Source organism: Microcebus murinus, chromosome 10 (assembly GCF_040939455.1).
Source record: "Microcebus murinus isolate Inina chromosome 10, M.murinus_Inina_mat1.0, whole genome shotgun sequence".
Classification (NCBI taxonomy): domain Eukaryota; kingdom Metazoa; phylum Chordata; class Mammalia; order Primates; family Cheirogaleidae; genus Microcebus; species Microcebus murinus.
Window position 1 is genome coordinate 86,717,178 of NC_134113.1, and position 243,793 is coordinate 86,960,970.

General features: G+C 35.8%; 1 protein-coding gene and 1 non-coding gene across 4 annotated transcripts; both read left to right on the top strand.

The window, feature by feature from the left end:
• Positions 1-69,190: 69,190 nt before the first annotated feature.
• On the top strand, positions 69,191-225,359 carry EPS8 (EGFR pathway substrate 8, signaling adaptor). Of its 3 annotated transcripts, none has more exons than XM_012775830.2 (21): positions 69,191-69,485; positions 162,011-162,090; positions 163,627-163,703; positions 173,939-174,006; positions 175,035-175,196; positions 175,320-175,469; positions 177,215-177,297; positions 177,885-178,021; positions 181,269-181,342; positions 182,592-182,718; positions 184,514-184,602; positions 184,984-185,058; positions 189,481-189,629; positions 193,433-193,616; positions 196,764-196,897; positions 201,249-201,357; positions 202,278-202,421; positions 211,025-211,247; positions 220,616-220,796; positions 222,169-222,298; positions 224,094-225,359. In XM_012775830.2, the coding sequence occupies exons 2-21, from the start codon at positions 162,032-162,034 to the stop codon at positions 224,205-224,207; spliced, it is 2,469 nt and encodes an 822-aa protein (XP_012631284.1). In that variant the 5' UTR covers positions 69,191-69,485; positions 162,011-162,031; the 3' UTR covers positions 224,208-225,359. The 3 variants fall into 3 exon arrangements, with proteins under 3 accessions (XP_012631284.1, XP_020143205.1, XP_012631285.1); XM_020287616.2 differs by lacking the exon at positions 69,191-69,485 and adding an exon at positions 134,351-134,747; XM_012775831.3 differs by lacking the exon at positions 69,191-69,485 and adding an exon at positions 134,351-134,743.
• LOC142873546 (U6 spliceosomal RNA) lies at positions 173,062-173,168 on the top strand. The gene has a single exon (XR_012921561.1). It is a non-coding gene; the product is annotated as a U6 spliceosomal RNA (small nuclear RNA).
• Positions 225,360-243,793: the final 18,434 nt, after the last annotated feature.

Below are 243,793 nucleotides of genomic sequence, written 5' to 3' on the forward strand. Positions count from 1 at the left end.
AAAATTAGCCAGGCATGGTGGCGCACGCCTGTAGTCCCAGCTACTCAGGACGCTGAGGCAGCAGGATTGCTTGAGCCCAGGAGTTTGAGGTTGCTGTGAGCTTGGCTGACGCCACGGCACTCACTCTAGCCTGGACAATAAAGAGAGACTCTGTCTCAAAAAAAATAATAATAAAAAAAAAGAGCATAACAGATTTAAGAATCTCTAAATATTTAATATATGGTTCACAGGTTCCAGGATAAAATCCCAAATTACTAGTTCTGTGAAGCAACAGAAAGGCGATCAATACAGAGCTACACCCAGAGATAACCCAGATATTGGAATTAGCAGACAAGACTAGTTAAAATAGCTATTATATCTATGCTTAAGAACATAAAGGAAATATGCTCATAACGTATAAACGAAAAGGAAATCTCAGTAGAGCAATAGAAATTATTAAAAGGAACCAAGTGGAAATTATAAAACTGAAAAAACACAATAACAATAAAAAACTCGTCAAATGTCTGTTTGAGTCCTCTGAGAAGCAGACACTAAGAAGGAATTAGAAATGCAAAAGATGGATATTTTGGAGAAAAGGCTTGTGCATGATGAAAGGAAAGAGGAGCAGGAATAAGCAGGGAGAGCTTGGGGCCGCAATGCTGGTCTGACACTTGTGAAAGGAGAAGGAAAGATGTAGGATTGTGCAGGAAGAGACCCAGACTCAATGCAAGTCTGGACAAATCTTGTCCAGGCATGTACCTTGCACATCTCACATCCACTCACATTTCATTAGTGAGAACACAGACACGTGGCCATATACACAGCCACAGACGGGCTGGAAAATGCCATTTAGCTGGGCATCCATGGGCTCTAAAAGATAAGGAGAATAAATTTAAGAGGCTTAGGCACAGTTACCTATTTTCATTTGCTTTTTTTCTTTTTGAGTTTTATCTTTTCCACTGTACTTTTTTCATTTTGTCGACTCTGTTTTGAGTCAATTCTCTCACATGGCTTCAAATGTAGTTTTCATGTATCATTAATAATTTGTTTAGCTATGCTTTCCTTTCTGAATTCTGTCAGCTGCCATTGTATCTCCATTTGTTTTCACATAATTTCTTTTTTTCAGATTTAATTTAAAACATTCTTTTATAATTTTTTTGGTCTTTTGTTGTAGAGAGTTCATGTTCTCTTTACTTTGTTAGAGAGTATAGGGAAATGTTCGCCTAAACATTTCATCTATTTTTTTCAGTAGTTCTTTATGTGTCTTTTGCAGTTTAGTTTCTGTTCTTTTGTTTGAAAACAATACATTTTCAATGCAAAGATCCATATCACTCACCTTTAAATGTAGCAGTTCTACTAATTTAGTCTGTTGTTTGTACAAGACCAATATTAAGTGTATTTTTTTGATTCTCCTCCCTTCCTTATTGGGCATTGTTTTGGTTATGTCATTAAAACTTTAACTAGAATAATCAATATTAGTTTATTATTCCAGTGATAAGTCAGCTGCACACAGAGTAAGAGATTACAAGTTACATGTAAAGTGAAGAGAATAGAGACACCTAATATGCATACTTTAGGTATTGCTCCTACCTGAGTGTTTTGGACAAAAAGATCAGCTATCATGGTTTTATGGATGGATATAGAGATAGAGGGAGAGATAGTTTGATGGGATAAAATGAGATCTCTTTGTACCACTATCACCCACACTTTTCTGAAAGTAAATATTACATTATCAGAAAGAATCCATTTGGGGCCTGCAACATTTTCCTGAATGATTCCTACAGAGTGATTTCAAACTAAAGTGATGGTTCTAGCAATATTAGCATGCTCAGGAAAAAGCCAGAAGATTCTTATTCAGGGATTCCAGGATTATCATTTCCCAATGATTAGGGTCAAAGTCACATTAATATGAAAACTATTCCTCCTTTATATGATGCTGTGTCATGTTGCCTTTGGAAAAAAATTAATACTATAGTGGTGAGTTGCCCTCCTCCTTAGATAAATCAGGTGGGAAATGGCAGCAGCTCTCAATGATGAAGAGACCAATTTGCAATTAGAGCCTTTACCATCTTTTCCCCACCCACAGAACCAGAAAGAACAGTGCTCTTATGGCAAACTCCTGTATTCTTCTGGCAGTACCCAGACCAAGGCAATTCCCTCACCACCTAGACAAAGCCTATGTAGTTAACCACACACAATGATGTGGCTACTTTTGTCACATAGAAAGAATTTGAAGCTGGGCATGGTGGCTCATGCCTATAATCCTAGCACTCTGGGAGGCTAAGGTGGGAGGATCACTTGAGTACAGGAGCTTGAGACCAGCCTGAGCAAGAGTGAGACCCATCTCTACTAAAAATAGAAAAATTAGCCAGGCATGGTGGCACGTGCTTGTAGTTCCAGCTATTCAGGATACTGAGGCAAGAGGATCACCACTGTACTCTACCTAGGGCAACAGACCAAGACTGTATCAAGAAGAAAGAAAAAGAAAGGAAGAAAGGAAGAAAGAAAGAAAAGTTAAGATTACCTAAGAAAATAAGTGGGGACCCCTAGATGGTAGAGGCTTGAGCAGGATCTCCAGTAAGAAGCAGTAAGAAGGTTAGAGATTGAGGAGATAGAGTTCAGAAACAAGGGACAAACTTATGAAGGCCTAAAGACTGAGGGATTTCCCTGCTTTCTCTCTCCCATGTGTGGTACAACAGAAAGAACCAGATAAAGTCACAACTCCTAGGTTCTTCTACTTTGCAGTAACTGGAAATGCTTATTTAACTGTTCTATAAAAATAGCTGCTTAAATTGTCATTGCAGCTCAATGTTTATTTAGTCTGGAAACATACAGTGGTGCTCCTTAGAAAGGCAGCCAAGCCAAATTAGTGCTGAGAGGCACTCTTTCCTTCCTGTGGCCCTCTAAGTTCTAATCAGGGGATGGAAAACACACCAGTTATTTGAACAGAGCAGAACTTCATATGAAGAATAGTTATCTATATACAAAGGTGTTAACTACTGTCTTAGTCCATTTTGTGTTGTGTATTCCTATAAAGGAACACCTGAGGCTGGGTAGTTTATAAACCAAAAAGGATTACTTGGTTCATGGTTGTACAGGCTGTATAAGAAGCATGGCTCCAGCATCTGCTTCTGGTGAGAGACTCACGCTGCTTCTACTCATGGTGGAAGGGGAAGGAGAGCTGGCGCATGCAGAGATCACTTGGCAAGAGAGGAAGCAAAAGATGGGGGAAGGTGCCAGGATCTTTTTAACAGCCAGCTCTCTCTGGAACTAACAAAAGGAGAATTCACTCAGTGCCCAGGAGGACATTAATCTTTTTTTTTTTTTTTTTGAAACAGAGTCTCACTCTCTTGCCTGGGCTAGAGTGCCGTGGCATCAGCCTAGCTCACAGCAACCTCAAACTCCTGGGCTCAAGCGATCCTTCTGCCTCAGCCTCCCGAGTAGCTGGGACTATAGGCACACACCACCATGCCCGGCTAATTTTTTTCTGTATATATTTTTAGTTGGCCAATTAATTTCTTTCTGTTTTTAGTAGAGACGGGGTCTCGCTCTTGCTTAGGCTGGTTTCGAACTCCTGATCTTGAGCGATCCTCCCGCCTCGGCCTCCCAGAGTGCTAGGAATACAGGCGTGAGCCACCACGCCCAGCCTGGGATAGTTTTTAGTAGAACCATTAAAGAAGCTGAAAAGCAAACCAGAGGGAGCAAGTCCCTTTCTCCTCCCCAGCATTGCTTCCTCATGCTCCTGCCAGAAGACCCTATGAGGAACTTCCTGGTGAAGCAAAAATGTGGTTTGCAGGGCCCTGGCCACATTATCACAAAGGGAGAATAGAAGAGTGGGGCGGAGCTGATAGATAATATCTGGCACAAGGATTTACAATAGGGCAACAGAAAATATATTTAAATGTGTTCATGCCATTGGTCATGGATCTAAAGGATATGGTAGCTTCTTAATTAACACACATTCCCTGCCCCCTACGCACATGCCCAATCAGCTGCTCTTCCTGCTGACACCACCACTTACCAAGACACCATTAGAGAATAATACCCTTGATACTTTTCGTTTTAATATCTTGTGTTCAATTAATTGTCAACCTGTGGCAATTCCACCACTTAAATAATTTCTTCACACACACTGTCACTAACCTAGTTTAGGCACACATCATTTTTCATGTGATCTAATATAATACCCTTCTAAATAATATTACTGCCTCTAGTTTCATCTCCCTTTGGTTCAGTGATCATTGCCCAGCTAGCATAATAGTATTTGGGAAAACTTTAAAAAAAGTGTCTCATTTCCAAAAATCCTGATTTAATTGGTTTGGATTGGAATCTGAAAAATCAGCATTTTTAAGGCTCCCTAGGTAGTTCTAAAATGTAGCTAGCTTTGACAGCCATTATTTTAGTCTGTCTTCCACATTAGTATCAAATTATTTTATTGTTATTTCATGGTGTGCAAATCCGATAATGTCAGTCCATTACTCCAAATTCTCAATGGTTACACATATCCATGTCGCTGACATGCCCATGGTTCTTGGTTTGGTTTCCACATACCTTTCCAACTCCTGTTGCATCTTTTCCAAACCACTCTCACTGAACTGTAAACTTCTAACTTCATTTTTCAACAGCATTGAGCTACATGTAATTTCCTGAACAAATGATACTGTTACCTACCCATGCATATGGATATTTTATTCCCTTCCAGGAAAAGAACCTCCCTCAAACTACAGCAAACTTTAATCACGTAGTTAAAAACGCATAATGTAATGTTTAACTTTTTAAAAGTGCTCTTCAAAACTCAACACTTTCTGTGGTGTCAATTATAGGAAAAAAGATGTGAATGCATAGGAAAAGGGTAGAAGGAAATTCACTAAAATGTTAGTAATCATGGTTGTTTCTAGGTCGTGGGGTTGTACATTTTGTTTTCTTCTCTATACTTTTCTGTAATTTAAAAAATTTCTATAATGCCATATATTACATGTCTGATGAGAAAAAATAACATTGAAAAAATCATTTAGTTTTAATAATACATTAAATAAAATTGTAGTTTTAATAATATATTAAAACTACTAGATATACCTCTATATTTGAATTTGATTACCGAATTAAGGTAGAATTGTTTGATTAATAAAACAAGATAGTTCATACTCAAGTGGGATTGACAGTAAAAAATAAATAAACAAATTTAAAAAGTAGGATATTGAAGAATACGAACATTTACTTAAACTGTCCTACAGAAAAATGTATTCTTCCTTCAGCCACTAGATGGCAATCTCTTCCCATGTATTGCCTTGTTTATACCTTGCTGAAGCACCTTTGCAGGGATTGTGAGTAATTTACACAAATATTTTATTTTTCAACTATTAAATTATAGCATAATGGTTTACATTTGAAGATATTTCAACACACATGAAGAAAATTGTAGGTTTTAGCTATCTAAAATTTAAATCAATTTTCTTATAAACACTTCACATTTATTATTATCTCAACCAGATCTACTCCAATTAGCTCCAACTCACCACTGAAAAGGTGGCAGAAATTCCCTTCACCTTGAATTTCGTTTTGCTTTTATTCTTAATTTAGACCTTTAGGGTTGCTCGTGATGCCCACAGCAATTGCTTTGTAACTGTTGCTATTCAAGGCTAAAGACACTGCCACCCCCCTTCTATGTATACCAACTTCACAGTGGCAGAGACTTAAAAACTGGCATTCACGGTGGGGTAGGGGGTCAAACTAAACCAAACTTCCCAAGATCAGAAGGGGGAGGAGAAGGGATGTTCCTTGGGGAGCGTCCTAATGACACATGTTACTGTCAGAGTGATTCTGAATCTTCTCTGAAATAATGCACTCAGGGATATCAATGAATATTCCTAAATTTTTAGAGGATAATATATCCTTCAACAAGATTTTAAAAAAATGATTATTGCTATTTTCCACCACCATTTGCATATAGGATATTACAGGCATCAAAGAAATCTCAAATCTTCTCCAGAGTTGTTTTCTCTTTATTCCTTTCTTTCCAAAATCTGATTGCTTGTCAAAAATGATTCGTCTTTATATTTTACCGTTAGTTGGATGATGACACATGCACCTGGCATTACATTTCCAACGTACAATAAACAGTATTCAGGGAATGAGTCAAATTGGGTAGACTCAGAGCTGTTTTTCTGCCAGATCAACTGAGCCTTTTGCTTTTGAACACGTGAGGTGCATTTCTAATGTCTAAATTTTAGGGCTGAACATTACATTCAAGGGTAATTACTACACATTTAGAGAAGACCATATAAGCACATAGTAATTTTTAATAATTTTTTTCTGATTAAAAAAATACACATTCTTGATGAAGTTTTTAGAGTACTGCAAAAGCTCAATGAAGAAGAAAAGTTGAAATCATTCAGAATTTCCTCACCCAGGGAAAGTGTCCTGTAAGTGGTTATAAGGGTTTGTGTCTTAAAAAGTAAGTCTTGTATCTCTGTGTTCTTATAATTTTCCCTTGTGAAATTTTATTGTTTGGAGTTCTAATGCTATCGTGAATGAGTTTAAAAACTGTGACAAAAAATACAGTGTTTGGTGTTAAACTAGATGTCGACCTGTATTTAAAAACCCAAGTTTCTAAATTATTAATATTTTATTTTCTTTGTGTTATGTTTAGGGTTAAAATTTTTCTTAATTTACATTAACACTTAGGATGACACATGAACTCTGAAGCAAGAGCATGTAGCTATTAGACCGAACTGATATTTCTTAGGATACCAGAAACTCTGGATGCTGTTCTTGCTACTCCACACATTTCTATGGGGCCTCAGCAAGTTAATTATCTTCTTTGTGTGCTTAATCCTCTTAGAGAACAGCCCTCATCACTTCTGTATGCTCTGCCATTCTATGAGGATGAATGTTTCTCTGTATATAGAAATGAAAAAAAAAATTAGAATTAAATAAAAGAACAAGAAGCCTAAGTTTTGCATCAAGCTAAGAAATACAGGTTCAATGTCTAGAGCATTGTGTCTGCTTCAGTCTTTTAGTACATTTTAGAGCATAATTTTAATTTTAAAATAGGATGATTTGAAGTCAATATTCAAATTGTTTGCTTTTTAATTATTTTCTTCATCTATTCAAACAAACCAACAAACTTAAAAATAACACCATCTGTCCCATTAATTGCTACTTGATGTGAGCATAACGTGAATTTCAAAATAACAAATGGGACTGTAGATTTCTTTTCAAAACATTTCATATTGATTCACTCAAAGAACATGTGTGGAGCAATGAGATAGATGAATAAGACACTGCCTTTACTCAGAGTCTAGTGAAGGACTGAGAGAAATGTATTACTACAACTAGAATGTATTAAAAATTATTTGTTGAGTGCTGCTGTCTTCCAGGCAGTGTTTTAGAGATTGAGGATAGAGCCGTGAACAAAACATACAACAGTTTCCACTTTCATGGAGCTTACATCTTAGTGGGGGCAGAAAGTAAATAAATACTCAAATAATATATATGTTGTGGCACACAGTAATGAGAGCTATGGGGGAAAATAATAGGGTATATAGGGAGTATCATTGATCAAGTCACATTGTAGCAAAGTCCTAAAAGAAATAGGAGTATACCATGCAGATATCTGCATAAAGAACATTTCAAGGGAAGGCAAGAACAAGAAGGCTACCAAGGCTTGCTTGAGTGGAGTGACCAAACAGAAATTGGTAGGAGGAAAAGTGAGCTACATAAGGGCCAGATCATGTAGGTCATTGTGAGGATTATAAGGACTTTGGCTTTTACTTAGAGTGAGATTAGAAACCTACTAAAGACTTTTTGAACAAAAGAGTGAGATGGGCCGGGCACGGTGGCTCACCCCTGTAATCCTCGCACTCTGGGAAGCTGAGGCGGGAGGATCATTTGAGCTCAGGAGTTTGAGATCAGTCTGAGCAAGAGTGAGACCCCCGTCTCTACTAAAAATGAAAAGGAATTAGCTGCACAACTAAAAATATATAGAAAAAATTAGCCAGGCATGGTGGCACATGCCTGTAGTCCCAGCTACTTGGGAGGCTGAAGCAGGAGGATCGCTTGAGACCAGGAGTTTGAGGTTGCTGTGATCTAGGCTGACACCATAGCACTCTAGCCCAGACAACAGAGACTCTGTTTCAAAAAAACCCAAAAGAGTGAGATGATCTGAGTTTAACACAGGGACCTGAGTCAGGAGGATATTAATAATGCACAGGAGAGATGCTGGGAATCTGGACTGGAACAGTAGCAGTGGAGATGGTGAGAAGTGGTCAGATACCAGATATGTTTTGAGGGGAAAGCTGGCAAAATATGCTGATAGATTGCATGTAGTTTGTAAGAGAGTCAAGGTTTTTGTTCAAAGTAACAATATGTGTAACGAGAAACTGAGTTGATACATTTATACTACAGCATAGTCCATGTAACTTTTTTGATACCAAGGTCATAGATTTTTGCAACAAATGATTTATTTCCTAAACCCTTAATCTATGCTATACTCTGTTTCATTGGTTGGGATCCCTGTAATCTTCAATGAGAAAAAGAACAAAGAAAGCCCTGTTCTGTGATGATTATCAGACAGGGTTCCATACTATCTCTACCAAAGACCCTACAAGACCTTTTGGATCATTTTAAGGCACCAGGTCACTCATCAGACCCTGATACATATTTGTGAATGAATTAAGTAGAAGATCATGTCCATCTATTACATTGCATAGAGGTAATTTAAATGTTTGTTTGCATCAATGCTTGCCTGGGGACAGACTGGTCCTTGTAAGCAATCCTTGTCTAACCATGCAGGTTTCACTGAGGCTTCACTAATTCTGTTTCAGTCATGGCTCGAGCAGCTGTTTAAGGCTTTCCTTCTTCATGCCGTGATTGGTTAGGGAATTCATTTGGGCTTATGTGACAGGCGGGCTCTATATGGGCATGGGTAACTGGAGACCACAAAGGAAGCGAGGCAGAGACTGACACCTCATTCCCAGCTGTTCCTGAATATCACCTGATATCACCTTTCTAAAGGTTAAAAAGTCATCACCAACTTGACTAGTTTTTTTAAACAATGGGCCCTGGGACCCATCTCTTCTGCCACGATTCATTTAAGAAATACTCTGAGTATTTAAATTGATACTTACTATCCTGGGGCCATAGTTTCAGGGGTGAACAAGGGCACCTCTAGCAAGGTGCTCACATTCTGTTAGGAGAGACAAACACTGAACAGGACATATGTTAATTAAATAAGTTCCCAAAGTGATCAGGGCTGTGAAAGAAATAAAACAAGACGGTGTGATAGAGTTACTTTGGTGGGAGGGGTGGGAGGAAGGTGGAAAAGCCTCCTTAGATGGAAAGAAGAATGAGAAGGAACCTGTCATCTTAACTTAATGAGCATTCCTATAAAGTCCAGGGTGTATACACCTGTTGTTAAGTATTAGGAAGGGTGTACTGAGAGGGAAATATAAGATGAGGAAGACGTAGTCCCTGACTTTTGGAACCTAATCTCCAATGAGGAAGACAGACATGTATGTTAACAACCCAAATTCACAGTAATGTTATAACAGAGGGGTAAACAAAGTGTTGAAGTTGTACAGAAATAGAACAGTAATTCTCAGGAAAGTATCTGGAAGGATCTGGGAGTTGTGTTTGGCAATAATAATAATAATAATGGCTCGGAGTCCTCAAGTCCTGTCTATGTGTCAGCCATTGTGCTAACAGAATTTAAAGGAGTTCTGTCACTTAATCCTGCCAACCCGAAAAGGTAGATACTATTCATCACCCCCATTTCACAATAAATAGATGAGCTTGGATGTGAGCCCATGTAAATATGGAGCCGTGTACCTACATAAGATAATTGGGTTTTTTGCTTTGTTTTTCTCTTGTCAACTCATTCTTTTGGTTTTGTATGTCAACTAAACAGCTCTTGCCATGTAATGTGTATTCATGATATCATTCTCAAAACATAGGTGCATAATAAAAATATTTAAAACTATGAGAGAAATCTCATGGCTCACCAAACTTACAAATTTTTAAAATAAAGTGTATCACATATATTTTGGTATACTGTAATTTTTGGGTTTTTTTCCATCTGAAATTCATATCATAAAGTAAATGCATATTTATAGACAAAAAGAGAAAGCGAATCCTTTTTAAAATTTTTCCTAGACCATCAGGCTAAGAACAGCAAGTCACTCATAGAACCAACAAAGTATCAATAACCCAGGCAGGGTGCTAGCACATAGCCCTGGGATTCTTACTGGAAATCTAATGTGTGAGTTTCAGATTTGCAAAAATGCTTTCTCGGGAAAACAAGATGATAGTTTGTATAATTTGTATTTGGAAGGAAATAACAAAGTAACTTCCTTTTGTCTTTTATGAAAGAGCAATATTTTTGTGACCCTGGAAATATAGGAATGTCACATGTTGATTTATTTGCTATTTTCTGCCTGTGATGGAAGATAAATGATCCTAAAAGTTACATTCTGCTATATTTTAGGTAGTGATGCTGAGTTAAAGATAAGACTATCTCAAATTTTGAAAATGAGACATTGAGTATTAACTTTAAGGGTCACTGGTTTAAGTTTCCTTAAGTGCTGACTCTAATTCTTTCTAATCTTTTAAAATTTATGTTTTAACAAAAATAAATTGAGGAACACAGTTCATATTCTAGGAAATTGATGCCCACTTCTAAAAATTGGCCATCTCAGCAAAAAGGATGTGAACCGCGTAAGATTATTTATTTGACTAGCTCTATGTAAGATTTATTCTTTGAAGCTATGTTGGGGAGTTTTTGTTTGTTTGCTTTACTTTCTTCCTTCTTCAAAAGCTGGGGGCATAAAAGATGACACACTGACTGACTAACAGCAATACAGATTTGACTTTCAATCAGCAGTTAACCTAGACACTGCATTGGGAATATATATACACATCAGATTTGATACTGCAATGTAGGAAATGAAAGCAATATCCTACTGTCTTTAAACATGGAGGCAGAGAGAGACAAAAAGTTGCACTGATTAGAATTGGAGAGACATATGGGTTGTCATTTGGATTATGTGGATGATCCAGAATTAACCAGATAGCGACTTGATGCTTCAGTCCCTGTAGCAGATTGCGACTTTTTTTTAAAGACAATTAAGATGGTATCTCCTATTCATATGTTCTTCTGCAACATTGCCACTACCCAAGAGGTGGAGTCTGTGGCCTTTTCCCTTGAAACGGGGCAGGCCATTGTGATTGCTTCAAATAAGGTAAGATCATAAAAATGTCATGCATATTCATTTGTTTTCTTGGCATGTTCCCTGTTGGAACAGTGACCAGGATGTGAAGAAGCCCATGGAGGGACCTAGGTGAAGAGGAATTGAGTCTCCTGCCCCCTGTCATGGTTGGAACTCCCAGCTGACAGCCAGCACCGACTTGCCAGGCACAAGAGTGAGCCAGATTGAAAGTAGACCCTTCAGCCTCCAGTTGAGCCACCCCAGCTGAGACCACAAGAAGATGAGCTATCCAGCTGAGCCCTGCCCAGGTTGTAGACTTGTGAGCAAAGGAGATTATTATTGTTGTTTTAAGTTCCTGTGTTATGGCATGGTTTGTTATGAGGCAAAGGATAACTGGTACAGTGACCTGAAATTTATATCAGGACATGACTTTGGAAAAGAACTTTCCTTTTAGTCCCTGAAAATGGCAACCAATTAAATGGCAATTAATAGCAATCAAGGAATTAAGTATTCCTATGCAGATAATATTATTGGAATCCCAATATTTTGACAATATTAAAGTGTTAAAGTGTTTAGTCATATTCACGTAGAAGATAATGGAAGCTACAGGAGAAAGCACCTAAAGTGAGAAAGATATATATAAAAAAAAGACCTAGAAAAAAGTCCTCAAAGAATCCTGGTATGTGAGGGTTGTGTAGAAGAAAAGTCAGCAAAGTTGGCAGTAAAAAAAACTGTGAAGTAGCAGAATGCTCAGAATTTGTGGTACTTAAGAATCCAAGGGAAGAGGGTATTTTAAGGATGAGGCCTATGGCTGAGTTGATTGTGTTTTATTTTTGTTAGAAGTGAGAATTTAAAATTGAGGTGTTGTATAGATAATATTATAAATTGCTAGATAAAGATAAAATCAAATTGTTTTACATATGGGGGATATTAAAAAGTAGCATATATACTTACCTTTAAAAAATTTGCAAATATAATTGAGAACAAAATTATATATAACAGCACAGCAGTAATACAGATGAGAATATAACATAATATATGAGAGTTCAAAGACAAGAATTATCTAAGTAAGGTGGTTGGAAGTAGGATTTGAGGTAGAGGAGTTAGTGTGGCAGAGAATAGGATAGGGACAGAAGGATCGACATGTGTGTGACATCCATGTATATAAATAACAATTGAAGCCATAGGTGCTATTATGATCACCAAGAATTGATATAATGGCACAAGGAATAAAGATTTGCAGGAAATTAAAGAGCCTGTTGGAGTTCACCTAATTTAAGATCTTTGAAGACTTGGTAGTTTTTTGCTTGAGTAGCTAAAGAAGAAACACCTGGAAAGAATTAAAACCTGAAATATTACAAAGAAGTAATCCACAATATCCAAAGGCACTCTGAATTAGTGAGAGATGCATTATTTCTAGAAACAGTTAGTTTATGCATTTCAATATCAAATATGCTCATTAATAATTCTATAGCTAGTGAGCCATCAAGCTTGAGCAGTACCAGACCAGATGTTTGGTCTTTAGTCATAGGAAAGTTTTATATGATGCAAACTTTCCACATAATAATTCAATCCTTTATTTTAATTATGCATATATAAGTTTTTACAACTTTTCTAGCTAGCCCTAATCATAACTTTCCATTCACTGTAACTGTGAAAAAAATCAGAGACTATTAATTTTTCTAAATTTAACATTTTATCATGTGTTCAATTCTTTTTTCTAGATGTCAGAACTGATCTTATTGTCCTTAAGTTTAGCTCAGGACTGGGCTCTAATCCCATGATTTGTCTGGCTAAGGAAACTCCAAACCATTGGCTACCTTCCAAAAGATCAACAGATGTTTCTGTTAATATCATTTGTTAGTTTCCTAATTCAAAAGGCATCTGATGGAGGCAGAATTATCAACATACTAGATTTCTAAACCACAGCTTAATGCAAAAGAAAAAGTAAAGAACTCCTAAGAACGTGAAGAAACACAAGTCTCGTGGGTTAAGGGTTATCTATACAATATTTTCTTTACAGTTAAGTTACATCATCTAAAGAGATACTCTACCATATCTCTCTAGCAACCAAAGCATCAATTCTCATCTTCCATTGGTCTTTAGAAGACTCACATCAATAAACTTGAAAACCATAATTCCCCGAATGATTCAGATGATAGCCTAATTATTATATTGATTAAGCCATTTTGTTTTGGTTGATTCTAAGCTATACCTTTTTAGAGAGCATGAATTTTCTTTTGAAACAATGGTGTAAGAGAAAACAGATTATCTGCTTCCTACGATTAAAAAGCCCTGTAGTGTTTTCTAAACTTATTGTATGTGGTCAGACAGTGGGTTTTGTTGTTGTTGTTTTACATTCTAATCTGTCTTATTTATGAAATACATATATTATAAAAAATATATTTTTAAATATTACAAACAGCAATGTTGTTCAAAAATTTTAAGGACTAGCTGAAGGGTGCTGAAGAACAATATAAATGGGCCCACATCTTTCTGAGTAGCTGGAAAATGACAGGTATTATTAGTATTTGTTAAGTAGGGTATTGCATCACTCCAAAGATCACTGTTTAGCTGTGTCTCCAACTCAATGTTTTATAACTCTGGGATAGTTTTTGAAGGTTAAATATACCCGCCCACTAGAATTTCTTATAATAATTTCATCTTTTTCATTTAAAATAATTTTTAATGTAAATGTAGAACATCCTCACTTAAAGATATAACCTAGTAAATATAATTTTATAATTCATGATTAAAGTTAATAACTTAAAATTGGTCTAATGATTCAAGCTTTATATGAAAGAAACATTCTATTTGCACAAAATGGCATATGGAATATAGATCACCTCTTATCAAGTCACTCTTATGTTAATCTGGGTGCTCTGAGAAGCTGATATCAAGACAGCATTAAATGGCCAAGGATCGATCTAGCAGGGGTGGGGAACCTGTGGTCTCAAGGCCACATGTGGTCCTCCAGATCCCCAAGTGCAGCCCCTCGACCAAATCCAGACTCCCCTTTATTAAAAGGATTGTTTCTGTGAAATTTGGATTTGGTCAAAGGCCACACTCGAAGATCCAAAAGGCCCACCTGTGGCCCTAAGGCTGCAGGTTCTCCACTATTGCATGGGGAGGGAGCTAGGGAAGGCTGGGAGACAGGACAGACCATGATACCAGTCTGACCTCAGGTGAAGGAGACAGGAAGAGAAGGTTGGATAGAAGGCAGGTTGGGCAGTAACCTTCTACACTGCAGTACAGTCAACAGGAGGTTCTGCAAAGCTATGGGTAAGTTTCTGGAGCCAAAGCTGGCTGACAACGGAATTCTTTGTCTTCTTGGGAACAGATCTGCCTTAGTATTTCCATTGCAATGAGTCACTAGCAAGAAGATGCCTGTAGGATGCACATCATCTGCTAAGGTCAAATGCTAAGGTGAGTTTGAAGTCCAATCCCTGGGTTCCTCGGTGAATGCACATCCTCTGGGGTAGAAATTTGTTGAGGGATATTCTCATGGCTGCCCCAACCAGCAACTCAGCACCCCCAGACTAGGCCTCCTTTCTGATTTCTGCTCCTAAGCTGTGACTTGCCTCCCGGAGAGCTCCATCTAAATGATCTGCTGCCACCTCACATTCAGTGATTCAGCGCATTCCCAGATGAACACGTTAGCTCCGTCCTGACTCATACCACCATTCTCTTAAATACCAAGGGCAATTTTTACCTTTTCTCTCCTTTGCCTTCCAGATCCAAATAACTAATGAGTTCTGTTGATTCAGTCTCTATCCCATCTTTTCCTTCTGCCCCTTCTATGGGCTCCCGAAGTTCCTGCTGTCATTCAGCCTCTCCTGGCCTTTATGGAACATTAAGTTCACTTTTGGCCTCTCTACAGGTGTCCCTACCTCCCAGCTCTCTCCTGGCTAATTTGCTTAAAATGCTGTTGCCTGGTTCATCTTTTATGAAGGGCAGCCTTGATTATATTATTTCCATTTTTTTTAAAAATAACTTCAACGTCTTACAAAATACGTTTCTATATCCATAGCCTGTCGTTCTAGGGCCTCCATGACCTGGCTCCAATGTTCCTTTTTCATTTTACCTCTTAAAATTCCTTTTACACTTAGTAGTATGGGTTCCAGCTCTAACCAGGAAAATATAAGATGGAACCCATACTACTAAGTGAAGTATCCCAAGAATGGAAAAATAAGCACCAGATATATTCTCCAGCAAACTGGTATTAACTGAGTAGCACCTAAGTGGACACACAGGTGCTACAGTAATAGGGTATTGGGGAGGTGGGAGGGGGGAGGGGGGCGGGTATATACATACATAATGAGTGAGATGTGCACCATCTGGGGGATGGTCATGATGGAGACTCAGACTTTTGGGGGGAGGGGGGGAAATGGGCATTTATTGAAACTTTAAAATCTGTACCCCCATAATATGCCAAAATAAAAAAAAAAATGAAAAAAAAAAATTCCTTTTACACACACTGATTTTAGTCTTCCTGAGTTGCGGCAGGAACACAATTATGCTCTGAACTTTCCTACGTTCATGAAATTTCCTCAGAGACTTGCTTTTGTTTTCTCAGTCAGCCCTGTCTGTGCTGCTTCCAAACCAGCCGCTGCAGCCCACTCAAATGTTGTTACTTTGGGTTCTTTCACCGAATCCCCTAAGTGGAAACACTCTATTAGCTGACATTTGCTGGTACATAACCTATCCCTCCAGTTTATGATGAAATTTGCGCTATGGGAGTGGGATGAGCACACATTATCAAACATGTATTGAAATTGGTTTTGTGAGGAAAAATGAAAAATATAGTATTTGGTTCATGGAAATACTGAATGCTGTAATCCAGCAGAAAGGCATACGTTCTGAATATGCACAACTTTTAACTTTTGACCCTGCCAGATCGAAAATACACATTTAAAGAACAATGTTTTGTTGTTACTGAACACCGATATATAGCAGGCAACGGATATATTCACTGGTAATTGGAGATCACATAATAAAGTAAATGCCACTGCAGTATTTCAGTGAGTACTTTAACTCCCAAGCCACAATATAAAATAAGTGTGGCTGAATTATTGTACAGATAGCCTAGGTACTTACAGAAAAAAAATATTTTATTAAGAACCAAAACAAAATATAAAGCACAAACAATAACAAAGGTGAACAAATTTCAATATCATGTTTATGCATGAAGCAAGTATTTGTTGAATATTAGTAGTCAGGAAAAAACAGCAAAGGAACTAAATACATACATTAGCTTATACATGATATTACAGCAATGCCTTTGTTGCATTTAGCTATGTTTGTTAGTAATAAATGTAAATATAAAATGTTCAAAGAATAACAAACATTCAGCTTTCTGGTCTGTGGTTTTCTTTTTAATTTTGCTAACGAAGATGCCAATAGGATGCAAATGCCAAAAGCATAATTTTGTTTCCCTCTTCTGAATCCCTGTGTCACGGTCCCATACATCTCTTGGTTGCTGCATGTACCCAATTCAACCTGACAATGTATCTCCACTGAACACCACTGGACTTCAGGATTCTTGAGGGTAGGCTGGGTATTGATGCAGCTTTATATCTTTGCATTATTTTGCATATGGATGAATACAGGAAATGGGATCAACTGACTATGCATTTGGGACGAATAGAAGGAAAAGTAGAGATTGATTGGACAGAAAAGGGAATTGTAGGCTGAGAGACAAGCATGTGAGAAAGGAAGGCATCAAAGTGTGAGAGGGGTACACTGCATATGGAGGAGCTGTGAGAAAAGAAGCTAGTAGAGCTAGTAGAAGCCACATCACCAAGTCTTTACATGTCATGCTGAAGAGTTTGAACTTTATTTTGGGGCAATGAAAAAAATCACTCAAGGAAATGAAAAGATAAGACTTGTATTTAATATTTTAGATTATCTGGCAGAGTGGAAATTGGCTGGGAGTGTGGGAGAGATAGACACTGTGATCATGGGAGCAGGGAGACCAATTAGGAAGAGGCTGTTCATTGTGTCAGACAACACGCTATTAGGGCTTGTTCTAAAGCCAAAGCAGTGGGCGTGATGCAAAGGGGAGGGACCTGATAAACATCTGGAAGCTTCACGCAACAGGACTTGGAGATTTACTCCCCAAAGGCAACAAAGGAGTGTACGATAGCTCATAGATATTTGATTGGTGGGGCCATGACAGTGGTACTTTAGGAAAGACGACGAATTCTGTTTGGGGACCTGAGAGGTAGGAAAATAATGAGGCTCACAAAGCAAATAGAAGAAATTTGATTCAAGGGATGGCTAGAGAACCAAGAGAGAGTTATTTATAATAGTGTGTTTTATCTTTGTCTACCCATAGCTTGAGCCATTATTCTTCCCCTTCTAATCACTTTTCTCAAGTTTTCGGAATCTCTTACTAGTCATATTATATGTGGAGGAGCCTTTCCAGAATCTTCTATTTTTTCCCCATTTATAAAGGCCCCTTGACCTGGTGAATGTTCCACGTGTTTTCCTGATTCTACAGAGGTCATCCCCAGCCCCTCCACCTCAGAAATAAAATTTAGAGAAAGACTAGTGAGGTTTATCCTACTTGGAAATGATTTTTCAACACTTAATGATGGCATCTGGAACATTACAGAAACCTCAAAGGCCAACACTTTTCCTATATTTTTTGTATCAAATTATGAACTAGACTTTTCAGCAAGCATCAGTATAAAACTTTATAAAATTCAATTTGTAAATTCCTAAGTACCACTCTGAATTTCTAATGATAATATTTTTATAAGCAAAAGGTACCATGACCCTTAAAAAACAATGCATCTCTACCTTTTTAAAGCAGTATATTATCTTTCAGAACAGAGAGCTACTTCTAAGGGCAGACCAAGAGGTTTGAATAGCAAATGTAATTGATGTTTAAATTTTAAAAAATAAAATAAAAAACGGACTTGTTTAACCTGATGATTGAACTATTTCTCTATTCAAAAGCAAATGTGCCTGCAATCAAATCTTAATTATGATAAGCTCACAACCAACACAAAACAGGTCACTGCCTCAAAAAATTTACTTTCTCTTATAAAGGACAAATTTATCTCTATGGGAGCCATCAATTTTTGACACGAGTAAAAATTCTGCTGGGTCAGGTTTGTAATCCTAGCACTTTGGGAGGCTGAGGTAGAAGGATCACTTGAGACCAAGAGTTTCACACTAGCCAGAGGAATATGGCAAGACCCCATCTCTACAAAAAATAGAAAAATTAGCCGGGCATGACAATACATTGCCTTTAGTCCCAGCTACTCGGAGGCTGAGGCAGGAGGATAGCTTGAGCCCAGGAGTTTGAGGCTGTAGTGAGCTATGATGACACCACTGCACTCTAGCCTGAGCGACTGAGATCCTGTCTCAAAAAAAAAAAAAAAAAAAAATTCTAAGACATCCCTCTCTGCTCTGCCTCTCACCAGCACAAACTTAAGAGAAAACTATCTTTGTTTATTACTCAAACATGTTCCTAATGAAAAACAACTCTTTATAAGACATCCTTCTGCAATGCCCCAGAGTCAGTTATAACCCTGCTGAAACCAGTCTGTACCATACTGAATCTTTCTTCCCTGTCAAAGAAGAAATTTAAATGCAACTGTTTCAATCATAACACTTGGGATCCTGAAATGGTCAAGATCACTATAAATTTTAAAAACCATGGTGGTAAAATGGCTAAGAAATATGTATGCGAAAATAATTTCTTTTTTTTTTTTTTTCTGAGACAGAGTGTCTCTGTTGTCCTGGCTAGAGTGCAGCTGCATCATCATAGCTCACTACAACCTCAAACTCCTGGGCTCAAGCAATCCTCCTGCCTCAGCTTCCCGAGTAGCTGGGACTGATGACATGTACTAATTTTTTCTATTTTTGGTAGAGAGAGGGTCTTGCTCAGGCTGGTCTCGAACTCTTGAGCTCAAGCCATCCGCCCACCTCAGCCTTCCAGAGTGCTAGGATTACAGGCATGAGCCACCATGCCGGACAGAGAATCATTTATTTTTACAAATGTTATGAAACTATCTCTGTGGTCATACAAACAGATCTCAAATAGTACTAATTTGATACATAACTTCTCTTAAAGCAGAAAATAAGACTCTTTAAACTATAGCAGAATTTCTAAATTTCAGATAACACATGCTTACATTGGAATGTATCCCAAAACCTCAGAACTGATGCTCAAATTATCTATGATACATAAGCCAGAATTTAGGCATTTGAATTCTCAACACAGAGATCATCTTATATACATGACAAACAAATTCACAGCTGCCAAGTTTTATGAGTCAGTCATGAGACAATTTGTTGAAACTATTCCCATGATTTCAGTATCCTTGGACGTTAGTAAGTGAAACGCTGAGAAGTTGGAAAAATGTTAATAGCAACCCTGTAGAATCATGTAAAATGTGAAATGTTACATTTCTACCTTTTAGGAAACAGGATAATGGCTTGAATTCTTTTCACTCTAATTCTAAGACATGCAGGTAAACTTTACTGACTTTTATTCTCTTTGTTTTGATTCTTGGATTATCGCAGATGTCCAAAGTTTAATTTGTTAGTGCTGTATTTCAATAGATTGCTCCACAGTATTTTTCACTAGTTCACTTGTTTTCACTTGTTCTCTTTGGAGAACACTTTTTTTTTTTTGTAAATGTTACCTGATTACTTTGACAATTGATGGAAGAAATTCTGTATTCCAGAGGCTCCATAGGAAAAAAACAATCCCACGAATATTTAGCATCTTCTATATCCCAGGCATTGTACTGGATATTTTCACTATTAATTGAAATGACTCAACTTACATCAATTAAAAATCTGAGAAATGTATTAGTTTCTACTACTGTGTAACAAATTAGGCAAATTACCATAAATTTAGCAACTTAGAACACCACCCATCTATTAGCTCATTGTTTTGTAGGTCAAAACTCTGGGCATGGTGTGACTGGATTCTCTGCTCAGGGTCTCACATAACTAAAATGAAGATGTCTCATCTGGACCTCAGGATCCTTTTTTAAGCAGAATCCAGTTCCTCTGGTTACAGAGATGAGGCCTGCAGTTCCTTGTCAGCTGTTAGCAAGGAGCTGCTTTCAACTCACAAAGGCTTCCTGCATTCTTTGCCATGATCACCCTCTGCCCCTATCTTCAAAGCCAGCAATGGATAATCTCTCTTGTGTTGAATACTCCTCCTACTTCAAATCTCTCAAGGAAGGTCCCAGTCCCTTTTAAAGGCTCACCTGATTAGGTTAGGCCAACCCCAGGTAATCTCCCTACCTTAAGGTCAACTCATTTGTGCAAAAACCCTTTCACAACGCGCCTAGATTAGTGTTTGATGGAATAACTGGGAGTAGATGTTTGTACACCAGGGAGTGGGGAATCTCAGGGGCCCTCTTTGAATTCTGCCTATCACAGCCTCGCAAGTCTGCAATCAAAGTGTTGGTGAGGCCGCGCTCTCATACGGAGGCTTGACTGGGGAAGAATCTGCTTCCACGCATATTAACAGAATTCATTTCCTGTAGCTACATGACAGAAGGCCTTGGCTTTCTGTTGGCTTTTGGCTTGAAGCCACTTACCAGTGCTAGAGGTCATCACTGCTCTCTGCTGTGTGTATGTATGCTCTGTTCTCAACATAGTTGTTTCCCTCTTGAAGGCCAATAAGAGAGTCTCTTCCTCCAGTCTGCTAAGTCTGGATCTTATATGATGTAACCAAATCACAAGAGTGACAGCCCCTCAGTTTTGCAGTATTCTATAGGTTTAGAGAAACTTACAGTTCCCATCACACATTTAAGGGGGAAGAGATTATGCCAGACACCAGGGCATGACTCACTGAGGGTCACCTTATGATATGTCTGCCACAAAAAGTCCATGCTCAGAACAACTGTGGAAGAAATTCATATCAAAGTGGTTTTCAGGGTTTTTTTTTAGAGTTCAGTGATGAGGGCATTTGCCTGAGGGTCCGTGTTAGGTATGCTAAGTGTGCAATAGTTGCCACCAAGATGTCAACCCAAGTGGTTAGTAAAAGTGTATCCTATCTTCAAACTCCAGCTCTGATATCAAATTGCCTGAGGTTGAATCCCTGCTCTGTCATGGATTAACTGTGCAACCTTACTTCTCTGTGCCTCAGTTTCCTCCTCTGTAAAATGAAAATGATAGTATCCCACTCAAGGGTCAATATGAGGATTCAGGAGACATCATTTAAAATGGAGCCTGACACATGGCAAGTGCTCAATTGGGCATTGGGCATTATTTTTACTATTCCTTATTTCCCTCTTGATGATCTACATTGCATCTGTCATTCATGAATTTATCTAAATCTAAATTTAAATCTAAATTTACGTATATTTAAATTTAAATATAAATTTAAAATTTATATTTTACGTAAAATTACATAAATTTAAATCTAAATCTACATATATTTGTATATTTTTCATTCTTATATGATATATTTTAACAGTTTTAATAAGGAATGATTGATATTTAGAAAGCCTTGCACATGTTTAATGTATACAATTTAATGAAATTGGACATATATATATATATATATATATATATATATATATACCCTTGATGCCATCACTACAAAGTAAAAATATCTTCATCACTTCCAAAAGTTTGTGTGTATGTGTGGTAAAAACACTCAGCATGACTTCTACTCTCTTAATGAATTTTTAAGTGCACAATACCATATTGTTAAATGTAGGCACTGTGTTATGCAAAGATCTCTAAAACTTATTCATCTTGCACAGCTGAAACTTTATACTCATTGAGCAACAACTCACATATCCTCCTTCTCTCAGCCCCTGGCAACCATCATTCTTTTCTTTGTTTCTATGAGTTTGACTACTTTAGATACCTCACCTAGGTGGAATCATGCGATATTTGTCCTTCTGTGACTGGCTTATTTCACCCACCAACAATGTCTTTCAGGTTTATTCCTGTTAGTATTTTTCCTGATTTGAGGATGGTAGGGTCTCCTATCCAGTCTTTTCAACTTCAAGAGCTTCTCCTTACTTCTTTTCATGAATTTGGTTAGGTAGTCCACATTTATTCCATGTTCACATATCATCATGCAGATTATACTTTCTCACTTTTAATTTCTAGATTATTAGTAAGTCTCTTGAAAGAAGTGAAGCTTAATATAAATTTCCTTTAATGTATTTTAATTATACATATCTTGTTTTTTTTAGCTGAGTTAAAGGGTAATAAAACCTGGTGATTATTAGAGAGCTACATATATGTGAGTATATATATATACATATATGTATGTTGTATGTATATAGTTTGTACATATATATATGTATGTTGTATGTATATAGTTTGTACTAGTAGTAGAGGAGCAACATCCTGGGAATTTACACAATCTGCACGTTGGAGAGAAACTGACTCAAATTTACTGAATTAAGTTCAGAAGCACTGACTTGTGCTCAAGCTCTGTACAGAAACAAAAATGAGATAAGCCTCATTTCCTATTCTGGGCTTTATGGTGTTGCTAGGGGAACAGGGCTCATACATACTAGACAGACATAATATAAGATGCCATGGGATTGCATCAAAATTAGTTGAATGACTACAAGAATGTAAGTGATATGTGAACTGAAAAGAGGAAGACAAGTTGGAAAGGACTTGCTAGAGAGGCTTGAGATAGGTTTGGGTTATAGGTAGGATTTGGAGAGGTAGAGTGTAATGAAAAAGACATTCAAGGATGGGAAATATTTGGAGCACAAGTTTGTTTATAGGACTGATGGTAATCTGTTCACAAGACAGCGAGGAGGGCAAAATGATTTGCATTAGGGAGAGAGTTGTAAAGCATTTGCTCGATCTAATTCAACCCTATCATTGCCCTCATTTTGTCCAGTAGATCTTAGCATAATGGGGATTAAAATATCCATTTGAAGCATGTGAAAAACAAAATGCCAACATGTGAAGTGTGATAAATGTCATGGTGCAAGGTACTAACAAACGATCCAGTTTTCTAGTTCTTTTATTTGTTTTAAACACAAAACCCTATTATGAATTTTTTTTCAGTATTTTACAACCTTAAAAAAATTGTGGCTACCCTCATCGTAATTGCAAATGGGTATCAGAGACAACAAAACAGGATATTAATTTCCCATCTAATTAACAGATGTCACAAAGTATAAACTGCTCTCTCTTGTCTCACAATAATGTATACTGAAAAAGTATTTTTGGGTCCACACTTTCTTTGATTCCCCACAATAAATCTATGAGTAAAAAGCATGGTTTATACATCGTCACACTGTATTGTCATAACCTATCTACAAAGTTATATTTCACTATGTAATGGGAGAACTGCCTATTTATAAGTTGCATTAAGTCATACAAGGAAATATTATTAGTCAAGAAAGCTAATAATTGAATGTTATAATTCAATCATTTATGACCTTATCATTTTTCAGAGTCTCTGACAAACCAATTTTCTACAATGAGCTATTGGAGTGAGTTGAAAGATAGAAATTCTCATAAGCTGAAATTTACTTCTCCCAGCTATACATTCTTTGTCTAGTAAATACAAGCTCATCTTGTGTGCATAAAATAGGGCACTACACTTTTTTCCAGCTATTTTAGTACATCTTGAATGTGTTTTCTTTCTCACTGTAAAAAGGATTGTGCTCATAAATTCTCCCTGAGCTCCTGAAAGCCACAGTGAGCACTGCCTTCAGAGAATCTATTCTGCAAATAGCCCTGGGATCAATATTGATTGTGACATTAAATAAATGGGTTTTATCTTCTCTTTTAAACACTCAAGGCTACAAGTAATGCAATCTCCGGGAAACAGGAAAAATAGACACGGGATAGGAAATCCAGGCTTATATCTCACTGTACCAAAAAAAAAAAAAAATAGACTAATTGTCACTTGAAACCTCTATCTACTCTCATGTCAGACAGGAGAGAGGGATGGAGCCTGTCATATTCACTTTAAATATTGCTAGACCTTCTAAACCTGAGGGCTTCCAGATTTTTTGGTGAAAGTTGTACACTACCCAAGGGCACCTGACTAAGGGCAAGTATGTTTAAATTCAGCTCACACTTGGCTTGCAAATCTAGATGCCTGCCTGAGCTTATATCTCTTTGAATAAAGATGTCTCTTTTCCTCATTCACATGTAGGCTCCATATGGACCGGCTCTGTCCCTACTTAAGACCACCCTGCTGGCTCCCAAAGCAAATATGTTAACTGTGCCTGGACAATCTTGAACCACTGTAATAGGTGTCTTCACTCTGCCTACTCTAGTTAAATGTGTGCCCTTCTTTCTCTGTGTGAAGACCATGCGAAGAAGAAGAAAATTCTCAACGCATATTGAGGACAGCTTTCAACTCCCTTCTATGAGGAAGAAAAGAGAAAGGAGTGTCCAGCTTCAAAAAAAAAAGGCTATTGTTTATGTTAATTTTCCATTTCTGTCATCAAATTTAAAAAAAATAGCTTCAAGATAAACATAATGTCATTAGTCCCTTTCTTGAATCCTTATCGCCTGCTAAACAGTTCTCCTGCATGACTCCCAAACACACTTCGTCATTCCATAGTTGACATTTTCATTCACACTCAGAAAGATCTCCTTTCAGGATCCTTCAAGATCCATCCCTTCGCCATCACTACCATTTTTCAAAGCACAGGAAAAATTCCAACTTATCCGAGAACCATTTCATTCTTCCTTCTACGATGATGCTACAATGTTCCTCCACCCTATCTGTTCCTCTCAGTAATACACAGGTAGGTTGATGCAGCCCAGGCCATAGCAAGAGACCACACAGAGCAGAGCATCATGTCTATGGCGGGGTGGCGGCAGCAGCTTCAGTAGGAAGAGAGATTGGGAGAAGAGGCAAAGTCAGCAATAGCAACGGCATCAGGGCAATGCCATGGAGATGAAGAAATGAGGAGATGAGGCATTTGTCATAAGGAACAGCATTGCTCCAGTCTGCAGGCTCCCAGCAGAAACTACTGACATCAGCAGTGCCCATGGGCCAACGTGCGTAGTTCTTGAATCTCTCTGATACTGCCTGGGCAGAGAAAGGCTCTCAGGTTAGCTAGGATAGCTTTTACCTGGTGGGTACTCATCCAGAGATTCTAGAGTGTCTACTGTCCTGTTATTCTGTAACTCATTACAGAATAACCCCTGATTGCCTTTGGTTGCCTGCCTGAGGCTGATGAATGGGGAATCATGTTCTATACCATCACCAACATGCCCAAATTGCCTTTCTGCAACTCTGTTACCCCCTCAAGCTATTTCCTGCTTTATTTTACTATAGATTTATTTCCTTCCCAGGCTCCCTGCTTCTGGCACTATATTATTTCTTTTCCCTAATATCAGGATTAGTCCTTGAGTACAGGGATAATGTGGTCAAAAGGGTCTACTTGTGAGTGGAGTTAGAAGCTGGGAACCAAACCAAGCGCAACAAGCTACTCTATCCACTCTTTCTGGAATATGTGCTTGAAGTTTCTTAAGTGTCTTTGCTCATATTTAGCCCGTCTACCTTAATTTTCCCCCCTCTCTCAACCTATTAAGATCAAACCCATCCTTTAATATTAAATCAAATGGCAACTCTTTTCCTAAGGCATAATATTTCCTGAAATATGAGTTTTTTCTTCCTCTTGCCATGCATTTACAGACTTGGATGTAAGATGCAGGATGGGAGCATAGGAGGTGGCCAGGATGCCCAAGTCTGGGAGGAGCAAGTCGGAGTCTAGAGGTTGGAGCCATAGATGTGGAGCAAGTGGGAAGGCAGGTCTGCATCCAAGAATTGTGGCCACAGTTGTGGATATATTCGGGGCATTGAGGCCAATGGTGAAGAACCAGTGGATGATCCAGGGATAAACAAGGAGCAAGGCATGTTGGAGAATTTTCTGAAGCTCATGTCTAGCTCTTTATGAAATTCTCCTGTTTCCCAAAGAATTAGTGCTTGTGAGATAGTTCCAGAATTTGCCACCCTGAGTTTGTACTTCTTTTATAATACTTGTCATGCTGCCTGTTGAAAGTGTTAATTTCCTTTACTAGTCTCTAAGTTTCTTGAGGGCAGAGGCTGTGATTGCTTCACTCCTGTTCATATCACCTCACACCTGTTGAGATTAAGGATTTGCAGAGTGTCCAGAGAGAAATATCCAACAATCAGTTGGAGTTGGAAGACCCAAGATCAAGAGGGAGAGGATAAATGACGTTCAAAAGTGTATGTAAAAAACAAGCACCGCATGTACTTGCCATCAGATTGGTATTAACTGCTCAACACTTAAGTGCTCACATGGAAGTAATATTCATCAGGTGCTAGGCAGGTGGGAGGCAGGTGGAGGAGATGGGTAAATCCATAACTAATAATACAGAGCACTCTGTCTGGGGAATGGGCACTCTGGTAGCTCTGGCTTGGGCAATGCAAAGGCATTATGTAACCAAAATGTTTGCACCTCCATAATATTCTAAAAAGTTTTTAAAAAGTGTATGTAGATGGGTATTACAGTAATAGGGTATTGGGCAGGTGGGAGGGGGAAGGGGGCGGGTATATACATACATAATGAGTGAGATGTGCACCATCTGGGGGATGGTCGCACTGGAAACTTAGACTTGTGTGGGGAGGGGGGGAAAGGGCATTTTTTGAAACCTTAAAATTTGTACCCCCATTATATGCTGAAAAAAAAAGTGTATGTAGAGATAAAAGAGTTCTAAGTTGAGGATTGAATACAGGGGGCTACAAATTTATTTATTCAATGAACACTCATTAATAATTTACAATGTTTCAAACACTTAGCTAGGCATGATTATACAAATACACTTAAAGAGTAAGAAATAGGCCGGGCGCAGTGGCTCATGCCTGTAATCCTAGCACTCTGGGAGGCCGAGGCGGGCGGATTGCTCAAGGTCAGGAGTTCGAAACCACCCTGAGCAAGAGCGAGACCCTGTCTATACTATAAATAGAAACAAATTAATTGGCCAACTAATATATATAGAAAAAATTAGCCGGGCATGGTGGCGCATGCCTATAGTCCCAGCTACTCAGGAGGCTGAGGCAGGAGGATTGCTTGAGCCCAAGAGTTTGAGGTTGCTGTGAGCTAGGCTGACGCCATGGCACTCACTCTAGCCTGAGCAACAAAGCGAGACTCTGTCTCAAAAAAAAAAATAAAAAAATAAAAGAGTAAGAAATAGTCTCTACTATCAAGGATCTTCAATCTTCCAGTGGCGATGATGGACTGACTGGTAAAGAGAGGATTGTAATATACAGCAAATCTAGAAAGAATATTCAGGAAAGTGGGTGTGACTATCAATGATATACAATGCTTAAAAAGGAAGACAAAAGAAATACAATTTTATTTTCCTGTTATGAGATGCTTGATCATCTTTAAAAATTCAGTTTCAGAGCTTAAGCAAAGCAAATCTGCATAATTGCTTGTCATACTGGTAATGTGATGACATAGGAAATATATACACATTTTGGTAAGTCTTGCATTGTTACTAAGTGCAGCACCTGCTAGGAAAATTCACATCTCTGTTTCTTTTTCTCCAAAGGGAATTATTTTTTCAGCCCCATGTAATGATCTGAACAACCTAAATGGTTTCTTTGACATTCATTTATAAAGATGATATTTTAATGGCCACATTAGTTCAAATCCCAAAGCTCCAGAATCCTCTGTGAGTGAATTGTTCAGACAGGGAGTGGTGGTGAAAAAGTATAATAAGGTTATCTACAGCGTCCCATTTTATTCTCTCTTTATAATAAAGTACTTTTCATCTTCAATATAGTTTTAGACATCTAGAGAAGATTATTCAGGAAGATCATTTCGAGGCAATCGCCATTCGCAAAGATTTGGATTAGACATTGATGGTCCGTTTTGCTCACTGGAGTTCTGTTCCTGTGTTACTTGTGTTCCTGTTGGCAGATTATAGTGTTGCATTATTTGAAATGAAAAGGAAGTTCTCCATTTCAGTTAAAACAAATTCTCCAACCGCTCACTAGGAAAAGAAAAGGCTGCCTTTTCCATAAATGACTAAGTATTTAGAAAGGTGCATAGCCCACATGCAAAAAGGATTGCAACATGTTGACAAAAAGACAATGAACTAGTTACAAAGACGTAGCACTGGCCACGTGTTGCTAAGAGATTATGCATCTCTGTTTATGTGAAAGTATGTAGCACTCAGACGGGTGCCCAACACACATTCTGCAAATGTTAGTCCAAGTCTAAATGTGTAATTCTTTAATATATAGGTAAAAAAAGGATTGTGTTGAAAGGTATCACTATTCAGGGGGCATTTTTTAAAATTGATAAATTAATTATATACACAAGTAAGAGGAATTATCCCTGAAATCTTAGTGGAACTCAGAGGACCTGGGATCAATGCCTTCCTTAGGGTGAAGGGGAAAATTGCTTATTTTTCCAAGGCTTCTTGATCTGGATCCTGGTCTGGGTACACTGAAAAATTAATGGTGAAAGATATTTTTTCATTTCCTTATTTTTGGTATTCACTGTCTTCATAAAATGGCTATTTTTGAAATTACACAAATGAATTAAAAACAATATGTGTAATGCAATTAAGATTTTGATGCTTCTTTTCAAATACTCTTTGGTAAATGATTAATATATGATTTCACAAATATTCAGAGATTATTAGAAGCATTTCTTAATGGAAGCCCCATGAACTTCATTTTATTTAAATTTGAACAGTGAACACCTAGCATGAACTTTTAATTGGTAATAAATTAGATGCCAAGTGATTTCAAAAGTGTATGTTGACTATTTTGTACTCATAAGTAAGGCTAATAGTAAGGTAAACCAAATTTAAATATTTTTAAAGTAAGGGATTCATTTAACAAATGGAATGACCCGTCTTTACTGAGTATTGTTCTAGGTTCTGGTAATAGAGCTGTCAGGAACTGTGAATGGTCTGGGATTTCACTGTATTTTCAAGCTAACAGGTTAGCCTGTTAGCTGTGTCCCAGACATTAGCAAAAGATAGGAGACTCTTGAGCCAGAGATAAAGGACTTTATTACTCATGGCACAGCAGGAAGCATGAGCTTCACATTTGCTTGCATTGGTTTCCCATGACCCACCCCCCGAATTCCATGGGGATGACACTGGGGAGCCTGTATGGATGGCTACACTCTCATTGGAGAGAGGGACACTGTGCTTGCAGAATTCATGACTTTCAGAGTGAACAGTAACAAGTCTGTTCTTTGTCTAGGGGAAGATGTTACCTCATTCCTGCACATGTAACCCTGAAGAATGGTCCGGGTAAAGACCAGCAAGAGCCTTGCGTTCTTGGTACACTCAGAGAGACTACACGGGGACCATTAAGGCCCATTGACAGATTGTCTCTCCCTACCAGAGCCCTAGGTCCTTGCCCTTATAGAGCAGGTTAAGGAATTTTCTCCTAGGTTATTGTATTCCTCCTGAACTGTCAACACTACCTTGAGGATTGTACTGACCCCTTCTCCATTTTTAGTTTTTGTGCTCACTGTTGCCCCATCTTCCATTGCTACTTATACCTTCCTTGTTAGGTCTCATGCATTAGTCAGATTTTGCCTACATGCCAGGACCCACACTGCTATCATAAAGGCTGAACTGAGTTCAACGCGTACTCAGGTAATTTCCTTAAAGCCTGACTACCTATTCAGGATAGTCTTATACTTTTGCCTAAAGCAATTGCCCCATTTAGACCTGAAGACTCAGTTTGGTCATAATTTTTCCCTGGCCACGATTTAGCCTGGGTCATCCTGAGCTGGGATTCTAGATTCTGGGCATCTGTGTCTGCTATGTTCAACCAGCTATTACATATTTATAGTAGGAGAGAGTTGTCTGTCTTCTTCATCTCTTTTCTTTCTTTCTATCCTCAGCTCTAGTTCTGTATAGAATGATTACGCTTTGAAATTTGGCTTTGAGGGTGACCAATATCAGAAAAAGAAAGATGTGTGCTGCCTTATAGTTGCTCTGCTCTGAAGATTCTGAGACGCCCCAGACTACTTCCGGGAAGGAGTGTAAGGAGCCACCCAACCCCCTGTGCTCTCTCAAGATAGAGCTAGCAGGTTGAGGTGGAAACCACCTGCCGTGGTCAGCACCAAGTGCTCAAAGATAACAAAGAAAGAAGTGAGAATTCTTATAAGAAAAGGGACTTGCAGGTGACCACATGAGGCTTATTCTATGTTCTCAAGTAGGATGATATGATATAAAAGTAAAGAAACATTTCTCACCATTCTCTGGACTCCAACTGTGTTCATTCTGGTAAAAAAGCGCCTCTGAATATTGTTCCAAACAGTGTTGAGCACGGTGGCCAGGTCACCCTGTCTGTCACAGTCCTGGTGGTGATGAAAATAATAAAGAACCAGAAGAGAGGGAGAAAAATTGGGAGGAAATAGGAATGTAAGAGATTGTGACTATGTAGCAATATAGTTGATTCATATGTATGATTATGCATATGAAGGAGAGAGTCCATGACACGTAATTTAAAGGTAGTAGTGCATTGCATGTATATGTATGTAGACATACATATATGAGACAGAAATAACTAGGCCATGGTTTATTAGCTCCAAGATATGTGGTTTTAAAAAGCTGAAACTGTCATTTAGTTACCAGTTTCATTATGTAATACAGAAATATGTGTTCTGTGTGGGAAAAAAAAACTGTTCTATAGGCAAAGGAATTTGTATGAGAAAGATACAGAGTCTTTGAAAGAGACTTAAGATCTATGACTAAATTAGAGAAATGAGTGACATTTCAGATACAATGCCCTTGTTGGGTTATATTCGAGAAAATGTATGTTACTGACAAGCTAAAGAAAGAGGCATTTGTGTGTTGCTGACTGTTGGTACCATATGTGTGTAGAAATGAACTTAAGTGTGGGGGGAAAAAAGGAAAGAGAAAGCTGGAAGACAGCAGACAGTAGAGAGTAAATAACAAGTAGAAAAAATGAAATATTTAGCTGCATGTAATAATTCTTAAATATTATCGTTTTAGATTCTCAAGGATGAATACATGCTGACATAGTGTCTGGGATTTCAGACCAAGGACTCAGGTTTACTTTGGATTAAAATCATTACCCCAGACTTGAGCCAAGAGCTCACCTCCATCATGACAAATCAGCTGTTAGCATCACGGAGTACAGGAGTGTAAATAGATCGGACTGAAGTCCTTCTGATTTCAAAATAAAATGGCAAAGTTATGGAACCCCCATGGAGATGATGTTGTAGTCAAAACTGCAACTATTAGCTGATTAGATCATTTGGACAGAAAGTTTCAGGCAAAGAACCTTACTAAGTACTATTATTAGTTAACTAAATTAAGGAAATCTAAATATTTCTCATAAAGTTTCAGAATGGAATTTTTATGCAACCTTCCATAGGTGCACAGTTTCTTAAGAAATTGCTCTTCTGCATTCTGGGAGGCTGAGGCGGGCAGATTATGTGAGCTTAGGAGTTAGAGACCATCCTGAGCAAGAGTGAGACCCCGTTTCTAATAAAAAAAAATAGAAAGAAATTAGCAGGACAACTAAAAATATATAGAAAAAATCAGCCGGGCATGGTGGCGCATGCCTGTAGTCCCAGCTACTTGGGAGGCTGAGGCAGGAGGATCACTTGAGCCTAGGAGTTTGAGGTTGCTGTGAGTGAGGCTGACGCCACAGCACTCTAGCCCCAGCGACAGAGTGAGACTTTGTCTCAAAGAAAAAAAAAAGAAGAAGAAGGAAGAAGAAGGAGAAGGAGAAGGAGAAGGAGAAGGAGAAGGAGAAGGAGAAGGAGAAGGAGAAGGAGAAGGAGAAGGAGAAGGAGAAGGAGAAGGAGAAGGAGAAGGAGAAGGAGAAGGAGAAGAAGAAGAAGAAGAAGAAGAAGAAGAAGAAGAAGAAGAAGAAGAAGAAGAAGAAGAAGAAGAAAAGAAATTGCTCTTCTTTCTGAAAATGAGCCATCTTTTGAATTCATTCAGGGTCTCTGCCTTTCCCTGCTCCACTGGCTGAAACTGACTGCCCTGGCAATATAGCTGTGACTATGCAGCTTGCAAAGAAATAGGCTTTGGACCTCTGGTAGGAGGAACTCCCTGGCAGAAAACAGAGAAATTCAAGAGGGATTAGAGAACTATGAGTCATATTTGGCACACATCAGAAAGTGCTGCTGGGAAGGTGGGCTTTGGAGGCCAAGATATGGGGAGATTAAGTGAAAGTCCAGCACTGGGGATTAGTTCACTGACATACACCAAGCTCAAGCAGGCTTTCAATAAATACTTGATTGATGAGCTCATTGATTAAAATCCTCCTTAAGTTCTTTGTATCCTCATGAATTGTGGAAGCTAAAACTGGATTTGGTACGTTAATGTCATTGTCTTTTATGTGTTATATAACACTGAGCAAACAAGCATGTAGCTTTTATTGGCAAGATACACATTTTTTTGAACGATGGAGAGAGAAAGAAATATTAGAAATGACCCTGTCATTAAGGGCTTACAAAACCCTGGGAGACAAGACATAACCATAGATGGAGAAATAATAATGCAAGTAGTGCCAGATCAGCTCTGAACACAGTTTCCCCACTCTCTAGTCTAGAGACCTCAAAGGCAAAGTTTTACCCCTTTGAACTAGTTTCTCTTTATCCCTCTTCTATCATCTCTTTACCTTCCTTAATCTTAAGTGTTGAGTTGAAAAATTTAGATTTTTTTTACAAGTTCTCAGAATAATTTAATTTGAGAAACACAGTGTAGGCAGTAATTGTGGGGGAGGCACAAACTTGGAGGAGTGGTAGTTGCTGGGCCTCTTACAGAAAGAGCAGAACTCTGATAACTGGATATAAGAGGAGTAGATATTGCAGGAAGGAGTTAAGAGCCTGAAGGAACCACATTTGAGAAATGAATGAGTAGACCCTATTTTATTGAAGTGAGTAGAAAACTTGGGGAAAGAAAAACTGTTGTAGAGATAGTAGGCAGGGGCAGATTGTTAAAGGTCTTTAATAGGAACTTACTTAATGCATTGACTGCCAAATGAGTTGTATTGAACTCAGGCTAGTTTTGAACCTGGGGCCTTGTGAAGCAAAACCCTGCATGCAGTTAGTTTGTGAAAATCTTACCTGGTGATGCTCTTATTGTTACAATTAATATTGACAATTTAATGCTAAAAACATCGATTGCATTGCATATAACTCATGCACAGAAAACAATACAAAATAACAAATTAGAAAGGATCGCTTTGTTTTAATAAAACACTGTGGCCCCCAGGGAAAACATTTTTTTTTCTAATGTGGCAGTCAGTGTGTTAATCTCTAAGCAATGAAAAGTCAACAGAGTGAAATTTATAATAATAGGTTTTAAGAATAATTCTGGGTTGATGTATAGGATAGATTGAAGATGTGATGAAGAGACAGACAAACTATACAATGACCTTAATAATAGCTATAAATAAATGTAATAATCATCTTATTCAAATTATTCCATTTCTTATAGTATGTGTGTGTGTGTGTGTGTGTGTGTACATATTGGGGATGGAGGGCAAGAAAGTTAGAGAGGTTTTCTGAGATCACAAGCTAATTAATTTAAGCAGAGACAGACAGACTAGAACTAAGGTCTCCTGACTCACAATGTAGGACTGGTTTCCCTATGTCACTCTTAGAAATCTATTGCAACATCCAGGAACAGACACATGAAGGCCTGAACTAAACACTGCTATTTGAAATCCAGATGAAAAGGACATTTGACAGGTAGTTATAAAGTAAGAATCAATTAAGATGTGATTAGTCATTGAATCATATATTTGTTTCCTATTGCCGCTCTAACAAATTACCACAAATTTGATGGCTTAGAACAACACAAGTTTATTATTTTACAATTCTGGAAGGTCTTAAGTCTGAAATGGGTTCCGCTGGGCTAAAATCAAGGTGTCAATAGGGTGCATTCCTTCTGGAGGCTCTAGGAGAAGATTGTTTTCGTGCCTTTTCCAGGTTCTAAAGGTTGCCCACATTCCTTAGTTCATGGCTCCCTTCCATCTTCAAGCTCAGAAATGTCCTGTTGAGTCTTTCTGAAAACGCATCACTCTGACACGGACTCTTCTGTCTCTGTTCTTCGCACTTAAAGGATCTTGGTGGTTACACTGGGCCCACCCATACAATCCATGATAATTTTCTTGCTTTAAAGTCAGTTGATTAGCAACTGTGATTCCCCCTTGCTAAGTAACAGAGCACATTCATGGGTTCCTGAGATTAGGACATGGACATCTTTGGGGGAAAGGGAGGAGGTTATTATTCTGCCCACCATAGATAGAGTATATTGAGGTAAAATAAATCAAAGATAATCCCATGCTTTTGAAACTGAGAAACTATAAAGATGGGGTCCAAATGACAGAAATAAGGAAGCTGAGTGGGGAAACTGATATAGGGGCAAATCTTCTTGATAAATGTTGAGTTTTAATTAATGGCTTTGTATTCAGATGAAATTTCCCATCAGGCAACATCAAGAACTCAGGGTTAGAAATGTTGCTATTTAGCTAGAGTTAATCACTACTATGATAAGACCTTTTCCATGTTCTTAATTTTTCTATTGTATGTTTCCATATATTCAACTTTTTTTTTTGCAGTAACACTTAAAGGTAGAATATATATATATATGTACGTGAATGTTTGCTATGTACCATAGATACTCATATTATGATTAATAGGACTTACTATTCCAGAATTTAGTTATTTTGCCTTTAAAATGATTTTTCTATGGACACAGAGTTTTATATTCAAAAAGCTGGAAAAAGGCTATATGTGTTTCTCAAAGCACCAGTGTTTCATCTATATAAGTCCAGATGAAAACCCTTCTAGTAGATACAGTATTCAAAGTCCAAAGGCAATTTTTTTTAATAAACTAAAATCATAGCAATTGGCCACTATTCAAAACATTTTCAGATAGTTGCACATATCACAAGCAGGTACCACTGTGAATTATTCCAAATAACATTCCAGGGCCAATGCCAACATCTTATCATTTTGAGAAATTTATTTTCCCAGTATTCTGCTTCATAAATGTAATCTGTGATTGGTCAATGTAATGTTGCTAGGGTACAAGAAAAAACAGCAAGTTAGCCAGACTTATATAATATAGTAATTTAAAAAGTATTATATTAACACAAGAAAAGACAAATAAATATATCAAGGGGAAAAAATAAATAATTCCAAAACAGACAAAAATCTATACAGGGAACTTGATAATATAGCAGTAATAAATCAGTAGGGAAAGGATTCCAGAACAAGTGGCCATTTCAGAAAGAGGATAAAAGCACTTCTGTATTTTGTACAATACAAAAAAATAAATTTCAGCTGGATTGAGATCCATATATGACAAGCAAAACCTTGTTTAGAAGGTTTAGAAAAATATAGTAGAATATGTTCACATCTCTAAGAGCACCAGCCATTAGGAAATAGATTGTTAAATTTAATGATTTAAAACCTACATCTGACAAAGATGTTATCTAAAAACTTAAAATACAAACCAAAGTGGGTAAAGATTTTTGAAATACATATAACTAACAGAGTATTATTATCCAGAATGTTACACAGTGTCCTTGCAAAGGAAAAAACAGTCACAAAGGCAATAAACACATGAAAAAGTGCTCAATCTTACTTGAATTCAAGAAAAGAAAATTAAAATGCAATGAGATATTATTTCAGCACCATCACATTGACAAAAACTCTTTTTTTTTTTTTTTTGAGACAGAGTCTCACTTTGTTGCCCAGGCTAGAGTGAGTGCCATGGCGTCAGCCTAGCTCACAGCAACCTCAAACTCCTGGGCTCAAGCAATCCTGCTGCCTCAGCCTCCCAAGTAGCTGGGACTACAGGCAAGTGCTACCATGCTCAGCTAATTTTTTCTATATATATTAGTTGGCCAATTAATTTCTTTCTATTTATAGTAGAGACAGGGCCTCACTCTTGCTCAGGCTGGTTTTGAACTCCTGACCTCGAGCAATCCACCTGCCTTGGCCTCCTAGAGTGCTAGGATTATAGGTGTGAGCCATTGCGGCGCCTGGCCAACAAAAACTTGAATGGTAATACTAAGTGACACCTGGGGTAGGAGGAAATACTGCTCTCAAACATGCCAGCAAAGATGCAACTTTGATACAAATGCTTATACTGTACTTTATTTAAGCGGATCATAACCTCTAACCTAGAAACTTTCAACTTCAGGTATATAGCCCTAGATAAATATTTGTAGAAATGTCCACAGAAACATATTCAAGGAATGTGTCTTCACCCAGTACTTTTTGTGATACTGAACATTTGGAAGCAACTTAAATTTTCACCACTAGAGCAACAGAGATTAATTGTGCTATTTTAGCATAGTGGAATACTATACAGAATTTAAGTAGATGAAATAGATCTACCTATTTTTCAACACCATGCAAAGTGTAAAAAGCAAGCTGTGAAGGCTATTTTTCATTATACAACTTATATAAAATGCAAAAGACATTCAAAATAGGCTCATGTTTTGTGTATAGATATACACGCAAGTAATAAAAGGACAACAATATGAGCCAGCTCACTATACACCTGTAGTCCTAGCTACTTGGGAGGCTGAGGTTAGAGGATCACCTGAGCCTAGGAGTTCACAGCCAGCTTGGGCTATGTAGTGAGGCACCACCTCAAAACAAACGAACAAACAGAAAAGGACAAAAATATGGATAAGAATGATGTGCACCAACTTCATGATGATGCTTATTTCTAAGCAAAGTAGGCAATGCGAAGACCAACAATTTCAACTTATTTTGTAACTTTTGTTTTATTTTTTTTAAATTATGATGCAAAATTAGCAAAACATTTTTAAATCTTGGTGGTATCTTAATGGCATTTACTACATATTATCTATGTAATTATTTAAGGTCTTTTAATTTTTCATCTTATTTATTTCCTAGCAGTTTTACTGAAATATAATTCACATGCCATATATATTACTCAATTTAAATTGTAAAATGTAATGTTTTTTAGTATATTCACAGTGTTGTGCAACTATCATCACAATCAATTTTGGAACATTTCCATCATCGCCAAAAGAAATCAGGTAGCTACTAGCAGTCACCCCCATTTCTTCCAACCCTCTATAGCCCTAGACAACCACTAATCTACCTTCTGTCTCTGTAGATTTGGCCATACTGGACATTTCATAGAAATGGAGTCATACAGTATGTGATCTTTTACGATTGGCTTCTGTCACTTAGTGTAATGTTTTTCATAGTGTAAGGTCTATCCATGTTGTAGCATCAACTTCAGTACTTCAGTAGCATCAACTTCATTAGCATCAGTACTTCATTCCTTTGTATGGCCAAAAAATTTTCCATTGTTTGGGTATATCACATTTTGTTTATTCTGTCATCAGATGATTTGGATTGTTCTACATCTTGGCTATTATGAATAATGCTGCTGTGAACATTTGTGTGCAAGTTCTTATGTAAATGCATGTTTTCATTACTCAGGAGTGAAATAACTAGGTCACATGGTTACTCTATGTGTAACATTTTAAGGACATGCCAAACTAATTCTCTGAAGCAGATGCATCATTTTTGCATTCTCACAAGTCATGTGTGAGAGTTCTAATTTCTTTATATTCTTACCAATACTTGTTATTGTCTTTTTTTAAATGTGAAGTGGTACCTCATTGTGGTTTTAATTTGCATTTCTCTGATGACTAATATTGTTTGATCATTTTTTCATGTGCTAATTGTCTCTATGTCTTTTCGAATGTATAAATATTTGATAATTAAAAAGAAAAAATGTAAAACCCTTACAAATTAAATCATGGTATGGAAGCTGATGTTCTGTTAACATTGACTTTGGTTAATGTTGAAAAAGAATAATATATATATATGTATATATATACACACATATATATATATGTATACATATATATATATATATATATGTTTTGAGTCAGAGTCTCACTCTGTTGCCTGGGCTAGAGTGCCATGGCATCAACCTAGCTCACAGCAACCTCAAACTCCTGGGCTCAAGCAATCCTTCTGCCTCAGCCTCCTGAGTAGCTGGGACTACAGGCATGCGCACCCATGCCTGGCTAATTTTTTCTATACATTTTTAGTTGGCCAATTAATTTCTTTCTATTTTCAGTAGAGACGGGGTCTCTCTCTTGCTCAGGCTGGTCTCTTCAAACTCCTGACCTTGAAGGATCGTCCTGCCTTGGCCTCCCAGAGTGCTAGGATTACAAGGAATGATATTTTTCATACTTTTTCAGACACTTACTTGGGGCAAAACTGCATTGAATAAGCAAGAAGAGTATTCAATCAGTGGTAACAAGAAAAGAAGTTAGTATAATAGATTGTTAATGTAACTACTTAAAAACATAAAACATCCATTTCACGGTTAGAAGGAAGGGGTGTGTAAGGTTGTCAACATCATTGATGAGTCATTATCCATAATCATTTTTATGCAATGAAATACCAGCAGAATAATAGAATTGAAAAATAGTGAGACAGAGAGGCTAGTGGGTGCTCTCCCTTAATAATTTAAAATAGATCATAAAATCTAGGACAGAACTTCTAGCGAAAATAGTCTGTTCTCTAAAAACACATTGTTTAAAAAGCAAAACACCAATCTCTATGATAGACTGCTGTAAATCAACTTTGTTTAAAAGTTTGATGAAATTTGATTATTAGGCCAAGGGTCAGATGAGTATGTTCTACACCATGAACGGGATGACAGTGCCAGAAAAGTATAGGATTATGAAAGACTCATTTACAGAGAGCTGTGTTGAAATCACAGTGGTATGAATTGGGAGAATTAATCCAATCTTTATTTCCTGAAGTACTCACATCAATTTTGAATACTGTACCTTAAGGGGAAAGTACACCTTTTTGTGTGTGTATGATAAGGAAGCACTAGAAAATTGTTCGTTGTGAAAAAACAGTGAGCACCTGAAAAGAAAGATGTACTTCCTCTCGCAGCCATGCTGGAGGCAACAAACACTATATCTGTATTTTAAACATTTGGACATATGCTAAGTATGATCAATTTAACTCATGTAATATATGAAAGAATCAGCAATAACTTTGAGAATATAACTAAAGAAGGAAAGGGAAATATTGTCAAATTTTTCTTAGATCCTTTCTGCCCTCTGCTAATTTCAATTTTGGTCAAGTTAATTTGCAAATTAGAGGAAGAACCAGCCTCTAGCCCACATGACTTCTCAGAAAAGAGAGAGCATATGCAAATCTTCTGGGACTAGAGCAGCTACTATGCATGATCGAGAGGATTACTAGTTATTCATTCACTCAACAAATATTATTTCATCCTGCCATGGGCCAGGAGCATGTGGTGCAAAAAGGAAGCAGATAGGTAAACATATCGTAACAATACAGCCTGATAAATTCGACAGTGTAAGTTCTCACGGGGTTTTAAGAGGAAATGGAGAAGGTAGGTAAGCTGAAGTGTAGTCACGAAAGGCTTTTTAGAAAAGGCAACTTTTGAGCTGTGCCCCATAGTATGAGTTTCAGAGCCAGAGCCAGGTGAAGGGTTTGGGGAAATGAGTGACACACAGAGAAAGCATCCTGAGTCCAGAAGCAAAATAAGGACAATACCACGTTTGGAGAAATGCTCATAATTCAGTATATTTGAGATTGAGGGCTTGTGTGAAGTGTCAGAAGGCTAGTGAGAGCAGACGTTAGCCACGGGACCGTTCATGAATCGCCTTGTTGGTGGCATGCTAAGGAATTGGAGCTTCCTTTTTTTTTTTTTTTTTTGAGACAGAGTCTCACTTTTTTGCCCACACTAGAGTGAGTGTCATGGCATCAGCCTAGCTCACAGCAACCTCAAACTCCTGGGCTCAAGTGATCCTGCTGCCTCAGCCTCCCAAGTAGGTGGGACTACAGGCATGTGCCACCATGCCCGGCTAATTTTTTGAATATATATTTGTAGTTGGTCAATTAATTTCTTTCTATTTTTAGTAGAGATGGGGTCTTGCTCAGGCTGGTTTCGAACTCCTGACCTCCGAGAGTGCTAGGATTACAGGCGTGAGCCACCGTGCCCAGCCTGAGCTTCCTTTTGAAGACAGGGAGGCACTAAAGGTCTTAAAAACAGGACATTCAAATGGTGAGTGTGATTTCAAGGCCCATGCCTCAACAGCCTGTGACTAAGAATAAGATCATACTTTCAATGATCAATGTATGTTGGTCATAAAAATGACAAACATGTGTATGTCATTTTCTGTGTGTCAGCTTCTTTTCCTGTATGCACTGTTCATTCATTTGTTGGACCTAGCCTTCTCTACTTTCTACAGGGCTGCTCTATTGCCCCGGAGACATTGGCTTTGGTGGGAACGGTTGCCTTCCTTTGTTCACTGCTTTTGCTACCTCCACGCTGGTCTAGCCAGAAGCTATACTGCTCCTGGCTGTTTTGCTTTGCCCTGAGCAAGACCACAGGCTCATTCCTGATTTCTCTTAACTCTTCACAGAATAGGGGTGAGATCAGACTGTAAATTTTATTGAGATCCCACTGAAATTTAGGAACTACTGAAAGGGTATACAACCCTGAGAATTAAGTACAACTTCTGCACAAATCCCTACTCCCGTCCCCCTTCTCTGATCTGGTAGACACCTCGACTAAATCTATGTGTCAGCAGTAGCTTGTCAATTCCCACCAAAGCCATTTCAGATGTGTCTTTTATTGGGAGAGGAAAATCAACCAATCCCTAGCCCAAGAGAGAGGAAAATGTCTCTCTTCTCCTATCTCCACCTATTGCCTGCTGTCCAATCCTCAGTGTGAACCTGAGGTTTATTTAGTGGATAGATGATTGGCAGGAGAACATGTATTTCCTTCGGGAAAATTGCCATTCCCATCTGTTGCTCTCATAATCCCAAGAGTATGATCACAAAATTTAGTCTCATCCAACTAAGACAATTACTATGTGGAGTTTGGTTCTGATGTGATTTCTAATTTCTCCTCACTAAGGGTCTGGAGAAACATGGTCAAACATGAGTAAGGAATTGTCTGTTTTAATGTAATAGAAAAGAGCTAGGGCTCTGGAGTCAGGCTTTAAAACCTAGTTCTTTTATTTACTAGGTTATGTGACCTTGGTAATTTAAATTGATTAAGCCTTCTAAGACACAGTTCTTTATCTGCAATATGGGATAAATAATAATGACACCTATATTCAAGATTATTTTGAGGAGAGAATGAGATAAGGTATGTAGAGTTCCAGTGCAGTGTCTGTCATGTAATAAAAAATAAATAGTAGTGATTAATATTATCATTATTATTACTTACAATTTTGGTTCTTCCTTTTCTAGTGGATTATATTATATGTTTCACATTGATCTGGTTTATTATTTTACTAATATGAAAGCTTTTATACTGTAGCAAACAAATTTTAGTCTTTTGTGCCTCTACAATTATTTGGAATATTAATCATTTTACTTTTTTTTCTAATGCATGCTCTCTGAAAAATTCTGACTTTAATTGTAACACAGCAAACAATATTAATCATCAAAGCCTGACAGACTGATATATTTTTTATTGTGACTGAATGTCAAAGTGTTACCCCTTCTGTATATTTGCATTTTAAGCCTCCTCTCTGTCAAAGTATAATGTGGTTCTTACTCTCTCAACATAACATCAAAAATTAATGAACATTCTATATTTAATATAGTTTACCTTCACATTCTTCTTTCATTCATTCCACACAACTTAATTGATAGGCTTTGGGGAAGATAATGCAACTAGATGTTGCCAGTAAATAAGTCACAGTTCCTACTCTTCAAGAGCTCGTGCTTTTCTATAGAAGACAGATATACAAAAGATACTAGAAATACAATAGTGTAAGGGCAACAGTAAAAGTTATGTTTGGTTTAGGGACAAATGGCAGCACAACATAGGGAATGAAAAATCACCTGGCAGCAGAGAGGAGGGATGAGAGAAAGCTTCAAAGAGAAGCTTATATGTATGCTAGGTTTCGGCAAACAGAAACATTCTCCATACCAGTGAAGAGAGGGAAGTCATTCCAGCTAGAAGGGGTGTGTGTGTCCACTTATATATGTACATATACACATTATATCCATTGCATATATGTGATTATGTGCATTTTTGTATGTATATATATATATTTTGTATGTGTACATATGCATGAAGGTATGGGGGCATAAAACAATACGATAGGTCTTTCAAGAGACTATGGAATAGTTTGGAAAGTCAGTGGAGGAAGATGATAATAGAGAAGGAGGCAAGGGCCTTATCATGGAGAGTTTATTATATCTGATGACAGAGATTGGATTCTATTCTGTACGTAACGAAGGAATATGTTTGGTAGTCACATGATCTTATTTGTATTTTGGGGACAATCAGTCTGGCAGTAGTTTGAGAGATGGCTTAGAGTGAAACTGGAGGTGGTTTGACCTTTAAGGAAACTTTGTGACAAGGATGTAGCAAAAAATGAATGTATTTTGAGAAGGAATTGATAGGACCTAGTGACCTAGTGGGTGTGGGTGAAAGGGAGCAGCTCTCAATGATTTAGGAAGAAAGATGATTCTAATTTGGGGTTGGTGAGTTTTGAGATTCCTGTTGGATATGAAGATAGAAATGTTGGCTTACACATGTGGAACACAATAGAGGAGTTTGGACTAGAGATACAAATATTGATAACTATGATCAGGAAATGTAGAATTATAATAGAAGACCAGGAGCAACCCTCTCTAGAACACCAACACTCTCTAGGTAGAAAGAGGGCATAAGGCTGAGTGCAGTGTCTTATGCCTGTAATCCCAGCACTTTGGGAGGCCAAGGAGAGAGGATTACTTGAGGCCAGGAGGTTGAGACCACCCTGGGCATCAGAGTGAGACCCCATCTCTACGAAAAAGTAGCTGGCCATGGTGGTGCACACCTGTAGTCCCAGCTACTTGGGAGGTTGAGGCAAGAGGCTCACTTGACCTCAGGAGTTTGAGGTTACAGTGAGCTGTGATTATACCAATGCAATTCAGCCTGGATGACAGAGAAAGACCCTGTCTCAGAAAGAGAGAGAGAGAGAGAGAAAGGGAGAGAGAGAACAGAGAGAGCACGTAAGACTGTTAGAGACTTTGAAGCCATTTGGATAGATAAAATAAAGCTCAAATGGAAAAAAAAAAAGCAGTATAGCATCATCAAAACTTTCAAGGAGGAAGTGGGCCTGTGACTACTAGCACTAGAAACTCTGAATAGCTTATCTTTGGAAGGAAAGACACTACCAATACCGACCGACTCATTTTTAGATTCTTTCACTTTATTGCTTTGACTCTTCTTGCCTAACCTTGCACATTGTTGTTGAACAATAACTGACAAACAATATTAATGGTGCTTGTAAAACTAGAGAACATAGAGTTTTCTCACAAATCAAAGAAATAGAAGGGCCTCCTCCTCTTCAGCAGCATAACGATAAACAGAAAAAAAAAATACCCATAAGATTTGTCATTTACCATATCATGAAATCTTTCAATTTCTATAAAACCCAAGCACATCACCCTCATGAAACTAAAAAATTAATTGAAAACTACCTCACTGTGCCTTATATGGAGTTAGTGCTATTCTCTCACTATGTAATAAAAATTTTCATTTGTTTATCATCAGAAGTTATCTGCTGTGTTCCATTTAACGGTATACAAAATTTTTAAATTCTAGTTTATTTTTAACTATCTTATCAAAATAAAATTTAGAAATATTTAACAGAAAGAGAATTAAAATGCTACTTTTTACAAGACAAAAATACCCTACCCAATTAAGAATGATTTAATCAAAACAAAGTAGTATAGCAAGGAATATTTCTTACTCAGTTTTTATTACCATGTTAAATAACACACCAATATTGTTTCCTGGTGAGATTTGTCCTCACCAGCTTTCTGAATAGAAAAGCATTAGTTGGACACTAAACTTGATTCTTATTTCTGTTTCTAATAGTTTTAATAATCTTGAAAAATTCATGTAACATACCTAAACTTAGTTTTTTTTTTTTTTTTTTTTTTTTTTTTTTTTTGAGACAGAGTCTCAATTGCTGCCCAGGCTAGAGTGAGTGCCGTGGCGTCAGCCTAGCTCACAGCAACCTCAAACTCCTGGGCTCAAGTAATCCTGCTGCCTCAGCCTCCCGAGTAGCTGGGACTACAGGCATTCGCCACCATGCCCGGCTAATTTTATATATATATTAGTTGGCCAATTAATTTCTTTCTATTTATAGTAGAGACGGGGTCTCGCTCTTGCTCAGGCTGGTTTCAAACTCCTGACCTCGAGCAATCCGCCCGCCTCGGCCTCCCAGAGTGCTAGGATTACAGGCGTGAGCCACCGCGCCCGGCTCTAAACTTAGTTTTGCTGCCTATAAAAGTGTGACAAAAATATCTCTCAGAATATGTTACAAGGGTAAACCATGAAAAGGAAAAAATTGGGGTTTTGTAATTAGACCTTATTACTAATATCAGTTCCAAATTAGCAAAGTTTTCCAAATATGGTAACTTTAAAGAGAAATAAGTTATGACTTTCTAATATTTAAAACCCAAACAAAATAATTATCTTAAGTAATATGTAGCATTAGCATAATTTATAAAATATGAAGTACACAACGTAATTTTAGAGGCCATCGGCTGTTTCTAGTTAAAGCTTTAATCTAGAATATTTTAAGGCCCAAATTTATACTAATGTTTATCTTTAAACTCTGCTGTATTTCCATTATAGTTTTATTTACAAAGCTGATCATCTTTAGGACTTGACAATACTATATTATAAAGAATAGAGAATTTCCATGGGAACGAACCTTGAAAACAAAACCAAATCTTTCTAGTCTATGGAGATTAAAGATGGCTACAATTTTTTTTTTGTAATACTCCTCTGATCACAAAGAAGAATTTATGTCTACTTGCTTTAAATTTGGGCAGGGTATGTGTGACTGCTTGACTAATGAAATATAGCAGTATTGATGCTGGGCCCTAGCTTTTGTGCCCAAGCCTTCAAATACTGATGGCTCCAACTTCCTTTTGGAATATTTGCTTCTGGAACCCAACTGCCATGCTGTGAGGAAGCCCAAGCGATTCTGTGGAGAGGTCCACATGGAGAGACTCACATACGAAGGAACCAAAGTGCCCAGCCAATACTCCTGGTTGAATTTGCAGCAGACTTAGTACAACTTGCTAGCTGCTACGAACTGAAGTGAATGTTTGTGTTCCCCACCCCCAAATTTAAATGTTGAAATCCTAATCCCAGTGTGATGGTATTTAGAGGTGGGGCCTTTGGGCAGTAATTAAGTTATGAGGGTGGAGCCCTGATGAAGGGATTAGTGTTCTTATAAGAAGAGATAAGAGAGCAAGGTTGATTCACCACCTCCCCTCTCCCTACCATGTGAAGGTACAACATGAGGACAGCCATCTGTAAACCAGGATAGCACCTTCACAAAGAACCCAATCATGCTGGTACCCTGATCTCAGACTTCCAGCCTCTAGAACTATGAGAAGTAAATATTTGCTGTTTAGGCCACCCAGTCTGTGGTATCTTTGCTAAAACACCCAAACTGACTTAGACGTTACCTATGTAAGTGAACCATCTTGGAAGTGGATTCTGTCCCAGTCAAGCTACCTCAACTGATGCTGTCGGGGAACAGAAGCTCACAATCCCAACCCAGCTCTTCCCAAATTGCTGATTCATGAGCAAAAGAAATGATTATTGTTGTTTTGGGTTGTTTGTTATGAGGTAATAGGTGATTGAAACATAGTTTAAAAAGCAAAGCAATGTAAGTGAAGAAGAATCCTTAAATAAAATATTGGTATTGCAGCTTCAATAGTCACATGATATAAAAACAAGGTTTTTGTATTTTTTAATGGTTTAAACAGTTCTCTCATACTATACATAGAAAAAAATAGAGTTACCACTTTAATATTTGATCTGAGTCAAGTTGAAAGTTGGACTCTGGTATAAGAACTTAACACAGTAAATTTAGACAGAGTATTACTCTGCCAGGTACAGGGTTTTAAAATATGCTTTAGTTCCACTGGCTGTGAACTTTGCTATGACATTACAGTGATGAATTCACATGGGCCACTTTTCATTCTCTAGTTCCTAGCTGGAACTCACTGACTCAGCAAAATTTTAAGATCACAGATTGGGTCAAATGTACAAAGCAATTAAACAAAATTCTACCTTAATCAATTTCTATTTTTATCTATACAGTGCTTATGGTTTCTTGGCCACTAAAATAAGATTAATATATCTTTGTAGGACTAGACTCTGGCCATGGTTGACAAATAGAAAACTATAGTAATAATTCCATAAAAAGCAGTAATTTTAAAATTCCATTATCAATGCAAACATATTTCTTATTTACTTGAGGCCTTGGGAGATGGTGAGAAGGCAGTGTATGCAGTGGTTACCACATTATGGCTATCTTATTCCCCTCATCATTGATAGCTCTGTGCCTGAGTATGGGAACCAAGCCTAGCCAAAGAGACCTGGGTAAGTTAGCTGGGGATATTTGGAAAAGATTTCTTCCCCTGTAACAGAGACAGGCCTTTGGAGAGAATGCCCTCTTTCTTACTGCTTTTGCACTTTTTGTATCTTCATGATTGTATCATACATATATATGAAAATGTATGAATACACGACACTAGAAAAACTTATTTAGCCATCTTGCAATCACAAAATTGGCAAAGGGGAATGATGGAATGAACCTATGTTCTTTATGGCATTGTTGAACGCCTTCCCCTATTCTTCAACTGCCTACCTCCAGACTTCTTTTTGAGTGAAATAACTAAATGACTCACTATTATTAAGCAATATGTAAAAGGGCATTATGATACTTGCAGCCAAAAGCATCTTAATTGATTTAGTAGTACTATAAACTGCCTACACGGTGCCTGAAAAAATAGCATGCATTTACAAGGTTTTGATATTATTTCTATAAGTAAAATATAAAGATGAACATGTTAAAATTACCATCAACCTTCCTAGCTACTCATAATCCTTTCCCACTCTGATATCTCAAAATACTTCGTTCTTTGTTTGGCAATAATCCCATGCACTTTAAATTTTATGTGTGTGCGTGATTGACAGTGCCTTCTGAATTGTAATCTCTCTTTTGTACCATCAATAGCCTCCTATACAGTAGGTATTCAATAACTGTTGAATGAATTAATGATCAAGTCAATGTAGCTGAATTACAGAAGTATGCAAAAAGCAGACATAATTGCCAAGGAGGACTGTACCCATGGTGTGTGTGTGTGTGTGTGTGTGTGTGTGTGTGTGTGTGTATAAGGGAATTAACAGAATGACATAATAATTAATAAATTTGCTCATAGTTTCATATCTTTTTTTCACTTTTGGCCCCTGACATTGAATTTAATTCTAATCCTGGCTTCAACATGGAAGTTACATAAGAAAATTTAAAGCCATTTGTGCATCTCAATTAGGATTCTTTTTAGGAAATAGAGCAGAGGTCAACTTAGTCCAGTGAAATTTAATTGGAGGTGAACAATCAGGTTCCTGCCAAGGTGTTGCCCTAAGCTTCTATTAGGCCAATTTAAGCTCATTCCTTTTGATTATGGTAATTGCAAAGACATTTTGCCCATAAAATTATGACCAGATAATTCTTCTAGACTTTTCTAGCTTTTCAATGTTAGGGAAGAATAGTTACCTAATAAGCAAGTTTTCAGTCTCAAAGGCTCAAGTATTATGAAGCAATGAGATGCAATATTTGATGAAGGGGGAATCAGAGTTTAGTAGGGCTGAAGATAGCTGGAGATGCAGACCAAGGCATGTAGACCCTGGATGAAGGAGGGAGTATTCATAGCAGAAGCTTCTGGCCTTGGTTGGAATGAACAAGTCAAAGGGTTTGGGCACCAAAAGTTAGGCATTGAGGGAAAAGGAAAGATCTACTGAAGATCAATTCTAAATGTTTTCCTCAGGACCAGCCACAACAGAGGGAAATGGAAAAGAAAAGACTTCGTGCGGCTCTTTCATGTTATTCAAATAACCTGTCTTTGGAGCTAAAGAGTTTGCAACTTTCTACCTGCGTATTTTGTATAAATTACTTCTCTCCCTCCTTGAGTTTCTGTTTCCTCAATTGTAAAATTGGGATAATAATATCTATTGCACAAAGTTCTTGAGAAGATTACATGATATATGTATATACAGATAGATAAATATTTACTTAGCACAGTGCCTGGGATATAAACTCCCCCAACCCCCCTACAAACAAATGTTAGATTTATTCAACAAATGGCAATTGAGTGCCTACCAGCTTCTCTGCTTTAGACACTGGTAACACAAAAGTGAATAAGGTGTCACCTACATTCTAGGGGATGAACAAAAAATGTGCACTTATTAGAAATTAATGACCAGCTTTAGCATTTAGAATAATACTCAAAACAGATTCTTGGTATGTGGAAACTTATGTATAATGTAAAATGAAGAAACATACAAAGGGTTGGCAAATATTTATAAAGGAAAACACATATTGAACTTTAATACACAGTAGGTTTGCTCTGTTCTATTTAGAATTTGCTTTTCAAACATTTGCATTTCTGGATCATAGTGGACATGGAAAAATGATACGCTGGAGGATTTTGTAAAGAAGGAAAGGGAAAAGTTGAGTAGAAAACATAAATGGAACGAAAACATAGAGGGCTTAGATTTGAACAGGGTTAGGATAAACCTCCCAGTGTGATATCGGTAGGTGGAGTGAGGCAGAGAAAAGAAATACTGTATTGTTTGGCAGTTAATCATAAAAGAACACAATAAAAATGGTTTCCTCAAATGATGTAAATATTAAACAAATAGGAGCAACAACAACAGAACAGTGGCTGGAGGCTAACTAGGAAGAAATAGCTGGAGTAGAAGTTAAAGAAGAGTGAACATTAGATAATGCGCAATACTTTTCATGGTGTTTGAGAGTCCTTAAAGGAAGAAGGATCTAATATGTGCTGAGCATGCTTATCTCTTACCACGGTATCAAGTTAAGTCAATAAAAAAGCTGGGAAAATGACAAAAGCGCATAATTAGTCTATCAGTAGCAGTTATTTACACTGAGAAGATTGGGAATAATTGTCTATTTTCACTATCTTCCCTTCCAAGAGCCTATGTGTGTACACGTCTGTACGCATGTTTTAGGAAGAAAAAGAATCTATAGAATGCCATTAATCCAAGACCATGTCTAAAATACTTTAGTACTATGGATTGGTTAAGATAAATATTATTGTTTTCATTTATGTCACAGACCTACGTGTTTTCTTAGCAAATCAGTTTTTGAGCCAGAGCAGATCAGAAAGGATGCAGTTGTTTAGAGCTTTCAAAACATCTGGAAAGTTATTCTGGCAAGTAGAGTCAAATCCAATAGCAAAACAGATGTTTTCCACTGTGGCGGGAAAACACAACCCTCTTATATGAATTGCATATGGTCCAAATCCATTTCAGAAATAACACCCCACCTCTTAAAGGGCCTTGGGACCACAGTTCTCTTGTGGACTCTGCCAATATAAGCATGGCCAAGGCCATTTAGGTGATGGAAAGGCAATATTTTATAATAATCTTTTAATCTCATGTTTTATAAAACAAGAGAAAAACTTTTAAAAGTCTAGGCTCCCTCTCCAAGCCCTCAGTAAAAAGTTAGAGTTGGATTAAAACCAACTAGTAATCTTTGGCAGGACTCCTGGGAGCTCAGAGCGGGGAAGGACAGGAGGTCAGGAGGGAGAATAGTGGCCTGAGAGTTGTTCTGGCTTTTTCTCCCAGAAAAAGCAAAGGGAAGTTTCTTCCCATTAACCATTTGGAAAGAGTATCAGAAGCTCTAAGAGATGAATCTTGTCAAAAAAACAGAAACTATTGTACCCCAGGAGTACAGGAATATAGGAAATGGGTTTACTCAAAAACTCATTTAAGGAAAGATTTTCCCTTTATAAATTAATCTCAATTCTCACATACAGATGCATTTTCACTATAAGGTGGTATAAACCGCATAATATAGTTGTATAAACCACATAATATAGTTTCTTCTAGCCTTTGTAAAAATAGTTATAAAATTTTAATAGAAAGCATTTGCATCGGTCATTTGCCAACTCATTGTTTTAAGCTAAAAAGTTCCATATTTTTATGAAGCCAATTTTCTGGAAATTGGAACATTTTCCAGTGGAATATTTTCCTGGTTTAAAAATTAGGTTTTCAGGCTGGTCATGGTGGCTCATGCCTGTGATCCTAGCATTTCAGGAGGCCAAGGTAGGAGGATTGCTTGAGCAGGAGTTCAAGATTACAGTGGGCTATGATCACTGCACTCCAGTGGGCAACAGAGTAAGACACTGCCTCTTAACAACAACAAAAAAAGATTTTCAGCCAAGAACAAATAGAACGAAGGAGTGACTTTCTAAATTTTATCAAATAATGTAAACATAATTTTTACCGAGAGATGGAAGAACACATACTTGATTAAGCTAATTAAACTAGTTTCGAGTCATAAGAGTTATCAGTATTTGAAAATGTTATTTGATTATATAGAGAAGTATTTAAGTTGCCCAGATCACTGTTAAACGTGCTAAAATATTTTATAATTTCATAAAAGCACATCCTGTAAAGATAAAGAGTGCAAATCATTATTTAGATTCAGAGACATTGAGACTTCTGCTATTTCTAGAGAAGGGTTGCCTGCTGTCACAAAATGTTTTAGATCTCTTTATAATGAGGTGCTATCACGGTGCAGGCTACAGTACTGACAGAGGCTCTTTATTTGTGCTCTGTTCATCTCAGCTTGGTACATATTGCCTGCCAAAATACTGTAACTATACTATTATGAATGCTGGGATTTGGACTCACATGTGTCAGGGAAAATGTGAGTAGAGTCAATTATTGATACTAGGCAGACACATCTCATTTCCAACATCTTATTAACATTATAACCTGATCCACTTATGATATCATCACCATCTCTGTTTACTTTCATTCTTGTCTGAAGCTAGCTCATCAGGACTTTTTGAGCGAATGCCTTTGAACCTGAAATGCTTTAATTATCACCTTGCTCCAGGGAATTGTGAGCTCGTGAGCTAGAAGGATGCCATAGTTAGAGAGGAACATAAAGATCTCTCTATGAAGATTATTTGCATTTGTCTGGAGATAATGCTATTCATCCATTGTATGGAGGAGTGCCCAGAATAGAAATGAGCAAGGAGCAAAGATTTGCTAAGTGGATAGCTTTCTAATTCCTTTCAAGACGTGTCTTCCAAGCATAACTTTATTTTGTTTGAAGTGGTGTGAATTTCCAAAACTGGGTATATCCCAATGCTGGTAGGTGTGAAAACACATCCCAAAGCCAGAAAAGAAATGAGTTCTGTATTTTTTTTTTTTTTTTTTTTTACAGGCAATCTCTCCCCATCTTATAGCCCTACTAGGGGATAATTGAAAACTGACATTATGTGGCTAGGAAAAGGGGCAACTGGAGATAGAAAAGTTGTGCAGAAAGGTATGAAAAAAACAGTAATAAGTGTAATTGAAGGAGGTGTGATGAGAAAGGGCTTTGTGCAGTGGTGTAGAAGTGAAAGGAGGTTCTCGTGTAATTTCTAGGATTGTTGTGCATCCACTGCTTTTGCTCATAGGAGAAGGAGGAGAAAAAACATTTAACATAAGTGAAAAATATCAGGTTAGGAGAAAAACTGAAGTGTTTCAACTGATATTTAGTAGAGAGAGAATTACAAGAAACTATACCACCAGGGATTACATTAGTTCAGGACATATTGTGAAAGAAACATCATGGCTTTTCTATAGCCATCTGCAATTATTATTCTTTTCCTCCTGTAGAAGGGGGAGCAGAGTATAAATGGGAAAAGGCAATAAAGCAAAAAAAAAAAAATATATATATATATATATATATGAACCCAGATGACCTTGCCTCCTTAGGCTTTGTTAACCTTAGAAAGGAAAGCAGAAACATGTTATTAGGCCAAAGATAAAGACAGCAAAAACTTTAGACTCCTTTTAAGGACAAGAAATGTCACAGATAAGCTTGGGAAAATGTTCAAGGCTCATGAATTATAAAGAAATTAGAATAAATAGGCCCTTAGGTTTCTATTTAAATATCTCTTTTTAAAAGTGTATTAAAATGATTTTTCCAACTAATTTTATCAAGTGAAATCTTCCATCTGGCTTCACTGAGAAGGAATTTCAAAGTTGTGGAATAGTAGCATCAGAGCTGGAAGGAATCTGCATGTCTTTTCCTCCAACCCCCTCATTTTCCTTCAGCAAATTTTAGAGTGTGATGTAAACAGAATCTATCGAGCCCACATGCTCCAGACTTGCTCATTAAAAACACAAAACAGCTTCTGTCACTCCTATGTTCCCTTCCAGCTACCAGTCTATCCTTCCCTCTTCCTAGCTGAGCCCCTTGAAATGTCAGTCTACCTTTGCTGTCTCCATTTCCTCACCTTCCTTCCACCTTCCCAGGCCACAGAGTTGCCACTCCATTGAAACTGCCCTCACGGAAGTTCCCTCGCAAAACACACTCTTCCTTTTGTACAAATGTGGGCTTGGGAGCAGGGTGGCTGGGTTTTAACCTTGCTTCTCTCTTTAACTTCCTGTGTCACCCTGGGCAAGTTCACTTCTCCGTGCCTCATTTTCTTATCTGTACAGTGAGGATAATATTGACAATAATAATAATAATCGCTATTTCACAGGGTTTTTGTAAAAATTAAATACATAAAGCCATGTGAACTACTTAAAACGGTGTCTGGTTTGAATTCTTAGTTAACACTATATTTCTTCATAACCTCTGTAGTATTACTGTTAACTGGTTTCCTCCTTCCAAGCTTCCTTCCATCTCTCCCTCTTTCCTTCTTTCTCTAATTTCTTTTTTTCATAAATATTTGAGTCTCTCCTATGTGCTAGGACACTGGGGCCACAGTGGCGAGTGAGACAGCACAAAATGTGTTCCCCTGTGGCTTGTACCCCTAGTTTTCCTCTTATCACCCTATTAGCTGCTTCTCAGTTTTCGTTGGAGGTTCCTCTTCCTCTCTCTGCCTCTTGGTTGCTTAAATGGCCCTTACATTTTGCCTTCTTATTCTATTATAATAAATATTCCTAAAGATGAAGGCATCCACGCTATTCCAAACTTCTATCTTGACCATTCTCCCAGGTCTTCACTTTCAACTTTCTACATTTCAACAGTTATCTGTGCCCGCCTATTACGAAGGTATTTCAACCCCAAATGTCCAACATTGGATGGACTATTTCCCCACTGTTGTTCATAATAGTCTCTAATGATTCTTTGCATTTCTGTGATCTCAGTAGTCATGTTTGCTTTTTTGTCTCTGATTTTATTTATTAGGTTCTTTTCTTAATTTGCTAATTTTGTTTACCTTTCAAAAAAACCAATTTTTTGTTTCATTGATCTTCTGTACTGCTTTTTTCAATCTCAATTTTATTTATTTCTGCTCTGATCTGTAGTATTTCTTTCCTTCTACTAATTTCGGACTTGGTTTGTTCCTGCTTTTCTAGTTTTTCCTGCTTTTTTGTTTATTGAAGTACATTAGTAGGTTATTTATTTGAAGTCTTTCTACTCTTTTCATATAGATGTTGCTTGTGATAAACTGCCCTCTTAGTACTGCTTTTACTGTGTCTCATAGATTTTGGTATGTTGTATTTCCATTTTCATTTGTTTCAAGAAAATTTTAAATTTCCTTCTTAATTTCTTCATTGACCCATTGGTCATTCTGTAGTATGTTGTTTAATTCCATGTGTTTGTATATTTTCTGAGGTTCCTCTTGTTATCATTCCATTGTCGTCAGAAAAGATACTTGATATAATTTGCATTTTTAAAAATTTGCTCAGACTTGCTTTGTGGTCTAGGATACGGTCTATTCTGGAGAATGTTCTATATAGGCTGATGAAAAGAATGTGTATTCTGTAGCAGTTGGGTGAAATGTTCTGTAAATGTCAGTTAGGTCTATAAGATCTAGTATGTAGGGTAACTCTGCTACTTCTTTGTTGATTTTCTGTCTGGATGGTCTGTCCATTACTGAGATTGAGATGATAAAGTCTCTTAATATTATTGTACTGCAGTCTGTCTCTCCCATTAGGTCTATTAATGTTTACTTTGTATACTTGGGAGCTCCAGTGTTGAATGCATGGGGATATCATTTATAGTCTCTTACTGAGTTGACCCTTTTATCATTATATAGTGACCTTCTTTGTCTCTTTTTACAGTCTTTGATTTGTAATCTATTTTACTTGATATAAATACAGGTATTCCTGCTCTTCTTTCATTTCTAGTAGTGTGGAATATCTTTTTCCACCCCTTCACTTTCAGTCTGTGTATCCTTATAGGTGAAGTGTGTTTCATGTAGATAGCATATAATTGGATCTTGTTTCTTTACCCATTCAGCCAGCAATTCAATGCCTTTTAATTGGAAAATTGAGTCTATTTATATTCTGTGTTATTATTTGTAAGTAAGGACTTTCCTACTGTAATTTTGTTGCTTGTTTTCTGGTTATTGTGTAACTACTCTCTTTATTCTTTTCTTATTATCTTCCTTTGTGGTTAAGTAATTTTCTCTGGTAGTATGTTTTAATTTATTGCTTTTTCCTTTTAGTGAATCTATTATAAGTTTTTGTGCTATGGTTACCATAAGGCTTACTAAAAACATCTTGTTATAGACATGACAAGTTATTTTATAAGATGACAACTTATCTTAGATCAGAAAGAAAAGAATAGAAACAAGAAAAAAGTGAAAAATACCCTTTACACTTTAACTTCACCCCTTGACACACATATTTGACTTTATATTTTCTCAATTTACATTTTAAAAAAATTTTGTAGAGATGAGGTCTTGCTATATTGCCCAGGCTGGTCTCAAACTCCTGGGCTTAAGTTATCCTCTTGACTCAGCCTCCCAAAGTGCCAGGGTTAGAGGTATGAGCCACTGCACCCAGACTCAACTTACATATTTTAATATTGCCTATCTCTTAATGGGTTGCTGTAGCTATTATTGTTTTTGATAGGTTTGCCTTTTGGGCTTCATTCTAAGGTTGTGAGTAGATTGCACACCAAAAATACAGTATTAGAATATTCAGGGTTTGTCCAGGTGTTTAATTTTACCAGATTTTATACCTTCAAATAATTTTTTTATGTTAGTGGTTTTTTTCTTTCAGATTGAAGTCTCTTTAATAGTTCTTATAAGACAGAGCTGATGGTAGTGAATTCTCTCAGCTTTTGTTTGTCTAGGAAAGGCTTTATTTCTCCTTAATAATTGAAAGATAGCTTTCTGGATACAGTATTCTTGTATGGCAGTTTTTTTCTCTAAACACTTGAAAAATGTCAGCTCACTCCCTCCTGGCCTGTGTGGTTTCCATTGAGAAATCTGTTGCCTGAAAAATTGTAGCTCCTTTATATGATATTTATTTCTTTTCTCTTGTTGCTTTTAGGGATCCTCTTTGTCCTTGAATTTTGAGAGTTCGATTATTATGTACCTTAGAGTAGTCTTATTTGAGTCAAATGTATTTGGTGTTCTCTGACCTTCTCGTACCTGGATATTCATCTCTTTCTTAAGTTTGGAAAGTTTTCTGTTATTATTTTTTTGAATAAACTTTCTAGTCCTTTCTCTTGCTCAACTACCTCTTCGACACCAATAATTCTTAGATTTGTTCATTTGAGGTAATTTTCTATTTGTAGGCAATCTATTCCTTTTTATTCTTTTTTCTTCTTTGACTATGTATTTTCAAATAGCCTATCTTCAAGCTCACTGATTCTTTCCTCTGCTCGACCCTTCAGCTGTTGAGATCCTCTAATGAATTTTTCAGTTCAGCAAATATATTTATTTCTCAGTTCCAAAATTTCTATTTTTTTATTACTTTAATCTCTTTGTTAAAATTCTCTGATAAATTTCTAACTTGATTTTCTGTGTTATCTTGGAAATCACTGAGTTTCCTCAAAACTGCTATTTTGAATTTTCAGTCAGAGAGTTCACATATCACTGTTTCATTAGGGTCAGTCACTGGTTCTTTGCTTTGTCTGTTTGAGGAGGTCGTGGTCCTCTGTTTGCTGTTGTTTCTTGTGAATATATGTCTATTTCTTTGCATTGAAGAATTATTTATTCCAGTCTTTTCTATATGGCTTGTTTTGGTTTTTATTGAATATGTTTGCTTATAGAGCTTATAATTTACCTGTTGATTTTATTCCTCTTCCCGCCCACACACCCCCACTAGTTTGCTGCTTCCTTTTGGCACAAGATGACACCTTAAGCCTAGGTTTGCCTCAGTTCTAGTGACAATCAGTGTCACCAGTCCCAAATGGAGGAGGTTCCAAAGGGATTGTGCCACAGTGTGGAAAGGCCACTGGGTGCTCATGATTTGGTGTCTCCTTTGGTCAAGTTACAGAGCAGTTTCCAGGCCTAGGACTGTTAGTCCCACCTCTCCACTTTGTTTCTGGCTTTCCTCAGGGATAATTCCCCCTCAGTCACTCCCTGTGTTTCCTGTGCATTGAGGAAGGAATGGGTCTCTCTTGCCAGGGAAACCAAGATGGTGGGAAAGCTGATTGTCCATCTTGATCTCACTTTTTCAGTGTAGAAACTGTGAATTAGGGAAAATTTTTCACACGCTTGGTGCCAGGCATTATGGAGGGGCATTGTGATTAGGATTAAGAGGGTCATTGTAGATATGGAAGTCCAATTCTCTAACATCTGCTCAGAGTTCTTTTACTTTTCTGTGGCCTTGGGAACTGTCTCCTCCTCATATTTGAGTTCTGGGATGTTGATGGTAACATTCTCAGTGCTGGATATTTGGTTTTAGTTTTTTATGGAAGAAGTGAAGCCAGCTTGCTTCCACACTGCCATTTTGGAATCCTGTTTTTCTCTTTATCGGAGATCAGCCTTCAAAGTTATCTCTGCTTCCTATCTTCCATTCCACTATCTATCCTCACATACTTTCTAAAGCACAACTCTCATCATCAATTCAATCATTTTTTCACTCATTTGCCTATTTATTTAATAGCATTTAATATTAACCTATTGTGAGCCAGGCACAGATCATTTTATTTCCCTCTTGAAATTCCTTGAAAGGTGCCTTGATGCTTTGTTATTATTTGTGTCTATGTATATTCTGTGTCCTCACTTCTACCTCCTGCCCATTCCCTTGACAGACAGCTGGCTATGTGTTCTTTATAAAACAGCTCAAATTTTTCCTTATTCATTCATTAAACTCTGCCCAGCACTGGGGATATAGGAATAAAAATAATAATAATAAAAAAAAAAACTAACAAATCTCTGCTCTCACAAAGAATTTATAGGAGGGAAACAGATAATAAATAATTAAACAAGATGTTCAGATTGTGATAAGTGCTATGAAAGAAAACCAATATAATGCAATAGGGAGAGAGAGAGCTAGAGAAAGAGTGTGTGTGTGTGTGTGTGTGTGTGTGTGTGTCTGTGTGTGTGTGTGTGTGTGTGCAGGCAGGATGAGAATACAGTTTAAATAGGGTGGTTGGTCATAGAAATCTTTTCTGATGAAGTAACATTTGAGCAGAGACCTGAATGAAGCCACTGTGTGAGCCACATATCAATCTGAAGAAGAGTGTTCCAGGTAAGGGAACAGCAAGTGCTAAAGTGCTGTGGTGGAAGTAACCAAAGTGCTTGAGGAACATCATGGAAGCTGGAAGGCATTCAATGAAAGGCAGCAGAACTGGTCTTGGTGATGCCATTCCTGATTTCACACAGCAGAGCTGGGCGCTCATTTCCCTGTGCTCAGACAGTGCCTGATATTAAATTGTTAGGATACAGTACGGTATATTGTTGTCATTATTGGTTTATGTCTGTCTAATTGCTAACACTATGAGTGCTCAAGGGTGGAGAACATTTTGTACTTTTTTTTTTTTTTTGTATCCCCAGGGCCTATCCCAGTGCTTGGCAGGTGCTTGGATCTTTGCAGAATGGCTGAGTCAGAAGCCCTTAAGATGCTTTCTTATGCTTGAGTCACCTGACTGGGTTTCTGGGTTCCTACTGCTCTCAGTTCTCTTCTAGACTAGGGCTTTCATCACTTCTCTCTCATGTAACACTTAGTATTGATGTTATACCAGCTTTGGCACCTTCCCTCCTGGAACCTGGAATCATGGACAATCCTGTGTTGATTTCCAGATATGACCTTCTCCTCCTCAGATTTCTTATGTGTTGCCATGATAAGTATGGCCTGTGCAGGCAATGCCATTGAAGGACTCTACATATCAGAGTTCAAACTGATAGCACTAATAAATGAGGATAAATGCATAGGTGGAGTCAGAATATGGAAGGACTTGCAAGTTGATCAGAGAAGAAAAATTTTGGCAATTGGCTACGATTGCTTAGAAATGACACCCTGAGATTGTACTTTTAAGATTTGGCAAATATTTTAATATTTATTGTCATAACTATTTTTTTTGTGCAAGAGTGAACAAGCTTTAAGAGTGAACAAGCTTTAGACCTTACCTTATTTTCATGTGACCAAAATGTCATATATGCATATATTAGAATAACATGATTTTATAAGATGTCAGTCCCTAAGTAGTTGACATCTATAAAGTGAGATGATGTATTTCTCTCTCTCTCTTCTTTTTTTTTAATTTTTAATTATTATGGGTACATAATTGTATATATTTATATGGACATGTGATGTTTTGATACAGGTATGAAATGTATATTAATCAAATCAGGGTAATTGGGATATCCATCACTTCAAGCATTTATCATTTCTTTGTGTTAGGGACATTCCAATTCCACTCTTCTAGTTATCCATTCTTGAGAATCAACAATAATTTCTAACTTATTGTTGATTATAGTCACTTTGTTGTGCTATCAAATACTGTTTGTTCTATTTATCTAACTATATTTTTGCACCCATTAACCATTCCTACTTTATCCCCCATTTCCCAATACCCTTCCCAGCCTCTGGTAACCATCATTCTACTCTCTGTCTCCATGAGATCGATTATTTTAATCTCTTCTTTTTTTTTTGTTTTAGGGCAGGAAGTTGGAGTTATTTTTTTTTTTGAGGATAACAATCTCAAAAATTCCGAATACAGCCCAGGTGCTATGGCTCATACCTGTATTCTCAGCAGTTTGCAAGTCCAAGGCAGAATTGCTGGAGGCCAGGAGTTCAAGATCAGCCTGGGCAAGATAGCGAGACGTCTTCTCCATTAAAAATTTAAAAATTAGCCAGGTGTGGTGGCGCTACCCATACTCCCAGCCATTCCTGAGGCTGAGGTAGGAGGAAGGAGGATGGCTTGAGTCCAGGAGCTGGAGGTTGCAGTGCTCTGTGACTCTAGCCTGGGGGACAGAGTAGGACCTTGTTTCTAAAAACAAAATACAAAACAAAAAAAGGCTACAGATGAGAATCATCAGCAAACAAAAAGGCCTCTAAATTGTTGAAGAAGGTGTTATTATGAATGTGAGTAAAATCTATACATCTTATTATAAAATAACTTTTGGGCTTTTTATGTAAAACCTATTTATTCTAATTTTATACATCATTATAATAATTTTGTTATCTATTTTTTTTTAAGTCACAGAAGAGTAAAAGTAATGAAGTATCAGAGCAGGAAAGGTAGTAGAGGAAGTCAGAGGGACAAAGTGGATGGAAGAATGCCAGACTGCATAGAAGAAGCAGAAAGATTTGAAGCCAACATTCAACATTCAAAATGACAGCCATGCCTCTAAGTTGAGGGCAAACAACTGAGTTGCCCCATTAGACCCCTCTATGCAGGTACACAATGCCTTTTCTGCAAAGTCAAATCAAAAGACTCATGTTTTTCAAAAAGTTGTTTGTTTGGTTTTTCTTTCTTTCTTTTTAAATTCCTGTTGCTGGCAAAGCCTAACTTGACTTGCATTTGTTTGTCAGCAAAACTGATTTGAACTAATGTGTGGTTACTCATGAACTTTATTCTAATTTGTGTGCCTACGTTTTGCTACAGAAATGATGTGTTAATTACATATCCTGTTGGGAGTGTGATGAATATTTGGTATAAGCATCACATTATCTTTATAAAATAAAAAAATAAAACCATCTGGTTGCAAGGGTATTGGATAAAGGGTTGTGTATCTCCATAACATAGTCATGAACACCCATAATGATGAGTATGTTTAATAAGAAATGCCATGCTTAATAAGATAAGAAAGTGTAAAAAAAAAAAAGCTTTGAAAGCTTTGCATTTTGAAAAAGTGGATGGGAAACCTTTAGTGTATTTTAAAAATCACAAGCGTTTATGGTACACTTCAAAGATTTTCTCTGGCAATGTGTGTTTGTGTTGTGCGTGTGTGTATGTGTGTGTGGTGTGTTTCTGAGTCCTTTAAGATGAAATTGCAAAATGCCTTGCCAAAATTTTAGATTTCTGCACTGTGATCAGAGAAATGATCTTTAAAGTTGTTGGTGTTACCTTGAGTTTTGTGGATCTCAGTGAGGTAGCTATTCATAGATCTCAATTTGCATTTTAAAACTTCCTATATTTATAATAGGAGTTTTCTTTTGTTTTATTTCCCCCCCTGAGGATTCTGCTGTCAATGAAGAAGAAAGTTAGGGTGCCAACTAAAGGAAACAGAGTCTGTGTTTGCAATGCCAATGAGCTTACCCAAGGGGAATTGTTAAATAGCCTAAGGGTTATTCTAGCTCAGCAAACCTGCAGATATAAAAATTCAACTTTGGACGTTAGAGATGGAAGCTTACAAAAATCTGTCTGAGCTCTAGCAAGAGTAAAGAATTTAGAAGCATGCAAAATTCACAATGGATAATAAAATATTATTATGTTAAATTTTCTCTGCTACAAAATAGTAGAGGTCCATAGTTTAAAATTCAAACGTTTTAGAAAAATAATATATTAACTGAAATAGTAAGAGTAACTCTTATTTACACTGTTCATCCTCTCCCTCATAATAATACTGTTAAAATGTTGGCCTATATTTCTCTAGCTGTTATCCTTTTTTACACATATTAATTCATACTACATAGTCCTAATTGCAACTTGCCTCCCCTACCCTTCCACCGCAATTTAACAACTACATATCTTATCCAAGTTAGTAGTTATATCACCACCTCATTCTTTTCAATTGGGAGGTAGAATTCCATTTTATATCTATACTATAATTTTAAATGGAAGAATTTTTGAAGTTTTTCTTTTTCCCATTGTTGTTTTTTTCCCTTTTGATTCTCCTCTGCTTTTTTTGCTTAGACACAAGTAGGAAAATAAAAGGCCTAGATTTCATTAGAAAGAGCTGTAAATAGTGAGATAAGTGCTGTTTTCAAAGGCCAAATTTTCAGTTCTACAGAATAAGAAGCACCATTATCTCAAAAAGATAAAACAAATGATGCCTCTTCTGCATTTTGAAGAACATTTAGGTGTTTGTTACTGGTAAATGGATCAATAGATCTCAAATTTAAAAAATACATTTCCTCAGTTATACTGAAGCATTAAAATTTCTGGAGAAAATCAACCTTGTCATAAAAATAAACTTTCAGATTTAAAATTAGGAACAGAGTATTTGTGGTCCTGTTCAGAAAGGAACACTCTATTTGTAGAGCTCATCAGTCAGTCAAAGGTCAGTGATAATAGGCAATGAGGCATTCTGATGACCTGAGTTCAGGTAAATAAGAGAAGGAGACTGGATCACTTTCACTGCAAATTAGACCAACAATTCCCTTGTCCCTCTTCTGTCATCTGTCTTATCACTTTCAGCCTTTCCCTAGCCATAAATGTTTCCCTGCATTAAGGTCCTCTCTACTGTATGCAATTCCACAATTTTTTCCCCCTGCAGGAACAAGGGTAGTAATTAAGATGAACATCTATGACCCATTGTACAATGCTGTTGCAATTTACCTATGTCAGCCTCCCTATTGCCCCTCAGAGGTAACCACTATCCTGAATTTTATGATAAATACTTTTTTGTTTACAAACAATTTTGTTTTAACAGATCTATGTGCTCCTAAATAATATATCATTTAGTTTTGCTTGTTTCTGAGCTTTATAAAAAGGGTGTTTCATATATAATCTTCTGTGATTTTTTTGACTCAACTTTATGTTTCTAAGAGTAATCTATGCTGCTGAACTTTGATTGTTTCCTCGTGTTCACTGCTGTAGAATATGTCATTATCTGAATATACTAAAATTTATTTCTCTTTCTTGTAGTTCTAAGTATTTTAAATTTTTCATTGTGATTTCTTCTTTGATCCATGAATTATTTGCAAGTCTGTTTATAAATCACACTATTTAAGATAATCTTTAGAAACTAAAATGTACTGTTATTTAAAATTTAATTATAAACTTAAATCTTTGAAAAATTAGTCTGCCATTGATTTCTAACACTATTGCGTTGTAAACAGATGTGAGTCTAAATCAGAGGTTAGCAAACTACTACCTGTGGGTCAAAGCCAGTCTGTCATTTGTTTTCCCATAACTGGCAAGCTAAGAATGGTTGGCACATGTTAAATTATTGAAAAACACAAAAGAAGGATAATATTTTGAGGTGTGTGAAAATTATATGAAATTCAAATTCATTGTGTCTCAATAAAGTTTCACTGAAATACAGCCATGTATTTGCTCATGTATTGTCCATGGCTGCATTTGAGCGACACAGTGGCAGAATTGAGTAGTTGCAACAGAGACCATTGACCTGCAAAGCTAAGGTAGTTACTATCTGGCCCTCTACAGGAAAAGTTTATCAACCCCTTGTCTATATGATACAAATTCTTTGAAATGTGTTAAAGTATACTGGTTAATTAGAATAATTATTTCTTAGGGGTTTGATGAGAATATATATTCTCTAATTGCTATATGACACATACATATACCTATGGATATATATATATATATATCTCAAGAGATATCAATAACTTATCAAGAATTGAATGAGTGTTGAAATATCATCACCACGCGATGGTGGATTTATCAATTTCTCCTTTCAGATTTTATTGATTTATGGTGAGCCTTTCTAGCCACAATAATGCTTTTTATTTTAAAGTCCACTGAGTGTGATTCTATATAGATACACCAACCTTATGTTCATTATTATATAACTGATATATTTTGTGCTTTCCATCCATATCCTTATGTTTATAAATAATATATAGCTATGATTTAAAAAACTATTTTGACTCTTTCTTTTAACTGGAAGAGAGTTTAGTCCATTTAAATTATGATTATTGATGTATTTGAATGCGTTTCCCTTTAGTCTTTATTTTCTTTCTATTTGGCCTCTTTTTCTATCTTTCTCTCCTTTTTTGCCCTTTTTTAATGGAGCAGAGAGGAAGCTTGACTGTCAATATTTGTTTATTTCTTATTTCCTTCCCTCCCACTACTGGCTTGGAATTTCTACATCCTGTTTCTATTCATTTCGAGTCTTTAAGAGACTGTAGAGCTTAATGTTCAAAGCCATGTTCTCTGGAGCCAGGAAGCTTGACTTCAAATTCCAACTTTACCAAATACCAGCTCCAGGATTTATGGCATGTGTATGTGTGTTTGTGTGTGTGTTTAACCTGCAAAATGGAGATTGCCAGAAGGTTGTTATGAGAATTTAAATGAGTTAACAAATGTAAAACATTTAGACATTGTAAGTTCCATATGAGTAGTTGCTCTTGAAATCTTATTGTGAATATTTACCCTAAGGATATTTAAAATAATATCTTAACCTCTTTAAAACAACACAAGAACCTCAGAACAGTTTAACTCTGATCCTCCTCCTCCTCATTTATATGTTATTGTCCAGTGTTTAATTGTATTCTTTTTTCAACTCCACACATTTCCTATTATTATAATTTATTATTATTATTTTACATAGACCAGGTTTCTTTAGATTAACCCAAATGTTTATCGATTTATTTTCTCACCTTTTTTTCTTATATCCCAGTATTTCCTACTAGGTTACTTTCCTACACCTGAAAGTGTGTTTTATTAATAGAAGTTCATCTAGTGAAGGTGGTAAAAAGGACAGTATTTGTTTATCTAAAAAATGTCTTAATTTCATTTGTGTTCTGGAAATACAGTTTTTCCAGATGCAAAATTATAGGTTAACAGTTAGTTTCTTTCAGCATTTTGAAGATATTCCACCGTCTTCTGGCTGCTATTATTGCTGTTGAAAATTTTTCAGTCTGCTTGTTTTTCCTCTGCAGATAATTTTTTCCTCTCTCTTCATACAATAGCCTTTTTCTTTAGTGGTTTGCCGTTTTAGTGTAGTGTATATTGGTTTGCTTTTCTTTTCATGTATTTTACTTGACATTTGTATACTTCCTCTATTTAGTCTTCTTTTCAGATATCCTATTTGATACATGTATATACCAGTACTGCCTCTTCTTGCAGATTCATGTCTTATTTAATCTTGGAATATTATCAGCTATTGTCTCTTCACCTTTTGCCTCTACTCCACATTTTCTAGTCTCTCATTCAGGGGTTCTCATTAAACATATGTTATATCTTAACATTCTATTTTCCATATCTCTTAATCTTTGTTAGTTCTCATCTCTTTTTTCCCCCCTTTGTATTGCAGTCTGGATAATTTCTTTGTATCTGGCTTACATTGTTCTTTTCAGCTGTGATCAATTCACTCTTTAACTCATCGAAGGAGTTTCAAGTTTCAACAGTTATATTTTTCCTTTCTGAAAGTACTGGTGGGTTCTTTTTCATATATGCCTAGTCATTTTAGATAGTTTTTTATTTGTAATTTTATTTTAAAATTTCTTTAAGCAGCTAGATCATAGATAATTAGCTTTTTGCCTCATATATCTAATTATGTCTGTTTATTTTGCTGACACTCATGGTGATTAATTTTCTTATATATCTTATGATCTTTGGTTATGAATTCCTGTTTGGTGATGTTATATTATGGGAAATTCTGGGGCACTTACTTGAAGTTATTTTTCTCCCAGGAGGATTTATGTGTCTCTCTGGGGAGCTCATGATCTCTAGGACCTGAGACCACTCTGCTTTCCCTGCAGCGTCCTCAGCTAACATAAGAGATTTAAAGATTAGCTGCTTCACCTTGCAGCTGGTTTAAGTCTTATTTAAAAGATTACTGCCCACTTCGCCTGTTTAAGTGAATTTGTTTTGTCTTGTTTTTGTTTTAGATCCTGACAGATGCCCTTCACTTCCAGAGAGTCCAACAATCCATACCAAAGTATAGTTTATGCCAGATCTAGTTGTTTTGTAGCTGGAGAACTTTTCAGATGATCTAATTCACCTTTCTGTGTGAAGCTTAAATAAACATATATGCCAACCATGGATATGTATGCAGATAGTGTATAAAATGAAGAAATCCTTGCCTGAAAGACCTCTCAATGTCCTCTGTTATTTATTTTGTTTTCTCTTTTTTTCCTTATTCATTAATTTTTTCTATGCATCTCATTTGGCCTTTTTCCCCCCTTTTTCCTTCTTTTACTGGTCTCCCTTGATTTGTCCTCTTGTCTTAGCTATAATTTTGGACTCAACTAAATTATTATTTCAAATTATAATTATCAGTTGACTCCAAAAGTATTTGTTAAATGAATGACCATTTCACACTCGTTAAATTCTTTGAAAGGTTCAAGGTATTCTTTTTAAAAGGTGCTTTTTATTCAAGTGACAATTGTTGGATTTTCCCTCCCTTTGTGGGAAGGTAATTCTTGATTATTAATAAAAGATAGAAAAGCAGAAGATTTCACCAATGAGTAAGAAGTGTTGTGTATTAATTTATTTGTTTTTGACTAATAAAGTTTCTTGTGGGTGAAAAAGAGGTTACAGCTGGAAAAAATCTTTGTAAAAATACTTCACTTCCTATTATGCTTCAAAATTTTCACATATTTCTACTTATATAGTACATTAATAAAGCATTTTCACATTCGAAGGCTAAACAAAGTTGAGTTTGTTAACACAAATGGCTGTAAAAAAACACAACCAACAAGAAACGTAAACATCAATTACAAAGTAAGAAGCAAGTCCAAGCATCTCCTAAAGTGAAAGCAAATGTAATAATCCAAGCAATTTGGCTTGTTCTTTCAACAATGTGAAATCATAGCGATGGTGGTAGCCAAAGTGAAATTACTTGTCTACTAAGCTATACTTAGAAGATTTAGATTGTAGCATGAAAATAACCATATTCTAAACTACAATATACTTTTTCTAGATTTATCCATAGATATGTTTTACATTATATGGCTTTAAGACTGTGAGTCTACAGAGGTATACACAGTGATCCCTAATGATATTTATACAGCAGGTTGGGAGTGGGAGTAGAAAGGGGTGTTGGAAGAATTCATCTAACTCTTGAGTACTTTAGATATAGCTCTATTCCCAAAATAAAATTCAGTCATTATAATTTCTTCACATTTTTTATAGCTAGCTTTTATACCCAACTGTAGATTTTAGTCTTCAAGTTTTGCTACTTCACACCACATTCTGAATTTCCCATTCATTCCACATATCTACATCCATTCTATCCTGCATCATTTTCATACAGTATGCCAACGCTGATAAATGAGATTTTCAAAAAGGCAAAACTTGCATATGGTCGCACTATAAATAGTAAGTTTGACACCAATTCTTAGCAAAAATATAACCATATTATTAGCAATGGTTTTCGGCACTTAGGAAAGGTAGCAGGATCCCTGATACCAGAATGAGTTAATTTGAAAATATCTTGTTTAACTAGTTTCACTTTAAAAAAAATTTTTTTTTTCCAGAGAGTTACTTGGACTGGTTGGTAGATTTAGACATGTTAGAGACAGTGAATTTTGTTTCAGCAAAGCATTTACAAAATCTTCATGAAATTTATGTTGGTTATGGTATGGTTGCATCAACTAAAGTGGGTGGAAAGTTATCTTAATAATGGTTATCTTAAAGTCTTATTTAAAAGTGGTTAAAAATCTTAAATCTTATTTAAAAATATATATATAAAAAAATCTTAAAAATCATTTTTGGTGGTGGGCTATCTGAGCATATAGGGAAAAAAACCAAACCAAAGTGTTTTTTCTATCCGCTTATTCAACAAAGAAAACTTCTATGACTTTTGATCACCAGGAAGTGTGTGGGGATTTCTGCTCACCAGTTACTAATCTATTCTGCAGCAGACACCTGTTGGATGTCTTCTAATTCCCCTCTGACAGTTTCTAACTGGAGCTAGTGACAGATTCCACAGGTTGAGGGCCAGTCCCACAAGACAACCCCCAATTCAGATGCCAATTGCAAGCCCCAGATTGTTTTACCTGTGCTTCTGATTTACCAACTAGAAATTGGGATTTTCATGATCCATTTTTGGGTTAATTAATTTGCAAGAGCAGCTCACAGAACTCAGGGAAATATGTTTACCAATTTATTATAAAGGATATTACAAAGAATACAGAGGAAGAGATGTGTAGGGAGAAGTATGGGAGAAAGGATGTGGAGTTTTGAGGCCCTTTCCAGGAGTACTTCCCACCCTGAATCTCCAAGTGTTCGGCTATTCATGATCCACTATCCTGAAGACCATGAGAACCTCATCCTTTTGGGTTTTTACGTAAGCTTCATTGTAATACATAGGCATGATTGATTAAATCACTGGCCATTGGTGATCAACTTAATCTTCAGCCCCTCTCACTTCCCTTGAGGTTGGTGGTTGGCGCTGAAAGTCCCAACCATGTAATCATGCCTAGGTCTTTCCTAAGATCAGCCTAGATCCTGAAGCTGTCCAGGAACCGCAAGTCATGAGTCAACTTCTTAACATATAAAATGACATTCATCATTTTGGAGATTCCAAGGATTTTAAGAGTTGTATGTCTGGAAATGGGACAAACACCAAATACACATTTCACAATATTATGGGCTACAAGGCTCTTTTTAAAACCTCTTGTGTTCCTGTTTTTTATTTGACTTAAATGGAGATGAGGAAGGCAAAAAGAATTCCTTCTGACCTTCATTTTCCTAATAGGCAAATAGTATAACAAAGCCTATCTCATTTTAAAAAGGGTTAGAAACAATGTATGTAAATTGCTTAGCTCTTGGCATAGGTAAATATTCAACAAATAATCATGGTTATACATAATATTGATAAAAATAGAGATTCACAACATTGGACATGTTGAAGTGTATGATGGTCTGGTGGAAATATTGGAGAGAGGATTCCCCCTTAAAGTAGGGGACTGGACTTAAGACTTGAGATAGATTCCAACTTTTAAAATAATGGTTTTAATTTCCATCTTGGCCTGTTATCCCCTTCCCTCCCTCCTCCCTCCACTGATACAGTGATACTCGATTTACAAAGCAAGCAGGTCCAGTCTACTTTAACCAAGTTTAATTACAGTCTTTCTTCTGGAAGTCAATTGACTTTGAAGTTAGGACATCAGGGCGGGGGCAGTAGGTAGAACAACTGAGGTCTTTTAGGAGTAAGAAAATAGAGTGTTCATGAGAAGCTGGACGCGTCCTGTAGTGGTTCTGGGAGCTACTCAAGGAGGAGACTGGGAGTGTTGGTTAAGGTAAGAGAGGCACCAAGTGAAAGAAGCCTCCACTACCTCAAACCATGCAAGGCTTTTGGCAAGGGAAAAATGGGATGGATCCCAGGCAGCCGTGCGAGGCGGGTCTGGGCTTGCTGGCTGGAGCCAAGGGCCGGCGGCGTGGAGACTCCCAGAGACCCACAGGAAGCCCTTGGATACCACCAGTTTACCTCATGGGTCGGGGAGACAAATAGGGGAAAGCCACAAAAGGGGGAAAATAGGTCGGAGGGTCACAGAAGGGACGGAGGCTGAGGTCTGAGGCGCGGCAGGTTTACCGCCCTAGGACAGTAGCCGCGAGCTGTGCGCCGGGCCGGGCCGGGCGTGGCAGCCGAGCGCTCCCTCCGCCCGGGGCGGCAGCAGCCCTGTCGGGGGCGCGCCTCTCCACGCGCTCAGTCCCCTTCCCGCGCCTTCCGGCTGCCAGTCCGTCCTGCCAGGGCACTTCTGGAAACCCGTCAGCAGCTCCGAACCCCGGTCCGACTTTGATCGCGGCCTTGATAACTTGGCGCCGCGCCCGGCCTCCCATCCTCCGGCCCCTCTCCCGCCCACCCGTCCTCCCGGGCCGCGTCGCCTCGCCCGCAGCGCCGGAGTCCGCCGGAGCCTCCGCGGCTCGGCTGCCGGCAAGACCCGGAGAGCGGAGTCCGCTCCCGGCCGCGCGGCGCGGGCACTGGGCATGCGCGGCGCGCGGCTGGCGTTGGCCGCGAGCGGGCAGGCGGGCGGCTCCAGACTTCACAGGCGGCGGCGAGCGAGGCGGTCTCGCCCGGCGCGAGGCGGGCGCTGTGCTCGCCCCGGAGATCGCTTCTCCTCAGCTGGGAGCCGGTGGCGGCTGTACGGCTCGCGGAGGATCCGGAGGGCGCGGTTCTGACGCGCGGCTGTCTCCCGGCCGCCTCACACGTCCCCGGGGCTGTCGGCGCCTCGGGGGAAAGCCGCGGCCCCGAGGGCGGGTCCGAGGTAAGAGCCCCTCGGTGAAAGGCGCCCGTCGGGGGGTCTGGCGGCTTTGACTCCCCCTTTATTTTAAAAACCCGCCTTTGTGTGCTTGGACCGGAGCGGTGCCAGGCGCCGCGTCCGCCTTCCTTCACTTTGACTGCTTTCAACTGGTGTTGGCGGCCAGGTGAGCGAGCGCGCCGCTGCCCGAGCCGTCCGCGCGCCTGGCCCGGGCGAGCCGCGGGGCCGGTGCCGACCCGGCCCGCCGCGCCCGGGGCTCCGGGGAGATGCACCGGGTCCCCGTGTCGTTCCTGGTGACCTGAGCTGCCGCAGGTACACCTGCGCTGGTCTGGTCCGTGGGGCGACTGCAGCCCGAGGATCCGGATCACGGGGCTTATTATCTCACACTTGGGGATTTGAGGGCTGCTAGCCCTACCCCTCAAATGGGGTGGGGGGTTCTTTGCAAAATGACCCTTTAGGGGCACGGTCCCATCATCATCGTAGGACCCCCCCCCCAACTCAAATGAAGATACAGCTCATTGTTTTTGAATAGTTGTCAATCTCTCTAATCGCTGTTGACTTTCCTTTCTTAGCTTGCTCCACTTTACGCACCGTTTGACTTTTGGGGAGACGGCCTTTCTCCTGTCGTCAGTGTTTTTTGAGTGGGGTGCCCCATTCGTGTAGACCCTCGGATGCTCTCTTAGTCTTTTTACTTGCCTTTCGAGAACTACCTGTGTGCAGAGTCTTCGCTCCGATTGTTCTCGTGCAGTGTCAAATCCTCCTTTTCCTGTAGTACTCGTAGTACTGTCGGAGTCTCGCTGGGGGCAGGACGCGGTGGTATTAGGGTTTGAAATCCGCAGACAGCTAGAGCGGCAAAGCATTAGCAACTGGCATCCTCCATTACAAAATACGTTTCAGGGAAATGTGTTATTGCTTCTATTTTGAAGATTTCAGTTCTGCCCTGAGATAATAAGGGGACATAGGTAAAACGGCTAATAGGATGAGTTCAGATAAGACTTGGCTTCAGATGTGTATGAATAATTTGATTTTTGGCTTTGACATTTTTGGAAGATAGTAGAGGTAGGATTCCGGAAAGACTTCTTTGTATTTTTTTTTTTTTTTAAACCTCAAAGTAACTGTTGTGTATTGCTTCTAGTTTATTTTCATTGAAAAGATACCATTCTTCTAAGCTTCTTGGGTTCTGCAAAGTGTGTGCTAATAATGCAGATCATGTGGTAGAGAAATTAAAGTCAATGTCTTTCTCTGTCACCTAGTATAGGTTTTTTTATTTGAGATTGGAGTTTTCTGGACATACTGCTGTAGTTCTTAAGTTGCTGGTGTGGAAAATTTTTGGTCATGGGTTCATATTTAAAATTTGAAAGTTAAAATTGTTTACAAACTTGACACATAAAGGGTAGAGTGGAATGTATCATAAACATAATAGTATTTATAGAATGCCTTTTGTGCAGAATACACAAATTAAGACTTTGTAAGATTCCACAAGTCATTCACTTCACAGCAGGAAAAAATAAAGAATAGAACTTGCCTTTAATTCCATTATTCTGAGATAACCACTGTTCACAATATTTTGTGCATTCTCCTTACAATTTTTTTCCACTTTTCAATGTCATTGAATATCATTATATAGTAAGTTCCAGGTCTTTATTAATAATGAGGAATACTTTAAGTTAAATTGTACTTAGGGTGATGTTTCTTTTTTTCATATCAGGAACCTAATATCTAATTTTGAACACTTTGAGATCAAATGTAAAGATTTTATTTTGTTTTTATTTCTAGCCTTTTCCTGCTTTCAAGTTTTTATCTACACTGATTCTTTTCAGATATATCAATCCTTTTTACTGCCAAGACATAGGCTTGCTACTCTTTGCTTCATTGCTTTTGTTACATTTCAAATCCCAGTCCTTTTCTTACGGTACTACACACCCTTTTCCCCACAGCTGCTGATGCTTTCCCCTGATTCTCCTCTTTATCTATTTTAATTCTGTAGCAGCTTAGTTGAACCATGATTTGTATAAGAAAACATGGTATCCAGAATAGGAGATGATAGTTTTTTAAAAAGTTCTCTCTTTAGATGCTTGAAGTTCTATTGGATGAGTATTTTAGCAATTTGATTTATATACAATTTAGTTTAGCTTTTCTGAGTTGTATTAAACGTATTTGGTAGTGATTTGGATCATCACGAAACAACATAAGTTAACTTTTAGACATTGTAGAGGTATGTAGGTGGAAAAAGTGGAACTTAAAGTACTCTGCCTATAGTACATCCCTGATGGGAATTATTGTATGAAATTGTTTGCAGCTGTTAGTGATTGAAAATATTTTCTTAAGAAAAATTCTGTCATGGAATAGTTACAAACATTTTAAGTTGAATAAATGCAGGGAAATGTGAGGATCTTCACTACTTTACTACAATCTCTTCAGTGTTTTCTAGATACATTCCTAGATGGAATTTTAAAAAGTAGACTCCACAGAATAGTTTTAGATTTGCTGAAAAAGTGCAGAAAAAGTACAATGACTTTCCGTATACCCCCATGGTCCCTCCTTATTAACATATTAGTATTTGTTAACAATTAACGAACAGATATTGGTATATTATTATGAAAGCTAATAGTTTAATAAGTTTATTTTGATTTCCTTAGTTATTATTTGATGTCCTTTTTCTGTTCCAGGATCTTACTACTCAGGGTACCACATTACATTTAGTTATCTTGTCTCCTTAGGTTCCTTTTGTCTATGACAGCTCATTAGACTTTCCTTGTTTTTGATGATGTTAACAATTTTGAGTGGTATTGATCAGGTATTTTGTAGAATGGTCTGCCATTGGAATTTGTCTAATTTTGTTTTTTAGTGGTTAGACTGTGATTATAGGTTTTTGATAGGAAGATCACAGAGGTAAGGTGCCATTTTCATCGCATCATTATCAGGTGTGTCAACGTGATTTATCACTGTTGATACTCATCTTCATCACCTAGCAGAAGTAGTGTTTATCAGGTTTTTTTCACCCGTCTTCCTCCTTTCCCTGTTGTACTCTTAGAAGGAATTAATTTATTTACTCAATAATTTACTTATTTTTATCTGGACTTGTGGATATATATTTTATACTTTGGGTCATAATCCAGTGTTACTTAATTTTGTTCTTCAAATTGTTCCAGCTTGAATCTTGTGTCCTTTTGATATGCCACCATCAATGTGAGGGCTTTTTTTTTTTTTTTTTTTTGTAAGGGTTTCTTTACTTTCTGGCACTATATGATGCTCCAGGCTCATTTTATATATATCCTGTCTCAGTCATAGAATCAGCCTTTCTCCAAGAAATCTGGTTCTGTTTCTTGGCAAATTATATTAGAAACAAAGTTCTGGGCACTAGGTGTGCTTGTTGTTACTGGGATGTTATTGTTTCTAGGCTCTCTCATATGACAAAGTGGGAAGTACACGTGTATACAAACCCATGTATATGAACATATTGATTCATATTTATATGTGTGTATGCATATTTCTGTGTAACCATGTATATCCCTATTGAGCTAAATATGAATTCATACTGATGTCTCTAACCCTGATTCATTACCATATGTATTGTTCTACCTTTCTCTCCTTGTTTATCTATAAACTCAAGCCAACACTGAGAAGAAACCTGGCTCCCACTATCTGCCATACATTTGCTTAATTATTCATTTCCACTATACATGTATAGCGGTTTTGGAATTGTTAACTTATACTCCATGGGAAACAACTTTATCATCTAGAGTACAGTGCTTATGTGCAGTTCCTTTTGCTTTTAGTTTCATAGTCTCATTTCTAAAGTTAGCTAGCTAAGCACTTTTCCTCCTATCTTTATTATTGAGATTGTCATACACATTTATAATATAGTTATATTCTTTTGTTACAAACTGCATTCCATCTTGGGATCTCTTGATCATCTAAATGATTTTCTTTTATTTGCATACATTACAGTTCATTATTTGTCCTGTGAAGTTCTATGGGTTTTGACAAATACCTAATTTGATGTGTCTATCATCACAGTATCACAGTGTCATGCATAATAATTTCAACACATTAAAGATCCTCTGTGCTTCACCTATCGCCTCCTACAGCCCTTCTCCCTGACAACCACTAAGCTTTTTACTGTCTTTATAGTTTTCCCTTCCCCAGATGACAAATAATTAGAATCATACAGCCTTGCCAGACTGCTTTCACTTACCAATATGTACTTAAATTTCACCTATGTCTTCTTGTGGTTTAAAAAAACAAGTCAGACTGGGAGAAAGTATCTGCAAAACACTTGTTTTTTTATTAACAGTGTCTTTGTCAGAGCAGATGCCAACTTTTCAATTTCATGAATAGGCTTTTGGTGTTGAATTTGAAAACTTGTCACCAAGGCCACCTAGATTTTATACTTTTTTTTTCTTTTCTAGAGTTTTGTCGTTTTGTATTTTACATTTAGGTCTGTGATCAATTTTGAGTTAATTTTTGTAAAAGGTATAAGGTCTGTGTCTAGGTAAACTTTTTTGCATATAGATTCCCAGTTGTACCAGCACAAGTAAATATGATTTTTAAATTAATACATTATATAAATTAGGTTTAGAATAGAAAGGAAAATGTTTTGGTTTTTTTTTTTTTTTTTGCATGTTCTGCAAATTTGCTTAATAGAAGCAGTTGAGAAATGACTTGGAAACTAAGATATAATACAGCATACATTGTGTACTGAGATTGGTTCCTAGATATTGTATGTAATTCAATTCCTTCTTCCTTACCAACTCAGAGATTCTTTGTGAAAATGGAATTGTGAGTACAGAGTGACATCTGTCAGTTCTTTTAGATCTTACCATAGGAAATAATTGATAACATTTGATTTGCCACAAAAAGGATTTGAGATAAGGAATTTGCAGGGTGTATGTTGGAAAGAGGTAGATGACATATGTACCACCTAGAAACTCGGGACCTAACTATATGGTCTTGAATCTTATCTTATGCCACTATTCTTGCCACAGGTGGCTTTTTCAAGCACAGTTGACCCTCAAACAACTCAGGGTTTAGGAGTGTAGACCCCTGCACAGCTGAAAATCCATGTATAACTTTTGACTCCCCCCAAAACTTAACTATAAAGCCTGCTGTTTACTGGAAGCCTTACTGATGACACAGTCAGTTAACACATATTTGATATGTTACAGGTATTATACACTGTATTCTTACAACAAAGTAAGCAAGAGAAAAAAAACATTAAGAAAATCATAAGAGAAAATACATTTACAGTACTGTACTGTATTTATTGATATGGTAGTTTATATTGTCTGTTTACAAGACGAATCATCTGTCTGAAATGATGGGCAACTGCAGCTGTATACCTCAATCTATGGTACATATTAAGAAATTAAACTTTCTTGGAAGTGTCATGACTTTTCTCTGCTTCTTGGGAGCTCTTCTAGTATCACTAGTGGCACTTTATATGGGTCCTATGGTGTTATTTAAGGTTTACATTGTTGCATGATGAAGTATGTGAGAACTGTGAGAGATCACTTTTTACTATGATACACAATTTACTGGAGAGATGAACTGCTCATGTGGAGATGATTATTATCACACAGTGTTTTAAGCAGATAACTCGCAACACTTGAGCTCACCACAGTAGCAGTAGGAGGTGGCTATGGAATTATCACAGTAGTACAGTATGTACTATGGTTAATTTTATGAAGTTATGATTTAATATTGTATTTTTATGTTTGCTTACATTTCTCTTGACTGCAAATGGTGTCATTTAGGGTCTGTAAATGTGTGCATAAGTTTTGATAAATTTTAACTTTTTATGATAGATTTATATATATTTTATGGTGGTAAATGATGAAATAGACTAGTATATACATGTATTTTACGCATTCATGACATACCTAACTTTTTCTTGATTTTCTTTTTTGGTTATCCAGGCTATGCAGTTTGGGAGTTTTTTTCAAATTGTCATAAATCTCTAAAAATTTTTTCCCAGATGTTTATTGAAACAAATTCATGTGTAAGTGGACCTGCATAGTTCAAACCTGTGTTATTAAAGAGTCACCTGTACCTCTCTTTCAGTAAACATTTTGTATTATTGATATTGGGCTCTGCTATAGACTGAATATTTGTACCATTCAAATCCATGTTGAGATTTAATTTCTAATGTGGCAGAATTGAGAGATGGGGCCCTTAAGAGGTGTTTGGGTCGTGAGGGTTTTGCCCTCATGAATGACTTAGTCTATTCATGAATTAATGGGTTAATGGATTAATGGTTATGGGAATGGAGCTGGTGACTTTGTAAGAAGAGGAAAAGACTTGAGTGAGCACGTGAACTGTGTGATACCCTGCACTGCCTTGTGACTATTGGAGAGTTCCCACCAGAAAGAAAGGTCTAAGGAGATGTGTCCCTTTAACTGTGGATTTCTCAGCCTCCATAAACTGTAAGAAATAAATTCCTTTTCTTTATAAATTACCAGGTTTCAGGTATTCTGTTATAAGCAACTTCTGTTAGAATAAGACAGAGTTAGAAGTATTTATATTGTTACATTAAAGTTAGAACCAGGTAAGTTAGAACCAGAATCTTCTTCACGAAGCAGGTAGAGAGGCTGACATAATAATAGTACCTTTGGTGTGGCAGGTGTTAAATACATTATCTCCTTTAACTCTTACAAAAGCTCTTTAAGGTAGGTCTCTTTATCTCCGCATTACAAATAAGGAATAGACTAAGAAGGATAAAGCATCTTGTCTATGATCAGCTGGGGAGAAAGGAACAGAGTTGAGATGGGAACCCCAATCTGACTCAAATCAGTGCTCTTTCCACTTGGCTATGCTGCTACTTACAAAAGAAAAAGTACAAGGATAGTATCAGGGTGTCCTTGATTTTATTCTTTAAACAATCCTATGTATTACTTAATGATGACAGAACTAAGCAAGAATGGCTCAAAAGATTGTGTATTTAAGTTCTATGAAGATTCTTTGTTGTTTTGTTTTGTTTGAGACAGTCTCACTATGTTGCCTTGAGTAGAGTGCCATGGTGTCAGCATAGCTCACAGCAACCTCAAACTTCTGGGCTCAAGCAATCCTCCTGCCTCAACCTTCTCAATAGCTGGGACAGCAGGCGCACACCCTGACACCCTGCTAATTTTTCTATTTTTAGCAGAAACGGGGTCTCACTCTTGCTCAGGCTGGCCTTGCACCCCTGAGTTCAATCAATCCTCCTGCCTCTGCCTCCCACAGTGCTAGGATTACAGGCGTGAGCCACGGAGCCTGGCCCTGTGAAGATTCTTTTAGTATTTTTTTCTGTTGACTGTTGTTTGTACATTCCACTGACCAGAGGTGTATGATGTTGGAACATGTTTATAAAGAATGAGGTTCTTTTAAAGAGAGGAAATTGTGGGGGATTAGAAAAAATAAAACAAGTAATGGCACCATTAACTGGTTTTTTATTCCTTTTGCCAGCTGAATTTTAAGTTTCTTGAGGGCAAAAGAACTGAGTCTCAATTATCTTTAAATCCCTTATAGTATTTAACGCATTAACTGCCATGTGAGTTTATTTAACTAGGCTAGTTTTGAACCTGGGGCCTACATTTGGTTTGTGGAAATCTTACATGTTGATATTCTTATTGTTACAGTTAATAGTGACAATTTAATTGCATATAACTCAAGCATAGAAAACAATAAAAATAACAATTTTTCCATTAAATTAGAAAGGTTAGTTTTGTTTTCAAAGTTTTTATTTTATTTTTGTAATAAAACACCGTGGCCCCAAGGAAAAATTTTTTTTTCCTAGTGTGGCAGTCAATATGCTAAGCACAGTACATCATATATGATACAGAGTCAACAAAATGTTTGTTGAATGAAATTGCACTTACAATTTTTACAAAATAAATATTTAAAAGGAGATGAGTTTTTCCTCAGGGAGTTGAACATTATTATATTTCATTTGTTTATTAATTCATCATTTATTGAGCATTTGTTGAGTGTCTGTTCTGTGCCAGACACTGGGAATACACAGATCAATAAGACAAGATCTCTGCTTCTGTCGTCAGGAGACCCAGAGAATGGAGGGAGTCAGACAACCATTCGAGTATAGTGTTGAGCTAAAGGGAGTATGTATTAAAAAACAAACAGTGGACTTTGGAATCAGAGAGACCTTATCTGCCTTATTATTCTTATCTAAGAAGTGGAAACGATAATTGTAGCTAATTGACGCAGTTGTTGCGGGGGAGGTTAAATGGAAAAAAAAAGTTATATCCATTTATATCCCAGCACATAGGAGAAAGGGGAGGCTCATTTTTGCCAAGAGAGTTAGAAAGGTCTTTATTGGGGGAGGTGATGTTTGAGTTTGTTTGATGAATTTTTGTGGCCAAACAACAAACAAGAATGAGGTGGGACTGTAGGGCATTCCAGGCAGAAAGATGAATATGTTTGACATGAGCAGAATGGATTGGCATGAAGGGAGTGGTGGGAAGTTCTGCACATTCTCGCATATAGCATTATTAGAACTGAATAACCAGTTATTTTTCATTTTTATAAGTAACAATACAATAGAGTATTCATTACATTATGGTGGGAGACAATAAAGATACCAAACCTGTTTAAGAATTGCATGAATCTTATAATCATATGGTTTTCTAAATCTAACCTTTTATGTAGTAGATCAATTCTTGTGTTCTTTTTCAGTTGTGTAATACTCAAGTGATCAAATGGGACTTAAGAAAGAGAATGTGCATGTTTTTGAGTGAAATTTGAGGTCCTATCTAAAACTATTCTATGTTTGGTAACATAGCAACATATGAATAATATGCTATGAAGGAAGGCAGGATCTAGTCTTGTTTGAGCCTATATCTAGAATCCTAAGCCATAAACCGTTTCTGAACAGAACCTGAAACATAGTACTTCAGAATGTGCTAATAATTTGTTTAATGAATTATGTGCATGATAAGAGGTCAGAGTTCTACAGGTTAAAAATTGTTTTTAATATAAGGGGAGAAGAAAAAGGGAAAGGAAAAATAGTGAGAAAAAAAGATTGATAGAACAGAGATTCGTACTTAAAGGGAGGGTCTTATTGAAGTCTCTTATTGAAGGCTATTGAATTTCATTTTATTTAGGCAATCTTTTTTTTTTTTTAAGCACCATTAAAGTATTACCTGAGTGATTCCTTAGTCTAGAAATATATATATATTATTGGGACTTTTTTGGCTCAGTGCAACAATAGACTGTTTTAAGTGTCTGAAATATGTTTGTGATCATTAAACATCCTGTAATTTTTTCTTGTTGATTCTGATATTTGTTTTATAATATTGTAATTATTTATAATATTTTTCATTAGAAAACGTTTTTAAAAAGTACAAGTGGCAAAACAGCTGAAAAAAAATGTTTGCAATCCATCCTGGGAATACATTGAATACAATGTATCTAATTTTCTACAATTTTGGCATTTGAGGTTAATGATAATTTTAGACTTGAATACACAGTAAGATTAATTTAAGTGCCCTGACTTTCAAAACTTAAAGAAAGATATACTGGTGATGATAGAGAAGATACATTTCGCTGCTTAGCTAGTGAAAGTCTGTCACGTTTTAAAATCTTGCTTTGTTTTCTTTTGGGGGAGCCTAGATTTCTGGAAATTCATTTTGTGAATAACTTGGTAAATTGAGGACTTGTTTTCTGTCAGGGCATGGAAACTCTGCATTTGATTGTTTCTTTTATATATAGAAGAAATTAGAACATTATAGTAGATTTAACCCCCCTATATCTCCCATAAAAAGCATGCACAGCTTGTTTGTGTTTATATGCATATGTAAGTAATCTCCAATTTCTCTTTCCAATGTGTTTTCAAAACTTTAACTATTTTATGACAAACTATATATATTTGGAAGTTTAAAAATATTACTCTTTAACCTAGGAATGTTGATTTCGAAAGCTTTATATTAAGTTGTTTTTATTATTTTGGTGTGTTTATGTTATCAGTACCTGTGTTGTATAGTCTGTTTACACTACTGTGTATTACAGACTACAGTGTTATATATTTTTTTACATCTCAAGATCCTTTTAGTTAAGAGAGGACATTAATTTTTTTGGTAGTTCTTTTATTTAGCTCTTTTGTGGGGCCTTGTTAGATTCTGAATAATTTAAAAGCAATGGAATCCTTTCTGTGATAAAAATCTGGTCATTGGGCCAATACTTGTAGCATTATTCACATGATACTCATGCATGTAAAGGTGTGGGATTAATGTGTATGACTGAAGAATGTGTTAAAGTGTTTCTAATCATTGAGGAAAATAGCCTTCTAAAGATTTTAATATGCATTAATTCCTCTATTTGCTTAAAGTATTACTTCTGTTTTTAAATGAATAGTGTTCAGCCAAGTCTGAACAATAATGTGTAAAGAATAATAGGAAAAGTTATAACTTTATTTAAATTTTGGAATAACCAGGTCTATATTTTTTGTAAATTAATGTATTTGCTATCTTTGTAGAATTATATAATAAACTGTTTAAAACATTGTATTTATTTTCATATTATTTTAATTTTTCATGTTTCTTTCCCAAACTATTGAAACAAAGAATTTCAGCATCAGTTAGTACAATATCCATGCACTTTGACTGCATTTCACATTTTTCAACTTTAAGGTTTGCTACTTTCCATAATCTTGTGAAGAAATAGTCCTGTACAAATCTTGAAGCAGATAAATGACCATGTAGGCTTTCTCTCCTCCTAGTTTTTCCCTCTCCTCTAGCATGTGCCTGGCAGCTTTTTTTAATCCTCAGACGACTTCAGTTGAAAAGTATATTTTTCATAACTTTGATATCTTTCCAATGACTATTCTAACTCTCACTGCCTGTGAGATCTCAGTCTTGGAGAGGGAAGTCTGAATAAAGGAGACATTCATAGTGGTTATGACAGTAAAGGTTAAGTTTAGGCTGCTAGAGTGTTTGAAACAAGGAAGGGATTGAAGCCCTCATCACCTTCACCTTTATTTGCGTAGTAAGAATATTATTTTGGAAATATAATTTATAAAATCTAATTATGAAGAGAGTAAAATCTTGTCTAGAGTAAATAGGTTAACAATGCTTAACTTTAACTGGAATGTGTCTTAACACCATTCAGTTTTTATACTGCTTAGAAAGATCCACCATGGTTTTGTTCACGTGTTAGAATATATGCTTCTTATTTTTTTGATGTTTTGTAGGAACTCTTTGTTACTGCATGGAATTTTAGAACTTGAATTAAAATATAACTCAAGTTATATAATATAAAAATTCACATAATAAAAAATTATTTTATATAGAAACTTCATGGCATTGTATCTTTAAACAGGTGTAAACGTGTCTTCATCTTATCTCAAAGATCTCACCCCTCTATCTAGATCTGTTACCTAGAGTTATTTCTGTTTTCTTTCCTTGCCAGGCAATTAATCGAATAGTTGAAGCATGATTTTGTGAGCTCTCACTAGACCCTGAAAATATGGGATAATTTAATTCAATGGCTCTCAGTTCCATTTTATTTTACATTTATGGTTTTCAAAGACAATTGATGTGATCATACTATTGTTATCTGGAGTGAAATTTTAAATCAGATTCCAAACAGATAAAGTGGTAAAATGATTGGGAAAACAAGCGTTGTTAGAATCTGATAGATATAGAAATAGTTTAACAGTAGCAAGAGTGGAAACACTAAAATTTCTCAAGAACCCATAAGCCATTTTTACCAGCACTGTGTTGTTCATGAGCTATATACATCTAAGGAACTTTGGTTATATGCTGTAAGAAACAATATAGTATTTGATATAAGTATATATTAAGTATTGAGTTCTGAACATGGACATTCCTATTCTTGCAAGATTTAACAGCCAGACATATCTAGCTAACATCGACTTTATTTGGCTAATGTGAACATCAGTTGGATTTTGGGCATTCTGTGTACTAAATGCTTGTTGATCCAGAGAGGCTAATGTTCTTCTGTGTTAGTTCCTGAGAGACTGGATGTGAACTTGGGGGAAGCTTTTTAGATTAGGTGGCTGATCTAAGCCTGCCAGGTTTTTCTCTCTTCCAAAGGAGTACAGAAGTCTGTAAATTTTTGAAGGAACTGACTTTAGAACATGCCTTAACATTTAAGTCCAGAGAAAAGAATTCAGCCAGAAGTGTATTTTTCCCCCTGAAAGAACTTTTAAAAGCTTCTAGCTGTGATCACTTCAGCTTCCTTTTCCTCGCTTTCTAATTATTCTTGCTGTTTTTGTTGCTGCTGTCAACCATAGCAATCACTGGAAAGGATAATACTGGGTCAAAACTTTGTTTTAAAAGAGAAATTGTTGGGAGAGAAATGTGTACACAAATGCATACTGAATACAATAAAATACGTATTGAACTGTCCTTTGTATATGAGGGCGAGTTTTATTTGTTGTGGTATTAGATCTTTGTTTGATCCATTTCAGCTTTTTCCAGTGATCTTTCTTGTGATATGCATATATGAGATAATTATGCAAGATTAAGGGTTTGGCTATAGCATTAGCAGGCCCATTGGCTAATGCAACCTAATCTAATTTCTTAATCTGACAATGTTGAACATATATAGCCTTATTTAATAGGAAATAATTTTGCTTTAGTTAATGAAATTTATCTGTTAATAAAGAATTACTAAATAAGTGCCTATTAAGTATAAGTTATATTACTAAGTAATGATACTGTAATTAGCAAAACAGGCAAGATTGTTATTCTTACCGAGTGCCTAATATTAGAAGCCTAACTTAAAAGAAGCGTAAAAGCCTAACAGAAGCATCAAATTCTAGGTAGATGGTCAATATCAAATTCTAGGATAACTTTTCTGGCTTTTCTCTCTCAATTTCTATTAACAGTTTTTCTATTCAAATGTCTTCACATTTTGTACTATACTTTTCTAAATGTGTGATATTATGGATTTATAAAATAAGTCTATTCCAAATTACATATGATTTTACAATAAACATTTGTTTATGAACTTTGGGGAAAATTATAGTATTACCAGTACTACCTTTGAAATATTTTTAACTATTAGGTCAATTTAAGATGAGACCAGATGAGTATGGTTTGTGTTTTTTAATATATGCTATTCATTATTTTTTTCTGGAAACTTTTAGGAATGAAGAAGTCATTATTCATAAAATGAAGTCATACTAAATACTTCAAGTTGGTTGTAAAGTGTTAAACTTTAGAAATGGGGAAAAGTCTATTATTTTGAATGTGTGTAACTTTAAAACTGCTATATGAATTGTAAAGTTGCAAAATTGTTTTTGCATTTCACTTGCAAGAAAGAAAAATGTGTATTCCTTCTTTAGTGGAGCCAAGTGCTTTCGAACATACCTCTCAAATTACACACCATTGAAATGATCCACACAATGTGTTTGGCTCATGTGTTTCTAGTTAGCTACTATGAATGAAAGATTCATAACTATCTGTTTCAAAAAACTTCTTTATTTGCACTGCAGAGAGCTTAATTATTTGGTTGCAGGATCAATAATTTCTTTTAAATCCTAAATCAGCAGGTATATGTTGGGCCATGATTGACACTGAACTTCTAAAAAAATGATTTCTGTACACAAAGAAAGTTCCAGATAAATATTTATCAAACCATTGATTACTTAGTTGGCTGTGGAAGTATAAAAGTGCCTAAGTTTTCTCATCTTCTTAGTGACTTGGATAAAATATTTTTGTCACTATTATAGAAAGCCCTGCTAACTTTTCCCTTATCTTGCCTCGCGGGCATTGTACAACAGAATCACAGGGAGGAGGAAGTCATTCAAACTTGCCAGACAGATGGTTGGAGTCCCTGTGACAACCTTGTGATCTAATTTTCCAAGCAGTGTCTACCTACCTGGTGAAGTAATAGCTGTATGCTGTTAGCTTAAATAACACTAGATCTGTATACAAGTTGGGGGGGGGGGTGGAGAGAAGTAGGGAGGGGTAGATATATAAATCTGCCTGTAGTTTTGCCGAATTGATAACATACAAGCATTTGTGTTCTAAAAGAAAACTTAATTATTTCCTCATTTTGGTTATTTCTTCTTATTTGTGTCACAAGAAAATCATTACCAGAGAATCTAATTTTTTAAATTGATGATATACTAAAAATTAGTTATTTTTAAAGTTAATTTTTTTAAGGTACTGTTCGAATGTATTGGTAAAAGATGGTAGAATCATTTCCATGCTTTTTCCTGCAGTAAATTAGTTTGTACATTTCTGGTGACAGTTGCTCAATTACCTGAGTAAGATGAGGCTAGTTTTCTTTCTTTTAACAAATATTTATGAATACATGTAATTGATTACATTTATTAAAATCCCATAAAATTTCTAGCCTTTGTTATAAATTTTATAAATTGCTACTGCAAAAATGGGAGAGAATTATAGGTACTAATATGATATTTTTGTTTGGTCAGACACTGAATTGTACAAATTGCTACCTTGTCTCTCTATATACTTGCTAGACACAGATAGGGACTTCTTTTTCCTTCCTGTGGTATGCCTGTGATATATGTCACATGTTGTCAAAATAATGTCTCGAGATTTCTTACTTGTAATGATAAAACTGATGTAGGCTATGTCAGCTAGACTTACTTATATCACATTCTTTCTAATAAGTACTTAGAATACTTATTTGCTTCTACTGCATCATGTCTCTCTAACCCTAAAACTTTCTTACTCCGACATCTCTTGAAGGGAGGGACTAGTAAATCCAGACCTAAAATATTTCATGTATCTCCCTTTTACAGATAACTTGGTTCCATGCATATCTTTAATACCATACGACACCATGATATCCCCATTCATTTTCCTTTCTCCTCTGAGGATGACTGAAGTTCTGTGGCCTCATGATTGCCTTCTAATTTTCAACTTGACTTAACCTAAAGTGTAGTAAGAGAATCATTAATAATCAAAATTAATAATATTGGAATGGAATGTTAATAATTTAGGCCTCTGTTGTAAAATATGGAATCCGTTTAAAGTGTTCTTCTCCATGTACATGTGTATGCCACAGTGTTTATATAGTATGCTCTTGGAGTAAAGGTGTCTCTTGATATGGTATTTTGCATATTTGGAAAATGCTCTCTTAATGTCCTCTAGGTACTGCCTTATTTCTGTCTTGTTCCCAGCTAAGATTCTTGAAGAGAAGCTTATACGTCTTGTTTCTTTCCTCTTCCTCACTTCTACAGTGAACCCACTGTGGTCTGTTGCCTGGGCTCATGTCTCTAGATCAACTGCAGTCTTGTAAAAGCTAAACTCAAAGGAAAATGTTTAGTTTTTATCCTACTTGATTTTGCTGTAGTATTTACCTGTAAGCTATTTGTGGACATATACCGTCTTTTGTTTACTATTGAATTTTCATCACTTAAGAGTTCCTAATATTTTGCAGACTTATTTATTTGCTGAATGAATGCATGTTTGTAATGATTTTTGCCTTTTTAAATAAAGAATATTCTCTTCCTTTGGCTCCCTTGGTGCTATCCTTTCCTGGTTTACATCTCTCCTTTGTTATCTGTCTACACTTAGATGTTAATTCAGAAGCTCTGCTTTTGGGGATGGAATAGGGAAAAGTTCTTCCATACTAAGATGCTTCTCAAGTAAGTTCTAGTGCCATCTGTAGGTACCAGTGAGATCCAGTGCTCTTGTGTTTGTGTACATGGTTTTGTGCATTATCAGAACACTCATGAGTTGATCAGTTTCTAAGTTTTCCGGAATTCTTTTCTCAGCCCTCATTTCATGCTACATTCTAAGTTTCATTGTCTTTCAGAGTGCCCTTAATGATTCACACTGTATCAATTAGGATGGTTCTTTATCTTCAGCAGATGCCTTTTTTCTGAGCTCTAACCCTTTATTTCTGACTGTACTTGCATGTCCCATAGGCCCCTAGACTTCCATTTTCGAAAATCAATTTGTTGCTTTTTTCTCAACCCTGTCTGCCTTTCTCTTTTCCTATCTCTCTAAATGGGTGACTATTAGCCAAATGACAACCTTAAGAATCTGAATTGTTCTGGACTCTTTTCTCTCCCTTACCCACTGTTCTGCCTCACCTTTAAGTGATCAGTCACCCAGTCCTGTTGATTTCTGTTCTGAAATGGCTAACAGAGCCCTCACCTTTTCCCTTTCTCACTGCTAATTGTATTACTACCGTGCTTAAAATTCTTCAGTGGTTCCTCATATACTCATGAAGTCCAACTCCTCTTTATAGTGGTACACCATGATGGCATTCTGTGACACAGTCCATACTTTCAGGCCTCAGATTTTGACTCTTATACTCTATATGTGCTGTAAAAGTTGCAATTCTCTGAAGACACTTTCACTCTTCCATGACTGCACATGCTGTTCTCTCTGCTTGGAGTTTCCTCTTTGTCATCCTTGTTATATGGCAAACTACTTATTATTTTGGATATAGCTTAAAGATCACTTTTCCAGAAAAAAAAATTAGTCATTCCTTCTTTGTACCCAAGTGGTATCTCATATTTATTTTATAGTATTTACTATGCTGCGTTTTATGGTTTACTTGTTTTTCTCTTTACCCAGCCTGTGAACACTTGGAAGTAGAGAATGTGTCTGAATAATCTTTTGTCTTTCTCGTATGTTAGCACAATGCTGGATGCACAGTATGTACTCAGTTTTTGTCTTAATACTTATTCAAAGAATGAATGCTTGATGTGATCTTTAGTGTTAGTGAGAATCCAGTCTCTGCTGTACCCATAAACAAAGTAAAATAGAAAAACATCAGAATTTATTTATTCATTACTTGACCATTTTATCTGCTTTCTTTCTTAGAGCATCTGCAGGTGAAATTGTGAGACAGATGCAGTTTGTCTACAGTACCATTCCACTTTTTCATCTCTTGTCATGCTTCTATAGTTTGCATTTTGTGCTTGGACAGAGCTTACTCTTATATTCAGTGGCTTAATGCCTGGAGTTCAAAAGGAAAGTTATGATCAGATGACACTTGAGTTTTATGTTTCCTTTGTCACTTGGATGACTTCCAGCCATGCTTTCTCCAATTCATTTCTAAAGCTTAAAGAAAAGAGGAGGACAGAGTGAAGGAAATATGGGATAACTTCTTTATATTTCATTTGTGTTCATGATTAAATTATACAGAACAGTTTTTTCCCCTTTTTTATTTTGGAATTAGCTCTCAATACTGCCACAAATAATTTTTTATAATGAGTTAGCTTCAAAAATATTAGTAATTTAGTTCTAGGGAGAATTTCTAACCCACTAGAAGAACACATCTATGACCCCTTCTCCTTTATCTGCCATATCCAGTTGGTTGCCAAATCCTGCTTTCTTGTTAAAGTTAACCCTTGCCCCTGTCCCTTCTGCTCAATGTTTCACCGTTTTATGGCCACATGACCATTTTTTAAAACTATTGCCTTCCATTTGTCTTTATCTGCCTCAGTCCTATTTTAATTCATTTTAACTATTGCTCTCAGATCAGTCTTACTAAAGCTGAGTTTAGATGATGTCAGTCCATTGCTTTAAAAACTGCCAACAGAAGAAGGTTCCTTTTGGGCTCTCCATAACCTGGTGACTTTCTTTCATTTTAACTTTAGCCTCATTGCTCCCCTTCCTATAAATTACTTATTAGCCCAAGTAAAGAACTATACACTGCTGCCTATATACTTCAGTATTTCTAATTTCTCTGCTTTTAAGGTCTCTTGTGTCTTTGTTTGAAATATCTTTTGACTTTATCTGTATATCCAAATCTAATCTGTCATTTAAGGTCCAGTGATCTGCCATTATAGAATAATCTTTACCTCTCCTCTCCTAATACTTTTTCCTTAGGATCTCTTAGGCACTTATTTTCTAACATGTACTGTAATTTATATATATGTGTCTTACCTGATACCAGGTATCAAGCTTCTCCAAGATAGGCTCCATATCTGATTTTTATTTTTGGACAGACCACAAAACTTATTAGCTTTTGTGTGTGATAGAAGCTCAAGACATGTGTGTTAAATAATGAAGTAAATGAATTTTTGTCTTGCATCTTTCATCATGAGATTTGTGCCAGTAACATTTCAACTCTCAATCTGAAAAGGAAAATGTAATACTGGCCATAGTTTTTTTTTACTGAACCTAAAGTGAAATACTGTGAAAAAGTTTAATCATGGTGACAGTCAGAATGTACTCTGTAATTTAGGATGAAACGTCTGCCAAGCATGCTTGTTTTTCAAGTTCTCATTCTTTTAAATGTGGGTTGTGATTATTCTCTTTAACAACTCACAGATTAATAAGTAAACTATTGTTTTAAAGTTTTATAACTTATTCCATGAGAAAGTTGAACTCTTGAAATGAAAAGCCAACAGAGATGAGAGTATTTCAATCCCACCCGTTCCTTTTCTATCCTTTCCTGTCATTAGAGTACAATTTTGAAGGTTTTCGTAAAAACCAATTTACGAGTAAGACAAATGGGATTTTTTTGATACTTTCATTAACCAAACTCAAAAGGGCCTCAAAAGCCATGCTTTAGTGCATTGTTTTTACCAAGCTCCATTGTAATTACAAATATTTTTAATAGTATGAATAATGTTTATTCTTTTCCTGGCTTTTTGTAGTTCATTTAGTATAGTTTCTTTGGTAAAGTAAGTTGGATTCACTGGGTTCTTAATTTAGCTTTTTATAATGAATAAAATACAATCAAAACATGAAAATTACAAACAACTATGACATTGGGACTATTTTGAGTATTAGTTGCTATGAATGAAATAAGAATAACTTCAAAAATGTAAATAATAATAAAATATGACTTTGGTCAGAAAGCTGAGGAAAATTTTGTACTGTGTTCAATTTATTTTGCTCTGTAATCAGATTCTTGTGGATGCTATTGTCAGATAAAGGACTGAAATATGGTTACTATTTAAGGATGTTCATTGTTTGTTGAGAAATTCAGTAGACTCTTGAATAGTCTCATGACATGTGGAATAATTTCAGGGATTATTTTAAATCACAAATGCATTTTATATGTTAAATGTTACGTTTTAGAATGTGTTTTGCTTTCCAGATATGATACTTAAGACATTTTATGAAAATATTTTATTCTATTTGCCAATAATACTCTCTTATATTTGTGTAACCTTTTGAAAGTTGATTAATAACCATAGTGCTAGTTTCCTTAGTTTATATAACATTTGAATGAATATCTTACGTGTCCCTGAAAATGCATTTTTCATTTGTTTTTTCCTTGTTCTTGTTACACATGTATACTAAATGTGGCATTTATTTTAGAGAGTCTGATAAAATTTACAGAAGTAGAATTGTTATTTTGTATTAGATGGTAGAATGACTTATAATATTTGCCTGATTGTATCTCTTATTTTGTGTGCTTTTTGTTAAGCACCTTTCAATTTATTTTGGTAACTTTTTTTTATAGACAGAAAACTCCTGTCCTTTACTTTTGGATTAGATCATGTAATCTTGGTTAATGGAATATAAAGTAAGATTTCATGGGTAAAAGGGAGGTAGATTAGGCTTGATTTGGGGGCATATGGAAAAAGAAGGGGGATAGCTCTTCAGAAAGGATTTAGATATAAGAGAACTGTTTGCCACTGCAGTTATAATACGAACAAGTGTAGTTTGTGCCTAATTTTTATTTTATTTTTTAAAAGCTCAGGTGATTTTAATTTCATCTATAATATGTTGAAAGTATAGTCTAATTAAAATAGTATATGTCTAAGAAATCGTTTTAGTCCCTTTAGGGTTTTTTTTTTATTTTTCTTTTCCTACGAATCAAAAAGCATGTAAACCTGGAAAATCTGCAGAGTGTCGGACCTCTCCTTTTGTCTTTTCTCATTATTGTGTCATATTTTCCTGATATCAATATTGAGATGACTTCATGAGAGAAGTGTTAATATTGTTTAATGTTAGCCATCTACCTATATAGGCTAGGAAAAAAATTTTTCCTGTATAGATGTGTGGAGACAGCCAAATCACTACTATGATGGAAGGAGATTATATTTGTTTGGGATTAACATTGAAAAAGCTCTTTTATTCCTCTTTTTAAAAATTGGCTTTTTTGATAATTCGGTAACTTAAAGTATCTAGAACCCAACTTTTAAAGTAATATTCTAATTAATTAGTATTTGGCAAATACACACTCAACTTTGTGTAACTTCTTGGGAAATTGTTATTACTTCTGCTCTGAAAATTCTTAAATTTCAATTTCTCCCTTTCCCAGGATTATTCAGTGGTTAATGTAATCCAGAATAGTTTTTAAAAAGCTGGACTTTCCAAGACTCCTTCTAACTTTAATATTCTGTAAGTTCTGGATTATTACTTAGGTCACTTCTTAACTACAATGGAAGAACAGCATGATTTCAATTTCTAAGATACTATTTAACATTTTTTTACATTGCTGTAAATTGAGTGGAGAAGTTTACTTGTATAATAAAAACAAACAAACAAAAATCTACCTTTTATTCTCTAGGGAAAGACAACTCTAATATATTTTTTTACTTGAAGTGTTTTTTTTTTTTTTTTTTTTTTTTTGAGACAGAGTCTCACTTTGTTGTCCAGGCTAGAGTGAGTGCCGTGGCGTCAGCCTAGCTCACAGCAACCTCAAACTCCTGGGCTTGAGTGATCCTTCTGCCTCAGCCTCCCGAGTAGCTGGGACTACAGGCATGCGCCACCATGCCCAGCTAATTTTTTATATATATATCAGTTGGCCAATTAATTTCTTTCTATTTATAGTAGAGACGGGGTCTCGCTCTTGCTCAGGCTGGTTTTGAACTCCTGACCTTGAGCAATCCGCCCGCCTCGGCCTCCCAAGAGCTAGGATTACAGGCGTGAGCCACAGCGCCCGGCCTAACTTGAAGTGTTTTTACTTTGGGAAATCCTATTGGGAATACAGATTTCCAGACAGTGTAAAACTGACAAATGGATATTTTTGACAGGTATTCCTGAAAGAAGAGCTATAGCCTCCATGATTTCTTTATTATAACAACTATGTTTAGCAAAAAGATGACATATTATATTTTGAAACAAATATTTAGTGCTGGGAGAGGTAGGTAAATAACAGCCTTTTTAAATGTATTAGAAAAAATAAAGCATTTAGTTCACTGTTATGGAGAATAGAGGAACAGTGTTGGTGATTAAGACTAACTTTTGTGTTTTCCATTTGGTAGGGTGGTCCTAGAGAAGAGTTTCATTTTATGCTACTTTTTGTCATTTAATTGCTTTGTTCTGTGTGTAGCCTATTGTGGCTTGAGAACAGAAAGCTTAAGAATAAATTTTATAGCAGAAACAAATTTTGGTGTTTTGCATAAAATACCATTAGTGAGCAGTAGTCACTAGACCTCGTTTGAACTAGTCTGTTCCTATAAAATTAATTTGTGAAAAAGGTAGGGTTGTACTATATGGTTCTATTTATGTCTCATTCACCTTCCAATTTGTAAACTCATCACTGGCATGGATATGTTTTAAACAATGTTCTTTAGGTTTTATTCACTCTACCAGGGGTCCTCAAACTTTTTAAACGGGGGGCCAGTTCACTGTCCCTCAGACCATTGGAGGGCCTTTGGAGAGGGCGGCGCACATCCACACATGCGCACTGTGGGCCCGGGGCGGCTGCTAAGGAGGATAGGCAGTGGTGGCAAAAACACCTGGTGGGCTGGATAAATGTCCTCGGCTGGCCACATGTGGCCCGTGGGCTGTAGTTTGAGGACGCCTGTACTATACAAACTGTTATTTTTGAGTAGAATATTAGGAATAATCATGCAATCTTTTGTTCTTCTCTATTATTTGCTAGGCCCACATGGAATGTTAGCTTCTGCCTTTATTTGTCTCCATCATAATCACAGCCACCACCATTGCTGTTGTCATTGTCTTCAATTTATATATTTAAACACTAGAGATTGCTATTTGACTGGTTCGTAGAATTTGTGAAAAATATAAACCTGAGAATCTTAAATGTGAGACCTGGTGTTTAAAGTTAGAGCAAATGTTATAGATAGTTATATTAGAGTTAGTAGAATATAATAGAATTTAGACCGATTCCTTTTGGTATACTGAATGATTATGGCCTATTTCAGAGAATCAAATTAGAGTTATGTTTGAATGACCCCATAGAGTCTGCTTTCATATGCTTAAACCTGGATGAGAATCAATTTTATTCAGCTTTAAGTAGGACAAGGATATGGTCATCATTATATTCTCTCTCTCTCTAAATAACACTGAAACAAATTACTGAAGAGTATTCACTTATCTGTTAAAATTGTTCTTCCAGTGTAGCTATATATCTAAAATAAAATACTGTTGCCTTATACAGGACTTTTATAATTTCTTTAACTCTGTGTGGACATTTTGAAAATTACTTCTTTGTAATATTAATTTAGCAAGCAGCTTACTCTTTTGAATAAAAGAGTTTGTTTCTTCAGTGTTTGTTGGCCTTTTGTTGTTTATTTCTCTCTCCCCACCCCCAATAATTTCAGTGTCTCATACTTTTTGTCCTAATAATTACACAAACAACTCCTTTTCCCCCCCATACTGAAAGCTATCGAAGGCTGCAGTGTCCTGGTCCTTTCTTCTCTCTTTTTCAGGGCTTCTGTTGTTTTTTTCCTCCAATTTTCCCCCTCTGGCAAGAGACTTTTAAAAAGTCTAACATTTGACTGCTCTTAGATCTGTTTGAACAGTGTGTAAAAGACAGCAGTTGATATGGGTAAGTGCTAGATGGAATCATACACCCATGTCCTTTGGAAGTATTTGTGCATGAGACTTTTACTTGTACAGTTTATGGCATTCTGATAACTTATAAAGTGAAGCAACACATTACTAGGCAGTAATCTTTGGGAGAAAAGTCTATTTTATTTAGGTACCCTTTCTAGGTTCTTTTAAAGAAAGTCTGGCTGACATGAGTTTTGATTTGTGATTTGAAAAAGCTTTAAAATACTAAAAATTAGCTTTGCTTTTTTTCTGATTTCACTGGAAAATCTAAATTGGCTGTGATGCTATTACTTGAAAGGCTTCTAAGGTTAATTATAACATAGATATCATTAAATATGGCTTACCCTCAGTTTATAGAAAAGGGTGTTTCTGACTTTCAATATAAAATAATTTAATGGAAAATGATTAATGGTCTACTATTTTTAGAGATATTGTACTTGACAATGCTGATGCTTAGTTATAATGATTGTAGATACTTGTTTTTTATTGAGTTGTTTATATTTGAACCTCATTCCCTAGATGTATGAGATTTTATGTTCTTACTTCAAGATGAGAGCTTAGAGGAAGTAGAAGTCAGGGTTTTGGTCAAATTGCCTTAATTAAACTCCTTTTCCTAGGATCTAATGCCTCAGAATTGCTCTCATCAGACATAGGTATTCACCGAAAAGAGATACATTATTGAACTACACTTTCTTGCTTCTGAGATTCAGGTATTACTTTATCTAGTTGAAGTTTGACTAAGCCCTGAAAATGTAACCTTTAGGACTCATAGACCCACAGAGAGAAAAGCTCTTCAAAGACCTGTTGGTTTTACAGTTTTCACAAAATCAGTCCTTGGTCCTGATAGCTTTAGTTTGATATGTTGTCCCTCTCCTACTGATCCCGGGATTTTTCTTAATTTGCTTTTGCCTGGAACCTTGTTGACTTGAACGGATTGTCTCTTGATTTCTCATTCAACTACTAAACTTTTCTGATATATTTTTTACATTACAGCTTTGTACAAATGCTTTGCTGAGTATTGTTGTGAATAAAAACCAAATCATCGTTTTATAGTAGCAAGAAATCTACTTGGGAGATAATTTTTTTATACCTTCATAAAAATTATGGGGACATAAATGAGTGGAGGAGGCATGGGATAGGTGTATTGTGTGTGGGAAATAATTCTGAAATTTGTCACTTTGAAGTCTAAACTAGAACACTGGCTGATGGTATGGAAAACTTACATTAAAATTTTATACCAGGCTGAAAATGGGATGGAGAAAGGAGGATGCCATGTAGCATGTAGATATATAGCCTTGTAACTTTATTTATTTATTTTTTTCTAATTTTATCATCTAGTTGAGAGCAGCATACTTCTCTTATAAATACTGTTTAAAGTTGAGATTCTCTGGGTCCTTTCCATTAAGGAACAGAGGCCCCTTGTTGTGAAGCTGACACAGTTACTGTGGTGTAGGATGGTAAATTGCCTTGCATGTCAACTCTGCCTCTGCCTCTTATTTTCTTGCCCCAGAGATCCACTGTTGGAAAACTAAGGCAACGGCCAGGCTATTTCTGCCTTTTCTTATCAGTGTAGTCTCTCCATTTATTTTGAAATTGATCCACATGTGCCATCCTTTAGGGTTGTTAAATATTATATTCCTTATTTCATTGCCTTGCTTTGTATTTTTTTTAACAACTTGGAAAATTTAGTGTTTGAACCCAGTCAGATATTGCTATTAATTATTAGCATACCTACCCATATTCACTTCTAACCAGATATGATTATAACCTGTCTTCTCAGGTGAAAAAACCCAATATATCCCATCTCTGTATTTTAAAATATAACAAGCCTATATCAGCAATACTAACTATAATTTTGTAATGAAAACACAATTGGAATTCTATTTTCCCTCCTGAAATTTAAAAGAGACTGAGGATTGTTTTTATTGTATAAAAGTTTAATTTGTTGATGCTGGTATCTTTCTTAATGAGTAAATATTAAATACAATTTGGTCATTATAATATTTCATTATTGCATAAAATCAGTTCTGTGTTGAATCAGATCAAAATTATGGAAATATAGCTAACTGCTACCTTCAAGATATGATATACCTTTATTTGGCAAGAAATAATTCTGCTTCCCAATTGAATTAACAGGTGTTCCTTTTAAAATTAGTTAATCAAAACATGTTTATTGGGACATTTTTGGTGTATCATAGCACTCTGTTGTTTATTATGAAATCTGAAAGAAAATGTAGGGAATATATAATACCAAGGCATAAAATATTAAAAACTAAGCTAATTTTGGTAATATATAGAGTTTATGTAAGAAATATGATAGATACTAGCAAAAGAAGACGGTTTAAGTCCCCTGCAGCCTTTTATTAAAATTTTTTTAAGAACTACAAAAAAGTTGAATGGTACAGTGAATACTGTATTATTATGCTTCATCCACATTCACTAATTATTAGCATGTCACCATATTTGAATTTGTTCTCCTCCCATCCTCATGTATACATATACATATGCTGTTTTTTTCCCTAGCCATTTGATAGTAAGCTGCAGGCATTAAGGCACTTCATCACTGATTATGTATCTCCTAAAAACAAGGACATTTTCCTATATAACAACTGTACCTCTTTCATACTCAAAAATTTTAGCACTGATTCAATACTATCATCAACTATATGGTCTGTTTTCAAATTTCTACAGTCATATGAAAATTGCCCTTCATAGCTTTTTTGTTTGTTTGAGCTAGGATCTAATCAAGAGCAAATGCATTGCATTTAGTTATCCTGTCTCTTCAGGACAGGCCTCCTTTAATCTATACCAGTATTGACTAAAATTTACTGAAATCAAAAATTCACTTTCTCAATCATACTAGCTACATTTCAAGTGCTCACTGGCCATAGGTAGCTAATGGCTACTCTATTGGATGGTACAAATATAGACTATCACAGAAAGTTCTATTAGACAAATCTAGAGCATTCCCCGCCTTTTTGTTTTTCATGAAGTTGATTTTTTGAATAACTTAGGCCAGTTTTCTTGTTGGAGATTCCACATTATAGATTTGTTTCTTCATGATTACATTCCAAGGTTGTGGCAGATTGCATTTTCCAAAGATAGCTGCACAAATATATTTAGACCATCTCACATCCTTTTTTATAAATGTGACTGACAGTCCTCCAACTGAAAGTTGGGGTCTTTGTTCTCTCTCCTTGGATGTGGGCAAGAACTTGTGACAGCTGACCAATGAATTAAGGTGGAAGTCATACTTTGTGACTTAGACTTACTCTTTCTTGGGATGCTTGTTTTTGGAACCTAGCCACCACCTTGTGAGAAAGGCCAGGCTGTATGAAGATGTTACACAGTACGAGCTAATGTCTCAGCTGACAGGCTGACATGTGAGCGAATGGGCCTCCAGATAATACCATCTTTCAGTTTTTGATTCTTCCAGTTGAAGCCTTAGACCTAGGGCAGCAGACAAGCTATCCCAGCTGACGTCTGTCTGAATTCCTGATGCACAGAAACTATAAGAGGTAATGCATTACATTGTTATTGGTCTTATGAGCCACTAAGTTTTGAGGAATTTCTTACAAAGCAGTAAATAACTAATACACAGGTGAAACAATTTTGGAAAGAGTACTATGTAAGTGATGGTGTGTATTTCCTTTTGCATCACATTAGGAGGCTTGTAATGTCAGTGTAAATTGTTATTGGTGATAGTTGATCTCTTGGTTAAGGTGGTGTCTACCAGATCTCTCCATCATAAATTAATATTTGTATTTCTTATTAATAAGTAACCTGAAGGAAAGTTTGATTTTGCATAGGATCAGCTTCTGCCAAGTTAGAATGAATAAATTGTCAACATTTCATTCTATACCATTATTTTGAGTGCATTTAAAAATGGAAATGATCTTACACATCATTTTATTTAGTCTCTTCATTTTGTATCCTCATTTACTAAATATTACTAGGTTTATGTGACAGTTACTGTTCTTAAACTAGGGATATAGAAATACATGAGATATGGTCATTATTCACTTAGAGCTTATGGATGAAGAATAACATGGCTGGAATTCGAAGGGGTTGATTGGGTAATACTAAATTTGCACTCCAAGATGATTTGACTGAAAGGTTTTTATTTTCCAAAAGACTAAAATGATGGCATTATGGTAATTATAGACTCTAATCTCCCATGGCTGGTCAGTGCTGCTTTCTGAATTATGTTCTTATCATATAAAATTAAAAGCAAAAATGTTTTCTAGTGTACTTTTATGTTAGAAATTTTATTGGTCCTATATTTTAGGGAATTTGAATGTATCTTTTTCCAAATATATAAATGTGTTTGTTTTAAAATATAGATCTTTTGTGTCTCAAATTTATTTTTATGTAAGTAAGAAATACTGAGCTAAACGGGTGTTTATGGATTGAAGACTGTAAGGATACTGTTGTATGATTTTTTAAAAAACAATATTGAGTTTAATGAATTAAGAAACTATGTTAGCTGGCCGGGCGTGGTGGCTCACGCCTGTAATCCTAGCACTTTGGGAGGCCGAGGCGGGCGGATTGCTCAAGGTCAGGAGTTCGAAACCAGCCTGAGCAAGACCCCGTCTCTACCAAAAATAGAAAGAAATTAATTGACCAACTAAAAATATATATACAAAAAAAAAAAAAAATTAGCCGGGCATGGTGGCGCATGCCTGTAGTCCCAGCTACTCGGGAGGCTGAGGCAGAAGGATCGCTGAGCCCCGGAGATTGAGGTTGCTGTGAGCCAGGCTGATGCCACGGCACTCACTCTAGCCTGGGCAACAAAGTGAGACTCTGTCTCAAAAAAAAAAAAAAAAAAAAAAGAAACTATGTTAGCATCTAACATAGTTAGTGCCCTAAATAGTTTTCGATTGAGTGAGTTCTATATAGATGAACCATGCTTTATAATACCAGTTACTTGTTTATGAATAGAGTACAAGCAAGTTAACCATATAGGGCTATTAAGTTTCTTCTACTAATAAGAACCTATTGCTTTCTTCTTATGTTTATTTGGTCTGCGGTATAAGAATAAAGAAGCACTTTTTTGATTTTGGTTTGAGGGTGGCAAATTTACCTAGATTTTTCTATTCCAAATTCTATTTAAAGTTGAGGTAGAACATATAATTTAAGATAGATGAGAAGGAATAAGTCCCATGTTTATTTCAACATTGTCTCTTTCTAGTGAAACCCCGTTAGACTACTTTGCTAATATCATCAAGCTCATGATACTTCATTTCTTTCTGGACTATACAGTTTCACCTGTTACTTACTCTCAGACTGAATATTTAACATTTTTTCACAGGTAACTTTGGTTACTGGGAGAACTCCCTGAAAGAATGAATTAGGGGTGGGGAACCTGCGGCCTTAAGGCCACACGTGGTCTTCAAAAGGCTGCACTTAAAAATCTAGAAGGCCACATGTGGCCTTAAGCCACAGGTTTCCCACCCCTGTAATAGATCAATCAACAATTTAGTATTAATAAAACAAGTCAGAATACAACTCTTGCTAAGTAAGACGGTGTTGTATCTTTATTCAGAGGGAAAATGTGGCTGGAGAATCTTCAGAATCATGGGCAGATAAAAGAGTAATCTTATCTAGCTGAGGAAAGAGCAATCAAAATATTAACATAAGTAAGTTCTGGAAAGTGTAAAATTCTGAGAGGGATGAGGCGATAGGAAGACCTATGTGTTTAACTCTGGGAGGATGAGATAAATGTGGAAGAATGGAGCAAAACTGCGATGTAAAGAGTTAATGGAGGGGCAGGAAGGAATCATTAGGACTTTTGAATGTTGGCAGACAGAAAGGAAAGGGAGTGAAGTATGGTTTTGGGTGAGAGACCAGTTAAGTTGTTGCCAAGGAGGGAACCCGTAGAATGAGACTGCTGCTTCGGGTGGTTTCAGCATGACTACTACTAAGTGTCAAGGAGAAGTGCTTGATTTTCTAAAAAACTTGAAATCGGAGGGAATTGCCTGACAAACTTTGAAAAGGCTCTGAAAATGTGGCTACATGTGAGTGATGTCATCTACACATACCTTTCGTAGATGTAATCTGTATATAGGTTCTCTCCTGACATCTCTAATCACTAGGATCAAGCTGACCTGACCTCTGGTCAACTTTCTAGGATGTACCTGTCAGGCCAGAGTGGTGTTTTCATAGAGAGAGTAGTAATGAAGAGGAACTGCAGTCCCAAGGGCTTAGGCTTCAAACAAGGAGGGAGCAGTACTTCCTCCCTTTATACCTTGGAGAGGTGGAGTAGAAAGTATCCAAGTGACAGAAATGCCAAGGAAGCTTAGTGATTGCCCTGGCCTTGTCATATACATCACATTACACATTGCTCAGCCAGCCTATATCCCTGTCACTACCACTTGGGAAAAAAGAAAGCTAATACTGTTGCTTGTAGAGACTTTTTGTTTGTTCCTTTCACATGTTTCATTCATACTTTTAGCAAAATCTTGTGGAGAGTTTACTTGAAATATATGGAGTTGGGTGTCCAGGGAAAGGAGAAATAATTTCCAGTTGTGGAAAAAGGGTTTGAGAGTTATTTGGATGTCTTTATCTCTGGTAGCATACATGACCGTTGCTCTATTTGTCTAGAATCTAGAGATGAATACCTATTGGCTTATTCCTCATTAGCTACCAAGACATGCCAACTACTAAATCCTCAGATTGGCTAATAAGTAAAACAGGCATATGTTCTTATGTGACTCATCCTTCTTGAGTGTTTTCCCCCCAGTATTTCAGATTTATAATGATGTGGTGTGAAGAGATTCAGGATTTCCATTCCTGCTCTCCCCTTTCCTGCCAAGCTCATGACGCCTGCCAGCTCCATCTTTTCCTTGATCTGCCTACAGTTTTGGGTTGTGTTCTGGACTCTTTGGGAGTTTATAAAACAGGAGTCATTTAAACCGTTTTTTCCTAAGTGGAACAAGTGTCTTAATTGAGGTCAGGCCAACACTTAGTGTGACTAAAACTTCCCCTCTTCCTCCCTGGCACAGAGAGAGAATTCATACAGTAGAAGAATGGTGTGAAACTATGTACCCAAATAGTGTCCATTGGGATAAAGCTAATGCTCATTTGGACACATAACACAGTGACTTCTTTGCCAAGCTCTGTTGTTCTGTTTGGTTCCAAGCCAGATGGCAGCCTGGCAGGTGAACCATTGGCTCTGGCCTTTCCTTAACCTCCTCAGGTCTAGGATGAAATGCCCAGCTGTCCCTTCCCTTGCAGGAGTGACCCTGTGGAAATAGTAACTGCCCTTGCTATTACTTAATATTTATGTAATTTTGTTTACATTTGAGTTTTTTAAGAGTATGTTTTATTGGTTGTTTGAAATTGTCAAATTGCTTGATAAAATTCAAGAATGGAATTTATTTAACACTAGACTCTTGAGTATAGAAAGAGCTTCTGGAGTGAGCATAGGAAAGCAAGTGGGGAGATTTGAATTAGATTGAACTAGTGTAGTTTACATACTATATATAGTTATTTTTGATCACTAGAAATACTTTTGAGATTTGTGTGAATTAAATAGTTTAATACCTTTTATCTTTTAGCTACTTTCTCACATCTGCAAGACAGAAGTGAGCATCCTAGGTCTCTCCCAAGTGGAAATGTATCCACTGAATCTAATCATACTTATGATTTTGTGCCTGGATTATACTCTAATATTATGTGTGTTTTATCTGAATAACAATACAGTAATAACATTTATAGCTGTTATGATTTGTTTTCTAGTCTCAAATATAGTTGGAGATACATCAAGAAATCAAAGAGGAATTTTGAAAACAAGGACAAAGGCCTGGTCATTCCACAGAGCGTCATCTGTGTAGCTCCCCTGTTTTAACACCAGCTTTGCTTTCTATGATTATGATGCAGTACTAGTAGCATTCTTATACTTGTGTTTTATTTAATTTTTGCTTTTTAAAAAAGGTATTTTTGAAAGTAACAGAAAAAGTCCAATAACATTATTGATAATGTTTCTGAGACAAATGTTTCTAAACAAAGCAAAATTACTTTGGCATGTTGAAGGGAAAAGCTCTTCTTCCTGCTGTGGCCCTGACAGGGGTCTCTTGTTCACCACTGGATTTGCAGCTTGAGGATATATCCTCATTTCTTAAGGGTTCAGTTACTTCCTGAGTCACATTTCTCTAAGGCACAGTACTATAAATACATGATGGTCATCCTACAAATGCCTCTCTACCATAAGGTAACTGAAATGATGCAGTATTATTATTGATGTCATATGAGAAGAGTAATCATTCTTGCCTTGCCTTCCTCATAGGATTTTATGACAATGAAATGAGATAGTGAATTCAACAGTATTTTAAAGATGTTAAGGGATCAATAAATATAAAGAGGCATTATGATTATTACATTATTACGGTTAGCTTTCCTGCTATTATTTTTATCACTACCAGCATCATTATTAACATCTTCACTGTTGGGGTAGAACTTCTTAGAACCAGCTCCTTTGCCTCCTGACCAGAGAAGGGAAGGGAAAGGAAATTATACCATTGATTATTGTAATTAAAATATTTTTTAAATTTTTTCAGAGAATCTGAGGCCTCAATATAATGATGTTCCTGACTGTGGGCCCCTGAATGTCTTTTAATTCCATTGCTGGGCATACTTGACACCTACTTAATGGTTCAGCCCAGTCTAGAGGGACCAGCTCTATCTTTGGGAGAGTTTTAAGCGGCATGATTAAGAGCTTCTTTCTTTATCTCGAGCACCACTGCTGTTGGTTCTGTATTAACTTGGAGTCCTGGTCTGGTTACTGACTTTCTGTCTTGCTTCTGTGATGAACTCCTCAACTGCACCTCAAATCCAGTCACTGATTTCCTGTATTGATTCTTTGCCTTGGCCTTAGAAACCTGCCCAGAATCCCTTAATTCTCTCTGATTTCCTAAACTTTGCTGGCCTTTCATTCCCCCAAGTCTGTCCCCCAACCCAACTCCAGATTTAAGTCCTGCTTGAGTCTCAGTTTCTTCATTAGCAATCTAATTAACATCTAGCATGTTATCTGAACTATGGTATAAGTAGAATTTGGTAGGACTGATAACTGATACTAAGGAGGAGGGAAGGTATTGCTGAAGAATGGAGGAAAGAGGGGAAATGAAATGAAGACAGCATAAAAATACAAAGGGATGGTTACATTTCTTCATTCATAAGATTGCGATCATTGTAAACTTAAGAAATCTTGTCCCTTTGTTTACCGCTATGTCCCTAGTGTTTGAAACTTTCTAGCATTTTATCTGTCTGGTAGGTACTTGTTGAATGAGTGTTTGGGGGACACATTATGTTGACTGGTTTGAATGGAGGGCACTTTAATGTGAGCTTTTAAGGACTGGGATCATTCATTTTGCTAAATGAATGAATAAATATTGGTATTAGTGGAGTTGAGGCTAGAATGCTGAAATTTGTAATGTGGAATCTTGAATGCTGAGCTAAGGATTTAGTTTTATTGTGACAGAGATTCTTTATTTTAGCATTTACTTTTACTGTCTAATATAGTAAGATTTATGTTTTTGTAGTGTACTCTTATTTGAGCAGAAGGGTTAATAAAGAAAATCCTTTTAATACTAAGAAAAAAGAAGGGATATTTTTATATAAGATGCTTCTTTTTGAGTTAAAGTCCAATGTCTAAATTGGTCGACATATTTCTAAAACATAGTTTTTAAAAATTGCTTATATGGATAGTCAACATGTTTACACACAGCAATACTGAAAGTATATTTCTATTCACAGTGATGAAAGGCATTCACTGTTCATTCTTGCAGGTCTACTTTGGCATCCTGTGGTATTAAGCAGTTATTCACTGCTTGAGACACCAGAGTGAGTGTTTCTATGTGTCAGATTTATCTCTTCATCTACCTGTACCTCTGGACTCCAGCACTGCCCATTTTAGGTCATAAGGGTGTATATTTTTCAAATACTGCTACTCAGAGAAAGTGAAACCTGTCTAGAGTACAACCCAAATGCTCAAATTGAGGGAAAGATTTTATCTTGACAGATACATGTAAAATAATTTCTTTTTTAGGTTTGTCTTCATTGAGTGCTTGGACTGCTTATGGGACCAAAGCACCCTGGATTGCAATAAACCTCATTTCACATATAAATAGGATAGTTTTTGTGTGTGCATGTGTATTTGCCATAGGTTGGAGTATAAAGCTAAGCTTGCTAATCAGGAGCAATTGCTTGCTGCCAGCTATGAATTAAAACTGGAGTTGGAATTAGGGCAGGGCCATGGCAAACACACACTATCACTGGAGTGACAGGTGTGTCCTCTACAGGGTGGGAGATCATTGTCACTCTTGGCTCCCTGCTTTCTTCTTATTCTCATCCAAGCATCCAGCAGTTTCAGAAAGATAGGATCCAATTCTTGAGGCAGTTGTCCTTAGCAGGAAGAAACAGGAAAGACATTATCTGAAATCATAGATGGAGGGGGCAAAAGGCAGTAAGCTTGGGGTTTCTGAAATGTAAATATCCTTTGGAAGAAGATTAATTTTTCTTAGAGGAATTACCATACTATACTAGATTTTGTTTGCATAAGGAACTGATTCTTTTTAGGCTTATTGGTGTGTGGGAGCACAACTAAAATTTCCTAACCGATGTTAGAACACATAGAAAATAAAGAAGAAATTAACTACCCATGATCTCAACATATAATCAATTTTGTATTTGATTTTAATGTTGAATAATATACTGTATGTTGATTTTTGATGAGGTTAATTTTTCTTCCTACCACTACCATAATCATTATTATCAATATCAAATATTTTATTGAATCTTTGCTATGAGCAAGGCATAGTTCCAGGAAGAATGAAGAGGATAAATAAATAGAAGATGTGCTTCCTTCTCGTAAGGAGGTTATATTCTATTTAGGACCGAACATATATCCTGGAAAAAATTATAGTAAATGATTTATTCATTCAACAAATTATTATTGAGCTCTATTATGTGCCAGGCACTGTGCTTAGCATTTGAGAAATAATGTTGAACAAGATGTGGTTTCTACCTTTAAGGTTATTGTTCATGGTAGGTGATAGACAAGCAAATAAGAATTTCAGTAAATTATAATGTGCGAATTGTCAATGAAATGCCACAAACAGCAAGTGCTATAGATGGATATTGTGTTAAAAGATACATTGAAAATTATATTGGACAGTCATGGAATTCATAATAAAAGTACTCATTTCTTATGTTGGCCCTCAGTGAGAGCCTAAGGTATAAACCTTTTTCCTTTTTTTTTTTTTTGAGACAGAAAAAAAACTTTGTTGCCCAGGCTAGAGTGAGTGCCGTGGCATCAGCCTAGCTCACAGCAACCTCAGTCTCCTGGGCTGAAGTGATCCTACTGCCTCAGCCTCCCGAGTAGGTGGGACTACAGGCATGTGCCACCACGCCTGGCTAATTTTTGTGTATATGTGTATGTGTGTGTGTGTATATATATATATATATATATATATATATATATATATATATATATATATATTTATTTAGTTGGCCAATTAATTTCTTTGTATTTATAGTAGAGACGGGGTCTTGCTCTTGCTCAGGCTGGTTTCGAACTCCTGACCTCGAACAGTCCGCCTGCCTTGGCCTCCCAAAGTGCTAGAATTACAGGCGTGAGCCACCGTGCCTGGCCAGGTATAAACCTTAAACAGGTAATCAATACATTCTATTATTATGAGCAACACAAGTAATTTAGTTCAAGTACATTACATTCAGCTTTTCCAAAAAAACACAGATGGATCTTGAGAAATTTGGTTAAATGGGCCTTAAGTTCTTTCTTTCTCGTATCTGTTGTCTCAGTATTTCCTTTTGTTAGTAATTTAATATAACATTGACAAGTACATGAAGTGCTGATGTTTTGTGGTATGGTAGGAAGATAAGACCATGTTTTATATTCTGGATTAAGAGGTGTCAAAGTTAGCATTTCATTATGGAAATAGTGAAACCAGATAGGCCATTTTTTGGCTTGACACTAGATGTTTCCACCTCTGTAAGGAGGACATTTGAACAAAAGAGAAAAAAGTAAGGTCCATTATACTTTGGATAGTTTGTCTTTACCTGCCATATAACTTGTTGCAGAATAGAATTTTATATTTAGAGTTATTCCATTTTAAACCAACTGGGTATATTTTCTTTTCTTTATATCAGATAAAAGAAATGAGAGTATACTTGTTTATACCTTATTTGAGTTGTTCAGTTCCAGAGTGAAAAATACCAAGGGAGCTGTGGAATTTCTCTCCCTGGAGATCTTTAAGAAAAGGTGTTCAGACACTTAACTGCCTGAAATTGTGTAAAGTTTTTTGTGTCTTTAAAAAAACAAGATATAAAAACCCAGACATGGAAAATGGATATCATTCAGGACAATTTTTCCCTTTCTAATACTAGTCACTTTAGTTTTCCCACTAGGTAAATTTATTTGATAATAGATAAATACTTAAAATTGGTAAGCATTTGACTTATGAATATTACATACCTAATAATTTATGTTTGTGAAGCATTTTGAAGTTTTCAAAACACTTTTACATTATTTTATCATTTGAGCCTCAGTCGTCTTATGTAGTAGACAAGGCTGGTATTATGATCATCCCTATTTTACTGACAAGGAATGTGAGGATGAGAGGCTGTGAGACTTGGCTATGAGTTACTAAGTGGCTGGGCTCCACACAGCCTTTGGACTGCAAATTCTATGTCCTTTTCAGTATATATGAGGCACTACTTTTTTTTTTTATGAACATTTGTCATATTTATGTCAAAATCAGGTCACTGTAGATTCAGGAGAACTGGATGGTGTCTCTGGACCACTGATTTCTTTTTGTAAGCTGAATGACAACTGGGAGAAAAGAAAATGTGTTTGGGGCTCCCCCAATTTTTTTTTAATCACTTGCCACTTTTTTACAATGTGGTTTTGTAGATGGTGATTGGGGCCCTCAGATCAGTTCACAATAATAATAATAATAATAAATAATAATAAATAACTTGTAAAATTACTGAATTGGTACTGTTGGAACTGTACTGTCGCTCATAAAATAATGCATTTTGACTTTTAAAAATAGGTTGGATTTCTAGGAAGCAGGGAATAAGGTTGTTAACATACTAAGATTAAGTACTTTCACATAACTACATTAGCTGTGTATAATATCCATTTCAGTTGAGCATTAATAAATTAGACCGTGTACTTAAGAGAACCAAAGTACAGTTTATTAACTATTAAGCTTTTACATTGAAACCACAGCTTACATAAGTTTTAAAGTTAACAGGGCCAAATGTGTGCAGTGAATAAAATCTCTAGGAAGAAAAAGAGAATATATTATTGAGAGTTACTAGGTTAGCCTTTGTGTGTTGAGATAATTTTACTTTGTAGTTATGGTTTGGAAAGTTTATTTTTTTTCTGAACACTTACTGCATACAAAATATATATTGACTGTAGAGAATTTGAAAATATCAGAAAAGGATGAAGAAGAAAATAATCCCTTGTTAACCTTTCTGTCTGAGAGCATTTTAGGTAAGAGGGATAGGGTGAAGTTATTTTAAAAGAAGGAATTAATAAAACACTAGAATGACTGACACAATTCAGGAACATGCAGATAATAGCCGAGAGTAAGAGAATATGCTTTGGGGGATGGCTGTAGGTGAATTTGATTAGGTAAATGATGGTAGTCCATGAATTCCAGTATAAGAGATATGTTGTTCTTCAAAGTAAGGGCTCTTCTAATTCCTTTTAGGTAAGGAAACCAAACTTAGTTGCTTAAATTATTTAGTGGAGGAATTGAGGCTAGAACCCTGGCTTCTTGATTAATAATCTAATGTTGCTTCTACTGTGTGATATTATGTGTTGCCATTGTTGGTTCTGAGAGAGGGGACAGCAGGATAAAAGTGGGGCTTTTTGAGTACCGTTTCAGTCTTAGAAAAAGAGAATTGATTAAAAAAGGAAGTTACTTGAAATGGGAAGACCAATTAAACTTATTTGGTAATCCAGGCATGAGGTGACACAGAGTGAGAGATGGAGGAATCAGTAATGACTAGAGTGACAAGGAGAAAGGAAGTGCCATTAAAATAAGTGAGAAAATTTGAAGAGTAAACTAGTGGGGAAAATCAGGTTCAGTTTTGAATTAATTAGAACATCAAGGAGAAATGGCTTGACCAGGCACAGTGGCTCACACCTATAATCCTAGCACTTTGGGAGGCTGAGGCAGGAGGATTGTTTGAGGCCAGGAGTTTGAGACCAGCTTGACCAGCCTCAGCAAGAGCGAGATCCTATCTCTACAAAACATAGAAAAATTAGCCTGGCGTGGTGGTGTGCACCTGTAGTCCCAGCTACTGGGGAGGCTGAGGTGGAAGAAGGCTTGCTTGAGCCCAAGAGTTTGGGGTTGCAGTGAGCTATGATATGCCACTGCACTGCACTCTAACCAGGGCAACAGAGCAAGACCACGTCTCAAAAACAAGCAAAAAAACTTATTAGATAGGTGTTAAATTATACTTTGCAGATAATGAGGATTGATTGTAGGGTAGTGTGCAAATAAGGCTAATCCCTTCACACAGTACTACTGGGGGCAGTTTAATTCTGGAATGTCTCCCCATGACTTCAGAAAAAAAATTAGTTGTCTATTAGATGTGTCACTGAATGAAACATTTGATTAAGAAACTGGTGTAGGCAAGCTCACCTCAAAAAGACCTTTACTGGCCTTACTGTATAATTGTATGATACATCTTTATCTCCAATAAAAGTATTAATTGAATGTACAATCCCATGTAAAACCTATGTGCTACAGCAAATGGTGTTACCCTTCAGCCATTATCAGAATGGCTTTGTGAGATTTTATGATGTGATCACATTTCTTGTCATGATTGTAATTCAGTTTAATAATGTTAACTAGTTTCGTTGGGCAGTGTATTTGCCCTGGTCATTCATCATTTGTCTTAAACTTACCTGTGAGAATGAAACCAAGTAGAACAGCTTTTGATGTTTCTACTAAAGGGTGGAGAACCGGAGCTATTATCTATACGGTCTATGAAAATTTTAAAGATGGGGCCAGTGTTTTTGTTTACCCTCTCTTTGTGTATTGCTAAGGATTTAAAAGCAGGTAATGAGAGCTCTATGTTTTGCTGGCAAGGATTATGAAACTCACCTGATGAAACTGATTTCTTTTTCTCTGGGTTAAGGTATTTTTTCTTTTTAAATACATAGTCATAGATTCCTGGAATCAGTTGAAGGGTAATACATGGTTTCCATTTCCAGGCCGACTTATAAATTAGTAGTGGCTGGTTAGAGCACTGTTGAGGAGTATTCTCACACCACTAGATGAAGCATTAAAGAGTGTAATGATCAATTATTGATGTCTTTTATGGCTATGGGGATGAGAAGTCCCCACACAAATGCCACATATCTGCTACCAAGATCTAGTTCTTTAGTCTCTCGGGCAAGGAAACTGAAATCTGTTGAATTTAGCCTGTAGCAGTTAGATGGTAAAGTGTTTATTTTAAATCAGTTATTTGAAACAGATAGAGTTTTCCTCTACAATGTTTAAAATAGTGTATAGTTAAGTTTTCAGTTTAGTTCACAAGAGGCTTTTAAAAATATTTGTTAACATTATCCATTACTACCTCGTTTACTTAAATTTTTAGTTGCAGATCTTCCTGTAACCTGTGTTCCAGCATGTGTCACACTATATAGTAATTATCTGCATAGGTTTGAAACCAGCCTTCACCACTTAGTACCTGTGTGAATTTGCAAGTTATTCAGGTTCTCCGTGTTTCAGTTTTCTCATCACTAAAATAGGACAGTATTGCTACTTACTTTCATGGGCTTGTTCTAAGAATTAAATTATTAAATATATAAAGCACTTAAAAATAACCTGACACTTTTTTGAAAGAAGCATGAGAATCCTTCTCAACAGTGCTCTAAGCAGCAAATATTAGCTATTGTTAGTCTTACTCGTCAGTTTCACTCACTATCCTGTTTATGGTTCATGTTTGTATACTTGGACCTAGAATGGTGTCTGTATTCAATAAATTTCTTTAAGGACTAATTAGATAGGTAATAGGGCAGAGGAAGAAGGTGTCACAGGGTATCTCACAGGGTGAAAGAAGAAAGATCAGCTCCTTTTACAAGTGCTATTTCCATCCTTGCTCAGCTCCATAGTAGATGAAAACTTCTTCCTCAGTCATTAAGACTTACTGTTACTGATCTCACTGTGATGTTGTAGAGGAAGCAGTTTGATTAATCTAAGTTGGGAGTAGCTAATAGTTTCCTAGTGGCCTTTACACTTTAAAAGATGGCATGTAATAACCAAACACCTCTCTCCTGTTGGTAGTATTTTCCTTACTATCACAAGTGAAGGACAGGGCAGGCTGCATAGTTTGCAAGGCCAAGAACAAAATGAAAACATGGGGGGTCTGGCTAGGGTGGGAAAGTCAATCTTCCCTTCCACCCAAACTTCAGATGGTCAACATACAAATGATCTGATGGTGCAAGGATTTGCTTGGTACCTGAATTGGGGTTGAGCAAGAGGACCCCCCTGAGTCTCCCACCTAAAGGGGTATGGTGCTGCCAGCTCGGGATAGGGATGGCCAACACCTCCCCCACCCTCTTCCCTGCAATCCAGTCACTGGTGGGAGGTGGCTGGAGGCCACGTGTGAGCCAAGGCTCTTATCTCCTTGGACTGTACTGACACAACACAAATTCAGAAATACAGTTATTAAGAATTTAAAGATAGGCCGGGCGCTGTGGCTCACGCCTGTAATCCTAGCTCTTGGGAGGCCGAGGCGGGCGGATTGCTCAAGGTCAGGAGTTCAAAACCAGCCTGAGCAAGAGCGAGACCCCGTCTCTACTATAAATAGAAAGAAATTAATTGGCCAACTGATATATATATAAAAAAAATTAGCCGGGCATGGTGGCGCATGCCTGTAGTCCCAGCTACCCGGGAGGCTGAGGCAGAAGGATCACTCTAGCCCAGGAGTTTGAGGTTGCTGTGAGCTAAGCTGACGCCACGGCACTCACTCTAGCCTGGGCAACAAAGCGAGACTCTGTCTCAAAAAAAAAAAAAAAAAAAAAAGAATTTAAAGATAATCACCACAGAACAAGGTCCTGGCCTTTGTGAGCACAAGACCCTGTGCAGCGGTACTGGTTACATGCCCATGATGCCTCCACCCTGGTGAAAAACAGTTTTTTTCAGACATACCTCTCTGGGTGGGGTCCCCTTTGTAGACAGTCCAGTTTTGCCTGGGAATCTAAACTTGAGGACAACTTTCCATTATTATTCAGTTTCTTTGCTGCTGCTGCTTTTGAATATACAAGTCTTTAAAAGCACTATTTTGTTTTTAAGGAATTTACCATTTTTCTTTCATTATAAGTCCACATAGATGTGTTCAACTTAATGGCTATGGACAACATGCTGCATTAATTGTGTTTTTCTTAATTTCCTTACAAAGGAGGTATTATTATTTCTATTTTACATACCTTGAAACTGAGGCTCACAGTAGTTGATAAGTACCTTTCCCAAAGTCATGCAGTATTGGCAGAGCTGAGATTTAAACTTGGGAAAAACTGTCTTATTCCTTAGCCCATATATTTCCTCTGATTCTAGTGGAAGTTTTAGAGTCAAATCTACATGACACCTATTTTTGGGTGGCAACTTTGTGCCTCAGGAACTTCCCATTTAGTGAATTTAGTGTGTACTTGTAAGTTTTTAAGTCATATACACATTATAGTCATTAGTAGGAACCTGGTCCTTTATGTCATAAGATTGTGCATCTACCTGTTTGACTTTTTTTTTGTCTTTTGCTCACAAGCTCTGTAGACTGCTCATGCTTTCTTTGAGTGTGATTTTCATCCTCAAATTTGCTGTCATCCCAGAGTAACTTCTTTTGGTTACTATTGTCTGTGTTCCTGTGTGTCAGAATGTAAGAGAAAAAAAATGATGGAATCCCACAAGGAAACTAACATTGTTTTTTAAGAGCTCATTAAAAATCATCTGAAGTGACCTCCAGGGACCTTTAGAGGCTTCTTTGAAAAGCTTTGTTTACTAGTAGACTTCTGAATTAAGGTTCTCCAGAGAGACACAACCAGTTGGATATGTGTGTATATATATAGGTAGGGATGGATGGATGGATGGATGGATGGATAGATAGATAGATAGATAGATAGATAGATAGATAGATAGATAGATAGATAAGAGAGGATTTATTAGGGGAATTGGCTCACACAATTATGGAGGCTGAGAAGTCCCACAATAGGCCATCTGCTAGCTGCAAAACCAGGGAAGCTGGTAGCATGGCTCAGTCCAAGTCTGGAAGCCTGAGAACCAGGGAAGCCTGGTGGACTCTCAGTCTGAGGCTAAATGCCAAAGAGCCCAGGGGGCTGCTGGTACAGGTCCCACAGATCAAAAGCAGGAGAACTTAGCATTCTGAAGTCCAAGGGCAGGAGAAGGAGGGCATCTTGACTCCAGAGAAGAGCACAAGAATTCACCTTTCCTCCATCTTTTTTTCGATCTGGCCCCCCATCCAGTTGGGTGGTGCCTACCCATGTTGAGGGCAGATCTTTCACACTCACTTCACCTATTTCCTCCAGAACCACCATTGCAGACACATTCAAAAGTAATGCTTTACCAGCTATCTAGGTGTCCCTTAATCCAGTTAGGATGACATCTATAATTAACCATCACACCTGCTCAGTAAACTTAGTGATGGAGAATGTGGACTCTACCGTCAGACAGAACTGACTCAAATCCTTCCTCTGCTTTATGACCTTGGGACTTTGAACATGTTTCATAACCTCTTTGAGCCTCACCTTCACCTGTAAAAGGAGAGTAATGCCAATACTCCCAGGTTATTATAAAGATCACCTGAACTAAGGTATATGATGTGTTTATTGTTTTACCTAGCACATAGAGTATTATCAGTAAGTGTTAGCTATTATTATAGATTGAAGGCTATAGGGTTGGAAGAGTAACTGAGGGATGTAGTCTGTGCTCAATTAGAGTGATCTGCGGTAGATGTGTCCTCTGTGAACTAAGATGTAAGGATAAGACCAAACTGAAGTTCTCTTGAGACTTTAGTCCTGGGTTTGGTGGACTCATCTCTATCATGGAGTGTTTAACTATGAAGTACTTAATGATTTGATCCAAAAGTCCTTGGAGTGTAGGTGTGTATTCACATGTAGATTCGGCAAACATCTGTTAAGCACCTGCTGCTTCCAGGCATTTTGCAGGTACTGATATTGCAAAAAGATAGGTCTGCCTCTGTTCTTTTGGAGCTTATATTCCAACTATGGGACAAATATGCAAACAGATTACTGATACAACATGATAAGTGCTTTAAGGTACATGTAAAATGCCCTAGAGTAGTGGTCCACAACCTTTTGACACCAGGGACCAGTTTCATGGAAGGCAATTTTTCCATGGACAGAGGTGTGGTGGCGGGGTAGGTGTAGCTCAGATGGTGATGTTAGCAATGGGGAGTGGTTGTAAATACAGATGAAGCTTCACTGGCTGGCCCTGCTCACCTCTTGTGCTGCCTGGTTCCTAAGTTTCATAGAGGACACTTTTTCCATGGAGTTGGGGGAATGGCAGAGCTCAGGTGGTGATGAATGGTCCTAACTGGCCATGTACTGGTACTACAGTTAGGAGTTGGAGACCGCAGCCATAGAGCATCATATGAGTTGGAAGGAAGTTGTTCTTTGTTGATACTTTATCTTCAAGTGTACGAATTTTCTTATTGTAAAAAACCCAATGAATTATTTTGATATTTTTTAGCATACATTGATCCTTCAAACATATTGAAATTGTAATTTAACTTTGGGTAGTTAACTGACTAAAGCCTATCTTTAAATTTTTCTAACAATATTTATCTGTAGTCTTTACAACTTTGGTGAGTAGAAGTTATAGGCAAAACCTTGTTGGTTACATAGAGACTACTCCTAGCTGTAATGTGTGAAAGAGTTTCTTAGCCCATCTGAGTGGATGAGTTTTCCAAATGATCATTTATAACTCTGGGAAATATTGTTTTTTTTTGGGGGGGAAATATTGTTGACATTTGAGGAGGACTAAGTCTAATAATAGTATAAAAATAATATTAACTAGCAGAATAATGATTGGATGTTGACAGAGTATTAGCTATAGGTATTAAACTCTATACACCAGGAATAATGCTGGGCAATATATATACTCATATAGTTTATATAAAAGATTAAAACATGTTGAATATATAGTGTGTATAATAATCCAAATTCAAGTATCACAGTATTGTATTGAAGAAATTATTTTCCTTATTTTACAAATGAAGAAACTAGAACTTCCTTGAGTTCATATAAAGCTGGTGATAGAACCAAAATTGAATTCCAAAATCTTTGTTCTTTTCATTTTTATATGCTGCATACAATTGTTCCTCACTGAATAGGATTCATAATATAATAATTTAAACTACAATTGTTTTATCCAAACTTGAATGTGAACCATAATCTACCATTTTAGCTCAAGTGTCTTTCTAATGCCAGTAGAAGTGAATAAGAAACTTTGGAAGTAAAGTTTAAAATCTGACAATTTGTTAATAGTTTTAAACTGTTATTCCTTTTCTTTTCAAAGAAATTACTGCTTTCAATTATACTAGCAGTACTTAATAAAGATATCTGCCATTACTTACAAACAAAACAACATTTTAGGTAAGCAGTTGAGAAAAATATCTACTAGTTGAGACATTGTTTAGTTAAAACATATTTTTCCTATAAGAACATGCAGTTAAATTTTAAATTGTTCTTAAAAGCACTTCTATTATAATACTTGAGGTACCATATTTTTGATGTACCATGTTTCTGAATTTTTGAAAAAAAATTTGTATTGTGGAAAATTTCAAGTATGCAAAGTAGACAGCACAGTATAAGGAACCAGCTGTTATCCAGCTTCAATAGTTATTAGCCTTTGGCCAATCTTATTTCATACATATCCCTATTTTCTTCCCTCCCTTGTGAAGCAAAGCAAGTCTCAGACATACCATTTTTATTTGTAAATGTTTCAGTATGTTATTCTAAAAGATAAACACGTTTTTAAAAAATATATCATAATTTTATCATAACCAAAGCTAAAAATTAATAATTCCTTAATATTATTGAATATTCAATTAATGCTCAATTTGCCAGTGGTTTCATAAAAGTCTTCCTTTTACATTTGTTTGAATCAGAGTTCAGATAATGCTCCTTATGATTCATTAATATGTTTTAAAATATTTCTTAATATATAGATATTTATCTCCATCTTTTATTCTTTTTTCAATTTATTTGTTGAAGAAACTGGGTCATTTGCCCTGTAGAATTTATCTAGATACTGCTGATTACCTCTCTGGTGTAGTTTAACATGTTCCTCTGTCCTGTGTATTTTTAATAAAGCGGTAGAAAGATCTAGAGGTGTAATCAAATTCAGGTTCTTATTTCTTCTTCCTTCCTCCTTGTCTTTTTTTTTTTCTTCCTTCCTCCCTCTTCCTCTTATTTCTTTTCCTTCCTTCTTCCTTCTCCTCTTCCTTCTCCTCACTTTCTACTATATTTGTGGCATTACCTCTTTCTGAAGAGACGTATAATATTTGGTTGTTTTTCTTTGATACTAGCTGCTATATCACACTAGATATTTTAATTAGGTGTCGCAAAGTATGATGTATTAGAAATAAAGAAAAAATTTCCCTTATTTATTATTTGTGTAGCTCATTTTATAGTTTGTGTAAAAAAATTGGAAAAATGCTGACTCTCATTTTGAGTTTTTAATGGTGGAGTGATAGGGAAAATTTTGTTGTATTTATGAAAAGCACCTGGAGAATATAGAATAGTTGTTATAGAACCAAATCCTAAACATATCCTCAATGATAAATGAGCAGAAATGGAAAATGGTTGGTTATGAAGGAATATGAAAGTTTTAATAATAGCTTTAAAAAAAAAGAATCAATGCTGGATCCTTTGAGACATACACCTTCTACCAGACAGTAGCATTGTTAGGTTTTCGGTTAGTTGTAGGTACATAATGATTAAGAGCATGGGCTATGAAGTCACACTTTCTGTTTTCAAATTTTGGTTCTTCTTTTACCAGTGTCACTTTTGGCAAATTGCTTAATGTTTGCATGCCTCAATGTTCTTGTCTGTTAAATCAGGATAATAATAGAACTTTCCTTATAGGGGTGTTGTGAGGATTAAATGAGTTCATATACATTGGGCAATTAGAGCAGTGCCAGGCACATAGTAAACTCTCAGTAGATGTTAGTTGTTGCTCATGTCATTTTTTTTTTTTTTTTTTTTTTTGTAGAAAGAAGGAGAGAACTTCTGATGCTTATTTTTATCCATGTTAAAGAGTCTTGCTTTTGGTATATTTTTTCTTATCTATTTTATGTGTTCCAGACTTCTTTTAAAGTCACATTTTGAAATCTCTACTGAAATTGTCTAGGCATTGAACCTCAATAGCTGGGAATGTGAAAAGGAGAGAACCAAGCATTATGTGTCTCTTGTTTATACCTCTATTATAGTACCAAATAGTATTAAAATTTATTTATATTCATGGTAGCATTTTCCATTGAGCTGTGAGCTTTTTGAGAGAAGAGACTTATACTCATTGTCTTTAGTATACTGCCTGGTACTAGTTATGAGGCCTTAGGCCCCTAATATTTGTTTCATTAATTACACTAACATCTCATTTATCAGGTTTGCCTAGTAATAGCTTTTCAAATTCAGAAACAAGTGAATTTCCTATCTATGTATATGAGTTAAAGTATATTCTGTTAAATATGATGATTTTGTTTATTTTTAACTATTTAGAATGGTACTTTTTCTTATAAGCATTGAGCATATCCTAGCCTTCTTAAACAGAATATAAGAACTATGCACACTGTTTATTTGGGTTATAATACAGTGTATCCACATGGCTATACACACATTCTATATGTGATATAGACCATTCGATATGGTCTATATCACACATTCTCAGGACACCTTATAAATTTTCTCTTTGCATCTTATGTCTCATTTTTCTCTTACTGTTATAACTTACCAGATTCTATCTGCCACATCTAGCAACTCTACTTCGTAAATTCAAATTTAATGCTTCTAACCTGCTGTGGATTGATTTGCTTACTGAATTCATTAAAGCTTTTAAAACAATAAGATTAAAGGAGATCTAAAACAAGCTTGAGGGTATCTTCTGTGAGTAAAATGTGGAGGGTCAGGACGTAGGCTATGTAACATCTATTTAGCGAGCCATATAACTTTTAAATTTACTTTGTGACATTGCTGAGTTTGTCATATATGTAGGGCCTCCAGGCAAATGAGATTTTATGTCAGGATCTATACACAAGAATGCAATGCTCATCTTCAGTATTTTCATACTGTTAACTTATAGAGTTGGATTTCAAACCCAGAGCTTCCCTACTCCAAAGTCCATTTTCATTGCTGCTACACTCATGTGACACAAAAGTCAAAACTGTTAATTATTATAGTTCTTTAAAATGATGTGGTATTAGTGGTAGTTTTTGATTTAAAACACAAACTCTTTGTACTTGTCCTATTGGCATTTTTCTCTATCCTAGCTTTTAAAAAATTTTCCCACTTTTGGATTCTTTAAATACCTAGTGGTTAGGTACATATTCAAAATGTATTTTATAGGCTTATGGGTTATGCAGTATAGGTCATATTTAATAATAACATGCATTTTAAAAAGAGTCTACAATTTAAATAACCTGATTGCTATGTTTATTTATAGGCTTTGAGCTGAATGTACCTGTCCAATGACATATAAGAAATAAATGAATGTGAATATTTTTTTATAAACTTCCAGTTTATAAAATGCTAGGAAATATGAAAAAGATGCAAAATAAAGTAGCTTTGAGGCATTTAGTGTTAGACGTGGATTCAAATCCTAGTTTAAATCTTCCTAGAGTTACTGTCAAGAGTAAATCAAATAGCATTAACATGTGATGTGCCTGTCATAATATTTGATCCTTCATGATCTCCTTATTCTTTCTTTTTCCATCCATATTGTTTTGCATCTAGATCGAAAGAACAAAAATTGATAAAAATATATAAAATAGAATGAAATATATATATTAAGCAAAAGCAGCTGTTGCTGGCATATTATGCTTCCAAATGAATATTTTACTTTTATCGTTTATTTGTAGATGCAGGGTACCTATAATATGGTCCTCATTAGACTGAAGTGGAAACATTAGAATTGGAGCTTATTTTTGTTTTTGAAGTGAGTACATTTGTAGAAAATTTAGTATATTTAAAGAAGTCTGATATGTCTTAGGAAATTTTGTCATTTGTATGTACTCAGGGAAATACTATGATTATCCATGAGATGCTGCTTTTGTGGAGTGGTGATGAGAGCCCCAGGCTGGGTTTGAAGCTTCCCATCAACACGTGGGCTTTGCTTCAGATGCCTTTCAGTGTTGTGGCCCTGGTTCCTTGACATCTTTGTGCCAGTTTGCTTATTGTTAAAATAGGAATGATTTGTTGGTCATGCATACACCTTCCAGGTTACATCTTATGAGAATAAATTGAAATTATTGTATTTTATTAAGAAAAATATAAGTTAGAGGTATTAATATTGTGAATTTTCACAGTGAATTAAATGGGAATTAACAGTTACATGCAGAGAATCTTTTAAGCATGAAATTTTTGAATGTTATTATAGCCTAATACCACTGGAATAGTACTAAGACAGGGCCATCTTATATGTTGTCTCCAAATAAACTGACAAACAAAAAACCGGAAGAGAAAGAAGCAACAGAGGAGGAAAGGAAACAAAACCAAACTAATTATATGGTCTTGAAAACATTGGTCTTTTTGGAACTACACATTACTTACTGGAAAATATTTGAAGGAATTATATTAATCTATAGGTTAGTAAGATGAATTTTTTTTTATTAAAATAGGGTTATATTATTTTCAGTGTTTTTACATTTCTTGCTATGGAGAAAAGCCTAGTTTTTGATTTTTCTCTTTGAAGTTTTAGCCATTCATCAGGATGTATGTGGTATGATGCTTAGTAAAACTGAATGAGTGTATCTTCTATCTCCATTAGTTTTTTCTGTTTTTTGGTTTTCTTTTTAACCTCCTTTATATCTGTTGTTGCTCATCGTCCATCCACCAAACACATGTAGTCTTCTTATTTGGGCTGAGGCTTTTTCTCATATTCTCTTACTCTTTCTTGGTCTCCCTAAAAATTTACCTTCTTTTTTCATATTCTTTATTATTATTATTTTTTAATTTCATAATATAAAGGAGATACAAATGTTTTTGTTACATGGAAGTCAGGGCTTTTGGTATATCTGTCACGAAATAGTGTTCATGTGCTCAATATGTAAGTTTTTGTCCCACACCTTTCTTCTCACCCTCCCTTCTTGGTTTCCAATGTCCTTTATATCTCTTTTTGCCCATGCTCCTGGCCTTAAGCAATCCTCCCACCCCACGTTGGCCTCCCAAAGTGCTAGGATTACAGGCATGAACCATTGTACCCAGCCTACTTTTTCAGTCTGTTTTTTTTTTTTTTTTTTTTTTGTAGATAAGATGAAAAACTTCCACCATGGTTTAGCTCCCACTTGTTAGTGAGAACAATGCAGAGTTTGGTTTCCCATTCCTGAGATATTTTACTTTGGATAATGGTCTCTAGTTCCATCCAAGTTGCTGCAAACGGTATTATTTTATTCCTTTTTATGGCTGAGTAGTACTCTATGGTATATAAATACCCCATTTTCTTTATCCTCTCATAAATTAATGGACACTGAAGTTGGTTCCATATCTTTGCAATTGTGAATTCTGCTCTGATAAACATTTGAGTGTAGGTGTCTTTTTTTTTTTTAAATAAAATGACTTCTTTACTTTTGGGTAGATACCTAGGAGTGGGATTGCTGGATTGAATGATAAATCTACATTTATTTCTTCAAGTAATCTCTATGCTGTTTTCCATAGAGGTTGTACTAATTTGCAGTTCCACCAAAAGTGTATAAGCATTCCTTTCTGTGTCCACACCAGCATCTGTTGTTTTTTGACTTTTCAGTAATTCTGATAGGGGTAAGCTACTCATTGTACTTTTAATTTGCATTTCCCAGATAATTAGTGAGCATTTTTTGTATGTTTGTAGGCCATTCATTTCTCTATGTCCTTTGGAAAACTTCTGTTCATGTTTTTTGCCCACTTTCTAATAGAGTTACTTGTTTTTCTCTTGCTGATTTGAGTTCTTTGTAGATTCTGGGTAGCAGTCTTTTGTTGGATGTATAGTTTGTGAATATTTTCTCCCATTCTGTAGGTTGTCTGTTCACTCTGTGGATTATTTCCCTTGCTGTCCAGAGCTTTTTATTTTAATTAAGTCCTCTTTATTTATTTTTGTTGTTATATTTGCCTTTAGGGTCTTAGTCATAAATTCTTTTCCTAAGCCAATGTCTAGAAGAGTCTTTCCTATGTTTTCTTCTATAATTTTTATGGTTTCGTACCTCACGTTTAAGTTTTTTATCCATCCTGAATTAATTCTTCCATATGGTGAGAGATACAGGTTTTGTTTCATTCTTTTACCTAGTCTTTTTAAAGGTGCCAGGATACTGTTTATTGAATGTAATTACTACATTTCTTGCCAGTATCTGTTTTGGTAGAGAAATACTGGTCAGATGGTAGTGAAATTATCTCCCTGTACTCCATTATTTAGGTATTATCTCATTGTAATGTAGTAGTCATTTGTAGCTAGTTGGTTTGGTCATCTTATGTCTAATGTTGCAGCTGCTGACAATCTCTGTGTCTTAGTCTAGAAGAAAATGCTATATTTTCCTCACACAATTTACTTATTCAGTTCCTTGCTTAGTGACTGAGGGGGTTGTGTCCAGTAACTTTAACAATGATTAGCAACATGTCTTTTAATCTTCAGAGCTAACTCAACAATTTTAATTCTCCTGTGGCCACTTTAACCTCTAAATTATTGCTTGGCTGAGTCATCTGGCAACTACTTTTGTGTTCTCTTTATACTGTTCTTTTTTTAATCTATAAGAAATGTTATTTCTCACTTAGTAAATAATTGGCTTACTTAGCTCTACTTATAAGTCATTTCTTTGGCTTCCTGAAAAAGTAGTTGACCAGTCCACAGAAAAATAGTTGTGGGGAACATTCACCAATTGCTTTTTTATTTAGCTAGTGAGTGTAGGATGTAGCAGAAAAGCCTGGTTTCATAGTCTTCCCCATCTAATTTTGGGAATGTAAACTTTCTCATCCTGAGACTTCATAGTTATAAAATGGGTATAGCATTGCCTATATCATAGAATTGTTAGGGTTAAATGAGATAGTGTCTAGAAAGTGCCTAGTACAGCATGGAGCACAAGTAATGTAATTATTGTCATTGCTGATTTCTCTTCCTCCTCCTCATTATCATCATCACTATGATTGTGTGGGAAAGCCCAAAGGGAGTTTATACTGGTGGGCTCAAAATGGAATGCAGTGTTGACAAAAGTTTCTTGTTACAGTAAATCACCTTCAGAAATTTGATGACCTATGAATGGTTCTTTGATAGACCATTCATCTTTGCTAGGATGAGAAAGTCCAGACCTAGAGATATGTCAACATTTCTGACTAAGATTACCACAGACTTATGGAAATGGGTTAGTTGGTCACAAATGAGCTATGTTACCGGGACCCTAGTATTAGAGTTTTATGAAATACACACTTTAACTTTCTGCTTTTTTTTTTTTTTTTTTATCTTTAGACTTTCTGCTTTTAGGAGTAGGCAGTTATTTAATAATAACCAATTTGAAAGAGAAAAATTGATTTATGTAGCAAAAACATTTGTACCCCCTTAATATTTTGAAATAATTTCTTTTTAAAAAGAAAACCTACTTTTGAACTTTTTTTGGCGAGACAGGGTTTCACTATGTTGGCCAGACTGGTTTTGAACTCCTGGCCTTAAGCAATCCTCCCACCCCACGTCGGCCTCCCAAAGTGCTAGGATTACAGGCATGAACCATTGTACCCAGCCTACTTTTTCAGTCTGTTTTTTTTTTTGTAGATAAGATGAAAAACTTCCACCATGAAATTAGATTTTAAAGAACAGGCACATATAGTGATTAATCATCCAGCTTCCTTTTGCCTACAAACATGCACATACACACACTCAAGCACACATACTTTTTATCTTCTGTTTTTTTATTCAGAGTATGAGTGTACAAGCTGTAGGGGTTAGATAATAGCACATCAATAGCACATCAGAAGGCGGCTTGCTGCCAATTTGGAGAATGATTTAAATTAATGATTCTTACATTAAAAATAAATAAAATCTTTTTATGCAAAGATAGTATAAAATATCTTTTCCATTCAGAAAATATTCTAGCTCTTTGAATCTTTAACATGAAGTCACATGCGTTGTAAAAGCCTTGAGTCAGTGAAACATTTTTAATGGTGGAAAACTTATTTTAAAGTTTTATATTCTGAGTTTGACTCATCAAAATACTTTGAAAAGAGAATAGACATTTCCAAAATTACAAGAATTCTGTTTAAGGGATTTGGTTAAATCATCTAAAAACCTGGATAACAGTTGCTCAGAACATTTTGATTATTCTATCCAAAAAGAATTAATTTATATGTCATATAAAGACATGCCTTTAAGGTACTATGATATATATTGTTGAGTAAACTTTTTGCCTAACATGCCTAACATTTCTGAAAGGAGAAGTAGAATCTTTTAAATGTCATATGGATGATGTCATTTGTGAATCCATTTTTTAAAGCAGTATTCAACATCTAATAGATCTTTTGTGCTACTGAAGATTTTCTTATTTGTATGTAGATAGGTAGGTCATGTAGTTTGTCTCTTTTTCTACTTCTTTAAAATAACTTTCTATTTTCTGCTTTTAGAACTACATCTCCAACATAAAATACAGCATCCATATAAGTTAGATTTTTACAGTAAAAATCTCTTTTATGGTACATTATCTTCATATGATAACTGAATTTTTCTGGGCATCTCAAATTTTGCATGCTTTTAATATTCATATTGATAATTACAGCTATCATTTAATGAACACTTTTATATTACACACACATATATATTGTCATTTATCCATTCAACAACCTTATGAGATAGGCATGGTAATCCTGATAAATTAACTATTGTTAAATAATATATAGTACCTGGTGTATAAATTGTAGTTGCTTTAAATCCTTTTAGAATAGGGTGGGAATAAATAAGTATATAATACAGATGTTCAATGTATGTTGAAGAATGAATATGTATATATGTGAATGGTGTGATTCAGATTTCACAGAAGGGGCAAACCGCTGGGCACCAGAAGAGCCATTGGGGTTTTAATGGAAGAAATGAAACTTGAGATAGGGCTGGAAGGAGGAAGGAAAGAAGGAAAGGAAAAGTTTTGGATAGAGGAAGAAGAGATTGTTTCATGTTTGGGAAACATTTTAAGCTAAGCCATAGAGACAGATAGGGATTGATGTAAGGAAGAGGGTTCCAGCTGATGATTACTTTGGAAGCTAGGCAGGTAAATTTATGTTGGGTGTTATAATAGCCAGTAGGGAGCCATTTTAGCTTTTTGATCCCTAGGAGTGAATTGTGAATAGTTAAATTGAAATGTTATTTTAAAAAAGTATTAATCTGGAAGTAGACGTACTATACAGGAGTGGTGTGGGGAGGGGCAGACCTTGAGAGTTATTCATACCTGAGTAAAGCATTAAATGAAGACACTGTATATATCCAGATAAACCATATTCTTGGTTTTAGAAAGTATCTCAACAAATTTACAAAGATTGAATTCATACAGAGTGGATTCTGTGAATACAGTGGAGTCAAACTAGAAGTCAATAACAGAAAGATGAGTAAATCTCCAACATTTAGAAAATAACACACTTCTAAACAATCCATAGGATAAAGATTTCTCAAGAGAGATAAAACATATATTGAATGAAAATGAAAACAGAGTATATCAAAATTTGTGAGACAACTAAAGAAATAAATAATCTGTAACAGAAATGCAGAATGCCTTTGATTCCTTTGATGCCATCAATAGACTGGATAGGGCTAAGGAAAGAAGGAGAAAGACTTTGTCAGACAAAAAACAACCACCAAATAACTGGGAATTTGTTGCCAATACACTGCCTTACGAGAAACATTAAACAAAATATGATTTGTAAATATTTTCTTCAAGTTTGTGGCTTGTCTTTTTATTTTCTTAATTGCATCTTTTAATGCATTTTTGTTGGCTTGACTATTTTGCTACCAAAGCTTGATATCAAAATATATTATGTTTTAAATATTTCTAGAAATAGCATCCCTGCACTGAACATTTTTAATTTAAGCTTATTAAAATATCTCAGAAATATAATGTTATTTTGTATTCAAAGTAAGACAGCATAAATATTGCATTGGAATGTAAATAGCAAAATCTGTGTTTTTATTATAAGTCCTGTATTTTCATGCAAAAGATACATGCTTTCCTCAAGTAGATATGGTGTTGTTAAGAGTAATGCCTGACTCTTCAATTAATGACTCAGCACTCAGGAGAGTGTTTCTGATTATTGTTCTTGTGTTTGTGTAACATCTTGTGAGGTTCTTTGTAATGAGGAACAGGTTACCTTTCCATTTATCAGGACCTGATATTACTAAAAGGGCCACTGCTGTAGTTTCTTCAAGCTTCATTTCATTGTTACTAGTTTAGCACAGGACACTGTAAATTATATACATGCATACACCTCCAAGTCACCTCCTGGCTTGAAAATGGAATCTATGAATTGGCTTCTATGTCTGTTTTGAGAGTTATTACCATGGTGATGAATAGTCTGCTTAGTTTTATGGTTGGCATGATTCTTTTGGGTTAGATCACCTGTGTTTTCTTGCTACCAATTGAACACACTTTGGACAACAGTTAAAGTTCCATCACTAAAAAGCTAGTGGGTAGTATGCAAAACTAGTGATTTAGTAGAATTAGCTACATCAATGCTTTTAATCTGTTAATTATTTCCTTTCAGTGCTAACTAGCAGGAGTTTACTCATTTCACAGAGCTTTAAACCTTTCTATTGCAATCAGAACCGGTAGGGAATTATTATTCTCTGCTGCAGTTATAAACTTTTTGTCATACTCACGATGAGTATGAAATTCTCAGCCCCCTCTTCAAATCTCATCACTCTGTCATTCTTGACAATGTAGTTATTCCTCTTGTTTCTTGCTATTTTCCTGCCTGTGTTGTTCCTCAATGACAAGTCCTTCATATGAAAAGAGGACCCAATCCTTCTTGCTTTATCAGCTCTTTAATTTCTGTTGTGAAACAATCCTCAGATATCAGCTCCCCACAAAGCTTTTTTATATCCTTACTGGAAGAGAAGTGACAATTTGCTTCATAAAATCTTCCTGTTTATTCAATTTTTATCACTGGTTCCTCACTAGCCATCATATTAAAGTCTTCTGATCTTGTATTTATATTTACATATGATTTTACTAGATTTATGCTTTTGTTCAATGTTTGTGTCATTAAATGTATACATGTGTTTCTTGCATGCTTTTATCATGTGCATATAGATCTGTATTTGTAATATAGATTAACCTAAAGGCCAAATTCTATGTCTTATTTGTAAACCAATCAGTCTGTTGATGGGAGACAAATTTCAACAAATGCTTAAGAGATACACATCTAATAAATGTATAGTAAATACTTGTTTACTGATAGAGCTTGTGAATTTTTAAAAATTCATATTTTTCCCTCATTCATATATTTTCATTTCTCTGCTCTTTGATGTTGCTGAATCAGGGCTTTTGTAATGAGATCTTTACAGATCTGATGTCCAGGGTTGGTATTGCATGGTGAGTGAATCATCATATGACTAAAAGCCATTGTGATACCCTATTATATAATTTCTGATAAGGTGACAAAAGTGTGAAAATTAAGAATAATATAAGCAAAATGCGTAAACTATAAAACATCTGTCCCCATACACAATACAAACACAAATGCATACACAGTTTTTCTTGAAATCTCTGAGAGTGATTTCAGACGATGCAAAGTTAGTGGTATGAAATAATGTACATTGCTGGTAAAATTTCTGATAGTCTCCATAAATGAGTAGAAGTTGGTTTAGATATCTAGCAGGTAAGTGTTTGATCTGTTGACTTATCCTGATTTATTGACATGGATCCATGGATAGTGGTATCCTACAATGGAATGCAAAATAGTATTTGCCTTGAAGTAAAGAATGTGGATTTTTTTTTATGTTCCCTAACAGAATACCTATGAATGAATGATCTGTGGATGTTGAATTTTATTTCATCATCAAATGAATCAAAATGATAGAAAGTGAACTTAATTTCAGGCTCATTATTTTTATGCTATTTTAATTTTTTAGAGAAAAAATTTTAAGATTGATAGGTTTTAAAATAAAGCAATATCTAAACTTGCAGATACTAAGATGTCTATAAACAGACCCCATTACAAAAGGGAACAGTACCAACAGAATTTGTGTGGGAGTTATGCATATGTCTACTATATGTTTTTCTAAAATGTTCATATAGAAATCTTCTTAAAAGCCATGCAAAGTGGCTATTTAATATACCCTTATTATACCATAGCAGTCAAAGTTTTAAATAGAATTATAGCTAATTTGAGTTAATTTCTAATTAATTAATTTCTAGTTAATTTCTTTAATTTGCTTAAAGATACAGAGAACTTTGGTAAAAATGTATTCATGTTCAGGAAAGCTACCTTATTGTCCTTTCTGGATCTAAGTCTTACATTTACCTCATGTTGAAGTCCATTAAAGTAGACTTTTTGGTGATATTTGAAACATACCTTATACATAAAGTGCACAATTTATTCTGGGAGTCTGAGATGAGGATGAATATTGACATTAAATTCTGAAAGTTCATAAGCCTTAGGATTGACTGACTCAGGTGATATTTTGATTTCGTATTACGAAGTCAGAACTTTTTGTTAAGTCAATGACTACTAGAATACTCAAAGTCAGTAAGAAATAATGAGTAATAACAGACATCCTTATATAAAGGAAGTGATGATGCTTTTGTGCTAGTATAGTTAACCTATTCATTGTCTTAAAACTTAATTCTGCATTTGCAGTGAAAATTAAGTTGTACCCACTTTGTGATTGGAAAGATAGCATTAGGTTAATGTGCAAACTTCATCTTCTTAAATGTGAAATGACCTTACTTGGGAGTTGGACAAAAAGGCACTTTGGGATTTGGATTAAATATAATTAGAATAATCTAGAGAGGTCTATAGAAAGAATTACCATTTGCATTAAATTTGTGAAAATATGAACAGATGTGTTTTTTAACTAGTCATATTATTAAAGGTTAAGAAAGACCTAATATACTACTTTTTTTAAAAAAAACAAGTATCAATATAGAATAGGTCTACATTATGTTTTAAAGTTAGAACTTGACACTGAAAATGTAAATCCAAGATGTATGTCTCTTTTGATTTTGAGGTAAGATCTTATGTATATTTGTGTCTTTTATATATATGCACACACACAATTTAAAATCCTTGCTGACAGCTAATAAATGATTCCTATTGATCTAAAAGGAAAAAAAAAGTGAAAAATCAGAAAACATTGAAAAAGGGGAATTAATATCACTGCTAAGCTAATAAATATATATATATTTTTCAGATTGGAAAAGATATTTTTAAAACAAGTGATATCCATTAGTTGTGGTGAGAATGTTAGATAACAGAAAAAAAATCATATAAACTACTGGTAAGATTGTGCTGTGGTGTGAATATATCTGCTTCCCTCCCCAACCATTCATATGTTGGAACCTAATCTCCAATGTGATGGTTATTAAGAGATGGGGCATTTTGGAGGTGTTTGAGTCAGGAGAGCACAGCCCTCCTGAGTGGATTTAGTGACTTTATTAAAGAGGTAGAAGGGAGCAGTTTGACCCTTCTTCCATGTGAGGACATGCGTAGAAGGCACCATCTTTGAAGCAGAGAGTGGATTCTCACCAGACACTGAATCTACTGGTGTTTTGACCTTAGATTTGTCAGTTTCCATAACTGTGAGAAATAAATTTCTGTTTCTTATAAATTACCCAGCATAAGGCCTTTTTGCTATAGCAGCCCAAATGGACTAAGATAGTAAATCAGTATAACATCTCTGGAGGATAATATTGACAGTGTTATCAATAATGTTAGAGATGGACATACTCTTCTAAAGAAGGAATGTATTTCCTTCTTTAGAATTTACTCTAAGAAAATATTCAGGAATGCACATAAAGATTTTGGTTCAAGGATGGTAGTCGCAGATTTTCAGATAAATATTAGAAACAGTATAATTCTGTGGTCCCCAACCCTGGGCTACAGATGAGTACTGGTCCATGGCCTGTTAGGAACCCGGACCACACAGCAGGTGAGCAGCAAGCTTCCTCTATATTTACAGCTGCTCCCCAACACTCCCCTCACTACCTGAGATCTGCCTCCTCTCAGATCAGTGGCATTAGATTCTCATGGGAGCATGAACCCTACTGTAAACTGCGCATGAGGGATCTAGGTTTCACGCTCCTTATGAGAATCTGTAATGGCTGACAGCCTGAGGTGGTGCTGGGGCGGTGATGCTAATGCTGGGAAGCAGCTGCAGATGTAATAAATGTAATTTGCTTGAATCATCCTGAAACCATTCCCCTCACTCCCCCGTGGAAAAATTGTCTTCTGTAAAACCCGTCCCTGGTGCCAAAAAGGTTGGGGACTGCTGATGTAACTGCTCAAAGAAATATTAGTTACACAAATTTTTTTGGATAATATTTTTAAATGAGGCTATAGAAAATTTTAATGAAAAACCATTCATAGTATGGTATTCTTTTTATTGTGACTTATCAGGATACTTCAAGTTAAAAAGATAAACTATATAGACAGTAGCCCCTTTTCAATAAAAAAGTATGTATGCATAGAAAAGACACTAGAAAAATATATAAAACATGAAAAAGGTTATCCCTGGCTAATAGGATGACTGATGATTTTTGTTCTTAATTTGTTTTTGTATCTTCAGTTTCCTGCCATGGATTTACTTTTAAGTCAGAAATAATATTTATAAGATATACTAAAAACTAAAAGACGAATGTCTGATATTTGATGCTGAACAACGCACAGAAATCATGCAAGTCCTTCTTATTCCTTTAAACTTGTTGTAGAAGTAAAGTGCGCTTTTGTTACTTTTAAGTTTTCAGGAAATGTCTTTTAAGAATTGTAAGATGATTGTTATGCATAGGAAAGGAAAAATAAAATTTACTATTCCAAAGGAGAAAAACTGGTGCTGAGATGTAGAGTGGTGTGCCTCCTAATTGGAGAGCTGCTGTAGGGTTTGGAGATAGATTTTTGTGTGTTGGTTAACAGAACTAGCTGTTTCTAGATGATTACTTTTTCAGTTAGTGCCACAAACCTCATTCTTTTAGTCTAAGTGGTATATAGTTTTTCCAGTATTGCTTTCTTTACCTTAGTGCATCTAGAAAAATAGTTTGGAAACAAGCTATTAGAGTTAAAAAAACCTATTTGGTTTTATCAGTTTAAAATATCTGCTTGGTGTGTGTTGGATTTAATTTTGTGAGTGAGGAATGGCATATGGCTATCTGTCATAGGCACATAATGGGTTTTCTATGGATTTTGAATGGGAAAAATTTGAGTTCCTCTGTTGTGTTTGAATGACAGCATTTTCTTGCATTCTTTTCACTCTGAGTATATATAGACGTATTTGTGATGATTTACCTAGTATGTGCCAAGTATTGTGGCAAGTGCTGGGGATATAGTGGTAAACAGTCTAGCCCTTACCCACAAAAAGCATATATTTTAATGGAAAAGACAGGCCAAAAATAAGTAACATGCAAAATCACCAGTTGTAGTATGTGGTGAGAAGAAAATTAGAAATGTTCTCATTTAGAGAGTAATGCAGAGGGGTGGGGTTGGTCAGGAGATGGGCAATCTTAACCAGTACTTTAAATATCTGGGTGTGCTTCTCTGAGCTAGTGATACATAAGCTGAGGCTTGAAGGATGAGAATTGCTAACGAATGGAGAAATTGAATTCCAGGCAAAAGGAGTCCAAGGTTGGGGCAAAGAGAGTGAGGAGGAAGTAGAAAGAGATGGAGTTGGAAACTGAGGCAGGGGTCAGATCCTGAAAGGCCTTTTAGGTGGCAGTGAGAGGTTTTGATTTTACTGTAACTGCATTCAGACAACACTGAATGGTTCCAATGAGGTAAATAACATGACTAGATTTGTTTTCAAGGAACAACCAATTTTATGAGCACCAGGTTTATGATTATTTGTAACAATTTGCAGAGTGTGATCTGCCAATAAACCTCTTTCACAGTATGCTCTGGTTATAACAGTAGTTTGATCAATATGGGCCTAGTCACTCTGGAGTAAAGAAGAGTTGCAATCTATGTGACCTCATTTATTTCTAAGCACCATCTAGCAAGGAGAAAATATTTGAATTATTTAGAGGCAAAAACTCAGAGAAATTGTGATTTTTTTTTAAATCCACCATTTATTAATTATATTTAATCAGGCCCTGTGCTAGGCTCTTTACATGCATTATTTCATTCAGTTTCTCTGAAGAAGATACTGTTATTTTCATTTCATAGACAAGCAAACAGACTTAGTGAAGTAATGTGGCCATAGTCATAGAGTTGTAAATAATGCAGTTGGGATTTGAAACTCGGGTTTATGTACATGAACCTGAGTTCTTTACAACAATGTTCTATCACTGTGTGAATGATTTGTTTAAGGTAATGTAACACTAAATTATAATACCAGGGAAAAAATTAAGGTTTAAATTTCAAATTCATGGCTTTCAATCATAATATGCCACCTCTTGACATACTTTATTTAATCTATTTTCCATACTCCCATGTCAAGAATACAAGGGAATTAGATACGAGCATTGGAATTATCACTGAAAGGTCTTAAAACTGCAAACTAAGCAAAGATTGAGAATTGGTCTGGAGAATCGACATTTTACCAACTGAAAATAAACTTGAAAGTGATTCTTAATATTTGACCAAACAAGGGTAAACTTTCACTATATTAACAATTTTCAGCCAAGGGCCAGAACTAAATTCTACCAGGGCTACCTCTAGTTCAGTGATATTCAAAGAAGTTAAACCACTTTTAAAACTGATATATCCTCTGGCAATTTAATATCAGCGTATCATTGTGACATTCAGCTTCAGATCATGTTGAAGTGTTGCTGTAATGTCTTCTCTTAGACTGCAGTTCTATGTGCCGTTCTATGTGCCACTGACACAGGTTGTTTGATTTAAGCCTCCTCTATCTCTTCTATTTATTGGTAACATACAAGCTGCAAGGATCATTTGATGTGCAAATTAAATTGCAGGTTTTATTTTCAAAGGATGACATAAGCTATATCATTTTAACAACTATTTACACAGCTTTTTCTAAACTGCTACTCTGAAAACAGGCATTTCATTCTGTTTATTGCAGTGCTTCCTGATTTAGTTTTTCAAAACTGCTTGCTAACTATTGGCTTGTTAAAGTATATATACATAAGATGATTCCTTGCAGTGTTTTAGTAGGTACATGCTTTGGAATTAAACTTGGGCATTCTCATGATTTTTTGCTTAGATAATCCCTTATCAGCATTCACAACTTCTTTTTTGTACTTGCTGATTTGCACCTTTCCTTTCTTCTTTCCCCACTTCCTTCCCAGTGATAAGTAGGAGAAGTTAAGTCTCATCATCTAGCTGATGTGATAATTTCATGACTGTATTATAGAGTTAAGGTAAAAATAATAGAGTAAGGATTGATACTTCTACATGAAATGCCTTTTTGTTTCTAAGTGGCACTTTAACAACCTAGAAACCCTTAAGATTTTAGTAAGCTAAAGTAGTCTTCTCCCTCCCTCCCTCCCCCCCTTCTCTTTCTCAACATTTTGTGGAAAGGAGAGGTTTTGCAGAGGACATTTTAAGTTTAAAAATGATGTTTTACAAGGACCATCCTGTCAGTGCTTTTGCTAAGCATTCACCAAGACTCCGGGCTAGCTCATTTGTTGGAGCGTGAGACTCTTGATATGCAAGCGCCACGCCAATTACACGGAATGCTGGCACCATTTTAGTCAAGTGAAATGAAGGTGTAAGTGAAATCTTAATAATGATGGGAAATAATGGTTCTACATGCCAAAAACTTTCCTTTTCCTTGCCTCTCAGAAATTCTTTATATCTTTTGTGTTTCAGCAGTCTGTATTTAAATGGGAAATTTTCAGCAGAAATGGAAAGTTCTATAAAAAATGTTATTTGATAATTTGTGATGTAAATTTAGAGATGGCATCATAGAGACTGATAATTTTTCCTTATCCATCATTAGGTTTTCTATTTAGTTATTTAATTTTTATGAAAATTGATCATTTGATGTTGAAAAGAGTAAAACTGCTAATTACTATTTTTTTAGCAAAAATCAAATTAAGTAGATTTTCTCCTTTTAAATTTGAATTAGGAAAATGTTGTAGAGTATTTTATCTGAATGAAACCTGACAAATTGGTCTCATTGGTCTATTTTATAGGTGAGAAAATGGAGGCCCTGAAAGGTTAAGTAACTTACCCAAGGCTACGGAGCTATTAAGTGCAGACTTGGCTTTTGGTTCCCTAGTGCTGAGGTGTTTATACTTTACAACTTGTCTTTGTTTGTAGGACATGAATGGAAATGAGAAATCACTATTTCTTTTGTTTTTACTATTTTTTTTTTCAAGAATTTGTTGGGTTTTTCATTGAAAATGCCAAATAAGTTCATGTCTTATTGGAATTATACAATGACTTCTAGATTGAAAATGACATTCAAAATCCACAATTAAATAAGTCTGTGTAGTATTTCCCTTAATGTATTCTTAAACTTTGCCAATTTAAGGCAAAACTACCATTTTGTTGACTTATATACCTTTTTATATAATTTTGTAATTCATCTTCCTCCAATCAATATTTCCCTAACTTATAAGAGACTAATGCCATCTATAGATTTGATTTAATTATGATCTCACTCTTCACGAAGAATGTATAATATTGGTCCTGCTGTGTATGTTTCTTCACTGACAGAAGTACTCATATAGTATTTTGTTTTCTACCTTTAATTCAGTTTCTATAACCAAACAATAGCTCTAAACCCATATCAACTTATTTAATCTCTTTTTATATTAACAAATTGCTTCTTCCTCTATTTACATGCCATGTATGTTTGTCCTTTTATATGCCTATGATATATTAGTAGTAGATATGACTCTCCTCAAATATGAATTATTTTACATCTCTTAAGTTGGTAAGCATTTGATTGGTCATTCTACCCATACGAATTTAGATTAGCTTCTTAGTAATTGAAATTTGGCAATATATAGTTTACAGTTTTTTATCTAGAAACTTCTTTTGCATTCTTTCCTACTATTAATAGTAGTATGTTTCTTACTGCCATTAAAAAGGGTGTTAAAGTTAGAAAGAGAGGAAGGGTTGGTTTAGAGAAGACAAAGCAGATAGCAAATCTCATGAGAGGAAGAAATGAGGGACAGATGAGGAACTGGGGTTGACCGATACAGGAACTGAGAGTGAAATTCTACTTACATTTCTAAGATGAATGAATTGTGACATTGTCGATCGATTCTGCTTGGTTGTCCTAACAATTTATGTAAATAACCTCATGTTGTTTCGGATCTGATGATCTTAGTTGACAGGTTATGCTGCAGCCTCTGTATTTGTGGTTACAAAGTATGGGAATGTAGGGCAGGTTTTCCAGTAGAGATGTGTGTGTGCAGTTTCCAGCTTCCTTAATAAGCTTTGGAAAAATATGCTGTAATCAAATGTGTCACATTCCAAATGTATATTATTTCATGTAGCTACTTTTGGTAAACTTCCCTATCATAGAAAGCTGAGGGGATCAACAAATACGCATGAGCCTTGCCTAGATTTGTCCTACAACTTTGTGTCCTGAGTGTGCATGTGATTACAGATGGCCCTCAGTCCAAGCAGTTTTTTTATTAGTATTCTGGATAATGATTAGTCATATACCAGTCTGTACCAGATTAGTCTTTCATAAGACTTTATTAACATCTTTACTGATAATGCAAAAGCAAAAATTCTATCAGAACTCTGTTACTTTAACAGGAGGGCATTAATTGTACCTGTTAGCTTATTGTTAGGAATCTATTTCTGAGCAGCAGCATTTTTTGGCATTTGACATATCCATGGTCCCAAGACATAGGTCTTCCCCTTTCAGCTCTCAAGTTCAGTGATATCTTGAAATATTGGGTTGGAATCTTATGATACATTTTGAAGGATTTCTTTTCTGCTACTTTTTTAAATACTGATCTTCTCTCCAAAGAGCTCATATTAGCATTTTCTGCTGTTCTCCCCATTGGTTTCAAGACTTTGATATTCTTCTTTTCTCATACCCTTATGTATCTGACTCTTGCTATTTTTTTTTTTCCTAATGCCCTTCTGTTGCAGTTTAGCTTCTCCAGAAAGCAGACTTTGAGATGAAAATTAATGTGCAGGAAGTTTATTAGAAACTTGGGATCAACCCTTGTGGATCACTCTTGGGATCAACCCTTGTGGATTGAGGGACAGAAACCAGTATTGGGCAGAAGGGGAAGTTGAGTTGCCACGCAGTCTCAAATAAAATCTGACCATGTGGGGACCTCTGAGTGTCACTGGTTGGGAAAAGGGGACCAGTCATTATATTCTCCATGTCAGCTAGTCTTTGGATGTGGGCTGCCCTAGAAAAGAGTGTGACATTTTGTAGGAGAGTCGTCAGCTGAGGCCATTTTCAAAAGAGCTGATAGCTGAGGGTGGTCTGCTGGCTGCACCGTGGCAGCTGGAGAATCAACTCCTCAGTCCTGAAAGGGGATGTGGGTGGCACATCACAGTTTCCACTCCATATGTTTTGCAAGGATGCTGGAGATAGTGAAGAATGGCCTGGGGAATGGTCAGAATTTTCAGGAATGAGTTGTTGCAGAGCAGAGTGGTCAGGGGCTTGGAGAGATAGTAGAGATAAGTTGATGTGGAAGGGGTTTGTTTGTTCTGCCGGGGAATTGAATTCTGGCATTTATTATTGCTTTTCTGAATATGTTTTTAAAATTATATTTATAGTGTTGCTATTTCCTTTTTAAGTTATGGAAACCCGATGAAAACTGTGGGTGCTCTGTGCCAAAAATGTGCATAACTTTATGTACTTACCATTTGGGTTTTGTAAAACCTACTGATGATTTTTCAGTTTTCTGTCCTTTATAATTTAAATATGCTTTTTGGGTCTTCATATTAAAAAGTTATTTGTGTGCTAAGTTTTATGTTTGATATATCTGTTAATGCTTAATCACAGTAAATCATTTTCCCACACATTTTATAATTTCTAAATTTATAAGCTCATCTTTAGTGGGGATTGTTTTTGGTTTTGTTTTGGTTTGGTTTTTCTACTTGAAGAATCCCATGTGGCCTTGTTTATGGAGTGTTACTTTAAAATGGTTTTATGTTTGTTTTTTCCAGATACTCCTGGGATTTCACTGGCCCAGCATCCAATTTCTTAGTTTGGGGATCCTTAATTTTTTATCTTGAAAATTCTCATACAAATAAGATTCAGACTTCAAAAGTGTTGTGTCATAGGTTTAGGATTTTAATTTCTGGTTACAGCATTTTCCCTGCCCTCTCACCCAGATTCTCAGAGACAAGTTTTACTAAAACAGTGAGTGAATTTCTCCTACCCCCACCACCCCACTGCCTTTTTAACTGTGATTGTAGCCCTTTGAAGACAGCTCTGGTTTTATGGTACCAACTTTATACCTTATGTGTGCCAAGACCTCTTCTGTCTCAACATGGGCGTCAAGACTGCTATATACAGATGTGCAGATTGTATCCTGTGTTGAGGAAAAGTGGGGCCAGAAATCTAGTATAGCTCTGCTTTCTTGAGGGAGCATTTTCTTCTGATCTTTTCTCCTTGAAGGGCATCCTGTTAGGACCAATTTGAATCTAGACTTAAGCACTGAACAGATTCACTGAGTATTCCTGGTTGCCACAGCTAGCAGTATTTGCTTTTGTGCTTACCACTTTGTCCATGGATTCCAGCTTTCCTTTGGCACCAGGGAATTTTCTTTATTGCAAGTAAAACTATGTTTTTAATTTTTTTACACTTACTTTCTAAGTGTTTTGTAGTGGAAAGTCTTTATTAACTCAGTTGACCATATTGCTGTGCTTGGAATTCCCATAAGTTACTTATTAACCACTATTGCTCAGATTCTGCCTATAATGAGTGATAATGGCGTCTATCTGTATAGTCTTAATTTAGAGCATAAGTAAGTTCTCAGTCAGTGCTAGCCATTATTATTGGCATAATTTAAAACCTTTTTTAACCACCTTAGGCAAGAGTTGGAAGTATAGTAGTAGCTATGTTTACTTACTTAACAAGAAGAGGAAGTCTTAGTTAACGCCCTAGAGAAACCAAAGGAGAAATTGTGTTCATTATACAACAATGCCAACTGAAGCTTAGAGTCCCACCCTTTTTTTTTTTGATACGCCAAAGGTCGCTTGGCACATAAATGAACTCAGAGGAATGTCCTCTCAATATTGCCTGGATGATTGCTTAGAGAAGTTTTGCCTGAATTGTGTGGGTAGGTAAGTTTGTGAGTTTAATATTTTCTTTGCTAAGGAGGGCTCTCAAAGGCATAATTATTATAAAGGGTATTTGTAGACCTTGAAACATGTAGTAATACTTCTTAGTCCAATTAAGCCCTTTGACAGTTTTTAAAATTCCCATTTGGTATTCCAAGTGAATTCTAACCTTGGTGAAATTGGTGGTAGCCTTGTCTTCACAGGGTCCTGCCTCCTGTCTTCTTGCTTACAGAGATGGGGATTTAAAGGATTTCCTCCTTTAGGTCATGGTGTTTAAGAGAATAATTTTCCCTCTCATATTTTAGCTAAGAAGAGGCCTATTGACTATTAACAGTTGGGAATCTGGGAATGCATAGACACAATATATCAAGTTCATAAAAAAATATTTTGAACATAATTTTATATGCAAATACTGTGATTATCCTATAAATATTAACTGCTTTGGATTGTTTATACACTGTTGTACTGTGAAAATTTGCTTATTAACCATGTTTAGCCTTCTTAGGTTGTTACTGGCTTTGAGTCTAGAGGCTAAATACTGCCAAATTCCTGTGTAAACATTTTGCTTGGGACCTAAAATGTAGTTGAATATGTGTATTTAAAGTTTTTTTTTTAAACCCATGTATATTAATGGAACTTTGCAAATGTTTAAATAGTCAATTAGTGGAAGCTTTTAAAGAACAACTCTTTCAAAAATCCAATTTTATAATTATAGTGTTTTAAACATCAAATTTGAGTTTAGTGACAAACATATATCATTAATTCTTAATATATAGATTTATATATATCTTTTATTTTTGTTCTTATTGATTTATTTGTTATATTTAATCTTATTCAGAAGAAACTTTTTCTTAATTGTTTAGTTACTAATAGTTAAGCACAAGGCTAAGATTTATACTATTTAAAAACAAGAGCTAATAACATTGTGCCACAATATATTAGATAGAAAGCAAAAGTAAATAAACTGGTAAAGTTACTATTTTGGTGCTGGGAAATGTAGTGAGTTCTTTAGTTTAGGTCCACAGTTATGGTTGTATTGATCCTTTTTGAAATACATTCTTGGATATGTTGGTTTTCCTGTAATATGTCTATTATTTCTTAAGCCTCTTCTATACCTTAAGGAACATGATCAGTTTACACAAATTTTAACTACCCATGCAAATATCGTGTGCAGCTTTTTGCTAGTGTACATAGGTGAAGTTACTTGAGATGTTTATGGCTAGATTTATTCTTACCCTTGCTATAAAGTTTTGGTTAGCTTTACTGGCCAAATTCTAAGGCAGATGTTAGTATCATGTGGAATATAAACCTCCATATATGTTCTGGGAATGGTATGTGAACTATTTTGTTCTTTGATCCACTTATCCCCACCATCCTTGCATCTGCTGTTCCTTAAGTGTTATAAAAGAGGTTTCTGTTTTTCTGCAGCTAGACTTGGAAACAGTTTCTTCAATTTAACTTAAGTAAATTGTATATAAAAGGAAATAACCATGGGGAGGAAAAGCTGTTTAGTCTCATTTCTATTTAAATAGTTCTGAAATAAATTGTATAGAGAAGACTTCTTTTAATTTATCTTTCAGTGACATCATGTGTCATTAATTCATCAAAGTAGGTATGAAGTTTAGTTAAAGAAACTGCCTTGGAGTTTTTTAAGGTGACAAAAATCAGTTCATTGTATTTTAGACTTTTAAATAATAGCTAAGTTGAATTGTATAAAAACTTAGTGCAGAGGATATAATGAAGTACATTATCATATAGTCTTTTGATAATTTACCCTATAAGCTATTTCTAATTTAATTAAACAGTTAAGTATTTAAAAATTTCTTCTTATTTTAGAGTTTAGGTTTGTGTATGTGTTTTCACTTATTTAATTTGACACGTAAGAACTTAAAAATTGACTTTTCAGCTATGTGAAGAAATTGTACTTATTTTGGTTAAAATTTGTGGCATTTTACACAGAACCCTGTGTGCAGAATGTATTAACTAAATTTGGGGAATTTGATTAGAAGAAACTTATGGTAGTCTTAATTCTCAATATATTTTCTGAAATGTGAAAGCAATTTGTGGAATATGTCTATCTGACCTTGGTAACCTAATGTAATATCTGAGTGGAATGTGAATTTCTTAAAGCTTGCTCTTAGGTTAAGTATCAATATTTGTTAAAGAAGGCTTAGTTTTAGGAACATTGTTATACATTTTCCTGATTATTAAAAAGATATTGTGTCAGATATCTAGATGTAATTCAGAATGATATTATTTAACTTTGCTAATTATATTATCTTAATCACCAGATTTAAAGTTCTGCTAATAACTCTCTGATATATTATTACTACAGTATTTGGTTCCATTATATTCTTCCTTCATTGTTTAAAAAAAAATGCGTTCCCTTATTATGCAGGTAATTTTTCTTTACTTCACCATTTCATATAATTTGCCAGACCAAATGACATAGTTAGTATCCATTAAGTAGAGCCATGAATATCAATCTTGCACACAAAGCCTGGGATTGTGGTTGGTGAAAGCCCTCCTGCTGTCCTGGCCTGGCATTCCAAAGACTCTGAATGAATTCTCTTAACTTATTCAAGGCCTAGATTTGTAAAAGCCAGTTGGCTTCCTTTTGCCCATTCATAACTCATGCCACATTCTTCTGGTTAAAAATTACTAGTAAATTTCCCACTTCCCATCATACAGAATTCAATGTCCAGTATGTAGCTTATCATTTAAGTCATATGTCTTAATTTATGGCCTAAGGTTCTTGTTCTTTAGGCTTCATACCTCCCATTTCCTGTTTCTTTTTCTATAACATGGAATGTCAAGCTATAATTAGAAAATCTCTTCCTCCTATTCAAAATTTACCTCATCCTTAAGGTCTACTGACCACCAACATTAAATTTCTCCTGGTCTCCTTTCCCAATGTTGAAAGTAATCTGTTTTGTACTTTGTGCGTTTTCTTATTGTGCTTTGTGTTCTTTCTTGTGCTGTAGTTATTTTTACATGTGTTATGATATTTTACTTCTCCTATAATGTTGATTGAGTTTAACTGATTGAGTTATTTAGTTTAAGTCTCCATCTCTTACCATGATAAGTTGGAGGTGGTTTTGTCTTGTTTCTCCTATGTTGCCTTTTTGGTGCTTATTGTAAATATTTGATGACTAAAAAAAATAGAATGATATGACAGTATTATTTACTACCAGATGTTTTACTCCTTTGTTGAAATGGACATTTGAGGATAGGGGATCCACTGGAGATCTAAACAAGTCTGGCATGGCTGTCTGAATCAGAGCTATCCCCAGTTGGGAAAGCTGAAGAAACAATCAAAGCTGTGGTTAAGAAATGTTTAAATCATGTTGCAGAGTGGCCCAATACTGACAGGGAAAGAATGACACTTTCTAGCTTAAGACTTTGGGATGATAGGAAATTGAAGAGTAACACAGGCTTTGTAGATAGCAACTACAGTTCTGATTCAGAACATTTTTCATGAGTTCATAGTTTGAGAATAAATACAGTTAGTTCTGCTATAATGCTTATTTTGAAAATGAGAATTTGTTCCTACATGATTGATATTAGGGAACAATTTGAGCACAATGCAGATTTCATTGCTTATGCTTGATTTCATCTGAGAAATAGTAGGCGAGCACAGAAATTTCACATACCTGAAATAAGCTGCATAGGAATACCAAAATGCACATGCACAAACCTCAGACATCTTCCAGCTACCTCAGTTTCACCACATGTTATGAGCCACACCCATTCACATTTTGTGTTATAACTTCTCCAATATCAGATAACCCATCTTCCACCACTTCCTTATAATTCACAAACTGCAACCTTTTGCCACACAATTCCTCAAGGAAACTTCAGGTCTTTTCAAGGTAGAGTGCCATAGTATTGTGGTTTTTATTTATTTTTTAATCATTGAACATATTTAAAACTGTGCTATGGTCTTTATTAGGTTCTTAGCTTTCTTTTTTTTTTACGTGTCACGGACAGAGTTTTTGATTTTTGAGCCTCTAACCTTATTTTTCCCATAAACCCTGTGGTTTTAATTAAGTGATTTTGCTTATTAGCATTGTGAATTTTTAGGAATGCATATGTCTCATTATAACAGAACTGACTGTACAAATTGATAACATAAAGAGTGTGAACTGATAATGTTCTCTCATCTCCCCCCTCCCTTAATGGTGAAAGGCAATAATAGTGCCTACAAGGAGGAACACAGTACAACAGAGCAGAATGCCAAAGACTTTCTTTAACCAGTGTTACAAATAAAAAGGAGGGGAGAGGCATAAATTTACAGGTGGGAATAAATAGATAGGCTCAAGAACAAGTAGAGATTGACAAGTAAACATACAAGGCCTGTAGCCCTCTGAAATAAAAGTATATCTTATCTTCAAATAATAATTATGTTTAACATTTTTTAAGCCCTTACTATGTGCTAGGCACTATGATAAGTGGATTATGTTATGTAATCCTCACAAAACCCTATAAAGTAGGTATTATTACTATCTTTATTTTACAGATGAGGAAAGTGAGGCTTAGAGGGGTTAATTAACTTGCCTAAGGTCAATAACTCATAAATGTAAATGGCAGAGCCAATTCTTGAATCAAGTCTGACTTCTGCACTTTAGATCTTAGTGGTTGGTCTCTTAGAGTACTTTGTGGATTATAAATAATTTTCACATGTGTTATTTTCATGTGTTGTTTCATCCATACTTAATAACTGTCTCTGATTGGCATCACAAACTGTTTTGATCCCTGTGCTAGACAAAGAAACAAAGGTACTCAGGCTAAGAATATGAAGATTATCAGAGGCAGAACAATAATAGAAAGTAATTCTGATACCTGATTCAGAATTTTTTTCCTGGGGCTTATACATGAAAAGAAGAGAAAAATTAGAGAATTAGCGATAAAGAGGTTAGCTGAACTACAGAAAGAGAAAGAAATGATTGTGTTGGAAGTTGGGGGGAAAAAAGAAAGTGAATTATAACAGTACCTCAGAACTGAAAGGAGAGAATCTGATGGAGAAATGAGCACTTTCACTCTGTCATACAAGAAGCCTCATCAAATTCTCATAAAGGAACTAAAACCAGCAATTTCAATACAAGATTATGGTAAGAGAACTCTGAGGTTCTCAGAGTTCTGAGGTTCTCATGAGCATAAACTGGTTATGCTGTAAATCCTGATTAGTAATAGACTCAGAAAAATCAGAGGGAAAGGCAAAGTGACAGTGGAGGAAGACTTGGAAAGTCGTTATTTACTGCTTCTGTAGCTTGAGATGTATCTTTTTTTTTTTTTAAGTTGTGAGTTACCTCACAAGGGCCTAACATATGAGCAAGTATTTAATTAGTGTTTGTTATACTGAAAGTTTAATAAATAGTAAAGAGAGTAGTTCTTCAGTTGAGTATTGATTAAGATGAGGTAATAGGATAAGTAAGGGTGGAACTGATGAGTAGTTATGAACTTAAAGCAGAGGGTCAGCGAACAATAGCGGGCTGTTTTCTTTCTGCAAGTCAAGGATGGTTTCTTACATTTTTAGTAGGTTATTAAAAACAAAAAGAATATCAAGAGATCATACATATGTGGCCCCAAAGCCTAAAATATTTATAACCTGACCCTTTGCAAAAAGTTTTTCAACCCCTAACCTGAAGTATACCTGTGAAGTAAAAAAAGTTAGATTTGTTCCTTTTTAGGAAATCAAATTAGGTAATGTAAAGTAGTATAATATTTCTTAGGGGGTTACATTTTCAAACATGTACCTTTTTCCCCACATGGAGGAAGGAATTGTTATTTATTTAGCATGATATTTTGCTAGGCACTTTGTATGCTTTTATTTCTCATACTCTTGAGAGAGATAATAACTACTTCACAAAGGAGAAAACTAGGCTCAGAGAGACTAAGCCTAAAGTTTCACATTTAATAAGTAGTGGCATTCAGGTGTAAGTTTGTCTGGCTAACTCCAGATAAAAAAGTGGTAAGGAAAATTTGTAGAAGTGAATATAGACTGTTCAAAATTCTGACTTGAAAATATCTACATACATATCAGATGTGAACATTTGTAAAAACCTTAGTTAATGTCTAAAATATGAACAAACTACATACAAAAAATAGGGTAGGTTGGAGAATTGTGCAATTTGATTATAAAATTTGCACATAAAGGAATATCTTTGGATAAATTACATAAAAAGTTGTAAAGAAAATATAAAGAACAGAAAATTCAAGTCTCATATTAAAAATTTCAAATAATATTCACCTAAAAGAAAGATGAAATTTAAAATGTTTTTAATATAAAGTAAAAAATAAAAAGGTATGCTCTGCTTCAATAGAAAGCGTACCAGGTAGCAGTTTATTTTTGAAAAATCAGATGTTAAATATTGGCCTAAATGTCTAACTATAAAATTTTATGAAGAAAATTTCAGAGTCCTGTGAAAGCATGTAATGTAGGAATCTAGGATAGATTGGTAAGTCAGGGAATGACTTCTCAAAGAGGGGCCATTTGAGCTGAGATATAAGAGTTAGCTAGGCAAAGACATAAAAGATAAGTATTATATTAATACACAAGTGTGTTAGGCCTTGAGGAAAGAAGAGCTTGATATATTCAATTTGAGGATATGAATTATTATATATCTGTTTGGGTCATCATTGTCTATCCAGCTTTGAAAATACAGTGCCTGCTGGGCACGTAGTAAGCCCTCAGCTTACTGATTTATTGAATGGATAAGGAATGAGTGGACATTTTGCTGGAAAATTCATGGTGTAATTGTGAGTACAGTGGTTGCCTGGGTGAAAGCTATTATCCTCTTCTCTAAAGAGGAACTAATGACATTTAGCGACTTAGACTGTTGGTAACCTCAGGTTACTCTAGGCCACTTGCAACCCAGCTTTTCACAAACCTTCTTAACTACTAAGTATCTAAATGGAACTTGATCTAGAGAAAATTTGCACAGAAAAAATGAATGTAGAGTGCTTCAACTGGATCTGTTCCTGAGAAGGGAAAGTAAATTTGTATTACTACAATGTCAAGAATAAATCTAAGGTAGAATGAATATAGCCATGTTTTGAAAAATAGCTGGAGGAGGGGTGGGTGTTCTGTACTAGAGCTCATGATCCTGGGTGCTCACTGGTGGCCAAATAAGAAATGATAATCAGGCTTAGAGATTTAATAAAGAAGTTAAATACTTACTATTAGTAGAGCCTATTTCTTAAAAATCAAATTTGACCTTCTGAGTTGAGATAATATCTTTCATAGGTTTGGGTGCATTGAGGAATTTATGAAGTAGAAAGAGAAGAAGAGGGATGCATATTTCCCGAGTCTGTGAAATAAGATTGTAGTAGCCATGGGAGGGACTGTTTTACAAGATGTTTACCATAAAACAGAAGTGAAATACTGTTTTGCAGAAATAAAGAGAAAGAATAACCTTAGGTGACAAGGTGACTGGGAATTGGAAACAGAAGGAAAGAAAATATTTTCAGGTTTATTCTTGAATCCTTGTCTTCTTTAAGTTAAAAAAATAATAATAGCTGATAAGTGGTAGCAATAACACACATACATCATTATACAAGAATTTAATGATGTGTGTGGGTTTCACTTAAGTTTAAACTTTAGTGAACTTTAATGATAGCATACTCTTGGGGGGTTTAATGTGAAGTCTGATAAATTTCTTACCGTATATCATAAGTTTGTTTCCTTATAAAAAAGGGTAATATTGGCTAGCAGTTGAGATAAGTACTTCCTAAGAGTTGGAAGTTGTTTCTATCAGTGAGAAAAGATGCCCTTCCCCTCTAAAACAAAAGATTTCAAAGGGTGTATTGGGAGGGGCATAGTGGTATGGGTAGGATGAAAACTCTGTTTAAAATGGATTGTTTCTAAGTATTAAAATTACTAAGTTGGGTATCATCAACGTCACTTAGCTCATTTCCAGGAACAGGATATTCTTAACTACTACAGTCAACAATTGATTTGCCAACTAAAAAAATAGAAAAAAATTAGCAGGGCATGGTGGCATGCACCTGTAGCCCCAGCTACTCCGAAGGCTGAGGCAGGAGAATTGCTGAGCCCAGTTTGAGGTTGCTGTGAGCTAGGCTGACTCTACGGCGCTTTAGCCTGGATGACAAAGCAAGATTCCGTCTCAAAAACAAAACAAAACAAAATAAAAAAACTAAAACAATTATTTTGCCATAAAACATCAAGTTAATAACTTTTTTAAAAATGAAGTTATTAATATTTCATAAGTCAAAAGATTCATTTGTAAAATAGAATATCTATTCCAAATAATGTATATTTTTAAAGTAATTGTACATATACATTGTCTTACTTTATTAACAGATTGGTGTGTAGGGGTGGAGCAAGGAGCTCCATTCCATTTGACTAATTTGCAAAAAGTCACAGGCAAATAATGTTAGAGCTGGACCAGAAATTAAGAGTTGGTAAAAACTGGACCAGTGTTCTTTTTTTTTTTCAAAATATAATTGAATTTATTGCTTTTGTAAATTAGGGATTGTGTTTCCTCATCTTTTTAAAAGTATAGTGATAATCTAGTTCACATTTAAAAATATGTATATACATATGTTAATATGTATATAGGTATGTTTGTACACTCAGTTCACCGGGTTTTAATTTGTATATGTGTGTTTGCCATAGAAATTCTTTATTTCTCTAGTACACCTTCTTCATAGAGGAAGCTACAGTAAGAGCTAGCCTTTACCTTACAGACTAGATGGTTTATCTGTTGGGCTCACAGACATTCAGCAGTTCATTTCTTCCTCAGATTTTTATTATTGTGGTAAAATATATGTAACATAAAATTTGCCATTTCAACCATCTTTAAGTCTATAGTTCATTGTCATTAAGTACATTCATACTGTTGTGCAACCATAATGACCATCTCTAGAAGTTTTTCATCTTTCCAAACTGAATATTTGTGCCTAATCAACATTAACTGCACATTCCCAACTCTTCCCTGCCCCTGGCAACCACCATTCTACTTTATGCCTCTATGAAGTTGGCTACTCTAAGTATTTCATTTAAGTGGAATCATTCAACATTTGTCCTTTTGTTACTGGCTTATTTCACTTAGCATAATGGCTTTAAGGTTCATCCATGTTGTAGTATGTATCAGAATTTCTTTCCATTTAAAGGATGAATAATTCCATTGCATGCATATACCACATTTTGCATCCATTGATGGGTGGACAACACTTGGTTTGTATCTGCCTTTTGGCCGTTGTGAATAATGCTGTTATGAAATGGGTGTACAAATATCTATTCTAGTCTCTCCTTTTAGTTTTTTTGGAGTATATACCCAGAAGTGGAATTGCTGGATTATACAGTAATTCTATGCTTGATTTTTTGAGAAATCACTGTACTGTTTTCCACAGTGGCTGTACCATTGAAGGATCGTTTTAAATAAACAAATCAAATATCAAGAGCAAAAACCTTCTATTCTTTTAGTCTTTAGAATTTTAAAATGTACTTTTCAAAAATAGGATGAATATAGATTCATTAGATTTCTTATGTAACTAATAACTCTAGGAAATACGAGCTGTGTTTTTATATGTTATTGTTATTCACATTTAAAATTAGTTAAAATATCTGTTTCTCTTCAGAGAACAATGGAGTTTGAAGAAATTATAGGAATGATATGGGTGAGTCTTAGTTTTTCCAAAAAATATACAGGGCATAATACAGTTGGGAAGATTTGCTTAGGAATGAAAGAAACAGATAAAATTTCAGTCATTATTAATATACTAGATATAGTTATTGAATATAGGTGAAAAGTATCAAGCAGGGAAAGTTTTTCTTTAGTAGCTTGCTACTGTTCCAATTCTATATGCAGATTTCTTACATTTTTGAGCACACTGACTTCATAGTCATTTCCACATTATGCTAGAGTCCTCCTATCCTAGGAGAAAGTACCTAATAATTCATACTTAAATGTTAATGACATAATGTATTATTACTCCCAGAAGTATTTATAGTTTAAAAGTATTTCCTGGGGATAGAAATGCTTAACTCAAAAGAATGAGTTAATTTTCAGTGGTAGAATTTTATTCACCATGTCACTTGGGTAAATGATATGTTTTAAGGAAATAGGATGACTCTCAGCCCTAAAATCACACTGGATGGGCAGGCAGGCCTCCAAGAACACCTTTGAATCTTAAGCTTCTCCAGAGTGGTGTTAACAATGGGAATATATTCTGTTTCCTTAGGCATTCCCTTAAGGGCTTTACCCTTCGGGGATAAATTTGTCTTCCTCCTACTGCTTCCTAATAATCTGCAGGTTAGAGTGATGTGACTTATTTTACAGTGCTTAGTCTGCCTCACTAGCCACCTAGGAATGTCTTTTGCAAATGTTTAGAGCTAGAAATATGCAATTATTTAATATTTAAACTAGTTTCCATGAGTCAGATGAGTGAATACTTATAAGCTGACTTGACATATAAAAGAATGCTTTTTCTACTGAAAGCAAAATACTGCAAGAGTCAGATGTTTGAACTCTTTTCGGTCTAGATTACTCAAGAGGAAACAAACAGCAAGATTCAGTTTAATTGCTTGTTATTTTGAAGAAGGAAATGTTATGTGTATTTTTCTCCCCCAAGGGCTGTGTCCAGGGCAGTATCATTTTGGTGTTTTTGTGGGTCTGTAAGATATTTCCAATGTTTAGAACTAAAAAACAAGTGGGGCAGACATTAATGCAGCTGGACAATGGAATGTTTCAGAGCTTATCCAAGTAGTTCTTTTAGACTGAAGACTTGGTATTATTTGTACTCAAGTCATATTGATATAATAGTTTCATCAGAATTTGTAAACTAATGTATAAGGACATATGTGAATCTAGGCATGGATTATGTTAATGTGAAATATTCGTATCTGTATATCTGTAATTATGTGTGTGTTTAAGTATGTTTAAGTATTAACAAACATTCTACAAGGTGGGGGTCACACATACAGATGTAGCATAGAAACTGAGAGTTTGAGCTCTTGTGGTGGTAGGCCTGTGTTTGAGGCTGCATTCAATGTGTGATATTAGGCAAAGTACTTCATTGTTCTGTGCCACACTTTCCTCATCTATAAAATAGAGATAATAATGGTACCTACCTCTTAGAGAAGTTGTGGTTTCAATTTAATTAATGTATGCAAACAACTTATAACAATGTTTGACACACATATGGTCTCAATAAGTGTTATTCATTGTTTATGTAAATTATTATTGGTGATACAGTTGATTCAGAGAGGAGAAAGAATTACTTTGAGGGAAAAAAGCAACTAATTTGAAGCCAAAGGCATTAGTTAATTTTGTGGGTTAAAATCATAAAATTGTTTCTTTATCATTAAGTGATTATGGCATAAAGGGAGATACATGTAGGTAGTCAGTGTTTTATTCTTTATAATATACCTTGCATTAACTATTTTTGACTATTTTTAAAGTCTTTTCTCTCATGACCATATGCTTTTGGAGTATCCTCTACTTTGACACATGGATGGCTTTGGGAAATGTATGTCTTTTGTCCATTTTATGTTAGACTTCAATTTTGTCTAATCAGTGTTTGAAAGAAATGGCACTTGAATGGACTTCCTTCCAAGAAAAACACTGGGTGTTTCAGGAAGTGGTCTCAGTGAGTCAGAGGATAATACTTTTTCCTCTGAGTCAGTTTTGAACCTCCTTGGTATAAATAGGCGTGCTTTTACCAAAAGTTCTGCTTTTCAGATTAGATGTTAAAATCATCATTGATACATAACCACACTAACAACAGTACCCTCATTGGTATTTCTGCTCAGTTAATGTGGAAGTTATTATCTAATTTATGACTTTAGAAATTCTGATAGATAAATTCTTTTTTAAAATTTCAATTCAGTTCTGTACTTCTAAATTAGTTTCTATTTCACACCAGTTTTGTTTCAGACAGGAGTGGGGTCAGGTGGTTATTTGTAAATTTTAGAGGAATTTATATTGGTAATAATATCCACTTTGGTCACTAAAATTCTATGACTTTTAGCACATGTGTATAAAACTCTCTATAGCAGAATTTCAGTACAGGGATTATTTTGCAAAAAACTATACTAGTTTACCTCACTTCAGAGTTGTGTAGGAGATACAAAAAAATAAATTATTAGTAGAGTGGTTCTTTATAGCTACATTAAAAAATGTTAAACATGATAACTAATTGCCCAAAGACTATGGTGGTTAATGTTGAGTTGGTCAGGGGAGACTTTTAAAAAGAGGTAGGAATTGAAGAATTGAGAAATTGCTGGATGGGAGGTATCAAGTAGGGTAAAGGGCATTTAGGGTAGGAGCTGTCTATGTATGTTAATAGATTGATAGTTGGTTGTTTCTCATTTTATCTTCAGCATTTGGGCCTTGGTTAGTTGGAGTCTTTGATTTTCTGTCTTGGCAGAAGTTATTACATGAATATGCTACTTTGTTTCATCCTATTTCCTTTATGGTGGGGAAATAGCCATGTGGCTCTTGGCAAAACTGGCCTTCCCTGAGGTTTCAACACTGGCAATTGTGATTAAACACCATTCTTGTAAACACTGAATCTTATATCTCATAAAAGTCAAACACTGGTTTCCTAGAAAAATTTCCTTATTAGTGTCTGCGGAATGGAGCAGGTCAGTTCTTAAGAGAGAGAGCAGGGAAATTCATCTTATTTTCCCAGCTAACTTGTTTGAGTGTGTGATCGTGTGATGGTATATTATTTTCCCAGGGCTTTTCAGCAGCTAAATTGTTAAAAAAAAATGACAAAGATGATTTATTTATTTTTCTACACCATTTGGGGGAAACAAGGAAGTTGGCTGGCTATAAGAGAGATCAAGATGGAGAGGCAGGAGGAGAGGGATGTCCATTTACAGTGTTGATGAGGGTGACTTAGGGGGATTGGGAGTATAGTTGACACTGCTTGCTCTTTTCCTTGAGTGGTTCTTGTTAGAAGCTAGAATGCTAAATATTTTCTAGCTTCAACTAGTTAAAATGTTTTCTAAGTTTTCTTTTGCTTTTATAACATTGTTTTATTCTTCTTATAAGATTTGAAACATCTTCATTTGGCCAATTAATAAAATATTTATTGGCATAATTTAAAAAGGCTTTATGAAACTATAGAGACACTCCATTTTACCTCAATTAACAGTTTCACAAAGCCTTTAAAAATAATATACTTCTTTCATAATCATTCATATGACCCCATGCTTTGTAAAACATAGGTTGCCTTTAAGTTGGATATAAAAGTCAATTCTAGTTTTACTGATTACCATTATACAACTGGAAATATGTTCCCATAGAAGAATTTTCGTGAACATTTATAATAGACATGAACTTTCCAGAGCAGAAATCCTGCTAATGCCATGCCCTTTAGAATTTTGTAATCCTTTTGACACTCTAGGGTCTATTGTCTTTATTCTGGCACTACCTTTGCTTTTTTCTTGATACTATTTCTAATAGTCCTGATTATCTAAAAGCCTTTACTTTATATAGTTCCAGAATCCAGTTCCTTTTCTTTCTTGTTTATCAGTAAAACTAGATTATCAGTTATTTTCTATATAATGCATGGACTATCATTTGTAATAAATTTGTAGCAAAAGAAAAAAATCTCTGTAGTTCTTTTTAGATATTATGTAACCATGTTATTTTAGGTGAAAAAATAACTCTCTAACCATTATTATCTTTTCTGTGGCAAAGTGGGTGAATTTTATTTCACATCTACTTATTAGTTATTGGACACTGAGCATGTTATTAAAGTCTGTACCTAGCTTAACTCATCTGTAAAGTGGAAATAATAATGGTTCCTGCTTCGAGGGGTTGTCTGGACAATTAGAAAAAAATAATGCATGTAAACCACTTAGAATTGTGCCTGCCATATAGTATGTTAGCTGCTGCTCTGCCTCTTCCTCCTCCTACTTGCATTCCCATTAGCAATTAGTAGTAGTTTTCGTTAGTGCATTGGTTTTATAAATCATTTGGCTTAAAATGGGGAACAACAGTTATGCTAGCTAAATGATACCCGGTTTATTTAATCAAGAGCTGGAATTAATTCGGGGGGATATTTAGAAAAGCTAAAACAAAGTTGTTCTTTTTATAAGCAACACATCTTAATTATATTGGATCATGCTTCTCCCCCAAGATTTTCCTTCTTTATTCTATAGGCCATTTTTCCAGTTGCTTAGAGATGGGAACTATGGGAATGGAAAGAAAGAAATGCAAATGTGGCATTACCAGCCCTTGTGATAATTCCCTCTTCAAATATCCTTTTCCTTCTGACCTCAAATAGCCTACTTACCCAAACAGATTCATCTTAAATTCCCAAACAAAAATCCACACAATGTGATCCAGGAGCATGAAGGTTTGTTTTCTGGTGATTTCTCTTTTCCCTGCTGATCCAAACACCTTTTTAAACTTATTAATTCACTATAGAGGGTTGTATTTCTGCTCTCTTCCAGTTCCAGGTACTCAAGTCCGGAAATGTAATTCCTGGAAAATAGTTTTGGGGGGTTATAAATTGACACTGGCCCAAAAGTTGACATGCTACTATAAAAAAGTCCCATTTCTGCCCAAGTGGAATAGTAGTTCGTTTTACTCTGACTTCCCACCTCATCAAATCCATGTTCTTAAACTTGAAGTCCCTAAAGTTAGTGTTTTATAGATTTTACTATTTTCATTTTTGTGTTGCTTCATCCCTACTCTCTTTTATTTTGTTTCGTTTATATCCAGACTGTTGAAATAGTACAAATAACAGCATTCTTGTTCTGAACAACTTCTTGTCAATGTCATGGCCAAGTTGCTTCTACTTATAACATTAATGAGTTCTATATTCTCATTAAAATGGGAATAAGAAGTCCTTACAACCTCATAAGGTGGTAAGAATTAGGATAATGCACGTAAATTGGCTGGCGTGGTGGCTGACATGCTAAAATACTTAATAAATGAGCATTATTGTTTCTATAATTGTGAAATAATGAGCTGTGTTTGAATTTATCCCCGTTCATGGATGATTTCATTGTTATGAGGAACTTTACTGGTGTTTTTGAGAACTTCCATTGCTATAATTTAGCAGACATTTTAAAAAGATAATATTAGTCACAATCAAAGCTTATTTTTACTGCCTTTAAATATGAAAATTAATGACCTTAATTTTTTTCACATTGGATTTAACTTTTTTTGTCTTTTTTATGACTGTGTGAGTATGTAAACTCTCAAGAAAGTTTGATTCTACTTTAATAGGCAACTTAAATTTTAAAATTAATGCACAGATATCTCAGCTTTTGTTTTAGAATAGATCTCAAAGAATTTGTTCCCAGCTGTATTCATTTAAATGAGCTTCTCTTTGGGAAAAAAAATAAAAGTCTGAATACTCAAAATGAGTACATTAGAGGTTATTTGCCTAAGGGTGAATTCCAGGTTTTATTTAGAAACCTAATTCTGTTGTGTATTTAAAGCTATGATTTAATTTCTAGAAAAGCAATTAAAGTTTGAGTTTTTTTCATAAACAGTAATGCCTGATTTAGCTGGGGATATCGCCTCACTTTCATGCACTATAGTATTATTTCTTTTCTGGGATTTGATAACAGCATTTATTGTTATAATAACATGTAGTTAAATATATACTACCAAAATATCAGCTGACATTTTCTAATGTAAATTTGTTTCATTTTTTGTGTAACTTCCACTCTAGCTGCTATGGTACCTTTATTTTTAGTATAAACTTGTACTCATATTTCATAGTCCACCTGAACATCTCAAGTTCATATTAGAGGTGACCTGAATTTTTGTTCAGTTTTTTGTTAACAAATATTTGTTAATGTTTAGACAATCAAAATATGCTACAGAAAAATGGCCAACTAAGCACATACATTATTTCACTTTCTCCAAATAAAACTATATAGTAAAGGGATTTTAAAAATGCAGAAACCTAGTTAGACAGAGGGACTCTGGAAAGCGCATGGATAATTGTGACTAACCTGGAAGTCCTGAGAAACTGAAACCTAAGCTACCAATGAGAGACATTGAGAAGCAACCTGATTTTCAATTCAGAACCTCTGAAAGAGTCAACAGTGAGGGTGAGGCTGAAAACAAGAGGATTTGGTGGTAATGTATCTTAAGTGAACTTAGATCCCGTATGCTTCCTCATACCCCAGGAAAGTCGACTGGTAATTTATTCTATGGGGAATGTGAACTAGAGAACTCTTAACTGGGGATACCAAGGCACTGACAGAGAGTGGAGGATTGAGTGAAATGCTCACTAAACAGTGAGACACCTCCACTCCACTTCTTCCAGTTATTGCCAAAATTTTGGCAATCAGTTTTATATTCTCTAGGCATGAAATTGGAGGATGCTTCTTTGGAAAACCTGATTAATCTATGCAGAAGACCTACGGATACTTGTGGTAGGAGTCTCCCAGTAGGACTGCTCTGCAGTGAGGCCTACCAGTTCACAAACCTCAGCATCTCCATGGACTCTTACCAGCTTTTTAGTGCTCTATTTTTATGAGTAGTGATTAATGATCACCAGATGTTTGAAGAAAATCAGAAACCAAAACAAGCCTGGAGAAAACAAGGAGATAGGCAGAAATAGAGATAATGAAGGAAGAAGAAAACTTTAAAATAGTATCATTGATGTTCTCAGATCAGAGAATATACTGCAATCAGAAAATAAGAACAGGAATTATAAGAAAAGGAACACTTAGAGTATAAAAATGTACTCCTTGAAATTGAAAGTTGATAGAAGAAATAAACTCAGAATGTTTAGGAAATGAAAAATAAAAGAGAAAAGATAAGACAAATAATGACTTAGTCTAGGAAGTCATACTCTGAGCAATGGAATTTTTTAGGAAAAGAAAAAAATATAATGAGGAAACTATCAAAGGAATAACAAAAGGAAATTTTCCTGGACTTTAAGGATAATGGTTTTCAAGTTTGAAAGACCTATTGAGTTTCCAGTATATTAAAGTTTTTAAAAACACCGTTACCATAAGGTGTAGAATCAGAATGGCTCCTGTCATTCAGCTGTGACAGTGAAGACAGAAGAGCCATGGCTCTAGAATTCTGCGGCAAAAACAACTTCCAATTTATAATTTGAAACCAAGACAAACTATTGTTCATGTGTAAAGGTAGAATAAAAATACAGTTTTAGTCATGTATAGCTTCCAACATTTACCTTCCTTATAATCTTTCTTAGGAAGTTCCCTACCAAAATAAAAGTATGAAGGTCAGAGACACTGGATCCAGGAAGCAAGGGTCCCTGACAGGAGAAAGATGAAGGGAAGGCACAGGCTGATGGTGACTTTGGATCCTGTGATGAAAGCTGTGCAGGAGCCTTAGAGAGTAAAGAGGGTAACTGTTTCAGAGGAGAGCAGGAATATATGGGATCTGGGAGGGAGGCCTATGAACAGAGAAAAGTGATAGAATAATGACAGAGTAGGTAGTGCTTAAATGTATTGAAAGGAGGCTTCTACTTCTCCTGGAGAGTAAAGGGGTGAAATTAATGAGAGGTATATGGCAAAACTAAGAGTTGAGGGGAAAGATAATTATCAACAAAAAGAAGACAAAGGTTGTACGGAAAAGGAAGTGTATTGTTTGTGTGTGAGTAGTATTTACATAGACTCAGTAAGTAAACTCTGAATTTTTAGTCTTATAAAAATTTGACAGAACTGTAACTTGCCTTCTGTGATATGGATTCTCATTCCTCTCCTGCTTCATCCCTCATTACTTCCTACTCTGTAAGTCATTCTTCAGTAATTCCAAACCACTGGTGCTTTCCTAAGTGTACAAAGACAGCTCTTGCAAACGTTTGCTCCTCTCTTTTCTGGCTTACTCAGCTCCTACCTCACAGCCTGTTCAGGGAAGCTTATCTGAACTGAATGCCCACCCCTTCCCAGCCTGCGGGCTCACCTTACATACTGTCCCTCTACTCGCCACATTGTGCTATAAATGATCCTTTTGATGTCTTTCTCCCCATCTATACTATACATTTCTGGAAATCTTTATCTTGCTTTCTTTTGTTCTTCTTTGAGGGTGATTTTATTCTCTAGATACATCCCTAATCTAGTTTCCCTTGGACTTTATACTTTGCTCTTCTTGCATTGCCTATAATGTGCTTTTTTCTTAAAGATGCTTTATTATTTTCTCTAAAATTTCTTCATAAGATAGGAAAGTTTCAAGGAAAGTTTTGTTAGTCCTAGGTTTTCTGTGGGTTGGATGAGATGCTGGAGATTTGTTTTCTTAGTAGGAATACCTATTGACAATCTGGAATATTTTTTGTATTCAGTCAAGAATAGACAGTTACTGGACTTGATTTTGTTGTTTGGTTTTGATGGCTCTTTGTTGTATCACTTCCCAATAGCACATTAGGACTATTGCCTCTATTCTTGAAGATAAATGAAAAATAGTAGTTTGAAAGGAGTACATTTTTATCTTTGTGAACAAAATGTCAAGAGGCATAGAATGATAGCAATAAGGAGCAGTTGAGAATGATTTAAGAATTTCATGGTATCTGCTTAGTCATGAACTTTCCATAGACTTATAAACATATATGTTGAATTTGTTACACTGTGATACCTAAAAAAGTATACAAAATATTCTGTTGGAACAAATACCTGTCCTCATATAATCATTATACTGGCAATTACATCTGTAAACCCATGTATTGCTAAACTAGAATAGACAAATTGAAACAATGAATAATCCTTGATAAGAGGTGATACCTCTGTGCTATAAAAATAATCAATGTTTGAGTATTCTGGCAGGCAAGAAGAGATAAAGTAGAGATAAGAAATAGCATCTTTTTTAAAAATAAAATCTATAAGTAGTTTTGGGGTGGTATAAGCATGTGCATTATCATACTCTAGAAAGCTTTATTTAACCTTTTTAAAAGCAGAATTCCATTGCTTTTTAAAAAGTCCTGTGTAGTTTAACAATTAAGTTTTTACTTTTAATAACCTTAGGGAAGTTGTACTTATGATTAAGAAAAGGGATGAATTCAGTATAGCAGTTGCCTAAAGGTAGCATTTCCTATTTTGTAGGTTGTAAGCATTTATAAAAATAGTGGTGTACATTTTATAAAACATTGATTCTCTTAAGGAGCTGTACTGAAAATGCAGAGTGAATCACCTTCCGTCTTTTGTTTACCACCTAACTTCCTTTGCTCCAGGTAACACAGAGAAAGGTAATCATGTGTTGACAGGGTGGTTAAATATTAAAATGTTATATCTCATCTGTGGGTAGAACTCTTCTAACTGTACCTGTAATATTTTATGATTTACTATTTTTAGAGGCTATTTAATATGTCAGAATGAAATTTGAATTCAGGAGTTTCAATCTCATTAAAAATGGTTTTACCATTGTTTCTCCTTTCCTCGCCCCCCTTCCATACCCCATACCCAGCCTCTGCTAATCACCATTCTATTCTCTACTTTTATGAGTTAATTTTTTTTTTATTTTGGCATATTATGGGGGTACAGATTTTAAGGTTTCAATAAATGCCCTTCCCCCGCCCACACACACAAGTCAATTTTTTTTTTTTTTTTTAGATTCCACATATAAGTGAGATCACATGGTATTTGTCTCTCTGTGCATGGCTTATTTCACTTAAGATCAGATATAAAGTTTCAGTTAGACAGGAGGAATAAGTTCTGGTGATCTCTTTTTTATTTTTTATTTTTTTAATTCAGGATATTATGGGGATACAAACATTTTGGTTACATGTAATGCATTTGCCTCGCCCAAGCCAGGGCTACAAGCATGTCCTTCCTTCCCCTGTACAGTGCGCTCTGCTTCCGTTAGTTGTGGTTCTACTCTCCCTACACCTGATGAGGACCCAGTGAGTATCACATCCGTGAGAACACTTAGCATTGATCAGTTAATACCAGTTTGATGGCAAGTACATGTGGTGCATGTTTTTCCATCCTTGTGATACCTCACTTCTAAGGATGGGCTCAGTCTCTATCCAGAATAATATAAGAGGTGCTAGCTAGTTCACCATTGTTTTTCATAGTTGAGTAGTATTCCATGGTATATACATCTACCACATTTTATTAATCCATTCATGTATTGATGTGCACTTGGGTTGTTTCCACATCTTTTCAACAGTGAATTATTCTGCTATAAACATTCAAATGCAGATGTCTTTGTCTTTTTTTCCTTTGGATAGATGCCTAGTAGTGGGATTGCTGGATCAAATGGTATTTCTATTTTTAGCTCTTTGAGGTATCTCCAAATGACTTCCACAGGGGTTGTACTAATTTGCAGTCCCACCAGCAGTGTAAGAGTGTTCCAGTCTCTCCACATCCATGCCAGCTTTGTTGTTTTGGGACTTTTTTTTTTTTTTTATTTCAGCATATTATAGGGATACAGATTTTAAGGTTTCAATAAATGCCCTTTTCCCCCCTTCCCCCACAAGTCTGAGTCTCCAGCATGACCATCCCCCAGATGGTGCACATCTCACTCATTATGTATGTATATACCCACCCCCTTGCCTGTTTTGGGACTTTTTGATAAAAGCCATTCTCTCTGGAGTTAGGTGATATTTCATTGTAGATTTGATTTGCATTTCCCTAATAATTAGAGATGTTGAGTACTTTTTCTATATGTTTGCTGGCCATTAGTCTGTTTTCTTTTGAAAAGTTCCTGTTCATGTTCTTTGCTCATTTACTAATGGGGATTTTTACTTTTTCTTGTTGATTTTTCTTAAGTTCTATGTAGATTCTTGTTATCAGCCCTTTATCGGATATATAGAAAGCAAATATTTTCTTCCATTCTGTATGTAGGTTGTCTATTCACTCTAATGATAGTTTCCTTGGCTGTGCAGAAGCTTTTTAATTTTATCAGGTCCCATTTGTTTAAGTTCTGGTGATCTATTGCACAGCATGGTGACTATAGTTAATAATAAAGTGTTGCATATTTTAAAATAGCTAAAAGAGAGAATTTTAAATGTTCTTACCACAAAGAAATGATAAATATTTGAGGTGAGATATGCTAATTGGCCCGAATTGATCATTCCACAATATATACAAGTATCAAAACATCAATCACATAGTACCCTGTTATATGTACAATTATTGTCAATTAAAAATAAAAACCTTAAAATAAGAGATGGTTTTAGAGCATGTTTTTCTGTCTTCCCACCCAGCTGGGTTGGGTCAGGCCTTGGTAGCTCTTTATCAACTTGCCATATAAAGTATGTTGAAATGTACTAATTTAGCACATGGTGCTATTATGGAAAATGGATATTTAGCATTGAAAATATATCATAGTTGATCCTAATTTTCTCAGTGGCTTTTGTTGCAAACTGCTCAGTGACATGAAGTTTAATTTCTGAACTTTTCTACAAAGGTTCATAGCATATCAGTGGATACTAGCTCTCAAGGCTGATTTACAAAAAGTAGAGATTTGAAAAAAAAGTTCTTGTGTGTGGTGGGATAGGTGGAATGGATTTCTCTACTGCTCATTTAAAAATATATATTGTTTTCTGAAATGTGTTCTCAAACTGATTGACAGAAAAAGGTCTAGCTTTATTCTTATCCTGGGAAAAACTGTCCACAATGAATATTCTACCTCTTCTGAGAATTCTATACTCAACAACTTTTTGCTTCCTGGAAGATTTGAACTTCTTAGATGATGTTTATTTTTTAAAATTCTGATTATCTTGTGGTGGTGTTAGTCAACAGTCTCTTTCATGCCCTTTTTCTTGCCTCCTGTTTTTTTTTTAAGCAGTATTCTATACCTAGCACATAGCTGAAGTATAGCTCAGTTCTTGTCTGAATCACCTGAAATGGGAGTTTACAGGAAACAATTAATCAAGAGTTTCTGTTCTATGAATAGGAGGCCTCCTGTTTTGCTTTTCTATCATTTCGGTTCAATTAAAAAAAACACAAAATAAATAAATGGGGGAGAATAGACAAATCTCTCATATGGAAAGATTCCAAATAATCTATGAAGATACTTTCTCCTTAAGGGGGTAGAGCATAACTTTCTATCCCTGTGTGGTGGGCTGAACATAGTGACTTCCTTCCAGAGAGTACTGTATGGTGGTAGTGAGGAAAGTCACTTTTGTAGTGGGAAGCCTGACACACACTCCTTCAGTTAGTGGTGGAGGTTAGCATAAACAATAAGTCGTGCTAATAGCATATGCTCTTGATATGCTGTGACGAGAATGCCATATTAATTTTGTGATCTTCGTGTCCCAAACCTGTAACTCTAGTCATGAGAAAAACATCAGCTAAACCCCAATTGAGGGACAGACTACAGAATATCACAATATAGTACTCCTCACAAGATGTCAATATCATTCTTGTGGGTTGCATTATGTTCCCTTAAAAGACACTCCCCACCACTAGCACCCTCCCCTCCCAAACCCTGCCTATTCATATGTAAGTAACGTCCTGGTTGGACTGGGACTTTGTAGATGTAATTAAGATGAGATCATACTGGGTTAGATAAACTCTAATCCAGTGACTGGTATCCTTAAAAGAAGAGGGAAATTTGGACACAGACACTCAGCCAAGAAGGCAAGGTGAAGATGGAGTGATGCATCTCTAAGCCAAGGAATACCAAGGATTGCCAGAGGAAGCAAGGAAGGATTTCTCCTGGGGGCCATGGCCTGTTGTGTCACTGCCTAAGCTCCACACAACTCTCCCCTCATAAAACTTAGGAACCAGGCTGCACAGCATGATGAGGCAAGCAGTGAGTGAGCAGCTAAGCTTCATCTGTATTTACAGCTGCTTCCAGCTCCCCATCTCTCCCATCAATGCCAGAACTCTGCCTCCCACTCCTCGCCCCTGTGGAAAATTGTCTTCCATGAAACCAGTCCCTGGTGCCAAAAAGGCTGGGGACTGCTGGCTTAGCCCTTTGGATACTTTGCTTTCAGACTTCTAGCTTCCAGAACTGTGAGAGAATAAATTTCTCTTGTTTTAAGCCACCCAGTTTGTGTTAATTTGTTATGGCAGCTCTAGGAAGCCAGTATGTGTAGTCATCAAAAGCCAGGAAAATCTGAGAAATGGTCACAGTCTAAAGGAGCCTAGGACTAATGTGCTATTGTGGATGGGATTCTGGAACAGAGAAAGACACTAGGTAAAAAACCAAGAAATGCTGAATAAGGTTTTGATATTAGTTAATAATAAAATATTAATATTGGTTCATTAATCGTTTCAAAACACCATGCTAACATAAGATGCTAACAGTAAGGAAATGGGGTATATAGGAACTTTCCTGTATTGTCATTACAACTTTTCTGTAAATGTAAAATGATTCAAAAATTAAAGTTTATTTTAAAAACCCAGAATTTAGCTGTAATTTTAATTAGATCTCACTGCATGTGATGGATTGAATTGAAGTTTCTTCAAGGGTGGTACCAGTTGTGGTGAGAAGGCACCTAACCTACTTTAGTTGATTGGTTTCATCACAGTGTGCTGTTTAGTCAAAAACTTCCATTGATAAAGTACGTGCTCCTTTTAAAGTCAATTTATTGTAGCAGTTGTTCTGTATGGCTATCTGTAAGTCTACTGTTAATTATGGAAACAGTTCAATCAGGGGAATAGACTTTTTGATAAAAGGTTTTTGATTCAAGTCTGTATGGGCAAGGCACATGTAAAAAGGAAAACTCAGTACAGAAACAAACATATGGAGACTTCAGTTAAAATTCCTCATATCACTTGTGAAACTTAACTTATTTAGTATTCATTATTTAGTATTCATTAAATGGCAGTAGATCATCATAACGGTCTTCATCCTTGTTTTCTTTACATTAAATAGCCTGAGGAGGAAGAGGAGGGGTTGGTCTTGCTGTTTTGGGTATCAGAGGTAGAAGAAAATCTGCATAGAAGTAGACCCACTTATGATAGTTTTAGTGTACACTTTTAGTATAATTAAGTGGTTAATTTAGTATAATTAACCACATTTGTGAGTCCTTAAAAGTGATGAAAACATTGTCTCCTTGGTTTTTAAGTTGCTCTAACACTTTATAAAAACAAAACCACCTAATTTTTCAGTAAGAATTGATCTTTTAAATTTTATATATGCAGAAGCTTTTTAATGGTCTATATAGGCATAAATAGGATATAGCTTTTAAAAGCCTAAAGAAAAAAAGAAAAACATTTGTAATTATTTCCTTTGCAAGGTATACACTGTAATTGCTGTATTTAAATATTTGAAAACCTCCATATTGCCACATGAGCAACTGTGACAAGTGAAACTATGATTGACAGATGAGAAAAGTTTCTATATTTAAAATTCAATTTAGCAAATTGACATTTTCTATTCCCTTTTCTAATGTTCTCTTATTCTAACAGATCACTCTTTTAAAACAAAACACAGACCAGGCATTTATTTGACTGTCATGAAGAATTAAACATGAAAAGATGAGATGCTGTGGCTATCACTTTCATTAAAACCAGCTGCTGTGGTTTTAAAATGCAAACCAGATCAAAATCAGCACAAACCCTGGGGGTTTAATTTATATACTAAATGAAGCAGCGTGTTTTGAAAGAACACTTCTCTCTCTCTGTCTCTCTCTCTCTTTTTTTTTAACTTTGGAAGAAACTTGCAAGACTATCTCATAACTTGATCTTTATTTACACTGGTGCCATGAATTGGGAAGACCAAGATCAAGAATTATCTCTATTTTACTGATGGGAACATTGAGACAGAAGACAGGCTTGACTTGCCTAGGCCAATTAGTGCCAGGGATATTGTTAGAATTCCAGGCTTCTGTGAATATCTGTATTCTAACCCCATTAGCTCTAGATCCATAATGTTATTCTAGGCCTTTGTCCTGGCCCAAATTCTATAATGTAGCAATGATGTGCTCTAGTTAGATCCTATAAGTTTGTGAGAACCAATTGTGAAATATTTAGGATTTTTGTGAGCTACTGTTAAGATATTGATAGCTTGAAATCAGCCATGCTGGGAATATTTATACCATAGAAATAAGCACTACAAATCAGGCCCTCCCCCTTGCCTCCAGCACACTAGTAATTGTGTCTTAGTATAAATTGAAGAAGGAAAACACATGACAATAAAAAGAATTCAACAATGTGATATAAATAAATATAACGTAATTTTTAAGTGCAGTACTTAATCTAGGGTAGCAGAGATCTATATTTCTTTCCTTCTTAATTTATAATTTTGCTTTTAAGAAGTAGATATATGTGGACAACACTGTGAGGAAAGCTTGAGAATTAAGCTTGAGTGTTGTGAGGACCATTCTTAACTATTCTTTAAGAACTAGGTCAAGTCCCAGCCCTTCCAAAAGGTTATGGCAAGCTTCATGGCTTTTTCTTTGTCTGAACCTCTAGTGGATTTAAAATAGAGCCACGTACATTGGGATTTAATTACTTACTATTTGTTTCATAAGAATTAATTTTTTTCCCCTAAGAATACAATAAACTCTTTGAAGAGTGGGACATGGAGTTCCCTTCTTTCTTTCTTTGGATAAATATTTAATGAACACCAATTCTGTGCCTTTTGTCCTTCTCATTTCTTGAGAAGCAGAAGTTATCAAACACAAATCCCTGCCTTTTTGGAGCTAATAGTCTAGTGAAGTCAGAAATTAAATAAATGAAAAACCATGGATATCATGAGTATTTCGAAAAGTTATTTGTAGTGTGGGGATTGTCTGATAGTGGAATTTTATCTATTCAGGAATGTAAATAAAAGCTTCCTTGAGGACATTGTGATTAAATGAGATATCTGAAGAATGAGAAAGAGTTAACTTGAAGTTACCAGGTCTTGAATATAATTTCTGTATGTAGGCTTTCTGTGCCCTCCCAATCTGAATTTAGTTGCCTTATTATATGCCCCCATATTCTGATGAATTTTCCCTTTGTAATAGTAACTGCAATTTTTAATTTTATATTTATTTATTAAGTATCTGTTCCCTGCTCCCCACTAGACTATTGGCTCTACAGCTGATACCTTGTCTGGTTCACCTTGGTAGTCCCAGTCCTATATATTATAGTACCTGACACTTTATACCCACTCGATAGTTGCTAATGCTTCTATTAGCAACTGTGTCCTTGTCTCATCAGAAAGCTGGTATATGTCCTGCCTAATTCTCAGTTATTGAGAGGACATAGTAATATAATGTATATGAGAAGACACAAGTCAGAAAAGACAGAATCTAGAATAATTTAGTGACACAGAACTTAGGAAGGACCAAATATCCAGGAGTGAATAGAAGTAAATCAGTAGCAGTGTTGTCTAGAAGAAAGAAAAGGCCGTTCTATTTGGCAGTAAGGAAGTTTTACTTATTCATCTTATTTTAAGGAAATTTGTTCAATTTGTAAAACAGATTTTTAAGTGTTTTCTGAAGTTAAATACCTGGTATTGCTTTTTAAAATTATTTTTTTGTGGAAAGTAAAAGGAATGTGTAAATGAACATATTCTTGAAAAAAAGTAAGCATATATGTATAGAATATTGTTAAATGTGCTGGAGGAAGGAAGGAAGGAGGAAATACAAAAAGGAAGGAAGGAAACTAGGATAGAAAACGACATGTGCAAAAAGACTGGATAGTAATTGACAGGACTTACATGATTCTCTTTAAATGATAGGACTGTGGGTGATACCTTTTCCCTTTGTACTTTTCTGTATTTCTCAAGTTTTTCAATTTAATGAGTCTATATTACTTTTCTAATGAAACAATAAACAAAATAACACCACATTAAATTGACAATTGATTTTGCATTTGGGCAGAATATACAATTATGCCTCTAAATTTGGAGGACTCAGAACTATATTTTAGATTTTCCTTTTACTTACCTTAGTTTACTTACAGTTTATTAATGTTAAATGCCAATCGGATCTTTGTTTACATGTCCATCTGTACCCTGGAGTCTGAGCTATTTGAAGGTGGAGACTTTTTGTTGTTTTTTTGAGACAGAGTCTCACTCTGTCTCCCTGAGTGGAGTGCAGTAATGTCATCATATCTCACTGTAACCTCAAGCTCCTGGGCTCAAACCATCCTCCTGCCTCAGCCTTCTAGGTTTCTGGGACCATAGATGTGTGCCATGATGCACAGATAATTTTTCTATTTTTAGTAGAGACAGGGTCTCACTCTTGCTCAGGCTGGTCTGAAACTGCTGAGCTTAAACAATCCTCCCACCTCAGCCTCCACATGAGCCTCACAGACATGAGCCACCACACCCAGTCTGAGGGTGGAGGTTTTTTATCTTAGTAGTTCTAGCATCATTCCTGGCAGTGACACATATTTGTTGAATGAGTAACTTTTGAAACTGGGTGCTTTGGCTCTTTTATTGCCTTTAATCTATGTGCCTTTCTTTTTTTAGAACATAGGTGTGAAAGCCACAATGAATGGTCATATTTCTAATCATCCCAGTGGTTTTGGAATTTACCCATCTCAAATGAAGTAAGTTGAAAGGTTTATATTTAATTTGTTTGGGGGGGGGGCTTTGATTTGGTGGTTTTGATTGTTTTGTATCTCTAATGAAATGATTAGTTTCATTTCTTCATGTAGTTCATTCCTCATTAATATATAGTATCTTTGTATTACTAATACATTATCATTAAAAGTTTACTGTGTCTGATTAAGAGTAAGACGGTAAAGTGAAACATCAGCTCAGTGCTAGTGATTGCATAGTTGAGAGATGTTTCATTCTGGTAGTTTATTTGCTTTTCATAGTTGAAAATATACTCTACTTCTGAGCTTTGATTTTCTATTGAGCATTCTATTTTTGTTCTTAAAATATTGGCATTTGAGAAGAGTTAAATGTAATTTAGTTCAGACTGTCAAGATATTTACCATTCTGTAAAACAAGAAAAGCTCAGGCAAACAAATAAAACAATTCCAGTGGCTCTGGGTATAATTTGAAATCACAACCCTGACTTAAGTGGCCCTTGTCTCATTGTGGTGAATGTTGTTATGTGATGTTGGCATTGTGGTGTACATTTTGCTCATCATTTTTCAGATCAGATAGTATTTACTATATCTATTCTAGAGAATAAAATTTAATTTTTAAGCCTAATGTTAAAGGCCCCCAATCTGCCTCTGCTTCTCCAGCCATTCATCTGCTCTGGACATGTCACGTTAACTGCATTTTTCCTTAGACACCATGCTATTTCATGAGTCAGTTCCACTTGCATTTTCCCACTTGATTCTCTGCCTGTTTTTTGAGCTTTCTTTGTATTCTTTTAGAGTCTACTTAAGTGTCAACTTGGTGGCAGAGTTTTCTTGGACATGTGGAGAAGATATTAATCTTTCTTTGATTTTACATGTCATATTCATTAGTTTTACCTAGGTATCACATACTATTGTAACCATTTTACTTATCTTGTTAACAGTATGCTGTCTCTCCTCCCATACTCCTTATTATTCTAGGTTTCAGGGCTTAATAAATGTTTATTGAATAAATGAATAAAATTCAAATAAATCAGTATTTACTTCACACAACATATTAGTAACAAGAGCCTAGATGATAGAGTAAAGCAGGTCATATTTAATGATAAAGTGTTACTTAGGTCAGCTGTATTTTAAGTATTTGTGAACATCATGCCTATTACATTATGTCTTAAGCTTAAATCATTGGGAACTTGTTATAACTGGATTATCACAGAAATGAATTCAATATGGTAAACTTAAAACTCTTCTAAGATAGTTTGAACCTTGGTGAATCCTCTTGGCTACCGTCATGACAGGTGAGGTTGTGATTTATACCAGCCTCAGTCCTCATTAGGGTGGTGTGATTTATGTTTTATTTCTTCACCACTCACCAGAGCAGCATCTTGCTGATTTTGACAAGCTCAGTCAATGTAAACTCAGTATGTTTTTTGTGAAAACACAGGGTGATTACAGTGCATTGGAATTTTTATTTTCTAGTTTGAGTTTCTATTACTTACTTTGGACTTTAATCCAACACAATGACCTTTTTTTTTTTTTTTATTGCAGTGGCTACGGATCATCACCCACCTTTTCTCAGATGGACAGAGAACACAGTTCAAAAACAAGTGCAAAGGCCCTTTATGGTATGATTGTTTATTTGATGGGGGTATAATTCTGTTTCTAACCACTTTTTACAAATTGTAATTTCAGGGTTGGAACCCACACCCTGTTCATATTGTTTGTAATAAAGTGGTGACTGCTAAATAAGGATTATTTTTAAGAAGAATTTTTATAAAAGCTACCAAAGCTATGAACTCTGCTTGTTGTCATATAATTTAAAACTACAGATGAAATGTATTGCAATGCTTTTGAAAATCCTTGTGTGGCACCAGTGCCTTATGTGGGTTTTCCCATTTACTAGTTGTAATATGTTTGTTGATCTTTGTGACTAATCCAGTCAATGTGGGCTGACAGGTGACAGAATTTTTTCCTTATAGCTCTTGAACCTTTTGAGTAGTATTACATTGTGACTGGCACTCCTTATATAATTTCTTTCTGTACTGCAAAATAAGCTTTCTCTTTGCTCTTTCTCTAACTTCCAATGCCTTCTCTAGATTGTCTCACATATATGCAATATATTTTAAACTTAAAATATAAAATAGAAGTTATTACTAAAAAGAAGTTGAGGACTCCTGAGATATACCACATATGTTAAGGAAGGCATTTGTTTGTACAGGGTCTATATGGCCTTTTATTACTGTATAACAATAAAGAATCAGAATAGTGTTGTGGTTAATAGCAAAGACTCTGCAACCAGACTTCTTAGGTTTAAATCAAGTTCTGTTATTTATTACCTGAATGATCTTGGGCAAATTACTTCACTTGTCTGTGCCTAATTTTGCTTATCTGTATAATGGGGATATCTCATAGGGTTGATATGAGAATTAAATGAGTTAGTACATGTAAAATACTTAAAACAGTGCTTGGCAAGCAGAAAATACTATGTCTTTGCTATTATTATTATTAATATTATCATTGTTATTATGTACTATAGGTACCAACAGCATTTTCTAAATTGTGGAATTATTTTATTTTTGCATTATCTAGATCTACAGCTTTTTGGCTGGGGTAAGAATGAACAATTTTAAGGTTTTGTGATTCTTTTTTTTGCCTATGTTCTTAGTAAATTGGCATTATCACTCACATCATACATTCATTAAATGGATTTGATGCCATACCTGGGTTTTTTAATGGCTTTGTCAATCTCGTTAGTGTTGGTTTCAGTTTCTTGATTACTATATTGAGACTTTCTTACACAGTCAAGTAGTTGTGAATTGTAAATCTAGAGAATGCAGTCCATAAATACTCATAAATATATGCTCAGTACAGGACCGGTAATACATGACCTCTTTCTTTAGGGGATGTAGTCTAGAGAGTGACTTGAAGGTAACTGAAAAAGGAAAAGCTTTTGATAAGAATAAAGTAATCAGTTTTTCATTTCTAGACAGATGGTTATTAAGTACATCGGTGTGTGAGGCCATGATCTTCATAGTCTCTATTTCTCTGTTATTCATTTCAAAGATGAATAAGAGAGGGTCATTGCCTGTGTGCCATTTGGTGAGACAGGCTAGTAAATACAATGTCATAATAAATAGCTCCGGAATCCACCCGTAAAACCCAAGCATTTAGAAACACTGTGGTAGTGTTAACTAGATCTATTGAATTTCAGAGAATAGCCCTCTAAATTGTTTACACAAAAACAATGGATATGCTTTAGTCTTCATACTATTATTTTTAACAGAATCAGGGCACAAAAGTCTTAACCTATGTGGAAAAATTAGGTAATTGTTGGAGTGTGGAGTATATTACTTTAGATGCCTCTCATGAGAACATTCCACCTATGGTGCTTATTGTACACAATTGTCACAGTTGAGACTTATTAGTTGCTGCTAATTTCTTCTACTCTAAGGTTAAGCAGTACATCAGTCATGATCCAAAGGTTTGTGGGCAATGTTACTACAAAATTATTTCCTATAAAATTATTCCTGTAAATTATTTCCTATAAAATTATTATAGGAAAGACATCCTGAGAAATTAGGGTAGTGAAACTTAAGAAGTAGGCTGATTCGAATTCTTGGTTTAAAATTTTAGTAAAAATGTAGTTTGCCAAGTTTATTTCAGTTCTTATGTAAGGTATTTCAAATAAATTGTTAGACCATTTTGCATGGAAGCTTCATACTGATAACTAGTCTGTGGTTCTTTGCAGTTTCTTAAAGAAATTATAAACCAGGCACAGGGTTTATGTTTAGGTTTTAAGCATTTTTATAACAATGAGAAGTGACTTCTTAGAGATGGGTAACTTTCAATAGTTTGTTAACTTGACATCTCTGCTAATTTAGTTTCTGAGCAGATTTCATGTGTCAATACACCCCCTTGTCTTTTACATTAATTATGTTGTTTTGTATTAATAAAAGTGGAATCTAAGTGTTTGTGTGTCCATTGTACTTGCATGTGTAGCCAGTTGCTATGCCCATTCAGTGTTTAATGCATAATTGGACCTTGAATCAGTAATTGTAAATACAGCTTTTCATCTGTAATGCTTTTATGCAAAGGTTTTTATTTTAATAACAAAACATTTTGTTCTAAAAAATGATAAAGGGCTAAATGTGCTTGGATGGCAGTGTATATCAGGTGCAGTAGGAGTGGTTAGTTCTTCTAAATGAGGGGATGGTCAGAAAGGATTTCACAGTGGACTTGAGCCTTGAGCTGAGCTCTGAAAGGTCAGTTGTGTTCTATAGGCATTGGGGGGCAGGAGAATGCTGTAAACAGCAGTATGAAACCTTTGTAAGCTACACTATCAGCTTTATGAAGATGGCCCATATTTGTCTTGATCACTTCAGGATGCCCTGTGCTTATTAGCACACTGGCTAATGTGTAATTTATATTCAGTAAATACTTATAGAATGAATATAATGAATTAATAAACTTTAAGCAGTTGGTGTTAACTGGAAAGTGCAAGGGGGTGCATTGGTAAATAAGACTGGAAAAATGAACATAGACTGCATTAGGAAGAATCACACTAAGGGATTTAGACATTGTTTATAAGTAATGAGTAGCCTGTGATGTGCTTTAATCAAGGTAGTAATTGGTCATATTTGTCTTGTTTCACTCTAACAGCAATACTGATGATGTATTTGATGGGTATGGATGGCAATAGGTGAATCAGAGATTTTAATGTAGTAAATTAGACATCTTATAATAGTCTTAAGACTTTTATTGAGGAGAAAGAGTATACATTCTCTCACAAATAACCATAGATCAAAAAGTCTACTTTTCAGAGAGCTAATAAAGGAATAAGGGTAGAAGATAGGATAGGACTCAACCTGAAAATTTTAATGTCTATATTGTGTTAGAAGCAACTTTAAAAAATCTTAGATACAAAGATTGAAAATATTCATCTTTTAAACAGTGAATTTTGATCCCCACATTTATATATAAAGCAAGCTTAGTACCCTTTTTAAGGTTAGATGATTTTTAAAAGTTGTGTAACTTAAAGATAATTAGACCATAAGAAAACATAACAATTTGTGTAGTGTGATGAAAATGAACAGTAGATAGGTAAAATGGAGGAGATAAAGAAAGGGGCAAATCCAAGATGCATTTACTAGGAGACAGAAGACTTAGCAATGCATTTGGCTTAGAAAGAAGATGGATTTAAGTTGTAGATAATGTTTCTTTCCATTCCCTACCAACATACCACACACACACACACACACACACACACACACACACACACACACACACTGCCTTCTTTCTGTCAGTTCTCAGTAAGTGCCTATGGAATGAATGGCTAGATGGATGAAGGACAGTGGAGAAATATATTCATGTTTTGAAAGAACCTTTGCAGTACATTCTAGTTGCTGTCTTTTTAGATAGCTCTGGGAGTGTTTAGCCTCTGGTCTGCATAGTCTTAACTTTCTCTTTGTAACTGGAAATTTGGTGAAGGAGAGATTCGTAATACACTTTATTTTGTCACAATTTATGCATCTTCTTTAAAAATTTCTCCTTTCACAATTATTAAACTAGTTGAGTAAATCTTACAAGAATTAATTTGCCTTCATGGGTGGTACATGAACTTCTTTGTGATATGAGGATGCTATTTAGTGCCCAGGAACATGCGTTTTCACAATAATGGTTACTGTTTTTCTAATACACTGAGTGTAGTCCAGATACTGTATCAGAAATTCCATGTAGGTTGTCTTTTTCATGAGAACACTTTTCAGGTCTGACACCATAATGTGCAACCTGATTAATTCTAATAAACATGCTCAGAGAGGCATGGATTTTGGAGGCCAGGGGGTCTGCCTGCAGTAGAATCATGGCACCTCTACCAAATGGCTGCTATTTTAAACAAAATGATTTAATCTGTTGCCCTCTAATTCCTCATCTATAAAATAGAAATGATAATAATTCTGTGGTGAGTTTGTATAAGAAAATATAAGTGAGGACCCTTTCATGGAAATGGGGAGGAGTACTGAAGAGTCACATTGTATCATGGGTATGCAGACCCTCAAATTTAATATGTTGATATTACCTGCAAATGATGTTATACATCTAATCATGGTGATACTTTGACAGGATCAAGAGGTAACCTTCGTCATCTATTTTTAAAACTTATGTTCCAGACATCACTTCCTATAGTACTCCAGGAATATATTTTTTTATAAATCCTGTAAAATGTATTATGAACTATGCTTTTATATGACAGTAAATCTGCTTTTGTGGGATGTATGCTAATTTATTTATTCATGGAAAATGGTTAAAATATGCTACAGTTTTAATAACTTTGTTTTGTAATTTCTTTACTGTTATACAGGAAATTTCCAAGCCAGCATGTGAAAGGCTCTGTGTCACTATTGTCCCTGACAAAGTAATACTTACTTAGGAAAATAAACATTAATTTCTTTCTCCTCCACTTATTTCATGATAGTAGCATTTCATTAGCTACTGTTATCAAAGAATAGGAAATTTTATATTTTTTTCAGCTAGCCTGTTTGTCAGTCTTTAGAGACTAAAATTTAAAATCATTTTTATGGGAAATACTTATAAAATACATTAAATAGTCCCTTCCCTAAGGAGTGGCACCTGTAATCTTGTTGGTGATTCAAAGGGTGATGTGTGTGTGCATTAGTTTATATGCTGTGATATTTGTAGAGGCTTCGTTCCTTACCCTTACACCACACCATGCAGAATCTTTCCCCTTTTGAATATTTGGGGCTGATTTTTCCATGTGGCTAGATCCAGGCCTGTCACTTTTCCATGCTGTTAACATGCCTGCTTCTAATATCTGTAGGCTGGGAAATTAGATAGAAAGTGTTGTTAGTAATAGGTTCTGAAGGGGGAATTGAGAGTCTTTCCATTAGTTTATACTTTAAAATGTGTAAATTTTTGACATGGCGACATCTCTAACAGCCACTCGGAGAACTTATTTTATATGAGTTTTCTGCTTTGTTCTGAATAGCTGAACTTCCTAGAAAAGGAAGTTCCCTTTAGATTAGCTATCACTGAATTTGGAATATGGCCATTTATCATAATCAGTTGGCTGCTTTAAGTTATCTCATCTCCAAAAAACTCAAATTTCACAGAATTACCTATTAGTAATACTTTTTTGTTATTGCCAACACTTACAGTAACTTTGAGATTCACATTACTGGGAGGGCAAATAATATTAGATAAATATGATAGGTACTCTCTCAAGTCTCATTTTAACCTTAAGTTTGAACTATTTTGTGATGTTAACAACAAGTAGAAAAATATATTTGTGTTTTCCTGCTTTTCCTTTTCTTCTCAGAGAGATGCTGGTAAGAATTGAGTATAAGTAACCTATAAACTGCACAGTGATTTTCAGTATAATTGAGTTTACTGTAAGCTTTCCTATATTTCCACACAGTGCTTTATTCAACTTACTCATAACAGTGTTCCTGAAAATACCACTTTTCTCAACAGATATCCTCCCTACATATTTTTCTTTTTGTACCTAGCTTTCTTTCTCTTTCTGTCTTTATCTCCTATTCTTGGCTTGGAGCTAGTTTCTCTGTTTAATTGTCATAATTAAAGCTCAAGCAATCTCTTACACATTCAAGTGGCAGTTATAAGTTAAAACTCATTCCTCTTTTCCCCATTCTTGTTATTTTTGGTGTGTATTTTACTTAGAGGAAACATTTAAATCTTTTTTTCAAAGAACAAAATATTGTGTCTTATGTTTTTTTTTTAATTCTTAAGAAGTAAATGGCCCATGATTAACGAGTCCCAGGAAATTGGGCTAAACATTAGTCAAAATTCATCTTGATAGAATGTACCAGAGAAGGCGACTCCAAAAAAGTGTGGCAATTTTCCCAACTTAACTGAAAAATTGGAAGTTCTTTTTAACTTCATGGGATAAGCCATTTTAATGATTTGTTGAACAGACCAATAAAGTTAATTCTTAAATGATATAGTTTTTAAAAATGACCTTGCTTGTGTTTTAAAACAGTATCTTGGTTCAGATACTGATCTGTCAAACTGTGATAGTTGCCTGATAATGAAAGCTTGTAATTATCATTTGGTGCTCCTTACTGATTCCTATTAAGCACCTCTCTTCTCTGGAAATTATACACTATACACTAGTGGGAGAGGAATTCTCCCTTATTGTGGTTGAAAGTTTTATAAGTATAAAGTAATAAAGCTACAGCCCATTGTTTTATTTAGAGAAAGAAATATCAACAGCTGCTTTTATGTTACTTTTTTCTTTTTAATGGCCAAATTCCTACTTTCTAAGCAACATTTGTTTTAAGAGAAAGAGAAAATAAAAATTTTCTAAATGTTAGCTTTATCTCTGAATATTATCTGTTTCACATGTTGCTATACTATGCATAAACATCAATGCAGGTGAAAGGGAACTAACTAAATACTGAGGCTTGCATACTTGTAGTTTCAATTGTAGTAATTAAAGAGTTAAATGAAACCTAAATTTAGTATTTCTGGATCTGGAAATCAAATATTGATTTTTGTGACAGGATATCAATAATGCTAAAGTGGTATCTATAGAATTTTCATCATTAGTTACTGAATTCACGTAATTCTGTCTGTCTGGATTTGTATATTCTGGACCATGGGATAAAAGCTAATAGGGGAAATGGTAAAACAGAACCAGTGGTACTCTAAGCAAGTAAGTTTTGTTTCTAGCTCTGATTGTAAGAGAAAGAAAGAGGCGGGAGTCAGGGGGGAAAATTGACTTACTCTTATATTAAGCATCTTATTATACTAGAAACCCAAAGCTCTACTGTTAGATTTATTCATTTATTTATTATTTATTACACCATTTGACCATGATTTACACTCTTATTTTGGAAAGGAAAATTTTCTGTTTAAAGAGTTAGCATACAGTAGATGAGTTGACATTTACACAGATTTTGGAGTACCTTAGCTGCACATTAGAATTGCGTGGGGAGCTTTTGCAAAGTGGAGTGCCTAGGCTGCACCCTAGACCAGTTGACATTAGAATCTCTTGTGTAGTGAGGCCCCACACAGTGTTTTATAAAGTTCATTCTAATATGCAAACAGGAGAACCACTGTTAGAGAAAGTGGTGGACTTCAATACAGGCTCCACCTTGAGTAGTGCTGAGAGACTTTACGTAGGCTTTTTACACTGTTTTAAGTCTTTTATGAGATTTTCAGCTTAGGAGCATAATTACTATTTACATTTGTTTTAGTGAGTACATATGATTCTCATAAAAAAGAAATGTAGTTGCCTTTTAGTAAACTTCTTTCAACATTTGCCTATTAAAGGCATTAATATTAACCTTTATTTGTTGACTTAAAAATCACTGAAACTACTAGTTTATTTGTAAATCTATTTTATGGCATTTAGACATTTTTAGGATTTTTAAAAGATAATTTCTTATAACATACATCTTAATTATGTAATATAGGAGAGAAAGCTGCTTAGGAATTTCTAAAATGGGTCCATAATTTGGAATGTTATAAATGACACTATATATTCTGGCAATCAAAGTGATCAGTTAACATTATAATGTTTTAAAATGCTATGAAATAGTTTTTTTGTTTCTGTAAATTATGTTTCTATGGGACTGAGAAGCTATATGTCGGGAAATCTGGGGGTATAAATTCTTACTTCATAATGAGAATATCTAAGTATAAACGTACAGTATTTTGGACCTTCAACTGTGTTTCCCAATCACTTATCTGAGAGACTAAGTCAAGCATTTGAACATCCTGGAGCTGCCATATTATAACTGGATATCATGGTAACTGTTGCCATTTCTTTTACTATCCTTAGATTGGATCTAATGAAGTAGAACTACCCTCATGTTCTCAGTCTGCCATGAGAGTTGTATTAGAATATGATGAACCAGTGATTCTGAAATAGTAATTATTTCTAGATGTGCTTTTGTCAGATGTATCCCTGAATTGTGTATTACATTTCAAGAGTCATAATGGTTCTCCCAGAAACAATTATCTGTGTTTTAATATCTCAAATTTATTAATCTTCAACTAATCAGAAAAATCATGGTTGTTTCCTTTTTTAAATATGTAGAATATAGTCATATAAGTGCAGGTTTATGCTTTGTTACATTGGAGTAGAAAATTTGAGGTGAAACCAGATCTTTCTTTTTGATCACATTATTTTGGTAGGACCAGATGGATCATACTTCTTCAGGTCATCATCCAAACAAAAAAAGAAAGGTAGCAAAGACTGAATTTTGTAGTGTGTCTGTTTCTATTAAGTAATTTTAATGCTGCAAAAGCAAAAAATTAACGGATCGACACTTAAGTGGACATATAGAAATAACATTTATCGGGTGTTGGGTGGGGGGGGGCAGGGGCAATATACGTAACCTTAACATTTGTACCCCCATAATATGCTGAAATAAAAAAAAAGAACGTATTGGACTATCAGAGTGATATTGATATAAGGAATATGGAGATTTTCATCTAAATTTTTTAAATATTAATGAAAGTGACTTTCATATGTGTTTTGAAACAAAGATTTATTGAAGTTTTGGAAAAATCTGTTAACATTCTGAGTCTACATATATGTACTTTATATTTTCGTACTTTGCTTTTACAAAAGTTCAGCAGATCTTTTCAACTTCTGCTGTTGTAGGAATACCTAAGAGTTTCTGTATTAGCTGAAAGAAACATATTTATATTTAGAAAAAAATTGGTGATTATATATATATGAATATATCAGAATTTTAATGAGTTAAGGGTATTTATATTTAACCCTTTTATTTTACAATAAGGGTGTTATGTGGCCCAAGGCATTAAGTGTTTTGCCCAAATTTAGTTTCCTACTTAGTGACAGAGCAAAGGTAGAATCAAAAATCTGCTGGTCCCCTCCCTTAGAGTTCTTTTTCATCATAGCATTCTGTTTTAGAAGAAATAGGGCAACTCTGAATTTATAAGTAAGCAAGTTGTTTGATTAAAAAGTAACAAATAGAGCTCACTTTGGCAGTACACATACTAAAATTGGAACAATACAGAAAAGGTTAGCATGGTCCTTGTGCAAGGATAACACACAAATTTGTAAAGTGTTCCATATTTAAAATAGAAAAGAAAATAACAAATACCAAATACTGTCAATACACATTTTATATTTTAATATTTTTTGGTTTTGCAGCATTTCAGAAAAGAAAATTAAAGATTTCTTTTTTCTTTTTAAGTAGTTTGATACAAAACTTTCTACCCAACATTCTCATTTTTCCTAATGGTTTATATCTACAATTCTAAGTGTCACATTTGTGTGTTCTATAAATGTGTGAAAATTGTTAATATTTAATGGCAATCACTATGATTGACTCATCTTTTGAATCTCCTCTAACACTGTCCATAGTTTGGATGTTGTGAAAAGAGATGTTCCTTGTAGTGCCTATTTTATTTAATAATAATGTAGTCTAACTCATATAATACAGTATCTATGACAGTATTTTCAATTATATTTTGTATTTTGGTCTCAGTGCATTAACAGATGAATTTACAAGCCAGTTTTTATCTTTTTGCCAAACAGTAGGTTCCTGATTTAAAAACCTTCAAATGAAATAAGTCTTTTTCTTAGAACATTTATAATCTTATAAATGTTTGAGATTCTAAAAATTTGTAGTGGGTCAAATTGTTTTGGCATATCATTTAGGCTTTCCTGTGGTTTTTAGATTTACTGTGAATAATGAATGTTTTCAGATATACCACACAATGATGACTTGTTAACTACTGTATTTATATGTGAGATAGACTAGTTTTAGAAATGGCCACATGATACCAATATATGAACTTCAGCCTATTAATGGATAAATAATGGCTTTTAAAATTTCCCTTTCAGAGCAAAGGAAGAATTATGCACGCGACAGTGTCAGCAGTGTGTCAGATATATCCCAGTACCGTGTTGAAGTAAGATGCTTTGGTGTTTGGTAATATTTAGATTGAACCTTGAGGAACATAGAATTGGAAGTAAAATCAGAATTATGTTTTATTTTATTCCTGTAGTGTATTTTAAGTTGTGTTGACTTTTAAAACTTTTTATGAAACTGAAATGTTACATATAAAAGTATCTTGTTAGCCTGTGGTCTATTTTGAATCATAATTACTACTCATTTATTATTAACAGCCTTATTTTGGTTAAAATAGGACAAAGGCATCTATTTTGTACTATAGAATCTTCTTGAAACTAAACCTTTGACAGTTTCAGTGAGTGGTTTTATTTTTAGTTTTATCTAAAGTCATTACTGGTTTCATTTAAACAATGGTTTCTTTTTTCGTTTTTGCTCTATTGTTAAAAGATAACAATATTTGCTCTTGGAATTTATCTAGGTGACCTCTGCTTATAATAGAAATATTTAAGCAGGGAGGTAATTTTAAATTGCTCTTATTTTCAGTTTTCTACTTATCTCAAGTATGCTTAATTAAATTTAAACAGTTTTGTTTCTTTAAGTGGTATTAGTAGATTGAATAGTTTGACAGCTGTTACAGCCTATAATTGAGCCGTTGGTTACTCTCTGCACTATCAGTGTCCATAATTTCAAAGCTGCCATATAGATAGCCTGCTATTTCTCAGCGTTTAGATAACCATAATAGAATAAAATAGGGGAAAATTTATTTTAAAGGAATGTTATTTAAGCTGTTAAGAATTTGTTTTTATGCCATGTTTATGTAGTTCAACATGGCTCAGTATGAAACCGATTTAGATAACTTATGAGTCAAGGCATCATTTTCTCCATTCAACAAAAAACCTGCTTGACTTTGTACTCTCAATAAGATAATTATAAAGTTTTAGAGTACTTTGTGTTTGTCCCTCACTTCTCTGCTAGTGACCTCAATTAGATTAATTCTGCTTTCTTTTGGAAAATGTGTACCAAGAGGTTGTGTGTGTGTTTGTGCGTCTTATAAATCTTTTTTTTTTTTTTTCTGCCAATCATAAGCACTTGACTACCTTTGTTCTGGATCGGAAAGATGCTATGATAACTGTCGATGATGGAATAAGGAAGCTGAAATTGCTTGATGCCAAGGGCAAAGTATGGACTCAGGATATGATTCTTCAAGTGGATGACAGAGCTGTGAGCCTGATTGATTTAGAATCAAAGGCAAGTTTGTAAAATTTATATTTTTTCCCAAGGAGCCATGGAAATATTAATGTTTGCAATCAGGTCAAATTGTTTGAAAATGAGTAAAAGTTTGACAAAATAAAATATTTACTTTATTTATAGAATGAACTGGAGAATTTTCCTTTAAACACAATCCAGCACTGCCAAGCTGTGATGCATTCATGCAGCTATGATTCAATTCTTGCCCTAGTGTGCAAAGAGCCAACCCAGAACAAGCCAGATCTTCATCTGTTCCAGTGTGACGAGATTAAGGTAAAGGAATGGTGACCTTTTTTTCCCTTTAAGCAGATGTTCTGGCAGCATTATCTATTTTGATCATATGGCTAGCTATTAGGTACTAGATGTTTAGTTTCTCTGAGAATTTTCTAGGGAAAATAAATATCTTAGTACCTTCCTTAGGGTTTCCATGCCAAATAAATAAAGAATGATATTTAAAAATCAAATGTGTTATTTTTTTTTAAAGGGTAGATAATATATTAAATTCTTATCAAGTGCCTTGGACTTATAATTAAAAATTGATTCTTCTGAAATCATGCTTTGTGGACAATAAATACTCATGGAATCTTAATTTATTCTGCACTGATCACATAGCATGAATTATTGCAATGAAGTACTTAGACATTTCCCACGATATTGATTTAAAGTTCACCATTTAATTATGTGACTTGAATAATTGCTCAAGCTTTGTGATCCCCAAGTGTTATGAGAAAACAGTTGAGCCAGTAATAACAGGCTATATCCTGAAAGTTTCTATTTCTAAGCACAGTGTAATTTCAAATGATTATAATTTGTGATGCTTTATTGGACCTTAGAAGTTATCTCCAACCTTGAATGCCTTTATTTCCTGAGTTGATTTCTCTAAAAGAGAAATCATTTTGTGTTAATTGGTACTTTGCCAAAGCAGTAATTTATCATTTTGATTGTAGATTATGAAATATCCATGTAACTTTTATCTTTATAAAGAAATTCTGGAATATTAGCATAAAGAGTCACTAAATTTTTTCTGTATTTTTGACATTAAAATATTATAGAATAAATTAAGATTAACTAAATATGTATTTTATAATTTTCTTCTAATTTTAATTTATGTCATAGATAACTTTCTAAAAATCTTATTTGAAAACAACTGGCATTTAGGTAGTTTGTATATGTGATAGTCATCAGATTTTTATATAGTGCCTTTTGGAAGTCATAAGTGTATTAAGAATTTTATAAGGTTAAATGTATTAAATTAATAAATCTTAAAGGGACTATTTTGCTCTGACAATATAATAAAATTTCAAACATTTGAAAAACAGAGGACTAAATTAAAAAACATTTCAAATTTGATATTTGTATCTGTACTCTAAGTCTCCCTTGGAGCTAAGAGTTACTATTCTTTTTTTTTTTTTTTTTTTTACTTTGAGTTGCTGTTTCATAAGAGTTACTATTCTGAGTAGAGTTTCTGGATTTCAATTTTGAGAACAAAGGGCTTGTTTTATATGATATGGGAGGGTAATAGTGGCGGGTTCAAGATGAATTTACTGAATACTGTGACTCTGCTGGGACTCAGGGGTATGTTTCAGTGGGTTAATGAGTGTCTAGTGGATGGTGAGGATGAGAAAGGGCAGGAACTGTACTCTCCATGCACTTGCTTTTTCTGACCCCTTCATTTCTTCTCAGGAGGAGATATTTACCCAGTCTGATGTTTAGCATGTACTTACACTTTCAGCATATGCATGTCCTTTTTATTTTTGCCTTTGTTCAAGAATGGCTTTTTTCCTAACAGAAGCAGAATTAGATAATCTTTAAAAATTCCTTCAACTTTTACATCCCGTCCTCATATAGTTGACAATTAAAAACTTCAAGAGTCATGTTTTAAAAGCAGACTTAAAAGAAGACTTTTTGCATCAAGATACTTATTGATAAAGACAAGGAATATAATCCCCTCTGTTTTAACCTGCATATTAAGATTTAGAAAAATCTATAACCTTCCAGGTAACTGTGTCTCATTGCAGGCAAACCTAATAAGTGAAGATATTGAAAGTGCAATCAGTGACAGTAAAGGAGGGAAACAGAAGAGGCGGCCCGATGCCCTGAGGTAAAAGCATTAAAAGAAATTAAGGAATAGAACTGATTTGTTTTTAAATCTTTTTTTACCCTAAAGGTTTAGAAAAATTATTTTCGATGGAAGTATATTATTATATTTTACTGATTATAATCTGAAGTCTCAACACATTTGCTCTCCCAAGTTAGTCAGTATATGTTTGTTCCTCTTCTCCATGTTTCTGATCTTTCTCTGATATGGCTTCTCTTACTGGTGTTGGAAGTCACAGAGAGTCATGAAAAGATAAGTGGTGTTTTAAAAGAAGTTAGCCTAGGGAAATACAAACTATATATTAGGGCTGTAATTGGTCCATAGCCCTTACAAATCACATGAGACCCAGAAAAAAATTCAACCTAGTTTTCCGCTGAATTTTAATTGTTTTGTATTTCATGTGCATTTATATGTAAATATATGTAATATATTTATACATAAATATATGTAATATGGAATGGTTAGGAGCTCTTTATTGCCCCTTTACCTAGTTCTTTTCAAGGCTGAATAACTGATATCATAAATTGAGAGAATTGATGTGTTACAGAAATAGAGATGGTAAAAATTCAGTTTGTTTTCATCTTTTTTAGGATGATTTCCAAGGCAGACCCTGGTATACCACCTCCACCAAGAGCTCCTGCCCCTGCACCCCCTGGGACTGTTACCCAGGTGGATGTTAGAAGTCGAGTGGCAGCCTGGTCTGCATGGGCAGCTGACCAAGGGGACTGTGAGTGTTTCTAGAATTAACACTTACTGAGTACTTTCCTGTGGGTTGTGATATAGTTCTTGTTTTCAAATTCTGATGCTGATTTCTGAGCTGAAGACTGAGGTTAGTTTTAAAAAACTAAATCTTAGATAAAGGAAAGTTAAGCATTGAATACTGTTTAAGATTACTATCTGTGAGAGTTCAGACCAGCTATTTAATAAATATGGTATTAATATATATTTTTTTAATGTCAAGAGAGGAAATTTCACTTGACTGAGAAAAAGATGGTAATAGAATATATACCAAACAAGGAGATTCCTTTTTTTTTTAGGTTGTACTTACATTATTTCCATTTATTATTATTAACTGCTGTCCCTTTTGGGACAAATTTGTTGGGTAATGGGAAGGATGAGGACAGTGGTACGGTATTGGCAGCGGAGAGGGGGAAAGGCATTCATCATCTAGCTAAACTTGTTAAAAGGGCCCTGTGCATGTAGCATCATTTTACCTTGGCATTTTTTTAAAAAACAATTATAGCATAGAACTTAGTGTAACTTTTTATATGTCAGAACATTTTACTAGAATCTGAAATTTTCATAACCAGAAAATGGCTTAAAATACGTTTGGTCTAGTGTCTTCATTTTAAGGATGAGTAAATTCTGAGTCAGCAAATTTGAATTTGATGAACTCTAGAGCCTCATTCGTTTGCCCCCTACTCCAGTGGGAAGTGGGACTTCTTAAATCATTTATTCTTTATCCAGTCAAGTATTATTCATACAGAATATATGTCAGTGCAGTTAAACAATATAACATATTTACCAAAATGAGTGACACTGGACTCTACTTTGAATGTTGTGTGTCAAAAGCTGGGACATGCTTGAAGCTCTGACTTGAGGGGGGAGGGGGGACAAGGGCAAAATATGTAACCTTAACATTTATACCCCCATGATATGCTGAAATTTTTTAAAAAAAAGGCTCTGAAGCAAGAACTGGATCTTTCTACCTGTGTGATCTTGGAAAGTTCTCTGTCTATACTTCAGTCTTATGTCTAAAATGGAGGTAGTAATTCATAGGTTGCTGTGAATCTGAAAGCAAATAATGCCTATAACAGTACCTAGCACAGACTAGGAAGCATAATATATGGTTGTTCTCATTTTGAGTTCTTTTTTTCTCTGAATTGTTTTCCATTTTATTTTAGTTTCTTGTATTCTTAAAGGTATTTTCTGAGGGCTACTTGTAAGCACAGCTACCAAAGGGATGAAAGAAAGAAATCTTTGAGGCATTCATTTTCAAAAATAAAGTAACATTTATTTTAATTTTATAAGTGTTTCTGTTTTCAGGAATTATATAAGTTTCTATTCATCCAATTTGTATTTAAAATGTTGTGTTTAAAACACTAAGGAGTTTATTGTGTTTTCTACTTTTTGTGTACCTATGGTATTTTTGTTTGGGGACAGGGGATTTTTTTTTTTTTTGAGAGTGGTCAAAATAGTCTTCCTTGAATTGGAGGAAGGATAAGACAATCTAAGTTTACAGACATTATGAACAAACTTGTAAAAACATATGTTAAACCTAACACAATTTACAACAAAGAGAGAATTCATCTCCAGGGATTTCTTAGCTCTCATTAGATTTTGTCTGAAATACTCTCTGTCATGTCCTTTGTTTATATTACAATGAGATAAGGTTCTCAAAGCTTCTAATTTACCAATAGGCCAAACAGACCACACTTATCACATCAGATTCTCTCTGGATCTGGGCTAGTTTTTAGTTGGAAAGTCCCCCTAAGAAATATCTTAATGGTCCCTCTGAAGGCTCTGGTTGATGCAGGCTAAACAGCTCCTTCTTTGAATCCCTGGAGTATATCTACCCTTGACTTCTAAAACTGACCTCTGTAGAATTGTGGCAGTGGCACTAGGTTCCTAGTAGTGTCTTAGATCTGACAAAGTGCTAGAAATACCATATCTCCCCCTCACTTTGCCATCTAAATGATTTTTGGGGGGACACTTAGCTGGAGTTTCCAATATCTCTATTTCAACTTCAACTTACTGCTTTCTATAGTAGTATACTATAGCCAAGACAGCAGCTAACCATGTGTAAAACAGCAGCTAACTGGCAAGATTTCATATGTATAAATTTTAATTAAATCAGAGTAATTAATAGCCACTGAATCTCATAAGGCTCAGTGATTTCTTCTTCTTTTTTTTTTTTTTTTTTTTGGACGTTTCAAATATGGGTAGCGTTAGTACAGAGGAGGCGTAGCAATACAGAGTTTTCCGTATATTTTATAGTTCTCTGTATTGAACATCATGAATCATGATGATGTATCATGAGTTATATTTCCATTCATAGTAATACATTTCTCCTGTTCCATCTATACATCTAAAAAGTTAATCTACTATGAAATATTTGTAATAACCGTCTGTGTTTAGTGGTAGTGTTAACTGACTCATACCAGAAGGGAGTTCGTGATAATGACTTCATGATTAACATAATGCTCTAGCCCTGCGATCCCAACCCCCAGGCCAGACTGTTAGGGACCAGACCCCACGGAGCTCCGTTGCTCCCCAACCCTCAGTCCATGGAAAAACTGTCTTCTGTGAAACTGGTTCCTGGTGCTGAAAAGGTTGGGGACTGCTGCTCTAGCCAACTGAGCAACTATAACATCTTGAATGCATTTATTTTTTAATTTGTAAATTCCTGTATGTATTTCTTTTTTTAAAGCATGTGGCTTAATATTAGTGAGGCAAATATTGTGGGCTTTAGGCTTAATTACACTGGAATTGTAAGAAGCAGTCTATTGTCAGAACTCTCAAAGCTTTATTGTAGTCACAGTGTTGGAATGTATAAAAATCAGTAGCTTTCTTGCATTAGAACTTAGCTACTTTTTGATAAGTAGGTGCTTTTTGATAAGTGGGTGCTTAAATGCTAGTGTGTATTTCTTGCTTCTGAAGGAATTAAAGGGTGCTAAGTTAGGGTTAGTTCACAGGTGGCTGACACTAGAAACAGGGAGAATAGAGGAGACATTATAGGGTAAACAAACATCATAAAGGTGGGCAGGCCGATGCTTTATCTCTGCCCAAGTGCTTCTGTGAGTGGTGGCAAGAATGCATTTCATGGATGATTGGAGCAGTTTTGATTTGTGTGTCCAGGGAGGTATTCCTTTTTGCAATTGACACAATTTTCTAGCTAATTTTCATATTTTAATTACCTATATTGGTAATGTTTAAGTAAAAGTTTGAAAGACTTATGATTCTCTTTTCTCTAGTTGAAAAACCAAGGCAGTATCATGAGCAAGAAGAAACACCAGAGATGATGGCAGCCCGCATCGACAGAGATGTGGTAAGTACAACAGTCATCTTTAGATCATTGGCTTTTTTTTAAGAGGAAAAAATATTCACAGGGAAATGAAGTTGATTTACATGAAGATGTCTTATTAAACCTTTTTTTCAGTGCCCTTTGAGTTGTTTTTTTCCGTGACTATTTTTGTCTTTCTGCTAATATTTAGTTGGGCTATGATAGAAGAACTAGCGTATTAACTCATTTGCAAAGGAATTTAAGCTGCATTGTCAGATTTGACTGATAGTCCAGTTTTTCTTTTCTCATAATTTTTAATTCATAATTGAAATGTTTTTAATGTTTTGGCATTTATCAAGAATATATTTTAGAATAACTAGAAGATAAAAGTTAAGTGGCTTTTTTAAAGAATAGATATGCAAATTTTAATGGTTTATAAAGGATAATGCTGTATTTATTTTTATTTCTCTGTAGTAATTTTTTTATAGAATGACAATGCCCTGTGATATAATAATAGAATATGATGTTAATATAATTAACTTTTTACACTATACACGTTATAGGCTTATTGGAAACAAATACTTAAAGGAATTTGGAATTTGGCATTTAATTTTTACTTCACACTCTTACATGTTACTCTTAAAAGTTTATTTAACCCCAGTTTCTATTCTTTAATTAGAAGAATGTCAGGTTTCACACATAATGGAGAAAGTCAATTAAAACTATAGTATATGAGACAATCAAAATTGTTTCAGTGATTTCTGAAAGCATAGTACATCATTCTATTTTGTCATGTAGAAACTCTGATGAATGCCTTTTACTGTAGATTAGCTATGTTTATTAGTTTCTCACAACATTCTGTATACCTTTAATTCTGTGAAATAACACTGGCAGTGCTTTATTGAGACATTTATTAGGAAAACAAAAACGCTCTGTGCTGTTCTAACAAAATGTTTCTTAGAATTTTTTCCCCTAACTTTGTGTGGGAGAACACTATGAGAAAATCAGAGTAATTGAAATAATAATCTGAGTAGATACTGTGAATGCTCTCTTGATGACATTGAAAATAGAGGGAAATTAAGCTAAAGAAAAATGTCAATGTCACTTTACCCACAGATACATTAGGTTTGATTCTATTTCTTAGAATTAGTGATAAACTTGAAATTTACATGTGGGGTTGTTTCTGTCTTTAATTTTTTTTCAACTTTCCGTTCTTTATTGACTAACAGTATATAGCTAAGGTAAAAGTATTTTTGTTTTGTTTTATGTTTTGTTCTAAAATTTCTAATTTCAGCAAATCTTAAACCACATTTTGGATGACATTGAATTTTTTATCACAAAACTGCAAAAAGCAGCTGAGGCATTTTCTGAGCTTTCTAAAAGGAAGAAAACTAAGAAAGGTAAAAGGAAAGGACCAGGAGGTAAGTTAGATTTTCTTAATCTTCTAAAGATTATTCAGAATTCTAGTGCTAAACAGAGCTTCTACCCTTGTGAACTGCTCAGCAAAACTCCATTGACCATGGACCAAGTCCCTTTTCTAGTTTTGGGATAGCCCCAGAGACTTAGGCTAAGAGTAAGGAGAGTTCAGGCAAGAGTACATTTTGGTTCTGAGTTGGCTATAATGAAGAAAGCCCCTAGGATGCCTTACCTGAGTCACAGAAACTCTGAGATTCAGGTAGTGATCATCTGTCTATAGTTTTCATGAGCAATTATAAAATTAGTGCCTGTTAAAGTCATAGCTCTATTCTCTTATTTGGATTTATTTTATTGTAACGTAGGACCTCATTATTTTGGTAAGTATAAAGTTTGACTTTTTCATTAAAATACTTTATAATGTCAATGAATTTGAATTTTGATCACAAAACTCCAAACAGAACATTCAGGTCACATACAAAATCACATACAAGCAATTTTGAAGTATGCTGTAGTTCAGCTATTTAAGATGGTTTCAAAATGTATGAAATTGAAATTATAGAAGTAATGTTTATACTTCCTCTGGCAAAATGCTATAGATTGAAATATATGAAAGAATAGTAAATAAAAATCCCTTCCATTCTGTAGTGACTTCCAAATCTTGGACAGTCTTTGGACAGATGACTTCCAAATCTTACTCTTGCACATATCTATATAATAAGCATATGACCTTTAGGTTTGTCTTCTAGATGTGTATAACTGGAAAAACCTTACCCCCCACATATTCTGAAATTAAGTATTATTGCTTCTTAGTGCCTCAAACCTCTTATTTCTTCTGTATTCTTTATGCAGCGTCTATTATCTTCTTGGTCACTCAGATCCAAATCCACAGATTCTTCTTTGACTTCATTCTCTCGCTTATAGCCAACACCAATTTTATTTTCTCAATGTCTCCTATATCCAGTTTTGCTCCCTTTTCATTTTCAAAACCAGCATCCATTTCAAGCTGTCAGCATTTTTTACCCAGCTTTGTAAGCAGTCTTCAAGCCTCTACTCTTTCTTCTGTGAGAACGTTCTTAAAGCTCTAAGTCAGTCACTTCACTCTTCTGCTATAAAGCATGTTAGTTCTGTGTTCTGTTGATTTCAGTCCACCTCCTCACCCTGGCAATCAAGGGTATCCACAGTCTAACCTTGATCTACCCTTCCATTCTCATGTTTCTCCACTTTCATGTTTTGTGTTTGTTGTTTCATATGCATGCAGTCTCCTTTTTCCATGTTTTTCCTTATGCTGTTTTTATCCAACTGTGATATTTTTCCCACAACATTACCTTTGAATGAACCTTTAAAATCGCATCTTAAAGCTACTTTCTCCATGAAACATCTTTTAGGTATACATTTCCTTATCTCCCAACCAGGTGCAGTCTCTTCTCAGAACAGTTGATATATCTCTGTTATTTAGATTCATGTCTTCTATTAACATTAAGGCTCTTAAGAGCAGGGATTTAAATGTACTAATTTTTATAGTCTTCACAATGAGAAGCATAATGACTTATATATAGAAGAACTACAATATATATTTCTGGAATTGAATGAGCAATTGGTAGTGCCTAAGGGTAGAGAAGTTTTTTTTACAAACTTTAGATCTCAGTTGTTACACTCAGACTATGAGATGTGGTGGAATAATGAGGGAGAATGTCTGAAATGATTATTAAACTGTACAGACATAAATGTAGTTTTTGTTTTCTCATTTAATTTTCTTGGCACTTTTCTCTCACCTATCCCTCTTCTCACTTATTTCATCAGAGGGTGTTTTAACTCTACGTGCAAAACCCCCTCCTCCTGATGAATTTGTTGATTGTCTCCAAAAGTTTAAACATGGATTCAACCTTCTGGTAAGTGCAATTTATTTATATAGAATTAGAAGAAGTAAATGAAAAAGATCAATGTCTAGACAGGTTGTTCCTGATTAAGAGATAAAATTGTGTTTTTATAGATTTTTTTTATATGTACATTTTGATTTGCTTTTAATATAAACAACAAAGTGTAAAATAGGTATATCAAAGAGACTTGGTTGTAAGGTACTCTTGATTTAAAAAAAAAAAAAAAACCTAACTACTTTTATAATCTCATTCTGCTCATGCTGATGAATATACTAAAAGTAAAACCGGTTGTAAAGAGCTCTTACTCTGAGTCTATGCCAGGCCTTTCTGAGTGTCTGTCTTTTGTTCAGTTATATCTTAGTAACATATTTTTGTGTTTTCTTGATGTTACAGGCCAAATTGAAGTCTCATATTCAGAATCCCAGTGCTGCAGATTTGGTTCACTTTTTATTTACTCCATTAAATATGGTGAGATTTTATTAAGTTAAGAAAGTAATCATTCTTAGTATTTTTTTTAACCCCAAGTGTCTGTCTGGATTATCTGGACAGTTTTTCTTCATTACTTCGCATGGGTACTATTTCTCTTGCCATCTGTGTTAACATTAGGAATATGAAACTTGGTAGTTTAAAAGAACCTTGTAAATTATCTAGTTCAAACACCTTATTTTATGGATGAAGAAACTGACATCTCTGACAGAACCAGGGAAATTCAAAGAAATAAAGATTTATTGGATACTAGAGTTTCAGTATATGCTAGTATATAATATATAGAAGCTTGAATAATGAAGATGTTTTTCTCATTCTCTCAAAATAGGCTAGTCATGAGAATTCTAGTGCCAGATGGATGGCTTTGCCACATGAAATCATTCAGAGATCCATATTCTTTTCATTGAGGTGTTCTTCTATTTCCTGAATTGTCTCTGATTTAATTTTTTATCATTTATCTATTTATTCAACAAATAGTAATTGAGAGCCTGCCATGTGCTTGGCTCATCAGTAACAAAACAGACAAAAATTATTACCCTTTTGGAATTTACATTAGTGTAGAGGGACAACCAGTAACCTAAATAAATGCTTAAATAATACCGTTCTCTAAAGATTAAATGCAATGCAAAAAAGTAGAGCAGGGGAGGAGAACGGGGAGCACCACAGGTAAATGCATGCACGTGTGTGCTCGTTGTTGAGTGTTATGCTCTTTGAATAAAGTTGGTTATATAGAGGAAAGCCTCACTGAGAAGATATCACTGAAGTAGAGGAAATAAGGAATGCGGATTTCTGAAGGAAAGAGAATTCCAGACAGGGAACAGCTAATGTAAATGTTCTGAAGTGGAACCATGCAAAGAATGTTCTTGGAATAAGTAGATATTGTGACTTGAACAGAATGAAGGAAGAAAAGATTAGAAGGAGATGAGATCAGTGAGGTAATAGGAGCATCTTGCTGGTCCTTATAGGGGACTGTTAGACCTTTGACAGTTGGGTTTTCAGCAGAAGAGGATTGCTTTGGCTTTAATGTTTAGAAATTTACAGGAGTGATGGGGCTAGGATAGCTATTAAAATACTCCAAATGGGAGATTATGGTGCTTGGACCAGGTAGCACTGGAGTTAGTGAGAAATCTTATCTGGTTGCAATTTGCTGGTAGTTTGGATATGCTGTGCAAGAGCCAAGGGTATCTCCAAGGAATTTGGGCCCAAGACTGGCAGGATGGAGTCATGATTAACTAAGAGTGGGAAGACCATGGGTAGTACAGGTTTTTGGAGGAAGATGAGGAATTTGGTTTTAGATTTGTCAGAATTGAGTCGTATCCAGATGGAGAAATCTGAATTGGTTGTTGAGTATAAGAACTTGGAGTTCAATGGAGAAATCAGACATAGAGATATACATTTAAGAATCATCTGTATTTAAAAGGCATTTAATACAATGAAATCAGATGATATCATTAAGGGAGTGATTATAAATAAAGAAAAGTAAGAAGGCCAGGCGTGGTGTCTCATTCCTATAATCCCAGCACTTTGGGAGGCTGAGGCCGGAAGATCACTTGAGGCCAGGATTTCTAGACTATAGCCTGAGTAACATAGTGAGAACCTGTCTCTACAAAATATAGAAAAATTGCTGAGGATGGTGGCATACACCTGTAGTTCCAGCTTCTTGAGAGGCTGAGGCAGGAGGATCACTTGGGCCAAGAATTTGAGGTTGCAGTGAGCTATGATGATGCCACCACACTCTAGCCTGAGTGACAGAGCAAGACCCTGTCTCAACAACAACAAAAAAAAAAAGAGAGAAAGAAGAACTGATGGAGCCCTGGACATTTTCAGTGTTAGGAGATAAAGGAGAAGCAGCAAAGAAGATTGAGAAGAGGCAGTTAAGGTGGATGAATATAATCCTTTCCTCAGGGATAACCAGACAACACCTGAAGTAGAATATGAAATGAGTATTGCTTTAAAATATAGAAAAGTAAGTAACATTATCATCATGAATGTCAGAAGCTGAGCAATAAGATTAGGAGATAAAAGTCCAAGACTTCGGCCGGCGTGATGGCTCACCCCTGTAATCCTAGCACTCTGGTAGGCTGAGGCGGGTGGATGGCTCAAGGTCAGGAGTTCGAAGCCAGACTGAGCAAGAGTGAGACCCCGTTTCTACTATAAATAGAAAGAAATTAATTGGCCAACTAAAAAATATATATATAGAAAAAATTAGCCGGGCATGGTGGCGCATGCCTATAGTCCCAGCTACTTGGGAAGGTGAGGCAGGAAATGCTTGAGCCCAGGAATTTGAGGTTGCTGTGAGCTCGGCTGATGCCATGGCACTTTAGCCCATAAATGCTTATAGGGCTCGGAAGGTAAAAAAAATAAAAAGTCCAAGATTTCATCAATAATTTATGAATGGTTCTATATGTTGTTGCTATATATAGATGATCAGATTTCTACTTATCTAGTCATTGTTGAATAATTCTTGCTATATAAGCTTTTTAAAAAAATTAGATCAAGGCCAAGACCATACGTATGCAAAGAAACTGATACTAGCTCATTAATAAAATTTGTATTCTTTAACGCCTTTGATACTATCTTAGTTTGAGTGTTTTTTACAAAGCAGTTTTTGCTGCCAGCTCTTATTCTTTTTACACTCTTTGACAGATCATAAGTAGATATCTAGTCATTACACAGAGTAGAGCTATGAAATAATGGGACTGATTTCCCTAACATATACAAATTAGTCTTTGTGATCAGGATATGTATCTAAAAACATTGATTTCTTTTATCTTTGCCTTCCTTAAAAATGACACCTTATTAATGTTTTTCCCAATCATAATACCTCTGTGGGGCCATTTAATGTTCTCCCTAAGAGCCCCAGACATTTTACTTGGACAAGGGAGACGAGGAGGGACATTTTTATTCAGGGCCTAGTACCACCTGGGCAAAATTTAGTGGCTTTAAACCTTGTGAATAGCTCCCGTCTGTCCTCAACATGCACATGTACACACAAGCATTCCACAGCACACATGTGTGGCACATGCCTACTCACATTCTTGAGAGGGAACTATGGCCTAGTGTATTCTATTTACCTTTCACTTCCTTGTCCCTCTGTTAAACCAGAGATTTTAATATTCCTCTTCTCCTTTACTTTAGTCTCTTACTTTTCCCCCTTGGTCATCCCTGCATATTTCTCGGAAATGCTTATAGGGCTCGGAAGATAGAAATTACTGTGCCAGGTAATTAGAATAGGTTTTGTTCTCAAATAAGATTCAGCCTATCTCCTTTATCTGCTATATTTTCCTTCCTTTATTTTCATTTATTCCATTAATGAATTGTCTTCCACAATTAAAAGTCAAAAATAAGTCTTGTCCAAGTCCTCAAGGAAGGGAAATTGAAAAATAAGCCACAAATTATAATGTAATGTGTTACTAATATGCATAAATTATATTGAGGACGCTGGGTGCAGGATGGGGAGTGGTATATCAGAGTGACAATATGGGGTTAAGAGAGGCTTCCCACAGGAGGTCGTACCTGAGTAGAGTTCTGAAGGATGGAGGAAACTGGGGAACTGGGCATAGCATTTGCAAATACAAAGAGGCATAAAACAGCATAGTGTGCTCAGAGTACCTGGGTAACTGGAGCCATTCAGAACATCTCCTTTTTTCTTGTGCCACATCTCTGAGAAGGTGAAATTTTTATATGAGTCTGGTTTCTGTTCTAGGAGATAACTACCATTTTTTAGCCAGAAAATAGCTCCTGAGAAGTAAATTTAGGACACTTTTTGGACATCCACTTATCACCATTTTGCTTATCAGAGAGTTGCACCTGTGTATTTGTGTCTGCTGGTCATTAAATTATCCATATTAAACCAGGGATATTGTCTAGAAATAAATTCTGGCAAAAAATGCTGTAGATTCAGGGTACCAGTTTTTATTCATACCTTTCTCTCTGTATCCTTTTATTTTTGTATGTCTGTGTAGGCATAGCCATAGGCTGTTAACTTGAGCCTTGTTTTTCTTGACAGTATTCATTTCTGGAATTATATTTTTCAAATTTAGCATAATACATTTGACAGTAAAGGTACATATATTTTAAACAACAATAACAAAAAACCCAGAAATGGAAAAATCACCTGACTTAGAATTCTCTGTATAGCCATTTATATTTTCTAGAAAAAGTATAGTCATATGCAGTTCATAGGCAAATGCTGTGAAAAAACTGTTAACTTTCATTTTAGATTTTAAGACACGGTTGGGCTAGACAGGTTGATTTGGCAAGGTCTTTTACATTCAGTAGTGCATTGTACAACATCAAAATTTGATAAAAATCAGGGATTGTTTTTGGCATGGGTTTTTGTCTACACATTTTGAAAATACACAAAGAATAGTCATTTTGCTGAAAAATGGTTTATTATTTTAGGTGGTACAGGCAACAGGAGGGCCTGAGTTAGCCAGTTCAGTACTCAGTCCCCTATTGACCAAGGACACAATTGATTTCTTAAATTATACTGTGAATATGGATGAACGGCAGCTGTGGATTTCATTGGGAGAAACTTGGATGAAAGCCAGGTAAGCATATATGTGTTCAGCATTTAATACTTATAATTCATTAAGCATTGTTCTTTTTTAGTATGTGGATCTAATGAGACATTTATTTAACTTTCTATTTATGAAGGACTAGGATGAAAAAGCCTAAACCCTTATAAAGCTAGAAGTCTAGTAGGGGAGATAGAAGTGTATGGAATAAAAGGCATGATAAGTGTCAGGAGCAAGTCATAAAGGAAACGCTGTTGGTTGGCAAGGGGGAGCACTCAAGAGGGTTTAGAGAGGAGAATAGTTACCTTTAAAAGAAGAGCTGGCATTTAACATTTACAAATGTTTTGGTTACATGGATTATTTTTGTAACGCTTGAGGTCAGGGCTATAAGTGTGCCCATCACCCAGCTGGTGTTCGTTGTACCCATTAGGTAGGTTTTTGCCCTTTCCCTCCTCCCTCTTCACCCCTGATTGATTTCCATTGAGTTTTATTTCCCTCTGCACACATGTGTGCTCATCAGTTAATTCTAATTTAATAGCAAGACATTAAATTACACATGTGGTGTTAGGTTTCCATTCTTTAGATACTTCACTTAGGGTAATAGTCTCCAGTTCCATCCAAATTGCTGCAAAAGGCATTGATTCATCCTTTTTTATGGCTGAGCAGTATTCCATGGTATATATATTCCACATTTTGTTAATCCACTCATGAATTGACAGGCACTTGGGTTGATCTTTGCAATTGTGAATTGTGCTGCAATGAAAGCTATATATGACAAACCCACAACCAGCATCATACTGAATGAGGAAAAGTTGAAAGCATTCCCACTAAGAACTGGTACAAAGCAAGGGAGCCCACTGTCACCACTTCTATTCAACACAGTGCTGGAAGTCCTAGCCAGACCAGTCAGGCAAGGGAAAGAAATAAGTGTATCCAAATCAGGAAAGAGGAGGTCAAACTGTTGCTTTTTTGCCAATGATATGATCTTATATCTAGAAAACCCCAAAGACTCCACCAAGAGATTCCTAGAATTGATAAATAAATTCAGCAAAGCCTCAAGTTAAAAAATCAATGTATACAAATTAGTAGTATTCCTATACACCAATAACATTCAAGCTGAGAATCAAATCAGAGACTCGCTACCATTCACAATAGCTACAAAGAAAATAAAATACCTAGGAATATACTTAACCAAAGAGGTGAAAGACCTCTACAAAGAGAACTGCAAAACACTGAGGAAAGAAATCACAGATAACACAAACAAATCATGCTCATGGATTGGTAGAATCAACATTGTTAAAAATGTCCACATTACCCAAAGTGATTTATAGATTCAGTGCAATCCCCATCAAAATACCAACATCATATTTCACAGATCTAGAAAAAATAATTCTATGCTTCATTTGGACCCAGAAAAGAGCCCAAATAGTCAAAACAATCTTAAGCAAAAAGAACAAATCTGGAGGCATCACATTACCAGACTTCAAACTATAGTACAAGGTTATAGTAACCAAAATAGCATGGTATTGGCACAAAAATACAGACATAGACCAATGGAAAAGAACAGAGAACCCAGATATGAAACCACTCACATAAAGCCAACTGATCTTTGACAAAGCAGACAACAATATTCACTGGGGAAAAGGTGCTCCATTCAATAAATGGTGCTGGAACAATTGGATGGCCACGTGCAGAAGAATGAAACAGGATCCATATGTCTCACCACTCACAAAAGTTAATTCAAGATGAATAAAAGACTTAAATGTAAGGCATGAAACCATAAATATATTTATTTTTATAATTTTTTATTGATAATAGGTGTACATATTTTGGGCATACGTGTGATAGTTTGATACATTCATATAATGTATAAAGATTGCATCAGGGTGATTGGGATATCCAACACTTTAAATATCTATCTCTTTATGCTAGGAACATTCAAATTATTCTCTTTTAGCTATTTTGAAGTGTTTCAATAGAGTAACGTTAACTAGTTTACGCTACTGATCTATTAAACACCAGGTATTATTTCTTCTATGTAATTGTGTATTTGTTCCCACAATCAACCTCTCTTTATGCCCCTGTCCTCCCCTCTATCCTTCCTGGCCTCTGGTAATCACCAGTCTACTCTCGATCTTTATGAGATCCACTTTTTGAAGCACCCACATATGAATAAGAACATGTGATACTTGTCTTTCTGTGCTTGGCTTATTTCATTTAACATAATGACCTCTAGTTCCATCTATGTGCTGCAAATGACAGTATTTCATTCTTTTATATGTCTGAATAATATTCTGTTATAAATGGATTTTTAAAATCTATTAGATTTAGATAGATTACAATTTTATGATAAGCCTAGACAGGATCCTTTAATTTTTTTCCCCTGAGGTTTATTAAATTTATCATGTCTCATAGTACAAAAATAACTCAGGCTATTAAGTTACTTTGTTTTGGGTCCTACCTCAAAATGAGAAAATTAATAAACATCAAAAGGAAATGTATTGACTCTTAACATGAGAAAAGGGTCCTTTCGGATCCTACTTGTTAAGAGTATTAGGAAATAAATTTACTAAGTGATTTAAAATCTCATAAAAGTGAAAAGAATCATGAAGGTATACAATCTAGATAAAATGGCTGATTTCATCATAGTAGAAATAGATACAGTGAACAGTATGTGGGCATACTTATAGCCCTGACTCAAGCATTACAAAAGCAATCCATGTAACCAAAAACATTTGTACCCTCGTAATGTTTGGAAATATAAAAAAAAAAAAAGAAAGAAAGAAGGCCAGGTGGGGTGGCTCATGCCTCTAATTCTAGCACTCTGGGAGGCCAAGGTAGGAGGATCACTTGAGCTCCTTAAGAATTCAAGACCAGCCTGAGCAAAAGCAAGAGTCTGTCTCTACTAAAATAGAAAAATTAGCTGGACGTTGTGGCATGTGCCCATAGTCCCTCCTGCTGAGCAGGAGGATCACTTGAGCCCAGGAGTTTGAGGTTGCAGTGACCTATGATGATGCCACTGCACTCTACTCAGGGCAACAGAGCTAGACTCTGTCTCAAAAAAAAATTATATATATATATATATTATATATATGTTATATATAATATATATATCATGAAGAATTAAACATGAAAGATGAAGCAACATAATCTAGCAAAAATGAAGCCATAATCTTTGTCCTAGTTATTTTTGTGGTTCATGAGTAATTAGGAGCTTGTAAAAATAAATCTTACTCAAGAGTTATTAAACAATGAATGGGTAATGATTGTGATTACCAATTGCTGATTAAAACCAAGCTGATACATTTAATTTGTAAAATTGATTATCTGCTTCATAATTTAAAAAATTATAAACTTTAAGAGCATACAAGGCTATTTCTTTTTTGAAAGATACGTCTATAATATCCGGAGGTTTCCTAATGATAGTAGGGAAGTGAGCAAAAAATGAGAATCAGAAACTACTTTGGATAGAAGAGAAGTATATGTTCCACATACTTATCATGCTTCCAGCTTCATACTCCCTTCCCACACGAAGTTTAAGAAACCTGTACCCATGTTAAATAGTTGAGTTTAATGGAGAACTAAGGCAATGTAGGGAAAACAGATCATACAGCAGAATTTAATCTTCTTATATTGCATTGCCATTAAATGCTAGCATAAATATATTTGCTTTCCCTTTTTAAAAAAAGGTGGATGGAGGGTAGATTATCTATGTGTTCTTTCTGGGTTTTGTTATTTGATTTTTGTGTGTGTGTGGCTTTCCTTAGTGAAGGTAATTGTGAGCATGGATACATTAAAAAATTTATTGTTCATATGTCTTAATGTCCCTCCTACAGAGCAGAGTGGCCAAAAGAACAGTTTATTGCACCTTATGTTCCGCGGTTCCGCAACGGCTGGGAGCCCCCAATGCTGAACTTCATGGGAGCACCAATGGAGCAAGACCTTTATCAGTTGGCTGAATCTGTGGCAAATGTAGCAGAACATCAGCGCAAACAAGAAATAAAAAGATTATCCACAGAGGTAAAGTTTTTTAGCATCACCTTTTGTAGATAGCACAATAATCTGTGCATTCTCTTGTAATTATAATTGTGAATTTTCATTTTTATTGATCTGAAGATTGATTGTTCTAGAATCAAAGACTGAATGTTACCTTCTCATGAGTGCTCCCTCTCTCTCACCTATGTCGTTTTAGTGACAGTTGCCCTGTTCCTGTGTAAAGCCCAACTCCAGCCCATGTTCTCCTCAGTGTTGGCCCTCACTCCTACCCCTGCTGCCACTGCTCTCCTGGGCCTGGGGCCCTAAGCCTTTTTGAGAAGGCATTCTCTCTCTTTGGCAGGGATTTCCCCTATTGCCCTTGGCTTATTTCTTTCTGTTTTCCTCTCCCATTGTCAGACCTTCAAGACAATTCCCTTAATCTTATCCTCTAAGCCTGTCTCAAGCAGCTCTCCCTCCCTCTTTCTGCTATTTCTCTCTCTTTCTCTCTCTCTCTCTACCTTTCTCCCTTTCCCTCTCCCTCTTCCCCCTTCCCTTTCTCTTTTTCTGTTTTGCCTAGTTAAAGCTTTTTGTGGACTCCAGTTCTCAGGCTCAAATGATATATAACACCATAACATCTTTAGGAGATCATAAAATTTATTTTATTTTTAAGTATTTAGTAAGCTTTAGAGTATAACCTATTTGGGGAGCAAATCAAGAGAATGAAATTGGGTATCCTATATTGTCACATTCCTTTAAAATGACTGTTCTATGACTCTTCTTGTTCTGTTGGAAAAGAACATTGAACATTGATTAAACAAATACAAATTGGATGATCAGAACTTGAGGATGAATGAAATCTAGTTTGAAGAAGAAACAGTAAATGATGACTAGATCCTTCTGCAGTCCTTCTCATTTTCTTTATTTCATTCTTTAGATTAATTTTCTCAGGCTATCATAGGTATTCATAATATAGAAACATGATAGGAAGAAATGAATTAGCAAACCACAGTAGATCACATCTTGTGACCACTTTTAAGGGGAAACATTTATCTAAATTAAATTTTTAAAACTCATTCCCCTGGGGGACTGTTCTTTGGACAATAACAATAATATAAAAGATTAGTTAAATTCTTGAAACTTTAAAAATAAAGCAAATATACTGCTTTGAAATTCTTTTTTGTTTTTTTGATGTGATTTTTTCCCCTCTGGTATATAAGGAAAGAATTGGATTCCATACCTGTCCTTCCCTCTAAATGAGTAATTAAGAAGATGACCTCACTGCTCTGAGCATTGGTTGACACACCTATGTTCCTGCCTGTATTTTATAGTTTAGGCTTAATCACTATGAATTTTCTTTCCATTTGGAGGGCAATGTTTTTAGAGGAAAGAAAATGTACTCAAACCTGATATTTTGATATACTTGCTGTTGCTGTAGTTACAGTACAGCTGTTTTCAAATAAAATTTCCAGCTTATAGTCTTCATATCTTAAGTAAGAAAACATCCTCACTTCATAATGTATGCCTCAAATTCACTTTTGTGAGCTCTTTTTCAGTTTGTATATTTAAGGACAGAATAATGTGTTCTGGGCTTCCAGGATATAAGTTTGTCTACTCTTACTGAATAAGTAATTTTAAAAGAGGAATTACTGAGAATCCTTACTTATAATGAGTTATCATTTTCCTGTTGTAAACTATATTTTATGACTTAAGTAGTTATTCAGAGGTTTAAAAAAATGAAATGAAAAAAACATGCTAGCAGTTCTAGGGGATTTTATTCCTTGAGATTTTGTCAGAAAAGAGGCCAAGTAATGGTGATTTAAAATGCATAAAAAGTGTAATCATTCCTAGAAGAGATTTTATCGTACCCTATTGCTACTATAATAAATACATTTACAACAAGACGAGTAATTCAGGATCTGGGGTGACGTGGAACGGCAAATATGGGCGACAGTACTCCGTGTCTGTACTTCCTCTGACCCAGCAGCACCCCTGCACAAGGTTGTATAGTCATCACAGTTAGTCATTTGTCATCATCTGTCTCCTCCCTTCTAGCATTCCCAGTCAGTCTCAGGACCCAGTGATTTCATACAGGCTTACCTCACTCTTTTATGATCAGAGCTAGGCAAAAGGTGTGGGTGATTCTAACAGTTTCTTGCACTCCTCCTTTACAACAGCCTTTAATAAAAAATTACCTAATCAAATTTAGTGCCTCTTCTCTCTGTTAGGGAAGTGATAAACCAAATTAATCTGAATTAATTGAGCTTAGGTATTTAAATGACTGAAAATTGTTTATTTGTATTTGTGTGTTAAATGCAATGTTCTGGTGTATATTTCAGAGAAATCATATAATGTGGAAATTTTGACATCAACTCTAGTCCACTGGGGACACATCTCCTACTCTGTCTATGGATAAATTCAGCCCTACTCCTGCCAACTTTAGAATTAACCACAATAGCCACGTGTCCAAGACTTTTCCGAAACATTCCCAGTTTCAAATATTTTACCCCAATGAATCCATAAACAACTGAAATACCCACAGAATTCCAATTCTTCAGTATAAATCATGCTTTTCCCATACTTCACTTTTACATAGAGAAACAATATAAAATCTTCAGGTAGTGTGTTTTGTTTGTTATCTCCCAGTCTGAGCATGTAGCTTCCATAGTTTTAAAACCATGGTGCTCAGTGTGACTTCTTGGTAGCACCCAGTAGGTTCATGTTTGAATTGTGTTAGTGGCAAAAAAGAAATGACTCCAGCATTGTCTTATCCTGGGCTCCTGACTATCAAGATCAGTGTATTTGTGTCTCTGTGTTTTCCTTGACAGTAAATCTGATAGTAGTGCTGCTGTTGTTTAAAATTCGAAAATACTATAGTGTTTTGTGTACAATTTTAAAAATGAGAAAAATGAGAGGGTTGTATAATTTTAATGTATAAAGTTGATTTTCTTGTGACAATATTTACTTTGCTAGAGTGGTGAAGGTTTTTTAAAAACAGAGAGCAAGGATTAGCCTTTGCATTAATGACTTTTCTAATTATGTCTTTGACATAAATGTATCACTCTCATTTCATAATTTATTAACATAATGGTCAGTCACTTGAAAATGAAAACTGATAGCAATATAGTGGAGCATTCTTGTTGACTTATGTGAGTGTTCAAATTGTATTTGGTGATTCTTTAATCTGTCTTTCAGCATTCCAGTGTATCCGAGTATCCTCCACCTGATGGATATGCATTCAGTAACAACATGTACACAAGAGGACCCCATCTGGACCAAGGGGAAGCTGCTGTTGCTTTTAAGCCAACTCCTAATCGCCATGTAGATAGGTAACATTTAATGGGCACCAATTGGAGATCTGTGAATAACTGTCTCTGAATTAGTGCTAAGAAGTGACAGTGTCTATATTGTCTACTACTTCTTTTAAACTTTCCATCTGTTAATTATTTGATAAAGGTTCAGTTCATTTATAGAACTGGCTTTAATGAGCAAAAGATGTCTGGACCTTCAGTCTGTAATTCTCATTTAGCACAAATGCCTTTGGATGATGACTTTCCCTTTTTTAAAAGATACTGCTCACAAAATCTGTGCATTTAGGAAGAAAGAAAGAATAATTGTTTTGAAACTCTCTATTAGTTTGTACCCAATAGTCTCTAAAGATCTTTCCAGCTCTGTAACTTTCAAAGGAAAAATTTTCACCCTTCTCTTCACCTAATAAAAACAAATACATCTTCCTTTAGATAGAAATATCTAAACTCAATAGAAACTAAATATTAAAATGGAGTTAATTCCTTATCATTCATGCCATTTTATCTTATGATATTTTATCTTGATGTTCCAGTTTTACATTTCATTTATTTTTCTATATTTTCACTCTTAAAGAGTTTAATAAAGGCAGGAATAGAGAATTGGGATGGAGAAAAAATAAAGGAACTGGAATAGGTTCACTTTGTTTTCATTCTTGTTTTCCAGCAAGTGAGGTTTATATAGCACCAACTCACATACAAAAGGGAGAGAAAAGGAGGTGAAATATTGCTAACGTGGCTGTAAGAGGATAATCAGACAGATGAAGTGGGTCAGAGAACCTGTCCTAGTACTTTCCTGTCAAAGTCCCTCTTACCGTGAGAGTTACATGCCCTTTATTTCTTCTCAGTATCCTCCTTTCTTATAGAATCTAAGGAAGGTAGTATTTAAAATTTTGTTCTTTGCAAGGGATGGTGACAGGTAATGCTTAAGTAATTGCCATGGAAATTATACAGGTATTACTCTGAGAGCACCAGTAACATATTAAATTGAGTACAAGGAAAAATCAGCAATGAATAATATATTTTGAAAATGCCAACATGTGAAAATAAGTTTTAATTGTAGAATTATTTTTAGCAGATACAGGTGAAAATGAGTTTTGAAGCTTAAACATTATTTCTTTGAAACTCTTCTTCACTAACTCAGTACTCATCTCAATATTTTTCTTTCCCTCTATCTTAAATGTCAATATCCTAGAAATATTTCAGATTAGCAGTTATTTATTTGTTTATTTCTATCACTCCAGTCAATTGGATGGTTTTCTGTAGCTAAGTGACTGGAAAACCACTTGAGTACATTTCTCAGATGTATAATCCATATTGATACTAAAAACCTTTTATCATGTTCCATTTTAAGACCACATCTAGCACAATGTGATCACTCAGTAAGTGTTAACTTATTTGATATATTGATTGAATGACTGAATAAGTGCATGATAGTGTATTCAACAGTTCAGAGTCAATCCTTTCCTGTCCTTCACCTGCAGATCTATAAAGGATAGTAGTACTTATGGAATAACCTCTGCCATTTTGGGCAGCTTACCACAAAGTCTTTTAAAGTTTACTTTGATCTTTATGACCATTATAGAATATCAGGAGAGTGTGCCTTTGATTTATTGATTTAGATATATCTTTGTACCTCATTTACTTCCAGAATGGATTCAGGCACTTAAATTATGTATAGATAAAGTGCTATTATTATTAAAAATTAAATAATGAAATAAAATACAAGATTAAGAAATTAAGATGGAGGATAAGAATTAAAATTTATGAAGTATAAGAGTGACACTGTAGTTGAATTTCAAATATATCTGAGATTTCTGGCTGTCAGAGCAAAAAGAAAAACAATCATTTACTGTCATTAGGAAGAAGAAATATATATTAGTTCATCTGAATAAATAATGCTTTTCCTGCTACTAAATTCTCAAACATATCTGTCTCATGGAACTTTATATAGGATGGGATAGGTGATGTAAAGGACACCTATTTTTAACAATATTTTTTCTTCATTTTATAGAAGGCTATGGGAAATTTTATAAGATTTCTTTTGGTAACCTCTGATAAATAAAAAATTTAAATGGAATATAGTAAAGGAAATTCCATGAAGGGATGGTAGCCTCAGAGTGGTCAAAATTTAGCCAGAGAAAGATTTGTTTAAAAATATATTGAACAATGGGTAGATTTTTATATCTCAGTTCTTATGGCTCCTGTTTCTCATTTGGTCATAATAGGAACTGGGATAGTTGATAGATACCAAGATCATGGATGTTCTTTGTTGCTAAGAAAATTTGTCATCATTATTGCAAAAACTATTTGAAAATTGTAGTCTGAATAAAATACACAGAGGTGTGGAATTTGCTTTTATAATTACTATTATTGACTTTTATTTTGTGCCAGGAATGCAGTAGATAAGATATAGAGTATATTCACTGTTAAGCAAAATACCTGTTTGTTGAATTTAGAGCCTGTATCTTTGAGTTTTATAGTTCGCTGCTATTCAGATGCAATTAGTGTTTCAGAGTTCTCAGATTATTGCTGTCTCTACATTTGCTCTATATCAAGTGGCATATCTATTATTCCAAATCAGAAACAGAGGCCATACATTTTGATACATCCTCTCTCTCTTAAAAACTTTGTTACCTCTGAAAAGTTATAAATTCTGGTTTTCCAACTGATAACTATGGTAAGTGTCATATCCAGGTTTAATATATAGAGGGCAAGAAACTGTAAAACATAAAGGTTCATAAATTCTAAAGCATTTTATTATATAAGTGCATGCCAGATAAACACTTTTGAGGCAGGCAAGATAGGAAAAACCTTAAAGACAACCGTAGTAAACTTTTCTTTTTAACTCACTGATTCAGATACTTAGTGGTGGAGTTATTCTACTCTTTGTTATAGTATACTTAATTCTCCATTATTAGTAGCGATCATTTTCTAGATCATAAGGTAGAGGAACATGGGGGAAGAGAGAAAGATAAAAAACTGAAATTACCATTGTCCTTTTGGGGTGGTTGAATTTCTTTTATCCTCTACATGAAATCTTAATAGATTAAATGTGTATAAAGTAGATTTCCCATCCCTATTCCAGTAGGGATAGGGGTGGGAAATCCATGGAACACAGTTTAAAAATTATTATTATTAATAATACAATGATTATCTGACCATAATTTCACTTTGTCTGCCATTCTTTTTTTTTTTTTAACCATACTAAATCTAGCCAGTAAGCTATGCTTATATGCTTATGTATAAGCTGTGCTGTACAGGTCATCTTTTTTCTTTGTCCCTGCCCTCCTCCAATGGAGTGTGACTACCTAAGAGGCAGCAAATATCTATAATGACAGGATATGTTATGTCTGCAGAGGTTCTGCAGGCCCTGTATCACTCAGCATTCCAGAGAACTTGGTAGGCAGCACAAAGAATGGCCACTTGACAGGAGCAGGATAACCAAGCATCTGTCTGCTTTTTCCCTTGTAGAGCTGTGTGAGGAAATGTGGCAATGTAAGTGGAGAGGACTAGGGGGTAAAATTAATAAAGAAGAGTTAAACATACTACTTTATTAGTGAAATGTATGAAGAAAATACGCATTTTTAATGCATTAAGTTTTATTTTTATATAAAGGTAATTTTTAATTATGTTGTTAGATCTATTAGTGCTCATTTAATAATTAGAAGAAGTACTTGGCTTTTAAAAGAAGTTTTCTTGTTTGTACAAAAAGGGCCCATACACCTTTTCTTAATCTTTAAAAAAGTTTATAGTGAATTAAATTTGTTCATTTACTTATTTATTTGGAAGTATAATGGGTCTTGTACTTAACACATACCTTCCCTTGCAATTTAGGTGACTGGGCAAAGCTTTCCTAAAGGTTGACACCTAGTCATAATTTTTAAATTTATATATTTGGTAAACAAATTTGAGACATGGCTTGAATTAGTGAAATCAACATATAACTTAAACTACCACTATAGAAATTATCTTCAGTCTCCTTTAATTTTATGAAAAATACCAACATTTTTCTTTATCCTGGTTCTTTCGTGGTAGAGATGCTAATTAATAAAACCATATCCAGTAGATGTATTTACTAGACAAAGAATTCATACATTTGCATTCTAGATTTGAATTCTAAATTTATCTTGGCACCAACTAGCCTTGTGATTTTGCATTATTAATTTTTGCCCTAGCCATAGTTTGTTCATTTTAGTAGTAAGAACTCCAAAGTTTCTTTTATTTCTCATATTCTGTAAAATATAATAAAACTGAAGTACTATTTTTGTCAGAATGTTTTCTGATAGGATTTGGCTTGATTAATGTTTTATTTCTGTTTTCATCCTTTAGGAAGACCTGACAGAATGATAATCTCTTTCCTTTCTTTTCATAGAAATTATGACCCACTCAAAACACAACCCAAGAAATATGCCAAATCCAAGTATGACTTTGTGGCAAGGAACAACAGTGAGCTCTCAGTTCTAAAGGATGATATTTTAGAGGTGATGGAATTTTACCTTTTTTACACTCTTACTAAAGTAGATTTATTGTATTCCTCTTTTGGTATACATCTAAACCTTCCTTCAAGAAATAACAAGGTCGGGAAAGTATTCTTCAGTATAATATTACTAAAGAAACAGTATATTTGAGATATCTATGTCTATTTAGAAGTGGTAGATATATACCCCTTCTACAGAGGTGGCTTTAAATTACCCTTTTATCTGTTTTCTGAGAGCAAGGGGATTATGGGGGTGGTGTGGGTTACTTAGCTTACTTTGTTTTCTTCCTTGCTCTTTTTCTTCTATTGGGATTTATACATTTTGAAATCAAACTAGTTATCAATTCAGAAGTATATGCATTTATTTTAATAAGAGAAAACATTTTCTTCCTTCATCCTAGTGTCCTTGCACAAATGTACTCAGCAGTCTGTGTGTTAATGTTAGGGATAGTTTACCATGACACCCAAATTTCCTTGTTAGGTTATAATTGAGCATTCATCTTTTTGAATGTAGAAGGTGAATGATATGTACAACACATTTTGTAAAAAAAAAAAAATATATATATATATATATATGGTTTTTATACTTTTTTTTCCTTATCCCCAAGATGGAGATAATAGGACTTTCTAAGAGAGTCATCTTAGTGCTCTATAAGTCCTTCAAATAATGAAGATACATTGTTGGGAGATAATATGGACCTGGGTAGATTCACCATAGTGATACCTTATGTGTTCTACACTAATAAATGTAACTTTTATTGTAATTCTGAGAATCATATGATATGTTGATGATATGTTGATGCTGAGTCAATTTATCAGAAGTGAAAAAATGTTCTTAGTTCAAGTCTAGGAATAAAAATTGACTTCTTTCATATATTGACTTTTATATGGAAATTATACCTTTATTTTTATGCATGATGACAGATACTTGATGATAGGAAGCAGTGGTGGAAAGTTCGAAATGCAAGTGGAGACTCTGGATTTGTGCCAAATAACATTTTGGATATTGTGAGACCTCCAGAATCTGGATCGGGGCGTGCTGATCCACCTTATACACATACAATACAGGTAATTTTGATTTCTTAGCAAAGCTTAATATTACAAATTTATAAATGTATCACTCTCTGCCAGAATTTAAGTACCTTTTGTATATTAATCATTTTAAAATTTAATTGGATGTACATTTTTTTCTAGAGTAATTGGAGGGCAATGATGATAGACACAGGGAAGAATTACACATATGTTTTCTGACTTCTTCAGGAAATTGTTCAAAATGTTTAGCAGTAAGTGACTATTTCTCTGAATGCTTTTTTCCCCAGTCTCTAATGTTTCTGACATTCAGAGAAATAGTGCTTCTGTCTTTTCACCCACAGCACTCCTATCGACCAGTGGCTTCCTCTCGTTAGAGGATGGTACTGAGACAGTGGCTGGAGTGTCCAGCAGTTCATCTTAACTGGCCTTTGCCTACAGAGTCTCCTAAATGGGCTGCCATTGACCAGCCTTGAACTTGTATTCATCTCACCTTACACTACTACATGAGTACCTGTTCAGTTGGATTATAATATTTTTTCCTCTCTTGATTTTAAGATTAAAATATACTTCTGATATAGATCAGATAGGTTAGGTTCTCTCTTCCTGATTATTGAATAATTCTTGAGGCCCATTGCCACATTTTCAGAATGTCAGTAACTCTGGTCATCTCATTCACTCTGACATCTGGATTCACCTACTGTTAAACTCTTGGGATTTTTAGACCTATGATAGGCTCTCTCGAGTCGGATTTGCCAACAGAGACAGAATGGATGGTCTCATGTACAGCCTCTAAACCCAGGGTGGCTTCTTTCTTATTCCCCCAGGAAGAATTCTTTTAATTTCGGATCCTTGAGAAAAAGATCAAATCTGATTCCATACTAATGTCATCAGTTTGAGTAGAAGCTACATAGACTATGCAGTGAAATAGGTAATTTTTATGCCAGATCCAAGCTTAATAAAATTCAGACTGTCTAAACCTAGAATTGTGGTCAAACTCCTGCTGCCATAACCATTCATTTAAGTACATTTAAAATAAAGAATTAGTGTATAGTTTCTGTATATCAATAACTTAAAGGGTTGGCAATGGAAATTGTTTGCTGTGCTTATGTTTTGACTGACCTGGTGTGCGTATGTATTATGTACTTATTTATGTTAATCATTTGTCATTAGCTATTGATGCCAAAGAAGGAGTTTGAGTTATTCAAGGTATGGTCTCCTCCATTTCCCATGGATTTTTGAAGTGAATTTTCTAACTTAATTTTTATACCTTTTTCTTTCTTTAGTTTCTACTTTTCTGAATTTGAGGCTTCTGTCTAGTTTATGGATGCCAGTTCTTCATTCTTTCCTGTAGAGATATAGAGTGTTGTGCTTGAAACATATGACTAAAACACTGCTAGAGTATATGCTGTTTGAGCTGTATCAACTATTTTTAATATTCAACTCGTGACAATCTGTGAGATGTACTATTCACAGAGGATGGGAATCTAATTCTCATATATGAGCAGAAGCCAAGAGTTTATATTTTATGTGTTGAAAATAATTATCCAAATTTGCTTTTATTTGTGTGTGTGGTTTCTAAGTATAAGCAAACTTTGATAAAATAAGATACTTATACTTGCAAATAATATAAATTATAAGTATTTTCTCCCATCTGAGATTTCATAAGGAGTGTAATGCCTTTTGTAATGTCTTTTAGCTTTTCTGTCTACTGTTCATTCTTGTCTTTTTCTTTAATTCTGATTCCTGGCTTGAGCCATAAGTTGACTTTTCTGTTTAAAGGTTGCTCTAAAATTGAACCAAAACTATTAATACATATCATAGGTAGGGAGAGTACTTTTGGAGAACATAAACATATTTCCCCTTTCTTGAACAGAACCTCATGTTTTATTTTTGTCAACTTTGGCACAACCAATACATTTTTTAAATGTTCACAAGTTTCATGAGTTTATTTTGCTACTCTGTGTAAATAGAAACTTGTGATCCTTGTGGGGATTGCCTGTTTGGGCTTTTTCCTTTTAAACTTTTCAACACTATATAACTGTCTTTTGAAAAATTCTGAATGCAAATATAAATGTAGTAGTGCATGTAGAAATTGGTAAAGAAGCCCTCTGTGTGTGTGTGTGTGTGTGTGTGTGTGTGTTTAGGTTGAGGGCTGTACTTTTAAAAAGTATTAAAAACAATCTGCCTTTTAACACCTCCTGGAAAAATTGGACTGAGCTTAACAAAACCACTAAGACCTTGTACAGATTTTAAGAAGCAAGTTTGACAATCTGCTTTGCTATCTGCTATCTGGCATACATCTACTCTAAAAGGATTCCTATTTCCAAAGCATTTGTAACATTTTTAAAAAAAGAATAGAGTAAGATGGAAAAGAAAACATCCTTGGAAATATATGCCAGTTATTTTTATATCTCTACAACAGTATCACCAGATACCTTTATCTAAAATGTCTAAGGAAAAATTCTGTAGTTTATTTCAGAATGACAATAAAGATACTACTGTATTTATGTAGATTCCAGTGATCCTAATACCCTAACCTTATAAAACTCAACTGGATTACAAATGTATGTCTTACTCTTACCCATCTTTTTATTCCTTTATTCCTCAAATATTTGAATGCCAGTATCTTGAGCTTGCTAAAAAGAATGATAAAAAGCTCAACACTGAGCAGATACTATTTGTGAAATCTTGCTGTGTGGCATCGAGTTCCCAAGTCATCTGCTGTGGCTTTGCTCTTTCCTATGTTCTTGCTGTATCAAGAGCAGCGACCCTTCTCTCCTCCTCAGATATAGCCCACATACTTTTTTCCCCTTCCATCTGTCTCTTCCATCCAGTGATATCAAAAGTCTGAAGACATGTCAAGAAACTTCCTCTGACAAAAATATTTTAGACCCCTGTACTGTGCTGCAGGAATACAACTCATGATTTATTGCTTAAGCTTGCTTCACATTCATAGATAGCAATGATAATATACTCCAGAGTAGATAATGCCAGTGGTCAGCACACTTATTGTGCCAGGCATTGTGTAAGCACTTCACAAATACTAATTCATTTAATTCCCACAACAATTTTGTGAAGTAGACACATTTTACATAGGGTACAAAGGTACAGGAGAAATCACTTGCCCACATTTACATGCTCTGATGCCAGGATTGGGAACCAGCACTCTGGATCCAGAGTCCATGCTCCGATGCCCTCTATTTTTCTAGGGAATAACGATTACAAAAAGTTGTCATCTCTTTTTGTATAAACGTGTAGGTTTTCACTACATGAAAGCTTCAAGTGACATTTTCTAAAAATAGTTTTACCATGCAAATATACTGTGATAAAAGCTGATCTGAACAGTCAGAGTCCTTGGAATTGGATTTTCACCTTATGTATCCATTCCCTGGATTTCACCGATTCTTTCATTTTTTTTTTTTTTTAATCATTTAGGCTAATAACCCAAACAAGATGATTTACTTAAAAACATTTTATAAATGGTGTAAATAAGGGAATTAGGTATAAACTATTTTCACACAACATCTCTAAGTCACCAAATATTTTTTGAATGGACACAGTTGTGACTCCTGTTTTTATACCCTTATGTTTCTTGTAAAAAGTGTATATTAATAATGGCAGTTTCTGGGTGAAGAGCACAAGTGCAGCCCTTGCCTATTGTTCACACACTTTTGTCAGAGATCCTGTTCTGATGACAGGGATGCTCATACCTGGCATCAGTCATGAGTAGGTGTTGAATTGCCACCTGGTGTCCCTGAGAGGCCAGGCTATTTAATATCCTCACATTTGATGTGATTTTTAACAGCTCTCTCTAAAGACAACCATTCCCACATAATGTGTTTCCCCCATGGCTTCAGCAAAGTTTTAAAGATAAAAAAGAGGGTAACAAAGAATTTTCAAAAGATACCCAACATCAGAAGAGATCGAATGAAACCATGGGGAAAAGAAAGAAATGCTTATGAGAGATTATGGAGAAATGACATGTCTTCTCATAAGACTTTTGTTGTAGAGCATTCCAGGGCTTTGTCCTGTTTTATCTGGGCAACAGATGGCTATCCAGGCTGCTTTCTCCCCACCTGGAATCTACTTGACACATAAAGTTTCCTGATCTTTCTTTTGACTTGATTCCCAGACCTCTAACACTATGACAGTTCATCTACTAAAATTACCCTTTTACCTATTTAGATTCTCATGCTATGTCCCGGGAGCAGAAACCAACCCCTCTGCTGTTATTTCTAATATACACGATGGCCAGAATAAAGAAGTCTTTTGTTTATTTTTAAGTCTGTGTGTTTATTATTATTATAGATATTCTTACAACACCAAGATAGCAAATAATTATGAATGTCTAGTCTTCATGGTCTTTTGATTTCCACAAAAAAGTTTCTTGTTTTTTCTATTTTCTAGCAAGAGATATTGTGATACCGTGGGAAAAGACCCAATCTAGATATTGGTAGATGAGGGTTCTGGTTCTGGTTCTGCCACTAACCAGCTGTGTGACCTTAAAGAAAGCATTTTATTTCTCTGTGCGCCCACTTACATGGCTATGAAATGGAAGGGATCAGTTGTGTGATTTCTACAATTCAAGCTACAGATAAAATTCTCTTAGTCTCTATATAGATGTTTAAGTAGCCCTGTATTAAAACCGGAAATATTGTCTATAGGTGACTACTAAACAACTAACCCTACTAATTTCAGCTCATGTTATGAATGTTTTGTTTTTAAGCTCAATCCAGATATTTAGATACTGCTGGATAGAGAGTGATTAGAGATGCTTTCATTTTCTTCCAGCCAGGCCAATTTCCTTATAATACTCTGTTCTTTAAAACTTGTTTTTTTTAAATTAATTTCAGAAGACTCTGCTCATTAATTAAAGGCATGGTTTTTAGACAAGGATGTTTACTTTTTTTCCTGTCTCATGTATTGACATTTTCTCAGATATTTCCTGTGATAATTTGAATAATACCCACTCCAAATATATACATATATTTATACATATGTAAAGTAATTATTATCCAATATGCACATGTACATAATTATAAAAAATTGTGTTTAGACTGCTTACAAGTTTAAAGCTCATTAAAACCACACCATGATGCATGTAGTATTTCCTTTTGCAAAATCAGCTATTAAATAAGAATTAGTCTTACATTTAATGTACTCTAGTTGTATTCTATATAAGATATAAGAATAAAATGAAGCTATATCTTAATATCTTAACATAATACTTTAATACACAAAGATACTTTTGAAATACTCTACACCATTTGTACTGTATTGTAATCTATATTAGTTTTACATGACTAGATAAAAGTGATGGAAATTAATTGTATATTACAAGCTCCTTCACTGGTTGATTTGTGGGCAGGTAATTTTACTGTCAAAACTAATTTGCTCACATTTCCTGATATTTGTTGTGAGTAATAATTGATATTATTTTAATTCCATCTTTTGTGTTAATTTTCTTATTTGATGTGATTTGCTCCATTTTCCTAATAGCAATTACTTGGCGAGCTATCAGAGGTAACCCACATTCTTTCCCTCATCGCACTTCTTTTTTAATATAATTTTTAAAATTCAATCTCTGGACTTAACACCCTCAAAATGTTCCAGCTGTGCTTAGTTTTCACTTCAGAGTTCCAAAGAGACTAAATTTAGAAGAAAAATGTATAATTCAGAGTAGGTTAAATTTTTAAGAACAGTTCAATTTTAATGGCTTTGTTGGGCTTACTTGCATAATTTCCCCTCTGAAGCAGTATTTTGTATGAATCAGGAGCTTATCTCTCAATAACATTCTTTAATCCTTGAGAATTTCTACTCAGCTTTGGTTGCTAAAGAAAAGTGACTCATTCCAACTTAATTATCAATAGGAAAGTAAATTTCCTATGAGGTCTAGTAATTCTGTCTTTCAGAGAAAGACAAAAAGAGAGATTTTGTTTTAAATATAACTTTATATTCATGGAATCACAGGCAAGAGTTAGGAATTGACAATTACAGTACAAGAGTGGGTCCACACCAGCTTCACCAACCATCTCAGTTTGCCCCCACCTGAGTTTTACCGGGGATGTGGGACTTTCATTGCTAATTACTGGTAAAGTCCTGGGCAAACCGAGAAGAACTGGTCAAAATTTCATTTTTGGATTTGGAGCTTCAGTTCCATTGGTTTAGGAGACAAAAGTTCATAGTGCAGTTCTGTTTTCTAGGACTTTACATAAGTTGAAGGTATATTGGAGTCATCAATTCTGTAGCTTCAACCACTAATAGCCAAGGGACAGAAATAATGAAGGAAAGAGCGGTAGCTGGGTGGCAGGTAAAGAGGAGTGGAGCCACTTAGGAAGGGGCACAGAAAAGTGACTTCAGGAGTCAATGCTGATTCTGTTTCTTCCACACCAAGAATTACAAACCAGTTTCTATGGAAAAGCTGTCTTGGTTGCCGTTCAGAACAGGTTGTAATGATTCAAGGAAAGTCTTTTTTCCTCTTTTTCACATCAGACGTTGGAAACATGAAGCAAGAGGAGAGGACTAAGAAAAGAGGAAAATATGCAAGTAAATATAATTTATGGCATAAGTCATGAAAAATCTTCATATGGGTTTTCTTGACTTTAATCAAATATATATATATTTTTTAAGCCTATTATTGTTAGGTCATACTGATAAAGTTGCATTATGTAGTAATGACAGATGAATGAAATGAGGCACAGAACATTTGATGAGCTTGTCTTCAGGCTTGATTGTGGCAATAACACATAGTGTATGCAGTTTTTTCCAGTGTTATTTGATGGATAGCAAAACCTTGCTGTTCTTGTTTTTATGAAAGCAGAAAATATGAATCATATCATGAAATGCAGAGCTCATGGCATTTTTTTGTTTAAGTGTTAAAAGCAATAATTTAAACTCTGACACTTTGAAACCCTAATGCGAGAATTCATTAGCTCTCCATGAAATTACATGCAAAGGACCATTCTTGTCGACGGAACATTGTACATTAATCAGATGACTTTGGTGTGTGCTGAGTATTACACTTTGGAGATGTTTGCTGTATTTTGATTGCGTTAAATATTTTATTGGCCCAAATATAGGAAGATTATTTTGTGGGATGTAATTATAATAATGATATGCTCTAATATATGACTGAATATTCAGTTTCTAGGCCTTGAATGTGGGGACTAGCAATCTCTTTCTGTTCCCTCTAACTCCATGGCTTGCTTGGAGAATCTTATCCCTCTACTTCTTCCCTTCCTCCTTTGCCTGCCTCTCTCCTTCTTGCTCTCTTTCTACTCCAAATATCTTCTACCAGCATTATAAATACCTCTTACAGTTCTAACTCCATCCTTGCATAATACCCTTCCCACTTTCTACACCCCACTGGTTGGTGAGTAGTAGTTTTTAAAGAGGCAGCAGAAAAGAATGAGGACTCCTTCCCACTCAGGTTTCCACAGGTGCTAATCATTTGCCATGAAGGCGACTGTAGTGAAGATTGGTGTGTTGTTTTCTGAGTGATGATTTAATTAAAAATGATGTGTGTGTGTGTGTGGTGTGTATTTTTGTTTTAGATATCTGTGGAAACTGGGGAGTACTCTTAAAAATCAATGCTATCTTATATTTGGGCCAATTTAAAACCAAAAAGTAAATACTGTTCTAATCGAAGGACCAGATTGCCAAAAGGTTTTTTTTTGTTTGTTTTTTTTTTACATTTTACATGCTAATCCTAAATTTTAGAATAATTAAAATTGTGTTGGTGCATTATCTAAACTTTACCTCAATTACAAGTCATTGCTGTGCATCTTCAATTCTACAAAGAAAATGTAATGTGCCTTTTGAGAATTTGGAGCCTCTTAACAATGCAGTTTATCTATTAAAATTATCTTGTTTAGATTTTTAAGTCTTAACTATTTTAATATGAAATATACACAAATGCTGTTTTATAATGGCCTAGCAAACATGATTTAAAAAATGTTGAAAAGTATTTTATTACATCTACCTTTTGTTATACAGATTTCAACATACCATTTTTCTAGTATATGCTTGTGAGTTGCAGTCAAAGACCATACCACTACCCTCACAACCATCTACCCCACAATATTCCCATTTTAACAACCAAAATTTCTAATTTTAATAAATTTGCATTAAGATGATGGTAGAAAGGATTATTCCTTGGAAAAATTAATATCAACATTTTAAAACTTTTTGTTGGAAACAACAGAATTAAAAATCTTTGAACATATACTTATATAAAATAAGGAGTAAATGATACCTATGCTATTGACATTTATAGATTTCCAGTAAAATTAGAAATTATTATTAGTACAAATTATAAAATAATCAGAAATCTTTTAACATATCCTGGTCTTATGTGATTCCAAGTCCAAATTTAGTTTTCTTGACATTTATTACTACAGTACTACTGTTTGTTATTGGTTTATCCTTGTGACTTCTTAACTTATCTTTTAACTTTGAACAAATATGTAGAATGTTTAAAAGATGATTTGTAATGATCATTATACCACATAGGATTAGAGATAAATTTGTTATTGGTTTACAAATAAATAGCCAACAATATCTGATTGAAGTATTATTTGTTTTCCTAGCCTAGATTTATATTTTTAAATTTTTCAAGTTAATTATTTGTCTTTTCATAGAAACAAAGGATGGAGTATGGCCCAAGACCAGCTGATACCCCCTCTGCTCCATCACCTCCTCCAACACCAGCTCCTGTTCCTGTCCCCCTTCCACCTTCTGCTCCAGCACCTGTTCCCGTGTCAAAGGTCCCGGCAAATGTAACCCGTCAGAACAGCAGCTCCAGTGACAGTGGTGGCAGTATTGTGCGAGATAGCCAGAGACACAAGCAACTTCCAGTGGACCGTAAGTTTCCCAGGGAGGCAAAAAAGTTTCTTCTGTGAATTAGAAACGCTACTAAGTAAAATATTATTTATTATTGGTTCTACTGATATTAAATATTACTAAATATAAATAATAGTCCTTTATATTTGCATGGTACTTCATAGGTTGCAAAGATTTTCACCTAGTTTCCCATCCTCTACGTAATTTGGAAAAAGAGGAAATTCTCTTCACTCTCTAACATATGTATTTCTACTCATATTCCAATATATTATGATGGTTAAATGCATACTCTGGAGCCAGATATACTGGAATTTGTATAGTGAAAAAGCACTTAACCAGCCATGTGAGCTTCCACAATTCAATAATCCTCTCTATACTTCAATATCTGAAAAGTGGAGAAAAGATAATAGTGTCTGATTCCCAAGATAAGTGTGAGGATTTAATAAAGTAATGCATATAAAATATTTAGTTCAGTGGTTTTCAGCCAGGGGTGATTTTGCACCGTCCTCCTTCCTATAGGGACATTTAGGGGTTTTTTTTGTTTGTTTGTTTTAGAGGGACATTTAGTTTTTCTAGAGACATTGCTCGTCATAACTCGGAGGGATGCTACTGGCATCTAACGGGCAGAGGCCAGGGATGTTTGGCAACATGTTAAAATGCACAGCACAGCCCCCCACAACAGAATTATCTGGCCCAGAATGTCAGTGTTGCCAACATTGAAAAACCCTGGTTGATTTTGACTAATGTATGACATGATAAACAGTCAGTAATATTTACTGCTGTTATCATCATCATCCTTACTTCCCTGCTTTTCTTCCTCATATTTGCTATTCTCAAATCTATGCACAATCACACTAGTTAATATAATCACCTGCCAATAGCAGTCTCAGATTTACCCTCCAAATTCAGATTTCGTGTGATTTAGACTTCAACTTCGTATTTGCATAAATTTAAATTTGATTTTTCATAAAATGGTTTCTGTGAAAACTATGTTTAAATAAACTAAAAGAAAAGACACTATGGCCAACTTTGGATTATTCTAGTTTGTATTGGTGAGCAGCAGTATAGATATATTGAAAACTGAAGGTAATTCTAAAATAATTTTATTTTGTTTTACCCTGTATTAATAGTATATGGCATGTCTATTTAATCTCCAAATTATGTTTTTTTAAAATATTATAAAATTACTTTGCTTTACCTATACTTGATATATAAAAACTCTTGGGAAAGTAGAGCCAGGAATATATTTCATATTTTCTCTATATGACAAAAGTATATAAAGGGTGTGCAAGAGAGAAAGAGACAGCCATCTATCAGTCCCTCACTGTGGGCCTCTCCTGGGTTCTGCATTATTGTCTCCATATAAACATGCTGTTACTGTAAATTATCAATCTGTTTCCATTTCTTGTTGGAAAAGGAATAATTCCAAAATTAGTCTGCATATCAAATCTTATCTCTGACATCCAGATACATGTATTAAAATATTAACTTTATAGTTGAGATTGGATGTTTAAGATTCATGTTCCAAAATTATTGAATCTTTCACATCCCCATTTTCACTGCACTGTTTTTTTGTCATCTCAGTAAGTCATACTCAACATCTATTCAGTTGAGGTCATTCTTGATACATTAAAAATTTTTTTAAATGAAGACATTTAAACTATTACTATTTAACTATTCTAGAGAATCTGGTTAAATGCAACAAGCACAAGCCTACTTTTACACATTGCTTTCTCTCCCAAAGTGTAGCCTAGTTAAATAACCTTATCTATATCTAGACTTTACCAGAAAACTAAAGGAAAAATGAAGTTTGGGAAAAGTGGTTAACACTTTCTGTGCAGCAAAAATAACCATGCGTGTATGAGCATATAAGTGTATATAACTATAATATAATATGCTACTAAGTTTTTAAAATATGTGTGGAGTTTTTTAAAAGATGCTTTTATTTATTTTTGTCAAAGACTCTAAAGACATAGTTTTAAGATGAGAACATTCTATAAATATTTTTGTTGATTTCTCTAAGGATAAATTAATTCCCTCTTAAAAATGACTGTTCCTTTCTTTATTCTTACCACACTTTTATAACACTTCTCTCCTTTGATACGTCAGCACAGTAATCTTTGACACTGTGATACTCTTTTTCCAGGCCTAGGATCAGAGTTCATAGGCATCCAGTCCCCATTTGGAACAGTGTGTGGGTTGGGACAGTTTGTTCTTTGTCCACTCTAAGAAACCAAGAATAACCTAATGGGAAAGAGGCATAGTTTGAACACTTTTAAAGATAGAGAATTCTCCCGATAATTGTGACTCACCATTTTCAAATCTGTTTTTCATAAGTAGAAGGGTGACACTGGAATATAAAATATAAACATTTCTCCCAAAATTAATGCATGTATTTGTTTCCTTAAAATAACAAAATCTTGCAATTACTTATATAAAGTTCCTTTTTAAGATATCTCGAAAGTATAGTTCGACATTAAATATATGTCTTTTTATAAAACAAATATTTCTTGATAGCATTTTGTAGAACAGTTTTTTTCTGAATCAATGCTCAGGTTTCTCAACAGTCTTTTGGAACCTGATAGACATGTTTAAGTATATATTTATTGACAGCCAGATTTCTCTGAAAATAGGCCTATTCATGCTACCTACATTTTCTGCTTACTGCCTAAATTTCTGGTAAAAATAAAATGAAGGGAACTAGAGAGTTGAATACTCATAAAAATGTTATCAAATAGCAATAAACAAAGCAAAAATAACCCTACCATGCCTGTTTAAAAAATGTAGCAAGTGGCAAGAGTGAGCTCCTTTTTGCTGTAGTGTAACTGTGTGTTGCCTATTCAAAATAGCTGCTTGGAACTGTGTGTCATATAAGCTATTCAAATTGATTTATTGCAAGATCCCCAAAGGTTCTCCTCTTATCACTCATGAAGATACCAACATTTGAGTTGCTTTGTATTTCTTCCATTTCCTTTGAAATGCTAGTCCTTTTATTCTAGTTTAATCTTTTGTAATCAGAAGTGTTATTTTAGAAAGAGGTGTAAAGTTAGTCTGGTTTGTTGTTTGTTATGTACTAGAACATTGAAAATAGAAATCAAAAGCCAGGCACAGTGGCTCATGCCCATAATCCCAGCACTTTGGGAGGCCAAGGTGGGAGAATCGCTAGAGCCCAGGAGTTCAAGACTAACCTGGGTAACATAATGAGATCTCGCCTCTCCAAATTTTTTTTTTTTAATTAGCCAGGTGCCATGGTGTGTGCCTGTAGTACCAGCTTCTCAAGAGGCTGAGGTGGGAGAATCACCTGAGACTAGGAGCTCATAGCTGCAGTGAGCTTCAGAGTGCCATTGTATTCCAGCCTGGGCCACAGAGTGAGACCCTGTCTCAAAAAAAAAAAAAAAAAAAAAAAGAAAGAAAGAAAGAAAGAAAGCCAAAAGTACATAAAAGATCAGAAGGAGATTTTCTTTATGCTCCCTGGAAGAAGACTATGTTTTGAACTGGCAATGATTGATGTAGTAGCTAAGTCAGTCTATAAGAAAATAAATCTTTTGGTGTGGTGATACCTTTTTTATCCCTTTGATATGTACTCATATGGTATATGGCAATATGATGTAATGATTTTAAAAAGTTAACTAATGGAGGGGAAAAAATTGGGGATTAGTGGTGGCCTCCTGGCTCACTGCTCCTAGAGAAGGAGGTGAAGAACTCAAATGGCTACACACGAGTGGATCATTCCCCGCACCCCAGAACAGTGTTGTGAATCTGTAGAGAAACAGCATGGGTCACACAGTGCAGCAAAAATGGTGAAAGGGAGATAACCTTTGCAAAGACTGGAGAGTGTGAGAAATACAATACGGAATAGAGAGCAATGCAGGAGGGCCGCCCGCCAGGCCAGCAAACACAGTGTGATCTGACCCACAATGAGGACGCCTGGCTCCCCAACAGATCTCCACACCGATTCAGACAGGAACATGCCTGCAGTTGGTGCAAAGTTGTGGCACAGACGCAGACCCTGTGGAAAGGAGACAATAGTGGGAAACATTCTGAACACTCCAGTGCTCTGCACTGAGACTGCACTGGGTGGATGACCGACTGGTCTGAGTGGTTACTTCCTGCGACCACGGAAGGGAGTTTAGAGACAGACACTTTGCCTCTGGTGGTTAGCGGAACCAGAGTGTAGAAAATGAAGGTCCAAAAGGGGACTCTGAACCTGGAAACTGCTGGTGATTCCACAGGCTCAGGGTGGGACAAAAAGAGCAGGAACCTCTGCTAGGCAGATGTGAGACTGCAGGACTGTGATGCCGAAGTAACAGCTTGCAGCCTGTTGATTCAGCCTACTCAACAGGCAGACTCGTGAGTGGTTGCCCCCAACGCTAGGTCTCCAGGGGCAGGTGGCCACTATCTTTGGAGTCCCCAGCCTGGAGACTCTGCAGCAGTGGTGGTTTCAGCCACTGCTCCACCCCTAGCCCGGGACTTTCATACTGGTCATGGTGGACTCTGCCCTTAGGGTGGGGAGAGGTGAAAAAAACCTCTTTCTCTTTGTGGCTGGCATGAATCTGTGGGACTTTGGTGCTGAAAAATAATGACCTGTTGATTCTGCTTGCCAAACCGGCTTCAGCTACTCTTGAGTGCTTGCCCCTAATGCTAGTTCTCCATGGGCGGTCAGCTGCCATCTTTGGAGTCCCCAGCCCAGAGACGGCTACTGCACACTGCAGTTTTGGATGTCAACCCTCCCCCAGCTCAGGGACTTTCATGCCGGACATGGCGGACCCTGACCTTGAAGCTAGGACGGAATAAGGAAAACTGCTTTCTCTGTGTGAGAGGTGTGACTCTGCGGGACCTTGGAGTGGAAGAAATAGTTGGCAGCCTGTTGATTTGGCCTGCCGGACCAGCTTAGGCCATCTAATAAGAACATAATTCCAGGGCTTGCTCTCCAGGGTCCAGGCAGCAGCCAACATTGGGGTTTGCGGACAAGGAAGGAAAAACCTAGCCAGAGACCTCAGCAATTGCAAGTTGACTCCTCCAATCAGGAGCAGCCCTCCAAGTGTGGCAAAAGAGCACTGAATAAATATTAGCATCTTCCCCTAGTAGCAGGTCAAACAACACCACCACCCAGGCTTGCACGCACCAGCTGCAATCTATCTTGTTCCTACGCCCACTTTAAGGGAAAACAGGGTCCAAGTAACCCTCAGGAGTGGCAAGGCCCCTCCCAAAGATCAGGGCATTCATATACCCCATTTGGGGGACCAGAGCCTACCACAGACACATCAGATTAGCTCAATAACTGGCTCCTCCACACAAACTGCAATCAACGAGAGAGAGTGTAACCCCATAGCTTAACACAGTGCCTTCCATCTCAAGTTGTTAGAGAGCAGTGGAGTCATACCCACAAGTGCAATCCACCACTTTGAAGCTTAAGCTGTGGGACCAAACTCTCTAGTCTCCATTGCCAAGAGGTGATGACAACAGGTCAGAGGTAACCCAACTTGCTGAAATACTCCTTAGGCAATACCAGATCAGCACACCTCTCTTCAACACTGTCAAGGAACAACACTTGGGGACTTAGAGATAGGGCCATAAACCACTCCTAGCACCCCCAGTTTTCGGCCAAGAAGCCTGATGAGAAAGAATCATGAAAGAACACAGGAAACATGAAAGATCAGAGCAAAAGTCACCCCCAAAAGAAATCATTAAATCCTCAACAATGGATACTATCTTAAACAAAATGATTAAAATGACGGAGGAAGAATTCTGAATATGGATTGTAAGAAAACTCAATGGAATTGAAGAGAAAATAGAAACCCAACACAAATAAGCCACAAGAACAATACAGGAAAAGTTCTCTAAAGAAACTAAAGTATTACCAAAGAACCAAACAGAAATACTGGAAATGAAAGAGGCATTCAAGGAACTACAAAACACAGTGGACAGCCTTAAGAATAGGTTGGATCACAAAGAGGAAAGAATCTCAGAGCTTGAAAATAACACCTATGTGCTAAACAAATCAGATAAGGAAAAATAACACACAAGCAAGAGACATGAACAAAACATACATGAAATGTGGGATTATGTAAAGAAACCAAATATAAGAATTGTAGGCATCCATGAGAGAGAAAATAATACACAAGGCTGTAAAGTCTTATTTCTTGGAATAATGGAGGAAAACTTGCCTGGCCAGAAATCGAGATATACAGGTATAAGAAGCACACAGAGCTCCTGAGAGACTGAATGTGAAAAGGTAGTCACCATGTCACATAGTTATTAGCCTGGCCAAAGTAAACATGAAAGAGGCAATCCTTCCAGCAATAAGATGAAAACAGCAGATAACCTACAAAGGAAAACCTATCAGACCAACTGCAAACTTCTCAACTGAAACTTTACAAGCCAGAAGGAACCGGGAACCCATCTTTAATCTTCTAAAACAAAATAATGGCCAACCTAGAATTCTTTATCTGGCAAAACTAAGCTGCTTATATGAGGGAGAAATAAAGACTTTCTCAGATAAGCAATCATTGAAGGAATTTGTGAAGACCAGACCTACATTATACACAAAATAAGAGACGCCCACCTATTTAAAATTACTCAAGAGTCTAGAACGCTGATTCCACAGTGGCTCAATGGGTAAAACGAAACAAGAATTTATTGAACAGAAATCTACGCCAAATGTCAATTCTCTCAATAAATGTGAATGGCTTGAATTCTCCACTGAAGAGACATAGACTGGCTGAGTAGATAAAAAAAAAAATCACAAGCCAAGTACCTGCTGTCTCCAGAAAACACATCTAACCTGCAAAGATGCTTTCATACTCAAGGTGAAGGTTTGAGAAAAAAACTTCCAGGCAAATGGAAACCAAAAGAAAGGTGGGCTAGGTATTCTTATATCAGATAACATAAAGTTTAAAACAGTAAAAGTAGACAAAGATGGTCACTATATAGTGGTGGAGGGGAAAATCCAACAAGAACTCTTAACAGTTCTTAATATCTATGTACTCAACACAGGAGTGCCCAGATACATAAAGCAAGCCCTGTTTGATCTAAATCACATGATAAACAGTAATGCCATAATAGCTGGGGATTTCAACACCCCACTGAATGAACTGGACAGATCCTCCAAGCAGAAAATAAGCAAAAACACAATGGACTTAAACAGAGCTCTAGAACAAATGAGTCTAACAGACATTTACAGAATCTTCCACTGAAATAAAACCGAATATACGTTCTTCTCATCAGCTCATGGAACTTTCTCTAAAATCTATCATATCGTAGGCCACAAATCAGATCTCAACAAATTTAAAAAAGAAATTATACCATGTATCTTCCCAGACCACAGTGGAATAAAATTAGAGATCAATTCCAGCAGAAACACTCAGCACTTCACAAAGTCATGGCAATTAAACAATCTATTGCTGAATGACTGTTGGGTCAAGGAGGAGATCCAGATGGAAATCAGAGATTCTTTGAACTAAATGATAATGGAAACACAAGTTATCAAGATCTGTGAGATACAGCAAAAGCATTCCTAAGAGGAAAACTAATGGCATTAAATGCCCACATCCAAAACATAGAAAGGTCACAAATCAACTTACTAGTGAACCGTATCAAGGAACTGGAAAAGGAAGAGCAAATCAATCCTAAACCCAACAGAAGCAATGAAATAACTAAGATCAGAACAGAACTAAATGAAATCAAGAACAAAAGAACTATACAGAAGATTAATAAAACCAAAAGTTGGTTTTTTGAAAAGATAAAATTAACACCTCTCTTGCTAGATTGACCAGAAGCAGAAAGGAAAGGACTCTAATAAGCTCAGAAATGAAAAAGGAGAGGTCATGATAGACATCACAGAAATACAAAACAGTATATTTGAATACTATAAAATTTCATATGTCTAAAAACTATAAAATGTGGCAGAAATGGACAAATTCTTAGACACACAACCTCCCTAGGCTCACCCAGGAGGAAATAGAATTCCTGAACAGACAAATAATGAGCAATGAGATTGAAACAGTAATAAAAAATCATCCAACAATAAAAGCTCCAGACCAGATGAATTCACAGCTGAATCTTATCAGACCTACAAAGAAGGGCTGATACCCATACTGCAGAAATTATTCCATAACATTGGGAAGGAGAGAATCCTTCCTAACTCATTCTGTGAAGCCAATGTCACCCTGATACCAAAGGCAAGAAAGGAAACAACAATAAAAGAAAACTACCGACCAGTATTCCTCATGAATATAGATGTAAAAATCCTCAACAAAATCTTAGCAAACCTAATTCAACAGCACATCAAACAATAATTCATCATGACCAGGTGGGCTTTATCCCAGAGATGCAAGGATGGTTCAACATACACAAATCTATAAATGCAATATACCACATAAATAAATAAAAACAAGAACAAAGGCCATAATGATTCTCTCCATAAAAAGTTAACTAATGAAATATGTATGTAATGTATTACCTAAATGCAATGATCGATAGTATTCTCTCTAGCCCCCTCTTCCTTCCATCAACCCTTCTCTTTTCCCCTTTGACCTCTATTGGAAGAAATTTCCTAAATACTTGAGGCATTAAAATAAATTAGACTGAAGTAACTCTATCTAGTTATTTCACACTTTATCTTACTTCTCAGAGACACCAAACACTTACTAACACTTACTTTTCCATGGGTGGGATCATAGAACAGTGGTCACAAAAGACTCCCTTAGGGACCAGGTAATTGCCATTTGTCAGGGTCACTAGTTAATTGGATGACTATATCAGTTCTTTGTTCTTAATTCTTGAAAGCCACATACAGGTAACGTAGTTTACCTATGTATGTATATGCAAGTATTTCTAAAATACATGTTCTTTCCCATTTTCCTTGTAACAGTATGTTCATATACACATCTTTCTCATTAGTATAAAATAGCCAGGATAGTTAGGTAAGTTAATCAAAGGTACTTCCTATGGCTTTGGCTATTAAAACAGCCCTGAGCTGAAAATCAGAAGATCTAGTTCTAGCAAACTTCTTCTACTAATTAAAATGTGACTTTGACAGATCATTTCTCTGCTTTTGGCCTCTCTTTTTTTAATCTGGTTATTTAAGGAGTTTGTACATGATGATTTTTCAAGGTCTCTCTCAGTGGAAAAGTCAGTAGAATTCATTTACTCAATAAGCATTTATTCCAGGTGCTGAGGATATGGAAGCAATCAAAATAGGGATAAATTCTTTTACTCCTCAGGCTTATATTTTAATGAAAGGAGATAGGTAAATAGACAATTAAGATGGTAGGAACACTAGATTGTAAATCCTACATGTGTCAAAGGATTATTAGGATTGGGGTTCTAGAGAGAGTGATGTAATATTAGGGATTTTCAAAAATAACCTGCTTTCTGTTGGTGTCTAGGAAGGAAATCTCAGATGGAGGAAGTGCAGGATGAACTCATCCACAGACTGACCATCGGTCGCAGTGCCGCTCAGAAGAAGTTCCATGTGCCACGGCAGAATGTGCCAGTTATCAATATCACTTACGACTCCACACCAGAGGATGTGAAGGCATGGTTACAGTCAAAGGGATTCAACCCTGTGTAAGTCTCTCTCTGAATGCTTTGCAATTCTTTGTGTAAAACATTGTTTTCAATTTGGTTACTTAGATGTGACAAATGACTCTTAATAATGTAAGAGTACAGATTACATACTTTGTTCCGTACTCAGGAAATGACTAGCTATCCATAGCTAAAAAAAGAATTGAAAGAAGTAAAAATAACCATCATTTAATGCCACCCCATTTTCCAGTTGGTAGTATCTGTTCATCATTGGTTCTTTTTTTTTTTATTTCGGCATATTATGGGGGTACAAATTTTAAGGTTTCAAAAAATGCCCTTTACCCCGTCCCCCCACAAGTCTGAGTTTCCAGTGTGACCATACCCCAGATGGTGCACCTCTCACTCATTATGTATGTATACACCTGTCCCGCTTCCCCCTCCCACTGCCCAATACCCTATTACTGTAGTACCTATGTGTCCACTTAGGTGCTGCTCAGTTAATACCAGTTTGCTGGTGAGTATATTTGGTGCTTGTTTTTCCATTCTTGGGATACTTCACTTAGTAGTATGGGTTCTAGTTCTAACCAGGAAAATATAAGATGTGCTATATCACCGTTGTTTCTTAGCTGAATAGTACTCCATAGTATACATATACTACATTTTATTAATCCACTCTTGGATTGATGGGCACTTGGGCTGTTTCCACAGCCTTGCAATTATCATCATTGGTTCTTTAAGCAAACTGTCAGCAGCTTCGAGGCCTGGTAGCTTTCTTTCTCCCTCATCAGGTTACGAAGGATAGGGCCGTGGTCTTAGCTGACTCCCCAGACCGTGTAGGGCATACAACATAAGCTTTCCTCCTGCTATAGGGTAGAGCATCAAAGACAAATATTAATAAAAATATAGATAACTTTACCTATCATCAAACTTAATCTTAATAGACCTTTTTTTAAAAATAAATGGTAAAAGTTCTATTTATCATCTAAAAGTCTATAAACATTTTATGTGTATTGGGTACAATGAATTATTTGAATAATACATATTCAAGGGACCTTGAGATCTTGTAAACTTACCTATCAACAATTAAAAAATGAAGTATAATAATCAATTGCCAGATTACTAGAAAGTTATCTGTTCCTTCTATGAAACACCAAATTAGAAGGAGTTGGTATTAAACAATGATACTAAACCCAATTGGTTCCTTTTTGATACTTCATAATCAGTCATTTTGTGTAGCCTCAGGGTCATCATCATAACAGAACCTTATCATTGCCCTAAGCACTGTAGCACCATTAAGTAAGAGTTCCAGCCTATGGAACACTTAGAGAGGTCACCAGCAAGAACAGAAAATTTTCTCTCTTTTGTTTTTTTCTAGGCAATATTTTAATGCTTTGTTATTTTTTCTTTTTTTCAGGACTGTCAATAGTCTTGGAGTATTAAATGGTGCACAACTTTTCTCTCTTAATAAAGATGAACTGAGGACAGTCTGTCCTGAAGGGGCCAGAGTCTTTAGCCAAATCACTGTACAAAAAGCCGCATTAGAGGTACGACTTGTCAATGTAACATGTTTTGTTTTGTTTTTTTCCTGCATTTTTCAAGAGCGTGGACTGTAGATCTAAGCTTTGGAAACAACTATTTATGTCCCTATTGGCAAATTTCTCTTTCTTACAGAGCTGAATTAAATTTGGCTCAGCTTTTATAAATTTGTTACTGAAGACCATCAGTGACCATTTGTAAGGAGATTAATTTGTTATAAATGCTCATATAAAATGAAGCTTGAGCATACACTTTTTTTAACAAAAAAACATAATGTTCTCATTTTATATGCCTTACCTACTTCTATAGGAATTTTAATTTTAACACAATAATGGAAATTCACTTGATTGAGTAAATGCCTTAAAAGGCCAGAGCTCTTTGGTCTGTTCTTAATACTTAGTTTGGAGATTCTAATAGAATATAAGGTTGTAAGATCCAGGTTGTGTGTCTTAGGCCTGGTTATACATCTAAATAATCAGGGAAAATATATTAAGTATAATATGTATATCAGGGGGATCACTGCAAATAGAGAGCCCTAAGGAGTAATTACTGAGTCATAGTTGTCTGAATGAAAGCAGTAAATGTTTTCTAGATTAAATATACTTAAGCTTCCAATATCCTATTCTACTTAAAATGAGCTATGTAAGGGTAGTAGTTTCCCACTCTTACATCTCGCAGCTCTTAATAGCTTCATGAAAATTATACTGAGATTCAAATGAAAGGATATATAGGCTTTGGCATGAAATTGGTACATAATTATCTATAGCAGGTATTATATAAATTTAACAGTTAAATAACTCAGGTAAAATATCTTCATTTTTATAACCCTGTTAGCCATTCTCAATCAAGAGAAATTATATTTTCCTTGGAAGATTTTCCTACAACATTGATCTTGGGGATTCTGTATTAATGTTTAATGTGATTACTTTCTATATGTTGACTATGAATAAGGATTATATCTTTTCTCAAACAGTTTTGTTACCATTATATATTCTAATTTTGTTGAGAGTATATAAATGACTTCTTAAAGGTATGTTAAAAAATTCCATATTCCTAAAATTTATGAATTCCTTTATTCTAGAACTTTCTATCATTGTCATTTACCCTCACTGCCCACTTCATGCTGGTCTCTTGCTGCCTATTCCTCTGGCTGTGAATTGAGGCAGAGGCTACTACCTGAGGTTCTTCATGTTCCTCAACCACCTTGCCACCTCACCCTTCTTTGGGATCTAGTTCATCTTTTAGATTACTCACTTGTGTAGCCAGAGACTTCTGTGGATGAGAGCGTAATAAGGGGAGGGTACACAGGGATTGTAATAGGGATAGGAAAGGAGAAAAGTGGCATGATCAGATGGTTAAACTACATGGAGGGAAAATGGGTGAATTCTGAACCTTCTCTTTGGCCTGAGTTAAATTTCCTAAGGGCAGATCAGTATCTTACTTGACCCAAAAAGGTTTCTTTGATAATTTACCATGTCAGTTTGCTTATTATACACACATCCTCTTTCTCCCAGGAAAGCTAGAGTATACCATATGCATTATAGATTTATCTTTATCATGTTCATATGAAAGGTATGGTGAATGAATTGCCTTAGGACACTTTATAAAATGAAAAATTATTAATGGTGCTATGTTAGTGAAGTCCAGAAGCTTCACTTATATGAGGGACAGCCTTTAGTTTTCCAAAGGAGATACTAGGAAAAAAAAAACCACAATGGACCTTTATCCTGAACCATTTTAGTACATAACCTGCAGCCTATGCAAATTAGTAACCATCTTGTCTGAACCATGTTTATTTTTCAGGATAACAATGGCAGCTCTGAATTGCAAGAAATCATGCGAAGACGACAAGAAAAAATCAGTGCCGCTGCTAGTGATTCAGGAGTGGAATCTTTTGATGAAGGAAGCAGTCATTAATTTGTTTATTTGTTTTTAAACTCCATTATTCTTGGCATTATTCCAACACGCTTTGTTTTAAGAAGCCTTGAAGGGAATGTCAAATTCATTTTTCTTGGGATAATTTATCACCGTAAAAAACCAACACAAACCTGAGTAAGCAGAGGACTCACTTCTGGAATCATGATTTTTATTAAAACTGAAAATTTTTAAACTGAATTTTTTGACCTTGGGAAATATTTTTCTTGCTTTACCAAGGTTAGGTTTCCTTTATTAGAGTAATTATTTCATCACCATCTCAGTGTGTACACAGGAATTTTTTTGACAGTGGTGGATTTATTCACTACAACAAAGCAAAGATATTATCCATGATTCAAAATCTAAACAGTTTGAATTTTGCCTGTGAATATTGTGTCTGTCATTCAGAGTGTAGCTCACTTTAGGCTAGCCTCTGCTTATTTAGGTTTCTTCTCTGACATATTCAATGATATAATATTTAGATTTATTTAAAGTTCTTAATGCCAACAGTTAAAAAATTGAAACATGTGAATGAACTATAAAGCATAGCCAGGCCTTGGACGTGCAGATATGAACCTATGGAGCATTCCCAAGACATTTGTATGGCTCTGTTGATTGCAATTCCTTGTATAGCTTGTATTTTGATTTAGTTTATATTCTGCTTATGATGTATACTGTGTTCTTGTATATGAGAAAGCACAAGTGGGAAAGAGGTCATGTATGCTCAAAATCTATCAGAGGAAGTAGCCTGCATTGGTGTGCATTACAGTATTTTGCTTAATGAAGGCCTCAGTTCTGAATATCGATATAAGTAGTTAAAAGGAAATTGGGGCCATTTTATGTGTTTATCTGTGTCAAGTCTTTCTAGTAATAAGAAATGCTTAATTTACACATATTTTAATCCTGTGAAAGATTCTAGATAGATAAAAGAAAGATACCTAACCTTCAACAAATGTTATTTTTGGAAACACGATTTTTGTCATTAAATGTTATATTATTTCACATATATAAAACAGATGTTATGTAAGAATGTTGTATATTTTAACATAAATCCATTTAGAGAGATTATCTAGATTCATTACTTTTCATAGTGCCTTTTTCACATGAGTCAGCTGGAAAGTCTGCAATAAACAGTATTTGCTGTATGTTAACAAATGGCTTCTGTCTCGTTGGCAAAAAGGATCTTTGCTACATAGAGTGGGAATTAGAGTTCAGTGGAATAGGAAAAAAATAGAGGTCCACTTTAAAAAAAAATAAACTATCATTCTGTTTGTGAGTGGGTAGAAACCACTCTAGAGTACTTTCTTCAGTAATTTCTCTTCTTTCCACCTCTCTTATCTCATCATCTTTTACATCTACTTAGTCACAGTTGGTAACAATAGTGAAAATTTATACCATACTTACAGTTGCTAAATGCTTCCACATAAATACTTTATGGATATCTGAAATAACTCTATGAATTTTTTTTTCCTTTTTTTTTTTTTTTGAGACAGAGTCTTGCTTTGTTGCTCAGGCTAGAGCAAGTGACATGCCCTAACCCTAGCTCACAGCAACCTCAAACTCCTGGGCTTGAGCAATCCTACTCCCTCAGCCTCTCAAGTAGCTGGGACTACAGGCATGCGCCACTATGCCCGGCTAATTTTTTCTATATATATTAGTTGGCCAATTAATTTCTTTCTATTTATAGTAGAGATGGGGTCTTGATCTTGCTCAGGCTGGTTTCGAACTCCTGACCTCTAGCAATCCGCCCACCTCGGCCTCCCAGAGTGCTAGGATTACAGGTGTGAGCCACTGCGCCCGGCCTATGAATTGTATTTTTATAAATGAGGACATTTAGCTTCTTAGTGGCTAATTTTTAGTAGCTTGTAAAGGACATAGGAATCTCTCGCCTTCCATCTCTGTCTCTCTATAACACTGTCCCTCAGATAAAGTGGCACAAATATCAGAATGATAAAGAAGAATTAGTTTAGATCTTTCACATTTCATAAGCACTGACACATATAACTTAGCCTTTACTGAAGATCTCTGAAAATACAGGGATAAGACAAAAGAAAATCAGATTAAAGAGTTAAGATAACCTATATGTAAGGTTGCATATCTGATATTAAAAGAATTCATGTAATTTATATCTTTATGCTATAAAACACCAAAGGAAAATACCACAAAGGTGGTAATTGTGAGAAGCAATTACCTCACTTAGGGCTGTGAGGACAAAGAAAAAAGATTCATCAAATTTAGAAGCTTGAAGGGGAGGCACTACTGAGTGTGGATCCAGACATCTGAGGGGTTTGGTCACTGGTACCTGAGAGTTTGGAGGAAAAGACCCCATACAAGACTGGCAAGCAAATCTCTGAGAAGTGCTGTTGCCTCAGGAATTCAGAAAAGAATTCAGGAATTGAAAGAGTAGGTCAGAAAATCCATGGAGCCAGGCCTTGGACCTTGGAGAAGAACATGCCAGACAGCTGGTGCTTGAATCTCTTAGAGGGCACAGTGAGGCTACCTCCGGGAGGATGGAGAAAAGCAAATGGTAACTTGAACCAACTACTACTCCTGGGAATCATTTTTAATTTGGAGAGTGAAGAATCATTATTAGAATGATGTTGGTAGGAACAGGAAGTAAAACAAGAGGGAGAAGTGCCCTGTTGCCTCTCTAGCCTTCTGTCTCCCTGTAGCACATGCTTTGGGTAGAGTCTATCAGGCACCCACCAGGCAGAGCCCCAAATCACAAAGATGAGAATAAAGGCGAATACTTGAAGCTGAGAGAATAACATGTAACCCATTCCAGCCTCTAGCTACTTAGCCTTTACTCTTGTTCTTCTGCACATACTTGAAATTCCATACGACAATAATGTTTGAAAGTTTATGATTTTACCTAACAAGATGCAATCATTCTTTTCTGTTAAACAGTATTTAATGTAGAATTTTAATGTAAAGAATTGTCTAAACAGGCAAAGAGAACACTTAGGCATCACAGAGGTGGTCATAATAGAAAGCAGCTCTGACCCCTAGGGTTAGAGAGCAAAGGGAAGCAGTTGGGTTTATCAGCATTTAGAAGCCTGGAAGGAGGGCCCTAGAAAGCTTGGACTTGGACCCCTAAAGAGGAAGCAGTGTCTGGTGTTGGTGCTGGTGCCTCAGGGTCACAGAGGACAGCCTCCCTGTAAAGGTGGGGCAGAGACCCTTGAGGAGGGGATTCCAGCCAATTGATTCTGGTACCTCTGAGGGGGTGCAAGGATGTTGTCCTGAGAATGTAGGGATAAAAACTGGAAACTGGATTCATCTGCTACTGGAATCAACTGTTAGTGCCAGAGTGAAGATCTATTCTCTTCACTGGTTTACAGCCGTTTGATTTTCATGTACCTTTGTGTAGTTTTCTTCTTGTTTTTTTGTTCTTGGTGTTCATTGAGCCTAACCATCAGCACAGAGACAGCCTACAACAACTTAAAAAAAAAAAAAAAGCAAAAAATAGCAAGCGTTGGGAAAAGGAGGAATCTGACATTCAGAGTTACCACATTATTAAATGCAAATGCCCAGTTTTCAACAACAAAAAAAATACACAAGGCATATAAAGAAACAGGAACATGGAATCCATTCAAAGGAGAAAAAAAAATCAATAGAAATGGTCCCTGTAAAAGAAATGATGGCAGATCCACTAGATACAGTCTAAAACTACTGCCTTGGAGATACAGAACTGAAAGAAAACATGGAGAAGTCAGGAAAAAGTTAAATGGACAAAATGGAAATTACAATAAACATCTAAAAAAAAATTTTGGAGCTGAAAAGTACAATAATAGAAAAGAAAAATTCATTAGAGGGGTTTAAAGGCAGATTTGAGTAGGAAGAGGAAAGAATCAGTGAAATTGAAGATAGGACAATGGAAATATGAAATCTGAGGAACAAGAGGCAAAAAGATTGAAGAAATAGTGAACAGGGCCTAAGGTACCTATAGAAAACCATCAAGTACCCCAACATATCTATTATGGGAGTGTGGGAGTCCTAGGAGGAGAATAGAGAAAGAGCAGAGAGAATATTTGAAGAAATAATGGCCACCCCCCCCCAATTTGATGGAACATATGAATATCAATATTCCAATATCTGGAAACTTAACAGACTCCAAATAGGATGAACTCAAAGAATCAACTGAGAATATCTTATAATCAATGTATCAAAAGCCAAAGACAGAATCTTGAAAGCAGCAAGAGGGAAGTAACTCATCACATACAAGACATTCTCAATGAGATGATCAGCAGATTTCTCATCACAAGCTTTGGAGACCAGAGCAGTGAACTGCTATATTTAAAGGGCTACAAAGGGGGAAAAACCCAAAACTTAAACCCATAACACTGTATTTGGTAAAACTGTCCTTCAAGAGGGAAGGATAAATTATAAAATTCTCAGAAAAACAAAAGCCGAGGGAGTTTATTACCAGTAGACTTGCCCTGCAAGAAATGCTGAAGGAAGCCATACAGGTTGAAATGAAAGAACATTAGATAGTAACTCTAAGCTGTATGAAGAAATAAAGATCTTGGTAAAGGTAAATACATGAGCAATTATAAAAGGTAGTATTCTTGTAACAATTGGTGCTAATTTCACTTTTTGTTTTCTACATGACTTGAGAGACTAATACATTTTTAAAACAATTATTAATCTAAAAGCTAGCACTATTGTAACTTTAGCTCGTAACTCCATATTTTCTTTAAAAGAATTATTAGTTTATGATTTGGGATACACAATGTACAAAAATGTAATTTTGTGATAACAACTGAAGGGGGTGGGGACAGAGCTGTTAAGGAACAGAATTTGTTGAAGTTAAGCTGGTATAGTGTGCTCTAACTTTAGGATGTCAAATATAATTAACCATGGTAATCACAAGCAAAAGAGCTTAAGAATATACACAAAAGTAAAAAATTAAGAAAATTCCATTTGGAGTAGCACCAAAAAGAATAAAATTTTTAGGAATTATCCAAGGTGATAAAAAACTCATACAATGAAAACTACAAAATACTAGATTTAAGCAAAGAGATAAACAGCAGCATTGTAATTGCCAGCAACTTCCACATCCCACTGACAGAACTGGACAGATCATCCAAGCAGAAAATAAACGTATGTAAATGGGACTCTAGAATAAATGTACCTAGTAGATATTTACAGAATATGTTACCCCAAAACTACTGAATATATGTTTTTTGCCTCAGCACATGGAATATTGTCCAAGATTGTCATAAATTAAGCTACAAAACATGTCTCAACAAATTCAAATAAATAGAAATCATACCATGTATCTTCCTAGACCACAGTAGAATAAACCTAGAAATAAACTCCAAGAGAAACACTCAATTCTACACAAAGTCATGGAAATTAAAAAACCTGCCACTGAATGATTATTGTGTCAATAATGAAATTAAGATGGAAATCAACAGATTCCTTAAACTGAATGACAAAGAGAATGCAAACAATCAAAATATATGGGATTCAGCAAAAGTAGTCCTAAGGGGAAAATTCATAGCCTTAACTGCCTATATCAAAAATACAGAAAGATTACAAATCAACAATATAAAGACACATCTCAATAAACTATAAAAAGAAGAGCAACCCAATCCCAAAGCCAGCAGAAGAAAAGAAATAACTAAAATCAGAGCAAAACTAAACAAAATGAGAAAAAATACAAAGGATATATGAAACAAAAAGTTGGTTCCTTGAAAAGATAAAATTGATAGACTCCTTTTTAGATTAACAGGAACAGAAAAGAAAGGACCTACATCAGCTCAATCAGAAATGAAAAAGGAGATATTACAACTGAAAACACAGAAATACAAAATATCATATGTGAATACTATGAAAATCTCTGTGCACTAAAAAATGTAGAAGAAATGGAAAAATTCCTGGAAATACACAACCTCCCAAGACTCAATTAGGAAGAAATAGAGCTTTTGAACAGACCAATAATGAGCAATGAGTTTGAAACAGTAATAAAAAAAATCATCTAAAACAAAGCCCCAGACCAGAGAGATTCACAGCTGAATCTTATCAGACCCACAAAGAAGGGCTGGTACCTATACTGCAGAAAATATTCCATAACATTGGGAAGGAGAGAATCCCACCCAACTCATTCTATGATGCCAGTGTCACCTTGACACCAAAGCCAGGAAAGAATACAACAACAACAGAAAGGAAAACTACAGACCAATATCTCTTGTGAATATAGATGGAAAAATCCTCAATAAAACACTAGCAAACCAAATTCAACAGCACATCACGAAAATAATCCACCATGACCAAGTGGGCTTCATCCCAGGGATGCAAGGATGGTTCAACATACAGAAATCAATAAATGTGATTCATCACATAAACAGAAGCAAAAACAAAGACCGTATGATCATCTCAATGGATGAAGAAAAAATATTTGACAAAATTCAGCACCTCTCATAATAAAAACTCTCAAAAAACTAGGCACAGAAGGAACATCTCAAAATTATAACAGCCATGTATGACAGACCCACAGGCAAAATCATACTGAATGGGGAAAAGTTAAAAGCATTCCCACTAAGAACTGGAACAAGGCAAGAGTGCACACTATCACCACTTCTATTCAACATAGTGGTGGAAATCTTAGCCAGAGCAATCAGGCAAGAAAAAGCAATAAATGCTATCCAAATCAGGATAGAGGAAGTCAAATTGTCACTTTCTGCTGATGATATGATCTTATATCTAGAAAACCCCAAAAGCTCCACCAAGAGAACTCTAGAATTGGTAAATAAATTCAGCAAAGCCTCGCGTTACAAAATCAATGTACAAAATCAATTAGTAGCATTCCTATACACCAACAACAGTCAAGCCGAGAGTCAAATCAAAGACTCAATACTGTTCACAATAACTACAAAGAAAATAAAATACCTGGAAATGTACTTAACCAAGGAGGTGAAAATTTTCTACAAAGAGAACTATGAAACACTGAGAAAAGTAACTGCAAATGACACAAACAAATAGAAAAACAAATCATCCTCATGGATTGGTAGAATCAACATTGTTAAAAATGTCCATACTACCCAAAGTGATTTATAGATTCAGTGTAATCCCCATCAAAATACCAATGTCATATTTCACAGATCTAGAAAAAAAATAATTCTGTGCTTCATTTGGACCCAGAAAAGAGCCCAAATAGTCAAAGCAACCTTAAGCAAAAGAACAAATCTGGAGGGATCACATTACCAGACTTCAAACTATAGTACAAACGCTATAGTAACCATAACAACATGGTATTAGCAAAAAATAAAGACATAGACCAATTGAATGAAATAAACAATCCAGATATAAAACTATCCACATACAGCCAACTGATCTTTGAGAAAACAGACAATATACACTGGGGAAAAGAAGCCCTATTCACTAAACGGTGCTGGGAAAATTGGATAGCCACATGCAGAAGAATGAAACAGGATCCATATCTCTCACCACTTAAAAAAATTAATTCAAGAGAGATAAAAGACTTAATGTAAGGCATGAAATCATAAGAATGCTAGAGGAAAATGTTGGAAAAAACTCTTCTAGATATCAGCGTAGGCAAAGAATTTATGAAGAAGACCCCAAGGGCAATCACAGCAACAAGAAAAATACATAAATGGGACTTGATTCAAGTAAAACCTTCTGCATGCCAAAGGAAATAATCAACAGAGCAAATTGCCTACAGAATGGGAGAAAATATTTGCAATACATACATCTGATAAAGTGCTAATACCCAGAATCCACAAAAAACTCAAGCAAGTCAACAAGAAAAACAACCTCATTAATAAGTGGACAAAAGACATGAACAGAAGCTTCTGAAAAGAAGATGGATAGATGACCAATAAACATATGAAAAAATGCTCAACATCACCAATGAGCAGGAAAATACAAATTAAAACCACACTCAGATATCATCTTACCACACTTAGAATGGCTTTATTCAAAAGTCCAAAAACAATAGATGCTGGCATGGATGCAGAGAGAAAGGTATGCTTATACAATGTCAGTGGGACTGCAAATTAGTACAACCTCTATGGAAAACAGTATGGAGCCTCAAAGGAGTAAATGTAGACCCAATCCAGCAATCTCACTATTGAATTATCTACTCAAAGGAAAAGAAGTCATTTTATCAAAAAGACACCTACATTTGAATGTTTATTTCAACACAACTCACAATTGCAAAGATGTGGTGTCAACCCAAGTCCCTTCAATCTATGAGTGGATTAACAAAATGTGGTATATGTATACTGTGTAATACTACTCAGCCATGAAGAAGGATGAGTTAAGGGCTTTTGCAACAGTTGGGAAGGAACTGGAGACAATTATCCTAAGTGAAATATCTAAAGAATGGAAAACAAACACCACATGTGTTCACTATTAAATTGGGACTAACCAATGAGCACACATGTGCACAGAAGGAAGTAAGCTCAGTGTAAATTAAGCATGGGGCAGAGGAAGGAAGGGATATGCAAAAATCCTACCTACCAAGTACAGTGAGCACTATCTGTGTGATGGGTACTCTTATAACCCTGACTCAAGCATAAAAAAAAGCAATTCATGTATCCAAAAACATTTGTACTCCTGTAATATTTTGAAATAATAATAATAATAAAAAGCTATAAAACATTTCTGAAAGAAATTAAAGAAGACATAAATAAATTGAAAAATATCTCATGTTCAACGATTGGAAGACTGAATTACTGTTAAGATATCAATACCACCTCAACGAATAAACAGATTTAATGCAATGTCTGTGAAAATTCCATTGACTTTTTTGTAGAAATAGAGAAATCCATGCTAACATTCATATGTAATCTCAAGGGACCCTTAGTAGGAAAAAAAAAAATAGAATTCAGAAATAAACTCTTGCATAGTTGATCTTGCATAGATGATCAAATGATTTTTGGCAAAGATGCCACGACCATTCAAAGGGGGAAAATAACTATCTTTTCAACAAAGAGTGCTGGGAATACTAGATATCTGCATGTGAAAGAATGATGCTGGGCCCTTATCCAACAAAAATAAACTCAAATGGATTCATGACCTAAATGTAAGGCCTAAAACTATGAAACTCTTAGAAGACAACATAGAGCAAAAGCTTCACAACATTGAATTTGGCAATGATTTCTTGAATATGACACCAAAGGCATAAGCAACCAAATAAAAAATAGAAAAAATAGATCATGAAAAAAGTTTTTTAACTGTGCATCAAAATCCACTCTCAACAGAGTAAAAAGACAACCCACATAATGGGGAAAATATTTGCAAATCCTATTTCTGATAAGGGATTAATATCCAGAGTTATTGTTTGATGGGTATAGAGTTTCAATTTTACAAGATCTGGAAATGGATTGTGGTGATGGTTGAGCAATATTATGAATGTATTTAATACCACTGAACTATACACTTAATAATGTTTAAGGTGGTAAATTTTGTGTATATGTTTTCCAAAATGAAAAAAAAATCTGTCTTAATGTCCTTGTTTGTTAATTCTATCATGTTTGTAACTTCTAAGTTGGTTTTGTTTTGCTTTTTTCTTTCATTATAGTTCTTATTTCCTTTCTTCTTTGTGTGCCTCATAATTTTTTAATTTGATGGCAGACATGAATTTTACCTTTTCAAATGCTACATACTTCTGTATTTCTATAAAATATTATTGAACTTTGCTTTGAGATGCTGTTAAGTTACTTGGAAATAGTTTGATCCTTTCTGATCTTGCTTTTAAGCTTTGTTAGTTGGAACCGAAACAGCATGTACATTAGAGCTAATTTTATCCCACTATTGAGTCAAAGCCCTTCTGAATACTCAACCTATTGTTCCATGATTATAATGTTTTCCACTTTTGCTGGTGGGAATAAGGGTTATTTCTGGTCCTGTGTGAGCTCTGAGAATTGTTCCCTCTAATCCTTTTAGGTGGTTCTTTTATCAGCCTTGGGCAGTTTTCTCACGTGCGTACAATTATCAATACTCAGTTGAAGACTCTATTGGGCCTTGTGCAGATCTTTGGAGCTCTCTCTTTGTGCAGATCTCTCTTCTCCACTACTCCATTCTGTGAACTTTAGTTCCCTTGTCCTTCTCACACTACGAACTTTGTCTTCTCAACGCAAGCGGTTCCATACACTGCAGCCTAGAAACAAGCTTTAGGCAGAAAGCTGGAGCAATTGTAGAGCTAGTCTGATCGATCTCCTAGGACAAAATTACATCCTAATACCAGCAGTGCTGATTTCCCAGGATGGTAAGTTTACGCTGTGACATTTAGTTTTTCCTGAAGAGCATGGCTTTAAGTTGGTAGCTAGTATGAGAGATCATCATAAGGTTGTACAAAGAGCCCTTAGGAATGAATCGGGAAGGGAAGGCATTTATCATTCTGCCACCTTTCTTTTGGATCATTTCCCCTAGTTTAAAATAAAAGCAAAACATAAAATATGCATAAGTCGTGATTGCTGTAGGTGACTCCCAGAGAAGGACTGCTGCAATTCCCAGCCCTTCTGGGTCCTGTACAGGAATTTCCATTTTTGCTCATGTCTCCTTTTCATCATCCATTCTCTCTCCATCATCTTAGTTACCCAATCCCTGCTCTTCTCCTATATGTTCAAGACCCACTCCCACAGCATCTCACAGCCTCCTTTCCTTGTGTCTTTGTTCCTTTCTAGCCTCAGAGCAGACGACAGGAAGTGACAGGAAAGAAGCCAGCCTTCTGAGCTCAGTTTTATGGGAAATGCTCAATACTTTTTTTTGAGGCCAGATGCTTTGCTGAAGAAATGTCTTCTAATACCCAAATGCTCAGGTTCATCGCTTCACATTTGTGAAAGGTTAAAAAAATGAAGTCAGTGAAATTTTGATAACATAAATAGAATTACTAAAAAAAAACAAAAAAACTATGTAATTAAACCCTAAACTGAATTGGAGAAAGATGCAACTATCAGGTACTCAGAGAACTAAGGTCACGAATCTGGATTTCTGTGTGAATTGGGATATTTTAACAGCTGAGATGCCTCCTGAAGAGCCTATGGCATGTTGCCTTTAGTTTGGTGCTGAAAGGAGGTGGGCAGGGAGCCAGGACTTCTGCCAGGCCCAGATGGTCCTGGTCCAGCCTGCCCTCGGGGGCTCTTTCCTGCCTGACTGTGGGCCCAGGCAGTTGGCCCCATGCCTGCTCCTTGCCTGGGTTGCCCTGGGTGGGAAAGCCCTGAAATAATCTTTTCCCTTCAGTGAAACATAATTTCCCCAGCTTTAATCATTCCCGTTAACTCTGAAAATGAACATACAGGCTAATTTGGTCTATGGAAAAACTGGAAATAAAATACATACACACACACGCAGACACACACAAACTAGTGGGAAATGACAAGCGGTAGGTACTTCGCAGTGTGTCCTGTTTTACAGTTTCTTACTCTGAGCTGGTATCACATGCTAAGGCCTTCTGCCTTCCCATCTATTCTAAGGAAAGGGAAACAGGAACTGAATTCATGCATGCTGAGAATTTTCACATGTATCCCCTCTGTACAAATGAGGAAAGTAAACTCAGATAAGTAGCTTGTAAAAAAATCTCACAGTAAGTGGAACAGCTAAATTGGTATTCAACTCTTTTGGACTTCTATACAGCATGCAAATTTTCTTTTATTTCATATATCATAAGGTCAATGTATAAAAAAACTTAGCAGATAAAACACTTTAAAAAATGAAATTTTATGTAGTATGCTGCTGTATAAAACAGGTAAAAATCAGAGTTTCTCCAGCTGAAGCTGCAGAGAGGAAGGCAGGAGCCTCATTTGGAAGTCACTGGTCCAGTTCCCCAAGTCCCCTCCTCCGTGAGGGCCCTTGCAGGGGAACAGGAAGGTAAACTGGGCACTGATTATTCCATGGCCACAGTTAGAACGGGAAATACAGTTCTCAGTCTCAACGGTCATTTATAATATACCTGTAGGGAATTTCAGATGGGCTGGGCACTCCCTCAAAGCACTATTTTGTTGAGATAGAAAAATCACCTTTGGACATCCTGTCATAGTTCCACGTTTATGCTTTGGAGTAGAAATTGTATAAAATACGAATAAATCAAGGCAAAACTTAGCAGATCCCAGCCTCGATCTGCCCGGTGATAGCCAGGCCAGAACCGGGAGTCAGTTTGCTGTGAGTTAATCTGTAGCGCGGTTTATCTAGTAAACAGGACAGCTCCCTCTCCAGCTCCTAGGAGGCCTGGGGTAGAAGGATGGATTTGCCTTTCACTAGCGACTGAACAGAGCAGCAGAGCTACAGGGGCACAGACTAAGACAGTTGCTAGGGGCTGTTTTCTAGCTCACAAAATACAGCCCTTTGCAAAGTGACGGGGTAGGGGTATTGAAATCTTGTAGCAACCCAGTGTCTTGCAGAGAATAAGTAAGGGCACATTTTACGTTTAGAACACAGCAGAGGGAAGTTAGTTTATTGCCTCATCTTCAAAACCAATCTTACTATAGGGCAGAATTTAGAAGTTTGGGCAATTTGTTTCATTTGTCTTGCAGCAGTATGGAAAAAAAAAAAGGATGGGGAAATCACTATTATTATTTTATGCCTTGGTGAAGGCAGCACAGTGGATTTGCAGGATAAAAGTTAAAACAGACACGTGCAGCTGCCTGGGTGCTTCCAACATCTTTTTTTTTGTTTGTTTTGAGACAGAGTCTCACTTTGTTGCCCAGGCTAGAGTGAGTGTCATGGCGTCAGCCTAGCTCACAGCAACCTCAGACTCCTGGGCTCAAGCAATCCTGCTGCCTCAGCCTCCCGGGTAGCTGGGACTACAGGCATGTGCCACCATGCCCAGCTAAATCTTTCTATATATATTAGTTGGCCAATTAATTTCTACTATAAATAATTTCTATTTATAGTAGAGACGGGGGTCTCGCTCTTGCTCAGGCTGGTTTCAAACTCCTGACCTCAAGCAATCTGCCTTCCCCGGCCTTCCAGAGTGCTAGGATTACAGGCGTGAGCCACCACGCCCGGCCCCAACTTCTTTTAGCATTTGTCCAAACGAGTTTCCCAGGCCCCTAGGGGACGTGTCCACGCAGGCAAGGCGTCTGCCTCTTGTAGCACCGCTGACTCCGAGTTTGGCAGCGCTTAGCAGGCAGGGTCGTCCCTGCAGCTCTGGGGAGCAGACCTAGCGCGTGGATGTGCCCGTGACGAGGGCACCCACGGGGGATGAAGGAATGAGAGGGGCACACACTCTGCAGATGTCCTGGTGCTGGGATGAGTAGGAGGGTTTGTTGGTCTAAATGGGCTGAGAGAAAGAGATTCAGAGATTCGGAAAATCACACGGCATTTATTCCATGCTGATTCTGCCAGGCCCTCGCCCAGTGCTTTCCATAACTAGTTCTAAGTCTTACCACAACTCCAAAAAATAGATATTACTTTGTTTTATTTGGAGGGGGGACACTTACAGATAGTAGGTGACACTCAAAGTCACCCTGCTACTAAACATCACAGCACAGGGGTCTGTGGCTCTAAAGGCTTTTTAAAATGTAGCCACTCTGTATGGCCAAACCACCAGGCACCACGCCAAGGGCTTCACGGTTAATCCTCAATGCAGCCCTGTGGCGGAAGCTCTTATTATTGCCATTAACAAACAGGGAAACTAGTTCACAGAGAGATTAAGTGGTGTTCAAATGGCTCCTGCTCACTCCAAACCTCTATTTTTAACTTGACCCAGCATACCTACATGTTGAGGTTCGTACATATTGGCTTCTTTGACTTAGAAGTAGTCAGCGTTTTAGCCATGGTTTGAGTGCGATGAATTTGCACACGTTGTACAACTGCGCATGTCTTTTCTGGAATCAGACCCCAACATTGCTTTGCTGGGAAGCCCTCTAGCGTGGGCTACGTGCCCCTGAGACATAAAACACACACCTTTGTGCTGAATTCGGTGGTAGAGAATTGAAGCAAAAAGCCAGGCCTGGGTAGTCCGGAACTCTCACCTGGAGAACAAGCTTCTGCTTTGGCACCACATGCTATGACACAAGGACCCATGCTGAGTGACAGACTGCACCCCTTTTATAGTTCAAGGTCTGTGACTGTGAAGGGCAATCAGGTGTCTGGGAAACTGAGTCATCCCGGGTTAGGTACCAGCTTCAGGTGCTCCTATAAAATCTGTTAAAGAATTCCAGGGTGACCTTTGGAAGTGGTGGGAGGTTGGCCTCTCCTGGGAAGTCTTGTCATATAATAAGCCATTCCTGGTATTGTTTTCAGACCCTGATATATGTTATCCTCTGAAGCCTTAGGCAATGGACTGAATGTGTCCCCTCCAAAATTCATATGTTGAACTCCTAATCCTCAACTCCCACTCATTTTGGAAGATGATTATGTCTTGAAGGTGGAACTCTAATGAATGAGATCAGTGCCCTATAAATAGGATCCCCAGAGAGCTCTCTTGCTTTCTTTCTGCCATGGGAGGACACAATGAGGAGTCAGCAATCTGCAACCCAGAAGAGGACCGTCCCTAGAACTGGCCATGCTGGCAAACTGATTTTGGACTTCCAGCCTCCGGAGCTGTAAGGCATAAATTTCTGTTGTTTATAAGCCATTCAGTCAGTGGCACTTTGTCACTACAACCCAGGCTGACTACGACACCCTGTGGAAAAAGTACCATCGCGGTGTCATTTCATAGACTGGGTAACTGAGTCACAGTTAGGAGCAGAGTCCTCGTCTAAGTCTCTCCGCTTGTTCTGCCCCACTGTGCTCCACAGAGCTGCACCCTGTCTTGTGCTGCTCCCCAAGTTCACTGGTCAGGGGTCGATGTCATCTAGTTTGGTTGGGGACACGAAGGAGACCTTCTAAGACCATTCTGTTTTGCGTTTGTAAAGGAAGTAGTGGTTGCAGTTAACTTTCCCTACTTTAAACAATCCTTTGAACTTTCAGTGTTCTCAGAACTGAACAAAAAGATGTTGTCTTGGCTGGCTTTGAACTGCCCGCGGCCCTGGAACTCACCAGGACACACACAAAGCAAAGGACTGGGTTGCCCAGGATCGCTCCACATGCCAAGCCTCGGGGCCTCCCGTGTGCTTGGGCTTTTATCGATGTGAAACCACTCTGGGGCGTATTGTTCATAGGAATCCAGGGGCAGTAGCCCAGCATAAGGCTAAAAAATTATAGCGGGCTTGCTAAGTGATGGTCTTATTACGGGGTTTGGAAAGCAACAACCACCACAAAAGATCAGGAGGGATCTAGCCTGGAGAAAAGCCACTTCTGGAGAAGAATGCATATATTCCCAGACAAGAGTTTATTTATCAAAAGAACCATCATTTCTTCTGTGACCTTTCCCTGAGCCCTTGTTTTGTGTTGTGGGTTAATTTTGCTCTGCTTCCTCTATAACCTGTCTCCTGGGAATGTTCCTGGGCGGTCCTGAGCACTGCCCTGAAAAACTCCCACTGTAACTGAGGGGGAAGTTCCCTGTGAAGGTTGTCCTTGTGCCGCCGTGTTAATTAGGGACAGGTTGACTGCTGTAACTGACAGCACCAAAATCTCTGTGACAGTGCGATAGAAACCTAGTCCTTGATTACATATGGGCCACATCTGCCAGGTGTCCTTCCTCCAAGAGGGATTCAGGGACCCAGGCTCCTTCCATCTTTGGCACCACCATCTGTTTGGGGGTGGAGGTGGAGAAAGAGAGAGAGAGAGAGAGAGAGAGAGAGATGAAAGGTTGCTCCTGGGTAATTTTTATGGGCTGGGACCAGAAAGCACACCTTCCATTGCCCAGAACTCAGTCACATGGCCCCACCATAACTGCAAAGGGGTCAGAAGATGTAGCCCCAAATATGCTCTATTACATTTGCAGTAACAGTAAGTCCACTGGATTCTGTTGAGGGATACATGAGCTGGAGCTGCCTGTGGAGGTGTCTCCTAATGTCTTAGGAGACATTGTTGCTTTGGAGTCTGCCAAGAAGAAAACATTCAGAAGGTAGGCTTGGAGGACTGGTCACCCATATGGGCCCCAGTGACTGAGGCATGGAGGGTGGGTGTGTTATACACAGGAGTGAATATACACTGTTAGTATTGTTTAATGTGGCTCCGTAGTCATTAGTACTTGATGTGGCTGTTTTGCCTTCCCAGATCCTTCCAGAAAAAAAAATCACCTTTCCTTTCTTGGACCTACATTGGATGCTTTACGGGTTTCTATCCTGGTGTCAGTAACACTTTGCTGCCCTTATTTTCACTTCTGGCTTCCCCGACTAGAATGTACACTCCTTGAGGCAGGGACCTTGTCACATCCTTTCCACAGTGCTTGGGATGAAAGGTTCAGTACATAAATGATATTATTAGAGGGTTAGAGACTCACTGTTTCTCAAATTGAAAGCTTACCCTCCATATTAAACATATTGCCCGGAGAGGAAGCTATTAATTCCATTCTACTGTACTTGATCCATTAGTATCACAGAGAAGCAGAATGGAGTAGTGGGGGGAAGGTTTGGGGTTCGGTAGGGGTGCGTCACAGTCCAGCTTCTGCCACTTTCAACCCGGGTCGTTGTAATTTAACCTACACTGCCTCTTCATCTAACTGCTTCTCACCTTTGACACATGGTAAGTGGGCAGTCTTATATCGTACCGTGTTTCCCCAAAAATAAGACAGGGTCTTATATTTATTTTTCTTCAAGAAGACACCCTAGGGCTTATTTTCAGGGGATGTATTATTTTCCCCTCAAAGCCTCAGCTTGCAGCATGCACAGGATGGCCGGGACCTGACAGGGGGAGCCGACCTCGTTGGTGGGGCTCCCCACACCTTTCTGGTCACCTCTGGGATAGTAGCTGTCACCATGGGGCAGATGAGAAGGGCTGCTGGTCTTCTTTACTGCTCCGCGACGAAATGCATGGGCTGTGCAGCTACGCTGCGTAGCCACGCCCATCACTAGGTCTTATTTTCGGGGTAGGGCTTCTATTGCGCAAATGCTCAGAAATCCTGCTAGGGCTTATTTTATGGGTAGGTCTTATTTTCGGGGAAACACGGCAATGATGATTTGAAGTTAAGAGAATATGCATACAAGAGACTTGGCTAAGCACGTTAGGAAGAAACCCCCTTATGCCCAAGAGTCAGGTGTAAGTGTTGTCCCCTGGCTGCCTAAGAGAGAAGCCAGTCCTCTATTCAGAGCAGCTGTGGGCAGTGGCGTGGGCATGGCACTTGCCCTTCTGCCAAGATGGGGACGTAGATTTGGGCTTCGAGCCTATGCCCGTGAAAGGCATAGACTCATGTGTTCTTAATGTTAGTAAGGTCCTCGGATGTGTGAAAAAGAAAAAAGAAAGTGCTTCCTGAGAAATGAAGGGCTGGGCTGCCTTGCGAAGTAGAGATTCCTCATGCTGGAAGTATTCTGTAAAAAACGACTCAGCCATCTGCCAGGGATAGAGCTGAGAGGCCTGTTTTGAGTAGGAGAGCAGAACTGGCTTGGTGACTCTCATCAAGGAAGAGGGACCATGCCAAGGCCTCTGGTGGTTGATGAGTAATAAAAACAATAAATACCTGTCATTTCTGTTATATAAGGCATTGGGAAAAGTGCTGAATATCATTGCCTTGGCTGGTGGGTATGTCCAGAAAATACATGTTTGGAGATATAAGTAGAAAATGTTGAAAAAGACTTCACTCATGCTTTCTAAACCTTCCAACAACAACAACAAAACTCTGATCATACAACATATTTTAAAAAGCCAGCATACTGTACCATCTTTGGTCAAGAAATTGTTCATTGATTGATTGATGGATTGACCAATTCCTTCGACACGATCAGATAAGCAAATATTTGTTGAATAAGTGATTGAATGAATGAATAACTCTTCCTTTATGCCAGGTTTAATAGCCTCAGTTTCCCCAGGTTTTGTTACTATGATCTGTTCTTTTTCCACATGCCTAACAGTCCTGGTGACCCTGCCCCGGATGACTTTTCAGTCTGTTCATGTCCCTCTTAACAGTGCAGCTCTCAGACCTGAATACTACACCTGTACTCCACCTTCAGTCACGTGACCCGCCAGGAAAAGGCCTTGTGATAAGCAATCAGCTAAAACTAAAAACAAAAATCTTACTGTTCTGGAAGGCCAGGGATCAGAGATGTCATGGCTGAAATTTCCTTCAAATGAATCCAAACAGGGCTGTTAAAGACCAGGGGTAGAAGTTTGCAGTTTTTGCATGTGATGTTTTCATTGCTTTCTAACCCCATAGCTAAAGTGACTGTTATTAATATATTCAGTCCTGGGCATGGCTCCTGGCCTCAATCCCTGTGCCAAGCACCAGACTAGAGATCTGGGAACTAGGACACAAGCCAGCTATTTGAGGCACATTACATCAGACATTTCCTGAGGTGAAAAGGAAGGCCTCCTTGCTAGAAAGCAGGGAGGATTTTGGCTCTTAGAGACTGGATTCAGTAACTTTAACTCCTTGGCTAAGGGCCAGGCCTCCAGCAAGCAGCTATCATGTGGCCTGCAAAAAACCCAGATCCAAGGCCTCTGGCTCCTGCTTTACGGGTGACACCATGGCCTCCTTTGAGAGGTGTATCCCCGTTTTAGGGGCAGAGGCAGAATTTAGGAAAGGAGAGACATTATAAAACCTGGCATTAAAAAAAAAATCTTGGTAACTTTTCTAATTTTCAATTTTGGAGTCAATGTTATTTTTGTAGTGGGAAATTGCAGACCCTGAATTAGAATGCTGTCCACAAAAATATTGTCCATCTGTCACTCTTTCTTTTCTTTTCAAGTTAAATAAAATCATATAATGTATAGTAATAGATATATTGATGTTAACTATTAAATTTATAAATTAGACCATAATGGTGGTTTCTCAATTAACTTCATAAATTGTCTTTTGCAGCCAAGGAATTTGATCTCAGTAGCACTCAAAGCTGACTATGTTGTAATTCTGAAGTCTTTAGCTCTCCTTATATACTATACAGGCTATTATGTAATTACATGTGCTAATGCCTCTGTGTTCATTGAGTACAAAGCACTACTCAAATGATTCTTTTTTTAAAAAAAAAAATCTTAATTATGATGCAGAGGCTCTGGAAGCTTCCCTTCTCAATGCTTAAAGGTGTGTCCTGTGGTAGAAACATCTGGTTAGAGTAATCTTAGGGTACATGAGAAGACAAGATACAGAACACCTTTGGGTGAATTATCATATCTGATATTCTTCCTGTCTGCAAATTACAGAGTTATTATTAGATCATTCTATAGTTTATTAACTCAGACTCAGCAGAGAGAAGTTCTGAAGTGATTTTCAGGATCAACGCCCAGGTCTTTTGATACAGATGGATGCCTTTCTCACCATAAGCTCTCCAGCTGAGGAGCACTGGTGTTGCAATGAACAGACGCCTGAGGGAATGATCTGGTAAAGTACTTTGGTGTAACCTTTCTGTAGTCTCAATTCTTAGTCATCAGTCTAAACTCTGGATACTTCATCTTTCCTTTTGGGAAAATTGATCTGGCACTATCTGATCCCTACCTAGGAGGGGTGCTCAAGAAGAACATGAAATATTTATGAAGGGCTTTGTTTCATGGGAAGTACTGTTCCAGGCTACGGAACTGTAGTGTGCTTCTGGGTGGCTGAGTTGGAAATGTAGTTCAGCTTTCACCCACTGACTCTTCCGCGGTTG

Bases quoted from the DNA above. Each gene is read 5' to 3' on its own strand.
- EPS8 (XM_012775830.2), top strand. From the start codon at position 162,032: ATGAATGGTCATATTTCTAATCATCCCAGTGGTTTTGGAATTTACCCA. The intron at 175,470-177,214 runs GTAAAGGAATGG...GTCTCATTGCAG, and splicing joins TCCAGTGTGACGAGATTAAG to GCAAACCTAATAAGTGAAGA. The intron at 196,898-201,248 runs GTAACATTTAAT...TTCTTTTCATAG, and splicing joins CCTAATCGCCATGTAGATAG to AAATTATGACCCACTCAAAA.